The following is a 275,597-nucleotide window of genomic DNA, read 5'->3' on the forward strand; positions in this document are numbered from 1 at the left end:
AGTAAACTTTATTAGTGACCAACAGCTAATAAATAAAAAACACCGATTGATGTAATTGACTTACAAGGTGATGATGATTGTCTGTTTTTTATTCCTGTCACTGAAGCAGCTTTTGTCGTCTCGCTGTTGGAAATAAAGTTGTTTGAAAGAGAAGTTTGGTGTCACAGTTCATCAACATTAGGAAGCTCCAGATAAACGTCCTGTTGCTGGACCGCTGGACGGAGACAGCTGAGACCAAACAGCATTATTACCACCAGTTTGTCTCAAAGGGCTTTACATCCCATAAAACAGTTTATAACAGAGAATGTGAGAAACATGGAAATGTTAACAACAGCTGAAGGAGGAAGCTGCTGGTAGGCAAGGGAGGCAGGGAGAGCAGACCAGCTTAATGGGAGGACTGGATGGCAGACTGGTTCATAGGAAGAGAGAGGACAGACCAGCTTAATGGGAGGACTGGATGGCAGACTGGTTCATAGGAAGAGAGGGCAGACCAGCTTAATGGGAGGACTGGATGGCAGACTGGTTCATAGGAAGAGAGAGGACAGACCAGCTTAATGGGAGGACTGGATGGCAGACTGGTTCATAGGAAGGGAGGTCAGGCTGGTCTAACAGCAGGTGGAAAAAAGGGGGGGTAGGGGGCGATGCAGGCGGCGGCTGGTGAAGAGAGATGGAGCTCCGGTGGCAAGGCAAGGCAATTTTATTTGTATAGCCCGTTTTTACAAACAGTTTGTCTCAAAGGGCTTTACATCCCATCATAACAACATCCTCTGTCCTTAGACCCTCACATCCACTGAGGAAAAACTCCATGGAAAACCCTTTTAACAGGGAAAACCAGGAGAAAGCTCAGGGTGAGCAACAGAGGAGGGATCATCACCCAGGACGGACAGACGTGCAATAGATGTTGTCACAGACAAGAAAACAGTTTACAGTTTATGTCACAGAATGTGCGAAATATGGAAATGTTAGCAGGAGTTGATGAAGGCAGTCTCTAGTGAGGGGGGGGGGTGTGGTGGCATTTTTTATGAGAAATGACAGATAAGCCTGACAACAACTAGACCAATGAAAAGAAAGTTATGCCACCTTTAAAGACTGAATGTGAACTGTGTTATTATGTCATTAACAATCACCATTTATGTTACTATGTGTTGATTTAAATCGGGGTCTCAAACTCCTGGCCCGGGGGCCACATCCGGCCCGCGGCCCCCCTACATCCGGCCCGCGTCTTGATGTAAAAAATAAGGCTGTCAAAGTTAGCGCAAAATGCTTTTAATGGCACTGTTTGTTTTTTTTTACGCGCGATTAATGCGCTAACCTCGGGCCGCTCCGTAGTTTGGGGAAACGGAGAAGCTGCTTCTCTCCAGACGTGGCCACACAGGTCGGCAGCAGGGGCTGTCTCTCCAGGTCGGTGTATTGTGTGTCTGTGTCTGAGTGTGTGTGAGTTACTACGGTTACCGCGGCGCTCCCGTCCCCCGGATATTTCTGCAGCTGGATTTACATGATCCGGTCTGAGAGACATGAAACTCATGGACTGAAGAGTCGTCCCACTGCGGTCTGCACGTCACACCGACCATCGTGCTACTGTGAGGAGTCGCTCTGCTCCGTGGTCCCGGTGTCAAACAGTGATAATCCACTGCAACATGTTGCTGTTGTTGACGTTATTGTGGTTGTGCGCGACGTAGAGCTGCCGCTTCGACTAGCGAGTTTTTCCCCCCCTCCCTCAATTGCCTGTTCATGGAGGGGGTGGTGCGTGTGTGTGTGTGTGTGTGCGTGCGTGCGTGCGTGTGTGTGAGGAGGGGGGGGGGGCGCCGTTTTATAATGTTACAGAAAACCTGCATGTTTTTTCTCCTCATGTCCTACACTAGAGAACTTGTTCTTGTCACCAAACGAGGCTGCTCTCTCTCTCTGACAGATGATTTTTAAATACTACCATGAAAATGGTATTTGGAAAGCATGGAAAGCATAAGAAACGATCTGGATGTTTCTTATGCTTTCCATTCATATTGCTGGTATTTCAAGCAAAAACGAAAAAGATGCGATCAGGAAATTTTGAGATTAATAGCGATTAAAAATTTGAATCGTTTGACAGCCCTAATTATCATACAATATTTGAAAATAAACCCCGTTTTCAGAAATATTTGTGATTTTTTTTTTATATACTTGTCTCGAACACTGAAGTGGCCCCCCACTGAGATGACAGTGCCAGCAGTGGCCCCCAGCTCATTTGAGTTTGAGACCCCTGATTTAAATAGTTAGAATATACTTATTTCTTGTGTTTTATGCTGTTTCACTCCACCATAGCTTTATCATCACTGATGGGCTTAAAATCCCCCCACCATGGCTTTACCATCACCGATTGGCTTACAAAAATCATACCATGCCCTTTTGGAGTGCAAGTCAAAAGTGCAAAGTCATGAGACAAGAGTGAACTATGTATGACCCTACCATCTGGTGTTTTGCTGAAAGTTGTTATGCTAATGCTAACGTGACAAAGCTAACCATGCTAAGCTAAGAAACGGGATTGCAAAATCCCATGTATGTCTATGGGAAGCCTCTCCGAATGCATTGGGAGAAGGGCTTCATTTGGATGGGATGTTAGCAAAAATCACGGATTAAGCTGAAGATAAGGTCGAGCCATGGGAAAGTACCCGACACACACTCACACACACCAGTATATAAGCCACACTCAGATGATGTGAAAGTCAGTCACTTCTACGCTCCTGTCGACACTTTTTCTTTTTCATATACTTTGTATCTTGTAGAGTGACTCGGGGCGTTAACTTGTATCTACTTTGTCTGAGAACGAATAAAAGACAACCCTGCTTCGGATCCATCCCTTTCCAGTGTTTTATTGGAGTCTTCAAACCTATTACAATAGAGTGATGCCAAGTAAGTTTAAGGCCCAAAAGATATAAACTTATTTGCTTCATTAGGGGGGGCTGGCCAGCTCGATGGGAGGACTGGGTGGTAGACTGGTCCATGGGAAGGGAGGGGAGGCCGGTCTAACGGCAGGGGAAGGGGTGGGAGGGGGGGCGATGCAGGCGGCGGCTGGTGCAGAGAGATGGAGCTCCGGTGGATCTGCGGAAACACAGAGAGAGTGCGAGACACCAAGGCCAAACTACAAAGTACAACAGAAAATGACAGTTCAATGGGACTGGATGTGTGGAAACACAGAGAGAGTGGAGAGGAGAGGGCTGCTGGAGTGCGCATTGCTCACATAGCCGATGGAGGAGCTTCCATTGACTAAATGGGCATGAGCTGCTGCGGGTGTCGCGCGACACACGTTTCACGTCGCGGTAATTTCCAGTGTACTTCAGCCATAACCCTATAGCAGCATAGCTATAAAATGGTTCAGAGCTACCTGAACCAGCCCTAACTAAAAGCCCTGTCATAAAGGAAGGTCTTAAGTCTAGACTTAAATGTAGTTAGAGTGTCTGCCTCTTTGACCCATGGAGAGAGCTGGTTCCACAGTAAAGGAGCCCGGTAACTGAAGGCTCTACCTCCCAGTCTGTTTTTAGAGATACTGGGAGTCACTAACAGACCTGCGTTCTGGGAGCGGAGTGCTCTGGTAGGACAGTAAGGAATGATTAGTTCTTTCAGATAGGTTGGAGCTTTATCATTAAGAGCCTTATAAGTCAGCAGAAGGATTTTGAAGTCTATTCTAAATCCTACAGGAAGCCAGTGGAGAGAAGCTAAAGTGGGAGAGATGTGCTCTCTCTTCCTAACTCCTGTCATAACCCTCGCTGCGGCATTCTGGACCAGCTGGAGACTCCTTAGAGAGTTTTTCGGACATCCTGACAGGAGAGAGTTACAGTAGTTCAGCCTAGAAGTGATAAATGCATGCACTAGTTTCTCAGCATCACTCTGGGAGAGAATATTCCTAATCTTAGTGATACTGCGCAGATGGAAGAAGGCGTCCTAGTCACGTGTTTTATGTGGGAGCTGAAGGAAAGGTCCTGGTCAAAAATGACTCCAAGGTTCCTCGCGGTTGTACTCGGGGTCAGGGTGATGCCATCTAGAGTAGCGATCTGATTAGAGAAAGTGTCCCTGAGATGTTTAGGTCCAAACACAATGACCTCAGTTTTATCTGAATTCAGTAGCAAGAAGTTAGAGGACATCCAGGATCTAATGTCTTTCAGACAGTCTTGCAGATTGATGAGGCGGCTTCTGTCATCTGGCTCCATGGACAAGTAGAGTTGCGTATCATCCGCATAACAGTGAAAATTGATTGAGTGCTTCCGGATGATGCCACCTAATGGGAGCATGTAAAGAATGAAGAGGATTGGCCCTAAGACTGAACCCTGTGGTACACCATACGTAACTCTGCTATACTCTGAGTGGTCGTTATTAACATTAACAAACTGAAACCTGTCAGATAAGTATGACTTAAACCATTTTAGGGCGGGTCCTTTAACTATTAAACAGTCTTCTTGGCCATAAGCTTGACACAAAAAGAATCTTCTGAGGCCGTAACTCCGTTCAAAAAATAACTTTATTTAAAAGGCAAAAACAAAGTTACAAGATTCACTCAAGGTATCGTCAAAAAACTGTCTTGCTCCTTCGGCTGCTTAACCTGGTCTGAGGGCTAAATTACTGTGATGTCATCAGCAGCGTAATTAAAGGAGCAGTTAAACATTTTTAAAGGAAAACTACTAACTATTGTAAGCAATATAAACATGGCTCTTACAATAATGGATGAATAAACATTTCTCAACAGTTACAGGTTACAGATTGCTCATATTCACAAGAGTCATAGTGATCAACAGTTACATTAATAAACACCTGCATCTGCTTCTAACTCCCCAAACCAGACTCAGTTCATTTACAGATTCATTTCAGTGGTAAACTATTTTACCTGTTTCCACTGATCTAATCTAATGGACTAAAGTAACAAGTGATTAAACAGCAGTTATCACACAGTTAACTTTCCTGTGTGATGATGATCTGATGAAGGTTAACTCAGTAGAAAACACAAAGATTTACATTGTTCAGTATTGACACTAAATATTTACATTTGTTCCCTCAATTAAAAAAAAATCCATCTCCGCAAAGAACCAGATGTTTTGATCTGAACAGTTTGATTGACAGGACCGATGATCAGAGGGGCAGAGTTTTTACCTCCATCATTAAGACCAGGACTGAAGAATGGGTGTAGTTTGTCAGTGAAGCAGCAGCCAGTGAAGGAGTAGATGAGAGCTGCAGCATCTACGTCATAAAAGCAGACCAGACCCTCCTCATAATCCACAAACACCCCCACCTTCTCAGGACCAGACCTCACATTGAGATCGACTGAGGGGCCAGCACCAGCTGTGTACTCATTTCCATCACTCAACCATATCGTCCAGTAACCATACTGGGGTCTCAGTGTGATCTCTCCCTTCCTGATGATCGACTCTCTGGCCACTCCCACATCCCACTCAGTTTTTCCTTTGACCTGAACCTCAAAGTAAAATCTGCCTGAAGAGAAACTCTGTTTTCCTAAAACACAGGCAGATTTATCAAATCTCTCTGGGTTGTCTGGGAGTTTCTTCCTGACGCCACCATGATGAACTTGTTTTCCATCATCAGACAGGATGAGTGCAGGATGTGCTGTATCAGGATCCAGAGTCACATCCACTGCAAACTGCTGGACCTTCTTCATCTTGATCTTCTTCATCTGTCCACGGAGCGTCTTCTCCAGCTGAGTCACAGCTCTCACCACAGTCCCCTCATATGATGGTGGACGGACTCTGACCTGTGTCCAGTCCTTGGTGGGTGCAGCAGCTTTCAGGGATGGGAAGCTTTGGAGGAGGTGGAGGTGGTCTTCAGAGAGTGAGAGCTGCTCCACCTCAGTGCTTCTCTTCTCCAGCTCAGAGATTTCCTGTTCCAGCTCTGTGATGAAGTCTTCAGCCTGTTTCTCTGAGCTTTTCTGTTTCTCTTCGATCTCCTTGATGAGCTGCTTCAGGCCTCTGTCAACAGACTCCTTCAGAGCAGTGAAGACCTCAACACCTTCTGCTTTCTCTCTGTCTGCAGCAGCTTTACTGAACTTCACCGACTGTTTCATCTCCTCAATCTTCAGTCGTCTCTTCTGGATCATCTGCTGCGTTTCAGCCTCTGTCTTCTGCAGCTCTGCCTTCTTTCCTTCATATTCTTCTCTCAGAGGAACAAACTCATGAGTCTTGTGGTCTAAAACAGAGCAGAGCATGCAGACACATGTCTGGTCGGTCTGACAGAACAGCTCCAGAGGTTTATCGTGCTTCCTACACATCCTGTCCTCCAGGTTCTCCACAGGCTCCATCAGCTGATGTCTCCTCAGACCTGACAGTGTCAGATGAGGCTCCAGGTGAGTCTCACAGTAGGAGGCCAGACACACCAGGCAGGACTTCAGGGCCTTCAGTCTGGTTCCAGTGCAGACGTCACAGGGAACTTCTCCTGGTTTGGAAACTTGTTTCTCTGAGCTGCTGCTGCTGGTTTTCTGTTGAGCTTCACGTCTGAACTGAGCAACAACCTCAGAGATGAACCTGTTGATCTTCATCTGAGGTCTTGTGTAGAAAACCTCTTTACACATTGGACACTGACACCTGTCACTAACGTCCCAGTGCTGAGTGATGCAGCTCTGACAGAAGTTGTGTCCACATGGTGTAGTGACTGGATCAGTGAAGACATCCAGACAGATGGAGCACAGGAACTGATCTTCAGACCTCAGGTTGCTGGCAGCAGACATGTCTACACACTGAGGGAGAGGAAACAAACATTCATTAAAGGGTTCTTCATGAAGGTTCTCAGTCATCCTGGTCATCGTAGTGAGTAAGTGCTGAATGTTTTCAAGGCCCTTATTGGTCAACAGCCTCCATACATTTCATCCTGACTAGAACGGTGCTCTGGATCTCACTCGACTCGATCCAGTGGCTTCATGTGTCTTAAGGTCTCTCTTATACATTCTGAGCTCAGTAAATCAGTCTTTTCATTTGACGCTCCAAACTCTTGGAATATTCTCCAACAAGCTTTGGGGCTATGAGATAATAACACAACGTTACCACACAGAGTTGTTTTAGAGGTAAATTCATGCAAAACCACTGATGCACGTTGCCTTCAGGGACAGTTTTTCATCAAGCAGTCTCTGTATTTCCCTCTAAAACAACTCTGTGTGGTAACGTTGTGTTATCTCATAGCGTGGTGAATGTGAAGGTCACAACTTGTCCACCAGAGAGTTGTGGAGTTGTTGGATTGTGTATTTGATGAGTTTGATGAGGGAAACCAAGAAATCCCATAATGAGCCTCCGTAGCGTAGCTCTGAGCAGCTCACGGCTCTGCTCCGCCGTTCTAAAAACAGCTTGCACCGACAATTAAAGGTAACGAACCTACTGCTGTGAATATAGGGATTATGGCAATGGGCCAATTTGCCAAAATGTTGAACTATCCCTTTAAAATAAAGGTTTAAAGTGGAACTATATAAGTCCGGTCACTTTTCCTCTGTTTTGCTAACCCTCCTGTACATTTGTTTCTAACGATACCGGTGAGAAATGAATCCATGGAGCGGTGGATAAGGTTATTTATCATCTACCATGTTACCATGGTGATATCTGTGTAGTCTTATCTGTCATCAACAAGAGATTACGGGTTACGGGTTAGCGCGTTACGTTTGTGTGGCGGTGTCGCCATGGAGACGAGAGCTGGGACACCGGGTCGGAGGCTCTGATCTTACAAGGTTGGTTTTCATCCAAGAGACGCTAGGTGGAAGACAGAGAGCCTCCATTGTCCCTCATAACAAGTTAAGCCATTTTCAAAACCACCACAATTACTCCAAGGCTGTTTACTTAAAGGAACTTGGGGTAGAATCAAGAAATAAGACTAAATAGCGACACAACGGCCGTTGAGGCAGTCGTAGCACAGGAGCGTGCCCCACATGGAGTCATTTTTAGTGGATCCGTGTGTACGCAGATATTTCTGGAAACGATGCCGTGTTTGTGGGAAGCGTTTTCAAAACGAACAACAAAAAAATCATTTTGGGGAAAGGCTTTGTTTCCACGTGGACGCGGCCTCACACTGTTCTTTAGAACTAGAAAACCTCTTGGATTGGTGGTGAACCGTCTTCAAGAACCAAAACAAGTCCAGTTGCCTTCAACTTCACCACCTAATGATTCATTTACAGTAAAATAATGTTCTGTGTCTTTAAGACTGTGTTTCTCTATCTGGGGGGCGGGGCCGTCCTGTTGACCTGTTTATGTCCCTAAAGTTCAACATGGATCCTTCTTCATCAGTTCTTCTGGTCTCATTGTTAATGACTGATAGAAATGTTGGCTGAAGGGCTGTGAAGCTTTTCCACCTGTAGGGGGCGTGGTGGAGGAAGTTTGAGAAGCTCTGGTTTAAAGTAAATCTGTTTCATCAATGAGGAAGTGAAATTCAGCCTAGTTTCCTGTCTGTGGTTATTATGGTATGTAGCTATGTTAAAAGATGCTGAGCTTATTGATTTATTAGATTATTTAACATCCACAAACTCAAAACATGTTTTCATGACGTCACTGAAAGAGAAAACCTCTGACAGAGCTGAGCTGAGTGACAAGGACACTGTGTTTCCTCTGGCTGCTTCACAATAAAAGTGTGAGGTTTTTATTGTGAAAGAGCTGCAGGAAGTGTGAAGTAAGGCAGCAGCAGGAAGTGTGAAGTAAGGCAGCAGTAGGAAGTGATACCTTGACAGCATGAAAGCAGGAAATGAGGTGAAGTAGAGAGTGAAGCTCAGAGACTGAGTGAGGAGTTAAAAAAGTCCTGAGCAGAGACACAGAGACAGTTTAAAGTGGACTATAGTGTCTCTGTGGACAAACAGCCTCAGGTCTGTTGTGAGCCAGTTCACTAGAGTCAGTGTGACATGAAGAGAGTGAGTAGAGATGAAGCTCAGTGTTAAAGCTGCTGCTCACACAGTGAATATGATGAGCTGTACTCACCAGTGTTTGGTAGAGACTCTGCTGTGTTGCTGACAAACTCCTGATGGACTCACTTTGACTTTCTGTCTCGTCTCTGCTGCAGCTCCGTCGTCCTCTTCTCACACTTTACTTTCACATCTGGACGCTGACGCTCAACGTTCCTCTGGTTCCTGTTTCCAGTTTTCTGCTCCTCCCACTGCAGCTAGGCATGTCTGTGCTTTTATTGCAACAGCAGAGTTTATCTGGTGATTATAGAGCGAAGGATAAGGTTCACCGGGTCCATGGCACTGGTCCGACCTCCCATTAGTCCGACCTCCCATTGGTTCGAACTCCCATTGGTCCGACAATCGGAGTAATGAGAGTTCGAACTAATGGGAGGTCCTCATTAGATCGAACTGGACTAGTTATTAGTCCAACTCTCCATTCTTACCGTTCACTATGCATTTATATCATTATTCATATAGGCTCCACCTGTCAATAAGACACACGTGGAAGAAGAGTGCAGTTTATTGTGTTTCACCAACGAGGAGCTGTCATTACGCACGACTTTTACGCACTGCTGCGCGCTCATTAGTGTCCGTAATTAAACCTTGACACTCATATCAAATCAAACTTACATTACAGACAGGTGGATTGGGTTCTCTGTCTCTCTCTCCCACTCCGAACAGACAGACGGACGCAATCAGAAAGGAAACAGAGGCTGCGCATTGATCCTTTTTTCCTTTCTGGGATCAAACGGATCATGTGCATAACTAGATAAAGTAGCATTTCCTGATGCAAATGCGTGTGAATGCTGAAAGCAGCTGAACGCTGTTGCAGAATTAGCAAATAGTGCAAGCAGTGATCACCATTCAAATGGTTGACCAAGGTAGGTATCGAACCCACAACCTCATGGTCAGCAGACTTTCACTCTGCCTCTAGGCCACAGTGTACACACAGTTGCAGAGACTGTTGTCTGTTGATGAACTGCACTCTGTCTCACTCTGAAGTTAACGAGCCAAAAGCTGTAGTTCCAGTGCAAATCAATCTTAGTGCAGTGGTATAAACAAGAAACATGTTAACACAAACCAAGATTGAAAGAGGTAAAGAGAATAGGTGGGGGCGCATATGCATTATCAAGTTTGATCATGTGACCAGACCAAGTGGTATTGGTTAAAGTTCAAAGTGGCTGACACACTAACAAGAACTGCTCAGGTGGGATTTGAACCTGTGACTTTGTGGTTGGATGGCAGGAACCTTATCCACTGGGCCATTCCAACACTTCCAATGAAGTAGAGGTTGAGACTTTGATGAATGTGAGATTTTTCAATGATGCTTAAAAAAGCATCATAAATGAGCCATTAGAAGTTTGTCTACAAATCAGAATTTGAATGAAGTCTCTAGCAGAAATTACGACATGAATGAGGCAGGAATCGAACCCATGACCTCATGATCAATAAACCTTTGCTCTGCCACTTCGCCACAGAGAGCACAGACATAAGCATGTTGCCATTGTAATGTGATGATGTGCTGCAAACGGTGGCAGAAGCAATTAATGCGTCTCTTAACGAACACCTGTAACCAATTGAGGGGAGCAGAATTCAACATCACATAACAAGATTGCTCAGCCTGGATTCAAACTAGTGACCTTGGGGTTGGCAAGCGGCCACCTTACCAACTGGACTACAGACAGAGTTGTGAAGAAGTTACAAAGTTGAGCTCCTTCTCCTGCTGCTGTGAAAAAAATGCATTGGGCTGAATGAGAGCAGAGAGCTCCCTGGCTGCATTTAAAAAATATTTTAAATTATTATCTAAGTCTCATTTTTGACCAGAATTTTAGCCAGAAGACAAGTGTGGCTACAAAACTGGAGAAAATAATTTGTCTAGAGTTTAATTTGCAGAAAAAGTTAAATATTTTAAAAAGTATAAATAGTTAAAAAGAGAAAAGTAATGCCGATAAAGTTCAAAAAAAGCTGCACGTTTTGATATATGAATTGTTGAAATAGCACAAAGTATGAAGGACTAGAAGAAGACCGTAAAAAGGCGGAAGAAAATGGCCGAACAGAAGAACAATAGTGTGAATGCTTTCAGCATGCTTTCAGCATTCACACTAATAATAATAAGAAAAAATCCACACAATAACAGTAGTGCCCGGGCTTCGACAAAATCCGACAAAATCAACCACAAGTCGGACCAATAGGAGGTCGAACCAATGGGTGGTCCCGTTAGTTAGTGTGAATGCTGAAAGCATTCACACTATTGTTCTTCTGTTTGGCTATACCTTTGGCACTTAACTAGTCCTTCATACTTTGTGCTATTTCAACAATTCTCACATCAAAATGTTCAGCCTTTTCGGGACAGGTGTGCTATTACTTTTCTCTTTTCAACTATTCATACTTTCTGCAATATTCAACTATTTCTGATTTTTTTTTTCCCCATAGAGAATGCATTGGAACAGTCTTGAAACTCTTCAAATCTTCTTACTTCTTTCAGCCTTTAAAGCGTCCACATACTTTCAGCTAGAGACTTCATTCAAATTCTGAGTTGTAGACAAACTTCTAATGTATTCATCCTGTATTTACAACTTTTTTTTTTTTTTTTGCTCCAAGTCTTTTTATTTATATTTATACATACAAAGATAATGTACAGAGTACATAAATTCAAAAGTATAAATGATCAGGAGTAATACAAATATAAACAACAACCCCCACCCACCCCACCCCCACCCGCTCCAACGGAGCCCCATCCCTGCAACAATATTACTGCACCATTTTTACAATCTTGTGTTGAGTTGGTATGCAATTACTTGTATTACATGCATCACATACATATCAATATTTATATAAATAAAAAAGTGACACAATTAGAATAGTAAGAAAAATAGTCGTTAATTAATTGTATTTACAACTTTTTAATAGCTTGTACCGTTTTTGAGATAAATCCTTTAAAAGCACATGAGGATTTCTGACAAATTTCACACTTTTCAATGAGTGTGTATGGGGTTGGGTCAGAGTGGGTGACGTCATCGTAGAGTGCAGCAGATCCAAAAAAGCGACTGGAACTTTTCTTCTGAAATTGCCAGCAAAGCTACAAATGACACTCTACACTCATGATTTTGGAAACAGTTTGTAGCCACGCTTGTCTTAGGTCTCACAATGCCGTCAAAAATGCACAGAGACTCAGAGAATAATTTAAAATATTTTTTAAATGCAGCCATGGAGCTCTCTGCTCCCTTTCAGCCCAATGCATTTTTTTTACAGCAGCAGGAGAAGGAGCTCAACTTTGTAACTTGCTGTTAAGTGCTTTTTAATTCATTTTAATTCACCCAAAAATAGTCACAGGTCACAAAAAAGTCCTCTACTTACTTGTTGTGGCTCATTTATACTATTTTCTGCTTCTTTTAAGCATCATTGAAAAATCTCACATTCATCAAAGTCTCAACCTCGCTTCTCCACAACTCTGTCTGTAGTCCAGTGGGTAAGGTGGCTGCTTGCCAACCCCAAGGTCACTGGTTCAAATCCAAGGGAAGCACTCTTTTTATGTTATGTTGAATTCTGCTCCCCTCCCCCACCCTCAATTGGTTACAGGTGTTCGTTAAGAGACGCATTAATTCCTAGTGCCACAGTTTGCAGCACATCATCACATTACAATGGCAACATGCTTATGTCTGTGCTCTCTGTGGCGAAGTGGCAGAGTAAAGGTTTAGTGATCATGAGGTTGTGGGTTTGATTCCTGGTTCAAATCTTGCCTCAACAACAATTATAGTGAATTATTTTCCCAGTCGTCCTCTGTTGACTTCTGATAACTTGCTTCATGTTGAAACTGCTGCTCTCAGCCTGAAATTCACAGAAATGTTCATTCTAAGTCATTCAAGCTTGACTCTCAGGCTTTCTTGGTGTTGACACAGTGTGTTTCCAACAGGTGCAACTTTGGGCTCGTTAACTTCAGAGTGAGACAGAGTGCAGCTCATCAACAGACAACAGTCTCTGTAACTGTGTGTATACTGTGGCTTTGAGGCAGAGTGGAAGTCTACTGACCATGAGGTTGTGGGTTCGATTCCTACCTTGGTCAAACATTTGTATGGTTTGCACTGTTTGCTAATTCTGCAACAGCGTTCAGCTGCTTTCAGCATTCACACCATTTCCATTCTTGGAAATGCTTTTTCTAGTTCGAACTGTCATCGCTACTTTGTGACAAGCTCTTCCATTGATAGGAGCATGCAGCTTTCTCTCTCTCTCTCTCTCTACGCACATCACACACATACACGTGCGGCCCAGAATATCACCATATTCAGTCAGAGAGCCAGATCATGTCAGATCGCGCACAACCATCATAAATGCTGATCAAGATGTGTAAACTGATAATCAAAGCCCCCCCTCCCAGAGTACAGAGTAATAGAAATACACTTTTTTTTCTCTCCCCCCCTCCGCTCGAGCGTGGCTGAACCTGGCGGCTTGAGCTCACTTCACGGGCGCGAGCCTGCTGCAGCCGCCGCTGCTGCTGGCAGCAGACTGAGAGAGAGAGAGAGAAAAAAAAGTAAATTTCGCTTTGGTTAGGTTCAGGCAATGAAGAAAGGAGTTGGTTAAGTTTAGTAAAAACACCAGGTAGAGGCTAGACAGGCTGGAAGCATAATGAGCGTTATATGTTATTAATATGATGTGCTTGTTTTGCAGCATTCACACTATTGTTCTTCTGTTCGGCCATTTTCTTCCGCCTTTTTACGGTCTTCTTCTAGTCCTTCATACTTTGTGCTATTTCAACAATTCATATATCAAAACGTGCAGCTTTTTTTGAACTTTATCGGCATTACTTTTCTCTTTTTAACTATTTATACTTTTTTAAATATTTAACTTTTTCTGCAAATTAAACTCTAGACAAATTATTTTCTCCAGTTTTGTAGCCACACTTGTCTTCTGGCTAAAATTCTGGTCAAAAATGCAAAGAGACTTAGATAATAATTTAAAATATTTTTTAAATGCAGCCAGGGAGCTCTCTGCTCTCATTCAGCCCAATGCATTTTTTTCACAGCAGCAGGAGAAGGAGCTAAACTTTGTAACTTGCTGTTAAGTGCTTTTTAATTCATTTTAATTCACCAAAAAATAGTCACAGGTCACAAAAAAGTCCTCTTCTTGCTTGGTGTGGCTAATTTCTGCACTTTCCTTACTTTTTTTTTTAAGCATCATTGAAAAATCTCACATTGATCAAAGTCTCAACCTCATCCCCACAACTCCACTGTAGTGTAGGGTTTGACAAAATCCAACTTTATAATGGTTGTGTATTGCGTTTAACGAGCAGGGCTTAGAGTGAGTGACATCATCGTTAGAGTGAGAGGGACCGAAAAAACATTCAGGATTTTTTCTGGATAAATTGCCAGCACGGCCACAAATTAAACTCTAGACACATGATTTCCTCACCGGTTTGTACCACACTTGTCGTGTCTCATTTGATGTGCTCAAAACAGCAGACAGACTTACAGAATTGTCTCAGTGAGCCTAATTGTCCAGCTAGACCCGCTCCAGTGGCTCATCGACTTCAACATAGTCGACTTCATTTATCCACCCCAATTTCTTTCCTTCTTTCTTACTACCCCTCTGTCTCTTTCATTCATTCTCTATTCTCTTTATCTTCTATTATTCTGCTTTTCTTACCTTTTTCTTTCTCTGTCTACCCTTCTCTCTTGTCTTTTTCTTTCTTTCTTTCTGTCCTTTCTTTCTTTCTTTCTTTCTTTCTTTCTTTCTTTCTTTCTTTCTTTCTTTCTTTCTTTCTTTCTTTCTTTCTCCATCTACCCTTCCCACTTTCTTTCCTTCTGTCATTTTCTTTTTTCTTTCTTTCTTTCTTTAGCTCATTCAGCATTGTTTCAACAATTTCTTCAGCTCATTCAGCATTGCTTTCAGCATTCACACCATTTCCATTCTTGGAAATGTTTTTTCTAGTTCTTCGTCCTCTTACACAATATTTTCGATTCGCTACTAGTCCTGCAACTCTTCGAGTTGCAGGACTAGTATATCAAAACGTGTGTCTTGATCGGGATCGGTGTGCCATTACTTTTCTCAACAGTGTACGAATTTTTCGCGACGTAAGTCAAGTCAGTCACACACACACACACAGACTCTAGAGCCAGCTTCATGTGATTACAGTCACACACACACACAAACACACAAACACACACACCTTCATGTGATTAAAACACAGTTAACGTGCAACAGAATTTAAACTTAAACCATGATTTAATCTGGTTTTAAAGTTAAACCTTGTTGGTGTCAAATGCCTCTGGTGGGAGCAGCTGATAGAGTCCCCCCCAGCTGAAAGCAGCCCACCCCACCAGCCAGAGGGTCCAGGACCATAGGGACTGCAGTGGAGGAAGGCTGCCTTAACACCCTGCACAATGGCACCCAGTACACAGAAGTTAGACAGGACCAGTCAGCCCATCACCTGGTCCGTTCAACAAATCAGTTTATGCTACTGTGATTTATGTAGCCTAGTTAAATACTACAGTAATCATCATAGTGTATTGGCAGGAAAGACCATTTAAATCTGTATCAAATATCGATTAATGAATTAATCGATAATTTGCATGTTGGTCTTGTTTAAGTGCTGCTTTGCTGCTTTGCTTGAGTGCAGACGCTTCACTCCTTTGCTCTCCGCTTCACTCTCTCTTTTTTTTTTTTCCATTGCAATCTTTTCCTTTTGAAATTTATTTGTATTTTTTCCTGGATTCTTTATGAAGAACATATCCAGAATTAAGGGTTTTATGTCCCAAACTGATCAGGAGAAGCTGATTCATGCTTTTATCTCCAGTAGACTTGACTACTGTAACGGTCTTCTGACTGGTCTCCCCCAAAAAAGCATCAAACAGCTGCAGCTCATTCAGAATGCTGCAGCTCGAGTTTTAACCAGAACAAAGAGATCAGATCACATCACCCCGGTTCTTAAGACCTTACATTGGCTCCCAGTCAGCTACAGAATAGATTTTAAAGTTCTGCTACTGGTTTACAAATCACTGAATGGTTTAGGTCCAGAATACATGAATGACATGTTAGTAGAGTATAAACCCAGTAGAGCTCTGAGATCTACTGACTCAGGTCAGATAGTGGAGCTCAGAGTTCAGACCAGACATGGTGAAGCAGCATTTAGCTGTTATGCTGCTCACAACTGGAACAAACTACCAGCAGACCTGAGATCAGCCCCAACTGTCAGCACTTTTAAATCCAGGTTAAAACATTTCTCTTTTCACGTGCTTATAGCTGAGAACTTAAAACTTTATCTATTTTCTTTTCTTTTACTTGTATTTGCTCTTGCTTTTAACTCTGTTTTTAGTGCTTGTTTTTATTCTGTCTTATGCTTTTTTTTTTTTTTTAAATGTTTCTTTTATTTTACTTTTATTTGCTCTTGCATTTAACTCTGTTTTTAGTGTTTTGTTTGTTTTTATTCTGTCTTATGCTTCTTTTTAAAAAAATGTTTTGTCTTTATGTAAAGCACATTGAGTTGCCTTGGTATGAAATGCGCTATATAAATAAAGATGCCTTGCCTTGCCTAAGTACCACCTTGAAAAAAAAAACAATGTTTTGTTGCTTAAGCTATTCAGTCATTCAATGGTATACTAAAATCCATGTGAAAAAAATGCTTCTCACTGTTCTCAGGTCAAATATTTATATGCGATTAAAATGCAATTAATTGCGATTAATTACAAAGCCTCTAATTAATTAGATTAATTGTTTAAATTGAGTCCTGGCCCTATTACACAAGATACACACACACACACACACACACACACACACACACACACACACACACACACACACACACACACACACACACACACACACACACACACACACACACACACACACAGTTAACCTAATGTGGTTACAGCTCCTCCATATCAATGCTTATAGAAAGATGATCATGTGTCTGTCTGATCAGCTCTGTCTTGACCTTAAGATCGTGGGTTTGATTCCCATGTTGACAGAGATGGCAAAATCGGCAGTAGCCCCGTGGCCCTTTCAAAATTTCCCCAGAGGAAATTTTCTAGTATTTATCTAGTTACACTTTAAACAGTCACATTAATTTACATTATATACTGTAGATGGCAGTAGATGAAAGTGTTATATATGTGTTCAGTAAATACAGACCACAGTGTTCACACCAGAGACATTACACAACACTGAGATAATGAATAATATAAATACAAGAGAACAATATAACAGAAAAAAACATAATACAAAAATACATAGGCTAAATTAAAAACTCTGAATGATGTGACAAATAAACAAACGGGCGCAAACATTTTACTGTCACTGTAGTCGACTTAGTCTCTTAAAGCTCCATATGGTATAAAGGCAAGGCAAGGTCATTTTATTTGTATAGCCCATTTTTACCACCAGTTTGTCTCAAAGGGCTTTACATCCCATCATAACAACATCCTCTGTCCTCAGACCCTCACATCCACTGAGGAGAAACTCCACGGAAAACCCTTTAACAGGGAAAACCAGGAGAAAGCTCAGGGTGAGCAACAGAGGAGGGATCCCTCACCCAGGACGGACAGACGGGACAGAGATGTTGTTACAGACAAGAAAACAGTTTATAACAGAGAATGTGAGAAACATGGAAATGTTAACAACAGCTGAAGGAGGAAGCTGCTGGTAGGCAAGGGAGGCAGGGAGAGCAGACCAGCTTAATGGGAGGACTGGATGGCAGACTGGTTCATAGAGGACAGACCAGCTTAATGGGAGGACTGGATGGCAGACTGGTTCATAGGAAGAGAGAACAGACCAGCTTAATGGGAGGACTGGATGGCAGACTGGTTCATGGGAAGGGAGGGCAGACCAGCTTAATGGGAGGACTGGATGGCAGACTGGTTCATAGGAAGAGAGGACAGACCAGCTTAATGGGAGGACTGGATGGCAGACTGGTTCATAGGAAGGGAGGGCAGACCAGCTTAATGGGAGGACTGGATGGCAGACTGGTTCATAGGAAGAGAGGACAGACCAGCTTAATGGGAGGACTGGATGGCAGACTGGTTCATAGAGGACAGACCAGCTTAATGGGAGGACTGGATGGCAGACTGGTTCATAGGAAGAGAGGACAGACCAGCTTAATGGGAGGACTGGATGGCAGACTGGTTCATAGGAAGGGAGGGCAGACCAGCTTAATGGGAGGACTGGATGGCAGACTGGTTCATGGGAAGAGAGGGCAGACCAGCTTAATGGGAGGACTGGATGGCAGACTGGTTCATAAGAAGAGAGGGCAGACCAGCTTAATGGGAGGACTGGATGGCAGACTGGTTCATAGGAAGGGAGGGCAGACCAGCTTAATGGGAGGACTGGATGGCAGACTGGTTCATAGGAAGGGAGGGCAGACCAGCTTAATGGGAGGACTGGATGGCAGACTGGTTCATAAGAAGAGAGGGCAGACCAGCTTAATGGGAGGACTGGATGGCAGACTGGTTCATAGGAAGAGAGGCCAGACCAGCTTAATGGGAGGACTGGATGGCAGACTGGTTCATAGAGGACAGACCAGCTTAATGGGAGGACTGGATGGCAGACTGGTTCATAGGAAGAGAGGACAGACCAGCTTAATGGGAGGACTGGATGGCAGACTGGTTCATAGGAAGAGAGAGCAGACCAGCTTAATGGGAGGACTGGATGGCAGACTGGTTCATAGGAAGAGAGGCCAGACCAGCTTAATGGGAGGACTGGATGGCAGACTGGTTCATAGGAAGAGAGGCCAGACCAGCTTAATGGGAGGACTGGATGGCAGACTGGTTCATAGAGGACAGACCAGCTTAATGGGAGGACTGGATGGCAGACTGGTTCATAGGAAGAGAGGACAGACCAGCTTAATGGGAGGACTGGATGGCAGACTGGTTCATAGGAAGAGAGAGCAGACCAGCTTAATGGGAGGACTGGATGGCAGACTGGTTCATAGGAAGAGAGGGCAGACCAGCTTAATGGGAGGACGTGGTTCCCATGACGGGAACGGACTCTCTGACTCATTCAATGAGCTTCTGATCGATAATATCGACTAACATGATCAAGTTTAAAAGAGGAAAAAAAGCAAAGAGAAAAGATTATGATAAAGATTTTTTTTATTTTTTTATTCTGCGGGTAATGGGGGCGGGACTAGATCAGCTTTAGCTTCTCCCACTTTCCCTTTCGGCCATGTTGTGTATTGCATTATTTGAACTAAGATGAAGTGTGATGATGATGATTTAAATTGACATGCCCCAAATAAACAAATTGATTGATTGAACATGATCAATAACCAGATCAATAACCAGACAACACGATGAAATGAGAAAAGTTCATTTAATTACAAAAGTAAAACATTGAAATCAATTCACCAGCATCTTCAAAATAAAAGCTTCCATCCAATTTTCAAAATAAAAGCTTCCGTCCAGCTTGGGCTAAACTAAGCTCCGCCCCTCAACAGAGAAGGTAGGCGGGGCTAAACTAAGCTCCGCCCCTCAACAGAGAAGGTGGGCGTGAGTTTTTGTGTTTCTTTTTTCTTTTTACATCGTCCCAGAGGAGCTTCTGCTCTCACATCCTGCTGCCTCCTGATTGGCCAGCGGTCAGCTGCTCTCACATCCTGCTGCCTCCTGATTGGCCAGCGGTCAGCTGACTGTTGTCGACCTCGATGAAGTCGTGGTCGTCGTCCTGAGAGCTGAAGATGTCTGAGAGGAGGAAGTGTTGCTGCTGCTGTTCCTCCACCTCTTCCTGCTGCTGCTGCATGAACTTCTTCAGTCGCTCCTTCAGGACAGGAACCTCCTTCTGCTGCAGGTAGTCGACCACCTCTGAGGACACAGTCATTCATGTGTTAAAGGTATAGTACGTAGGAATTTCCCCCCCATCTAGTAGCCTATAAATCTATCTGCCCCCTAGCAGCAGCAGATCTCTTTGCTCCGTAGGTGGGTCTAGAAACGAGCCATAGGAACTTTTTGAGTCTCGAACACCGTTTGTGTTGACCAATCACAGCGCTCTATCTGTTTAGAGAGTCGTTGGGCGGCTTAACGCCATGACGACATACATTTTAATTGGCTCGTCAGGCTAACGTCACCCTGCTCTTTGCTCTGATTGGTCGTAGCGCTACCCTATTGGTGCAGAGGCAGTTTGAAAGACAGCCTTCATCCCGCCCCCTGGATTGAGCCAAGGTCTACCGCTCGTTGACACACTAGACATGTTAATGATGTAGTCTGGATGGTCAGGCTAATAATTATCTACAAATATAGAATTAAAGGTATAGTACGTAGGAATTTGGTGTGGTTGCATATCTGAACGTATTCTTGATGTTGCATTCAGGTGAAATGGGGCAGACGTCAGACAGACAACAGACGCTGCATGTAACAGGATAAACAAGCCTCTATGTAAACAAGTGGTCTGACAACATGTTGTCATGGTGATGTGGTATTGTTTACCTGACCCACGTAGTTTCCGTGGTTACCTACGGTCACGATGCAACATGGCCGCCTCGGTTCGGTGCGTCGCCCACTTATGTATTTGTAACGACTTGTAACAACTCATTCTAAGGAACCAGAAAGCTTCATTTGTAGCAGCTGTGATTCACCTTCAGTCAAATACGGATTTATGAAAGACAGGTTGGATTTTTACGGAAGCGCATTGCATTCACTGGATAAAAAAAAAATTAGACACCTTATCTGGGAATTAGGAGATCTATGAGATAAAGAAAAATGGTGGTAATGTCTATAAATCTGCTCTTGCTGTCTCAAAACAAAGTATAACTCACGGTAGAACAGTGGGTAGAGCTGAGGATCGACTCCCGGGTGGAGTATAGATTGTTATCCTTCTTGTTTTGTATATTAGGCCACTGTACATTATCAGCCTGAATGATTAGTCATCATTTGCTTGTTCTGAGACAGCAAGAGCGGATTTCAATGGTAAATGGTAAATGGTCTGTATTTATATAGCGCTTTACTATACCTGAAGGATACCCAGAGCGCTTTACAGTACATCACATTCACCCATTCACACACACATGTATAGATTTATAGACGTTTACTTTTTCTTTATCTCATAATTACGAGAAAAGATCTCGTAATTACGAGAGAAGGTGTCTATTTTCTTTTTATCCAGTGAATGCAATGAGCTTCTGTAGATTTTTGATAATAAAAAGACAAATAAGTTACAAACTGGGGATTTAAGAACCAGTTTATACTTGGTACAGGTGTGTACAGGTGTATACAGGTGTAGTACAGATGTAGTACAGGTGTAGTACAGGTGTATACAGGTGTAGTAGTAGTAGTAGTACTAACCTCCGTGTGACAGTCTGGCCCAGTTGGGAACTCTGGAAACCTTCAGTCTGTTGAAACTCTTCTGGACACACAGAGGAGTCACTCTCCTGGAATACACACAGTACTGGGGTTAGTACTGCAGGTAGGACTGCAGGTAGTACTACAGTATTACACTGATGCTGCGTTCCAGACGAGGAGTCAGAACTCTGATCTTTCTGACTTGGGACTTGAACAGTGCAACTGAACGCCGCCTCCAGTCAGAGCTCAGACTGTGGCTATAAACTTGATAAACTTGAAAAACTTTATAAACCACAACACAGAAACCTCTTGTAGAAGCTTTGGGCTTTGTAAAGGTGAATGGATCGAGTTGGAGACCAGAACGGACAAACAGAGTTAAAGGACAATTCCAGGCGAATTCAACTCTGGGGTGTATTTTCATATCATTTTAGGTCTAACAGAAGGAATCTGAAGATTTTCAGTTTAATCGCTCCTGTTTTGCGGTAGTTGCATCTGTCCCCGCATCGCCACGGCAGCAATGAATGGGAGTGGATGTAAGTTCCGCTGTTTAGGCTGTTTACAGCCCTCAAAGCCGCAATTTTTTTTCCACAGACAGCGTCAGATGGAGACTCAAACATGCACCCAGAAGTTTATTTACTTCAAGCAAGCCGGCATGTTTGTAAAACTAGATCTAATTCAAAGTCTCCCGGAGTCTCGCGCGAGACCCAGTTGCCGTGCGCGGTGTGTTCAGGTGCAGTGGGAAAAGCTACCGTTTGTGTCATAAACACAGGAATATCAACTCTGGACTTGCTTCAAGTAAAAAAAACTTCTCGTCGCATGTTTGAGTCTCCATCTGACGCTGTCTGTGGAAAAAAATGTACACTTGAAGCAAGTAAAGAGTTGATATTCCTGTGTTTATGACACAAGCGGTAGCTCCCACTGCACCTGAACACACCAGCACTGCAACTTCGGGCTCGCGCGAGACTCCGGGAGACTTTGAATTAGATCTAGTTTTACAAACATGTCGGCTTGTTGAAGTAAATAAACTTCTGGGTGCATGTTTGAGTCTCCATCTGACGCTGTCTGTGGCTTTGAGGGATGGAAACAGCCTAAACAGCGGAACTTACATCCACTCCCATTCATTGCTGCCGTGGTGATGCGGGGACAGATGCAACTACCGTAAAACAGGAGCAATTAAACTGAAAATCTTCAGATTCATTCTTTTAGACCTAAAATGATATGAAAATACACCACTGAGTTGAATGCTTGGAATTGTCCTTTAAGTCGAGTCTATCGGAATGTGACTATGATGAAACTGTATCTATCTACAACAATCTGCCCCGGTGCAGAACTACGCCACCGCCACTTAAAACATCGTAAAGAAGCATTTAAACGCCAAAACACATGAAAACTTTATATTTAAATAGTTGTGTGTCCTTTCTAATGTTTTCATGTCGTAGCTAGAGCTCTGTAACAGAGAGTAGTGACAGCATCGGTCCAATGGCAGCGCCTCCTGGTGGAGGAATATGAGTTTTACAAAAGAACTGACATCTCTACATTGTTGGTGAATGAGCAGTGTGGTGTTTTCAATAATTTAAGGACATTTATAGATCACCCACGTTAATAGCATCATTGAGGATCCTTTACAGATAAACATTAACACATAGGAGAGTAAAAAAAAACAGTTTTCTACATGAATGTTTCAATCTACATTTTGTAATAAACAAATTATAAGTGTAATCTGATATGACCAAGACACCTAAGTGTGGGCAACACACATACATTGGAGTGAATGGGTTTTCTGGGCGCTTTTGCAATACCCACATCCTGCCACTAGGGGCGCAAAACCCTTAAACCCTTAAACCCTTAAACCCTTAAACCCTTAAACCCTTAAACCCTTACCATGGGAGTCAATGGTGGTGTCCTTACTCTCTCTTACAGTGCTCTAGTTGTAGCTACGTGAAAAACTTTGGATGTGAACTTTGTCCCGGTCCAACGTGTTTTGGGTTTTTCTGGTCGTGGAGCGAAGTCGGAACTCTGAGTTTTCAACTGGGTTAGCTAACCCTCTGACCTCTGACCTCTGACCTTTGTCCTCTGACCTCTGACCTTACCCAACACTCTCTGAAACCTTGTCCCAGTCGATGTCTGCAGCGTCGTCCACACACATGTTGTACAACCTGAAACACACACACACACACACACACACACACACACACACACACACACACACACACACACACACACACACACACACACACACAGGTTAGTTCAGGTGTTGTGTTGTCATGTATCCATGACAACGGACTGTTGCAGTCCGTAGCAACAGACAGTTGATGTTTTTACGATGTTAAAAATGTAGTAAAGTAGTGTAATTGACATGTTGAAGGTGAACTTTGACCTCCAGAGGGTTAACAATGGTAGAGGGGACTGAGCAGTGACAGAGCTACTTGGAGCTAACGTCTGGACAGCTGGGAACAGATTTTTATTCTGCTGGAAGAAAACTACATGTCCTCTTTCATATTGTTGTTATTGGTAACCGCTTTATAAAAGCAATATATCACTCCAGGCCGTGGTCTATGCTCATTCTACCACTCTAAGCTCTAAAGGGTTAGTTCAGCTGCTTTAAAGGGTTAGTTCAGCTGTTGTAAAGGGTTAGTTCAGCTGTTGTAAAGGGTTAGTTCAGCTGTTGTAAAGGGTTAGTTCAGCTGCTCTGAAGGGTTAGTTCAGCTGCTTTAAAGGGTTAGTTCAGCTGTTCTAAAGGGTTAGTTCAGCTGTTCTAAAGGGTTAGTTCAGCTGTTGTAAAGGGTTAGTTCAGCTGCTCTGAAGGGTTAGTTCAGCTGTTCTAAAGGGTTAGTTCAGCTGCTTTAAAGGGTTAGTTCGGCCGCTCTAAAGGGTTAGTTCAGCTGTTCTTACGTGTTGATGAGGAGGATTTTAAATTGAAGTCCTTCACTTCCTCGGCTTTTGGTTCTGCCGCCTGAGAACAGCTTCCGTTTCAGGATGTTGAACCTGAAACACAGAAGTGGAGCACAGATGAACACATGAACACATGAACACCTGTTAGGGGTTTCACCGAACAGCCGACTATTTGAATATTCTAATATCAAAACCACTAATCGACGATGTCCGTCAGAGTCGAGTATTCGTCTTTTTCTTGTTTTTCTTTTTACAAAAGCTCGGTGCTGTAATAAAACGGTGCTATAGCTGGTGTTTAAATATGTTACATAAATGTCTTATAATAACAGATAGGGTAACCCATAATATTTTCAAATTTCCAGTCTTTTAACATGGATCTTAAGGCCTTATGGAATCACTCCTTCTAAATGCTACTGCTCCATTAATGAATCTGTTACCTACAGGGCCCTGCCATCAGTCAATAGTCAGGGTCAGGCCCTGTCACAAAAAAACAACACGCTTGGCCACCGATGGGCCACCGATGGGCCACCGATGGGCCGCCGATGGGCCGCCGATGGGTACCGATGGGCCACCGATGGGCCACCGATGGGCCACCGATGGGCCACCGATAGGCCACGATGGGCCGCCGATGGGCACCAATGCCACCCTACCACCGGACTTAACAAGTTTCCTGGGGGAAACCCTGACTTCCTTATCCCCCACCATGAAATCGCAGACCAGAGAATATTAGAACGATTCAGCTTCTCATCAGTGCAGCGTCCTCATCACAGAATGAGAGACGTCTGAAGGAGGAACGCCGGGTTCACACCGGACGCTGAAGCGCCGCGAAGCGGAGCGGCCGCGGAAATCGCGCGCGAGCCGCGTCCCTCCAGTTCACACCAGACGCTGATTTCTCCGCGGCGGTCGCGAGCGCCTCTGCTCCTCAGCTGTTGTTCACTCACATTCAGAGCTGTGTTTTTTACATCATGGATAAGTAAATAACCTCATATAATTATAACACCATGTGCTGTGGGTCACACAACTCCCTGTACTTCACTTCCAAGATTAATTTCACGTCCTCCTTCACTTTACAACAACTCGTCTCTGCCTCCCTCTCTCTCTCTTTCCCTGTTTGTTTGTGTGTTTTGACCCCCCCCCCCCCCCCCCCCCCCCCCACTCCCCTCCTCCCTCCTGCAGCCAGCCCACCGTGTCTCCCTATCCTGTGTGTGTGTTTTCATCTCTCTTGCTCTCTGTTGAGAGTCTGACAAATATAAATACGGTCGCATTTGTCAATCGCTGTATTTTATTTTGAAAAGTGTTTTATTTTGAAAATTGATCGGATTCTCTCGTTGTTTCATGTGTGACTTCCTGCCAAGATTGACGCGATTGCTCGCGGCTCGCGCACAAAATAGAGCAGACGCCGAAACTGGCGCTCCACGGCGCGAGCCGACCGCAGAGGACCGCGACGCTCCGCGTCTAGTCTGAACTACAACACCAGTTAACGAGGGCGCCGAATGGAAGCGGACTCTATTCGCGGCGCTTCGGCGTCCGGTGTGAACCCGGAGGAAGTCTCCTCTCCCGCCGTGAAACCACGTCAGTATTCTCCTGAACAGCTGCAGCGCTCGGTGCTCGGTAACCCTGACCCTACTCACCACTTGAGGCGACACTGGATCCAGGACCGGGTCTGGACCTGCTGGCTGATCTCGGTCCAGGGCAGGTGGTTCCACAGCTGGTCTCTGCTCAGACCAGGACCAGGACTCTGCTGGACCCGCTCCTCCAGGTAGATCCTCAGCGCCTGCTGCAGCCGCGACTCTTCATCTGAACTCCACGACCCTCGACCTTTAGCTGCACAGAGGAGACACAGAGATCAGCTGGGTCAGTCCTGAACCGGGTCCTGCTTTAAAAGGATACGCCAAAAAAAATTTTTTTTTCGTGTCTTGCCTCACTCCCGAGTCCATGACCAGCAGATAGACACCATCCTTTCCACTGTGCGTGCAGTAACCATGGAGATAGAGCCTTACGCCGTAATTAGCTTAGCTCAAACACTGGAAGTGTATATGTAGTGTTAGCCTGCCTCCACCTAAAGTCGCTAATTAGCTTAGCTCAAACACTGGAAGTGTATAGGTAGTGTTAGCCTGCCTCCTACCTAAAGTCGCTAATTAGCTTAGCTCAAACACTGGAAGTGTATAGGTAGTGTTAGCCTGCCTCCACCTAAAGTCACTAATTAGCTTAGCTCAAACACTGGAAGTGTATAGGTAGTGTTAGCCTGCCTCCACCTAAAGCAGGTGGCTAACACTACCCATACACTTCCAGTGTTTGAACTAAGCTAATTACGGCGATACGGCTCTATCTCCCTGGTTACTGCACGCACAGTGGAAAGGATGGTGTCTATCTGCTGGTAACGGAAAAAAAGGAGATAAAGTGCATAGATAATCAACGTTATATGAGCAAAATGAACTAAAATGAGAAAAAATAGAAAGATAAAGAACAAAGTTATTCAGTAACAAATAGAGACAATAGAAATAAGGTACAAAAAATTAATTAATTGAAATCATAAGAAGACAGAGTAAAGATGTGGGATGTGGAGTGAGCGGGAAATTTAAGAGAAGTTGAGATGTATTTTTAGCTGCTTTTTAAAAAGTGGATAGGAAGAAATGGATCTTAGTCCATTCTACAACATAGGACCTCTATAGGACATAGTATTAAACTGATGGTAAAGGGTAAATGTAAAGTGAGATTATTACTGTGTCTAGTGCGGTGAGAATGTTCATTATGAGTGAAGGTAAAGAAATGTTGAAAAGTGACCATTTACCATTTATGAATAAAGAAACAAATCTGATAGTTATTCAGTTTGTGAACTGGTAGAAGAGAAGAGAATACTTAGCAGCCAGACCATAATACATGTGAGCTGTTAGCTGTTAGCTGGTAGCAGTTAGCTGTTAGCTGTGAGGGGAGTTACCGAGCGTGGTGAAGCGTTTCTCCAGGGAGTAGACGCTGCGGCCCATCTTCCCGCCGATCGTCCTCCAGTCGTTACCGTGGAGATTCTGCAGCTTTATCAGAGAAGAGACTTCCTCCTCCGAGAACCTGAGAGAAGACACCCACACCATAGGTTTAACACTCAGTTCAGGTTCAGCGCCATCTGAAGGTCGATGACATCACAGCGGCGCCACGAGGAGGACGCACCGCAGCGATCCCGTCTCCCAAGATTCTTTGCGTGCCATTATTATTATTATTAGCCACCTAGCGCGCTAACTATCAGACGTTGAGGCAGCTCCGTGCGGTAGCCATGGTAACAGTGGTCGCCGGCGGATCGGGAGGAGAAGCTGCTGCTGGAAGTGTAAACAAGACGCCACTTCCAAACGTTTAACATGCGGACGTCGGTTACGTTCAGACACGCTCATAGCGCTGATAGCTAGCATGCTAGGTGGCTAATACCAACACGGATCGGCGTGGTGCGTCTTGATGTTAGCTTAGCTGCTGCTGCTGTTAGCTGTCAGCAGCAGCAAAGCTAACAACTACGACAACCATGACTAATTACAAAAACGTGCACACAGAAATAGTAATGTTTGTCCAATAATTTGTTTTATAGACTTAACAAACATCAGATTTAGTCAAAACGGTTTTGGCAGCCCGGAGCCCCCACATTTGGTACCTACACCGGTGGCTAACGCTACCAGTTAGCCGCTAACGCTACCAGTTAGCCGCTCGCTAGAACCGGTGGCTAACGCTACCAGTTAGCCGCTAACGCTACCAGTTAGCCGCTAATGCTACCAGTTAGCCGCTCGCTAGAACCGGTGGCTAACGCTACCAGTTAGCCGCTCGCTAGAACCGGTGGCTAACGCTACCAGTTAGCCGCTAACGCTACCAGTTAGCCGCTAATGCTACCAGTTAGCCGCTCGCTAGAACCGGTGGCTAACGCTACCAGTTAGCCGCTCGCTAGAACCGGTGGCTAACGCTACCAGTTAGCCGCTCGCTAGAACCGGTGGCTAACGCTACCAGTTAGCCGCTCGCTAGAACCGGTGGCTAACGCTACCAGTTTGCCGCTAGAATGCTACTGAAACCGACTTCCGTTGTGGTGTGACGCAATGGATCATGGGAAAATAAAGCGGTGGATAGGACGGCCTCGGGACCGGGAGCGGCCGCATGGCGACGCTGTGACATCAGAGGCTAGAAGCCGCCGGCGCCGCGGCGACAGAGACACTGACCTCCCCATGTGGTTCCTCTCATCAAACATCTTCTTGGCTCTGGCGTTGACGTGGTGACACGGCCGCGGGACGCCGTCCGCTGAGACAGAGAGAGAGACAGAGAGTTTTAGCGTCTTAGTAGCGACTGGCAATGGAAATTAGCCTGGTAGCTAGCACTGGGTACATTTACATTTTATTTTAAAATGTTTATCAATCTACATTGTCCCTCTCCATCAAATAAAATGGGCTCAGTTAAACATAAACATACAGACACCAACATTAAAACTCACATTAAAAGATCTCACATAAAAGCCACAGGAATTTTAGAATTTTTATGGTTTTTATGTGAGATCTTTTAATGTGAGTTTTTATGTCGGTGTCTGTATGTTTATGTTTGACTGAGCCCAAACTGATGACAATTTTCTGTCCCTGTGACAGACAATAAAGTTTTTTGAATTGAATTGAAAACTGAATTGATTGATTGAGTCTGTTGACGTGTGTAACCATGGCGATGGCGATGGTGGCTACATACCGAGGCGCTCCAGGAAGCGGTGCTGGACTCTCAGCTTCCTGATCTCCGCCGTGAGGTCGCCGTAGCGCTCGGGGAACAGCAGCTGATTGGCCGAGCCCACGCCCGTCAGAACCAGGAAGTCCGACACGTTCTTCCTGATTCGCTCGTTCTCCGGCTGCGAGAAGCGGCCGCGACGCAGAGACACGCCTACAGAGTACACATAGTATTACTACTGTTATACACGGTACTAGTACCTGGTCTGAGGGGTCTGCAGTACTAGTACCTTGCTGTTTGAAGTACTTGAAGCGCTGCAGTACTAGTACCTTGCTGTTTGAAGTACTTGAAGCGCTGCAGGTCGTATCTCAGCATCTTGTTGATCTGGTCCTGAGACTTCTTCTTCACGTCTGGAACAAACTCCTGCAGCTCGGCCACCGACAGCCAGTCCAGTCTGAGTACACATTACACAGTTACTATAGTAACTAAGTACTTTATCATAGTAACAACAGTACTCATGATAAATACTAGGAGTGTAACGATACATGTATTTGTATTGAACCGGTGAGTTGTGTGTTTACAGTCGCCTGCAGCTACACGTGCAGCCGTAACGTCATGGCTACCGCTAATGCTGCTGCTAATACTACCACTAATGCTGCTGCTAATGCTGCCGCTAATGCTGCTGCTAATACTACCACTAATGCTGCTGCTAATGCTGCTGCTAATACTACCACTAATGCTGCCGCTAATGCTGCTGCTAATACTACCACTAATGCTGCTGCTAATGCTGCCGCTAATGCTGCTGCTAATACTACCGCTAATGCTGCCGCTAATGCTGCTGCTGATGCTGCTGCGAATGCTGCCGCTAATGCTGCTGCTAATGCTGCTGCTAATACTACCACTACCGCTAATGCTACCGCTAATACTACCGCTAATGCTGCTGCTAATGCTGCTGCTAATACTACCGCTAATGCTGCCGCTGATGCTGCCGCTAATACTACCGCTAATGCTGCTGCTAATACTACCGCTAATACTGCCGCTAATACTACCGCTAATGCTACCGCTAATGCTGCTGCTAATACTACCGCTAATGCTGCCGCTGATGCTGCCGCTAATACTACCGCTAATGCTGCTGCTAATACTACCGCTAATACTGCCGCTAATACTACCGCTAATGCTACCGCTAATGCTGCTGCTAATACTACCGCTAATGCTGCTGCTAATACTACCGCTAATGCTGCCGCTAATGCTGCTGCTAATACTACCGCTCATGCTGCTGCTAATACTACCGCTAATACTACCGCTAATGCTGCTGCTAATACTACCGCTAATGCTGCCGCTAATGCTACCGCTAATGCTGCTGCTAATACTACCGCTAATGCTGCCGCTAATGCTGCTGCTAATACTACCGCTAATGCTGCTGCTAATGCTACCGCTAATGCTGCCGCTAATGTACGAAGGAGTATTAGGGCCAGCCAAAAAAAAGTTAAAATCTGGCACAAGAAAAAACTGCAGAGTCTTGACCACGTACCACAACAAAGCAACAAGCGACTGACGGCTCCATGACAACGGCCGGTACCGCGGCCACACGGTGTCGGTGTGGGTTACAGGATTAATTAAAACACAGGACGCACGCCCCCCCCCCCCAAAAAACAAAAAAAAACAAACACACACACACAATCATTTATAAATTACATAGAGACGTTATATGAGCTAACGTTTAGCGCTAGTAGCCTACTAGCTAACTAACTCGCCTGGCTTTTTTTTTTTCTCGTGCCGTTTTTTTTTTTTTTTTACCTGACTTTTTTTTTCTTGTGCCGGATTTTCTTTTTTTTTTGGGGGGGGGGGGGGGGGGGGGCTGGCCCTAATACTCCTTCGTACTAATGCTACCGCTAATGCTAATGCTACCCGCTAATCCTGCTGCTAGTGAGAAATCTCTCTCTCTGGCCTGAACTGTTCGTGCTGAACTTCACACGTTAAAAAAATTTAAAAAAAGTTGTGTGAGAAGTTTTTTATCATATTTTACATGTTTTGTTAATTTGAGAATAATTTATTGACCTTATTAGGCAGCACAGTACAACAGGATTCTATTTTTTCATATTTTGTATAATAGTTTAGCTGAATAAGTGTTTGTATCAGGGACGATCTAACATAACATTAGTAGGTGAGTAACATTTTAATAATTTTAGGGCTGCCCCCGACCAAAGATTTTCTTGATCGCCCAGTGGTCGTCATTTATAGCGATTAGTCAACTAAGCGACCCCCCCGCGGCGCCGTCGGACCCCCGTCCATGATGTAGCTGCGTCATAGCACCCGCTAATCGCTAATAACCCGAGAACAGCAGTGACACCTGCTTTCACGCCGGAGTCTCCAAACCAGTTCGTCTGTAACAACATTGGAAAAGTCGCTTTTGAAAAAAAAAAAGGAGGGACCTGCCGTGCCGTGTAACCACAAAAACAGAAAAAAAAAAAAAAAAAAAAATGACAGCGAGTGACTCGTGTCACGACTTCCTGTATCTGGCCCTTCAAATTAAAAGCCCTATAGCCTTTCATACACAGTTCAGTCATTGATTTTGACTTAATTTTGACAAAACACGCGCCAAATTATTTATTTTTTCCTGCGACCAATCGACCAATGTCGTCTTGGTCGGCTGATGATTGTTTGGTCGACCAGCTTTGTCGACTATTTGGCAGCAGCCCGAAATAATTTGACTAAAATGTAAATTTGGTTTAGAAAAATTCCTGATAAACAACAAGTAAATGTTTGTTTTGCATTTGGTTCTTTTACTGAACTGAACCGAGATGTTGGTGTGTCGTTAGTAACTAAGTACTTCATCACAGTAACTGAGTACTTCATCACAGTAACTAAGTACTTCACTACTCACTCTTCTTCTTCTCCTCCTTCTCTCTTCATCTCTGTCGCTTTCTCTTTCTTCTTTTTCTTCTCCTCCTTTATCACGGTCCCATTCGTTTCTATGGGAACCAAAGAGTTTGATGTTGATGTTACCGCGGCAACGGTGACCTCCTCCTCCTCTCTCTTCTTCTTTTTTCTCTTTTTCTCTCCTCCTTCGGGAGTAACGGCCTCCTCCTCCGTTACCGCGGCAACAGCAGAAGCCTCCTCCTCTTTCTTTTTCTTCTTTCTCTTTTTCTCTCCTCTTCCGTTCTCCTCCTCTTCCTCAGGAGGAAGAACGACCTCCTCTTCCTCTTTCCTCTTCTTCTTTTTCTTCTTTCTCTTCTCCTCCCCCTCTCTGTGTTCTTCCTCCTCTTCATCAGGAAGAAGAACGACCTCCTCTTCCTCTTTCCTCTTCTTCTTCTTCTTTCTCTTCTCCTCCCCCTCTCTGTTTTGTTCTTCATCATCATTAGAAAGGAGAACAACCTCCTCCTCTTTCTCCTCTTCCTCCTCTTTCCTCTTCTTCTTTTTCTTCTTTCTCTTCTTCTCTCCGTTCTCCTCCTCTTCATCAGGAGGAAGAGGAGTTAACATCACCACCTCTTCCTCTTCTTTTCTCTTCTTTGCTTTTTTCCTCTGTCCATCTCCCTCTTCATCAGGAGGAAGAGGAGTTAACATCACTTCTTCCTCTTCCTCCTCTTTTCTCTTCTTCTTCTTCTTCTTCTCTCTCCCAGGTGTGGTGAGGTCCAGAAGAAGAGGAGGAGGTAACATGACCTCTGACCTCCTCTTCTTCTTCTGGGGGGAGGGGGAGGAGGAGGAGGAGGGGGGAGTCGTCATGGTAACAGCAGGAAGAGGAGGATGAGGAGGAGGAGGAAGAGAAGACCAGAGTGGCTGTTTGAAGCTGCAACAGAAGAAACAGAAGAAACTTTATTTATATATTTAAATTCTTTCGTCCCTTTGGCCCAGAAACAGAAACGTTTCTTCACAGTTTGATCCTAAACGCTGAGTCAGTCACGTTACAACCAAGGGGGCAGTTGTCGGTCTGAGAAGTGAAGCTCACTTCCGCGTTCAAAAAGCTGCAATCCCCTCGGCTGTCGCTGGGGGCTGGCTCCAGAAGGCAGCAACTCCAATTGAGCCCCATGTTAAAATAGCCGATTTTACAGCTTAAAAAAACATATTTACAGCCTGGTACATTTTATTTTTTTGGTCTCAACCGATAGTTTCTACCCCCGCACACACTCTGAGGGGGGTGGATTTTTTTTAAACTCTACCGTTTTACTGTTATTAGGGTTAAAGTTCTGGCCAATTAGGGCGCAGAACGGTTGAGTGACAGGTCCGGAGACCGCTGCTACGAGGCCAGTGGGCGGGCTCTCGGCCGGCCAACGGCCGCACCGCTCCAAATATGGCAAGTAGAATCCAACATGGCGCGGTTCAAACCCCCGTAGTAGAGACACAAAACAGACTCCCCCAAACCAATGGGTGACGTCACGGTGCTACGGCCGTTCTGACTACAGGCTATGGTTACAACACATAACTATAGTTACATTACATAGTTACGTTACAACACGTATCTATAGTTACATTACAACATGTATCTAGTATTATATCTATCTATCTATCTAGCAGCAGCAGCTGGTTGGTGTTGAGTCTGATGCTGCTGCAGCTACAAGAGACTAGAAATCTGATAGGCTGAAATGACCGAAGCTTCTGATTGGCTGCTCCTTTCCTATACATACACATACAATACACATCCACTAAATACATTAAGCACCTGGTAGCACCTGGGAAGCTGAACACACGTACATATGTATCAGTGTAGTGTAGGCTTATACAACAGTTAGTTCCGACCGGTCCCAACCGAGCAATTTGATTGGACAAGAGACGTTCCATAGTGCTGATATACAGTATTAACAGCACTGGGACTTTTTACAGACAGTATCACTCCGCTGTTCAGCTGGACAGGAGCTAAGTCAGAGCCACGCTCCCCATTAGGGCTGGGACGATATGCTTTTCTCCCGATTCGATTCTTCTACGATTTTTTGGTTGGCGATTCGATTTAAATTGCGATTCTACGATATTGCCGATTCTCTCGATTTTTAGTCGCATTTTTAACATTTATTTGCACACAAACACTGTAGGAGCCTATAAATTAACATACTCCATTATAAAGTGAACTTAAACCATTTTCAAAGCCTGTACTCTCTGTATGTAAAAGAGGCTAACAAATACACACTGCACAATATTTAAAAAAAATTCAAAAAAAAAAAAAAAAAATTCAAAAAAAATTTTTTTTTTCAAAAAAAAAAATCGATTTTTGAAAAATAAAATCGATTTAAAAATCGTCAAAAAAGATATCGCGATATCTATGTGAATCGATTTTTTCTCCCACCCCTACTCCCCATACAGGAGCTGCCCCATCTCTCTGCTGCTACTACAGTTATAAACGGACCTGAACATTAAAACCTGGACCTGACCTGGTCCGTCTAATTGGAGATACAACTCTACTAAACCCGGCTGGAAAAATCTGAAGGCCCCTCACAACCAACTAGAGGTTTCCATCTGTAGCTACAGCTGAGAGATGGTCTGCTGCAGCTGCTAGAAGACCTCCTCTGGGCTGTAGTCAGAGGTCCAGAACACCTCCACTATGAATCACAGATATACAATACAGTATCTATCTCTGCAGAATGAATGAATGAACTCCTCTCTGTGATTCTCATTAACAACAACAACAACAACAACAACAGGGTGTTAGCTGTTACATTAGAGAACATAACCTCCAGGATGAATCATAGATACACACGTGTATCTGTATCTATCTATGCAGAATGAATGAATGAATGAACTCCTCTCTGTGATTCTCATTAACAACAACAACATCAGGAGTATTAGGCCTAGTTGTTATTAGAGAACAATGAGCTGAACACGCTCGGCTTCACAGTAGAATTAGTCCGGTCGTTTTATGAACAAAGGTTGAACAAACTGCAACAGAATCAAACTCAACTGGTTTTGTTTCCTCAACAGTCAACATGTCCTGAGTGAGAGAAAAGCCCTGAAGAATCCCGTCAGGGGAAAGAGTGTGTTTGTCTTAATGTCAGTAATCAACTCAGTCATTTTCATGGAGATATCTGTTACCCTATTCACGTGAGAACAATAATGAATAGTAGGCGTATTATGGGCTGTATTTGGGTCTTTTTCTAAACTTTCCCCTGATGGGATTCTTCTGGGCTTTTTTAGTTGAGGAAACAAAACCAGTTGAGTTTGAGCCCTTTGTAGGGTTAAAACGACTGGACTACATGTTTATACAGCACGATGGTACACACACACACACACACACACACACACACACACACACACACACACACACACACACACACACACACACACACACACACACACACACACACACACACACACACAGCTGATCGGTGTTCCCGCCAGTCAGACCTCGAGCCCACACCGGGTCAGAACCGGACCAGGACCAGGACTCTGGACTCTGAGGTCCTGGTCCGGTTCTAACCCGGTTCTGACCTGGTTCTGGACTGTGAACTCACCTCCGTGTCCGTGTTGGTCTCGCTGCTGCACGCGGCCACCGGACGACACGCTGCTTGTTTACTTCCTGGTTGGTAGCGGCGCATGCGCAGTGCGGCTCAAAGAGCAGAGAGAGGAGGAGGAGGAGAGGAGGTCTCACTCTGTCAGAGGTTCCTGGTCCCGTTTACAACGAGCAGCTTTCCTGCATCAGAGGTCTATCAGCCATTAACATCACCACAACTCACTGGATATTCAACCCATTTTCAAGATGTTTGGTTTAGGCTATTATAAATGTCAGACATACATTTATGATACAACAACAACAACAACAACAACAAAAATTGAATTTTTTTTATAATTTTTGTTTTTATGTATTAAACATACTCAGACACACACCCACATGCATAAATACACTGACATTTATTCTACAGGGTCTGACTGGTCTGACTGCTGGTCAGATGTTTATATGTCTATGGTCAGAAACCCCTCACCAAGATGGCCGCCGTGTTGACGTGTTAGCAGAAGGCGCCATCTCGTCAGTATCTATGCTTGAAAACGTGAAATTGAACGCCACGCCACCTCATGTCGGAGCTTCATCCAAACACTCGGGAAAAGTCGGAGGGAAAAAAAATCTGGTCCGTTTTCTCCGAGAATCAGTCGTCTTCTTTACAAATATAAACAGTTGGAGATATTTTGGACATTAGAGAATCATCACAACAAGAAAAAAAGTGTTTGTTTCTGTGGCGGGGAGAGCTAGGCGCTCTGCGATCGGATTGTAACGTCTTTCCAGGATGTTCCACAGTTCGGCTATCTGAGGTGAGTGACTACATGCAAAAACACAAAGTTTATACTGTTTATAACCTATTGTACACACTGAATATGAGTTCAGTGGTGTCTTTTAAGGATTCCAGTCATTTGCCATAGAGATTTGATTGTTTTTTGAGTGTTTGTTGTAGTTGAAAGAATTGCCCCCATGGGTTAGCATTGTTGCTAACGTTATCCCTAGCGCCAGGTAGCCATGGTAACTCCAGTTTGCCTGCATCAATTGTAGTCGCGTTTTTTGCTCCCCCCAACACTGGGTGACCATCAGGAAAACGATTTAGGGGTCAAAAATGGCTGGCATTCTCCTTTAAGTCAGTTTTGTGATAGATAGCCCAGGTACAGTGTTGGCAGTTAATTAAAGGTTGAATATGTAGAATATTTATTAAAAGCTATATTTAAAAAAATAATAATACATCCATGGGGCGTTTTGAGGGGTACAGAATGAAAGTATTGCTTTTCCATAAAAACATTTTTTTTAGTCTGAATTAATATTTTTAATTTTTTTGACGGGCTCGACAATGACTTTCTGTCATGTTGTGTTTACATTCGCACCCGTAGCTGACATGTGGCTCAGTTCCCCGCTGTTTTCCTGCCTCCTCCCGGTCGGATGCGTTTGTTTCCAACCAAGCCTTTTTAATAATCAATCGGTGGATCAATGAATTATCACATAGGGGAGAGCCGGGTCGATTGATACACTTTTCATTTAAACGTCTTTTTCAAAGATGACGTTATGTACACAAACATTTTTATCATGTGATCAACAACTCACATGTGTATTCTCTTAGTTACAAGTGTAATTTAACACATATGTTGGATGATCGCGCTGTTTTATAACTTTGAACGTAAGTTGACATTTGTCTCAAACGCCCCACCTATGCGGGTCGTTGGGACGGTTGAAACAGCGTTTTAAACAGAAACTACTGTCATTACTCTCGTTTTTATGCAGCATATCGGACAACATACTAGTGCACTAGTTATTGCCAAAATGTCACATCATTTCTCACAATATAAATAGGTAAAATAAATATTTTTGTCCCGTGCGTAATTGTCAAGATCCTCATTTCGATTAAACTCGCCTTTCTTCTTTTGTACGAGTTGTTGGACGACTGCATTTTCATTTCATTTACTTATTTCCCTGCCCTAAGTCATGTTTATGGATACACAGTTGAACATATTGTCATTTTACCCTCGGCATTTTCCCCTCACTTTGCTGAATATCTGTTGATTCATGTCATAAACACGTTTTGTTCATTAAAAATATCTGGTGTTTATTAAAAATACATGTTGTTCATTCAAATCGGTTGTTGTTCATTGTAGAACAATAGGGTATTAATTCAGTGATTTATATACAGATATTGATCGCACAATGTGACCACAATCACTACGCACGGTGGCGTGAGGGACAGTTGAAACAGCTGCAGCGACTACTGACACTTCAACCTGTTTTGCCTCTAAACTTCAACTATGACATTGCATAGTTTATGTAAAATATGACTGGGTGTGGGGTGAGGCTGGTTCCGGATTATGGGTGATCAACGCAGTGAGTGGTGGTGTGAAACAATGGCACAAACGCAGAAGGTCCAATTCATCTAGTTTATTGTTTGGCTGGTTAAGTATCAATCACGCAGCGCAACAATCAGGGAGTTGGGGAGGAGGAGGACAAGGCAGCAGCTCCTTTGTTCCCCAGAGCAGAAAAAGCTTGCCACAGGTGAGCTACCTGCTTAAATCAGCCTCCGAGCTCCGCCCTCCGGTGATGTAAGGGGAAGGAGGAGGGATAGAAGGAGTTGAGGTGGAAGGAGGGATGTGGAAGGAGGTGGGGATTTTCTACAGCCGCCCCTCAAATATGTGGATCATATTTGACTGTGGGGAAAATCCTCATGTGGAAGGGGGGTCTGGATCATCTTCGCATTCCAGGAGGGCCACCAGTCGGCTGACTGGACGTACATAGGTCTTGTTATCGGAAGGTCAGGACGGGCATACATAACCTGAGGAGAGGCTGTCTCAGGCCGCCCCATGAGGAGGAGATTGGGGGTGACGGGCTCAGGGTCGGACGTATCGGAGGGCAGATAACCAAGGGGCTTGGAGGTCAAGATCTTCTCCGCCTCTATGAGCACGGTGATCAACACTCCCCCAGTTACGAATTGGCCACCCAAGGTCACACGTTGGGCCGATTTCATCGCTCTTACCTCCCTTTCCCAGGTTCCTCCGGTGTGAGGGGCGTGAGACTCGGGAAGGCAACCCGGGGGCCGTAGGGACTCCGGGGAAAGGCTGTGAGCCCAAGCAGGGTCGGGGGGTCGGCCCGGAAACTGGGCAAAAGGGCAACACCGCTTGCGATCCGTCTCCGGAGGCAGCGCTGGAGGACGCCGCCGACCACGGGACTGGAGACCAGGAGGGAGGCGGGCCGAGCAGACCGGCCACTGGATGCCGGAGTCAAGGGCCGGGGGCTCGGCCGGCTGGACACAGGGATCAAGAGTGGCGTCAGCCGGGTCCCCTGACACTGGAGGACAATGCAACTCTGAAGATGGCGTCGGAGGACGCTGCAGTTCTGGAGGGGCTGCCGGAGGACGTCGCAGCTCTGAAGAGGATGCCAGGGAAAACTGCAGCGCTAGAGGGGCCGCTGGAGGACGCTGCAGCTCTGAGAAGGGCGCCCGTGGGCACTGCAGCTCTGGAGGGGGCGCCGAAGGACACTGCAGCTCAGGAGGGGGCGCCGGAGGGCACTCCAGCTCAGGAGAGGGTGCCGGGGGACACTGTAGTCCGCGAGGTGGCACTAGAGGAGGCTGGAGCTCTGAGAAGGGCGCCGTGGTACGCTGCAGCTCAGGAGAGGATGCCAGGGGAATCTGCAGCTTAGGAGGGGGCGCCGAAGGAAGCTGCAGCTCAGGAGAGGGTGCCGAAGGATGCTGCAGTTCAGGAGGGGGCGCCGGAGGCCATGGAGGCTGCTGCCCAGCCAGAGGGAAACTTAAAGGCTGCGGCCCAGCAGGAAGGGAACTTGGGGGCTGCGGCCCAGCAGGAAGGGAACTTGGAGGCTGCGGCCCAGCAGGAAGGGAACTCGGAGGCTGCGGCCCAGCAGGAAGGGAACTTGGGGGCTGCGGCCCAGCAGGAAGCAAACTTGGAGGCTGCGGCTCAGCAGGAAGGGAACTCGGAGGCTGCGGCCCAGCAGGAAGGGAACTTGGGGGCTGCGGCCCAGCAGGAAGGGAACTAGGGGGCTGCGGCCCAGCAGGAAGGGAACTAGGGGGCTGCGGCCCAGCCGGAAGGGAACTTGGGGGCTGCGGCCCAGCCGGAAGGGAACTAGGGGGCTGCGGCCCAGCAGGAAGGGAACTAGGGGGCTGAGGCCCAGCAGGAAGCGAACTTGGGGGCTGCGGCCCAGCAGGAAGGGAACTAAGGGGCTGAGGCCCAGCAGGAAGGGAACTTGGAGGCTGCGGCCCAGCAGGAAGCAAACTTGGAGGCTGCGGCCCAGCAGGAAGGGAACTTGGGGGCTGTGGCCCAGCAGGAAGGGAACTTGGAGGCTGCGGCCCAGCAGGAAGCAAACTTGGAGGCTGCGGCCCGGCAGGAAGCGAACTTGGAGGCTGCGGCCCAGCAGGAAGCGAACTTGGAGGCTGTGGCCCAGCCGGAAGGGAACTTGGGGGCTGTGGCCCAGCAGGAAGGGAACTAGGGGGCTGAGGCCCGGCAGGAAGGGAACTAGGGGGCTGAGGCCCGGCAGGAAGGGAACTAGGGGGCTGCGGCCCAGCCGGAAGGGAACTTGGGGGCTGCGGCCCAGCCGGAAGGGAACTAGGGGGCTGCGGCCCAGCAGGAAGGGAACTAGGGGGCTGAGGCCCAGCAGGAAGGGAACTAGGAGGCTGCGGCCCAGCAGGAAGCGAACTTGGAGGCTGAGGCCCAGCAGGAAGCAAACTAGGGGGCTGCGGCCCAGCAGGAAGGGAACTAGGGGTCTGTGGCCCAGCAGGAAGCGAACTTGGGGGCTTTGGCCCAGCAGGGAGGGAACTTGGAGGCTGCTGCCCAGCCGGAAGGGAACTAGGGGGGTGCGGCCCAGCCGGAAGGGAACTTGGGGGCTGAGGCCCGGCAGGAAGGGAACTAGGGGGCTGCGGCCCAGCCGGAAGGGAACTTGGGGGCTGCGGCCCAGCCGGAAGGGAACTAGGGGGCTGCGGCCCAGCAGGAAGGGAACTAGGGGGCTGAGGCCCAGCAGGAAGCGAACTTGGAGGCTGCGGCCCAGCAGGAAGGGAACTTGGAGGCTGCGGCCCAGCAGGAAGCGAACTTGGAGGCTGCGGCCCAGCAGGAAGCGAACTTGGAGGCTGTGGCCCAGCCGGAAGGGAACTAGGGGGCTGAGGCCCAGCAGGAAGCGAACTTGGGGGCTGCGGCCCAGCAGGAAGGGAACTAAGGGGCTGAGGCCCAGCAGGAAGCGAACTTGGAGGCTGCGGCCCAGCAGGAAGCGAACTTGGAGGCTGTGGCCCAGCCGGAAGGGAACTTGGGGGCTGTGGCCCAGCAGGAAGGGAACTAGGGGGCTGAGGCCCGGCAGGAAGGGAACTAGGGGGCTGAGGCCCGGCAGGAAGGGAACTAGGGGGCTGCGGCCCAGCCGGAAGGGAACTTGGGGGCTGCGGCCCAGCCGGAAGGGAACTAGGGGGCTGCGGCCCAGCAGGAAGGGAACTAGGGGGCTGAGGCCCAGCAGGAAGGGAACTAGGAGGCTGCGGCCCAGCAGGAAGCGAACTTGGAGGCTGAGGCCCAGCAGGAAGGGAACTTGGAGGCTGAGGCCCAGCAGGAAGCAAACTAGGGGGCTGCGGCCCAGCAGGAAGGGAACTAGGGGGCTGCGGCCCAGCAGGAAGGGAACTTGGGGTCTGTGGCCCAGCAGGAAGCGAACTTGGGGGCTTTGGCCCAGCAGGGAGGGAACTTGGAGGCTGCTGCCCAGCCGGAAGGGAACTAGGGGGGTGCGGCCCAGCCGGAAGGGAACTTGGGGGCTGAGGCCCGGCAGGAAGGGAACTAGGGGGCTGCGGCCCAGCCGGAAGGGAACTTGGGGGCTGCGGCCCAGCCGGAAGGGAACTAGGGGGCTGCGGCCCAGCAGGAAGGGAACTAGGGGGCTGAGGCCCAGCAGGAAGCGAACTTGGGGGCTGCGGCCCAGCAGGAAGGGAACTTGGAGGCTGCGGCCCAGCAGGAAGCAAACTTGGAGGCTGCGGCCCAGCAGGAAGCGAACTTGGAGGCTGCGGCCCAGCAGGACGGGAACTTGGAGGCTGTGGCCCAGCCGGAAAGGAACTTGGGGGCTGTGGCCCAGCAGGAAGGGAACTAGGGGGCTGAGGCCCGGCAGGAAGGGAACTAGGGGGCTGAGGCCCGGCAGGAAGGGAACTAGGGGGCTGCGGCCCAGCCGGAAGGGAACTTGGGGGCTGCGGCCCAGCCGGAAGGGAACTAGGGGGCTGCGGCCCAGCAGGAAGGGAACTAGGGGGCTGAGGCCCGGCAGGAAGGGAACTAGGGGGCTGAGGCCCAGCAGGAAGGGAACTAGGGGGCTGAGGCCCAGCAGGAAGCGAACTTGGGGGCTGCGGCCCAGCAGGAAGGGAACTAAGGGGCTGAGGCCCAGCAGGAAGGGAACTTGGAGGCTGCGGCCCAGCAGGAAGCAAACTTGGAGGCTGCGGCCCAGCAGGACGGGAACTTGGAGGCTGTGGCCCAGCCGGAAGGGAACTATGGGGCTGCGGCCCGGCAGGAAGGGAGCTAGGAGGCTGAGGCCCAGCAGGAAGGGAACTTGGGGGCTGTGGCCCAGCAGGAAGGGAACTTGGGGGCTGTGGCCCAGCAGGAAGGGAACTTGGGGGCTGCGGCCCAGCCGGTAGGGAACTAGGAGGCTGCGGCCCAGCTGGAAGGGAACTTGGAGGCTGCGACCCAGCCGGAAGGGAACTTGGAGGCTGCGGCCCAGCCGGTAGGGAACTAGGAGGCTGAGGCCCAGCAGGAAGCAAACTTGGAGGCTGAGGCCCAGCAGGAAGGGAACTAGGGGGCTGAGGCCCAGCAGGAAGGGAACTAGGGGGCTGCGGCCCCGCAGGAAGGGAACTAGGGGGCTGCGGCCCAGCAGGAGGGCAACTTGGAAGCTGCGGCACAGCCGGAGGGGAACTTGGAGGCTGCGGCCCAGCAGGAAGCGAACTAGGAGGCTGTGGCCCAGCAGGAAGCGAACTAGGGGGCTGCAGTCCAGCAGGAAGGGAACTAGGGGGCTGCAGTCCAGCAGGAAGGGAACTAGGGGGCTGCGGCCCAGCAGGAAGGGGACTTGGAGGTTGGAAGGCAGGAGCTGGTCTGAAGTCTTGAGCCCTAGGAAGGGGTAACGAGCACTGCCTTTCTGCTCTGACAGTAGGCTGGGGCGCATAATATGAAGTCATTAAAGAACTAGGAGGTGGTGGAAGGGAGCTAAGATGACCAGGTGCTGGTGGTGAAGGAGGGTGAGAGACACGATGGATGATGGGAATGTTATGCTCACATAACTTCTCACGCCGTTCTTCCACTATAGGAGGAGGTTTCTGGGGGGCGCGAAGTCTTGGGGATTGATCAGTGCCATCATTATCCTCCAATGCAGGTAATGAATGAGAAGAAGTAGATACGCCAGAACATAGCTGTGTCTCCAACCTGTCCCCCAAAGCTTCCACACTCCGACCCACCTGTAGAATGAGACCTTTAAGCTGCTCAATCTCTCCCCTCATAACCTGCATCTCCGTAGCAGTTTCACCCTCTGCCCTCTTAGGGAGCTTGGAGGGAAGGAAAGGGGCACCACCAGTAGCTAAACCCTCGGCTGATGCTGCCCAGGGCCTTCTAGCTACATCAGGGGGCTTAGGAGGCTGAAGGGTAGGATGAGACGTCATGGGCGGAGGATTGACTGCGGGCAAGCTGGAGAATTGTGTCTGATAGTCTTGCAGATATGCAGGTGGTCTATGGGGACGTACCGCTCGCTTCCTTGTTTGTGCTTCTTCATCCACTGAATCGATCTCGCTCCGGCTCGAAGGACCATGTAAAATATGACTGGGTGTGGGGTGAGGCTGGTTCCGGATTATGGGTGATCAACGCAGTGAGTGGTGGTGTGAAACAATGGCACAAACGCAGAAGGTCCAATTCATCTAGTTTATTGTTTGGCTGGTTAAGTATCAATCACGCAGCGCAACAATCAGGGAGTTGGGGAGGAGGAGGACAAGGCAGCAGCTCCTTTGTTCCCCAGAGCAGAAAAAGCTTGCCACAGGTGAGCTACCTGCTTAAATCAGCCTCCGAGCTCCGCCCTCCGGTGATGTAAGGGGAAGGAGGAGGGATAGAAGGAGTTGAGGTGGAAGGAGGGATGTGGAAGGAGGTGGGGATTTTCTACAGTTTAGGACCTGTTTATGTACGAATTCATCTGTTGTTAGGTCATATTATTATTGCATGAAACACACAATACAACTTTTGATCACAAAAAAACTACCGCACCTAACATTTTACTTTCCGTAGTCAAAAACCGGTTCGTGCTAATAACTTTTGAATGGCGTGACGTCATTTCACGAGCTTTCCCAGGATTGGTCGGTGTTGAGTGCTGAAGGTAGTGACCAAATCTGACGGCTCAAACTTGTGTGGTTTTCGAGGAAATCGCTGTGTATCAATCGACCCGGCGCTCCCCTACATGTTAGGATGGGTGTAGTTGTGTAGTCTTATCTGTCCTAAACACGTTACTTGAGGAGAGCAGTGACACCGAGGCTCTGAGCAGCAGCAGAGAGCCTCCACTCTCCCTGTAACACGCTACAAGTCATTTATTCTGCTGTTAATGACGGTAAAAATGAAACATAAGGTAAATATCCTGCATAGTTCTCCTCCTGTCCCTAGCAACGGCCCGTTTTACCTAGCAACGGTCTGGCAATCGACTGCTGGAATTCTTTTTCTGTCGTTGTTCTGGTAATTCTACATAGTCAACCTAGTCAGTTTTCATTTCACCGCATCTATGACTCGTCCAACGGTGCTAACAGACCAGAGGGAGCTGATATCACCATTCGGTAATTTATTTTTTTTCCTGAATGTGTCTAAATCTTATTGAACTTGTTGTATATTCCACAAGAGCACTGGTTACTCCCCTGTGTGCCCTCCTGTGTGTTTTGACCGTCAACGACCAAGTTAGTATCAGAGTTAATGTGAAAAAACGATTCTCTTTGCTGAAGCGGCTAGCTGCCCGTTAGCTCCGTGTTAGCCATGCTAACGTAGCTCGTCTCAGACATTTACCGGACTGGGATCAAATTAATACGGTTTAACATCTAATGACCACAGTTTCATGTTAGCAGAACTGGTTTGTGAACTAGGTGATGATGTGTTAAAGGGATAGTTCAACATTTTGGCAAATTCTCCTATTGCCGTATTCCCTATAGTCATAGCAGTAGGTTCATCACCTTTAATTATTGGTGCATGTTGCTTTGAGATCGGCGGGGCAGAGACGTGAGCTGCCCAGTGAACACAATGGAGGTGGACAAGTTGTGACCTGCACATTCACCACGCTCTGAAATAATCATGTACAATTATGTAACATTACGACACATGAAGCAAATACTTGGAACTACTTGTGCTTTTGAAATCACTCGGCCCAGCAGCCAAAACGACTCGTACCTGCTGTCACCTGCTATAGTCAGACTTGCCAAATAAAAAACATGGTCTTCAACATGAGTTCATGTTTATTTTATATTTTATTGTGTCAGCTTGAAACCATACAACCATGTGTCGTCGAACAGGAATGTGCACGGCCAATCAAATCCCAAACAATCCATGAACCAATCAATGATCACTAATAAACGAAAATGAAGTCATGAGTGTTAATTGGCTCCAGTTTCCAAGAAACAGCAGTTAGGTAATAATTATAGAAATATATAATAAAAAACAATCAGTCTCAAAGTCAAGATAAATTTAAATCTACAAACTTCATGAACTCAGCGTCACGGTAACAGATAAAATCATTGTCTGGTAGCATTAGTAGCTGATGGTTTTTGTGCTGCTCTACATCAGCAGGAAATGTCCATCACATATAAAACTGATTCACATTGTTTTATTTGATTCAGTAAAACCACAAAGAAAAAGAAATCACATGTAATTCATTCTATTCAGTGTCTCTACAACATGATGTTTGTTTCCAGTTGTGTTTCTTGTTGTGTGTGTTTAGCTGTGAGCAGCTCACAAACAGCCTGTAAAGTTGAACATGAACAGTGAATGTGTTTAAAATGTGTTTTTCTCCTCAGTGACGCTGGCGGCTCAGAGACTTTTAGCTTGGTGATATTAGGCCTCGTCCTTCATCAGCAGCTGAGTAAAAGTCACCGTGGTTTTTGTCCTGTAATAATCGACGCTTCCATCTTTAAAGGAAGAGGAAGAAGTTTACAAGAATCACTGAGAAGAGTTTAAAACATCAACTGATTTAATCCATGAATGTGAAAACGTGAGTGAGAGACAGAGACAGAGACAGACATGTAGAGACTGAACTGTCTGTTCAACAGTGAGAAGGTTTCTGTGACAGGAGGAGACTCTGCTTCACTCAACACAGACTCACTGAGGAAACAGAACCGAGTCCAAACCCAGGATAGAGAGGTTGAGTGAAGGTGGTGTTGAAGGTGTAGAGGTGGATCAGTGAGTCAGAGGAGACTCTGTAGAAGGACAGAGAGCCAGCAGGACAGTCCACATACACTGCTACTCTGTTAGAGACAGAGGAGGAGGAGGAGGAGGAGGAGGAGGAGGAGGAGGAGGAGGAGGAGGAGGAGGAGGAGGAGGAGGAGGTGATACGTGTCTCTATGTTATTGTGCCTGACACTGTAATCACCACCATCAGAGCAGAGCAGACTCCAGGACTGATCGTTCCCTCCAAACCCACAGTCTGTACTGTTTCCTTTCCTTCTGATTCCTCTGTAACTCACTGATATTTCAACCTTTCCTCTCCTCTCGACCTCCCAGTAGCAGCGACCAGTCAGACCAGTTGAACACAGCAGCTGAAGATACCGGTCAAATCTGTCTGGATGATCAGGATATGACTGATCCTCATACACCCATGTTGCCTTCCTGTTGTTGTCAGACAGTTTGATCCATCTGTACACTGTGTTTGTGTCGATTGTGAGTGGACAGGAATCTGATGGAGAGAACAAGACACAGCTGCAGTTATTGATCATGTGATCAGTTATTGACAGTTTGATGAAGACTCATGAGGTCAGTGATGTGACAGTGTGAAGATGGTTGAATGTGCTGCTCAAAGTAAAAACAGACTTACACTTCCTCAGACCTGGTGTCAACCATGGGACTCCAGCAGGCTCCACCCTGAAAGGAGGAGGGGGGTCAGAGCAGCACCTTCTCTGTCAGCATGCACACATGGACATTACATGGCTCTCACACACACACTGTTTTATCACTGTGTTCACATGGAGGCTGGTATGTCTGGATGAACACTGAGCACAGAGAAGAAGGAGCTGGAGTCTTTATCTAGTGATGATACAGAGCAGGAGGAGACCAGGAGGAAACACTTCATCATGTCTTTTCTCCATGTCATGTCACTGCAGTGTGAGACACACACTTTCACTCTCTGACTCTCAAGCTGCACAAACACACGTCACAGCAGAGAAGATGAAGACACAACAGGTGGAGCTGACCAGCCCAGATATCCCACAATGCACCAGGAAAGGCACAGGTGAAGACACGTTTGTTAGAGCTCAGTGAAACAGAGAGTTTAGTGAGAAACACTGAGTGTGAACACAACTTGTGTTTGTCTGAAGAAAACTCCCCAGGAAGCTGAAGAATGAGGCTGTGAGCAGGTTTCCACAGGAGCCACAGCCAAGGGCGTCAGTTTACTTTGAAAAGTGGTGGGGACAATGACCATATGCAACCCCCCCCCCCCCCCCCTTGGAAGCCTGGACCGTGGACCCGATGGGGCTGGACTCACAGGCATTTTGTTTTGTTTTTTTTAATTCTCCGCCGGACGGTTATAGAGAGGAAAAACACAGAATATACAATATATGTCCAAAAGACTTTGTCCCGTCGTCAGGACGTGAGTGAGGATCGGATGGTGGCTCAGGTTTAGTGATGAGGAAACTGTCACTGTCAGCAGCTGCTCCAAACAGACACGTTACAAACTTTATTGTGAAGGGACAAATTAGATGTTGATTTCGTTAACAGTGACTTTGCACCCGAACAGGGGCGGGGTTATGGGATGGCTACTTGGGCTCAAGCCCCGGATGTTTTACAGTAGGGGCAAAAAAAATCTCAACGCAGTTTATGTCAGTCTCCCTCCGCTGACCGCACCAGTCTGAAGTGCAGCCTCATGGACGTCGGGGGAGAGACGCACACTTAGCAGTTTTTATTTGAGTAGCTATTCTGTCCCTGAGGCGTGTATCATATACGCACAAACTGACAGATAGCTAACAGCAGGATTTAGAGAAAGTCGGACGCAGGAGTATGTTTACTGAATCCTTTTTACTCTTCTTTCCATCCTTTTTTGTAAAACTGAAATGAATATAAAGTTACAGTACTTTAGTAACTCACAAAATACAATCCAGAATGAATTTACATTGATTACAGTCTCAATGCACAAGCCATAACAATAAGCTACATTTAGCTTAGCTTAGCATTTAGCGAACTATATTATCACAGTCATTGTTTGTTCCAAAACAATCGTTTTTAAATCCAACTTAAGAATTTTAAAATTATTTATATGCTCTGTTGAACAGAAACACAGAAAACTAACAAAACTTACAAGCAAAGGCTCTCCAAGGCACTCACGTAGAAGAAAAGAGGAGAGGAGCTGTCTGCCTGACCGCATGGAGAAAGAATGGCTGCACTTCCTGTAACTTATGGTCACATGACCTTAACTGACCAATAGGCAAGGCAAGGCAAGGCAAGGCAAGGCAATTTTATTTGTATAGCCCGCTTTTACAAACAGTTTGTCCCAAAGGGCTTCACATGGCATCGTAACAACATCCTCTGTCCTTAGACCCTCACATCGACTGAGGAAAAACTCCATGGAAAACCCTTTTAACAGGGAAAACCAGGAGAACCAATAGAAAAACACTTAACAACATAGTCTCTTTTATGACAGATTTCAACAAAATAAGATATCTAGAGGCCACAAAATGTGTGCCATGACAGTAGCTTATGATCATGTTTTATATTTTATTCTTTTTATGATGTAACACCTGTTTGTGGACCCTTCAGGACAACGCTTTTGTCTACCTAACGTTGATATGTTGAAATTTCCAGTAGGCCTATCACAGTCAAAGACAAAAAAAAAAGGCAGATCTTTGTCTTTCCTTCCTCTGGGCTAAGCCTCGGATCTCCCATGAACCTAGATCTGCCCCTGCACCCAAACATATTAAGCATATATCGGATGCCGTCTCATCCAGTAGGCTACAATCCGCTGTCGCGCTTCAGTTTGGCGTCTGTTCTATTTTTCACGCGAGCCGTGAGCGCCGTTGTTAAGCTGGATAGAACAGCTCATAACAGACAGGATGTCGGGCACAGAAAAGGCGAGAGAATCCGGTCAATTTTCAAAATAAAATGATGATTACCGGTAATGAAGTTGTTGCTTGTCCGTCTATAAATATTTGTCAGTTGCGTCTGCACACGAGACACACACACACAGAGACAGACCTGTGTGTGTGTGGAAAACCGAGTACAGACGAGTGGAGTTGCTGTTTTACCGGCGTGGAGAGAGCATGAAGCACGCTCCCTTTGCTACCTGCCTCCTTGTGGTGGGGACAAAATTGTTCTTGACAAAAAGTGGTGGGGACATGTCCCCAGCGTTCCCAGCGTAAATGACGCCTATGGCCACAGCAGCAGTGAGTAGATGAAGGAGCTCTAATAGAAACCATCTGATCACAGTGACAGGACGGATCAGGATCTCATGATCAATGACTCTGTTCTTCTCTGCTCTTCACACAGATCAGCTGCAACACACTGACTCACTGTGATCAGTCACATCATGTGGAATAAAGCAGCCGTCCTCAGGACCAGTCCTGAGCTCCATCAAACCTGTCCACACAGTTTGACTGGACTTGAAGTCAGAGTCCAGAGGAAGCAGAGGAACTGTAGAGCAGAGAGAACCAGGCTCAGCTCAGAGCACATGGACTCAGACAGGAAGTGAAGCTCCAGCTGCTGGAGACTTTCATTAAGGAGCCACTTTGTGGCTTCATCTGATCTGGAGTCAGCACACACACAGTCTGAAAACAGCTGTTTGACCACACACACATTCAGCCACAAACACTGATTATTACACTGTTCACTACACTCACTGTCTTCTGATTGACAGCTCCAGGCCTCTGGACAGTGAGGACATCTGGATGTCACACTGTGATTTACTGTTTCCTCAACACAACAACACATCTCATCAGGACAAGACCAGGATCTCAGAGAGACTGAGCTGATTATTGATCATCAATATCTGACCAGACAGAGAGGGTTGGAGACTCTGGAAAAACGGTTCTATCTGGCCACATTTTGAAAATACAAAGTCAAAAGTCCCAGCCCCTTTCCTCAGACTTCTCTCTGAAGCCACGCCTGAGACAGATGTTAATACCAGTTGTGACCAGGTGTGAACGGGGCCATAGAAAATGTTCCAGCTCCTCCTCCTCTACCAGACAGTGTGTGTGGCTGCAGCAGCCTCTCCATACCTGAGAGAGTCCAGTCCCCAGTCTGGATCCTCCAGTCCAGCAGACAGCAGCTTCACTCCTGAGGCTCCTGGATGGTTGTAGCTCAGGTCCAGCTCTCTCAGATGGGAGGGGTTGGAGCTCAGAGCTGAGGCCAGAGAAGCACAGCCTTCCTCTGTGACCAGACATCCTGACAGACTGAACACACACAACAACACACAGGAACCCTCTGTCAACACCTGCTGCTGTGTTCAAATGTCATCAGATAAACAGCTGGATGGATCCTCACCTGAGAGTCTCCAGTCTACAGTGTGGACTCTCCAGTCCACCAGACAGCAGCTTCACTCCTGAGTCCTGCAGGTTGTTGTTACTCAGGTCCAGGTGTCTCAGACTAGAGGACTGGGAGCTGAGGACTGAGGACAGAGCTTCACAGCTTCTCTCTGAGAGGTTACAGCCACTCAGTCTGAAGAGATGATCATGAGGAATTAAAGATGAAAGGGATTTATTTTCTGTCCTGTTGAAAAGACAGAAGTGTTTTTATACAATGATGAATAAATCCAACTATCTCTACACTTACAGAACTTTGTTGGAGGCTTTGCCTTTGACCACTGGCAGCAGCCTCAGAAGAGCCTCCTCTGAAGCAGAGTATTTCCTCAAGTCAAACTCATCCAGATCTTCTTCTGATGACAGTAAGATGAAGACCAGAGCCGACCACTGAGCAGGAGACAGTTTATCTGTGGAGAGACGTCCGTATCTCAGGGACTGTTGGATGTCCTCCACTAGAGAACGATCATTCAGTTCATTCAGACAGTGGAACAGGTTGATGCTTTTCTCTGCAGAGGGAGTCTCTTCAATCTTCTTCTTGATGTACTGAACTGCTTTCTTACAGGACAGTGAGTCACTTCCTGTCTGAGTCATTAGACCTCGTAGGAGATTCTGATTGGTCTCCAGTGAAAGACCCAGGAGGAAGCGGAGGAACAAGTCCAGGTGTCCATTTGGACTCTGTAAGGCCTTGTCCACAGCACTCTGGTAGAAGTTTGTCTCTGCAGATTTGACTCCTGTTGTTTCAGTCTTCTTGGAGGTTGTTTGTTGTTGTGACATCAGGTTGAGTCCAGAGATGATGAAGGTCAGATGGACATGAAGAGCAGCCAGAAACTCCTGAACACTCAGATGGACGAAGCAGAACACCTTGTCCTGGTACAGGCCTCTCTCCTCTTTAAAGATCTGTGTGAACACTCCTGAGTACACTGAGGCTGCTCTGATATCGATGCCACACTCTGTCAGGTCTGATTCATAGAAGATCAGGTTTCCTTTCTGCAGCTGCTCAAAAGCCAGTTTTCCCAGAGACTCAATCATCTCCCTGCTCTCTGGACTCCAGTGTGGATCTGTCTCAGCTCCTCCATCATACTTGACCTTCTTCAGTTTTAGATGAACCACCAGGAAGTGGATGTACATCTCAGTCAGGGTCTTGGGCAGCTCTCCTCTCCTTCTGGTCTTCAACAGCTCCTCCAGAACTGTAGCAGTGATCCAGCAGAAGACTGGGATGTGGCACATGATGTGGAGGCTTCGTGATGTCTTGATGTGGGAGATGATCTGTCTGGCCTGCTGCTCATCTCTGAACCTCTTCCTGAAGTACTCCTCCTTCTGTGGGTCAGTGAACCCTCTGACCTCTGTCACCATGCCAACACACTCAGGAGGGATCTGATTGGCTGCTGCAGGTCGTGTGGTTATCCAGAGGCGAGCAGAGGGAAGCAGGTTCCCCCTGATGAGGTTGGTCAGCAGCACGTTGACTGAGGTGGACTCTGTCACATCACTCAGGATCTCAGTGTTGTGGAAGTCCAGAGGAAGTCGACACTCGTCCAGACCGTCAAAGATGAAGACGACCTGGAACTGATCAAACCTGCAGATTCCTGCTGCTTTGGTTTCAGAGAAGAAGTGATGAACAAGTCCCACCAAGCTGAACTTTTTCTCTTTCAGCACATTCAGCTCTCTGAAGGTGAAGGGAAATGTGAAGTGTATGTCCTGGTTGTCTTTGTCTTCAGCCCAGTCCAGAGTGAACTTCTGTGTTAAGACTGTTTTCCCAATGCCAGCCACTCCCTTTGTCATCACTGTTCTGATTGGTCGGTCTCTTCCAGGTGGGGCTTTAAAGATGTCTTCTTGTCTGATGGTTGTTTCTGGTCTGTGTGGTTTCCTGGACGCTGTTTCAATCTGTCTGACCTCATGTTCATCATTGACCCCTCCAGCCCCTCCCTCAGTGATGTAGAGATCTGTGTAGATCTGGTTCAGAAGGGTTGGGTTTCCTGCTTTAGAGATCCCCTCAAACACACACTGGAACTTCTTCTTCAGGGCAGATTTGAGTTTACGACGACAAAGTGCAGCAAAATATTCTGAATGAAAACACAAGAAATCAGACCAATAAGAAAATATAACATGATAATTCCTCTAAATAACGACTATATGAACATGTTTCCCTCCATGTGCTGATGTCAGTGAACGTCTCATTTGTCCATCATGTTGAATCTTTAGAGAAATCCTCTTACTGCTCTGCAGACGCTCAGCCAGCTCCTCCTGCTTCATCCTCCTCAGGAAGTTCACTGTGATCTTCACTAATGCCTCTCTGCTGCTCCTCCTCTGCTCTTCATCCTCACCATCCACCACCTCCTCATCCTCCCTCTGACTCCCTGAGCATTCTGGGTAATCTGGACTCAGAAGCTTGTGGATCTTCTTCAGCTCGTTCTTCACAAAAGTGACCATGTTGTCCTCCAGCAGCTGGAACAGAAACTCTATGAGTGACAGCATCAAACTAAAACCTGACAGACTGACAATCCACTGGTGTCAAAGTGCAGCATGGAGATGATGGTGAACACAACAGATGTAACAGCAGCTGTTGGACATGTCCTCACCATAAATATGGAGTCCAGGTGTGTTTGATGCTGCTGGGCAGACTGACCACTGGGAACCTCTGAGCTCTCCTGGTCCACTCTGTGGAGGAATCAGTGTCAAGTCAACATCAGGACAGAGAGATAATACAAGATGGACTTTATAAGTCCCCTGAGGACGTTCACAACAGACACAGACACTTTGGTTTCAGACCTGGTCCAACAACACGTCGTACAAACTGGTTCATTTCTACAATAACCTGAGTCTGACTGTCAGTTCCAGCTTACATCTGATCAGCTGATCCACGTCCTCCTTTAAAGTCAATGATCAAACTCTTTGACATGTTGCTCTTCAAAGACAGACAGCTGAGTTCAGGAGAGTCTGGTCTCTGCTGCTGGATCCTGAAACAACAACACAACTCATGTTAAATAGTTTAGATACATGTGTGGCAAGGTGAAGAGGGCCCGGGCGGGGATTGAACCCACACCTCCCGGGTAAGAGTCATGTGCGCTTGCCAGTCACCCAAAGGGACATCCCCTTGGCCAAGTAGCCAGGGCACATGATCAATTGGAGGCATAGTGACAGGACCACCACTGTCACACATGGAACATGAATACAGAAAAGTTTTGCAGTTTTATGCAACCTGGCTGAATATTTGTCAGCTTTCTGCAGACCCTGGATGACGATAACAGATAATGTGTAATTTGCATTTCAGTGCCCCAATCACTCCCACTATATGGCTATATTCATAAACTCTTGAATGGACCTAAATATTGTCCAAAGTGACACCAAAGTTACATGGGTGAGTAAATGACCTTATTTTATGCCAGAAATAAGGTCCAGGTTGTAAAAGACGTCACTTGTCCTTTAACATGTGGATGTTCAGGTAGGGACAATGTGTATCCGAGTTATAACTCTGATTTTATGGAGAATCATTGAAATTTGACTCCACAGGAAGAACGTTCAACAGAGACTCGAAAGCTTTGAAATGTAGTTTTGTCTTACATCTGATCAGCTGATCCACGTCCTCCTTTAAAGTTAATGCCTAAGCCCTTTGACATGTTGCTCTTTAAAGACAGACAGCTGGGTTCAGGAGAGTCTGGTCTCTGCTGCTGCATGCTGAAACAACAACACAACTGATAAATGTGCATGTTGGAGAAAAACTGATGAAAAATATCTTCAATCTTTTAATAAACACAACAACTGACTTTTAGAGAGAAAAGTCTGACAGTTTTAATTCTGACCTTTGACCTGTGGTCTGGCTCTTGGTTTTAGAGGGAGGGGCTCCCTCCTCTCTGTCCTCACACTGATCCATGCTGCTGAGCTCACATCCACATCAGCTCACACACACTTTGTAGCTTCACCTGCAGAGGAAACACACATCATTCATGTGCACAGCAGCTCACATGTCCATCATGTCTCCAGCTGCTCCTCCACTGATTGGCTCTTCTCCTCTGCTTCATATCAGTGTCAGCTGAATGCAGTCACACAGCAGTGAGGAAGAGGAAGCTGCCATCAGCTGCTGTACTTCTACTATCAGTCCACTAGATGGCGTCATGAAGCTGCAGATCTGAGTGGAGAGACTGGTGTTTTTGCTGCAGTTTATTTCTCCCACTGAACCCTAAATATTTAAAACATTACACAGTAGAAGAACTGTGACTCATGTTTCTACGTTGGACCGGACGGCTGCATTGTAGAGGGTAGGCACTAAGCAGCAGTAATGAGCTGCCTCATGGTTTTAGTATGATTATATTGCACAAGGTCACTGCTGTTTTGTTTTGTGCCCTGTTTTTGTCTAAAAGCATGTTGTGGCCAAAATAAAATACATTTCATTGCATTTTAAAAAAAGAGTTCCTATTAAACCATCCACGGAGAAAACATGAAAAAGAGTAAGGGGCTGTAGGTGTTCACACGTTAGGCACCTTAGCTACGTGAAGCACTTTGAATGCAAAGTTTGTCCCGGTGTAGGTAGTAAACTTATTTCACCTCACAGCTTCATTATCACAACATTCAGTCATTTCACTCACTGGAAATTCAGAGAGAGAACAAGACTCTTCACTTATTGTCTCTGTCAATCCATTCATCGTCTGCTCCATCAAATTTCAGGAAACAAAGTTCGTCTCAGTCTGAGGCCACGTCTTGTTTTGTCCACAGCAACAATCAAAGAGACAAAAACATTCAGTTTACAGTCAAAGAAAACAAGGAATTCTTCAGTGTTTGAGGCTAAAAACTGAACATTTCTGCTTGAAAAATGTAAAACTGTTGCAGCTCTAAAAAAATTCTTCAGAACAATATTGATGATTTGTGTCCAATAATCAATAACCCAGAGTGTTTGCTGTGTGTAATCACAGACATGAATGGTGGGGACACAAAGACAGTGTTTTTAATCTACAACCTGCAGCTGGAAAGTGACAGTAGCTTCACCTGTCAGGTACATGAGCTGCAGTACAAGCAGGAAGTAGCTCAACAAGGAAATACTCAAGGAAAGTACAAATACCTCACAACTGTACTGCACTAAATGTATTCAGTTACTGTGAAGAACCTGTTGCTGAACATTGATCAACACTGGAAAATCAATAATCAGTAAAGTCTCAGGAAAACCCTGATAACAACATAAGGTGTTTAGTATTGATCTGTGATAGGCAGTATTGGTATTGATTAGTGATAGGCAGTATTGATCGATGATCAATCAATCAATCAGGCTTTATTTGTATGGCACTTTTCATGCCCACGACAGCTCAAAGTGCTTTACATGATAAAAACAAGGAACACAGGGGACACATATTGGGAGACACAGCCTACTACATACGCATTCACACAAGAACTTTAAAACACTGGAAGTTATGGAGAAAACGCCATCTAACAGTCTGTAATTAGTGATAGGCAGTTACAGCCCATATTGATCAGCGATCAAACATTTTAACTTTTACCTTACCTTAACAGGTGAAAAAGAACTGCCACGAAAGACGCTGGCTCAAACGTGAAAGTCAACTTTGAACAGGCAGTGGGGGGAGGGGAGGAGATCACATGATCTGAGTGGAGAGACTGGTTCTCCCACTTTAAAATATTACACAGTAGAAGAACTGTGAAGTACAGACTCATTGTTCACTGCTGTTTTTTGTGCCCTGCTTTTGTCTGAAAGCATGTTGTGGGCAAAATCAAATCATTTTCATTGCATTAAAAAAAGTTCCTATTAAACCATCCACGGGGAAAACACGGAAAAGAGTGGAGGGACTGCAGGTGTTCACATACGAGGCAACTTAGCTGCGTGAAACACTTTGAATATGAATTTGAAAGTTTGTCTCGGTGTAGGTAGTAAATGGTTTTGGTTATTTATTCTTCTATTATTATTATTATTTATTTTTATTTCATGTAGCCTACTTTAACGTCTTTTTTTTTGTTATTCTGGCGTGGTGCGTCTCTTTCAACGCTTTGAAGTCGGATATCGGAGTTTTGGGACTTTCTAAATTCCGAGTCATCTCGAACGCAGCATGAGAACGCAACGTCATTGCGTCACATCCTCGTTCGGGGCTACGTGCCGTGCGTCGCTGTCTCTGCCCACCGCTGGTGACGTAGGGACGAGGACCAATAGATCCATGACGAGGGCGGGGGCTGCTATCTCCATCGGCTGACAAGCCGTTATGGTGCGTTCAGGGCAACCTGTAGTGTATTATACACCTTAACTTTCTTGCTTAAATATCCTGTATTGTCTTATGTTCTTCTTTGTGTGTGTGCTTTCTCTGAACTGAAGGAATGTGTGAACTGATGCTCTGCTTCATGGGTTCCATATCCTGCCTAGAAGCAATTTCGTCTGTTGGAAAGTTGATGATTGTTTTGTTTGGCCTAAAGGCTGAAACCTTAGGTCAAGGGCATCTTCTTCCGTTGACCTATGGTAGCCCAAAAGTTATCGATTTGGTCAAGAGGTTAAATGCCAGAAAGTAAATGATCCAGATCAAGGTAGTCTTTGTTGATTAGTTGCATTCCTTAGTTTGGAGAAGGTGGAGTGTTTGGAGTTAGAAACATATATAAGGTCAGAGCTTTGGGCCAGTAGGGAGAGATCTCATTTTTGACCAGAGATGCTCCAGGATTCGGCATTTTTGTACACTGATCTTCTTCTTGTTAATAAACTTCTTTTTTGAATACAAGCGAAGACGTGTCAGCGGTGATCCCTTCTTTTCATCAACTCATCAATATACCACAAACCCATAACTCGTGTTTTTCCGACCTGTGAAGTCGTACCAGTTCAATCTGGTACGAGTTCACGGGTCAGAAGTTACGAGTGGCCGTTATAGTGACTTTCACAGGTAAAACAGGTCGGAGAAACATGAGTGGGTTGCCTGGAACGCTACAAAGTCATAAGTCGTGACTTGAAGCTGTAAAAAAAAGCCTGCCTGGAACGCAGCATTAGCCAAAACGACCGGATCGCTTACTTCTGCTTTAAGATCGTGGGTTTGATTCCCATGTTGACAGAGATGGCAAAACCGGCAGTAGCCCCGTGGGCCTTTCAAAATTTCCCCAGAGGAAATTTTCTAGTTTCTGATTGCTCTCCTGAAACATTTAAAATACACAAATACATAAACATTAGCACAGAGTCGTGTCCACATCCAGCTGCTGTTTATTCACTTACAGATTAAAACCTCCACTGACATTAGGGTATGTAACATAGAGCTGAAACTCTACTGACCTTATGGGATGTATCATAGAGCTGAACCTCTCAGCGCTAATGGTAAACCAAAACCTACAGACTGCTCCTTTAAAGGGACAACAAGGAGTTTCTCCATCGGCAGAACGAAAAATTCTGCGACAATAAAAAAGTCTCATGTTAATGTGGATGAATCTACGTTACCACTTGTTAATGGTCCATTTTAGATAAATATATTGTTTTGTCTCTATCCTTATTTTGTTATTATTAGTGGTGGTGGAAATGCTGGGCGAGCCGACAAGCGTTTCTTTACTTTCGGTTTCGTGGCGAGTCATGAGAATAACGCCGCCGAATCTCCGTTTATGGTGGGAACTACGACGGTATGTGATCGTCTTCCAACCTCTGACTTTAATTCTTGATGAATGAAAACATGAGTCTGTCTTGCGCCGGTCAAAGAATTTCACGGCGCGGAGGCTCATAAATGTAGGTAGTAAACTTATTTCAGCTCACAGCTTCATTATCACAACATTCAGTCATTTCACTCACTGGAAATTCAGAGAGAGAACAAGACTCTTCACTTATTGTCTCTGTCAATCCATTCATCGTCTGCTCCATCAAATTTCAGGAAACAAAGTTCGTCTCAGTCTGAGGCCACGTCTTGTTTTGTCCACAGCAACAATCAAAGAGACAAAAACATTCAGTTTACAGTCAAAGAAAACAAGGAATTCTTCAGTGTTTGAGGCTAAAAACTGAACATTTCTGCTTGAAAAATGTAAAACTGTTGCAGCTCTAAAAACATTCTTCAGAACAATATTGATGATTTGTGTCCAATAATCAATAACCCAGAGTGTTTGCTGTGTGTAATCACAGACATGAATGGTGGGGACACAAAGACAGTGTTTTTAATCTACAACCTGCAGCTGGAAAGTGACCAGTAGCTTCACCTGTCAGGTACATGAGCTGCAGTACAAGCAGGAAGTAGCTCAACAAGGAAATACTCAAGGAAAGTACAAATACCTCACAACTGTACTGCACTAAATGTACTCAGTTACTGTGAAGAACCTGTTGCTGAACATTGATCAACACTGGAAAATCAATCATCAGTAAAGTCTCAGGAAAACCCTGATAACAACATAAGGTGTTCAGTATTGATCTGTGATAGGCAGTATTGGTATTGATTAGTGATACGCAGTATTGATCGATGATCAATCAATCAATCAATCAATCAGGCTTTATTTGTATGGCACTTTTCATGCCCACGACAGCTCAAAGTGCTTTACATGATAAAAACAAGGAACACAGGGGACACATATTGGGAGACACAGCCTACTACATACGCATTCACACAAGAACTTTAAAACACTGGAAGTTATGGAGAAAACGCCATCTAACAGTCTGTAATTAGTGATAGGCAGTTACAGCCCATATTGATCAGCGATCAAACACTTTAACTTTTACCTTACCTTAACAGGTGAAAAAGAACTGCCACGAAAGACACTGGCTCAAAAGTGAAAGTCAACTTTGAACAGGCAGTGGGGGGAGGGGAGGAGGTCACATGATCTGAGTGGAGAGACTGGTTCTCCCACTTTAAAATATTACACAGTAGAAGAACTGTGAAGTACAGACTCATTGTTCACTGCTGTTTTTTGTGCCCTGCTTTTGTCTGAAAGCATGTTGTGGGCAAAATCAAATCATTTTCATTGCATTAAAAAAAGTTCCTATTAAACCATCCACGGGGAAAACACGGAAAAGAGTGGAGGGACTGCAGGTGTTCACATACGAGGCAACTTAGCTGCGTGAAACACTTTGAATATGAATTTGAAAGTTTGTCTCGGTGTAGGTAGTAAATGGTTTTGGTTATTTATTCTTTTATTATTATTATTATTTATTTTTATTTCATGTAGCCTACTTTAACGTCTTTTTTTTTGTTATTCTGGCGTGGTGCGTCTCTTTCAACGCTTTGAAGTCGGATATCGGAGTTTTGGGACTTTCTGAATTCCGAGTCATCTCGAACGCAGCATGAGAACGCGACGTCATTGCGTCACATCCTTGTTCGGGGCTACGTGCCGTGCGTCGCTGTCTCCGCCCACCGCGGGTGATTATTGTAGCTGTGTCCCAATCAAGGGGCTGCATCCTTTTTTTTTTTTTTTAAAAAACCATCATCAATTTCTTGTAACCATGCATCAGTCATTTCGGTTAATGCTGTGGCTGTTGAGTGTCCCTTTTTGTATGCGTGCTGAAATACAGTATTCAAGTTGTTACTAGAGAAATATATTTGGATCTGTTCATATATGATTTTTTCCATGATTTTGCTTAATGTGGGCAACAGACTTATCGGCCTACTATTTTTACCTGAAAATGGCTCATTACTTTTTTTAGGCAAAGGAATAATCTTAGCTGTCTTCCAAATTGATGGAAAAATTGATTTTTCTAAACTCAAGTTTATAATATAAGAGATTGGTAAGGCAATGAGATCTGCTACTGGCTTCAGTAACTGCATTTCCATGTTGTCAATACCGGCAGATTTTTCTTTGCCTGTTCTTAGTAGCTTTCCTACTGTCGCAGCACTGACCTTTTCAAAATGAAATTTGCATGATTTGTCAGCCATTATTCTATCTCTTATGAGTCTATATGAGAAATCATCAAAATCATATCTATGGTCCATATCATTATTTAATTTCTGTATTTTGTTGCTAAAAAAGGAACCTAAATAATTTGCTATGTCTATTGGCTTCGTGAGGAAGTTTCCCTCAGCCTCCAGCCAAGCTGGTGTGGATTGACCTCCTCTTCCCATTAATTCGTTAAGCACACTCCATACTTTCTTGCTGTCAAATTTAGCATTTTTAATTCTATCTTGGTAATATTTATGTTTTTTCTTTTTATTCAACTTTGTTACTAAATTTCTTAATTTACGATACCTGCACCATTGTAACTCGTCTCCTGATTGAGTCGCTTCTACCTTAGTTTTATCTCTTTGCTTCATATGTTCTCTCAATTCCTGGTCCAGCCAAGGAGCTCTAGCATTTCTCACAGTTAGTTTTTTTACAGGAGCATGTTTGTCAACAGTTGGCATTAGTAACTTATTAAATGTATCCAAGGCTAAATCTGGATCTGCTGCACATAGGACTGCTGACCAATCAATATTTATTACATCATCACAATAATTTTCTACATGAAAGTGCTTAAATATTCTTTTAAAAATTATTTTCTGACCTGCTTTTGGAACTTTGGTCTTTCTTCCAATTGCTGTTAGGTTGTGGTCGCTGCAGCCTACTGGAATAGACACTGCTTTTGAGCATAGATGAGCAACATTTGTAAATATTAAATCGATACAAGTTGATGATTTAGCTCCATCCTCTCTGCAGCATATTCTTGTTGGTTTTGTTACAACTTGTGATAGATTACAAGTATCTGCCATAGACGACAGCCTAATTCTGAGATTATCACACTTTGAAAACCAATCAATATTTAAATCTCCCAGAAAGAAAAGTTCATGGTTGGCATCACATATTCGGTCTAACATTTCACATATTCGATCCAAGTACGCTGTTGTGGCATTGGGTGGTCTGTAACAACAGCCAATTAACACTGGCTTCAAATAAGGCAGTTGGAATTGCAGCCACATAGTCTCAATCTCTGTACATTTTAAATCTTCCCTCCTTGTTACTGGTATCTGATTCTGACAATACATGGCTACTCCTCCTCCTTTTTTTACACCCCTATCCAGCCTGTATATATCATAACCCTCTATTTTTAATAAAGAGCTATCAATTGTTTCGTCTAAGTGTGTTTCTGTGATTGCCAATATATGTAATTTAAGTTCAGTAAGAATATCTGCAACATCTTGAATTTTATTCCGTAAACTGCAAATATTTAGGTGAGCAATTCTTAATCCTTTCTTTGGTAAAGTAAAATTACTGTACATCAACCATTTACTTTAGTAATTTCTCTTCTCTACACAGGATACAAAGTTTCTTTGTCTGCAGAGCTTCGGACTTAACAAAGACAGACATACACAAAGACATACACTACCCATACTCACACACATCCCCACACATCCACTCACTACCAGCACTCGTCTGTACTGTACACGCCTGCTCCTGCTTATTTCATCCTTTCTCTATTTACTAATAACTTATGCCTTCTGAGAAAACGTTAACCTGACATAGTAAAATTGATCATTTTGGACTTAAATTCATCAGCCATGTCCCATCCAGAAAAGGAGAAAACAACCCCAAAAATAACAATCATCATCATCATCATCATCATTAGAAAACATGAGAATATCGAATAAATTAGAGATACAAAAATAATTCTTCAAAAATCCATTCGTTGAAAAACATAAGAAACAGGATACAAAAGTAGGCTAATTGATTTGTCCATTTTCATTAATCCATTCATTTTCCATACCTCTGTTGCAATTCAAGGTCTCTACCCCAGGTGCTTCACTCAGACTTATTTTGTTGCAGTCCTGATTTAATCACAGCTTCCCAGTAGGCTTCAGCCTCCAAACGATAACTAAAAATCTAGATCATCCTCATCTTCAACATTAGAATACATAAAAATATCTAATTGAATCAAAAAAATCGAAAATAAAAATAAAATAAAACAAAATTCGTTAGAAATACCAAAAATAATTCTTCGAAAATGTTCCATTCGTTGAAAAACTACAAAAATCAAAAGCAGATCTCCTTGAATTAAATCAAGACACAAAAGTAAAAAAATAAAGTAAAAGTAAAAATGAAATAAAAATAAAAAATAAAATAAAACAAAATCCATAGGAATACAAAAATAGTTCTTCAAAAAATAATGCTTCAAAAAAATGCACCCCTCCCCCCCCCCAAAAGAAAAAAAGTAGGCTAATTGATTTGTCCATTTTTAATAGTCCATTCATTTTCCATACCTCTGTTGCAGTTCAAGGTGATTTTCTCTGCCCCAGGTGCTTCAGTCTGACTTCTTTTGTTGCAGTCCGGGTTTAATCACAGCTTCCCAGTAGGCTTCAGCCTCCAAACAATCCGTGAATCTCTTTGTTTGTTCCTTGAAAGTTATGATTAGTGTGGCCGGATTAATGATACCATTTCTCACACCCGCACTTCTCATTTTCTCTCTCAGTTCCCGAAATTGCTCCCTCCGTTTTGCCATCTCTGTCGTTAAGTAAATAGATTTCATTTAGTTGAATTTGTTCTGAGATCAAGTCAGACCGATCCCTTTCTGACATATCAGCAGGGCTCTTCTGTGATAATAAAATTATTTTAGAGACTACTTTCTCTTCCTCTAGTCTTTGATTTTTGGGGAAAGTACTACCATAGTTTCTTAAATATTGAGCTGCTTTAAATTGCAAAAGTTCCCAGTTGCTACCATAAACATCTTCAGCACTTGCCTTATTCCAAAATTCTGCTATTATCCTCTTTATGCCTAATTTAACAGTCTGGTGTTTTAAAAGAGAACTGTTTAGCTTCCAGTAAGCATTTCTATATATCTTTATGGAGGCAGAGTGCAATGGTATAAAAATGGAGACTGCATTATGATCAGTTAGTGGTGTTGTAATAATGTTAGCTGATATTTTAACAATGTTCAGATTATTAGAAACTAACCAAAAATCTAGACGCGATTTCCTGGTGGCACTTCTGTTACTCCATGTAAAGGTACTGGTGTTATGATGATGATATCTCCACACATCGATTAAATTACATTTTTGCATGAAGACTTTCAGGTTTTCATTGACTGCAGTAGAGTTACGTTGAGGCCAGCAGTCCAGGTTGTGATCAAGTATAATGTTAAAGTCTCCCCCTACTACAATACCTGAGATAGGAAAGTTATTAGAAGCATTTTGAATATGGTTTTCTAATGTATCCAACAGTATGTCATTATCATTGTGTGAATTATAGCCATATATGTTAACAGTTAACAATATGAATTTTTCAATGTCTACCACTTGGAGAAGGGTAGTGACACTCCTTTCCCCTGCATTCGCAGGATGCACCGCTACCATCCTTCGCGGCCTCCCGTATCCCAAGATGCTTTGCTGCACCGTTGTTGTTATTAGCAACCTAGCCGCTAGCTATCGAACGGAGCAGCTCTGTGCTGTAGCCACGGTAACGCGGCTCTGCGGCTCGGAGGTGTGGCTGCCCGCTGCTGAGCTCTGCTCTGGCTGCACAGGTGAGGAGCGGAGGCAAAGCATCTTGTGTGTGACAACTTTTAATAAGAAAGCTATGAAAACACGTTACTCTGCTCTTTATTCTCTATTCACTTAATAGCCTGAAGCCCCCCCCCCCCCCGGCTGCTGTTCAATGGTTTGTTTATTAGTATATTAATGATAACTGCCCTTGTATTGATTCTACTTCTTTAAAAAAAAAAAAAGTTTGGGGCGGAGGAGCAGTAGAGCCGTTGTTTACGTTCGGATCAGGAAATGCTCTGAAGGCTAGACCGTCACATTTACCGACGGTTGATGCGGTCGGAGGAGGAGACCGCGTAGGCTGGGTCCTCCGAAGGCTGCAGCCCCTGAATTGACCTTTCGCAAAAGCCCCGCCCCCCTTAGTTACCGTTGCTAGCCCGACAAGCTTCTCAACGCTGCCCGAGTGTCAACAGTGTTTTTATATTGAGCGTCTTGAGGCATCAGAGTCTCAGAGCCATATGAGCGCTATATTTATGAATATTAATAATCACTAAACATTCTGACACCACTACAAAATTGCGTGGTCACAATGTAAACATAATGATGATCAAAATACGGCTTTTATCGATTCATAAATTGCATCATGTGGCGCATCTGCAAGAGAATACGGGTAACAGGACGTGGTGTTTGTGTCGCGGACCGAGACCAGAGCTTCTTCTTTTCTTTTTTTCTCCCCACCGATAGGATTCAATCTGTGGAAGTACACTATAGTAGGCTACAGTGTTTCCTCATACCTACAGCTCCTTCTATTTTTTTAAATTGTCGCAAATACACCGCTGCATGTCTTCCGTTCATTCATCTCCTCATAGCGCTGTTTGTTATTGACATTTACACACACAGAGCGAGAGAGAGAGAAGTGCATGCTGCAGCAGTGCTTGGTGAAAGTGAAAGTTGTAAGGTCCGATCGCCCCCCCCCCCCCCCCCCCCCCCCCCCCCCCTTAAAAAAAAAAATGTAATAGTGAGTGATTTGGGATACAGCCCTAGTCCTGCTAGCTTACCTTGGAGCAGATGGAGGCTATGCTATGTAGCCTATGCTTGTTTATTTTCATGACATTTAGCTGGGAGTGGGAGAAGGGTCCGGCTGCGGGGTGGGGGGGGGGGGGCTTCCACACGGTTTGACTCATTGTAGGACCCACAACCCAAGTCAGCTGCAATAAATGACCCTACAACATTTGCTGAGTCATTGAACACTTTTTATTCCCGTTTCGACACCATGGACTGTTCAGAGGAGTGTGAAGCGCTGCTGGAGACCCTCCCCCTCTCGGAGCCAGTGCATCAAGCTCCTTTTAGGGTGGAGGATGTACGTCGGCAGCTGGGCCGATGTAAACCTGGCAAGGCCCCAGGGCCAGACGGTATCCAGGGGCGGGTGCTGAAGGAGTGTGCCACGGAGCTCGCCCCCATCATGCACTCCCTCTTCTCGGAGTCCTACAGGACGGCCACAGTACCTACCCTGTGGAAAACATCCATCATCATCCCAGTGCCCAAGAAACCCCGCCCCTCAGAGCCCAACCACTACCGTCCAGTTGCACTAACCTCAATTCCGATGAAATGCCTGGAGAAACTGGTTCTTGACATCATCCTCCCATCTGTTGAACAACACTTGGATCCATACCAGTTTGCATACAAAGTGAGGAGGGGAACAGAGGATGCTGTGGCATGCCTCCTTCATTCACTCCTCCAACACCTTGAAACCCCCGGTAATTTCGCCAGACTTCTCTTCATCGACTTCAGCTCCGCCTTCAACACCGTCCAGCGCCACCTGATGATCAGGAAACTCCATCACCTGAACATCCCATCACTCCTCATCCACTGGGTTCACAGTTTTCTCAGCAACAGACCACAATCCACCAGAGTGGGCAGCGTGACATCATCATACGCCATCACCAACACCGGTTCCCCACAGGGCTGTGTGCTGAGCCCATTCCTGTTTACCCTCTACACTAACGACTGCATCAGCCCCTCACCCACAAACACATATCTCAAATACTCAGATGACACTGTCGTAGTTGGACTTTTAGACACTTCACTCACAGAATACCAGAACTCCATTTCTCACCTCACACAGTGGTGCTCTGACAACCATCTGCACCTCAATGTGTCCAAAACCAAAGAACTGGTCATCACCTCCCCCAGCACAAGCAAGTCAACCCCCCTCCCCACCCACAACCCCATCAGCATCAACGGAGAAGCCGTAGAGGTGGTAGATACTTTCAGATACCTGGGACTCATTATAGACAATAAACTCACCTTTGACTCACACATCCACGACATCCATAAACGCAGCCAACAAAGACTCTCTGCCATCAGAAAACTGAGAGCCCTCTCAGTGGCCCCCCACCTCCTACTGCTACTGTACAAGAGCATAATTCAGCCCATCCTCCTCTACTGCTCCTCCTGTTTCTTCAACATGTTGTCATCCCCCAACACAAAAAGACTGACACAAATCACTCACAGAGCTGCCAAAATCATTGGCCTCCCCACCCCCATCCTCTCTGACCTCAACACCATAGCCATAACACGCAGAGCACTCACCATCACCCAGGACCCCAGTCACCCCCTAAACCTGTACTTTGTGCTGCTTCCATCTGGCCGCCGGTACAGGTCCCTGACCTGGAAGAGGGTCAAGTTCAGCCGAAGCTTCGTCCCCTCTGCTATAACAGAACTAAATAGATTGCGTCGCTAAATGTGTGTTCCTGTTTAATGTGTATGGGTGGGTGATGTAATGTATGTATTTATGTATCTTGAGGTTGTGTGTGGCGTACGGGGGTGAAAACAAGTTTCCTTGCAAAGGACAAATAAAGCTGAATCTGAATCTGAATCTCTCCTGTTGTGTTTTCAGTCTTGGGAGGGGAAAGAACACGACTCCCCCAGCCAAACTCTTCAGGTAACTACTGTCCGACAATACACTTTGCTTGTCGGAGGTCCGCAGCTTGTCGGACCTTGTTTACATAGTAACGGTTGCTATGATGTCTGATTGGACAATGACCGTTCGGGGGCGGGGTTTTGCGAAAGGTCAATTGGGACACAGCTAACACACCGTCACCACAGCAACAACAGCAGCAGCAACTGTCTGTCAAAGTTCCCCCAGAAACACTCAACTCTTTAGTTCATTCCGCTTTTCTGACGTGTGTGACGTAGCCGACCGCTTTAATGCTGCGTTCAAGACAACTCGGAACTGGAAATCTTTCCCGACCTCCTACTTGAAAACCATAGCGATGCCGCGTTCCTAGGCAACTCTATTGAGTGGAATACGTCAACGCGGCCGCCATCTTGGTCAGGGGGAAGCCGTGTCTACTTCCTGCATCAGAGGTCTATCAACCATTAACATCACCACAACTCACTGAATATTCAACCGATTTTCAAGCCGTTTGGTTTATTATACAACAACAACAAAAAATTGAATTTTTTTTATAATTTTTTTTTAATGTATTAAACATACTCAGACACACACCCACATGCATAAATACACTGAAATTTATTCTACAGGGTCTGACTGGTCTGACTGGTCTGACTGCTGCTCAGACGTTTATATGTCTATGGTCAGAACCCTTGACCAAGATGGCCGCCGTGTTGACGTGTTAGCAGAAGGCGCCATCTCGTCAGTATCTATGCTTGAAAACGTGAAATTGAACGCCACGCCACCTCATGTCGGAGCTTCATCCAACCATTCGGGAAAAGTCGGAGGGAAAAAAAATCTGGTCGTTTTCTCCGAGAATCAGTCGTCTTCTTTACAAATATAAACAGTTGGAGATATTTTGGACATTAGAGAATCATCACAACAAGAAAAAAAGTGTTTGTTTCTGTGGCGGGGAGAGCTAGGCGCTCTGCGATCGGATTGTAATGTCTTTCCAGGATGTTCCACAGTTCGGCTATCTGAGGTGAGTGACATGCAAAAACACAAAGTTTCTACTGTTTATAACCTATTGTACACACTGAATATGAGTTCAGTGTCTTTTAAGGATTCCAGTCATTTGCCATAGAGATTTGATTGTTTTTTGAGTGTTTGTTGTGGTTGAAAGAATTGCCCCCATGGGTTAGCATTGTTGCTAACGTTATCCCTAGCGCCAGGTAGCCATGGTAACTCCAGTTTGCCTGCATCAATTGTAGTCGCGTTTTTTGCTCCCCCCAACACTGGGTGACCATCAGGAAAACGATTTAGGGGTCAAAAATGGCTGGCATTCTCCTTTAAGTCAGTTTTGTTAATACATTTGGATGATAGATAGCCCAGGTACAGTGTTGGCAGTTAATTAAAGGTTGAATATGTAGAATATTTATTAAAAGCTATATTTAAAAAAAAACAATACATGGGGCGTTTTGAGGGGTACAGAATGAAAGTATTGCTTTTCCATAAAAACATTTTTTTTAGTCTGAATTAATATTTTTAATTTTTTTGACGGGCTCGACAATGACTTTCTGTCAATGTTGTGTTTCCATTCGTACCTGCCTGTAGCCGACATGTGGCTCAGTTCTCCGCTGTTTTCCTGCCTCCTCCCGGTCGTATGCGTTTGTTTCCAACCAATAATAATATAATTATGATAATAAAGTATTCTCTACTCTACTCTAACCAAGCCTTTTTAATAATCAATGGGTGGATCAATGGATTATCATGTTAGGATGGGTGTATTTGTGTAGTCTTATCTGTCCTAAACACGTTACTTGAGGAGAGCAGTGACACCGAGGCTCTGAGCAGCAGCAGAGAGCCTCCACTGTCCCTGTAACACGCTACAAGTCATTTATTCTGCTGTTAATGACGGTAAAAATAAAACAGAAGGTAAATATCCTGCATAGTTCTCCTCCTGTCCCTAGCAACGGCCCGTTTTACCTAGCAACGGTCTGGCAATCGACTGCTGGAATTCTTTTTCTGTTGTTGTTCTGGTAATTCTACATAGTCAACCTAGTCAGTTTTCATTTCACCGCATCTATGACTCGTCCAACGGTGCTAACAGACCAGAGGGAGCTGATATCACCATTCGGTAATTTATTTTTTTTCCTGAATGTGTCTAAATCTTATTGAACTTTTTGTAGCTATATTCCACAAGAGCACTGGTTACTCCCCTGTGTGCCCTCCTGTGTGTTTTGACCGAAGAACATGAGACCGTCAACGACCAAGTTAGTATTAGAGTTAATGTGAAAAAACGATTCTCTTTGCTGAAGCGGCTAGCTGCCCGTTAGCTCCGTGTTAGCCATGCTAACGTAGCTCGTCTCAGACATTTACCGGACTGGGATCAAACTAATACAGTTTAACATCTAATGACCACAGTTTCATGTTAGCAGAACTGGTTTGTGAACTGGGTGATGATGTGTTAAAGGGATAGTTCAACATTTTGGCAAATTCTCCTATTGCCGTATTCCCTATAGTCATAGCAGTAGGTTCATCACCTTTAATTATCGGTGCATGTTGTTTTGAGATCGGCGGGGCAGAGACGTGAGCTGCCCAGTGAACACAATGGAGGTGGACGAGTTGTGACCTGCACATTCACCACGCTCTGAAATAATCATGTACAATGATGTAACATTACGACACATGAAACAAATACTTGGAACTACTTGTGCTTTTGAAATCACTCGGCCCAGCAGCCAAAACGACTCGTACCTGCTGTCACCTGCTATAGTCAGACTTAAATAAGGCCAAATAAAAAACATGGTCTTCAACATGAGTTCATGTTTATTTTATATTTTATTGTGTCAGCTTGAAACCATACAACCATGTGTCGTCGAACAGGAATGTGCACGGCCAATCAAATCCCAAACAATCCATGAACCAATCAATGATCACTAATAAACGAAAATGAAGTCATGAGTGTTAATTGGCTCCAGTTTCCAAGAAACAGCAGTTAGGTAATAATTATAGAAATATATAATAAAAAACAATCAGTCTCAAAGTCAAGATAAATTTAAATCTACAAACTTCATGAACTCAGCGTCATGGTAACAGAAAAAATCATTGTCTGGTAGGATTAGTAGCTGATGGTTTTTGTGCTGCTCTACATCAGCAGGAAATGTCCATCACATATAAAACTGATTCAAATTATTTTATTTGATTCAGTGAAAACACAAAGAAAAATAAATCACATGTAATTCATTCTATTCAGTGTCTCTACAACATGATGTGTGTTTCCAGTTGTGTTTCTTGTTGTGTGTGTTTAGCTGTGAGCAGCTCACAAACAGCCTGTAAAGTTGAACATGAACAGTGAATGTGTTTAAAATGTGTTTTTCTCCTCAGTGACGCTGGCGGCTCAGAGACTTTTAGCTTGGTGATATTAGGCCTCGTCCTTCATCAGCAGCTGAGTAAAAGTCACCGTGGTTTTTGTCCTGTAATAATCGACGCTTCCATCTTTAAAGGAAGAGGAAGAAGTTTACAAGAATCACTGAGAAGAGTTTAAATAAATCTACTGATTTAATCCATGAATGTGAAAATGTGAGTGAGAGACAGAGACAGAGACAGACATGTAGAGACTGAACTGTCTGTTCAACAGTGAGAAGGTTTCTGTGACAGGAGGAGACTCTGCTTCACTCAACACAGACTCAACCAGGAACCAGACCTGGACCAGTCCAGTCTAAACCCAGGATACAGAGGTTGAGTGAAGGTGGTGTTGAAGGTGTAGAGGCGGATCAGTGAGTCAGAGGAGACTCTGTAGAAGGACAGAGAGCCAGCAGGACAGTCCACATACACTGCCACTCTGTAAGAGACAGAGGAGGAGGAGGAGGAGGAGCAGGAGGAGGAGGAGGAGGAGGAGGAGGAGGAGGAGGAGGAGGAGGAGGAGGAGGAGGAGGAGGAGGAGGTGATAGGTGTCTCTATGTTATTGTGCCAGACTCTGTAACCATCATCAGAGCAGTTCAGACTCCAGGACTGATCGTTCCTTCCAAACACACAGTCTCTACTGTTTCCTTTCCTTCTGATTCCTCTGTAACTCACTGATATATAAACGTTTCCTCTCCACTCGACCTCCCAGTAGCAGCGACCAGTCAGACCAGTTGAACACAGCAGCTGATCCCAGTAGTCAAATCTGTCTGGATGATCAGGATATGACTGACGCTCCTCCACATGTGTTGCCTTCCTGTTGTTGTCAGACAGTTTGATGTTTGTGTGCACTGTGTTTGTGTCGATTGTGAGTGGACAGGAATCTGATGGAGAGAACAAGACACAGCTGCAGTTATTGATCATGTGATCAGTTATTGACAGTTTGATGAAGACTCATGAGGTCAGTGATGTGACAGTGTGAAGATGGTTGAATGTGCTGCTCAAAGTAAAAACAGACTTACACTTCCTCAGACCGAATTGGGCTCCAGCAGGCTGCACCCTGAAAGGAGGAGGGGGGTCAGAGCAGCACCTTCTCTGTCAGCATGCACACATGGACATTACATGGCTCTCACACACACACTGTTTTATCACTGTGTTCACATGGAGGCTGGTATGTCTGGATGAACACTGAGCACAGAGAAGAAGGAGCTGGAGTCTTTATCTAGTGATGATACAGAGCAGGAGGAGACCAGGAGGAAACACTTCATCATGTCTTTTCTCCATGTCATGTCACTGCAGTGTGAGACACACACTTTCACTCTCTGACTCTCAAGCTGCACAAACACACGTCACAGCAAAGAAGATGAAGACACAACAGGTGGAGCTGACCAGCCCAGGTATCCCACAATGCACCAGGAAAGGCACAGGTGAAGACACGTTTGTTAGAGCTCAGTGAAACAGAGAGTTTAGTGAGAAACACTGAGTGTGAACACAACTTGTGTTTGTCTGAAGAAAACTCCCCAGGAAGCTGAAGAATGAGGCTGTGAGCAGGTTTCCACAGGAGCCACAGCCAAGGGCGTCACTTTACTTTGAAAAGTGGTGGGGACAATGACCATATGCAACCCCCCCCCCCTTGGAAGCCTGGACCGTGGACCCGATGGGGCTGGACTCACGGGCATTTTGTTTTGTTTTTTTAATTCTCCGCCGGACGGTTATAGAGAGGAAAAACACAGAATATACAATATATGTCCAAAAGACTTTGTCCCGTCGTCACGACGTGAGTGAGGATCGGATGGTGGCTCAGGTTTAGTGATGAGGAAACTGTCACTGTCAGCAGCTGCTCCAAACAGACACGTTACAAACTTTATTGTGAAGGGACAAATTACATGTTGATTTCGTTAACAGTGACTTTGCACCCGAACAGGGGCGGGGTTATGGGATGGCTACTTGGGCTCAAGCCCCGGATGTTTTACAGTAGGGGCAAAAAAAATCTCAACGCAGTTTATGTCAGTCTCCCTCCGCTGACCGCACCAGTCTGAAGTGCAGCCTCATGGACGTCGGAACTGTTTATTGAGGGGTGGGGGGTGGGGGGTGGGGGGGGGGGGGGACGCACACTTAGCAGTGATTATGTGATCTGAAGTTACTTTATAATAGCATACCGCATCATTACATCAAATAATGGCCGGTATTCAATCATTCCATAAACAAAAAAAAGGCCGGCCCTAAATACAAGAAAAACAAACAAACAAACAAAAAAAACTAATGTGTGGACGTCTGTGAAGACTGACGGGAGTGAAGCTGCCTCGTCCTCTGCTTCAGAGAGGGACAGCTTTCCACTGTCAGACCTGGGTCTCTGCTCTGTGTCCGGAGCATGGATATATTATAGATTCATGGACTGAAGACGGACCGCAGCGCACGCTGTAAAAATGCGACTTGAATGGGATTGAAGCGATACAGCGTAACGGAGACAGAGACCCAGGTCCGACAGCGCAGCGAGGAGAAAAGTGGTTGGTCGCTATGTGTAAAAATAAAAGGAGGGATTTAGAAATAAAGGCTTCCCTCAGATAAAAGCCTGCCTCCCATAAAGGCCGTTGGTCATAGCCTACGTCACACTGAGCTGTCAGATGCAGCCTGACTCCACTATGACAGATGCCAGGCTGCTGTATGGAGCCAGGCTGCTGTATGGAGCCAGGCTGCTGCATGGAGCCAGGCTGCTGCATGGAGCCAGGCTGCTGTATGGAGCCAGGCTGCTGCATGGAGCCAGGCTGCTGCATGGAGCCAGGCTGCTGCATGGAGCCAGGCTGCTGCGTATCACATAGATCTATGCATTATATGAGATACAGTAGTACTCACAAAAAGTTAGGGATGTTTGGCTTTTGGGTTAAATTTCAGAATGCACCTAAAATGCACTATAACCTTTACAGGTGAACTTAATTTAACCTTCTCTAAACTTTTGAATGCACATGTCCAATTGTTCAGTGTTTCAGTCCTTATTGAATAACATGCTGTTCTCTAACAAGGTGATTAACTACAGTACAAAAATCACAAGCACCTTCTGATTTAGTGATTCAGTTGTAATGTTCTGGTTCAATGGCAATTTGTATCTTCTTCTCTCTCCCTCTCCTCTCCACAGTGTTACCATGGTGACATCATGAGACCAAGACAACACAAAGTTATTGAGACATTGAGATTTTTGTTGGGCTATCGCCACCACTGTTGTTAGCTTTTGTTTGAGATAAAGAAATGACCATTGCATCCTTCTACTTAAAAGGCCTCATGATAGAATATCACTGTAGCATGAACTTTTTATAGGGATATTCTTATCAAATATCCCTTACTTTTTGTGAGTTGTAAATGTAAGTCAGACAAATTGAGTTTAAATTCAGATTCTTTCCTTTTTTTTAAAGCGCAATGCTGTGGGTAGGGAGGCTGATGTCAATCAGGATTACATGCACTAATTTTTATTTGAGTAGCTTATGATCATGTTTTATATTTTATTCTTTTTATGATGTAACACCTGTTTGTGGACCCTTCAGGACAATGCTTTTGTCTACCTAACGTTGATATGTTGAAATTTCCAGTAGGCCTATCACAGTCAAAGACAACAAAAAAGGCAGATCTTTGTCTTTCCTTCCTCTGGGCTAGGCCTCGGATCTCCCATGAACCTAGATCCGCCCCTGCACCCAAACATATTAAGCATATATCGGATGCTGTCTCATCCGGTAGACTACAATCCGCTGTCGTGCTTCAGTTCGGCGTCTGTTCTATTTTTCACGCGAGCCGCGAGCGCCATATGTCAAGCTGGATAGAACAGCTCGTACCAGACAGGAAGTCGGGCACAGAAAAGGCGAGAGAATCCGGTCAATTTTCAAAATAAAATGATGATTACCGGTAATGAAGTTGTTGCTTCTCCGTCTATAAAAATTTGTCAGTTGCGTCTGCACACGAGACACACACACACATCCATACATACAGAGCTAGAGACCAGTGTTGGGCAAGCTACTTGGAAAATGTAGTGAGCTAAGCTACAAGTTACTCTACATGAAATGAAGCTTCACTACACTAAAGCTACCCACCAGAGAAATGTAGCAAGCTACGCTACAATAAAATGACAAAAGTAGCTTAGCTACATCAAAGCTATTTTTTTTTTTTACATCAAACCAACTTAATTCCAAGTAGGGGTGCACCGAATGGCATTTTTTTGGCCGAAGCCGAATACCGAATAAAATCAAAACGCTTGGCCGAATAACCGAATAATACCAAATACCGAAAGTGGTTTTAAAGTTGTTGTTTTTTTATTTTTTTTAATAGGGCCTACTGGATAAATAAAATATTTTTTTAGACTTAATTTTCAAAGAATTATTGACTATTCTGACAGTTTTTGAATATGCCAGTTGCCGTTGCTCATCAAAAAAGCACAAGAAGTTAAATAAAGTTTTTCATTTATATCGTCCCATTGTGAGTGAAAGATCTATGCAAGTACATTCCAAAAAAACCCAAGTGTCTTTTAAAACAGTGGTTCCTAACCTTTCTTGGTCAGATTTTTTTTTAATTCATCAATTAGGCTACTAGACATTTCAGGCGACCTCATTTGAATAATCAGGCGACCTCATGTGGGGTCCCGACCCCAAGGTTGGGAAACACTGTTTTAAAAGCTGTCGGCCACGGACGGAGTGGGCGACATGCTGGGACGAGGAGCTTTCGTTTTAACTGCTGCAGCCGTCTCTCCCTCTCGTACTCAGCATGCTGTTCAGGGTATTTGGTTTGATTAATTAAAAGGTGCGTTCCTACAGGAACGGTCCCCTCACTCAGCCTCTCAGTGGCCGTGTCTCCGCTGCAGACAGGACGCACCGGGCTCTTGGAGCGACGTGCAACGGTGCGCGCGGTCGCTGAGCGATAAAGTTGTCCAGCTCATAGTCCAGCTACGGCTCTGATTCACGAACTTAACTATCCCTCCTCCTCTGTCACCTGCTGCGTGCCGCGCCGCTGCAGCAGACGGGCATCAACAGATACGTACATGACATCACATGGAAGCGGTGCATTTAAGGTCTAGAAATGCCTGGGGAAATGTAGCTTCTGTGGACGCTACCGCGCTACTGATCAATAAAATAGCTTAACTACTGAAAAGCTATTTGATGTAGAAAACAGCGACGCTACGACCACGCTACTGAGAAATGTAGTTAAGTTACTAACGCCGCTACTTGTAACGACGCTACTGCCCAACACTGCTAGAGACAGACCTGTGTGTGTGTGGAAAACTGAGTACAGACGAGTGGAGTTGATGTTTTACCGGCGCAGAGAGAGCATGAAGCACGCTCCCTTTGCTACCTGCCTCCTTGTGGTGGGGACAAAATTGTTCCTGAAAAAAGGGGTGGGGACATGTCCCCAGCGTTCCCAGCGTAAATGACGCCTATGGCCACAGCAGCAGTGAGTGGATGAAGGAGCTCTAATAGAAACCATCTGATCACAGTGACAGGACGGATCAGGATCTCATGATCAATGACTCTGTTCTTCTCTGCTCTTCACACAGATCAGCTGCAACACACTGACTCACTGTGATCAGTCACATCATGTGGAATAAAGCAGCCGTCCTCAGGACCAGTCCTGAGCTCCATCAAACCTGTCCACACATTTTGACTGGACTTGAAGTCAGAGTCCAGAGGAAGCAGAGAAACTGTAGAGCAGAGAGAAGCAGGCTCAGCTCAGAGCACATGGACTCAGACAGAAAGTGAAGCTCCAGCTGCTGGAGACTTTCATGAAGGAGCCACTTTGTGGCTTCATCTGATCTGGAGTCAGCACACACACAGTCTGAAAACTGCTGTTTGATCACACACACATTCAGCCACAAACACTGATGATTACACTGTTCACTACACTCACTTTCTTCTGATTGACAGCTCCAGGCCTCTGGACAGTGAGGACATCTGGATGTCACACTGTGATTGACTGTCTCCTCAACACAACAACACATCTCATCAGGACAAGACCAGGATCTCAGAGAGACTGAGCTGATTATTGATCATCAATATCTGACCGACAGAGAGGGTTGGAGACTCTGGAAAAACGGTTCTATCTGGCCACATTTTAGTCAAAAGTCCCAGCCCCTTTCCTCAGACTTCTCTCTGAAGCCACGCCTTCACCTTTACGTGGACCTGGGTGAAGACTGTGATCACGCACGCGAGAGAGTGAGATGGCAGCTTGATTGGGCATAGGCAGAACCAGACATGAAGGCATCTGATCCGTTTTTCCTTCTCGGAGCGAAAAGCATGTATTGGTCAGAGTTTTGTCTATCCTGCAGCTGCCACAGAGGTCCGATTGTTTTTGTTCCTTTTTCTGAATAGATAATGTATTGACTACTCTCAGGATGGAAGGACCATTTCACCCAGTATAACAAAAAGTGTTTCTGAACATGATTACCAACCATAACTTTAAACCAGCAGCAGCTGAAATGTTTCCTCATCAACTCTGAAATAAAGTCTGATCCAAACATCTTGAGAGACTCAGAGCACAGCTGCCAACATCTGGTTTCATCATTGAGATCTCTTCTACTGAATATGAAACAGTGAGTCATGATGAGACACTGAAGTCATCAGGAGGAGAAACTCCTGATCCCAGAAGTTCATCACTGTGACTGATGAAAGCTGCACAGCTCATGTTTGAAACACTCTGAGATTTTGTCTTCAGTATAAACTGTGTTGGGACGAGTCAGACTGAGACAGGACGTCAGTGGAGTGGGCGGAGCTTCAATGTGGCCTACACCACCTCTGGATATGGTCTGAGTGATCAGATCTGATGTTATCAATGCATCAATCACCTGAGACAGATGTTAATACCAGGTGTGACCAGGTGTGAACGGGGCCATAGAAAATGTTCCAGCTCCTCCTCCCCTATCAGACAGTGTGTGTGGCTGCAGCAGCCTCTCCATACCTGAGAGAGTCCAGTCTCCAGCCTGGATCCTCCAGTCCAGCAGACAGCAGCTTCTCTCCTGAGGCTCCTGGATGGTTGTAGCTCAGGTCCAGCTCTCTCAGATGGGAGGGGTTGGAGCTCAGAGCTGAGGCCAGAGAAGCACAGCCTTCCTCTGTGACCAGACATCCTGACAGACTGAACACACACAACAACACACAGGAACTCTCTGTCAACACCTGCTGCTGTGTTCAAGTGGCATCAGATAAACAGCTGGATGGATCCTCACCTGAGAGTCTCCAGTCTACAGTGTGGACTCTCCAGTCCACCAGACAGCAGCTTCACTCCTGAGTCCTGCAGGTTGTTGTTACTCAGGTCCAGGTGTCTCAGACTAGAGGACTGGGAGCTGAGGACTGAGGACAGAGCTTCACAGCTTCTCTCTGAGAGGTCACAGCCACTCAGTCTGAAGAGATGATCATGAGGAATTAAAGAAGAGAGGGATTTATTTTCTGTCCTGTTGAAAAGACAGTGTGTGAAAATGTTTTTATACAATGATGCATAAATCCAACTATCTCTACTCTTACAAAGCTTTGTTGGAGGCTTTGACCACTGGCAGCAGCCTCAGAAGAACCTCCTCTGAAGCAGAGTATTTCTTCAGGTCAAACTCGTCCAGATCTTCTTCTGATGACAGTAAGATGAAGACCAGAGCCGACCATTGAGCAGGAGACAGTTCATCTGTGGAGAGACGTCCTGATCTCAGGGACTGTTGGATGTCTTCCACTAGAGAACGGTCATTGAGTTCATTCAGACAGTGGAACAGGTTGATGCTTTTCTCTGCAGAGGGAGTCTCTTCAATCTTCTGTTTGATGTACTGGACTGTTTTCTGATTGGACCGTGAGTCACTTCTTGTCTTTGTCATCAGACCTCGTAGGAGATTCTGATTGGTCTCCAGTGAAAGACCCAGGAGGAAGCGGAGGAACAAGTCCAGGTGTCCATTTGGACTCTGTAAGGCCTCGTCCACAGCACTCTGGTAGAAAGGTGTAGATGTGTCTCTAAACACTTGAGACCACCAAGATGTTGTTTGTTGTTGTGACATCAGGTTGAGTCCAGACTTGATGAAGGTCAGATGGACATGAAGAGCAGCCAGAAACTCCTGAACACTCAGATGGACGAAGCAGAACACCTTGTCCTGGTACAGGCCGCTCTCCTCTTTAAAGATCTGTGTGAACACTCCTGAGTACACTGAGGCTGCTCTGATATCGATGCCACACTCTGTCAGGTCTGATGCATAGAAGATCAGGTTTCCTTTCTGCAGCTGCTCAAAAGCCAGTTTTCCCAGAGTCTCAATCATCTTCCTGCTCTCTGGACTCCAGTGTGGATCTGTCTCAGCTCCTCCATCATACTTGACCTTCTTCAGTTTCAGATGAACCACCAGGAAGTGGATGTACATCTCAGTCAGGGTCTTGGGCAGCTCTCCTCCCTCTCTGGTCTTCAACAGCTTCTCCAGAACTGTAGCAGTGATCCAGCAGAAGACTGGGATGTGGCACATGATGTGGAGGCTTCGTGAGGTCTTGATGTGGGAGATGATCTTTCTGGCCTGCTCCTCATCTCTGAACCTCTTCCTGAAGTACTCCTCCTTCTGTGGGTCAGTGAACCCTCTGACCTCTGTCACCATGTCAACACACTGAGGAGGGATCTGATTGGCCGCTGCAGGTCGTGTGGTTATCCAGAGGCGAGCAGAGGGAAGCAGGTTCCCCCTGATGAGGTTGGTCAGCAGCACGTTGACTGAGGTGGACTCTGTCACATCAGTCAGGATCTCAGTGTTGGGGAAGTCCAGAGGAGGTCGACACTCATCCAGACCGTCAAAGATGAAGACCACCTGGAACTGATCAAACCTGCTGATTCCTGGTGCTTTGGTTTCAGAGAAGAAGAGATGAACAAGTTCCACCAAGCTGAACTTTTTCTCCTTCAGCAGATTCAGCTCTCTGAAGGTGAAGGGAAATGTTAAGTCTATGTCCTGGTTGGTTTTGTCTTCAGCCCAGTCCAGAGTGAACTTCTGTGTTAAGACTGTTTTCCCAATGCCAGCCACTCCCTTTGTCATCACTGTTCTGATTGGTCGGTCTCTTCCAGGTGAGGCTTTAAAGATGTCTTCTTGTCTGATGGTTGTTTCTGGTCTGTCTGGTTTCCTGGACGCTGTTTCAATCTGTCTGACCTCATGTTCATCATTGACCTCTCCAGTCCCTCCCTGTGTGATGTAGAGCTCTGTGTAGATCTGGTTCAGAAGGGTTTTGTGTCCTGCTATAGCGATGCCCTCAAACACACACTTGAACTTCTCCTTCAGGTTGCCTTTGAGTTTAGGCTGGCATTTGTGAAGAGCTTCTGAATGAATGAACAACAGATAATAGGACAATAAGGTCCTCGTAACAACAGGTTACAGTAAATGAATCTAAACACAGAAATATTTGGATCTAAATTCATGTAGTCATGGTGATGACTATAACCGTGAAATGTGACATCCCCTCACAAAAGGTGCTGAACTTTACCTGCTGCTGCTTCTGCTGACGGGTATTGTCCTGTTGGAGGAAAGGGAATCATCAATCATGAGGAGTAGCAGGACCGACCCAGTTGACTTTGTCCTCTGTGTGGAAATATTTACAAAGCCAAGATATTTAACAAAGGTAAAACCCTAGCTGCACTTCCCATGACTGACCTTCATTAATTCCCATCTTCTTCAGAATTAACCTCGCCACCTGCAGAACTTTCTCAGTAGTGTGCATGCCGACCATCAAGTCCACTGTTTTCTCTCTGCTTGCATCCTCCAGCTCACACTTTGGGATGTCAGGGGAACCATCCAGTAATTCAGCATCCTGCAGGTACCACTGGAAGCGTTTCAGCTCTTCGTTCCCCAAATTCTTCAAAATGTGCAGCAGCTGCTCCTTCACAGATGTCGCCATCTTTGTTGCCTGACAGAACCAGATCAGTGACACTGTTTCACCAAGACTGATACCACAATTTATCATGGTAAGGGATGTGACTCTATTTAGTGCCATCACATCCCTGGTTTGTTAATTAATATACAGTATTTAACACTGGTAGGATAAATCTGAAATGTCCTCCATCTGTACACAGGACAAACATCAGTGTGACTCACAGCAGTGATGGCCAACAAAAGACAGAAGGTATTTCAGTGTTCAGTCTGCTCCTCAGACATAGTCTCATAATTTTGACCCTGGTAGTTTTTGGTTTTTGTGAAATCTGTTTTTGTGTGCAAAGTAAATTAAATCAAGCATCAAAAATAAAACTATGGTATAAAAATTATTTGCTCTGTTTAAAAAGGACAGTCAATCACACAATCAGTATAAAACACATTTAGAACTTCAAGACAATATAGTTTAGAACAGCCTTTCTCAAAGTGGGTGCCGCGGCACACTGGGGTGCCGTCTGACTGCGTCAAGGGTGCCGTGAAAAAAATACCTCTTCTGACATAAAGGGGCCGTGTCCACCGGACGCCCTTTTAGCGCTCTGGGCGTCTACTTTTCATTCAGATCCTATAGAGCTCGGTGTGCACACCACTCAGCGCCCTCGCCGGGAAAAAAAAAGCTCTCTGCGTTTTTTTGTTGTTGTGGCGCTCAGAGGCTCAGAGTTGAAATATGTTCAACTTTTGGAACAGCGCCGTGCTTGTCAAGCGGCTCGTTTTATAACCTGGTAATGGCAGCGTTCTGAGGGAGAGCGAGGGAGAGAGAGAGAGAGAGCGACCACTCCAAAAGTGTGTTTGGTGGACACGGCCGTGTACACTGGACACCGGACGCTATGAAAAAAATGCGTGGTACCAGGCACACGTCTCCCACTGATGGTGAGTCATACCCCCTCCTCTCTCCAGTGGAGGGCTTTATAAGTGAGTAGCAGCACCTTGAAATGAATTCTGAACGGGACCGGTAACCAGTGCAGAGTGGCAAGAATGGGTGTGATGTGGTAGGGTTTTTTGACTTTGTCAGTAGTCTGTTTTTTTTTTTTACCTTGTCAGTAGTCTGGCAGTAGCTTCGTAAACCAGCCGCTCCCGGAAATGCAATTCATTTCATTTCTGAAGAGAGTCTGGCCTCATCCCCGTTGTAAGCGTTTGGCCTGAAACCCTCAGAAGGCCGAGCCAATCAGCGTCGCCGCTGTGATTGACACAGCACGTTGGCCAATCAGGGACCGACTGGTGCAAAGCCCCGTCACTACACCAACTTGCTGATTGGCTGAATGGGGTTGTCTGTCAACGCTACTACTCCCGCCCAGCTCCCGCCCCCCCCAAACGCAGACAGGGGGAATGAGGCCAGACTCTCCCTCAGAAATGAAATGCATTTCCACGAGAGGCTGGTTTACGAGGCTAGTCTGGCAGCTGCATTTTGGACAAGTTGAAGGCGGTCGATGGATGACTGATTAAGGCATGTGAAGAGTGAGTTACAGTAGTCCAGTCTGGATGATATGAAAGCATGTATTGACATTTCTAGTTCTGAGTGGGAAACTATGGAACGGAGCTTGGCAATGTTTCTCAGGTGGAAGAACCAGTTTCGGGAGAGGGTTTTCACATGTTTTTCTAGATGCATAGATTTGTCAAAATGCACTCCAAGGTTCTTGATGTTTGTGTGGATGTGGTTCTTGAGTGGTCCGGGATGGTCTTGTACCCTGGCTGTGACACAGTTGGAGGCTATGACTAGAACCACAGTCTTTGCAGTATTTAGCTGCAGGAGGTTGGTTGCCATCCAGCCTTCAATAGCTGCCAGGCAATCCAGGAGGGTGCTGAAGCCCTGTATTTTATCAGGTGTAAATGAAAAATGGAGCTGAGAGGAGGTATATGTAAGAGTGCCAGTACTCACACACAAAGGACTGAGGACATGTTTTGGTCTTACCAGGGGGTCAGCCAGGGTTCGATTCCCAGCACATGAAAGGATATGGGTTAAGAGCACGTCGACGAGATGGCAGGCTGACCTAACGCTCTCACCAAATCACAGATTATTTCCCCAGATTCAAGTGCTTTAGTGTGGCAATATAGTTGTTAAACGAAGGAAGGGGACAAAACCAGCAAAGCTAAAAGTAAAATGAATACAAGATCCGGAAAAAATGATAAAGTAGCCATGGAGAGCGACGACGAAGCTAATGCTAGCTCGCCTAGCCCGGCCGGACTAGACCCGACTGATGCTAGCCTGCTAGCTAGTATCCACACTGAGATCAAGGCAATGCGCTCCGATGTAAAAAGTGAGCTGCACTCATTCCGGTCTACACTGAGAGAGGACGTGAAGAAGGAGCTGACTGAACTCCGAGAAGAGCTTAACCAGGCCCTGGGAGATATCAGGGGGGACTTGAAAAGCACAACAACGCGAGTCGAGGAAGCCGAACAGCGCGTGGCCGAGCTGGAGGAGCGCAACCTCGACCTCGAGGACTCGCTCCGACAAATGCAGCAAAAACAGGAAACCCTGCAAACGAAAATGACAGACTTGGAGGCCCGGTCACGGCGAAATAATGTCCGCATTTATGGAATACCTGAAGGTGAGGAAGAAAATAACATGATGGACTTTGTGGCCAAACTATTAAAGTCTGAGCTGGCTACTCCCAGCGAGCTTGATCTGAAAATACAGCGCTGCCACAGAGCCCTGGCTCCGCGACCACCACGAGAGGCTCCGCCGCGTTCCATAATAATAAACTTCCACGAGTATAAAACTAAAGAACTGATCCTGTCGTCTGCTTGGAAGAAGAAGGAGGTCTTTTACAAAGGCGCGAGAGTTTATTTTGACCACGACTTCCCGACGGAGGTAGTTAAGAAAAGAAGAGAGTATGCAGGAATAAGGAGAGTGCTTAAAGAGAAGGGTGTGCGATTTCAGACCCCCCCACCCGCTAAGCTCAAGGTGTTTTTGGACGGTGGACCCAGGATTTACAACGACGCAAGAGAAGCAGCAGATGACCTGCGGAAAAGGGGGTTCCCCATCGACCAAAACGAGCCAGGTCCAGCCCCAGAGCCTCGCATCACAGCGTGGGAGAGGGTCAAGGACAAGCATCGTCAACGAGCATCCCACCCGGAGCTGATACGAGAGAAGCTGAGTGCTTTCCGCCACAACCCCCAGGAGACCTGACTCCATGCCAGGTTCTAAATGTGTCTGATCTCCCTTAGCCCCACCAGGTGATTTGATAATTAGCAAATGACTCATAATAACTGCTACCCTCTCCCTCCTGCCCCCCCCCCTTTTTTATTATTATTATTTTATTAATTTATTTAATTTTACCTTCTTCACGTTGATCAAAGACTGACTTTTAGCTTGAGTTAAGCAGGCCAATTGAAAATGGGAGAGTGGTCTGGTAGAAAGACTGCCATGGTAGAGTACTATGCCAACTGAAGTAACTTTTGAAACCTCAAAGAGGGGCCCTTTTGTTAAAACAGGCTTTCCCCTCAATTTTAAAGAGCACGTAAACTCTTTAACAGTGGAAGTCAATTTGTTGTATACTCACTATGTTCTGTATTCACATTTCACTAGTTGTTCCTACCCAAGTTCTAGGGTAATATGTTACAGGTTGCAACAGGCTATTAATGACACAAGGAAACAAAGCAAATGGACTTTCAGGAATATAAGATAATAACACTTAATGTGAATGGGTTACACAACCCAGTGAAAAGGAGCAAAGTTATTGCTAAAATTAAAAGGGAAAATATTCAAGTGGCTTTTTGGCAAGAGACACATCTTTCTAACTCAGAACATGAAAAATTAAAAAAGTTGGGGTTCACTAACACATTCTACTCCTTCCACAAATCTGGACGTAAAAGGGGAGTGGCAATTCTACTCTCAAAAAAGCTACAATTCCAATTAACCGCCCAAATTAAAGATAAGGAGGGTCGCTATATTTTAGTCAAAGGCATGATTGATTTCAAAGAAGTCACTTTGTTAAATGTATATATGCCACCAGGGCATGACAGATCATTTATTAAAAAAATTGTTGATTTACTAGCCCAAGAGTCATCAGGAACTTTAATCTGTGGGGGTGACTTGAATATTCAATTGCAACCCAAACTTGACTCAACAAATTTACACAAGAGGAGAAACCAAAACTCAGTATTCATGCGGAAAATGCTTAGGGAATTTGGTATGATAGATATATGGAGGGATCTTCACCCCACAGAAAAACAATTTACTTACTACTCCCCTTGTCACGCAGAATATTCCAGATTGGATTATTTTTTTTTATCTCTAATGCTGATAGACACAGAATAAGTGAATGTAAGATAGGAGTTAGAGATGTGTCAGATCATTCAGGAGTATACCTCTCTCTACATCTAAACAATAAAAGGAAGAATACTCTATGGAGGCTTAATACTAGCTTGTTGAATGATAGAGTTTGTAAAGAATATATAAAAGAACAGTTAAAAGAATATATGCTAAATAATGATAATGGAACAGTGTCACCAAATGTCCTGTGGGATGCCTGGAAGGCAGTACTTAGGGGTAAACTCATAGCCTTTGCATCCCACAGGAAAAAGGAGAAACAAAAACACTTAGCAGAGCTGCAGTCTAAACTGAAGAATCTTGAAACTCAACATTCGACCCACAGAGACCCACGAACATGGGCCCAACTAAAGTGTATTAAACAAGAAATAAATCAGATTTATGATGAAGAAAATGAGAAGAAAATGAGGTTTACTAAACAAAAATATTATGAAACCGGCCCAAAGGCTATGAAGCTTCTGTCTTGGAGATTACGTAAACAACAAGCAGAAAGAACTGTTTACAAAATAAGAAACCCAAAAAACAACAAAGTCTGCCATAAGCTAGATGAAATTCAACAAGCTTTTGAAGTCTACTACAAAGACTTATATACTCAACCTGACAAAGCTGATGACTCTGTAATTGATGAGTTCCTGAAGTCTCTGGATCTTCCCTCAATAGGAGAACATCAAAATAATGCACTGACAGCTGAGATAACAACTGCTGAACTGGGTGGCGCTATCTCTCGACTTAAGGCCAACAAAACACCAGGGTCTGATGGATTTGTTAGCGAATGGTACAAAACATTCAAACTTGAGATGATGCCTTTTCTTCTTAGATGCTTCAATCACACCCTTAAGGAAGGCCAGATGCCCCAATCTTGGAGCGAGGCAGTAATATCAGTCATTCCTAAGGAGGGAAAAGACAAGGGAGAATGTAGTTCCTATAGGCCGATATCCATTTTGAATACGGACTATAAGCTGTTTGCCTCAATTATAGCCAAAAGGATAGAACATATTGTCTCTGAAATGATAGACCCTGACCAAACAGGATTTGTCCGAGAAAGACAGACTCAGGACAATATTAGACGAACTCTCCATGTGGTAGATTATGTGATTAAGGAAAATATTAGTGCAACACTTATTAGTCTAGATGCAGAGAAAGCGTTTGACTCTGTTGGATGGGGCTTCCTCTATCAAACACTTCAACGTTTTGGCTTTAATGAAAAATCTGTTCAGTGTATTAGATCACTTTATTCAAACCCCACTGCCAGAATAAGAATCAATGGTCACCTATCACAATCTATCAAGCTTGAGAGAGGTTGTCGCCAAGGATGTCCACTAAGCCCCGCCCTCTTTGCACTCTTCATAGAGCCCTTAGCTCAGGTAATAAGGGAGGATCCAGAGATTAAAGGCATTTCAATCGGAGGCAGTGAATATAAGATAAGTCTGTTCGCAGATGACATTTTGCTCACTTTAACTGACTTACAAAGAAGTATACCTAAGCTGATGTCTCTTTTGAGGCTGTTTGGCTTATATTCCGGGTATAAGTTGAATACACACAAGACCCAGATACTCACGTATAATTTCACACCGAACACTGACTTGAAAGGCAGATTTGATTTTAAATGGGACGCCCCTGCCATTAAATATTTAGGAGTTTGGATCCCAAAAGACATTACCAAAATATACAAGACAAATTATGATCCAGTTATTAAGAATATCAAAGCAGATCTAGATAGGTGGACTGTACTACCTTTAGACATGTCAAATAGAATTGAAACGATAAAAATGAATGTCCTTCCCCGGCTACTGTATTTATTCCAGTCACTTCCTGTAGAGATCCCCGCAAAAGACTTTAGGGAATGGAATAGAATTATATCAAGATTTGTCTGGAACAGTAAGAGGCCCCGAATAAAATATAAGACCTTGCAGTTACCTAAAGATGAGGGGGGACTCTCTCTACCATGTGTGGAGGACTATTATATTGCTGCCCAGCTAAGACCTCTAGCTTGCTGGTGTAATTCAAATTATTCAGCTATATGGAAAGACTTGGAGTTAAAGCAATGTGAAACACCAATACAGGCTTTATTAGGTAATTGCCAACACCATGATCCCCATCTGGATAAATTAAATAGCTGGACCAGGGTTGCTCTTAAGGTGTGGTTTAGCTCCTGTAAAAAACTCCATCTTGAGAAGCATGCAAAAATATTGAAATGGGTGTCATATGACTCAGAATTTATACCATCACTTCTAGATAAGCGATTCAAGCAGTGGACACACAATGGTGTAACCGCCTACTGCACTATAGTTGATAAGGATGGTCTACAGTCTTTCACCCACATCTGTAAATCATATAGACTGGGAAGAGAGGATATGTTCAGATATTTCCAGGTCAGAGATTACTTCAACAAGGAAATAAAACTAACAGATAATAAAGATGCCAATCTGATCAGTGTATTTATAGATGCATATAATGCTAAAGACACTAAACATTTAATTTCACAAATTTACAAAAGACTACAAAACTCCAAGAACCATTCTACTATCCAGGTTAAGCAAAAATGGGAGGCGGAGTCTGGCCTGGAGATATCTGAGGATGATTGGAAATCTGTTTGGGCAGGTCAAGCTAAAACCACCAACTCCAGAGCTTGGCGAGAATTCTGCTGGAAGAACATAATAAACAATTTTGTTACTCCTAAATTGAAATTTAAACAGCAGGGTTTTCAGGGACAGGATAAATGCTGGAGACAATGTGGCCAGACAATGGCCGATCACTTTCATATATTCTGGGCTTGCCCGCTTATCCAACCATATTGGCAAGAGCTTGCTGAAGAAATTCAGTCAATCCTTGGTTTAAAAGTTGATTTTTCTTTCATCACGTTATACCTGGGTAAATTCCCAGTTGGACTTATGGCTCAGGACAACTATCTTTACAAAGTGCTTTTGGCTGCAAGCAAAAAGGCCATTACACGGAAATGGCTGCAGACAAACTTGCCATCAAAGAATGACTGGATCACCATTGTTAACGAAATACAGTGCATGGAAAAACTGACCTTCGTCCTAAGACTACGAGCTGAACAATTTGCCAAGTACTGGGAAAAGTGGACTTCATATTCTCTAACGTGTAACTCACTGTCTGTGTGAATAACCCCATTTGCTCTAATGTATGCCCTATGTCAAACTTGTCAACCTGTCTGTTCTATATGATTTTGTTTTTTCTGTTTTCTGTTTTATTGTTTGTCCTTTATTGTTGAAAAAATAATTGAAAACTCAATAAAAAGAAAGTTTCAAAAAAAGAAAAATGGAGCTGAATGTCATCTGCATAACAGTGATGGGAGATGCCAGGAAACTTACTGATGATGTGACTGAGTGGGAGCAGTACAGGGCGAACAGGAGAGGGGCCAGAACAGAGCCTTGAGGTACCCCACAATGCAAGGGGGTGGAGTCTGACCTGTAGGGACCGACGGCCACCGAGAAACATCTGTCGCTGAGGTATGATGCAAACCAAGCTAGGGCGGAGCCCGTCACGCCCACCCAGGCCCTGAGCCTGCCGAGGAGTAAGCTGTGATCTACAGGATCAAATGCTGCGCTTAAATCTAATAGGACCAACAGGGCGCACCATTTCACGTGGCTACGAGCAAAACCTGGAACGAGGTGGTGAGAAATAAAGAGAGAAAAACACAAAGAATAGACATGTAGCCTGAAACTGCACAATAGGAAGACCTTTCTGAGAAATCACGTGACACGACTGTGAACAGAGCGGACGTGACTTTGTGGTTGACAGTTATTGCTGGAGTGGGGGAGGAAGTCTCAGTACTGTCATTAAACGTCATGTCTCCTTCCCTTTGTTACTTTTAGGACTTATTATTTCAGTATTAAGTTTGTGTAAATATACAGAGCTTTTTAATGGAATTGTGCAGATATGAAAATAAGACAAATCCTCCATCAGAGTTACTGAACAAGTGGCTGTAGTGAAAAACAACTGTGAACTACACTCGTCTGTTCCTCAGCAAAGTGAAGTGAGGGCTGAGCCTCCACCTGCAGGGAGAGCTGAGGCCTGTACTGCGAAGGAGGCTCAACATACCTAGGCTTTGTGCTCAAGATGCAGCTCAACAAACCCTCAAGTCCGCAATCAGAGCTAAACGGTACTGTGACGGTGGTTATCAACTTAATTAGTCAAGTCCGGTTCTCAGCTTTGTGCTCTGCGCGCGTTCACATAAAAGGGAGCGTTTGACGTCATATTATTCTACTTCCGCACGAAATGGATCCACAACGGGCTGATTTCAGCCAAGACGAGTGCAATTGTTTTAATGGAGAGAGTATGAGCGATATTAAAAAAAAGCACGATCACAGCCTGAAGCAACAGTGTTGCTGCAAATATGACAAGAGAGGAGGCTGCTTTTAATTTTTCTGACAGCTCTTGCGCTACTTTTAAATATGAAGCTTTATCCATATAAACTAGAGCAACATCAACTGTCATTTTAAATTGTGTTTTATATTGTTATATATTTCACTGATCGCAATTATAACGCGAGTGTGTGTTTTATTGGAAGCGAGGCTGGATAGGTTACAGTGAGGTTTTTTTTTAGGTGCTGTAGCTACAAGCAAATCTCATAAACAAAGACCTTTTTAAATGTGAAAACAGCGGAGACTTATTCAAGATTTGCGTTTGGGCAACACTGAAATATAACAGGCGACACATCGGAATTAATTTATTCACGGCCACATTAAGTGAAATTATTAACTTTACCGATTATCCATCTGATTATCTGTCCTGCTGCGAGCGAACAACTTCTATCAGTGGTGACTGACTGTATATAAAAGTAAAATATAGGCTATAGTCTAATATATAATGAGTTCCTGACGCTCAGCTCAACGGGTGAGGAGGCGGAGACTCAGCGGAGACGCTCAGAGAAAGTAAACAGCAGCGATCAGCTGATCTCTCCCTCCGTACAAACGCTCCGTTCTGATCCAGCTCCACTGGACTTTCAAAGTAAAGGTGCCGCCAGCTGTAAATGAGTTAAAATAGTGAAACAGCTGCGCTTTTATAGCCGGTTTTATGATTAAACTCTGAACATAACCTGGTCGGGACCAGGTTATGAGCTAAGCATAAGTTACCATGGTGATCTAGCCTCGTTAAAAGACAGCCACCTTGGGGCGGTGCGTGGCGCAGTGGGTAGAGCCGCCGCCCCATGTAGAGGCTACAGTCCTCACCGCAGGCGTCCCCGGTTCGAATCCCGCGTCGGGCAGACCTTTCCTGCATGTCATTCCCCCTCTCTCTGCCTCCCCATTTCCTGTCTATCTCTACTGTCATCACTATCAAATAAAGGCAAAAAGCCGAAAAATATACTTAAAAAAAAAAAAGACAGCCACCTTCGCAGTACAGGAGAGGCTGGCTTTACACTCAACATACCTCGCTAACCCACTAAACTGGCTTCGCAGTACAAGCCTCTGCACTCAGTCACAACAACAAGGTTTACACAACAAGGTTTACACACCTGTCCACCACAGTGTCATTCTGCTGTCAACCAGCAGATGGTGCTGAAGGAAGGAAAGTTCTGCTGTCAACCAGCAGATGGTGCTGAAGGAAGGAAAGTTCAAATCCTTCTCACATCAAACTGTTCTGTCAAATCTTGCATAGTTCCCCTTCAATAGCTAAATGTTTAAAACACAACATTCACCACCTTCCTTCATGTACAACTGAACCTTTATCCACTGGAGAACAAACAGAACAAAGGAGAGTTCCCCTCTGGACTGAGAACATGAATCAGCTGAGTGGTAGAACAAAGACGACACTCACCAGGTGAATTCAGACCCACATCCAGTCAGAGTCGCTCTTCCTTCACCTGTAGAGGAAACACAGAGAGAAGCATCAGCATCAGTCTATAATCACTTCACAGTCAAAGAGTAGAGACATTAACATGACGACAGTGAACACAACAGGAAAGACAGGAAGTAGAAAACAGGGAACTGCAAACAGGAAATGAGAGAAAGAGTGAGAAAGAGAGAAAAGCAACAGAACTTACAGACTTTCCATCAGGACTTTAACATGTGAGGATCTTCATCAGTTTATCCTTCAGTCAGTGACAGTCGACTGGTCTCTGAGCTGCTGTCACAGCAAAGTGAAGTGGAGCAACAAAACAGGAAGACCTTTCTGAGAAATCATGTGACACGACTGTGAACATAGTCGACGTGACTTTGTGGTTGACACAGTTATTGCTGGAGTGGGGGAGGAAGTCTCAGTACTGTCATTAAACTTCATGTCTCCTTCCCTTTGTTACTTTCAGGACTTATTATTTCAGTATTAAGTTTGTGTAAATATACAGAGCTTTTTAATGGAATTGTGCAGATATGAAAATAAGACAAATCCTCCATCAGAGTTACTGAACAAGTGGCTGTAGTGAAAAACAACTGTGAACTACACTCATCTGTTCCTCAGCAAATTGAAGTGAGGGCTGAGCCTCCACCTGCAGGGAGAGCTGCACTCAGTCACAACAACAAGGTTTACACAACAAGGTTTACACACCTGTCCACCACAGTGTCATTCTGCTGTCAACCAGCAGGTGGTGCTGAAGGAAGGAAAGTTCAAATCCTTCTCACATCAAACTGTTCTTTCAAATCTTGCATAGTTCCCCTTCAATAGCTAAATGTTTAAAACACAACATTCACCACCTTCCTTCATGTGCAACTGAACCTTTATCCACTGGAGAACAAACAGAACAAAGGAGAGTTCCCCTCTGGACTGAGAACATGAATCAGCTGAGTGGTAGAACAAAGACGACACTCACCAGGGGTCTCATTTATAACCGTTGCGTACGCACAAAACGGGGCTGAAAGTGGCGTACGTGACTTTTTACGCCAAGGTTGTGATCTATAAAAAACAAACTTGACGGGAGAGTGTGCGCAGCTCTAAGCAAACTCTGAGCCATGCGTACGCATGGTTTGGAGGAAAAGGGGAATTGGCGACACAGACGGTGTGGTGGTGAACTGAAGTCAGACTCAGGAAATGATGAGTGAGAAGAACGATTATGTTTTTATTATCGGCCGTCACACATTTAATTTCAACCCGTATGCGTTAGATCCATGTTGCCACGGTGATTTAATTCAACAGCGCCCTTATTTTGCATCGGACTGGTGTTTCAGAAACATCTTCTTAGAATCTAACTGAAAATTCAAAATCAAAATTCCTTCTCTATATTTAATCACCACCATCTCTCCGTCATATTGTCCACTCCCAGAGCGCAGGAGGAGGAGAGGACGCCGCGGCTGCATGGGATAAATACATGGTGTAAATAACTATATGTTCCTATGATACTGTGAACATATGATCGAGAGTCAATTAAATCTCAAACCCTGGGGAAAAAAATCCAGTAATCGTTCCCACAATTGTTACATTCTGTTTTCTTGTTAACAAGAGAAGTGTCATGTTTGATCATTCCTCAGAATGTAACTGATTCTGCTAATTATTCAAAGTTTTATCGATCAGTCTAATTACTGTAAATAATACAGCGGTGAGCCCCGTGCGTAATTCTGCACCACGGCACCGCTGGAGGAGAAAGGAGGGAGAGGGAGACCATGATGAAGGTTAATAACTCTTTCAGATTAAAACTGTTGTCATTGTTGTAACTATGTGCTGAACCGGGTCCAGCATGTGAGAGGGCAGCGCACCAAAACAACACCGCGTGCGCTCTGAGCCGCTGACGCCGTTAACAGCTGCAGCAGCACGTCACGTTGCCACTTTCACACCTGCAGCTAATTCACAACACCGACAGAACAAGAGCACGTCAGGCTCATTGACATGCAGATCACATTCATGTGGTGGTTTGCATTGACCATCTAGGGTTAAAACAGGGCGTGAACAGGGCGGAACGTGAAGCGGATTCAGCTGCGCACACTTGTAGGAACTCTGTGATTTATAAAGGGAAGTTTGCTTGCAAGTGTGCGTACGCAGGGTTTTATAAGTCTGAATATTTACTGGCACACGCAAAACTTGGCTTTTGGGCGTACGTACACTTTTAGTAACGATCCCACGCACAGTTTTATAAATGAGACCCCTGGTGAATTCAGACCCACATCCAGTCAGAGTCGCTCTTCCTTCACCTGTAGAGGAAACACAGAGAGAAGCATCAGCATCAGTCTATAATCACTTCACAGTCAAAGAGTAGAGACATTAACATGACGACAGTGAACACAACAGGAAAGACAGGAAGTAGAAAACAGGGAACTGCAAACAGGAAAAGAGAGAAAGAGTGAGAAAGAGAGAAAAGCAACAGAACTTACAGACTTTCCATCAGGACTTTAACATGTGAGGGTCTTCATCAGTTTATCCTTCAGTCAGTGACAGTCGACTGGTCTCTGAGCTGCTGTCAGAGCAAAGTGAAGTGGAGCGACACCACAGGAAGACCTTTCTGAGAAATCATGTCACACGACTGTGAACATAGTCGACGTGACTTTGTGGTTGACACAGTTATTGCTGGAGTTGGGGAGGGGGTCTTAGTACTGTCATTAGTGTGAATGCTGAAAGCGTAAGTAGGCTATTCTCTACTCTAACCAAGCCTTTTTAATAATCAGTGGGTGGATCAATGGATTATCATATACATGTTAGGATGGGTCTATCTGTGTAGTCTCATCTGTCATAAACACGTATGTTGCAGAGCCTCCACTCTCCCTGTAACAAGCTACAAGTCATTTATTCTGCTGTTAATGACGGTAAAAATAAAACATAAGGTAAATATCCTGCATAGTTCTCCTCCTGTCCCTAGCAACGGCCCGTTTTACCTAGCAACGGTCTGGCAATCGACTGCTGGAATTCTTTTTCTGTTGTTGTTCTGGTAATTCTACATAGTCAACCTAGTCAGTTTTCATTTCACCGCATCTATGACTCGTCCAACGGTGCTAACAGACCAGAGGGAGCTGATATCACCATTCGGTAATTTATTTTTTTTCCTGAATGTGTCTAAATCTTATTGAACTTTTTGTATATTCCACAAGAGCACTGGTTACTCCCCTGTGTGCCCTCCTGTGTGTTTTGACCGAAGAACATGAGACCGTCAACGACCAAGTATTAGAGTTAATGTGAAAAAACGATTCTCTTTGCTGAAGCGGCTAGCTGCCCGTTAGCTCCATGTTAGCCATGCTAACCGTAGCTCGTCTCAGACATTTACCGGACTGGGATCAAACTAATACGGTTTAACATCTAATGACCACAGTTTCATGTTAGCAGAACTGGTTTGTGAACTGGGTGATGATGTGTTAAAGGGATAGTTCAACATTTTGGCAAATTCTCCTATTGCCGTATTCCCTATAGTCATAGCAGTAGGTTCATCACCTTTAATTATTGGTGCATGTTGTTTTGAGATCGGCGGGGCAGGGACGTGAGCTGCCCAGTGAACACAATGGAGGTGGACGAGTTGTGACCTGCACATTCACCACGCTCTGAAATAATCATGTACAATGATGTAACATTACGACACATGAAGCAAATACTTGGAACTACTTGTGCTTTTGAAATCACTCGGCCCAGCAGCCAAAACGACTCGTACCTGCTGTCACCTGCTATAGTCAGACTTGGCAAATAAAAAACATGGTCTTCAACATGAGTTCATGTTTATTTTATATTTTATTGTGTCAGCTTGAAACCATACAACCATGTGTCGTCGAACAGGAATGTGCACGGCCAATCAAATCCCAAACAATCCATGAACCAATCAATGATCACTAATAAACGAAAATGAAGTCATGAGTGTTAATTGGCTCCAGTTTCCAAGAAACAGCAGTTAGGTAATAATTATAGAAATATATAATAAAAAACAATCAGTCTCAAAGTCAAGATAAATTTAAATCTACAAACTTCATGAACTCAGCGTCATGGTAACAGATAAAATCATTGTCTGGTAGGATTAGTAGCTGATGGTTTTTGTGCTGCTCTACATCAGCAGGAAATGTCCATCACATATAAAACTGATTCAAATTATTTTATTTGATTCAGTAAAACCACAAAGAAAAATAAATCACATGTAATTCATTCTATTCAGTGTCTCTACAACATGATGTGTGTTTCCAGTTGTGTTTCTTGTTGTGTGTGTTTAGCTGTGAGCAGCTCACAAACAGCCTGTAAAGTTGAACATGAACAGTGAATGTGTTTAAAATGTGTTTTTCTCCTCAGTGACGCTGGCGACTCAGAGACTTTTAGCTTGGTGATATTAGGCCTCGTCCTTCATCAGCAGCTGAGTAAAAGTCACCGTGGTTTTTGTCCTGTAATAATCGACGCTTCCATCTTTAAAGGAAGAGGAAGAAGTTTACAAGAATCACTGAGAAGAGTTTAAAACATCCACTGGTTTAATCCATGAATGTGAAAACGTGAGTGAGAGACAGAGACAGAGACAGACGTGTAGAGACTGAACTGTCTGTTCAACAGTGAGAAGGTTTCTGTGACAGGAGGAGACTCTGCTTCACTCAACACAGACTCACTGAGGAAACAGTAGTGTAGAATCTAAACCCAGGATACAGAGGTTGAGTGAAGGTGGTGTTGAAGGTGTAGAGGTGGATCAGTGAGTCAGAGGAGACTCTGTAGAAGGACAGAGAGCCAGCAGGACAGTCCACATACACTGCTACTCTGTTAGAGACAGAGGAGGAGGAGGAGGAGGAGGAGGAGGAGGAGGAGGAGGAGGGGGAGGAGGAGGAGGAGGGGATACGTGTCTCTATGTTATTGTGCCAGACGTAGTAACGACCATCATAGCAGAGCAGACTCCAGGACTGATTGTTCCTTCCAAACAAACAGTCTTCACTGTTTCCTTTCCTTCTGATTCCTCTGTAACTCACTGATATATCAACGGTTCCTCTCCACTCGACCTCCCAGTAGCAGCGACCAGTCAGACCAGTTGAACACAGCAGCTGAAGCCAGTAGTCAAATCTGTCTGGATGACGAGGATATGACTGATGCTCCTCCACACATGTTGCCTTCCTGTTGTTGTCAGACAGTTTGATGTTTGTGTTCACTGTGTTTGTGTCGATTGTGAGTGGACAGGAATCTGATGGAGAGAACAAGACACAGCTGCAGTTATTGATCATGTGATCAGTTATTGACAGTTTGATGAAGACTCATGAGGTCAGTGATGTGACAGTGTGAAGATGGTTGAATGTGCTGCTCAAAGTAAAAACAGACTTACACTTCCTCAGACCTGGTGTCAACCATGGGACTCCAGCAGGCTCCACCCTGAAAGGAGGAGGGGGGTCAGAGCAGCACCTTCTCTGTCAGCATGCACACATGGACATTACATGGCTCTCACACACACACTGTTTTATCACTGTGTTCACATGGAGGCTGGTATGTCTGGATGAACACTGAGCACAGAGAAGAAGGAGCTGGAGTCTTTATCTAGTGATGATACAGAGCAGGAGGAGACCAGGAGGAAACACTTCATCATGTCTTTTCTCCATGTCATGTCACTGCAGTGTGAGACACACACTTTCACTCTCTGACTCTCAAGCTGCACAAACACACGTCACAGCAAAGAAGATGAAGACACAACAGGTGGAGCTGACCAGCCCAGATATCCCACAATGCACCAGGAAAGGCACAGGTGAAGACACGTTTGTTAGAGCTCAGTGAAACAGAGAGTTTAGTGAGAAACACTGAGTGTGAACACAACTTGTGTTTGTCTGAAGAAAACTCCCCAGGAAGCTGAAGAATGAGGCTGTGAGCAGGTTTCCACAGGAGCCACAGCCAAGGGCGTCAGTTTACTTTGAAAAGTGGTGGGGACAATGACCATATGCAACCCCCCCCCCCTTGGAAGCCTGGACCGTGGACCCGATGGGGCTGGACTCACGGCCATTTTTTTTTTTTTTTTTAATATATGTCCAAACAAAAACAATATTGACAATATATGTCCAAAAGACTTTGTCCCGTCGTCACGACGTGAGTGAGGATCGGATGGTGGCTCAGGTTTAGTGATGAGGAAACTGTCACTGTCAGCAGCTGCTCCAAACAGACACGTTACTAACTTTATTGTGAAGGGACAAATTAGATGTTGATTTCGTTAACAGTGACTTTGCACCCGAACAGGGGCGGGGTTATGGGATGGCTACTTGGGCTCAAGCCCCGGATGTTTTTGCCAAAGCCCCGGATGTTTTACAGTAGGGGCAAAAAAAATCTCAACGCAGTTCATGTCTGTCTCCTTCCGCTGACCGCACCTGAAGTGTAGCCTCATGGACGTCGGAACTGTTTATTGAGAGGGGGGGGGGGGGGGGACGCACACTTAGCAGTGATTATGTGATCTGAAGTTACTTTATAACAGCATACCGCATCATTTCATCAAATAATGGCCTGTATTCAATCATTACACAAACAAAAAAAAGGCCGGCCCTAAATACAAGAAAAACAAACAAACAAACAAACAAAACTCATGTGTGGACTGTCTGTGAAGACTGACGGGAGTGAAGCTGCCTCGTCCTCTGCTTCAGAGAGGGACAGCTTTCCACTGTCGGACCTGGGTCTCCGCTCTGTGTCTGGAGCATGGATATATTATAGATTCATGGACCGAAGACGGACCGCAGCGCGCCGCATGATGTAAAAATGCGACTTGAATGGGATTGAAGCGATACAGCGTAACGGAGACAGAGACCCAGGTCTGACAGCGCAGCGAGGAGAAAAGCACGTGAAGAAGATGAAGATGAGCTAATGAACGATGAGCTTGGTCGCTATGTGTAAAAATAAAAGGAGGGATTTAGAAATAAAGGCTTTCCCTCAGATAAAAGCCTGCCTCCCATAAAGGCCGTTGGTCATAGCCTACGTCACACTGAGCTGTCAGATGCAGCCTGACTCCACTTTGACAGGTGCCAGGCTGCTGTATGGAGCCAGGCTGCTGCATGGAGCCAGGCTGCTGCATGGAGCCAGGCTGCTGCATGGCGCCAGGCTGCTGCACGGAGCCAGGCTGCTGCACGGCGCCAGGCTGCTGCACGGAGCCAGGCTGCTGTACGGAGCCAGGCTGCTGCACGGAGCCAGGCTGCTGTATGGAGCCAGGCTGCTGCATGGAGCCATGCTGCTGCATGGAGCCAGGCTGCTGTATGGAGCCAGGCTGCTGCATGGAGCCATGCTGCTGCATGGAGCCAGGCTGCTGCATGGAGCCAGGCTGCTGCATGGAGCCAGGCTGCTGCATGGTGCCAGGCTGCTGCATGGAGCCAGGCTGCTGCATGGAGCCAGGCTGCTGCATGGAGCCAGGCTGCTGTATGGAGCCAGGCTGCTGCATATCACATAGATCTATGCATTATATGAGATACAGTAGTACTCACAAAAAGTTAGGGATGTTTGGCTTTTGGGTTAAATTTCAGAATGCACCTAAAATGCACTATAACCTTTACAGGTGAACTTAATTCAACCTTCTCTAAATTTTTGAATGCACATGTCCAATTGTTCAATGTTTCAGTCGTTATTGAATAACATGGTGTTCTCTAACAAGCTGATTAACTACAGTACAAAAATCACAAGCACCATCTGATTTAGTGGTTCAGTTGTAATGTTCTGGTTCAATGGCAATTTGTATCTTCTTCTCTCTCCCTCTCTTTTTGTTGTGCTATAGCCACCACTGTTGTTAGCTTTTGTTTGAGATAAAGAAATGACCATTGCATCTAGGGCTGCCCCCAAATAGTCGACCAAGCACTGGTCGATCAAAAAATCATTAGCCGACCAAAATTTCATTGGTCGATTGGTCGCAGGAAAAAAAAAAAAAACATTTGGAGCCGTGTCTTGTCAAAATTAAGCCAACATCAATGACTGAACTGTATATGAAAGGCTATTGGGCTTTTATTTTGAAGGGCCAGGTACAGGAAGTCGTGACGTGACACTTTTCTTTTCTTTTTTTTTTTTACACGGCACGGCAGTCTCTCTCTCTCGTATCACCGCTGTCACCATTAGCGGTGCTGTCTGAGCCCCGGTCCCGTCCCACAGCGCTCACCGGCGGTCAGTCTCAGTGTCACGGAGCGGATCCATGATGGTCCCCGCTGCAGTCAGAGACCCCCACCCATAAACATATGTCTATGCCCGCACCGCTCCACGCCGCGGACCCCCCACCCCCGCACCCCCTCACACAGCCTGAGCTCAGTAACTTTTCATCCTCCTCATCTACTGTGTTTATTGGTGATAAACGGGCATTCTGCCGGTAATAACGGTGAAACCCGACCGGCTTGTTGTTGAATCTCGGACCCAACACGGCCGAAGTCACGAGCATTAATTAATTAATTAATTCTCAACCTGACCGCGGGACGCAAAAAAAAAAAAAAAAAAAAAAAAAAAATTTAATTTTAATTTTTTTCCGTCAAAGTGGGGGGTCGATTAGTCGACTAATCGCCATAAGTGACGACTACTGGTCGACCAACAAAATCTTTGGTCGGGGGCAGCCCTAATTGCATCCTTCTACTTAAAAGGCCTCATGATAGAATATCACTGTAGCAGAACTTTTTTATAGGGATATTCTTATCAAATATCCCTAACTTTTTGTGAGTTGTAAATGTAAGTCAGACAAATTGAGTTTAAATTCAGATTCTTTCCTTTTTTTTTAAGCGTAATGCTGTGGGTAGGGAGGCTGATGTCAATCAGGATTACATGCACTCATTTTTATTTGAGTAGCTTATGATCATGTTTTATATTTTATTCTTTTTATGATGTAACTACCTGTTTGTGGACCCTTCAGGACAATGCTTTTGTCTACCTAACGTTGATATGTTGAAATTTACAGTAGGCCTATCACAGTCAAAGACAACAAAAAAGGCAGATCTTTGTCTTTCCTTCCTCTGGGCTGGGCCTCGGATCTCCCATGAACCTAGATCCGCCCCTGCACCCAAACATATTAAGCATATATCGGATGCTGTCTCATCCGGTAGGCTACAATCCGCTGTCGCGCTTCAGTTCGGCGTCTGTTCTTGCCTCCTTGTGGTGGGGACAAAATTGTTCTTGACAAAAAGTGGTGGGGGGTCCCCAGCGTTCCCAGTGTAAATGACGCCTATGGCCACAGCAGCAGTGAGTGGATGAAGGAGCTCTAATAGAAACCATCTGATCACAGTGACAGGACGGATCAGGATCTCATGATCAATGACTCTGTTCTTCTCTGCTCTTCACACAGATCAGCTGCAACACACTGACTCACTGAGATCAGTCACATCATGTGGAACAAAGCAGCCGTCCTCAGGACCAGTCCTGAGCTCCATCAAACCTGTCCACACATTTTGACTGGACTTGAAGTCAGAGTCCAGAGGAAGCAGAGAAACTGTAGAGCAGAGAGAAGCAGGCTCAGCTCAGAGCACATGGACTCAGACAGGAAGTGAAGCTCCAGCTGCTGGAGACTTTCATTAAGGAGCCACTTTGTGGCTTCATCTGATCTGGAGTCAGCACACACACAGTCTGAAAACAGCTGTTTGATCACACACACATTCAGCCACAAACACTGATTATTACACTGTTCACTACACTCACTGTCTTCTGATTGACAGCTCCAGGCCTCTGGACAGTGAGGACATCTGGATGTCACACTGTGATTGACTGTCTCCTCAACACAACAACACATCTCATCAGGACAAGACCAGGATCTCAGAGAGACTGAGCTGATTATTGATCATCAATGTCTGACCAGACAGAGAGGGTTGGAGACTCTGGAAAAACGGTTTCTATCTGGCCACATTTTGAAAATACAAAGTCAAAAGTCCCAGCCCCTTTCCTCAGACTTCTCTCTGAAGCCACGCCTTCACCTTTACGTGGACCTGGGTGAAGACTGTGATCACGCACGCGAGAGAGTGAGATGGCAGCTTGATTGGGCATAGGCAGAACCAGACATGAAGGCATCTGATCGGTTTTTCCTTTTCGGAGCGAAAAGCATGTATTGGTCAGAGTTTTGTCTATCCTGCAGCTGCCACAGAGGTCCGATTGTTTTTGTTCCTTTTTCTGAATAGATAATGTATTGACTACTCTCAGGATGGAAGGACCATTTCACCCAGTATAACAAAAAGTGTTTCTGAACATGAACCAACCATAACTTTAAACCAGCAGCAGCTGAAATGTTTCCTCATCAACTCTGAAATAAAGTCTGATCAAAACATCTGGTGAGACTCAGAGCACAGCTGCCAACATCTGGTTTCATCATTGAGATCTCTTCTACTGAATATGAAACAGTGAGTTATGATGAGACACTGAAGTCATCAGGAGGAGAAACTCCTGATCCCAGTAGTTCATCACTGTGACTGATGAAAGCTGCACAGCTCATGTTTGAAACACTCTGAGATTTGGGCTTCAGTATAAACTGTGTTGGGACGAGTCAGACTGAGACAGAGGACGTCAGTGGGGTGGGCGGAGCTTCACTGTGGCCTACACCACCTCTGGATATGGTCTCAGTGATCAGATCTGATGTTATCAATGCATCAATCACCTGAGACTGATGTTAATACCAGGTGTGACCAGGTGTGAACGGGGCCATAGAAAATGTTCCAGCTCCTCCTCCTCTATCAGACAGTGTGTGTGGCTGCAGCAGCCTCTCCATACCTGAGAGACTCCAGTCTCCAGTCTGGATCCTCCAGTCCAGCAGACAGCAGCTTCACTCCTGAGGCTCCTGGATGGTTGTAGCTCAGATCCAGCTCTCTCAGATGGGAGGGGTTGGAGCTCAGAGCTGAGGCCAGAGAAGCACAGCCTTCCTCTGTGACCAGACATCCTGACAGACTGAACACACACAACAACACACAGGAACCCTCTGTCAACACCTGCTGCTGTGTTCAAGTGTCATCAGATAAACAGCTGGATGGATCCTCACCTGAGAGTCTCCAGTCTACAGTGTGGACTCTCCAGTCCACCAGACAGCAGCTTCACTCCTGGGTCCTGCAGGTTGTTGCTACTCAGGTCCAGGTGTCTCAGACTAGAGGACTGGGAGCTGAGGACTGAGGACAGAGCTTCACAGCTTCTCTCTGAGAGGTTACAGCCGCTCAGTCTGAAGAGATGATCATGAGGAATTAAAGAAGAAAGGGATTTATTTTCTGTCCTGTTGAAAAGACAGAAGTGTTTTTATACAATGATGAATAAATCCAACTATCTCTACACTTACAGAGCTTTGTTAGAGGCTTTGACCACTGGCAGCAGCCTCAGAAGAGCCTCCTCTGAAGCAGAGTATTTCTTCAGGTCAAACACGTCCAGATCTTCTTCTGATGACAGTAAGATGAAGACCAGAGCCGACCATTGAGCAGGAGACAGTTTATCTGTGGAGAGACTTCCTGATGTCAGGGACTGTTGGATCTCCTCCACTAGAGAACGATCATTCAGTTCATTCAGACAGTGGAACAGGTTGATGCTTTTCTCTGCAGAGGGAGTCTCTTCAATCTTCTTCTTGATGTACTGAACTGCTTTCTTACAGGACAGTGAGTCACTTCTTGTCTTTGTCATCAGACCTCGTAGGAGATTCTGATTGGTCTCCAGTGAAAGACCCAGGAGGAAGCGGAGGAACAAGTCCAGGTGTCCATTTGGACTCTGTAAGGCCTCGTCCACAGCTCTCTGGTAGAAGTTTGTCTCTGTAGATTTGCCTCCTGTTGTTTCAGTCTTCTTGGAGGTTGTTTGTTGTTGTGACATCAGGTTGAGTCCAGAGTTGATGAAGGTCAGATGGACATGAAGAGCAGCCAGAAACTCCTGAACACTCAGATGGACGAAGCAGAACACCTTGTCCTGGTACAGGCCACTCTCCTCTTTAAAGATCTGTGTGAACACTCCTGAGTACACTGAGGCTGCTCTGATATCGATGCCACACTCTGTCAGGTCTGATTCATAGAAGATCAGGTTTCCTTTCTGCAGCTGCTCAAAAGCCAGTTTTCCCAGAGACTCAATCATCTTCCTGCTGTCTGAACTCCAGTGTGGATCTGTCTCAGCTCCTCCATCATACTTGACCCTCTTCAGTTTCAGATGAACCACCAGGAAGTGGATGTACATCTCAGTCAGGGTCTTGGGCAGCTCTCCTCCCTCTCTGGTCTTCAACAGCTCCTCCAGAACTGTAGCAGTGATCCAGCAGAAGACTGGGATGTGGCACATGATGTGGAGGCTTCGTGATGTCTTGATGTGGGAGATGATCTCTCTGGCCTGCTCCTCATCTTTGAACCTCTTCCTGAAGTACTCCTCCTTCTGTGGGTCAGTGAACCCTCTGACCTCTGTCACCATGTCAACACACTCAGGAGGGATCTGATTGGCTGCTGCAGGTCGTGTGGTTATCCAGAGGCGAGCAGAGGGAAGCAGGTTCCCCCTGATGAGGTTGGTCAGCAGCACGTTGACTGAGGTGGACTCTGTCACATCAGTCAGGATCTCAGTGTTGTGGAAGTCCAGAGGAAGTCGACACTCGTCCAGACCGTCAAAGATGAAGACGACCTGGAACTGATCAAACCTGCAGATTCCTGCTGCTTTGGTTTCAGAGAAGAAGTGATGAACAAGTTCCACCAAGCTGAACTTTTTCTCTTTCAGCACATTCAGCTCTCTGAAGGTGAAGGGAAATGTGAAGTGTATGTCCTGGTTGTCTTTGTCTTCAGCCCAGTCCAGAGTGAACTTCTGTGTTAAGACTGTTTTCCCAATGCCAGCCACTCCCTTTGTCATCACTCTTCTGATTGGTCGGTCTCTTCCAGGTGGGGCTTTAAAGATGTCTTCTTGTCTGATGGTTGTTTCTGGTCTGTCTGGTTTCCTGGACGCTGTTTCAATCTGTCTGACCTCATGTTCATCATTGACCCCTCCAGCCCCTCCCTCTGTGATGTAGAGCTCTGTGTAGATCTGGTTCAGAAGGGTTGGGTTTCCTGCTTTAGAGATCCCCTCAAACACACACTGGAACTTCTCCTTCAGGACAGATTTGAGTTTATGTCGACACACTGATGCAACATGTTCTGAATGAAAACACAAGAAATCAGACCAATAAGAAAATATAACATGATAATTCCTCTAAATAACGACTTTATGAACATGTTTCCCTCCATGTGTTGATGTCAGTGAACGTCTCATTTGTCCATCATGTTGAATCTTTAGAGAAATCCTCTTACCGCTCTGCAGACGCTCAGCCAGCTCCTCCTGCTTCATCCTCCTCAGGAAGTTCACTGTGATCTTCACAAATGCCTCTCTGATGCTCCTCCTCTGCTCTTCATCCTCACCATCCACCACCTCCTCATCCTCCCTCTGACTCCCTGAGCATTCTGGGTAATCTGGACTCAGAAGCTTGTGGATCTTCTTCAGCTCGTTCTTCACAAAAGTGACCATGTTCTCCTCCAGCAGCTGGAACAGAAACTCTATGAGTGACAGCATCAAACTAAAACCTGACAGACTGACAATCCACTGGTGTCAAAGTGCAGCATGGAGATGATGGTGAACACAACAGATGTAACAGCAGCTGTTGGACATGTCCTCACCATAAATATGGAGTCCAGGTGTGTTTGATGCTGCTGGGCAGACTGACCACTGGGAACCTCTGAGCTCTCCTGGTCCACTCTGTGGAGGAATCAGTGTCAAGTCAACATCAGCACAGAGAGATAATACAAGATGGACTTTATATGTCCCCTGAGGACGTTCACAACAGACACAGACACTTTGGTTTCAGACCTGGTCCAACAACACGTCGTACAAACTGGTTCATTTCTACAATAACCTGAGTCTGACTGTCAGTTACAGCTTACATCTGATCAGCTGATCCACGTCCTCCTTTAAAGGTAATGTAAAAGTCCTTTGACCGGTCGCTCTTTAAAGACAGACAGCTGGGTTCAGGAGAGTCTGGTCTCTGCTGCTGGATCCTGAAACAACAACACAACTGATGTTAAATAGTTTAGATACATGGAACATGAATACAGAAAAGTTTTGCAGTTTTATGCAACCTGGTTGAATATTTGTCAGCTTTCTGCAGACCCTGGATGACGATAACAGATAATGTGTTATCTGCATTTCAGTGCCCCAATCACTCCCACTATATGGCTATATTCATAAAGTCTTGAATGGACCTAAATATTGTCCAAAGTGACACCAAAGTTACATGGGTGAGTAAATGACCTTATTTTATGCCAGAAATAAGGTCCAGGTTGTAAAAGACGTCACTTATCCTTTAACATGTGGATGTTCAGGTAGGGACAATGTGTATCCGAGTTATAACTCTGATTTTATGGAGAATCATTGAAATTTGACTCCACAGGAAGAACGTTCAACAGAGACTCGAAAGCTTTGAAATTTAGTTTTGTCTTACATCTGATCAGCTGATCCACGTCCTCCTTTAAACTTAATGCCTAAGCCCTTTGACCGGTCGCTCTTTAAAGACAGACAGCTGGGTCCAGGAGAGTCTGGTCTCTGCTGCTGCATCCTGAAACAACAACACAACTGATAAATTTACAGGTTGGAGAAAAACTGATGACAAATATCTTCAATTTTTTAATAAACACAACAACTGACTTTTAGAGAGAAAAGTCTTTCTGACAGTTTTAAACTCTGACCTTTGACCTGTGGTCTGGCTCTTGGTTTTAGAGGGAGGGGCTCCCTCCTCTCTGTCCTCACACTGATCCATGCTGCTGAGCTCACATCCACATCAGCTCACACACACTTTGTAGCTTCACCTGCAGAGGAAACACACATCATTCATCTGCACAGCAGCTCACATGTCCATCATGTCTCCAGCTGCTCCTCCACTGATTGGCTCTTCTCCTCTGCTTCATATCAGTGTCAGCTGAATGCAGTCACACAGCAGTGAGGAAGAGGAAGCTGCCATCAGCTGCTGTACTTCTACTATCAGTCCACTAGATGGCGTCATGAAGCTGCAGATCTGAGTGGAGAGACTGGTGTTTTTGCTGCAGTTTATTTCTCCCACTGAACCCTAAATATTTAAAACATTACACAGTAGAAGAACTGTGACTCATGTTTCTACGTTGGACCAGACGGCTGCATTGTAGAGGGTAGGCACTAAGCAGCAGTAATGAGCTGCCTCATGGTTTTAGTATGATTATATTGCACAAGGTCACTGCTGTTTTGTTTTGTGCCCTGTTTTTGTCTAAAAGCATGTTGTGGCCAAAATAAAATACATTTCATTGCATTTTAAAAAAAGAGTTCCTATTAAACCATCCACGGAGAAAACAGGAAAAAGAGTAAGGGGCTGTAGGTGTTCACACGTTAGGCACCTTAGCTACGTGAAGCACTTTGAATGCAAAGTTTGTCCCGGTGTAGGTAGTAAACTTATTTCACCTCACAGCTTCATTATCACAACATTCAGTCATTTCACTCACTGGAAATTCAGAGAGAGAACAAGACTCTTCCCTTATTGTCTCTGTCAATCCATTCATCGTCTGCTCCATCAAATTTCAGGAAACAAAGTTCGTCTCAGTCTGAGGCCACGTCTTGTTTTGTCCACAGCAACAATCAAAGAGACAAAAACATTCAGTTTACAGTCAAAGAAAACAAGGAATTCTTCAGTGTTTGAGGCTAAAAACTGAACATTTCTGCTTGAAAAATGTAAAACTGTTGCAGCTCTAAAAAAAATTCTTCAGAACAATATTGATGTTTTGTGTCTAATAATCAATAACCCAGAGTGTTTGCTGTGTGTAATCACAGACATGAATGGTGGGGACACAAAGACAGTGTTTTTAATCTACAACCTGCAGCTGGAAAGTGGCCAGTAGCTTCACCTGTCAGGTACATGAGCTGCAGTACAAGCAGGAAGTAGCTCAACAAGGAAATACTCAAGGAAAGTACAAATACCTCACAACTGTACTGCACTAAATGTACTCAGTTACTGTGAAGAACCTGTTGCTGAACATTGATCAACACTGGAAAATCAATCATCAGTAAAGTCTCAGGAAAACCCTGATAACAACATAAGGTGTTCAGTATTGATCTGTGATAGGCAGTATTGGTATTGATTAGTGATACGCAGTATTGATCGATGATCAATCAATCCATCAGGCTTTATTTGTATGGCACTTTTCATGGCCACGACAGCTCAAAGTGCTTTACATGATAAAAACAAGGAACACAGGGGACACATATTGGGAGACACAGCCTACTACATACGCATTCACACAAGAACTTTAAAACACTGGAAGTTATGGAGAAAACGCCATCTAACAGTCTGTAATTAGTGATAGGCAGTTACAGCCCATATTGATCAGCGATCAAACATTTTAACTTTTACCTTACCTTAACAGCTGAAAAAGAACTGCCACGAAAGACGCTGGCTCAAACGTGAAAGTAAACTTTGAACAGGCAGTGGGGGGAGGGGAGGAGGCCACATGATCTGAGTGGAGAGACTGGTTCTCCCACTTTAAAATATTACACAGTAGAAGAACTGTGAAGTACAGACTCATTGTTCACTGCTGTTTTTTGTGCCCTGCTTTTGTCTGAAAGCATGTTGTGGGCAAAATCAAATCATTTTCATTGCATTAAAAAAAGTTCCTATGAAACCATCCACGGGGAAAACACGGAAAAGAGTGGAGGGACTGCAGGTGTTCACATACGAGGCAACTTAGCTGCGTGAAACACTTTGAATATGAATTTGAAAGTTTGTTTCGGTGTAGGTAGTAAATGGTTTTGGTTATTTATTCTTCTATTATTATTATTATTTATTTTTATTTCATGTAGCCTACTTTAACGTCTTTTTTTTTGTTATTCTGGCGTGGTGCGTCTCTTTCAACGCTTTGAAGTCGGATATCGGAGTTTTGGGACTTTCTAAATTCCGAGTCATCTCGAACGCAGCATGAGAACGCGACGTCATTGCGTCACATCCTCGTTCGGGGCTACGTGCCGTGCGTCGCTGTCTCTGCCCACCGCTGGTGACGTAGGGACGAGGACCAATAGATCCATGACGAGGGCGGGGGCTGCTATCTCCATCGGCTGACAAGCCGTTATGGTGCGTTCAGGGCAACCCGTAACTCGTGTTTTTCCGACCTGTGAAGTCGTACCAGTTCAATCTGGTACGAGTTCACGGGTCAGAAGTTACGAGTGGCCGTTATAGTGACTTTCACAGGTAAAACAGGTCGGAGAAACACGAGTGGGTTGCCTGGAACGCTACAAAGTCGTAAGTCGTGACTTGAAGCTGTAAAAAAAAGCCTGCCTGGAACGCAGCATTAGCCAAAACGACCGGATCGCTTACTTCTGCTTTAAGATCGTGGGTTTGATTCCCATGTTGACAGAGATGGCAAAACCGGCAGTAGCCCCGTGGGCCTTTCAAAATTTCCCCAGAGGAAATTTTCTAGTTTCTGATTGCTCTCCTGAAACATTTAAAATACACAAATACATAAACATTAGCACAGAGTCGTGTCCACATCCAGCTGCTGTTTATTCACTTACAGATTAAAACCTCCACTGACGTTAGGGTATGTAACATAGAGCTGAAACTCTACTGACCTTATGGGATGTATCATAGAGCTGAACCTCTCAGCGCTAATGGTAAACCAAAACCTACAGACTGCTCCTTTAAAGGGACAACAAGGAGTTTCTCCATCGGCAGAACGAAAAATTCCGCGACAATAAAAAAGTCTCATGTTAATGTGGATGAATCTACGTTACCACTTGTTAATGGTCCATTTTAGATAAATCTATGGTTTTGTCTCTATGGTTATTTTGTTATTATTAGTGGTGGTGGAAATGCTGGGCGAGCCGACCAGCGTTTCTTTACTTTCGGTTTCGTGGCGAGTCATGAGAATAACGCCGCCGAATCTCCGTTTATGGTGGGAACTACGACGGTATGTGATCGTCTTCCAACCTCTGACTTTAATTCTGGATGAATGAAAACATGAGTCTGTCTTGCGCCGGTCAAAGAATTTCACGGTGCGGAGGCTCATAAATGTAGGTAGTAAACTTATTTCAGCTCACAGCTTCATTATCACAACATTCAGTCATTTCACTCACTGGAAATTCAGAGAGAGAACAAGACTCTTCACTTATTGTCTCTGTCAATCCATTCATCGTCTGCTCCATCAAATTTCAGGAAACAAAGTTGGTCTCAGTCTGAGGCCACGTCTTGTTTTGTCCACAGCAACAATCAAAGAGACAAAAACATTCAGTTTACAGTCAAAGAAAACAAGGAATTCTTCAGTGTTTGAGGCTAAAAACTGAACATTTCTGCTTGAAAAATGTAAAACTGTTGCAGCTCTAAAAAAAATTCTTCAGAACAATATTGATGATTTGTGTCCAATAATCAATAACCCAGAGTGTTTGCTGTGTGTAATCACAGACATGAATGGTGGGGACACAAAGACAGTGTTTTTAATCTGCAACCTGCAGCTGGAAAGTGACAGTAGCTTCACCTGTCAGGTACATGAGCTGCAGTACAAGCAGGAAGTAGCTCAACAAGGAAATACTCAAGGAAAGTACAAATACCTCACAACTGTACTGCACTAAATGTACTCAGTTACTGTGAAGAACCTGTTGCTGAACATTGATCAACACTGGAAAATCAATAATCAGTAAAGTCTCAGGAAAACCCTGATAACAACATAAGGTGTTCAGTATTGATCTGTGATAGGCAGTATTGGTATTGATTAGTGATACGCAGTATTGATCGATGATCAATCAATCAATCAATCAGGCTTTATTTGTATGGCACTTTTCATGCCCACGACAGCTCAAAGTGCTTTACATGATAAAAACAAGGAACACAGGGGACACATATTGGGAGACACAGTCTACTACATACGCATTCACACAAGAACTTTAAAACACTGGAAGTTATGGAGAAAACACCATCTAACAGTCTGTAATTAGTGATAGGCAGTTACAGCCCATATTGATCAGCGATCAAACATTTTAACTTTTACCTTACCTTAACAGGTGAAAAAGAACTGCCACGAAAGACGCTGGCTCAAACGTGAAAGTAAACTTTGAACAGGCAGTGGGGGGAGGGGAGGAGGTCACATGATCTGAGTGGAGAGACTGGTTCTCCCACTTTAAAATATTACACAGTAGAAGAACTGTGAAGTACAGACTCATTGTTCACTGCTGTTTTTTGTGCCCTGCTTTTGTCTGAAAGCATGTTGTGGGCAAAATCAAATCATTTTCATTGCATTAAAAAAAGTTCCTATTAAACCATCCACGGAGAAAACACGGAAAAGAGTGGAGGGACTGCAGGTGTTCACATACGAGGCAACTTAGCTGCGTGAAACACTTTGAATATGAATTTGAAAGTTTGTCTCGGTGTAGGTAGTAAATGGTTTTGGTTATTTATTCTTCTATTATTATTATTATTTATTTTTATTTCATGTAGCCTACTTTAACGTCTTTTTTTTTGTTATTCTGGCGTGGTGCGTCTCTTTCAACGCTTTGAAGTCGGATATCGGAGTTTTGGGACTTTCTAAATTCCGAGTCATCTCGAACGCAGCATGAGAACGCAACGTCATTGCGTCACATCCTCGTTCGGGGCTACGTGCCGTGCGTCGCTGTCTCCGCCCACCGCTGGTGACGTAGGGACGAGGACCAATAGATCCATGACGAGGGCGGGGGCTGCTATCTCCATCGGCTGACAAGCCGTTATGGTGCGTTCAGGGCAACCCGTAACTCGTGTTTTTCCGACCTGTGAAGTGGTACCAGTTCAATCTGGTACGAGTTCACGGGTCAGAAGTTACGAGTGGCCGTTATAGTGACTTTCACAGGTAAAACAGGTCGGAGAAACACGAGTGGGTTGTCTGGAACGCTACAAAGTCATAAGTCGTGACTTGAAGCTGTAAAAAAAAGCCTGCCTCAAAAGTCTCATGTTAAAGCTGGGGTCTGTAGTCCTGTTCAGAAGCACTTTTCGTTATACTGGGGGAAATGGCCCGTCTAATTTCAGAGGAATCAGTACATTATGTCATCAGGAAAAGGAACGGAAAAAAACAGAGCTCTGTGACAGCCGCAGGACTGAGAAAACTCCACCCAATCTGTATCCTTCAGACCGAAGGGCACGGATTGGTCGAAGTTTGCTCGGAGAGTAAAGAACCAATCAGATGCCTCCGTGTCTCGTTCTGCGCCCGCCCCCCTCCTACGCGCGCGTGCACTGTCTTCACGTCTCGCTGTTGTTGCCCGGCTGGAAAAAGTCAGCACTGCTCTGCAGAAGAACGGATTTCATGCTCATTTCTGACCAACGGCTGAGAAAACGCAGCCCAAATCACCACTTCCACGGTTACTTGTAACGACTCGCCCCGAGAAAAAGGCAAGGAAGAGAAAGTCGGAGGAAGAAAAGGCTGGCTGCGGACAAAACGGCTCGGGATCAGTCTATGCTCTGGATGCGGCAAGAGGCTAAACCAGAGTACATCGGTGTAGCTTCAGGTCGGTGGAAACAACGGAGGGATCTGGGCCTGAAAAGTGATGCCGAGGTTGCTGTCTTTCTGCTGGACAGGTAATTATTTGTTTTGCTTCGGGGAGGATTTCTTATTTTCATGAAATATGTAGGCTAACTTTTGCTAACGTAGCTATTGTAGCTTGTATTAGCCAAATGCTAATATTAGCTTCTCTGTGGGTTTAAAACTGGTCGGTGGCGCTAGTATTGAATAGATTCTACCATAGTCGTCAGTGTCTGCATTATTATTGTGATAAAAGACGCACATATGTTGGCTTTTACGTTTTACAACTGTTGCGTATTTATGTTTTCATAGTCATGACATGAGAAGGATCGATCAACCTCGACGCAGTCTGAACACGGATTGATTAGGCCCCGCTAGCTTCAACTACTGTTTCCAAGTCTCTGTCCACGGTGAGTTCAACTTGCTGCTGCTGCTGCTGCTGCTATTGCTATGAATATGAATTTGACCAACGTTGTCTTTGGTGTGGTGTAAAAATCTGTCTTTCATATCTAGCCCTTTCTGTTTTATGTGGCTCAAAGTGCTATTTGAGGTACTTCAGAAAAGTATTATTGCACATACAGTATATACATTATATGAAGTGATATCTGCCGTATCATTATACAGACATTGAGTAAATGTTAGTGATTATCTTTTGAGAAATATGATGGCCTGAGGATAAAACCTGTCCTTCACCTTAGGAGGTCCAGCACTCCACACAGAGTTGTTAACATCAACTACAACAACCACCAACACTAAAATAAAACACAGCTACTATAGGTTGTACCTCTAACTTTGTGTGGTGTTGGTGGAGTAATTGATAATGTTACAAGCTTGTCTATGGACTATACTCTGTTAGCTGCTATGCAGAGAGGATAGGGGAAAACTGAGGATCTTCTCAACAGTTTATATAAATCTTATTATGCCTTTTTGTTCTGTCAAAACATCTTCCTTTCAACTGCCAAACCCAAGACTTCTATTTCTACATATAAACAGTTCTGTGTTTTGTGCTCTATGAATGAAGGGTATATGTATGTTGATGCTGCACTGACAGTATTCTCTAATTTTGCAATCTTCACAGAGATGATGACTTCTCAGTAGCTGGGGTTCAGGAATCAGACATTAGCAGCCCAGAGGAGACAGCTCTTCAGCAATTGGATGCAAGGTATGTTACTGTGACAACCATCCCTGCTGCCTTGCTCTCTCTCCTCACAGTAGCAGGGTGGTCAGTGGCCGAAGCTGCACCTGGGCTCTGGGGAGGCTGTGGTCTACAACTCCCTCCTGTCAGCTGCTCTCCCTCTCTCCTGCCTGCAACACCTCCTGCTCTTTGGTTGATGTTTTGGTTCTGTTTTTACACTCTATAACACCCCACACACACATACTCTTCCATCCATACACCCACTTACATTACTGATCTTACAGACCACACACGCCATGCTTAGTTTGTTCTTTTTCAATCCTTTTTAATCAGGAAAAAAGGGGCAAAAATATTATTGGCATTTTTGAAGAGGACACTTTTGTCCCTAAATGATAAGAACGTATGTTTTTCATAAGGGTGTAGGTTATAGGTTGTATCACAGCCACCACACTAGACAGGAGTTACCTCCTGCTCCTTATGATGTTGCTCCTTTCAGACGTTGTTCAACTGGGGCAGAGCTTTATGCTTCAGACCTTGACGCATAAAACTCCACCCCGAGTAAACTGTAAGCTAATATGAATGTATCACACAAAGCTTATTATCTTTTCTCTTATTACAGATACGGCAAGGTGTACAATAAAAAGTGGAAGAAGTGGAGCCTTTCCACAGAAAAGGTGGAGATGGACTACAGTTACATTGCAGGCCAAAGGAGCAGATCAACAGAGCTGACAAAACACTCCTCATACACAGCCTGACCTGTCTGCCTTCCCTGGAAACACCTTTTCCATGTAAACACCTTCTCCAATGTGTAGATATACTCATGTTGAAAATGTACAGATACTTATGTAACAATAAAGGGTTATACCAACTTTGTTGTAATTTTTCTGTAATCACTTATTTTTGTTGTGGTGGTGAGAAAATGTATAGCTTCTTTTGCAGAAATACTAAAATGAAAAGGCATTCATCACTTTCACATTTTTATTAAAAACAATATAAATAACAAAAGACAAAATTTAAATATAAGTCAAATATATAAATAAGAATAATAAAATAACTTTGGAATGTACAGACTGTAAACTTCAGTGCAAATTTGACAGGAATCTAATGTAGAACACAGTATAAACGGCAGGGCTCTAGTAAATCTTACAGTGTGTTTACACTCTACAAGGGACAAAACCTTTATACTGTCCATGAGGATCTGGGTAGCGGTCTCTTTATTTTCCAGACACAGGAACTAGGTAGACGTGAAGCTGGAGGGCCTGGTGGAGGAGCATCTCCTGATGCTGACATCTGCAGGTATCAAACAGGAGGTTTGGGTTGATGAGATTCTTCCAAGCTCAAGTCGTTCATTTCTAGCCTGTAAAGAGAATAGTTCATCAAGGAGATTAGACTTTCTCATCACGTTGTCCTTTATTATTACTAATATTACTGGAATTTCATTTATTATTTTTTGTATGTTTATATTTTTCCTTTTACAGTTTATGAATGACAATGAACTCTCTAACAGAAATGTTGTGTTCACAGTAAATGGCATGTCATTGTTTACAGTTGTTTACAGTTCTTGATTATGTTGAGATCAAGAGAAAAAAAAGGCTCAGACTGTAGCTCGGTCTGAGCCAGTGCTGTCATCGTGTAAACTCAACAATCAAACAACAAAGATATCGTTATCCTATTAGCATGTCTGCCTAACTAATTTATGTAGCCAAATTGAGGTATTGGCCTAAATTTACTTTCCTAACACTTCTGCATCACCCTGCATCATTTTCAATGAAAAACTGAGTTAGGCAGATATGCTATGTGACTATTAAAAACACTAAATACGGTTTCCGGTTTGGCAGCGGCTAAGATGGCAGCTTAAGAGAGAGGCTCCCCGACTACTAAGATTTAAGTGCCCATTAACTCGACGAACTCGATTTAAAACTGACGGAAAAGCATGGTTAAGGGCAAGACTCCATTGCGAGACAGGCAAAGGAAAACCAGATCTGGGAAATTTGCACAGAATACCGAAGCACACGGAAAACAGAGTCCGGAGTCGTCTCAAGCTAGCTCGGCTAACGATAGCGGAGAGGAAGACGAAGCTAACATGGAGGCTAACATGAAAACCATTCTCGCTGAGATAAAAGATTTCCGACAAGACAATAAGCAACAACTCCAGGAAATCAAAGAGGAGATCGGCAAAACCAAAAAGAGACTTGACGAAGTAGAAGACCGTGTTTCAAACACGGAGGAGAGAATGCAGTCACTAGAAGAAGTGACGGAGGAGCTAATAAAGCTACAAGCACACATGGAAGAAAGACAGGACGACCAGGAGGGAAGATCCAGACGAAATAATATCAGAGTCTATTCCGTCCCGGAGGGGTCAGAGAACGAGTCCTCGTCAATGATAGAGTTTGTCGGAAAACTGCTAAAACATGGCTTGTCTCTGACTGAAGACGTGGATCTTCATATTGAACGTGCACACCGGGCACTTGGACCCGTGCCAAGAGAAGGAGCACCTCCGAGATCCATAATTATTAAGTTTCTGAGTTACAAGACAAAAGAGAAAATCCTACGAACAGCGTGGCAGAAAAAGGGCTTTATGTGGAAAAATAAACAAATTAATCTGGACAATGACTATGCACCGAGTGTGTTGAAGAAAAGGCAACAGTACATGGAAGCTAAGAGGGTGCTGAAGGAAAAAGGGATCCGCTTTCAGACGCCCTTCCCGGCCAGACTTCGAGTTTTCTACGCGGAAGGGACGCGCACCTACAACACGGCCGAGGAAGCAACGAAGGAGATGGCAGAGAAGGGGCTGCCGGTCACAGTGCTGAAACCACCCGAGACGCTGCTGGAGCGGATCCGGAGGCTGTCATGGTCGGTGAGCGGCAGACGGGAACGTACACAGACACACACACGCCGAGGACAGACGGTCAAAGACAAGCTCCAGAGATTCAACTGGGACCCGGAGCAGAGAGGTCAAGATACGGCCGAGTAGAAAATGATCACGCAAGTATTGTTTAAAAGGAGTTTGATTAGATTTGGACGTTTTTGATTTAAGCTCGGACATTGTTCGGCTATCTCTGAGAAGCAGAAACTCACTCCTCACTTCTGTGTTGTTTAATGAACGAGTGTAAAAGACTCTGAATGATGATGCTAAGAAAACACCCCCACTGCCAGAAAGAATGTTTAAAGCAGTAACTTAAAGAGATAGAATTTATTATTATTATTTTTTTTTTCATGTAACCATGTAACACAAGTAGCCTAATTATTACATCAAAGTGAAGTATATAGGTGGGAGAGCGTAAAGGTTATTAATAATATTATTTGTATTTTTTGTTTATTTTTCTGGGGCATATTCTCTGTGCAAAGCTTCCCTTTTTTTGACTTCATTCAGTTTTCAAAGAGCCTAATCTAGGGTGATTGATATGTCGGGGGCACACCTGTGGATGAGATCTTGGCTGAATCCATTACAAATGAGGGCCCTCTTGCAGAAGAGAGGCTTTCCCTCTCCAGGGCCGCACTTAAACACCTCACACAGGGTTTTTCTTTTAACCCCACCTTTGGAAACCCTAACGAATGTTTTCAGTTTATAAGAGTTCAAAACCTCATTGGTTGTTGTTCTGTTCATGTGTTTGCTGCAGTTCAAAGCAGAAATAGAGATGTCACACAAACTCCATCTAAAAACTGGAAAACAAATCTTAGTAATGGTACTGGCAAGTAATATGTTGAAAGTGGTCTCCTTCAATGTAAATGGATTACTTAATCCTATTAAGAGAGGCAAGATACTGTCAAAACTGAGAAGGGAGGGTGCTCAGGTAGCATTCCTTCAGGAAACGCATTTATCTGAAACTGAACATGCAAAACTGAGACGAGGAGGCTTCAAACATGTATTTTATTCATCCTATAAATCAGGACATAGAAGAGGGTCTGCCATTCTTATTTCGAATCAAGTCCAATATGAACACATTTCAGAGAATAAAGACAAGGAAGGCCGATATGTAATGATAACGGGAAGGATCGAAGGGCTGATGGTAACTTTGTTTAGCATATATGCTCCTCCTGGGAGTGATTGGACCTTTTATAAAAAAATATTTGATATGATGTCTGCGGAAGCTCAGGGTGTGCTTATATGTGGAGGAGATATGAATATTAGATTATCCAAAATGGAATCTTCCACCTCCAATTTAGGACATAACAAATCCATGATTAATAAAATAAACTTAGTAATGAAAGAAATTGGCATAGTAGACGTTTGGAGAGAGTTTAATCCAACAGCCCGTGACTACACTTACTTCTCTGCACCTCAATCTACTTATTCAAGGATTGACTATTTCTTTGCATTTAAGAGAGAACGATTGAGAATTCAGTCATGTGATATTGGAACAATTGATGTGTCTGATCATGCACCAATATTAATGACAGTTGATATTGGTAATAACCTAAAGTCTACACTATGGAAATTGAACTCAAGTATATTGAATAACCCCCAGGTAAAAGAAGAGTTAGAAAAGGCTATAGAAACCTATTTTAAAGAAAACAATAATGGAGAAGTGTCTCCTCCTATGGTGTGGGATGCATTTAAGGCAGTCCTGAGGGGGAAAGTAATTTCTATTTCCTCATCACTAAAAAAACGTAGACAGGAGAGGCTCAATTCTCTATACACCAAACTCAAAGAATTACAAAAAGAACATCAAGCTAAACCAGGGACCAAAGAAGTATCAATTAAAATTAAACAACTGCAAAACGAGATAGATGACATAACCACAGAAGAGATTAAAAAGAAACTGGTATTTCTTAAACAGGGGTACTATGAGGCAGGTAGCAAGGCAATGAAATTGTTATCATATAAATTGAGGAAACAACAAGCAGACGCCACTATTAATAAGATAAGATGCCCCCAGACTAAGAAAATACAGCATAGATCAGAACAAATTCAACAAAGTTTTGAAAATTATTATAGGGAGTTATATTCACAACCAAAATTAGATAATGAAGACGAGATGAAGAATTTTCTCGAATCCCTAAATCTTCCCACAATTACACAAGAACAAAATAAGGTCTCGATTGCGGATATCACTGAAATAGAAGTCAAGGCAGCAATATCAAGACTCAAACCACATAAGAGCCCAGGTTCAGACGGCTTCACAGCCGAATGGTATAAGTCTTTCAAGGATCAGTTGATTCCAAAACTGTGCCAGATATGTAACGGAGCACTCAAAAAGGGAGAGATCCCCCCCTCATGGAAGCAAGCTATAATCTCGGTAATACCAAAGGAAGGCAAAGATTCATTAGATTGTAAACAATATCGACCCATCTCAGTGTTAAATCTAGATTATAAAATTTATATGTCAATATTAGCTAGAAGAATTGAAAATTTTTTGCCATCTCTCATTCATTTTGACCAGACTGGATTTATCCATGAGAGACAGACCCAAGACAGTTTGAGGAGAACGCTACATATTATGTGGCATATCCAGCAAAACAAGACACAAGCTATGTTAATAGGATTGGATGCAGAGAAGGCGTTTGATTCAGTAAGATGGACTTTTCTGTATAAGGTTTTAGATAAATTTGGTTTTCACTCTACTCTGATAGAAGCTTTCAAAGCTGTATATAATAATCCAACAGCAAGAATAAAAATAAATGGCAGCCTCTCAAATTCTTTTGTTTTGGAGCGTTCCTGTAGACAGGGTTGCCCCTGTTCGCCACTTCTTTTTGCCCTTTTTATAGAACCTCTCAGCCAATATATTAGGCAAAACAAGCAAATTAAAGGTATAAATATAGCAGGACAGGAACATAAAATATCCTTATTTGCGGATGACGTGTTAATATTTTTATCCCAACCATCAACATCCCTAACAACTTTAATGTCGTCTCTGGATGTGTTTGGTAAATTATCAGGCTATAAGATAAATATTAAGAAAACTCAAGTTATGACTCTTAATTTTAATCTGCCAGATGATTTGGTAACTAAATACAGCCTGAGTTGTAACAAAAAATCAATGAAGTATCTGGGAATTAATCTTACCCAAGATATTACAAAATTATTTGAAGCCAATTATATTCCTCTTAACCTTAAAATTAAGTCAGATATCTCCAGATGGAATCACTTACCTTTTCTCAGTCTAACTTCAAGGATTGAATCAGTCAAAATGGTGATTTTACCCCGCCTGTTATATCTTTTCCTATCACTACCAATTGAAATAAGTGATCGACAGTTCATTGAATGGCAGAAATTAATTTCTCGATATATCTGGATGGGTAAAAAACCAAGGGTAAAATTTAAAGTAATGCAATTATCAAAAGACAAGGGAGGAATGGCGCTGCCAAATTTAAAAGATTACTACTGTGCGGCTCAGATAAGAAACCTGGGGTATCTCTGTGACTCGCAGTTTAGAGCCAGGTGGAAGGAAATAGAAGAGGGAGGCTCTGTGGATCCACCCTTACAGGCAGCAATGGCAGACAAAAAATGTGTAGACAGTCTTGCAAATAAGGATAACCCCTGGATAAAAGTAACACTAAGAACCTGGCACAAGGTTGTTAGGAAATACAACTTAAAGGGTGCAGAAAACATATTACGTTGGTGTGCTTATGACACGGATTTTATTCCAAATAGGACAGACAATAGATTTAAAATGTGGTCAGAAAGGGGCCTTACGGCTTATTGCTGCTTTATACACAATGGGTCTGTGAAAAGTTTTGACGATCTCAAAAGGGAATATGATTTAGAGAGGCAGGATTTTTTCAGATACCTCCAAGTAAGGAATCGATTAAATACAATTTTGACAGAGGACCAGAGAAGTGACATCCTGAAGGTTTTTGTTTCAACTTATAAGTCTGGGTGTGGAAAGAAATTAATATCTAGATTATACAAAGGTTTCCAAGATGCCTCAAATTCCAACAGCCTGCATATTAAATGTAGATGGGAAAGGGAGGGAAATTTGGTCATATCTGAGGATGAATGGGAAAACATTTGTACATTACAATGGAAAACCACATCCTCACATAACTGGCGAGAGTTTGGATGGAAAAACATAGTGAGATTTTTTATAACACCTGCTCAGAAGAGACACCAGGGTAGTGGAACAAATTGTTGGAGGATGTGTGGTTCAGATGTGGCCAACCATTATCATTTATTTTGGGATTGTCCGAAACTTTCATCTTTTTGGCATGACATTCTTGATTGTCTGGAGTATATGTTTCAAATGACTATACAATTTGATGTCAGCTCAATGTACTTTTGTACCACGGCATTACATATCCAATCAATAGCGGACAAATATTTAATGAAGATATTATTGATTGGAGCAAAGAAAGCTATAACAAGGAAATGGCTACAACCCAACGCACCGACACTGGAAGACTGGCAAGGGACTGTTCACCAAATCTACATCATGGAGAGACTGACATTTGCTCTAAAATTGCATTCGGAGAAATTTAAGAGTTGGTGGTCCAAGTGGATCAGATATATAAGACCACGGAGACCTGAACTGCTTTAAGTACCTCTATTACAAGGCTTGAAGTACCAGTCTATTAATCTTGATGGAAAAATGAATAAATGTGACTTCTTTTGTTCAAATGTTCTTATTTAAAACATTGTAAAATGAAAGGGGGAGTAATAACTTGATTAATATGTTAACACTATTGTCCAAATACATGTTTTTGTTTTGCTCTGTATGAGTGTAATGGCGTTGAAATGACTTTGTATGTTTCTCCCTGATAAAAAAAAAATAAAAAATAAAAACACTAAATACACGTTTGTCAGTGAAAAACACGTCACAATCAGGCTAACTGTTACAATGTAATTTAGCTGATGGGTCTGACTCTGAATCCAGCCGGATCCTCGGGAAGATTCAGCAGATTCAGACCTTCAGACCCGACCTGCCCCTGGGTCTGCACAGACTGATGTGCTATAAAACAACAACAAAAAAAAATAATAATAATATAGTTTACTTACAGGTACGGTAAGTGAGACATGACTGTTTGTTGTCGTCCAAAAATACTCCTAGCTCGTTAGCTCGTAGCTCGTAGCCCTTAGCTCATAGCTGTCCTCTCCTCAGTGCTGCTTCTGTGCGCGTGCTAGTGTGTGGGGGCGTGGCTTGGACGGACTCACTGACGGGAGGGGGAGCAGGGGGGAGGAACTTTAGGAGATGCTTTTTTCAAATCTTGCTCGCTCTCTTGCTAGTTTTCCAGGATTACAGACCCTAGCTTTAATGTGGATGAATCTACGTTACCACTTGTTAATGGTCCATTTTAGATAAATCTATGGTTTTGTCTCTATGGTTATTTTGTTATTATTAGTGGTGGTGGAAATGCTGGGCGAGCCGACCAGCGTTTCTTTACTTTCGGTTTCGTGGCGAGTCATGAGAATAACGCCGCCGAATCTCCGTTTATGGTGGGAACTACGACGGTATGTGATCGTCTTCCAACCTCTGACTTTAATTCTTGATGAATGAAAACATGAGTCTGTCTTGCGCCGGTCAAAGAATTTCACGGTGCGCGGAGGCTCATAAATGTAGGTAGTAAACTTATTTCAGCTCACAGCTTCATTATCACAACATTCAGTCATTTCACTCACTGGAAATTCAGAGAGAGAACAAGACTCTTCACTTATTGTCTCTGTCAATCCATTCATCGTCTGCTCCATCAAATTTCAGGAAACAAAGTTCGTCTCAGTCTGAGGCCACGTCTTGTTTTGTCCACAGCAACAATCAAAGAGACAAAAACATTCAGTTTACAGTCAAAGAAAACAAGGAATTCTTCAGTGTTTGAGGCTAAAAACTGAACATTTCTGCTTGAAAAATGTAAAACTGTTGCAGCTCTAAAAAAATTCTTCAGAACAATATTGATGATTTGTGTCCAATAATCAATAACCCAGAGTGTTTGCTGTGTGTAATCACAGACATGAATGGTGGGGACACAAAGACAGTGTTTTTAATCTGCAACCTGCAGCTGGAAAGTGACAGTAGCTTCACCTGTCAGGTACATGAGCTGCAGTACAAGCAGGAAGTAGCTCAACAAGGAAATACTCAAGGAAAGTACAAATACCTCACAACTGTACTGCACTAAATGTACTCAGTTACTGTGAAGAACCTGTTGCTGAACATTGATCAACACTGGAAAATCAATCATCAGTAAAGTCTCAGGAAAACCCTGATAACAACATAAGGTGTTCAGTATTGATCTGTGATAGGCAGTATTGGTATTGATTAGTGATACGCAGTATTGATCGATGATCAATCAATCAATCAATCAGGCTTTATTTGTATGGACCTTTTCATGCCCACGACAGCTCAAAGTGCTTTACATGATAAAAACAAGGAACACAGGGGACACATATTGGGAGACACAGTCTACTACATACGCATTCACACAAGAACTTTAAATCACTGGAAGTTATGGAGAAAACACCATCTAACAGTCTGTAATTAGTGATAGGCAGTTACAGCCCATATTGATCAGCGATCAAACATTTTAACTTTTACCTTACCTCAACAGGTGAAAAAGAACTGCCACGAAAGACGCTGGCTCAAACGTGAAAGTCAACTTTGAACAGGCAGTGGGGGGAGGGGAGGAGGTCACATGATCTGAGTGGAGAGACTGGTTCTCCCACTTTAAAATATTACACAGTAGAAGAACTGTGAAGTACAGACTCATTGTTCACTGCTGTTTTTTGTGCCCTGCTTTTGTCTGAAAGCATGTTGTGGGCAAAATCAAATCATTTTCATTGCATTAAAAAAAGTTCCTATTAAACCATCCACGGGGAAAACACGGAAAAGAGTGGAGGGACTGCAGGTGTTCACATACGAGGCAACTTAGCTGCGTGAAACACTTTGAATATGAATTTGAAAGTTTGTCTCGGTGTAGGTAGTAAATGGTTTTGGTTATTTATTCTTCTATTATTATTATTATTTATTTTTATTTCATGTAGCCTACTTTAACGTCTTTTTTTTTGTTATTCTGGCGTGGTGCGTCTCTTTCAACGCTTTGAAGTCGGATATCGGAGTTTTGGGACTTTCTAAATTCCGAGTCATCTCGAACGCAGCATGAGAACGCAACGTCATTGCGTCACATCCTCGTTCGGGGCTACGTGCCGTGCGTCGCTGTCTCTGCCCACCGCTGGTGACGTAGGGACGAGGACCAATAGATCCATGACGAGGGCGGGGGCTGCTATCTCCATCGGCTGACAAGACGTTATGGTGCGTTCAGGGCAACCTGTAGTGTATTATACACCTTAACTTTCTTGCTTAAATATCCTGTATTGTCTTATGTTCTTCTTTGTGTTTGTGCTTTCTCTGAACTGAAGGAATGTGTGAACTGATGCTCTGCTTCATGGGTTCCATATCCTGCCTAGAAGCAATTTCGTCTGTTGGAAAGTTGATGATTGTTTTGTTTGGCCTAAAGGCTGAAACCTTAGGTCAAGGGCATCTTCTTCCGTTGACCTATGGTAGCCCAAAAGTTATCGATTTGGTCAAGAGGTTAAATGCCAGAAAGTAAATGATCCAGATCAAGGTAGTCTTTGTTGATTAGTTGCATTCCTTAGTTTGGAGAAGGTGGAGTGTTTGGAGTTAGAAACATATATAAGGTCAGAGCTTTGGGCCAGTAGGGAGAGATCTCATTTTTGACCAGAGATGCTCCAGGATTCGGCATTTTTGTACACTGATCTTCTTCTTGTTAATAAACTTCTTTTTTGAATACAAGCGAAGACGTGTCAGCGGTGATCCCTTCTTTTCATCAACTCATCAATATACCACAAACCCATAACTCGTGATTTTCCGACCTGTGAAGTCGTACCAGTTCAATCTGGTACGAGTTCACGGGTCAGAAGTTACGAGTGGCCGTTATAGTGACTTTCACAGGTAAAACAGGTCGGAGAAACATGAGTGGGTTGCCTGGAACGCTACAAAGTCATAAGTCGTGACTTGAAGCTGTAAAAAAAAGCCTGCCTGGAACGCAGCATTAGCCAAAACGACCGGATCGCTTACTTCTGCTTTAAGATCGTGGGTTTGATTCCCATGTTGACAGAGATGGCAAAACCGGCAGTAGCCCCGTGGGCCTTTCAAAATTTCCCCAGAGGAAATTTTCTAGTTTCTGATTGCTCTCCTGAAACATTTAAAATACACAAATACATAAACATTAGCACAGAGTCGTGTCCACATCCAGCTGCTGTTTATTCACTTACAGATTAAAACCTCCACTGACATTAGGGTATGTAACATAGAGCTGAAACTCTACTGACCTTATGGGATGTATCATAGAGCTGAACCTCTCAGCGCTAATGGTAAACCAAAACCTACAGACTGCTCCTTTAAAGGGACAACAAGGAGTTTCTCCATCGGCAGAACGAAAAATTCCGCGACAATAAAAAAGTCTCATGTTAATGTGGATGAATCTACGTTACCACTTGTTAATGGTCCATTTTAGATAAATCTATGGTTTTGTCTCTATGGTTATTTTGTTATTATTAGTGGTGGTGGAAATGCTGGGCGAGCCGACCAGCGTTTCTTTACTTTCGGTTTCGTGGCGAGTCATGAGAATGACGCCGCTGAATCTCCGTTTATGGTGGGAACTACGACGGTATGTGATCGTCTTCCAACCTCTGACTTTAATTCTTGATGAATGAAAACATGAGTCTGTCTTGCGCCGGTCAAAGAATTTCACGGTGCGCGGAGGCTCATAAATGTAGGTAGTAAACTTATTTCAGCTCACAGCTTCATTATCACAACATTCAGTCATTTCACTCACTGGAAATTCAGAGAGAGAACAAGACTCTTCACTTATTGTCTCTGTCAATCCATTCATCGTCTGCTCCATCAAATTTCAGGAAACAAAGTTGGTCTCAGTCTGAGGCCACGTCTTGTTTTGTCCACAGCAACAATCAAAGAGACAAAAACATTCAGTTTACAGTCAAAGAAAACAAGGAATTCTTCAGTGTTTGAGGCTAAAAACTGAACATTTCTGCTTGAAAAATGTAAAACTGTTGCAGCTCTAAAAAAATTCTTCAGAACAATATTGATGATTTGTGTCCAATAATCAATAACCCAGAGTGTTTGCTGTGTGTAATCACAGACATGAATGGTGGGGACACAAAGACAGTGTTTTTAATCTACAACCTGCAGCTGGAAAGTGACCAGTAGCTTCACCTGTCAGGTACATGAGCTGCAGTACAAGCAGGAAGTAGCTCAACAAGGAAATACTCAAGGAAAGTACAAATACCTCACAACTGTACTGCACTAAATGTACTCAGTTACTGTGAAGAACCTGTTGCTGAACATTGATCAACACTGGAAAATCAATCATCAGTAAAGTCTCAGGAAAACCCTGATAACAACATAAGGTGTTCAGTATTGATCTGTGATAGGCAGTATTGGTATTGATTAGTGATACGCAGTATTGATCGATGATCAATCAATCAATCAGGCTTTATTTGTATGGCACTTTTCATGCCCACGACAGCTCAAAGTGCTTTACATGATAAAAACAAGGAACACAGGGGACACATATTGGGAGACACAGCCTACTACATACGCATTCACACAAGAACTTTAAAACACTGGAAGTTATGGAGAAAACACCATCTAACAGTCTGTAATTAGTGATAGGCAGTTACAGCCCATATTGATCAGCGATCAAACATTTTAACTTTTACCTTACCTCAACAGGTGAAAAAGAACTGCCACGAAAGACGCTGGCTCAAACGTGAAAGTCAACTTTGAACAGGCAGTGGGGGGAGGGGAGGAGGTCACATGATCTGAGTGGAGAGACTGGTTCTCCCACTTTAAAATATTACACAGTAGAAGAACTGTGAAGTACAGACTCATTGTTCACTGCTGTTTTTTGTGCCCTGCTTTTGTCTGAAAGCATGTTGTGGGCAAAATCAAATCATTTTCATTGCATTAAAAAAAGTTCCTATTAAACCATCCACGGGGAAAACACGGAAAAGAGTGGAGGGACTGCAGGTGTTCACATACGAGGCAACTTAGCTGCGTGAAACACTTTGAATATGAATTTGAAAGTTTGTCTCGGTGTAGGTAGTAAATGGTTTTGGTTATTTATTCTTCTATTATTATTATTATTTATTTTTATTTCATGTAGCCTACTTTAACGTCTTTTTTTTTGTTATTCTGGCGTGGTGCGTCTCTTTCAACGCTTTGAAGTCGGATATCGGAGTTTTGGGACTTTCTAAATTCCGAGTCATCTCGAACGCAGCATGAGAACGCGACGTCATTGCGTCACATCCTCGTTCGGGGCTACGTGCCGTGCGTCGCTGTCTCTGCCCACCGCTGGTGACGTAGGGACGAGGACCAATAGATCCATGACGAGGGCGGGGGCTGCTATCTCCATCGGCTGACAAGCCGTTATGGTGCGTTCAGGGCAACCCGTAGTGTATTATACACCTTAACTTTCTTGCTTAAATATCCTGTATTGTCTTATGTTCTTCTTTGTGTGTGTGCTTTCTCTGAACTGAAGGAATGTGTGAACTGATGCTCTGCTTCATGGGTTCCATATCCTGCCTAGAAGCAATTTCGTCTGTTGGAAAGTTGATGATTGTTTTGTTTGGCCTAAAGGCTGAAACCTTAGGTCAAGGGCATCTTCTTCCGTTGACCTATGGTAGCCCAAAAGTTATCGATTTGGTCAAGAGGTTAAATGCCAGAAAGTAAATGATCCAGATCAAGGTAGTCTTTGTTGATTAGTTGCATTCCTTAGTTTGGAGAAGGTGGAGTGTTTGGAGTTAGAAACATATATAAGGTCAGAGCTTTGGGCCAGTAGGGAGAGATCTCATTTTTGACCAGAGATGCTCCAGGATTCGGCATTTTTGTACACTGATCTTCTTCTTGTTAATAAACTTCTTTTTTGAATACAAGCAAAGACGTGTCAGCGGTGATCCCTTCTTTTCATCAACTCATCAATATACCACAAACCCGTAACTCGTGTTTTTCCGACCTGTGAAGTCGTACCAGTTCAATCTGGTACGAGTTCACGGGTCAGAAGTTACGAGTGGCCGTTATAGTGACTTTCACAGGTAAAACAGGTCGGAGAAACACGAGTGGGTTGCCTGGAACGCTACAAAGTCATAAGTCGTGACTTGAAGCTGTAAAAAAAAGCCTGCCTGGAACGCAGCATTAGCCAAAACGACCGGATCGCTTACTTCTGCTTTAAGATCGTGGGTTTGATTCCCATGTTGACAGAGATGGCAAAACCGGCAGTAGCCCCGTGGGCCTTTCAAAATTTCCCCAGAGGAAATTTTCTAGTTTCTGATTGCTCTCCTGAAACATTTAAAATACACAAATACATAAACATTAGCACAGAGTCGTGTCCACATCCAGCTGCTGTTTATTCACTTACAGATTAAAACCTCCACTGACATTAGGGTATGTAACATAGAGCTGAAACTCTACTGACCTTATGGGATGTATCATAGAGCTGAACCTCTCAGCGCTAATGGTAAACCAAAACCTACAGACTGCTCCTTTAAAGGGACAACAAGGAGTTTCTCCATCGGCAGAACGAAAAATTCCGCGACAATAAAAAAGTCTCATGTTAATGTGGATGAGTCTACGTTACCACTTGTTAATGGTCCATTTTAGATAAATCTATGGTTTTGTCTCTATGGTTATTTTGTTATTATTAGTGGTGGTGGAAATGCTGGGCGAGCCGACCAGCGTTTCTTTACTTTCGGTTTCGTGGCGAGTCATGAGAATAACGCCGCCGAATCTCCGTTTATGGTGGGAACTACGACGGTATGTGATCGTCTTCCAACCTCTGACTTTAATTCTTGATGAATGAAAACATGAGTCTGTCTTGCGCCGGTCAAAGAATTTCACGGTGCGGAGGCTCATAAATGTAGGTAGTAAACTTATTTCAGCTCACAGCTTCATTATCACAACATTCAGTCATTTCACTGACTGGAAATTCAGAGAGAGAACAAGACTCTTCACTTATTGTCTCTGTCAATCCATTCATCGTCTGCTCCATCAAATTTCAGGAAACAAAGTTGGTCTCAGTCTGAGGCCACGTCTTGTTTTGTCCACAGCAACAATCAAAGAGACAAAAACATTCAGTTTACAGTCAAAGAAAACAAGGAATTCTTCAGTGTTTGAGGCTAAAAACTGAACATTTCTGCTTGAAAAATGTAAAACTGTTGCAGCTCTAAAAAAATTCTTCAGAACAATATTGATGATTTGTGTCCAATAATCAATAACCCAGAGTGTTTGCTGTGTGTAATCACAGACATGAATGGTGGGGACACAAAGACAGTGTTTTTAATCTACAACCTGCAGCTGGAAAGTGACAGTAGCTTCACCTGTCAGGTACATGAGCTGCAGTACAAGCAGGAAGTAGCTCAACAAGGAAATACTCTAGGAAAGTACAAATACCTCACAACTGTACTGCACTAAATGTACTCAGTTACTGTGAAGAACCTGTTGCTGAACATTGATCAACACTGGAAAATCAATCATCAGTAAAGTCTCAGGAAAACCCTGATAACAACATAAGGTGTTCAGTATTGATCTGTGATAGGCAGTATTGGTATTGATTAGTGATACGCAGTATTGATCGATGATCAATCAATCAATCAGGCTTTATTTGTATGGCACTTTTCATGCCCACGACAGCTCAAAGTGCTTTACATGATAAAAACAAGGAACACAGGGGACACATATTGGGAGACACAGCCTACTACATACGCATTCACACAAGAACTTTAAAACACTGGAAGTTATGGAGAAAACACCATCTAACAGTCTGTAATTAGTGATAGGCAGTTACAGCCCATATTGATCAGCGATCAAACATTTTAACTTTGACCTTACCTTAACAGCTGAAAAAGAACTGCCACGAAAGACGCTGGCTCAAACGTGAAAGTCAACTTTGAACAGGCAGTGGGGGGAGGGGAGGAGGTCACATGATCTGAGTGGAGAGACTGGTTCTCCCACTTTAAAATATTACACAGTAGAAGAACTGTGAAGTACAGACTCATTGTTCACTGCTGTTTTTTGTGCCCTGCTTTTGTCTGAAAGCATGTTGTGGGCAAAATCTAATCATTTTCATTGCATTAAAAAAAGTTCCTATTAAACCATCCACGGGGAAAACACGGAAAAGAGTGGAGGGACTGCAGGTGTTCACATACGAGGCAACTTAGCTGCGTGAAACACTTTGAATATGAATTTGAAAGTTTGTCTCGGTGTAGGTAGTAAATGGTTTTGGTTATTTATTCTTTTATTATTATTATTATTTATTTTTATTTCATGTAGCCTACTTTAACGTCTTTTTTTTTGTTATTCTGGCGTGGTGCGTCTCTTTCAACGCTTTGAAGTCGGATATCGGAGTTTTGGGACTTTCTGAATTCCGAGTCATCTCGAACGCAGCATGAGAACGCAACGTCATTGCGTCACATCCTCGTTCGGGGCTACGTGCCGTGCGTCGCTGTCTCCGCCCACCGCTGGTGACGTAGGGACGAGGACCAATAGATCCATGACGAGGGCGGGGGCTGCTATCTCCATCGGCTGACAAGACGTTATGGTGCGTTCAGGGCAACCCGTAACTGGTGTTTTTCCGACCTGTGAAGTCGTACCAGTTCAATCTGGTACGAGTTCACGGGTCAGAAGTTACGAGTGGCCATTATAGTGACTTTCACAGGTAAAACAGGTCGGAGAAACACGAGTGGGTTGCCTGGAACGCTACAAAGTCATAAGTCGTGACTTGAAGCTGTAAAAAAAAGCCTGCCTGGAACGCAGCATTAGCCAAAACGACCGGATCGCTTACTTCTGCTTTAAGATCGTGGGTTTGATTCCCATGTTGACAGAGATGGCAAAACCGGCAGTAGCCCCGTGGGCCTTTCAAAATTTCCCCAGAGGAAATTTTCTAGTTTCTGATTGCTCTCCTGAAACATTTAAAATACACAAATACATAAACATTAGCACAGAGTCGTGTCCACATCCAGCTGCTGTTTATTCACTTACAGATTAAAACCTCCACTGACATTAGGGTATGTAACATAGAGCTGAAACTCTACTGACCTTATGGGATGTATCATAGAGCTGAACCTCTCAGCGCTAATGGTAAACCAAAACCTACAGACTGCTCCTTTAAAGGGACAACAAGGAGTTTCTCCATCGGCAGAACGAAAAATTCCGCGACAATAAAAAAGTCTCATGTTAATGTGGATGAATCTCCGTTACCACTTGTTAATGGTCCATTTTAGATAAATCTATGGTTTTGTCTCTATGGTTATTTTGTTATTATTAGTGGTGGTGGAAATGCTGGGCGAGCCGACCAGCGTTTCTTTACTTTCGGTTTCGTGGCGAGTCATGAGAATAACGCCGCCGAATCTCCGTTTATGGTGGGAACTACGACGGTATGTGATCGTCTTCCAACCTCTGACTTTAATTCTTGATGAATGAAAACATGAGTCTGTCTTGCGCCGGTCAAAGAATTTCACCGTGCGGAGGCTCATAAATGTAGGTAGTAAACTTATTTCACCTCACAGCTTCATTATCACAACATTCAGTCATTTCACTCACTGGAAATTCAGAGAGAGAACAAGACTCTTCACTTATTGTCTCTGTCAATCCATTCATCGTCTGCTCCATCAAATTTCAGGAAACAAAGTTGGTCTCAGTCTGAGGCCACGTCTTGTTTTGTCCACAGCAACAATCAAAGAGACAAAAACATTCAGTTTACAGTCAAAGAAAACAAGGAATTCTTCAGTGATTGAGGCTAAAAACTGAACATTTCTGCTTGAAAAATGTAAAACTGTTGCAGCTCTAAAAAAATTCTTCAGAACAATATTGATGATTTGTGTCCAATAATCAATAACCCAGAGTGTTTGCTGTGTGTAATCACAGACATGAATGGTGGGGACACAAAGACAGTGTTTTTAATCTACAACCTGCAGCTGGAAAGTGACAGTAGCTTCACCTGTCAGGTACATGAGCTGCAGTACAAGCAGGAAGTAGCTCAACAAGGAAATACTCAAGGAAAGTACAAATACCTCACAACTGTACTGCACTAAATGTACTCAGTTACTGTGAAGAACCTGTTGCTGAACATTGATCAACACTGGAAAATCAATCATCAGTAAAGTCTCAGGAAAACCCTGATAACAACATAAGGTGTTCAGTATTGATCTGTGATAGGCAGTATTGGTATTGATTAGTGATACGCAGTATTGATCGATGATCAATCAATCAATCAATCAGGCTTTATTTGTATGGCACTTTTCATGCCCACGACAGCTCAAAGTGCTTTACATGATAAAAACAAGGAACACAGGGGACACATATTGGGAGACACAGCCTACTACGGGGACAGCTCTCCACTCCGACACACCTCCACTTCGACACCCCGCTGTTACGAAATACCCCCACTTCGAAACACCGCTACTCCGACACCCCCTCCTCCCCCCCGCAGCTGTCCAAGGTGCTGAACCGCGTGACGTTGTTTACATTCTGCTTTGTGGCTTGTCTGTGAAACGTGCTGCTCAGAGACTGGGCAGATCTGTCCCACTTTCTCCCCGACACAGTAAAAGAAATACACTTTTTTTCTTTTTCTCCACCCCTCTGCTCCGCTCGAGCACGGCTGAACCCGGCTTGAGCTCACACGGGCGCGAGGCTGCTGCAGCCGCCGCTCGCGCTGACAGCTGACTGAGGGAGATGCTTTGGTTGGGCTTAGGCAATGAAGAAAGGAGTTGGTTAAGTTTAGTAAAAAGACCAGGTAGAGGCTAGACAGGCTAAGCATAATGAACATTATATGTCATTAATATGAAGTATTTGCTTGTTTTGCAGTTAATTATGCACATGATCCGTTTGACCCCAAAAAGGAAAAAAGGATCAATGCGCACTGCGCACTGGGGGTTTCCCCCAATAGCCTTTTCGGAGTAGCGGGGTCTTTAGAAAAAATAGAAAACCCCGCTATTACGATGAATGGAAGTCTATTGTCGGAAAGACGGGGCTTCGGAAAGGCGGGGTGTAACCGCCTACTACATACGCATTCACACAAGAATTTTAAAACACTGGAAGTTATGGAGAAAACGCCATCTAACAGTCTGTAATTAGTGATAGGCAGTTACAGCCCATATTGATCAGCGATCAAACATTTTAACTTTTACCTTACCTTAACAGCTGAAAAAGAACTGCGACGAAAGACGCTGGCTCAAAAGTGAAAGTAAACTTTGAACAGGCAGTGGGGGGAGGGGAGGAGGTCACATGATCTGTGTAAAGGTCAGTGTATTACTGCCATCTAGTGGTCAGTTTTCTTGTCAAGGGAGCGGGGTATAAAAGGGAAGAGGCCACTGTCACCTGTCAGCTCTTCCTGTGGGTGTGTGCGCTCACCTGTGTGCATCTCCACCATCCTCCCTTTGTTCTCCCCTGGCTGGCGCAGTGTTTGTGCTGCTGGCTTTGTTTGGACCATGTTCGTGGCTTTTTGAGTGAGTTTTCTTTGTAGAATTATTTGTAATCTTTGTGTTGGTGCAGTTTCCCTTATAGTTTGGTCTTGTTTTGTTATTATTAGGAGACAGACGTTAGAGTTGGCACCTTCCATTCTATTAGCTCCCTTGGTTTGTGGAACAAGGTATGTGTATCAGAATTTTGGGCTATTACTTTATTTTTGATGTCTTGTTTTATTTGTTGTTTTGGGGTGATGCCGTTCACATTATATTTTAATTCTTTAAATAAGGTTTTAGTAATATTGTAATGGGTTAATAAAATGTAGTTTTGTTTGTTTGCTTTTTTATATAGTGATAAGTTGGGTGCTTCTTGAATCTGTGTTGGGGAAATTCTATGTGAAGTGTAATGTGTTTAACTTTTTCTTCTTAATAATAATAATAAACAATAAACTTATGCACCCGTATGGAACTCTCCGCCTCCTTTCTCGGGGAACCAAGGGCCGCTACAATCTGAGTGGAGAGACTGGTGTTTTTACTGCTGTTTATTTCTCCCACTTTAAAATATTACACAGTAGAAGAACTGTGCAGTACAGACTCATTGTTCACTGCTGTTTTTTGTGCCCTGCTTTTGTCTGAAAGCATGTTGTGGGCAAAATCAAATCATTTTCATTGCATTAAAAAAAGTTCCTATTAAACCATCCACGGGGAAAACACGGAAAAGAGTGGAGGGACTGCAGGTGTTCACATACGAGGCAACTTAGCTGCGTGAAACACTTTGAATATGAATTTGAAAGTTTGTCTCGGTGTAGGTAGTAAATGGTTTTGGTTATTTATTCTTCTATTATTATTATTATTTATTTTTATTTCATGTAGCCTACTTTAACGTCTTTTTTTTTGTTATTCTGGCGTGGTGCGTCTCTTTCAACGCTTTGAAGTCGGATATCGGAGTTTTGGGACTTTCTGAATTCCGAGTCATCTCGAACGCAGCATGAGAACGCGACGTCATTGCGTCACATCCTCGTTCGGGGCTACGTGTCGTGCGTCGCTGTCTCCGCCCACCGCGGGTGATTATTGTAGCTGTAGGTGCGTTCGAGATGAGCCAGGCGTGCGCAGAATCGATCCCCGGTGACCAGCGCACAATGCAGCCGGTTAGATTTGTGTCCGACTTGATCCCGACTTGCTCTGACGTCATGCACGCGCCTGCAACGATAACCTCACCAGATCAAGGCGGCCGCAGCTTTTAGAGCCAGGCGCCGCAGTTGCTCTCCACCGACTGCAGCCTCAGGGCATGATGGGAAACACACCGGATCATGAGCTGATTGGCTCTTAGTTAGGACTGCAAACACTACGTGTTGTTGTATAATGCTAGATTATATGAATCTCATGTTGTAGGCCTATACTGCTTAAAAAAATATTCACACTGAGTCAAACTTATGTCCTGAGAAATATATTGGTTATTTATTGGACAACTGCAGTACAGCATAAGAAATATATACTTCGGTGACTTCCTGTTTGTATTGACGGCGGCTGGAAACTGTCCGACTTGACTGCAGCTTTCTGTCACCGCCCCCTGCTGCTGCCGCCTGCTCTCGCTGACCGTCCAGACGAGGCGCAGTTCATCTCGAACGCACCTTTTGTCCCAATTCAGGGGCTGCATCCTTCGAAGGCTGCATTTGAAGGCCGATTACGTCACAGCGCTGCGCGAAGGCTGTCTTGTCCCAATTTGCCCAAATTCGAAGGCTCCTCCAGATGCAGCCTCCTTTCCCCTGCATTCGGAGGATGCACTGCTAGTATCCTTCGCGGCCTCCCATATCCCAAGATGCTTTGCGGCCCGCTGTTCACAACAACAATGGCGGTGACTAACGGCAGCAGCTCAGGTACCGGCGGCAGCGGCAGCAGTGCCGAATACACATTTAAATGTAAGTAACGAGTTTTTGCTTAACGGCAGAAGTTCAAGGGGCCTTATAACATATTTGACTGTTAAAATACGTGAAGTTAATAATGCTAATACGTAGCCACCGGAATGTAGGACCAGCTACGTGTTGTAGCTTAAGGCTAACCTGTTGATATGAGGAGCTCAGCTAACGTTATTAAAAGTAGGCTAACGTTAAAGCCTAAAGCTCGGATGGTAACTTCTATCCCATTGTAACTGTGGAGGTGTTGTAGGTATACCTCACATCAGGTTAATTAGTTCTTGTTGTAAGTTGTGTAGGCTGCAGTTCACTCCTCTCCTGTGCCCAAAGCTGAATGCAGCTGATATATAACGTTAACGATGGGTTGTGAGTCCCGCTGTATTTCTAGGCTGTAAAACTGTAAACGTTTGCATTGAATACAGAGCTAACCTTAGGATCATTATTAATGTTAATATCATACAATCATTTCACCTGTTGACGTAACAGGAAATGTGCTTTACATGTCGTTTTGTTGTAGGGAGCAAGGAGCAGACAGAGGAGTTTATGAAACTTATAAAACTCTTCACCGGGGCCAAAAACACGGCCACACTAGGATGGAGGTAACTGTTAAAGCATAAATAAATAGCCAGTTTGTGTCAGTCCTGATGCCACTGTTCTTTAAACAGAGATGGTTGCCTAGGACACAATCTATCTGCCACATACAATGCTGTCTTGGGAGCTCTCCCCAGGAAGTTTAAACCCCTTACAGACCCCTAGTTGCTGTCAGTAAACGCCTTGAGTCACTGTCTTTAGAAACTAAAGACCAAGTCCGAAACCTTGGCGTGCTGATAGACTCAGATCTGACCTTCAACAGCCATATCAAATCAGTCACCAAATCAGCCTTTTATCAACTTAAGAACATATCCAGAATTAAGGGTTTTATGTCCCAAACTGATCAGGAGAAGCTGGTTCATGCTTTTATCTCCAGTAGACTTGATTACTGTAACGGTCTTCTGACTGGTCTCCCCCAAAAAAGCATCAAACAGCTGCAGCTCATTCAGAACGCTGCAGCTCCAGTTTTAACCAGAACAAAGAGATCAGATCACATCACCCCGGTTCTTAAGACCTTACATTGGCTCCCAGTCAGCTACAGAATAGATTTTAAAGTTCTGCTACTGGTTTACAAATCACTGAATGGTTTAGGTCCAGAATACATGAAAGACATGTTAGTAGAGTATAAACCCAGTAGAGCTCTGAGATCTACTGACTCAGGTCAGATAGTGGAGCTCAGAGTTCAGACCAGACATGGTGAAGCAGCATTTAGCTGTTATGCTGCAACAACTGGAACAAACTACCAGCAGACCTGAGATCAGCCCCAACTGTCAGCACTTTTAAATCCAGGTTAAAAACATTTCTCTTTTCACATGCTTATAGCTGAGAACTTTAAACTTATCTATTTTATTTTATTTTACTTTTATTTGCTGTGTTTGTTTTTATTAAGAACTTTAAACTTTATCTATTTTCTTTTATTTTACTTTTATTTGCTCTTGCTTTTAACTCTGTTTTCAGTGTTTTGTTTGTTTTTATTCTGTCTTATGCTTCTTTTTTTAATGTGTTGTCTTTATGTAAAGCACATTGAGTTGCCTTGGTATGAAATGCGCTATATAAATAAAGATGCCTTGCCTTGCCTTGCCTTGCTAACCGTAGCTCGTCTCAGACATTTACCGGACTGGGATCAAATTAATACGGTTTAACATCTAATGACCACAGTTTCATGTTAGCAGAACTGGTTTGTGAACTGGCTGATGATGTGTTAAAGGGATAGTTCAACATTTTGGCAAATTCTCCTATTGCCGTATTCCCTATAGTCACAGCAGTAGGTTCATCACCAGGGCCGCCCCTGCCTACACGCAGATCACGCACAGTGCGTAGGGCCCCGCGATCCAATGGGGGCCCCGTTTTGCACAAAGGATGCACATATGCACAGCCGTGGTGCGCGCTACTAGATCAGCTGTCAGCGCGAGGCAGGAGAAGAGGGAGAAGAGACCCTTTTTATGTAATCTGACACCGCACGCGCCGTCACGCGTCGATCTGACCAATCACTGGTCAGATGCGCTGCAGGCACTTGTCAAGCAGCTGCAGGTGAAGACGTGATCATGGCTTCGAAAAGAACGAGTCAGGCGCGAGCAAGAGGGGAAAAAACCAAAACAAGAGGAAACTCGTGCTTCTCTCGAAGGTGGGCATTTGTTGAAGTTAGTGCTGGGCTGGGTTAATGTCCGTTAACGCTGCTAATGGTGTTAAAGCCAGCACTAGTAAAAATGTAAAACTTTGTGGCATAAGCACTAAACCTCCATGCTCAGCACAGCTGCTGCTGCAGGTAGGAGGAGAGATGCTGCTAGCCTCCATGTGGACTGTGGTCTGGAGATGAAAGTCATTTTCCAGCGGCCCTTACCATTTATTAAATGTCTTGTTAACACCTTTGTCTGCATATTCACCTCTGTTGAAAGGCAGTGGTAAATTTATCAGTTGTTGGTCGTATTTTCGGCTAAACTTTATAATCTATTTTATCTCCACACAAGGATCTGTTGGTGAATTTAATCTATGACAGGCAGCTTTGGAGGAGATATTAGAGATAAATATTGATAGAAATGAGTGTATTTGATACTTTGGTTGACAGAAGGAACTAAATTTGAATGTAGCTACATTTTGAAATATCAGTCTCTTTGGTACTGAATTAGTATGTTTTATTAGGATTGTAGTTGTAGCCTATATAATAATAATAATAATAATAATAATAATAATAATAATAATGATGATAATAATGACAATAATAGTAATAATAGATAGCGATAGCAATTGTTTTTTTAAAAATTAATATTAGTATAAGTATATAACTGCTAAACTGCCAGTATTAGTGGTTGTAGTTTGCATTATAATCGATTATTGGAGGGCCCGACGAAATTCTTTCGCTTAGGGCCCCATTTTGGTCAGGGACGGCCCTGTTCATCACCTTCAATTATTGGTGCATGTTGTTTTGAGATCGGCGGGGCAGAGACGTGAGCTGCCCAGTGAACACAATGGAGGTGGACGAGTTGTGACCTGCACATTCACCACGCTCTGAAATAATCATGTACAATGATGTAACATTACGACACATGAAGCAAATACTTGGAACTACTTGTGCTTTTGAAATCACTCGGCCCAGCAGCCAAAACGACTCGTACCTGCTGTCACCTGCTACAGTCAGACTTGCCAAATAAAAAACATGGTCTTCAACATGAGTTCATGTTTATTTTATATTTTATTGTGTCAGCTTGAAACCATACAACCATGTGTCGTCGAACAGGAATGTGCACGGCTAATCAAATCCCAAACAATCCATGAACTAATCAATGATCACTAATAAACGAAAATGAAGTCATGAGTGTTAATTGGCTCCAGTTTCCAAGAAACAGCAGTTAGGTAATAATTATAGAAATATATAATAAAAAACAATGAGTCTCAAAGTCAAGATACATTTAAATCTACAAACTTCATGAACTCAGCGTCATGGTAACAGAAAAAATCATTGTCTGGTAGGATTAGTAGCTGATGGTTTTTGTGCTGCTCTACATCAGCAGGAAATGCACATCACATATAAAACTGATTCACATTGTTTTATTTGATTCAGTAAAACCACAAAGAAAAATAAATCACATGTAATTCATTCTATTCAGTGTCTCTACAACATGATGTTTGTTTCCAGTTGTGTTTCTTGTTGTGTGTGTTTAGCTGTGAGCAGCTCACAAACAGCCTGTAAAGTTGAACATGAACAGTGAATGTGTTTAAAATGTGTTTTTCTCCTCAGTGACGCTGGCGGCTCAGAGACTTTTAGCTTGGTGATATTAGGCCTCGTCCTTCATCAGCAGCTGAGTAAAAGTCACCGTGGTTTTTGTCCTGTAATAATCGACGCTTCCATCTTTAAAGGAAGAGGAAGAAGTTTACAAGAATCACTGAGAAGAGTTTAAAACATCAACTGGTTTAATCCATGAATGTGAAAACGTGAGTGAGAGACAGAGACAGAGACAGACATGTAGAGACTGAACTGTCTGTTCAACAGAGAGAAGGTTTCTGTGACAGGAGGAGACTCTGATTCACTCAACACAGACTCAACCAGGAACCAGAACCGATCCAGAACCCAGGATAGAGAGGTTGAGTGAAGGTGGTGTTGAAGGTGTAGAGGTGGATCAGTGAGTCAGAGGAGACTCTGTAGAAGGACAGAGAGCCAGCAGGACAGTCCACATACACTGCTACTCTGTTAGAGACAGAGGAGGAGGAGGAGGAGGAGGAGGAGGAGGAGGAGGAGGAGGAGGAGGAGGAGGAGGAGGAGGAGGAGGAGGGGATAGGTGTCTCTCTGTTATTGTGCCTGACGTAGTAACGACCACCATAGCAGTTCAGACTCCAGGACTGATCGTTCCCTCCAAACCTACAGTCATCACTGTTTCCTTTCCTTCTGATTCCTCTGTAACTCACTGATATAGAAACGTATTCGCTCCTCTCGACCTCCCAGTAGCAGCGACCAGTCAGACCAGTTGAACACAGCAGCTGAGGCCAGAAGTCAAATCTGTCTGGATGATCAGGATATGACTGATGCTCCTCCACACATGTTGCCTTCCTGTTGTTGTCAGACAGTTTGATCTTTGTGTTCACTGTGTTTGTGTCAATTGTGAGTGGACAGGAATCTGATGGAGAGAACAAGACACAGCTGCAGTTATTGATCATTGATCAGTTATTGACAGTTTGATGAAGACTCATGAGGTCAGTGATGTGACAGTGAAGATGGTTGAATGTGCTGCTCAAAGTAAAAACAGACTTACACTTCCTCAGACCTGGTGTCAACCATGGGACTCCAGCAGGCTGCACCCTGAAAGGAGGAGGGGGGTCAGAGCAGCACCTTCTCTGTCAGCATGCACACATGGACATTACATGGCTCTCACACACACACTGTTTTATCACTGTGTTCACATGGAGGCTGGTATGTCTGGATGAACACTGAGCACAGAGAAGAAGGAGCTGGAGTCTTTATCTAGTGATGATACAGAGCAGGAGGAGACCAGGAGGAAACACTTCATCATGTCTTTTCTCCATGTCATGTCACTGCAGTGTGAGACACACACTTTCACTCTCTGACTCTCAAGCTGCACAAACACACGTCACAGCAAAGAAGATGAAGACACAACAGGTGGAGCTGACCGGCCCAGATATCCCACAATGCACCAGGAAAGGCACAGGTGAAGACACGTTTGTTAGAGCTCAGTGAAACAGAGAGTTTAGTGAGAAACACTGAGTGTGAACACAACTTGTGTTTGTCTGAAGAAAACTCCCCAGGAAGCTGAAGAATGAGGCTGTGAGCAGGTTTCCACAGGAGCCACAGCCAAGGCGTCAGTTTACTTTGAAAAGTGGTGGGGACAATGACCATATGCAACTCCCCCCCCCTTGGAAGCCTGGACCGTGGACCCGATGGGGCTGGACTCACGGGCATTTTGTTTTTTGTTTTTTTAATTCTCCACCGGACGGTTATAGAGAGGAAAAACACAGAATATACAATATATGTCCAAAAGACTTTGTCCCGTCGTCACGACGTGAGTGAGGATCGGATGGTGGCTCAGGTTTAGTGATGAGGAAACTGTCACTGTCAGCAGCTGCTCCAAACAGACACGTTACTAACTTTATTGTGAAGGGACAAATTAGATGTTGATTTCGTTAACAGTGACTTTGCACCCGAACAGGGGCGGGGTTATGGGATGGCTACTTGGGCTCAAGCCCCGGATGTTTTTGCCAAAGCCCCGAATGTTTTACAGTAGGGGCAAAAAAAATCTCAACGCGGTTTATGTCAGTCTCCCTCCGCTGACCGCACCTGAAGTGCAGCCTCATGGACGTCGGAACTGTTTATTGAGAGGGGGGGGGGGGGTTTATTGGGAGGGTCGGGGGAGAGACGCACACTTAGCAGTGATTATGTGATCTGAAGTTATTTTATAATAGCATACCGCATCATTACATCAAATAATGGCCAGTATTCCATGTGTGGACGTCTGTGAAGACTGACGGGAGTGAAGCTGCCTCGTCATCTGCTTCAGAGAGGGACACCTTTCCACTGTTGGGCCATGGGTCTCCGCTCTGTGTCCGGAGCATGGATGTATTATAATAGATTCATGGACTGAAGACGGACCGCAGCGCGCCACACGCTGTAAAAATACGACTTGAATGGGATTGAAGCGATACAGCGTAACGGAGACAGAGACCCAGGTCCGACAGTGCAGCGAGGAGAAAAGCACGTGAAGAAGATGAAGATGAGCTAATGAACGATGAGCTTGGTCGCTATGTGTAAAAATAAAAGGAGGGATTTCCCTCAGATAAAAACCTGCCTCCCATAAAGGCCGTTGGTCATAGCCTACGTCACACTGAGCTGTCAGATGAGGCCTGACTCCACTATGACAGGCGCCAGGCTGCTGTATGGAGCCAGGCTGCTGCATATCACAGAGATCTATGCATTATATGAGATACAGTAGTACTCACAAAAAGTCAGGGATGTTTGGCTTTTGGGTTAAATTTCAGAATGCACCTAATATGCACTATAACCTTTACAGGTGAACTCAATTTAACCTTCTCTAAACTTTTGAATGCACATGTCCAGTTGTTCAATGTTTCTGGAAAAACGGTTCTATCTGGCCACATTTTGAAAATACAAAGTCAAAAGTCCCAGCCCCTTTCCTCAGACTTCTCTCTGAAGCCACGCCTTCACCTTTACGTGGACCTGGGTGAAGACTGTGATCACACACGCGAGAGAGTGAGATGGCAGCTTGATTGGGCATAGGCAGAACCAGACATGAAGGCATCTGATCGGTTTTTCCTTTTCGGAGTGAAAAGCATGTATTGGTCAGAGATTTGTCTATCCTGCAGCTGCCACAGAGGTCCGATTGTTGTTCCTTTTTCTGAATAGATAATGTATTGACTACTCTCAGGATGGAAGGACCATTTCACCCAGTATAGCAAAAAGTGTTTCTGAACATGATTACCAACCATAACTTTAAACCAGCAGCAGCTGAAATGTTTTCCTCTTAATAAAGTTTTATTCTATTCTATTCTATTCTATTCTATTCTATGCTATTCTATTCTATTCTATTCATCAACTCTGAAATAAAGTCTGATCAAAACATCTGGAGAGACTCAGAGCACAGCTGCCAACATCTGGTTTCATCATTGAGATCTCTTCTACTGAATATGAAACAGTGAGTTATGATGAGACACTGAAGTCATCAGGAGGAGAAACTCCTGATCCCAGTAGTTCATCACTGTGACTGATGAAAGCTGCACAGCTCATGTTTGAAACACTCAGAGATTTTGGCTTCAGTATAAACTGTGTTGGGACGAGTCAGACTGAGACAGAGGACGTCAGTGGAGTGGGCGGAGCTTCACTGTGGCCTACACCACCTCTGGATATGGTCTCAGTGATCAGATCTGATGTTATCAATGCATCAATCACCTGAGACAGATGTTAATACCAGGTGTGATAGAAAATGTTCCAGCTCCTCCTCCTCTATCAGACAGTGTGTGTGGCTGCAGCAGCCTCTCCATACCTGAGAGAGTCCAGTCTCCAGTCTGGATCCTCCAGTCTGTCTGACAGCAGCTTCACTCCTGAGGCTCCTGGATGGTTGTAGCTCAGGTCCAGCTCTCTCAGATGGGAGGGGTTGGAGCTCAGAGCTGAGGCCAGAGAAGCACAGCCTTCCTCTGTGATCAGACATCCTGACAGACTGAACACACACAACAACACACAGGAACCCTCTGTCAACACCTGCTGCTGTGTTCACATGTCATCAGATAAACAGCTGGATGGATCCTCACCTGAGAGTCTCCAGTCTACAGTGTGGACTCTCCAGTCCACCAGACAGCAGCTTCACTCCTGAGTCCTTCAGGTTGTTGTTACTCAGGTCCAGGTGTCTCAGACTAGAGGACTGGGAGCTGAGGACTGAGGACAGAGCTTCACAGCTTCTCTCTGAGAGGTTACAGCCGCTCAGTCTGAAGAGATGATCATGAGGAATTAAAGAAGAAAGGGATTTATTTTCTGTCCTGTTGAAAAGACAGAAGTGTTTTTATACAGTGATGAATAAATCCAACTATCTCTACACTTACAGAGCTTTGTTAGAGGCTTTGACCACTGGCAGCAGCCTCAGAAGAGCCTCCTCTGAAGCAGAGTATTTCTTCAGGTCAAACTCGTCCAGATCTTCTTCTGATGACAGTAAGATGAAGACCAGAGCCGACCATTGAGCAGGAGACAGTTCATCTGTGGAGAGACGTCCTGATCTCAGGGACTGTTGGATCTGCTCCACCAGAGAACGATCATTCAGTTCATTCAGACAGTGGAACAGGTTGATGCTTTTCTCTGCAGAGGGAGCCTCTTCAATCTTCTCCTTGATGTACTGAACTGTTTTCTTATTTAACCGTGAGTCACTTCTTGTCTTTGTCATCAGACCTCGTAGGAGATTCTGATTGGTCTCCAGTGAAAGACCCAGGAGGAAGCGGAGGAACAAGTCCAGGTGTCCATTTGGACTTTGTAAGGCCTCGTCCACAGCACTCTGGTAGAAAGGTGTCCTTCTGGTCAGTTTAGTCCAAATGGATGTTGTTTGTTGTTGTGACATCAGGTTGCGTCCAGAGTTGATGAAGGTCAGATGGACATGAAGAGCAGCCAGAAACTCCTGAACACTCAGATGGACGAAGCAGAACACCTTGTCCTGGTACAGGCCGCTCTCCTCTTTAAAGATCTGTGTGAACACTCCTGAGTACACCGAGGCTGCTCTGATATTGATGCCACACTCTGTCAGGTCTGATGCATAGAAGATCAGGTTTCCTTTCTGCAGCTGCTCAAAAGCCAGTTTTCCCAGAGTCTCAATCATCTTCCTGCTGTCTGAACTCCAGTGTGGATCTGTCTCAGCTCCTCCATCATACTTGACCTTCTTCAGTTTTAGATAAACCACCAGGAAGTGGATGTACATCTCAGTCAGGGTCTTGGGCAGCTCTCCTCCCTCTCTGGTCTTCAACAGCTTCTCCAGAACTGTAGCAGTGATCCAGCAGAAGACTGGGATGTGGCACATGATGTGGAGGCTTCGTGAGGTCTTGATGTGGGAGATGATCTCTCCGGCCTGCTGCTCATCTCTGAACCTCTTCCTGAAGTACTCCTCCTTCTGTGGGTCAGTGAACCCTCTGACCTCTGTCACCATGTCAACACACTGAGGAGGGACCTGATTGGCTGCTGCAGGTCGTGTGGTTATCCAGAGGCGAGCAGAGGGAAGCAGCTTCCCCCTGATGAGGTTGGTCAGCAGCACGTTGACTGAGGTGGACTCTGTCACATCAGTCAGGATCTCAGTGTTGTGGAAGTCCAGAGGAAGTCGACACTCGTCCAGACCGTCAAAGATGAAGACGACCTGGAACTGATCAAACCTGCAGATTCCTGCTGCTTTGGTTTCAGAGAAGAAGTGATGAACAAGTTCCACCAAGCTGAACTTTTTCTCTTTCAGCACATTCATCTCTCTGAAGGTGAAGGGAAATGTGAAGTGTATGTCCTGGTTGGCTTTGTCTTCAGCCCAGTCCAGAGTGAACTTCTGTGTTAAGACTGTTTTCCCAATGCCAGCCACTCCCTTTGTCATCACTCTTCTGATTGGTCGGTCTCTTCCAGGTGGGGCTTTAAAGATGTCTTCTTGTCTGATGGTTGTTTCTGGTCGGTCTGGTTTCCTGGACGCTGTTTCAATCTGTCTGACCTCATGTTCATCATTGACCCCTCCAGCCCCTCCCTCTGTGATGTAGAGCTCTGTGTAGATCTGGTTCAGAAGGGTTTGGTTTCCTGCTTTAGAGATCCCCTCAAACACACACTGGAACTTCTTCTTCAGGGCAGATTTGAGTTTACGACAACAAACTGCAGCAAAATGTTCTGAATGAAAACACAAGAAATCAGACCAATAAGAAAATATAACATGATAATTCCTCTAAATAACGACCTTATGAACATGTTTCCCTCCATATGTTGATGTCAGTGAACGTCTCATTTGTCCATCATGTTGAATCTTTAGAGAAATCCTCTTACTGCTCTGCAGACGCTCAGCCAGCTCCTCCTGCTTCATCCTCCTCAGGAAGTTCACTGTGATCTTCACTAACGCCTCTCTGCTGCTCCTCCTCTGCTCTTCATCCTCACCATCCACCACCTCCTCATCCTCCCTCTGACTCCCTGAGCATTCTGGGTAATCTGGACTCAGAAGCTTGTGGATCTTCTTCAGCTCGTTCTTCACAAAAGTGACCATGTTCTCCTCCAGCAGCTGGAACAGAAACTCTATGAGTGACAGCATCAAACTAAAACCTGACAGACTGACAATCCACTGGTGTCAAAGTGCAGCATGGAGGTGATGGTGAACACAACAGATGTAACAGCAGCTGTTGGACATGTCCTCACCATAAATATGGAGTCCAGGTGTGTTTGATGCTGCTGGGCAGACTGACCACTGGGAACCTCTGAGCTCTCCTGGTCCACTCTGTGGAGGAATCAGTGTCAAGTCAACATCAGGACAGAGCGATAATACAAGATGGACTTTATATGTCCCCTGAGGACGTTCACAACAGACAGAGACACTTTGGTTTCAGACCTGGTCCAACAACACGTCGTACAAACTGGTTCTTTTCTACAATAACCTGAGTCTGACTGTCAGTTACAGCTTACATCTGATCAGCTGATCCTCGTCCTCCTTTAAACTCAATGATCAAGCCCTTTGAGTCGTTGCTCTTTAAAGACAGACAGCTGGGTCCAGGAGAGTCTGGTCTCTGCTGCTGGATCCTGAAACAACAACACAACTCATGTTAAATAGTTTAGATACATGGAACATGAATACAGAAAGGTTTTGCAGTTTTATGCAACCTGGCTGAATATTTGTCAGCTTTCTGCAGACCCTGGATGACGATAACAGATAATGTGTCATTTGCATTTCAGAGCCCCAATCACTCCCACTATATGGCTATATTCATAAACTCTTGAATGGACCTAAATATTGTCCAAAGTGACACCAAAGTTACATGGGTGAGTAAATGACCTTATTTTATGCCAGAAATAAGGTCCAGGTTGTAAAAGACATCACTTGTCCTTTAACATGTGGATGTTCAGGTAGGGACAATGTGTATCCGAGTTATAACTCTGATTTTATGGAGAATCATTGAAATTTGACTCCACAGGAAGAACGTTCAACAGAGACTCGAAAGCTTTGAAATTTAGTTTTGTCTTACATCTGATCAGCTGATCCACGTCCTCCTTTAAAGTTAATGAACCTTCCCTTTGACCGGTCGCTCTTTAAAGACAGACAGCTGGGTTCAGGAGAGTCTGGTCTCTGCTGCTGGATCCTGAAACAACAACACAACTGATAAATGTGCATGTTGGAGAAAAACTGATGAAAAATATCTTCAATCTGTTAATAAACACAACAACTGACTTTTAGAGAGAAAAGTCTTTCTGACTGTTTTGATTCTGACCTTTGACCTCTGGTCTGGCTTTTGGTTTTAGAGGGAGGGGCTCCCTCCTCTCTGTCCTCACACTGATCCATGCTGCTGAGCTCACATCCACATCAGCTCACACACACTTTGTAGCTTCACCTGCAGAGGAAACACACATCATTCATGTGCACAGCAGCTCACATGTCCATCATGTCTCCAGCTGCTCCTCCACTGATTGGCTCTTCTCCTCTGCTTCATATCAGTGTCAGCTGAATGCAGTCACACAGCAGTGAGGAAGAGGAAGCTGCCATCAGCTGCTGTACTTCTACTATCAGTCCACTAGATGGCGTCATGAAGCTGCAGATCTGAGTGGAGAGACTGGTGTTTTTGCTGCAGTTTATTTCTCCCACTGAACCCTAAATATTTAAAACATTACACAGTAGAAGAACTGTGACTCATGTTTCTACGTTGGACCAGACGGCTGCATTGTAGAGGGTAGGCACTAAGCAGCAGTAATGAGCTGCCTCATGGTTTTAGTATGATTATATTGCACAAGGTCACTGCTGTTTTGTTTTGTGCCCTGTTTTTGTCTAAAAGCATGTTGTGGCCAAAATAAAATACATTTCATTGCATTTTAAAAAAAGAGTTCCTATTAAACCATCCACGGAGAAAACAGGAAAAAGAGTAAGGGGCTGTAGGTGTTCACACGTTAGGCACCTTAGCTACGTGAAGCACTTTGAATGCAAAGTTTGTCCCGGTGTAGGTAGTAAACTTATTTCACCTCACAGCTTCATTATCACAACATTCAGTCATTTCACTCACTGGAAATTCAGAGAGAGAACAAGACTCTTCACTTATTGTCTCTGTCAATCCATTCATCGTCTGCTCCATCAAATTTCAGGAAACAAAGTTCGTCTCAGTCTGAGGCCACGTCTTGTTTTGTTCACAGCAACAATCAAAGAGACAAAAACATTCAGTTTACAGTCAAAGAAAACAAGGAATTCTTCAGTGTTTGAGGCTAAAAACTGAACATTTCTGCTTGAAAAATGTAAAACCGTTGCAGCTCTAAAAAAATTCTTCAGAACAATATTGATGATTTGTGTCCAATAATCAATAACCCAGAGTGTTTGCTGTGTGTAATCACAGACATGAATGGTGGGGACACAAAGACAGTGATTTTAATCTACAACCTGCAGCTGGAAAGTGACCAGTAGCTTCACCTGTCAGGTACATGAGCTGCAGTACAAGCAGGAAGTAGCTCAACAAGGAAATACTCAAGGAAAGTACAAATACCTCACAACTGTACTGCACTAAATGTACTCAGTTACTGTGAAGAACCTGTTGCTGAACATTGATCAACACTGGAAAATCAATCATCAGTAAAGTCTCAGGAAAACCCTGATAACAACATAAGGTGTTCAGTATTGATCTGTGATAGGCAGTATTGGTATTGATTAGTGATACGCAGTATTGATCGATGATCAATCAATCAATCAGGCTTTATTTGTATGGACCTTTTCATGCCCACGACAGCTCAAAGTGCTTTACATGATAAAAACAAGGAACACAGGGGACACATATTGGGAGACACAGCCTACTACATACGCATTCACACAAGAACTTTAAAACACTGGAAGTTATGGAGAAAACGCCATCTAACAGTCTGTAATTAGTGATAGGCAGTTACAGCCCATATTGATCAGCGATCAAACATTTTAACTTTTACCTTACCTTAACAGGTGAAAAAGAACTGCCACGAAAGACGCTGGCTCAAACGTGAAAGTCAACTTTGAACAGGCAGTGGGGGGAGGGGAGGAGGTCACATGATCTGAGTGGAGAGACTGGTTCTCCCACTTTAAAATATTACACAGTAGAAGAACTGTGAAGTACAGACTCATTGTTCACTGCTGTTTTTTGTGCCCTGCTTTTGTCTGAAAGCATGTTGTGGGCAAAATCAAATCATTTTCATTGCATTAAAAAAAGTTCCTATTAAACCATCCACGGGGAAAACACGGAAAAGAGTGGAGGGACTGCAGGTGTTCACATACGAGGCAACTTAGCTGCGTGAAACACTTTGAATATGAATTTGAAAGTTTGTCTCGGTGTAGGTAGTAAATGGTTTTGGTTATTTATTCTTTTATTATTATTATTTATTTTTATTTCATGTAGCCTACTTTAACGTCTTTTTTTTTGTTATTCTGGCGTGGTGCGTCTCTTTGAGCGCTTTGAAGTCGGATATCGGAGTTTTGGGACTTTCTGAATTCCGAGTCATCTCGAACGCAGCATGAGAACGCGACGTCATTGCCTCACATCCTCGTTCGGGGCTACGTGCCGTGCGTCGCTGTCTCCGCCCACCGCGGGTGATTATTGTAGCTGTGTCCCAATTCAGGGGCTGCATCCTTTTTTTTTTTTTCAATAAATCTTTATTGACAGAAATATAATCAATACAAAGGCAGTTATTATTAATGTAAAGTCAAAAAAAGGGTTGTGACAGCACTCACTTTTAGTTAAACACTTTTTAATTCGCGTCCGTTTCTCGCTGCCGAGCAGTTTTTATGAATTAAAAAGTGTTTAACTTAAAGTGAGTGCTGTCACAACCCTTTTTTTGACTTTTAATTTTTTTGGACTGGCACCCGATTCACCTGTTCACATGTTGAGTTGAGCACGCCAAGTCTGCTGATTAGTTATTATTAATGTATCTTCAAACAAACAGTTGAACAACAGCCGGGGGGTAACTTAGGCTATAGGCTATTAAAGGGATAGTTCACCCAAAATTCAAATTTCACTCATTATCTACTCACCCTCATGTCAACTAAGAGCTGTGAGAATTTTCAGAGTCCTCCGTTCCTTCTCTGAGTTACGGGGGGGTCCGCGCAGCAGTATTTGTCCATATAATGGTTGTCAATGGACACCAACTTTCTTTGTCCAAAAAGACACACCAAAAAACATCCAAATACCTCCATACTGCTCGTATGTAATGTCCCTCTTGTCTTGAAGCCCCAACATGAGAAATTTTTCCGCCGGTCAGTGCCAATCACGCGAGATTGGCACTGACACAGGAAGAGCAGTGAACCGAGACACTGGGAGCTTCCGCTACGAACAAGCTTAAAATATAGACTTATTTAATTTTTTTCGGAACAATTTCTCATGTCGGGGCTTCAGTACAAGAGGGACATTACAGACGAGCAGCATGGAGGTATTTGGATGTTTTTTGGTGTGTCTTTTTGGACGAAGAAAGTTGGTGTCCATTGACAACCATTATATGGACAAATACTGCTGCACGCCCCCCCCCGTAACTCAGAGAAGGAACGGAGGACTCTGAAAATTCTCACAGCTCTTAGTTGACTTGAGGGTGAGTAGATAATGAGTGAAATTTGAATTTTGGGTGAACTATCCCTTTAAGTAAATACAGAGAATAAAGAGCACAAATCAGATGTTTTCATAGCTTTCTTATTATTCGAGTCACAGATACTTTGCATGTACTGTTCCGTTTCCCTTTGGAATGCCACAAAACAAAACAGGTTTAGAGTGACTAAATCTAGCTTTGTGTATGTGATATTTCCCTAATATTATTATCAAGTTTATGACATACAGTTCTTTCTGTTTCTTACTTTTGACATCATGGACACCAAAAAGTACCTTGTTCCAGTCTAAAGAAAAGTCTGAGTCAATCTTCAATGTGATTTAACGCAGTAGCTACTTCTGTCCAGTAGGTGGCAGTATAGTTACAGTTCCAAAACAGGTGCATCACAGTTTCAGGCTCAGACTCACACAGAGAACAGTTCACACATAGATCTTTCTTAAATTTTAACAAATAATGTTTGGCAGGGTGATATTTATCTATGAATTAGTTTGTAAGACTCTTCTCTCACTTTATTTGTAATTAGGTTTTTGTATGGAAGGTTCCATATTAGACCAGTACTGAACAACAGATGGAGTTGTGGTGATATCAGTTTGAAACAGTGATCTTATTAGATAATTCCTTTTTTTAGTTTTAACAGAGAAACACATATGCCCCACTGGTGTTATTATGGGATGTAAAGGAGGACAAACTGGTTTACCAGCACCTCTTAATAGAGTTAGGATACCAGAAGGAACAGCATCCATTACAACTGCAAAGCCCCTTGGGGTCACAGGAATACCAGATGTTGATACTCCATTATCATTGAGTAGTTGGGAAACTAAAATAATGTTATTATCAAACCATGAATTAAGAAATAGAGATTTATTTTTATATTTGATGTGTTGATTGTTCCAAATAAAGCATCTATGTGGAGAGAAGTTGTGCTTCTAGATTAAAGACCATGCCAACAGCATTAGTTTATGAAAGTTGGATAGAATTTGGGGAAGTTTTTCTATTTTATAATCACATAATAAAACATATTCAAGGCCTCCAATGGAAGAAAAAATAAATTTGGGTATAAAATTCCAGATGGATGTAGGATTATGTAAGAACTGCTTTATCCAGTTAATTCTAAAGGTATTGTTGAGGGTAGTAAAGTCAAGAAAATTTAGACCAGACTCATAAGTGTTCATAATAACAGATTTTTTCACATAATGCGTCTTGTTTTTCCAAATAAAATTAAATAATAACTTATCAATGGCACTACAGATTTGCTTTTGGACAGACAAGGGAATAGTTGCATAAGTAAGACGAGACAATCCTTCTGCATTTGTTAGCAGTATTTCACCTTTTAGAGATAAAAGCCACTGGTTTAGCTTTTTCCTTGTCTTATCAATAATCATATTAAAATTTTCAGAGCACCTATCTGTCTGATTTTTTACAATGGTTATCCCAAGGTAGGTGATTTTGTTTTTAACAGGTATATTGTAAATCATTGAATCATCGCAGTTTTTAAGAGGAAGAAGCTCACATTTCTTCAGATTTAAGGCAAGTCCAGAAGCTGCAGAGAATACATCTATTGTATGGATAGCAATGGGAACTTGTGAAGCATTTTTTAAGAATAATGATTAAGGCATGTGAAGAGTGAGTTACAGTAGTCCAGTCTGGATGATATGAAAGCATGTATTGACATTTCTAGTTCTGAGTGGGAAACTATGGAACGGAGCATGGCAATGTTTCTCAGGTGGAAGAACCAGTTTGGGGAGAGGGTTTTCACATGTTTTTCTAGATGCATAGATTTGTCAAAATGCACTCCAAGGTTCTTGATGTTTGTGTGGATGTGGTTCTTGAGTGGTCCGGGATGGTCTTGTACCCTGGCTGTGACACAGTTGGAGGCTATGACTAGAACCACAGTCTTTGCAGTATTTAGCTGCAGGAGGTTGGCTGCCATCCAGCCTTCAATAGCTGCCAGGCAATCCAGGAGGGTGCTGAAGCCCTGTATTCTATCAGGTGTAAATGAAAAATGGAGCTGAATGTCATCTGCATAACAGTGATGGGAGATGCCAGGAAACTTACTGATGATGTGACTGAGTGGGAGCAGTACAGGGCGAACAGGAGAGGGGCCAGAACAGAGCCTTGAGGTACCCCACAATGCAAGGGGGTGGAGTCTGACCTGTAGGGACCGACGGCCACCGAGAAACATCTGTCGCTGAGGTATGATGCAAACCAAGCTAGGGCGGAGCCCGTCACGCCCACCCAGGCCCTGAGCCTGCCGAGGAGTAAGCTGTGATCTACAGGATCAAATGCTGCACTTAAATCTAATAGGACCAACAGGGCGCACCATTTCACGTGGCTACGAGCAAAACCTGGAACGAGGTGGTGAGAAATAAAGAGAGAAAAACACAAAGAATAGACATGTAGCCTGTTCAGGAGACGTTGACCTGGGGAGGGAGGATCGGTTGGAGGCTCACAGGTTTAGTGATGAGGAAACGTCACGTCAGCTGCATCTGTCAGCTCCTGCTCCACGCAGACAAGTCACAAACTTTATTTTGGGAGAACAAACAGTGACATGTGATATAAACGCTAAGCACCCTCATTTATAATGAGGAGGGGGGGGGGGGGATGACGAGTGTGTGTGTGTGTGTGGTGTGGCGGGGGGGTGCACAGTGTTTCTCAAGATCTAAAGATCACTATGGTCGGCTCGAGCTGCGTGATCTCCGCGAGTAAAAGCGGAGCGGCTGTGCGCCAATCAAACTTTTTTTTCTCCGATATTTTGCAGAAAAACACACCCACAAATGACGTCAGGATTGAATCTGAACGTGTTCGCCACCTAGTGGTACCAAGCAGTAACAATATAGGGCAGTAGATTTAAAGATATGGGCTGTTTTATCCAAGAATGCTGCCTGTCATGATAGTGTGGCTTTGGTGCCTAGAGGGTTAAAGCAGAAGTAAGTGGTCCGGTCGTTTTCGCTAATGCTGCGTTCCAGGCAGGCTTTTGAAATCGTAAATTACAGCTTCAAGTCACGACTTACGACTTTGTAGCGTTTCAGGCAACCCACTCGTGTTTTTCCGACCTGTTTTACCGGTGAAAGTCACTATAACGGCCACTCGTAACTTCCGACCGGTGAAGTCGTACCAGATCGAACTGGTACGACTTCACGGTCGGAAAAATACGAGTTTCCTTGAACGCACCATAACAGTCCTCGTCCCTACGTTGCCACATTCACGGAGTTCCTTGGCTGCACACACAGCCCTGCATGCCGTTCTCTCTCCTCATTGGATAAAAACTGTAGGATACAAGGAAAGTTTTCTCCTGGGCTCAGAGCAGAGCAGAGTGACTGACAGACCCGTGTTTCAGACCAAACACTCTATGTAAGTGATTGCTGTCGGAAGATACAACTATTTAAGACTTATATTAACACAAATATATCACTTACTTCTGCTTTAAGCAAGACACGCACACGATCCCAAGAATTAATACAAGTTTTCGATTCCCATCCCTAACCACCAAGCACCGTCAGCAAAGGGAAGTGTGTGGTATATTGATGTGTTGATGAAAAGAAGGGATCACCGCCGACACGTCTTCACTTGTGTTCAAAAAAGAAGTTTATTAACAAGTAGAAGAACAGTGTACAAAAATGCCGAATCCTGAAGCATCCCTGGTGCCAAAGTGAGATCTTCTCTCCTAAGGCTCAAAACCATGATCTTATATACTTTCTAACTCCAAAACTCCACCTTATATCTTATCTTATATCTTATCTATATCTTATCATGACAGGCATTACGTGTTCAACATTACATAACATGAACATTCCATGTATCTGTTAATCTAACCAATTCCTATAAATGTTTAACATACGCAGTTCATGTCTTTCGTTTATGGACATGAGACAGGATCCAACCTATAGAGTTTTACGACCTTGCATAAGATAACCTTATGCAAGGCTCTCACGGGAAAAATGTGAACAACAGGACACACATAAAAAGAAGAACATAATACATGATGTTAAAGCTAAAAGTTCAGGTGAATAATAACAAGTGAAACAGCACAATAGGAAGACTTTTCTGAGAAATCACGTGACACGACTGTGAACAGAGCGGACGTGACTTTGTGGTTGACACAGTTATTGCTGGAGTGGGGGAGGAAGTCTCAGTACTGTCATTAAACTTCATGTCTCCTTCCCTTTGTTACTTTTAGGTCTTATTATTTCAGTATTAAGTTTGTGTAAATATACAGAGTTTTTTAATGGAATTGTGCAGATATGAAAATAAGACAAATCCTCCATCAGAGTTACTGAACAAGTGGCTGTAGTGAAAAACAACTGTGAACTACACTCGTCTGTTCCTCAGCAAATTGAAGTGAGGGCTGAGCCTCCACCTGCAGGGAGAGCTGCACTCAGTCACAACAACAAGGTTTACACAACAAGGTTTACACACCTGTCCACCACAGTGTCATTCTGCTGTCAACCAGCAGGTGGTGCTGAAGGAAGGAAAGTTCAAATCCTTCTCACATCAAACTGTTCTTTCAAATCTTGCATAGTTCCCCTTCAATAGCTAAATGTTTAAAACACAACATTCACCACCTTCCTTCATGTACAACTGAACCTTTATCCACTGGAGAACAAACACAGAACAAAGGAGAGTTCCCCTCTGGACTGAGAACATGAATCAGCTGAGTGGTAGAACAAAGACGACACTCACCAGGTGAATTCAGACCCACATCCAGTCAGAGTCGCTCTTCCTTCACCTGTAGAGGAAACACAGAGAGAAGCATCAGCATCAGTCTATAATCACTTCACAGTCAAAGAGTAGAGACATTAACATGATGACAGTGAACACAACAGGAAAGACAGGAAGTAGAAAACAGGGAACTGCAAACAGGAAATGAGAGAAAGAGTGAGAAAGAGAGAAAAGCAACAGAACTTACAGACTTTCCATCAGGACTTTAACATGTGAGGGTCTTCATCAGTTTGTCCATCAGTCAGTGACAGTCGACTGGTCTCTGAGCTGCTGTCACAGCAAAGTGAAGTGGAGCGACACCACAGGAAGACCTTTCTGAGAAATCATGTCACACGACTGTGAACAGAGCGGACGTGACTTTGTGGTTGACACAGTTATTGCTTGAGTTGGGGAGGGGGTCTTAGTACTGTCATTAGTGTGAATGCTGAAAGCATAAGTATTCTCTACTCTACTCTAACCAAGCCTTTTTAATAATCAATCGGTGGATCAATGGATTACATGTTAGGATGGGTCTATTTGTGTAGTCTCATCTGTCATAAACACGTATGTTGCAGAGCCTCCACTCTCCCTGTAACAAGCTACAAGTCATTTATTCTGCTGTTAATGACGGTAAAAATGAAACAGAAGGTAAATATCCTGCTTAGTTCTCCTCCTGTCCCTAGCAACGGCCCGTTTTACCTAGCAACGGTCTGGCAATCGACTGCTGGAATTCTTTTTCTGTTGTTGTTCTGGTAATTCTACATAGTCAACCTAGTCAGTTTTCAGTTTTTTTCCTGAATGTGTCTAAATCTTATTGAACTTCTTGTATATTCCACAAGAGCACTGGTTACTCCCCTGTGTGCCCTCCTGTGTGTTTTGACCGAAGAACATGAGACCGTCAACGACCAAGTTAGTATCAGAGTTCATGTGAAAAAACGATTCTCTTTGCTGAAGCGGCTAGCTGCCCGTTAGCTCCGTGTTAGCCATGCTAACGTAGCTCGTCTCAGACATTTACCGGACTGGGATCAAACTAATACGGTTTAACATCTAATGACCACAGTTTCATGTTAGCAGAACTGGTTTGTGAACTGGGTGATGATGTGTTAAAGGGATAGTTCAACATTTTGGCAAATTCTCCTATTGCCGTATTCCCTATAGTCATAGCAGTAGGTTCATCACCTTTAATTATCGGTGCATGTTGTTTTGAGATGGGCGGGGCAGAGACGTGAGCTGCCCAGTGAACACAATGGAGGTGGACGAGTTGTGACCTGCACATTCACCACGCTCTGAAATAATCATGTACAATTATGTAACATTATGACACATGAAGCAAATACTTGGAACTACTTGTGCTTTTGAAATCACTCCGCCCAGCAGCCAAAACGACTCGTACCTGCTGTCACCTGCTATAGTCAGACTTGCCAAATAAAAAACATGGTCTTCAACATGAGTTCATGTTTATTTTATATTTTATTGTGTCAGCTTGAAACCATACAACCATGTGTCGTCGAACAGGAATGTGCACGGCCAATCAAATCCCAAACAATCCATGAACCAATCAATGATCACTAATAAACGAAAATGAAGTCATGAGTGTTAATTGGCTCCAGTTTCCAAGAAACAGCAGTTAGGTAATAATTATAGAAATATATAATAAAAAACAATCAGTCTCAAAGTCAAGATAAATTTAAATCTACAAACTTCATGAACTCAGCGTAACAGAAAAAATCATTGTCTGGTAGGATTAGTAGCTGATGGTTTTTGTGCTGCTCTACATCAGCAGGAAATGTCCATCACATATAAAACTGATTCACATTGTTTTATTTGATTCAGTAAAACCACAAAGAAAAATAAATCACATGTAATTCATTCTATTCAGTGTCTCTACAACATGATGTGTGTTTCCAGTTGTGTTTCTTGTTGTGTGTGTTTAGCTGTGAGCAGCTCACAAACAGCCTGTAAAGTTGAACATGAACAGTGAATGTGTTTAAAATGTGTTTTTCTCCTTGTTATGATTGGATGTTATTACATGTTTGACCGCTAGGCGGCAGTACTGGTTAGTAGTCAGCTTACCGTACCATATAACATAGTAGAGCAAGACTGCATGGAGCCACATGTATGTTGTTGAGAACGTGAGACATTAAACTAAGTTACTTGCTATCAACACGGCCTCATCCTTCAAACACGAACATGACATGGTACCAGGAGTAAACTCGAATGGGCGACATGGATTTAAAACCACCGGAAAGTTTGAAACTAACGGGGAATGTCGACGATAACTGGCGCACCTTCAAACAGCGGTTTCACCTGTATGTTTCGGCTACGGGACTCGAGGCGAAGCCAGAAGCAAGAAAGGTAGCGCTGCTGCTAACGATAGCAGGGCCACAGGCCATAGAAGTATTTAACACGTTCGTGTTTGACAGTCCTGAAGATAATGAAAAGTTGGATGTAGTGCTGAGCAAGTTTGATACTCACTGTTCTCCGAAGAAGAACGAGATGTACGAGAGGTACGTGTTTTGGTCTCGTACACAGCGCCAGCATGAGCCCTTTGATAGCTTCCTGACGGACTTGCGGCTAAAGGCGCAGTCCTGCAACTTCGGAATGCTGAAGGACTCCATGGTCCGGGACCAGATTGTCTACGGCGTGGAGGATAAAAAGGTCAGAGAGAGGCTACTACGGGAGATGGAGCTGACGCTGGCAGGAGCCATTAAGATCTGCCAGGCCAGTGAGCTGTCCCAAAGGCACGTGAGGACGTTCAGCGAGATGTCTGCAGTCGCCTCGGCGCAGAGCGACAGCGCGGCAGCGGTTGGAGCAGTGTCGTATCAGCGGAGACGGCGCACACAGACCCGGCCTGCACAGCAGGAGGGCGTGATGATAAACTGCAAGCGCTGCGGCTCACAGCACAAGCCTAGACAGTGTCCAGCGTTTGGTAAGCAATGCTCCACTTGCCAAGGCAAGAATCATTTTGCTAAACAATGCTTCTCCAAACGGAAAGAGGGGGAGAAAAGAAAAACTGTAAACTTAATAGACGAGCCTGATCTAAGTGACACTTTCTTTGTTGGAATGGTGAATTGTGAAAGTGAACAAATAAATAAGCCAGACAATGTAAATGATGTCACTACAGAAGATAAGTGGATAGCTCCTCTAATGATAAATGGGACTGTAGTCACCATGAGATTGGACACTGGTGCAAAAGCAAATCTCATAAGCATGTGTGATGTGAAGGCGATGAAAAATAAGCCACAAATAAAAAGAAAAGAATCTGGACTGAAAGACTACAATGGGCGGCCAATCAAATGTTTGGGCACATGCAGGTTGAGTGTCACAGTTAAAGGAAAAGTGCACCACCTATTCTTCTTTGTTGTGAATGAGGGACGGGAATCACTTCTTGGTGACAGAGCCTGTGAAGAACTGGGGCTTGTGGAAAGAGTGTATCGCGTCATCCCAACCATAAACCCAACAAATGACTCTATGGACACAATTGTTCAGAACTTTTCAGATGTTTTCAAGGGTTTTGGTGTTTTGCCCTTCACATATAAAATACAGTTGAAAGAAGGAGCCCAACCAGTTGTGCATGCAGCACGCAGAGTTCCTGCTCCACTGAAAGACTGCCTAAAGAAAGAACTTGACAGAATGATCATGCTGGGGGTGATCAAAAAGGTTAATGAGCCTACAGACTGGGTCAACTCATTGGTCATCACAAAGAAAAAGAATGGTGAGTTGAGAATATGTATGGACCCTAAAGACCTAAATGAGAGCATAAAGCGTGAACATTATCAAATACCTACACGTGAAGAGATCATCAGTGAAATGTCAGGTGCCAACTACTTCACAAAGCTTGACGCCTCACAAGGCTTCTGGCAGCTGAAACTGGATGAAAGCAGCACCAAGTACTGTACCTTTAATACGCCCTTCGGCAGACACTGCTTTCTCAGACTGCCTTTTGGAATCAAGTCAGCACCTGAAATATTTCACAGAGCGATGGAGCAGATCATCGAGGGCTTGGATGGAGTTCGAGTCTACATTGATGACATCATCATATGGGGGTCCACAGCCCAAGAGCACAACGAGAGGCTGAACAGAGTTATGGAACGCATACAAAAGTATGGACTGAAACTCAACAAGAGTAAATGTGAGTTTGGCGTTCAAGAGATCCTCTTCCTGGGAGACAAGCTGTCTGCACGTGGTGTCCAACCAGATAAAGACAAAATACATGCAATACAGAACATGCCAAGGCCCACAGACAAGACAGGGGTGCTACGCATCATGGGGATGGTGAATTTCATAGGTAAATTCATTCCCAATCTGACAGCAAAGACATCATGCATACGAGAGCTTCTGCACAGGGACTGTGAGTGTAAATGGACAGTGAAACATGAGCATGAGTGGCAAAAACTCAAGGACACACTGAGCACAGCACCCGTGTTGTCATTTTATGACCACACGAAGAGGATAAAAGTGTCTACAGATGCTTCCAAAGATGGTATTGGTGCCGTTCTACTCCAGGCTGAGGGTGAGCACTGGAAACCGGTAGCCTATGCATCTCGGGCTATGACAAAAACTGAATGCCGATACGCTCAGATCGAAAAAGAATGTTTGGGACTGGCGTATGGTTTGGAGCGGTTTCATAGCTACGTGTACGGCCTGCCGTCTTTCACAGTCGAAACTGATCATCGACCGCTGGTCGCCATCATCAAAAAGAATCTGAATGAAATGTCTCCACGGATTCAGCGGTTAATGATGAAGATGCAAAGGTATGATTTTGAACTGATATATACTCCAGGTAAACACCTAGTCCTTGCTGATGCCCTATCCAGAGCAACTACAGGCGACAGTGTGAGTGCTACAGACGAGGACATACAGTGTCACGTGAACATGGTGTCGGCTACACTGCCTGTGTCTGACACAAAGTTAAGACAAATAGCGGAGGCTACAGCAAAGGATGCTGAGCTACAGCATGTCATGAAGAACATGGATGAGGGATGGCCAGCTGGTTCGTGTCCACAATTTTACCATGTCAGAGGTGAGCTTAGTACTGTGGATGGTCTGCTGTTAAAAAAGGGCAGGATTGTTATTCCACGGGCTTTGAGAATGGACATGTTGCACAGGATGCATGAAGGCCATCTCGGCATCGAAAAGTGCAAAAGGAGGGCGAGAGACACGGTGTTCTGGCCCGGACTGAACAAAGACATTGAAACACTTATAAGTAAATGTGAAACATGCCAGAAACACAGGAAGAAGCAGAGCAAAGAGCCTATGGTGGTAGCTGAGGTGCCAACAGCACCATGGCACAAAGTAGGAATGGACTTGTTTCATCTCAGAGGTAAAGACTATTTAGTGGTAATGGATTACTACTCAAACTTCCCTGAGATGGCGCTACTAGCAAGCTCAACATCAACTTGTGTCATAACACATGCTAAATCTATCTTCGCCAGGCATGGCATCCCACACACCGTGGTGAGCGACAATGGCCCCTGCTTCAGCAGCAAAGAATGGCAGAAGTTTGCAGTGCAATATGATTTCAAGCATGTGACGTCAAGCCCACACTATGCACAGTCAAACGGGCAAGCTGAAAAAGGAGTTCACATTCTCAAGCAACTCCTAAAGAAAGCAGCAGACAGTGACTCGGATCCCTATCTGGCTTTATTGAGCTACAGAGCATCACCTCTTCAGTGCGGCCTGTCACCAGCTGAACTGCTGATGAAGAGGAAGCTACGAACAACTTTGCCGAGTCATCAAAACGACAAATTAAAGCAAAAGAATCACTCAAAGATTGAACATAAGCTACGACAACAGAAAATGATGCAAAAGTCATTCTATGACAGAACAACCAAGCATCTCCCTCCACTGACTACCAACAACACAGTCAGGATTGAGGATGCTGATGGATGGAGTACAAAAGCAACTGTCCTGCAAGAAGTTGCTCCACGATCGTACACGGTGAAAACTGATGATGGACAAATCCTCAGACGCAATCGTCGCAGTCTATTAAAGACTCCTCAAGGGACTGTTGGTGAGCTCAGTGTAACCTGTGGTGAATCTCAGGTAACTCCCACACCTGCTATGGACTGTAACACTGACTCTCACACACCTACTCCAAGCGAACCTGAGTTAAGAAGGTCCACAAGAGAAATCAGAAAGCCTGATAGACTGAACTTATAAACAAAGAAAATTCAATATGCATGTTAAAGATGTTGAACAAAATGTATATTGATTGATGTTGTGAATGTGTTCTAAATGGTCTAGTGTTGGCTTAGATATGAGTTATGCAATCTGATATAAACTGTTTATACTGCTTATGTGTTGCAGAGTTATGCTGAATGAGAAAGGGTTGGAATAACTGACACAGCTAATGTGATAATTCATGTTAATGCATTTTACCTTAGAAAAGGGGGGATGTTATGATTGGATGTTATTACATGTTTGACCGCTAGGCGGCAGTACTGGTTAGTAGTCAGCTTACCGTACCATATAACATAGTAGAGCAAGACTGCATGGAGCCACATGTATGTTGTTGAGAACGTGAGACATTAAACTAAGTTACTTGCTATCAACACGGCCTCATCCTTCAAACACGAACATGACACTCCTCAGTGACGCTGGCGGCTCAGAGACTTTTAGCTTGGTGATATTAGGCCTCGTCCTTCATCAGCAGCTGAGTAAAAGTCACCGTGGTTTTTGTCCTGTAATAATCGACGCTTCCATCTTTAAAGGAAGAGGAAGAAGTTTACAAGAATCACTGAGAAGAGTTTAAAACATCTACTGATTTAATCCATGAATGTGAAAACGTGAGTGAGAGACAGAGACAGAGACAGACATGTAGAGACTGAACTGTCTGTTCAACAGTGAGAAGGTTTCTGTGACAGGAGGAGACTCTGCTTCACTCAACACAGACTCACTGAGGAACCAAACCAGGACCAGGAGAGAGTAAACCCAAACCCAGGATAGAGAGGTTGAGTGAAGGTGGTGTTGAAGGTGTAGAGGTGGATCAGTCTGTTAGAGGAGACTCTGTAGAAGGACAGAGAGCCAGCAGGACAGTCCACATACACTGCTACTCTGTTAGAGACAGAGGAGGAGAAGGAGGAGGAGGAGGAGGAGGAGGAAGAGGAAGAGGAGGAGGAGGAGGAGGAGGAGGAGGAGGAGGAGGTGATATCTGTCTCTCTGTTATTGTGACAGACTCTGTAACCATCATCAGAGCACTCCAGACTCCAGGACTGATTGTTCCTTCCAAACCCACAGTCATCACTTTCTCCTTTCCTTCTGATTCCTCTGTAACTCACTGATATATAAACGTTTCCTCTCCACTCGACCTCCCAGTAGCAGCGACCAGTCAGACCAGTTGAACACAGCAGCTGAAGCCACAGGTCAAATCTGTCTGGATGATCAGGATATGACTGATGCTTCATCACATATGTTGCCTTCCTGTTGTTGTCAGACAGTTTGATCTTTGTGTTCACTGTGTTTGTGTCGATTGTGAGTGGACAGGAATCTGATGGAGAGAACAAGACACAGCTGCAGTTATTGATCATTGATCAGTTATTGACAGTTTGATGAAGACTCATGAGGTCAGTGATGTGACAGTGTGAAGATGGTTGAATGTGCTGCTCAAAGTCAAAACAGACTTACACTTCCTTGGACCTGGTGTCAAATATCGGACTCCAGCAGGCTGCACCCTGAAAGGAGGAGGGGGGTCAGAGCAGCACCTTCTCTGTCAGCATGCACACATGGACATTACATGGCTCTCACACACACACTGTTTTATCACTGTGTTCACATGGAGGCTGGTATGTCTGGATGAACACTGAGCACAGAGAAGAAGGAGCTGGAGTCTTTATCTAGTGATGATACAGAGCAGGAGGAGACCAGGAGGAAACACTTCATCATGTCTTTTCTCCATGTCATGTCACTGCAGTGTGAGACACACACTTTCACTCTCTGACTCTCAAGCTGCACAAACACACGTCACAGCAAAGAAGATGAAGACACAACAGGTGGAGCTGACCAGCCCAGATATCCCACAATGCACCAGGAAAGGCACAGGTGAAGACACGTTTGTTAGAGCTCAGTGAAACAGAGAGTTTAGTGAGAAACACTGAGTGTGAACACAACTTGTGTTTGTTTGAAGAAAACTCCCCAGGAAGCTGAAGAATGAGGCTGTGAGCAGGTTTCCACAGGAGCCACAGCCAAGGGCGTCAGTTTACTTTGAAAAGTGGTGGGGACAATGACCATATGCAACCCCCCCCCTTGGAAGCCTGGACCGTGGACCCGATGGGGCTGGACTCACGGGCATTTTGTTTTGTTTTTTTTAATTCTCACAGAATAGGAAAAACACAGAATATACAATATATGTCCAAAAGACTTTGTCCCGTCGTCACGACGTGAGTGAGGATCGGATGGTGGCTCATGTTTAGTGATGAGGAAACTGTCACTGTCAGCAGCTGCTCCAAACAGACACGTTACTAACTTTATCGTGAAGGGACAAATTAGATGTTGATTTCGTTAACAGTGACTTTGCACCCGAACAGGGGCGGGGTTATGGGATGGCTACTTGGGCTCAAGCCCCGGATGTTTTTGCCAAAGCCCCGAATGTTTTACAGTAGGGGCAAAAAAAATCTCAACGCGGTTTATGTCAGTCTCCCTCCGCTGACCGCACCAGTCTGAAGTGCAGCCTCACGGACGTCGGAACTGTTTATTGAGGGGGGGGGGGGGGGGGGTTATTGGGAGGGTTGGGGGAGAGATGCACACTTAGCAGTGATTATGTGATCTGAAGTTACTTTATAATAGCATACCGCATCATTACATCAAATAATGGCCGGTATTCAATCATTACACAAACAAAAAAAAGGCCGGCCCTAAATACAAGAAAAACAAACAAACAAAAAAAACACGTGTGGACGTCTGTGAAGACTGACGGGAGTGAAGCTGCCTCGTCCTCTGCTTCAGAGAGGGACAGCTTTCCACTGTGGGACCTGGGTCTCTGCTCTGTGTCCGGAGCATGGATATATTATAGATTCATGGACAAAGACGGACCGCAGCGCACGCTGTAAAAATGTGACTTGAATGGGATTGAAGCGATACAGCGTAATGGAGAAAGAGACCCAGGTCCGACAGCGCAGCAAGGAGAAAAGCACGTGAAGAAGATGAAGATGAGCTAATGAACGATGAGCTTGGTCGCTATGTGTAAAAATAAAAGGAGGGATTTAGAAATAGAGGCTTCCCTCAGATAAAAGCCTGCCTCCCATAGGCCGTCGTCCGCAGCCTACATCACACTGAGCTGTCAGATGCAGCCTGACTCCACTATGCCCGGCGCCAGGCTGCTGTATGGAGCCAGGCAGGCTGCATATCACATATGCATTATATGAGATACAGTAGTACTCACAAAAAGTTAGGGATGTTTGGCTTTTGGGTTAAATTTCAGAATGCACCTAAAATGCACTATAACCTTTACAGGTGAATTTAATTTAAGACCAGCCGTTACTCTGACACTCTGCCGTGGCTTTGCAGGCCATTCACTTGTGCAAACCCTCAAACTCCTTGGAGTGAACAGACTGCAATCAAAGAGAGCCATAAAGAACACGCTAGAGGCTGCAGAGAGGGCCTCTAGGTGGCTGTGGATCCGCAGGGGGGATCCGTGGAACAACGCGCCACTTGGACACAAGCTGAGGACTGATCACCCCTGGCTGGGTCGCCCAAGAGAGGGTGTATGAAGATCAAAGACCCGAAACACCCCATGACCCTGGGTTCTTCACTGATGACGTGTCCAAGTATCACCGGAAGGTGTATTCAACTCCTATCCTACCTGGCTTAGCCAGTGACCTTCAGGAAAGTCTGGATGACACCCACGAATAGAGTGGCGACTGCTGGAGAGACAGCGGACAGCTCGGAAAGACGGCAACCGGGGCAGGAAGGGCTAGCCCCCCAACCTGCAGCTCTCGAGAGGGAGCACCCAATCACCCAGCTACGAAGAACCCTGAAGAAAGATACCCCCAGATATGCCCGAGAGGGGGGGAGCATGAGCATCCCAATCGGACGGAATCACTGGTAATGACCCAAGCAAACAGACAACGGATTATGAATGCAGTCTGCATTTGCGGCAAGGTCTGCAAAAACCACAAAGGCCTGAAGATCCACCAAGCAAAGATGGCCTGCCTCAGGAGGAACCAAGTGGAGCAACGCTCAGGAATGGCAGCCGGCGCAACATTCCCTGTGGCGCCGACAGCAGAACCTGGTGAGATGGAGGAGGTACCAGGTCCGGAACCACCCCACAGTACCCAGAACCTCCAAGCAACACCGGTCCCCACCCCAAGCAGGAAATCGAAACAGCGGAGGGTGATGTGGCCTGCCGCAAACAACAAGGAGTGGCTAAAGCTGGACGAGGACGTTGATATGTGCCTGGAAACCATCGCAAAGGGCAGTGTCAATCAGAAACTCCAGACCATGTGCACCATCATAATGAACATGGGAGCAGAGCGGTTCGGTGTCGAAGAGCTAAAATCCTTGAGACGCCAGTTTAAGGCAGCTAAGGAAGAGGAGAGGACAGCCCTGTCAGAACTCACAAGCATCATAAGGAAGAGGCTCATCTCGCTGAGGAGGGCGGAATGGCACCGAAGGAAGGGCAAGGAAAGGGCTCGGAAACGTAGCGCTTTCATTAGGAATCCCTTCGGCTTCATTAAGAAACTTCTGGGCCAGAGACGAAGTGGCTACCTTACTTGCCCTGTTGAGGAGACCATCTCCACACCACCTTCAGCGACACCCTGAGAGACCACGAGCTGGCGCCGCCAGAACCTGCGACCCAATTCAACTGCACTGAACCCACCTTAACGGAAGTAAAAGAAGCTGTCAGAGCTGCAAGATCTAGCTCTGCTCCCGGCCCCAGCGGTGTACCCTACAAAGTTTATAAACAGTGTCCACGGCTCCTCGGACGTCTCTGGAAGATCCTGAAGGTGATTTGGCGGAGAGGGAAAGTCGCCGCCCAGTGGAGGTACGCAGAGGGGGATACCGAAAGAAGAGGACTCTTGCAACATCGAGCAGTTCCGGATCATCTCGCTGCTCAGCGTGGAGAGCAAGATTTTCTTCAAGATCGTGTCCCAACAGCTGACAGATTTCCTTTTGAAGAACACCTACCTTGACACCTCGGTCCAGAAGGGGGGAGTCCCAGGGGTACCTGGATGCCTGGAGCATACGGGAGTGGTGACGCAGCTGATCCGGGAGGCAAGGGAGAGCAAAGGAGACCTGGCAACTCTTTGGCTTGATTTAACCAACGCCTACGGTTCTATCCCACACAAGCTCGTCGAAACCGCACTGGCAAGACACCATGTTCCAGACAAGATCTGCAGCCTTATCATGGACTACTATGGCAACTTCAGCGCTCGAGTCTCCTCAGGTCAAGTAACATCTGCCTGGCAGCGCCTTGAGAAGGGCATAATCACCGGCTGCACAATCTCAGTGCCACTCATCTCACTGGCCATGAACATGATTGTCAAGTCCGCCGAGGTCGAATACAGAGGTGCCAAGTCAAGATCTGGAACACGGCAGCCCCCCATAAGAGCCTTTATGGACGACTTGACAGTCATGACAACATCTGTCCCAGGGTGCAGATGGCTCCTCCAGGGACTGGAACGGCTCATCCAATGGGCAAGGATGAGCTTTAAGCCCGCTAAGTCCAGGTCCCTGGTCCTGAAGAAAGGCAAAGTGACCGATCAGTTCCGCTTCGCCGTAGGAGGGATCAGAATTCCATCAGTGACCGGAAAACCTGTCAAAACGCTGGGTAAGATCTTCGACAGTTCCCTGAAGGACTCAGCAGCCATAAAACAGACCAAGTGCGACCTGGCAACCTGGCTCACCACCATCGACAAGTCTGGTCTCCCAGGAAAATTTAAAGCCTGGATCTACCAGCACGGAGTCTTGCCAAGGATACTCTGGCCCCTGCTGGTCTATGAGGTACCAACAACAACGGTAGAGGCACTCGAGAAGTCCATCAGCCAGTTTCTCAGGAGATGGCTGGGGCTTCCTCGGTCCTTGAGCAGCATCGCCTTGTATGGCCATTCCACCAAACTGCAGCTCCCTTTCAGTGGACTAACGGAGGAGTTCAAAGTCACTCGCTCCAGAGAGGCGATGATGTACAGGGACTCCGCAGACATCAAAGTCGCATCAGCAGGGATCCTTGTGAAGACCGGGAGAAAGTGGCAAGCTCAGGAGGCCATTACCAGAGCTGAGGCGCGACTGAGGCACAAGATGCTGGTGGGCTCTGTTGCAACGGGGCGGGCAGGTCTGGGTTGCTTTCCAAAGCCGCGTTACGAACAAGCCCGTGGAAAGGAGAAGCGTCAGCTGGTCCAGGATGAGATTCAAGCGGAGGAGGAGGAAGACCGATGCAGCAAGATGGTCGGCATGTCCAAGCAGGGGGCATGGACTCGGTGGGAGCATGCAGAATCCCGTAAGATCACTTGGGCAGAGCTGTGGAGAGCGGAGCCATTACGCATCAAGCACCACTGGTGCCATGACCAAGTTTTAAGATCTTTGGCAGATGCCACCTGCATGGCGATCCAGCACAGCAAGACCCAGGCTGCCCCAAAGCAGGCAATCTCCTTCATAAGACCAGGACAGAAGGCACACCAACACCAGCCCAGTTCTGCAGGGGGGTTCCTCACCACCGTTCACGACTGGCAGCTCCAAGTTGACCTCGGCAGACAGCTTAAGTTCCCAGACAACATCACAACCACTCGTCTCCGCCCAGATATGGTGTTAACATCGGAGTCCACCAAGCAAGTGGTTTTAATAGAACTGACTGTTCCCTGGGAGGACCGCATCGACGAGGCCAATGAGCGAAAGAGGGCCAAGTACGCCGAGCTCATCGCAGAGTGTCAGAGTAACGGCTGGAAAGCACGCTGTGAGCCAGTCGAGGTTGGGTGCCGTGGCTTCGCAGGCCATTCACTTGTGCGAACCCTCAAACTCCTTGGAGTGAACGGACTGCAATCAAAGAGAGCCATAAAGAACACACTAGAGGCTGCAGAGAGGGCCTCTAGGTGGCTGTGGATCCGCAGGGGGGATCCGTGGAACAACGCGCCACTTGGACACAAGCTGAGGACTGATCACCCCCGGCTGGGTCGCCCAGGAGAGGGTGTATGAAGATCAAAGACCCGAAACACCCCATGACCCTGGGTTCTTCACTGATGACGTGTCCAAGTATCACCGGAAGGTGTATTCAACTCCTAAGACACTGAAGACATCAGGAGGAGAAACTCCTGATCCCAGTAGTTCATCACTGTGACTGATGAAAGCTGCACAGCTCATGTTTGAAACACTCAGAGATTTTGGCTTCAGTATAAACTGTGTTGGGACGAGTCAGACTGTGACAGAGGACGTCAGTGGGGTGGGCGGAGCTTCACTGTGGCCTACACCACCTCTGGATATGGTCTCAGTGATCAGATCTGATGTTATCAATGCATCAATCACCTGAGACAGATGTTAATACCAGGTGTGATAGGACATGTTCCAGCTCCTCCTCCTCTATCAGACAGTGTGTGTGGCTGCAGCAGCCTCTCCATACCTGAGAGAGTCCAGTCTCCAGTCTGGATCCTCCAGTCCAGCAGACAGCAGCTTCTCTCCTGAGGCTCCTGGATGGTTGTAGCTCAGGTCCAGCTCTCTCAGATGGGAGGGGTTGGAGCTCAGAGCTGAGGCCAGAGAAGCACAGCCTTCCTCTGTGACCAGACATCCTGACAGACTGAACACACACAACAACACACAGGAAACCACTGTGAACACCTGCTGCTGTGTTCAAGTGGCATCAGATAAACAGCTGGATAGATCCTCACCTGAGAGTCTCCAGTCCACAGTGTGGACTCTCCAGTCCACCAGACAGCAACTTCACTCCTGAGTCCTGCAGGTTGTTGCTACTCAGGTCCAGGTGTCTCAGACTAGAGGACTGGGAGCTGAGGATTGAGGACAGAGCTTCACAGCTTCTCTCTGAGAGGTTACAGCCGTTCAGGCTGAAGAGATGATCATGAGGAATTAAAGAAGAAAGGGATTTATTTTCTGTCCTGTTGAAAAGACAGAAGTGTTTTTATACAATGATGAATAAATCCAACTATCTCTACACTTACAGAGCTTTGTTGGAGGCTTTGACCACTGGCAGCAGCCTCAGAAGAGCCTCCTCTGAAGCAGAGTATTTCCTCAAGTCAAACTTGTCCAGATCTTCTTCTGATGACAGTAAGATGAAGACCAGAGCCGACCATTGAGCAGGAGACAGTTTATCTGTGGAGAGACTTCCTGATCTCAGGGACTGTTGGATCTCTTCCACTAGAGAACGATCATTGAGTTCATTCAGACAGTGGAACAGGTTGATGCTTTTCTCTGCAGAGGGAGTCTCTTCTATCTTCTTCTTGATGTACTGAGCTGCTTTCTTACAGGACAGTGAGTCACTTCTTGTCTGAGTCATCAGACCTCGTAGGAGATTCTGATTGGTCTCCAGTGAAAGACCCAGGAGGAAGCGGAGGAACAAGTCCAGGTGTCCATTTGGACTCTGTAAGGCCTCGTCCACAGCGCTCTGGTAGAAAGGTGAAGATTTGTCTCCCAACACTTGAGACCACCAAGATGTTGTTTGTTGTTGTGACATCAGGTTGCGTCCAGAGTTGATGAAGGTCAGATGGACATGAAGAGCAGCCAGAAACTCCTGAACACTCAGATGGACGAAGCAGAACACCTTGTCCTGGTACAGGCCGCTCTCCTCTTTAAAGATCTGTGTGAACACTCCTGAGTACACTGAGGCTGCTCTGATATCGATCCCACACTCTGTCACGTCTGATTCATAGAAGATCAGGTTTCCTTTCTGCAGCTGCTCAAAAGCCAGTTTTCCCAGAGACTCAATCATCTTCCTGCTGTCTGAACTCCAGTGTGGATCTGTCTCAGCTCCTCCATCATACTTGACCTTCTTCAGTTTCAGATGAACCACCAGGAAGTGGATGTACATCTGAGTCAGGGTCTTGGGCAGCTCTCCTCCCTCTCTGGTCTTCAACAGCTCCTCCAGAACTGTAGCAGTGATCCAGCAGAAGACTGGGATGTGGCACATGATGTGGAGGCTTCGTGAGGTCTTGATGTGGGAGATGATCTCTCTGGCCTGCTCCTCATCTCTGAACCTCTTCCTGAAGTACTCCTCCTTCTGTGGGTCAGTGAACCCTCTGACCTCTGTCACCATGTCAACACACTGAGGAGGGATCTGATTGGCCGCTGCAGGTCGTGTGGTTATCCAGAGGTGAGCAGAAGGAAGCAGCTTCCCCCTGATGAGGTTGGTCAGCAGCACGTTGACTGAGGTGGACTCTGTCACATCAGTCAGGATCTCAGTGTTGTGGAAGTCCAGAGGAAGTCGACACTCGTCCAGACCGTCAAAGATGAAGACGACCTGGAACTGATCAAACCTGCAGATTCCTGCTTCTTTGGTTTCAGAGAAGAAGTGATGAACAAGTTCCACCAAGCTGAACTTTTTCTCTTTCAGCACATTCAGCTGTATGAAGGTGAAGGGAAATGTGAAGTGTATGTCCTGGTTGGCTTTGTCTTCAGCCCAGTCCAGAGTGAACTTCTGTGTTAAGACTGTTTTCCCAATGCCAGCCACTCCCTTTGTCATCACTGTTCTGATTGGTCGGTCTCTTCCAGGTGGGGCTTTAAAGATGTCTTCTTGTCTGATGGTTGTTTCTGGTCTGTGTGGTTTCCTGGACGCTGTTTCAATCTGTCTGACCTCATGTTCATCATTGACCTCTCCAGCCCCTCCCTCTGTGATGTAGAGCTCTGTGTAGATCTGGTTCAGAAGGGTTGGGTTTCCTGCTTTAGAGATCCCCTCAAACACACACTGGAACTTCTTCTTCAGGACAGATTTGAGTTTACGACGACAAACTTCAGCAAAATGTTCTGAATGAAAACACAAGAAATCAGACCCATAAGAAAATATAACATGATAATTCCTCTAAATAACGACTTTATGAACACGTTTCCCTCCATAAATTGATGTCAGTGAACGTCTCATTTGTCCATCATGTTGAATCTTTAGAGAAATCCTCTTACTGCTCTGCAGACGCTCAGCCAGCTCCTCCTGCTTCATCCTCCTCAGGAAGTTCACTGTGATCTTCACTAATGCCTCTCTGCTGCTCCTCCTCTGCTGTTCATCCTCACCATCCAACACCTCCTCATCCTCCCTCTGACTCCCTGAGCATTCTGGGTAATCTGGACTCAGAGCATTGTGGATCTTCTTCAGCTCGTTCTTGACAAAAGTGACCATGTTCTCCTCCAGCAGCTGGAACAGAAACTCTATGAGTGACAGCATCAAACTAAAACCTGACAGACTGACAATCCACTGGTGTCAAAGTGCAGCATGGAGATGATGGTGAACACAACAGATGTAACAGCAGCTGTTGGACATGTCCTCACCATAAATATGGAGTCCAGCTGTGTTTGATGCTGCTGGGCAGACTGACCACTGGGAACCTCTGAGCTCTCCTGGTCCACTCTGTGGAGGAATCAGTGTCAAGTCAACATCAGCACAGAGAGATAATACAAGATGGACTTTATATGTCCCCTGAGGACGTTCACAACAGACACAGACACTTTGGTTTCAGACCTGGTCCAACAACACATCATACAAACTGGTTCATTTCTACAATAACCTGAGTCTGACTGTCAGTTACAGCTTACATCTGATCAGCTGATCCACGTCCTCCTTTAAAGTCAATGAGTCCCTTCTTTGAGTCGTTGCTCTTTAAAGACAGACAGCTGGGTTCAGGAGAGTCTGGTCTCTGCTGCTGGATCCTGAAACAACAACACAACTCATGTTAAGTAGTTTAGATACATGGAACATGAATACAGAAAAGTTTTGCAGTTTTATGCAACCTGGCTGAATATTTGTCAGCTTTCTGCAGACCCTGGATGACGATAACAGATAATGTGTTATCTGCATTTCAGTGCCCCAATCACTCCCACTATATGGCTATATTCATAAACTCTTGAATGGACCTAAATATTGTCCAAAGTGACACCAGAGTTACATGGGTGAGTAAATGACCTTATTTTATGCCAGAAATAAGGTCCAGGTTATAAAAGACGTCACTTGTCCTTTAACATGTGGATGTTCAGGTAGGGACAATGTGTATCCGAGTTATCACTCTGATTTTATGGAGAATCATTGAAATTTGACTCCACAGGAAGAACGTTCAACAGAGACTCGAAAGCTTTGAAATCTAGTTTTGTCTTACATCTGATCAGCTGATCCACGTCCTCCTTTAAAGTTAATGCCTAAGCCCTTTGACATGTTGCTCTTTAAAGACAGACAGCTGGGTTCAGGAGAGTCTGGTCTCTGCTGCTGGATCCTGAAACAACAACACAACTGATAAATGTGCACGTTGGAGAAAAACTGATGAAAAATATCTTCAATTTTTTAACAAACACAACAACTGACTTTTAGAGAGAAAAGTCTTTCTGACAGTTTTAATTCTGACCTTTGACCTGTGGTCTGGCTCTTGGTTTTAGAGGGAGGGGCTCCCTCCTCTCTGTCCTCACACTGATCCATGCTGCTGAGCTCACATCCACATCAGCTCACACACACTTTGTAGCTTCACCTGCAGAGGAAACACACATCATTCATGTGCACAGCAGCTCACATGTCCATCATGTCTCCAGCTGCTCCTCCACTGATTGGCTCTTCTCCTCTGCTTCATATCAGTGTCAGCTGAATGCAGTCACACAGCAGTGAGGAAGAGGAAGCTGCCATCAGCTGCTGTACTTCTACTATCAGTCCACTAGATGGCGTCATGAAGCTGCAGATCTGAGTGGAGAGACTGGTGTTTTTGCTGCAGTTTATTTCTCCCACTGAACCCTAAATATTTAAAACATTACACAGTAGAAGAACTGTGACTCATGTTTCTATGTTGGACCAGACGGCTGCATTGTAGAGGGTAGGCACTAAGCAGCAGTAATGAGCTGCCTCATGGTTTTAGTATGATTATATTGCACAAGGTCACTGCTGTTTTGTTTTGTGCCCTGTTTTTGTCTAAAAGCATGTTGTGGCCAAAATAAAATACATTTCATTGCATTTTAAAAAAAGAGTTCCTATTAAACCATCCACGGAGAAAACAGGAAAAAGAGTAAGGGGCTGTAGGTGTTGACACGTTAGGCACCTTAGCTACGTGAAGCACTTGGAATGCAAAGTTTGTCCCGGTGTAGGTAGTAAACTTATTTCACCTCACAGCTTCATTATCACAACATTCAGTCATTTCACTCACTGGAAATTCAGAGAGAGAACAAGACTCTTCACTTATTGTCTCTGTCAATCCATTCATCGTCTGCTCCATCAAATTTCAGGAAACAAAGTTCGTCTCAGTCTGAGGCCACGTCTTGTTTTGTCCACAGCAACAATCAAAGAGACAAAAACATTCAGTTTACAGTCAAAGAAAACAAGGAATTCTTCAGTGTTTGAGGCTAAAAACTGAACATTTCTGCTTGAAAAATGTAAAACCGTTGCAGCTCTAAAAAAATTCTTCAGAACAATATTGATGATTTGTGTCCAATAATCAATAACCCAGAGTGTTTGCTGTGTGTAATCACAGACATGAATGGTGGGGACACAAAGACAGTGTTTTTAATCTACAACCTGCAGCTGGAAAGTGACCAGTAGCTTCACCTGTCAGGTACATGAGCTGCAGTACAAGCAGGAAGTAGCTCAACAAGGAAATACTCAAGGAAAGTACAAATACCTCACAACTGTACTGCACTAAATGTACTCAGTTACTGTGAAGAACCTGTTGCTGAACATTGATCAACACTGGAAAATCAATCATCAGTAAAGTCTCAGGAAAACCCTGATAACAACATAAGGTGTTCAGTATTGATCTGTGATAGGCAGTATTGGTATTGATTAGTGATACGCAGTATTGATCGATGATCAATCAATCAATCAGGCTTTATTTGTATGGCACTTTTCATGCCCACGACAGCTCAAAGTGCTTTACATGATAAAAACAAGGAACACAGGGGACACATATTGGGAGACACAGCCTACTACATACGCATTCACACAAGAATTTTAAAACACTGGAAGTTATGGAGAAAACGCCATCTAACAGTCTGTAATTAGTGATAGGCAGTTACAGCCCATATTGATCAGCGATCAAACATTTTAACTTTTACCTTACCTTAACAGCTGAAAAAGAACTGCCACGAAAGACGCTGGCTCAAACGTGAAAGTCAACTTTGAACAGGCAGTGGGGGGAGGGGAGGAGGTCACATGATCTGAGTGGAGAGACTGGTTCTCCCACTTTAAAATATTACACAGTAGAAGAACTGTGAAGTACAGACTCATTGTTCACTGCTGTTTTGTGTGCCCTGCTTTTGTCTGAAAGCATGTTGTGGGCAAAATCAAATCATTTTCATTGCATTAAAAAAAATTCCTATTAAACCATCCACGGAGAAAACATGAAAAAGAGTGGAGGGACTGCAGGTGTTCACATACAAGGCAACTTAGCTGCGTGAAACACTTTGAATATGAATTTGAAAGTGTGTCTCGGTGTAGGTAGTAAATGGTTTTGGTTATTTATTCTTTTATTATTATTATTATTAAGGGGAGGACTAAACGAGGCCGAATTAAGAATTTGGATTTGCGATAATGCTCCTTTAACGTCTTTTTTTTTTGTTATTCTGGTGTGGTGCGTCTCTTTGACCGCTTTGAAGTCGGATCTCGGAGTTTTGGGACTTTCTGAATTCCGAGTCATCTCGAACGCAGCATGAGAACGCGACGTCATTGTGTCACATCCTCGTTCGGGGCTACGTGCCGTGCGTCGCTGTCTCCGCCCACCGCGGGTGACGTAGGGACGAGGACCAATAGATCCATGACGAGGGCGGGGGCTGCTAACTCCACCGGGTGACAAGACGTTATGGTGCGTTCAAGGCAACCCGTAACTGGTGTTTTTCCGACCCGTGAAGTCGTACCAGTTCGATCTGGTACGAGTTCACGGGTCAGAAGTTACGAGTGGCCGTTATAGTGACTTTCACAGGTAAAACAGGTCGGAGAAACACGAGTGGGTTGCCTGGAACGCTACAAAGTCGTAAGTCGTGACTTGAAGCTGTAAAAAAAAGCCTGCCTGGAACGCAGCATTAGCCAAAACGACCGGATCGCTTACTTCTGCTTTAAGATCGTGGGTTTGATTCCCATGTTGACAGAGATGGCAAAACCGGCAGTAGCCCCGTGGGCCTTTCAAAATTTCCCCAGAGGAAATTTTCTAGTTTCTGATTGCTCTCCTGAAACATTTAAAATACACAAATACATAAACATTAGCACAGAGTCGTGTCCACATCCAGCTGCTGTTTATTCACTTACAGATTAAAACCTCCACTGACATTAGGGTATGTAACATAGAGCTGAAACTCTACTGACCTTATGGGATGTATCATAGAGCTGAACCTCTCAGCGCTAATGGTAAACCAAAACCTACAGACTGCTCCTTTAAAGGGACAACAAGGAGTTTCTCCTTCGGCAGAACGAAAAATTCCGCGTCTCATGTTAATGTGGATGAATCTCCGTTACCACTTGTTAATGGTCCATTTTAGATAAATCTATGGTTTTGTCTCTATGGTTATTTTGTTATTATTAGTGGTGGTGGAAATGCTGGGCGAGCCGACCAGCGTTTCTTTACTTTCGGTTTCGTGGCGAGTCATGAGAATAACGCCGCCGAATCTCCGTTTATGGTGGGAACTACGACGGTATGTGATCGTCTTCCAACCTCTGACTTTAATTCTTGATGAATGAAAACATGAGTCTGTCTTGCGCCGGTCAAAGAATTTCACGGTGCGGAGGCTCATAAATGTAGTGAGAAAACACTTCGCTTTTCCAAAACTCCTCATTGTCCCTTTAAACTCTTTAACTCTGAGGAAAAACAGACTCCAACACGTTTGTTAGATGAACATTTACAATCTGAACCACGTTAAAACACTCTCTACTGCTGTTACAGGTTAAATCTCAGAGCCAGAGGGTCCAGGTCTGAACCGGTCTGAACCGGTCCTGGTTCTGGTGGATCAGGATTCATGGTCTCCAGCGTGGTTTCAGCTACGGGAACGTATACCAGTCCAGAACCTCCCAGAACCTGGACCAGACTGAGACTGGGTCTGTGTCCTAACCCCCCTCCTCTCTCTCTAGTGACCAGTTGTTGTAGTGGTGTCTGAATGTTTAGTGATTATTAATGTTCACTATCTAGTGACTGAATCTATCCCATAATTCACCACCAAATGTAGTGAACATCCGATGGTCACTAACCGGAGCAAGATATCCCATCATGCATTGCAGTCACGGATCGCCGTTACCACAGCGGCCCAGAGCGACCGGTGTAGCTACCAAATAAATGCAGTAGTGACCGGTGTAGCTACCAAATAAATGCAGTAGTGACCGGTGTAGCTACCAGATAAATGAAGTAGTGACCGGTGTAGCTACCAAATAAATGCAGTAGTGACCGGTGTAGCTACCAAATAAATGCAGTAGTGACCGGTGTAGCTACCAAATAAATGCAGTAGTGACCGGTGTAGCTACCAAATAAATGAAGTAGTGACCGGTGTAGCTACCAAATAAATGAAGTAGTGACCGGTGTAGCTACCAAATAAATGCAGTAGTGCAGCAGCCTCAATAAATGTGTCCAGCTGCCAGAGTTGTCCGGTTGCAGCTTCCACAGACTCCCACAACAAACGTCGGAGCAAATTTCCTAACAAGCGTTATAAACTGACCACAGACTCTGGATAGCGAGGCTAATTTCTGTTAGCCCATCTAAGGTGTTTTACATTATATGTTAGCATTAAGCTAGCAGACTTTATGCTTAGTTGTGACACTGGCTGTGTGTGTTTTGAACTTTGTTTCGAACTATGTGGGTTTGATTGAACATCTTTGATGCTTAAATATTACCGCTTAATATATTGCTTTACTCCTCTTTTTATGTTGGTACCTATACACCCGTAGGTCTATGCTACACCGGCCGTTACCATGGTTGTATCCATGGTAACTACACCGGCCGTTACGATCATGGTCGAAATGTTTTAATCACGCAACGTAATACGTCAAAAGTGTTTTTTCATTTGACCAGTGAGTCATAGTCACTGTATTGAATTCACTATATAGTAAGTAGGGAGGAGGGAGGAGGGAGTGATTTCGGACACAACCTGGGTCTGTTTATGGACAGCAGCTACATCTCTACCAATATTTGAGGGACCTTAAAGGACAATTCCGGGCAAATTCAACTCAGGCTGTATTTTCCTAACATTTTAGGTCTAACAGAAGGAATCTGAAGATGTTCAGTTTATTTGCTCCTGTGTTGCGGTAGTTGTGTCTGTCCCCGCCGTGTGGGGCTGGCAGCACCGTCTGGCCACTCCAGGAGAGCCAGATCCTCCAGAGCAGCACGGGGGGCCGGGGGCTGGTCTCAGATCAGACCTTCACCAGCTTCCTGTCTGGACTCGTCCACATCAACAACGTCTGGATTCTGGTTCCAGTCCGAGTCCTGCAGCAGATCCAGTAAAACCCGGTCCCTGGTCTTCAGCAGCGGTGGTGGGGGGCGGAGCCATTCGGTAGTGCTTCATCATCATCATCATCATCATCCTCGTGGCTGTGCGTGGTCAGCAGCGAGGCTCTCTGCTCATCCATCCTCCTGGACTGAACCCTCTGGACCAGACTGAAGAAGTCATCCTCCTCTGGAACCGCTCCAAGTCCAGACTCATCCTCCGGATCGGGAAGAGAGCTCCGCTGGTCCTCCATCCGGTCTGACTGCAACAACACACAGAGAGAATAACAGAACGATAGAACAATAGGCAAGGCAAGGCAAGGCAATTTTATTTGTATAGCCCGTTTTTACAAACAGTTTGTCTCAAAGGGCTTTACATGGCATCGTAACAACATCGTAACAACATCCTCTGTCCTTAGACTTAATAGACAGACAGACAGACAGACAGACAGACAGACAGATAGACAGATAGATAGATAGATAGATAGATAGATAGATAGATAGATAGATAGATAGATAGATAGATAGATAGATAGATAGATAGATAGATAGATAGATCTACCTGGTAGTGTATCAGCATGTGGTAGAAGTCCAGACTGTCCAGCTCGGGGCAGCATTCCCCACACGGAGCAGCAGCTCCTGCATCTGGCAGCAGACTGAGACTGGCTCTCTGCTCCTCTAGTCTCTGGCCCTGACACTCCAGGATCAGGTCCCACAAGGCCTCCTTCTCCTCCGACTCCTCCTTCTCCTCCGGCTCCTCCGGCTCCTCCGACTGGCTGCTCCTGAGCTACAACAACAGGGATCAGTGAGGGTCGTTAGACAGTATTGATTCAGCCAACTCTCACTGACCATTAGACATTATTGTTGCTAACCCAGTGGTACCAGACTAGTTGGTTTGGATTGGCTCCAAATCTCTAAAGACAAATGTGAATGAGTGAGCAACAGCGATAAAAAGATAAATACATTTATAAATATCCTTTTTATATATTTTACCCCTCCTTGAACCGCCACCTTACCGTGGTGGAGGGGTTTGAGCACCCGAATGATCCTAGGAGCTATGTTGTCCGGGGCTTAATGCCCCTGGTAGGGTCTCCCAAGGCAAACAGGTCCTAGGTGACGGGTCAGACTAAGAGCGGTTCCAAGCCCCTATGAAAACAAAAACATCAAGGAAGTGTACGTCGCCCGGACTGGCGTTACCGGGGCCCCACCCTGGAGCCAGGCCTGGGGTCGGGGCTCGCAGGCGAGCGTCTGGTGGCCGGGTCTTGGCCCACGGGACCCGGCCGGGCGCAGCCCGAACGAGCGACGTGGGCCCGCCCTCCCGTAGGCCCACCACCCGCGGGAGGGTTCATAAGGGGCAGGTGCCATGTGATTTGGGTGGCAGCCGTGGGCGGGGGCCCCGGCGACCCAATCCCTGGACAACAACTCTGGCTGTAGGGACATGGAATGTCACCTCGCTGGGGGGGAAAGAGCCTGAGCTCGTGCGGGAGGCTGAGAGGTATCGACTAGAGATAGTCGGGCTCACCTCCACGCACAGCCTGGGCTCTGGAACCCAACTCCTTGAGAGAGGTTGGACTCTCTTCCACTCTGGAGTTGCCCATGGTGAGAGGCGGCGAGCTGGTGTGGGCTTGCTCATAGCTCCCCAGCTCAGCCGCCATGTGTTGGAGTTCTCCCCACTGAACGAGAGGGTCGCTTCCCTGCGCCTTCGGGTCGGGGATAGGTCTCTCACTGTCGTTTCGGCCTACGGGCCGAACGGCAGTGCAGAGTACCCGGCCTTCCTGGAGGCCCTGGGGGGGGTGCTGGAAAGTGCCCCAACTGGGGACTCCATCGTTCTGTTGGGGGACTTCAACGCTCACGTGGGCAGCGACAGTGTTACCTGGAGAGGTGTGATTGGGAGGAACGGCCTCCCTGATCTGAACCCGAGCGGTGTTTTGTTATTGGACTTCTGTGCTAGCCACAGTCTGTCCATAACGAACACCATGTTCGAGCATAAGGGTGTCCATCAGTGCACGTGGCACCAGGACACCCTAGGCCGGAGGTCAATGATCGACTTTGTAGTCGTGTCATCTGACCTCCGGCCGTATGTCTTGGACACTCGGGTGAAGAGAGGGGCTGAGCTGTCAACTGATCACCACCTGGTGGTGAGTTGGATCCGCTGGCAGGGGAGGAAGCTGGTCAGACCTGGAAGACCCAAGCGTATCGTGAGGGTCTGCTGGGAACGTCTGGCAGAATCCCCTGTCAGGGAGGTCTTCAACTCCCACCTCCGGGAGAGCTTTGACCGGATTCCGAGGGAGGCCGGAGACATTGAGTCTGAATGGACCATGTTCTCCACTTCCATTGTTGACGCGGCCGTCCGGAGCTGTGGCCGTAAGGTCTCCGGCGCCTGTCGTGGCGGCAATCCCCGAACCCGGTGGTGGACACCAGAAGTAAGGGATGCCGTCAAGCTGAAGAAGGAGTCCTACCGAGCCTGGCTAGCTCGGGGGACCCCCGAGGCAGCTGACGGGTACCGGCAGGCCAAGCGGACGGCAGCCCGCGCGGTCACGGAAGCAAAAACTCGGGTCTGGGAAAAGTTTGGGGAGGCCATGGAGGAGGACTACCGGTCAGCCTCGAGGAAATTCTGGCAAACCATCCGACGCCTCAGGAGGGGGAAGCAGTGCTCCGCCAACACTGTTTACAGTGGAGGAGGGGAGCTGTTGACCTCGACTGGGGACATCGTCGGGCGGTGGAAGGAATACTTCGAGGATCTCCTCAATCCCACTGACACGCCTTCCGTTGAGGAAGCAGAGGCTGAGGACTCAGAGGTCGATTCATTCATCACCCAAGCTGAAGTCACTGAGGTAGTCCGGAAGCTCCTCAGTGGCAAGGCACCGGGGGTGGAAGAAATCCACCCTGAGTACCTCAAGTCTCTGGATGTTGCGGGGCTGTCGTGGCTGACACACCTATGCAGCATCGCGTGGCAGTCGGGGACAGTGCCTCTGGACTGGCAGACCGGGGTGGTGGTCCCTCTCTTCAAAAAGGGGGACCGGAGGGTGTGTTCCAACTACCGGGGGATCACACTCCTCAGCCTCCCGGGGAAAGTCTATTCCAGGGTGCTGGAGAGGAGAATTCGGCCGATAGTCGAACCTCGGATTCAGGAGGAACAATGCGGTTTTCGCCCTGGCCGTGGAACGCTGGACCAGCTCTACACCCTCCGCAGGGTGCTTGAGGGCGCATGGGAGTTTGCCCAACCAGTCCACATGTGTTTTGTGGACTTGGAGAAGGCTTTCGACCGTGTCCCACGTGGCATCCTGTGGGAGGTGCTCCGAGAGTATGGGGTCGGAGGCCCTCTGCTGAGGGCTGTACGGTCCCTGTATGACCGGAGCAGGAGCTTGGTTCGCATTGCCGGCAGTAAGTCAGACCTGTTCCCGGTGCGTGTTGGACTCCGGCAGGGCTGCCCTTTGTCACCGGTTCTGTTCATTATTTTTATGGACAGAATTTCTAGGCGCAGCCAGGTGCCGGAGGGGGTACGGTTCGGGAGCCACTTGATTTCATCTCTGCTTTTTGCAGATGATGTGGTCTTGTTGGCTCCCTCGAGCCAGGACCTTCAGCATGCACTGGGGCGGTTTGCAGCCGAGTGTGAAGCAGCTGGGATGAGAATCAGCACCTCTAAGTCCGAGGCCATGGTTCTCGACCGGAAAAAGGTGGCTTGCACCCTCCAGGTCGGGGGAGAGTTCCTGCCTCAGGTGGAGGAGTTTAAGTATCTTGGGGTCTTGTTCACGTGTGAGGGGAGAACGGAGCGCGAGATCGACAGGCGGATCGGTGCGGCAGCCGCAGTAATGCGGTCATTGTATCGGTCCGTCGTGGTGAAGAAGGAGCTGAGCCGAAAGGCAAAGCTCTCGATTTACCGGTCGATCTACGGTCCCACCCTCACCTATGGTCATGAACTCTGGGTCATGACCGAAAGAACGGGATCCCGGATACAAGTGGCCGAAATGAGTTTCCTCCGCAGGGTGGCGGGGCGCTCCCTTAGAGATAGGGTGAGGAGCTCTGTCACCCGGGAGGAGCTCGGAGTAGAGCCACTGCTCCTCCACATCGAGAGGAGCCAGCTGAGGTGGCTCGGGCACCTGTATAGGATGCCCCCTGGACGCCTCCCTCGTGAGGTGTTCCGGGCATGTCCCACCGGGAGGAGGCCACGAGGAAGACCCAGGACACGCTGGAGTGACTACGTCACTCGGCTGGCCTGGGAACGCCTTGGGGTCCCCCCGGAAGAGCTGGAGGAAGTGTCCGGGGAGAGGGAAGTCTGGGGATCCCTGCTCCGACTGCTGCCCCCGCGACCCGGACTCGGATAAGCGGCGGACAATGGATGGATATCCTTTTTATGAAAACTTTAGAGCGCTTTAGAGTCCGACAGACTCCCACTCCGATTTTTCCCTGTTAAAAGGGTTTTCTATGGAGTTTTTCCTCAGTGGATGTGAGGGTCTAAGGACAGAGGGCCCTCCCATTAAGCTGGTCTGCCCTCTCTTCCCATGAACCAGTCTGCCATCCAGTCCTCCCATTAAGCTGGTCTGCCCTCGCTTCCCATGAACCAGTCTGCCATCCAGTCCTCCCATTAAGCTGGTCTGCCCTCTCTTCCCATGAACCAGTCTGCCATCCAGTCCTCCCATTAAGCTGGTCTGCCCTCTCTTCCCATGAACCAGTCTGCCATCCAGTCCTCCCATTAAGCTGGTCTGCCCTCTCTTCCCATGAACCAGTCTGCCATCCAGTCCTCCCATTAAGCTGGTCTGCCCTCTCTTCCCATGAACCAGTCTGCCATCCAGTCCTCCCATTAAGCTGGTCTGCCCTCTCTTCCCACGAACCAGTCTGCCATCCAGTCCTCCCATTAAGCTGGTCTGTCCTCTCTTCCCATGAACCAGTCTGCCATCCAGTCCTCCCAGGCCAGCTCTTTGGGTGAGAGTTACCTTGCTCCTGCTGGCCGTGGTTCTGGTTCTGGTTCTGGACTTGGAGCTCAGAGTGTGGGGTCTGACGGAGCCGGAGCTGCACTCGGGGCCGAGCACTCTGAGCTCTCTGAGGGTTCTGCTGCCAGCGTCGGACTGGGGCTGGGGACTGTGTTCTGGCTCCAGACGTCCGTTCTGCCGAGAGGCCGGAGAACGTTTGGGAACGGCTCCCCCAACGCTCCCGTTTTGGTGCGGCGAGGACCGGGAGGGAGCAGCTAGACCAGGAAGCTTCCTGTCGGCCATGATGGAGCGTGATCCGGCCCAAGGCTGTGATGTCATCAGTGGGAGGGGTTATCCTACACACGGGAAGAGATCGAAGCAGGAGGTGAGAGGATGAATTCTGTCATCTACACCCGGAGGCGGTGGCACAAAACCAGGAGTTTCTGCTTCTCCTGGCTGAAGTTAGCCGGGACTTGGTTGCACGAAAACGGAGCTAACCTGCTCCCGACCAAGCTAACATCCTTAACAGTCAGGCTAACAGTTGGACCAACAGTCAGGCTAACAGTCGGACCAACAGTTGGACCAACAGAAAGACTACCAGTTGGACTACCATTCAGACCAACAGATAGACTACCAGTCGGACTACCAGTCAGACTACCAGTCTGACTACCAGTCGGACTACCAGTCGGACTACCAGTTGGACTACCAGTCGGACTACCAGTTGGACTACCAGTCGGACTACCAGTCGGACTACCAGTTGGACTACCAGTCGGACCAATAGTTGGACCAACAGTTGGACCGACAGATAGACTACCAGTCGGACTAACAGTTGGACCAACAGATAGACTACCAGTCGGACCAACAGTCGAACCAACAGTCAGGCTAACAGTCGGACCAACAGTCGGACTAACAGTTGGACCAACAGATAGACTACCAGTCGGACCAACAGTCGAACCAACAGTCAGGCTAACAGTCGGACCAACAGTTGGACTACCAGTCGGACCAACAGTCGGACTACCAGTCGGACTACCAGTCGAACGAACAGTCAGGCTAACAGTCGGACCAACAGTCGGACTACCAGTCGGACTAACAATCAGACTATCAGTTGGACTACCAGTTGGGCTACCAGTTGGACTACCAGTCGGACTACCAGTCAGACTAACAATCGGACTACCAGTCGGACTAACAATCAGACTACCAGTCGGACTAACAATCAGACTACCAGTTGGACTACCAGTCGGACTACCAGGCGGACTAACAATCAGACTACCAGTCGGACTACCAGTCGGACTAACAATCAGACTACCAGTCGGACTAACAATCAGACTACCAGTTGGACTACCAGTCGGACTACCAGTCAGACTAACAATCGGACTACCAGTTGGACTAACAATCAGACTACCAGTCGGACTAACAATTGGACTACCAGTTGGACTACCAGTTGGACTACCAGTTGGATTACCAGTCGGACTACCAGGCGGACTAACAATCAGACTACCAGTTGGACTACCAGTCGGACCAATAGTTGGACCAACAGTTGGACTAACAGTTGGACTACCAGTCGGACTACCAGTCAGACTAACAATCGGACTACCAGTCGGACTAACAATCAGACTACCAGTCGGACTAACAATCAGACTACCAGTTGGACTACCAGTCGGACTACCAGTCGGACTACCAGTCGGACTACCAGGCGGACTAACAATCAGACTACCAGTCGGACTAACAATCAGACTACCAGTTGGACTACCAGTCGGACCAATAGTTGGACCAACAGTTGGACCGACAGATAGACTACCAGTCGGACTACCAGTCGAACCAACAGTCAGGCTAACAGTCGGACCAACAGTCGGACTACCGGTCGGACCAACAGTCGGACTAACAGTTGGACCAACAGATAGACTACCAGTCGGACCAACAGTCGAACCAACAGTCAGGCTAACAGTCGGACCAACAGTCGGACTACCAGTCGGACCAACAGTCGGACTACCAGTCGAACCAACAGTCAGGCTAACAGTCGGACCAACAGTTGGACTACCAGTTGGACTAACAATCAGACTACCAGTTGGACTACCAGTTGGGCTACCAGTTGGACTACCAGTCGGACTACCAGTCAGACTAACAATCAGACTACCAGTCGGACTAACAATCAGACTACCAGTCGGACTAACAATCAGACTACCAGTTGGACTACCAGTCGGACTACCAGTCGGACTACCAGGCGGACTAACAATCAGACTACCAGTCGGACTAACAATCAGACTACCAGTCGGACTAACAATCAGACTACCAGTCGGACTAACAATCAGACTACCAGTCGGACTACCAGTCGGACTACCAGTCAGACTAACAATCGGACTACCAGTCGGACTAACAATCAGACTACCAGTCGGACTAACAATCCTACTACCAGTTGGACTACCAGTTGGACTACCAGTCGGACTACCAGTCGGACTAACAATCAGACTACCAGTCGGACTACCAGTCGGACTAACAATCAGACTACCAGTCGGACTACCAGTCGGACTAACAATCAGACTACCAGTCGGACTAACAATCAGACTACCAGTCGGACCAACAGTTGGACTACCAGTTGGACTACCAGTCGGACTAACAATCAGACTACCAGTTGGACTACCAGTCGGACTACCAGTCAGACTAACAATCGGACTACCAGTTGGACTAACAATCAGACTACCAGTCGGACTAACAATCGGACTACCAGTTGGACTACCAGTTGGACTACCAGTCGGACTACCAGTCGGACTACCAGGCGGACTAACAATCAGACTACCAGTTGGACTACCAGTCGGACCAATAGTTGGACCAACAGTTGGACTAACAGTTGGACTACCAGTCGGACTACCAGTCAGACTAACAATCGGACTACCAGTCGGACTAACAATCAGACTACCAGTCGGACTAACAATCAGACTACCAGTTGGACTACCAGTCGGACTACCAGTCGGACTACCAGTCGGACTACCAGTCGGACTACCAGGCGGACCAATAGTTGGACCAACAGTTGGACCGACAGATAGACTACCAGTCGGACTACCAGTCGAACCAACAGTCAGGCTAACAGTCGGACCAACAGTCGGACTACCGGTCGGACCAACAGTCGGACTAACAGTTGGACCAACAGATAGACTACCAGTCGGACCAACAGTCGAACCAACAGTCAGGCTAACAGTCGGACCAACAGTCGGACTACCAGTCGGACCAACAGTCGGACTACCAGTCGAACCAACAGTCAGGCTAACAGTCGGACCAACAGTTGGACTACCAGTTGGACTAACAATCAGACTACCAGTTGGACTACCAGTTGGGCTACCAGTTGGACTACCAGTCGGACTACCAGTCAGACTAACAATCGGACTACCAGTCGGACTAACAATCAGACTACCAGTCGGACTAACAATCAGACTACCAGTCGGACTAACAATCAGACTACCAGTTGGACTACCAGTCGGACTACCAGTCGGACTACCAGGCGGACTAACAATCAGACTACCAGTCGGACTAACAATCAGACTACCAGTCGGACTAACAATCAGACTACCAGTCGGACTACCAGTCGGACTACCAGTCAGACTAACAATCAGACTACCAGTCGGACTACCAGTCGGACTACCAGTCAGACTAACAATCGGACTACCAGTCGGACTAACAATCAGACTACCAGTCGGACTAACAATCCTACTACCAGTTGGACTACCAGTTGGACTACCAGTCGGACTACCAGTCGGACAAACAATCAGACTACCAGTCGGACTACCAGTCGGACTAACAATCAGACTACCAGTCGGACTACCAGTCGGACTAACAATCAGACTACCAGTCGGACTAACAATCAGACTACCAGTCGGACCAACAGTTGGACTACCAGTTGGACTACCAGTCGGACTAACAATCAGACTACCAGTTGGACTACCAGTCGGACTACCAGTCAGACTACCAGTCGGACTACCAGTCGGACTAACAGTCGGACCAACAGTCGGACTACCAGTTGGACTAACAATCAGACTACCAGTCGGACTACCAGTCGGACTAACAGTCGGACCAACAATTGGACTACCAGTTGGACTACCAGTCAGACTAACAATCAGACTACCAGTTGGACTACCAGTCGGACTACCAGTCAGACTAACAATCGGACTACCAGTTGGACTAACAATCAGACTACCAGTCGGACTAACAATCGGACTACCAGTTGGACTACCAGTTGGACTACCAGTCGGACTACCAGTCGGACTACCAGGCGGACTAACAATCAGACTAACAATCAGACTACCAGTCGGACTAACAGTCAGCCTAACAGTCGGAGCAACAGTCAGAACCGACTTGCCAAGCGGTTATCAACCTCTGGGCGAAGCGGTTAGCATCGTCGCCTGCCGTGCAGGAGACCAGGGTTCGAACCCCACCTAGGGCAGAGAAACACGACGCAGAGAGAAACACGACGCAGAGGGAAACACGACGCAGAGAGAAACACGACGCAGAGGGCCAGATACGAACATCGGCTACACCAGGATCTAGTTAGTGGACTTCAGTCCTGCTGCAGCACCACCAGCTTGGCTCCACTACAGGACCAGAGGAGGGTTGGGCTTTTCTTTTCTTTTTTTACTGTAGTCTCTTCTGTATTTTGTCTTGGTTTATATTTTGGTGTCATTGTACTGTAACACATCTAACTCTGTGGTGGTTCTGTCCAGCTCAGTCTGGTCTGTCTGAGTCCTGGTCCAGACAGAGACCAGATGGAGCGGCCATGTTGAGCTGGACCGGGTCGAGTCCAGAACCAGAGTCCATCTGGTCTGAAAACACCAAGTAGGTCGACAACACAACGTTGGCTCTGTCTAATCACACACACACACAGACACACACACACTGCAGGGTCTGTGCCTCGTGGTGACCGGATGAAACCGACCGACTGAAACTTCTCAGTTCAACAAAGTTTCACTTCAAACAGAACGACAACGACAACAACAACTGAGTGAATGAGTGAGTGAGTGAGTGAGTGAGTGAGTGAGTGAGTTACCTCCATGTCCAGCTCCGTCCTCATGTCCTCATGTCTCTGTGTCTCCACTGAAGTCTCTCTGGTCCACACCAACACACACACACTAACACACTAACACACAAACACACACTAACACACACACACACACACACACACACACACACACACACACTGACACAATGAAAGAGAAAGAGGGCAAACACCCCCTCTGGGCTTACATCACAGTTACTATAGTAACCAAAGAGAGGCTCCAAATCCTGCTTCCCTCTGTCCAAGCACACACACACACACACACACACACACACACACATTCCTGCATTTGTTGAGATCCATTCAGTTGAGAGAATGCAGCTCTGCTGTGGGCCTCACACTCACACACACACACACACTCACACACACACACAAACACACACACACCGAGACACACACACACACACACACACACACACACACACACACTCGAACACACACACACACACACACACACACACACACACACACACACACTCACACACACACACAAACACACACACACCGAGACACACACACACACACACACACACACACACACACACAGACACACACACACACACACACACACACACACACTAAAACACACACACACACACACACACACACACAGTAAAAGTTGGTGTGTTAACTGCTCTTCCTCCGCTCCTCCACCAGGTGTCACTGTGATGTCACTGTGATGATGTCACACAACAACAGCAGACATGGGCTTAATGAAGACGTTACCACGGCAACGGCTCCGTCCACCTGATGCCACTGTCAGTCAGTCGGTCACACACACAGAACAGACCATAATCATCATCATTCTGCACTGGACGGATAGATAGATAGATAGATAGATAGATAGATAGATAGATAGATAGATAGATAGATAGATAGATAGATAGATAGATAGATAGATAATTGATCTGCTGAAAGGATTAAGAAGAGGAGGAAACGGAAGGGGACGAGAGACGACGAAAAGTAGAAGAAGGAGGAGAAGAAGAGGAAGAAGAGGAAAATGGGCAGCAGAGAAGTGAAGGAGTACCTGTCTCTCCACCTCGTCCCTCAGCTGCTGGAGGTGAGACAGGTTGATCAACCAGCTGAGGACAGAAAACAGACAGAAAACAGAGAGAAAACAGACAGAAAACAGAGAAAAAACAGACAGAATACAGACAGAAAACAGAGAGAAAACAGACAGAAAACAGAGAAAAAACAGACAGAATACAGACAGAAAACAGAGAGAAAACAGACAGAATACAGACAGAAAACAGAGAGAAAACAGACAGAATACAGACAGAAAACAGAGAGAAAACAGACAGAATACAGACAGAAAACAGAGAGAAAACAGACAGAATACAGACAGAAAACAGAGAAAAAACAGACAGAATACAGACAGAAAACAGAGAGAAAACAGACAGAATACAGACAGAAAACAGAGAAAACAGACAGAAAACAGAGAGAATACAGACAGAAAACAGACAGAAAACAGAGAGAAAACAGACAGAAAACAGAGAGAATACAGACAGAAAACAGAGAGAAAACAGAGAAAAAACAGACAGAAAACAGAGAGAAAACAGACAGAAAACAGAGAAAACAGACAGAAAACGGAAAACTAGTTTTCTCTAAATGTGAAATGGACCACTTGCACAACGTAGTGTGACGTACTTCCGCTTTAAGAAGTTATGGTCCGCTCACTTCCGGTGGCCATTGTTACCATAGCGCTGCTGTATTTAGATTAGCTACATGTAACACTTTACACCTAACTCTCTCACTCTGCATTCATAGTTAGGTTTGTATGTTGTTACTAGTATAGTCAGTTCAGTTTGTATAGTAGTCGAAGCAGTTTTTTATCATTTAATCATTGATCGCATTTTGCTGTTAGCCTCTCGGCTAACTAGCCTACTGGCTAAATGAAAATTAGACACTAAATAAAATTACATACAACACTTTAATTATTTTTGTACATATTGTTATAGGTTCAGTTAGTGTTCAGTTTGTAGGCCGATATTGTTCCGAAAAATTGTGATCATTTTTAATCATTGATCTACTGGTAGTTCGTAGCTTTAGCTTAACCTGCCGCTAAGCTCTCACTGAGCATCAGCTGATGATGAGTGAAAAGTCACAGAGAACTAAGACATGAGGAGCAAAGAGAAGCTGAAAACAGTCCTTCTAAACTCTGTAGAGCTGGTTGCCCTCTTCATAAACATTACAGTGTTTTTTATTTTTATTTTTTAAATAAAAGCCGAACGGCAAAATAGCCGCAAAATGCGATCAATGATTAAAGGATAATATCCGTTTTTTACAACCTGGACCTTATTTCTAGCATAAAATACGATCATTTACTCACCCAGATAACTTTGGTGTCATTACAAGTCGTTTTGACGAAATTAGCCCCAGTGGAGCGGCGCGTATATCCGTATAATGCTAGAAATAAGGTCCAGGTTGTAAAAAACGGAAATTATCCTTTAATGATCACAGATGCTTTGACCACTATAAACATACAGACAGACAGACAGACAGACAGACAGACAGGTAGAGAGACTGTAACTGTAACTGTGTGTGTGTGTGTGTGTGTGTGTGTGTGTGTGTGTGTCAGAGTCTGCTGACCGGTCTCCTCTACCATCGTCCTGACGACCCGCTGCGTTTCCTGGAGCGCTGCCTGACCAGGACCAGACAGCTGGGGGGGGCCGAGTCCATCTGCTGGGACTCCTTCATCCACCGGGACCGGGACCAGCTGAGGCCTGCACCCAGACCCCCCCATGTGTCCCTGTTGCCCCCCATATCACCCCCCGTTGCCCCCCCACCAACCACCACATCCACGTCTTCCATTAAACCCAACAGAGCTGTGGTAGCTCCGCCCCCCCTCTCCTCTGGACCCCCCAAGGGGACTAGAGTCCTCCAGCCCCCCCACCCCCCCCAGCCCCTCCAGCCCCTCCCTGTGGTCCGGACCGAGAGGAAGGATGAGGACCCTTCAGAGGGTAAGAGACTCTGCCTCTGTGATGTCGCTGTCCCGGAGCTTCACTTCTTACGTCTAACCGTAAAGTTTAGTGAAGTATCTTTGCCGTGTACCGTAACTAAAGTTTAATAAAATAAAACTTAATGCAGACTGATGTGTTGATAGTAAAACATGTATTTCTTGATGTAAATGTGGTGGTTTGTGTCCGTAGGCTCCAGAGCCCCGAGGCAGCGCTGCTCTTCTGTCCAATACACACAGGAAGCTTCACTTTACATTCACACTAACTAATGCTACTGATACAGCTGTTAGATTTCATCAATAAGACCAACATTTATCTCCTAGAAATACTTTAACCAGCCGGTGGTAAACCTCTAAAAACCTGTGGGTAAGTTAATTAGCGATGGTTTTCTCCCCCGGGATGAGGACGGAGGTTGGCCAGCCGAGCAGCTCTGCAGACCGGCTGCTGTCTCTGTGATGTCCCGGTCGCTGCAGAGCTTCACTTCTCTGAAAAACATCGGAGCAAACTTCTAAACAGCCGTCGTTTGGATCAACTGGCCGTAGATTTGGGATCTAAACAGTTACTTTCTCACATGAAAAAATATCAAAACTTAATAAAGTTCCATAATAACAGCGCTAGAGCGGGAAATAAAACAGCTTTTAGCCTGTTTTACAGCTACCGCTACCGGTTGTCTTATTGATGAAATCTAACAGCTGTATCAGTAGCATTAGTTAGTGTGAATGTAAAGTGAAGCTTCCTGTGTGTATTGGACAGAAGAGCAGCGCTGCCTCGGGGCTCTGGAGCCTACGGACACAAACCACCACATTTACATTAAGTTAACGTGGTTTTAAATACAGGATTTATGGTAAAAGCTTGTTGTGGTATATTGATGTGTTGATGAAGAGAAGGGATCACCGCCGACACGTCTTTTCTTGCATTCAAAAAGAGTTTATTACAAGAAGAAGAACAGTGTACAAAAATGCCGAATCGTGGAGCATCTCTGGTCCAATATGAGATCTCTCTCTCTTGGCCTAAAGCTCTAACCTTATATATGTTTTCTAAAACTCCACCTTCTCCCACAGAAGGATATAACTGACCAGGATGGTCAGACAAAGACAGGATCTAAAAACAGAATCTAGCCTATGCCTTCTGACATTTAACCTCTTGACCAAGCTAACTTAAGAATAGATAGTGTCCAGTATCTCCAGTTAAACTATGACCCACAGAGATGGGTAGATGACAAGAAACACAATTCTCAGGGTACATTCCACACTACTGCTAGACACCTAATCTAAACATCTTGCTGTAAATGTATGCGTGTGCCTTTCTCTCTTGTAACATCTGAATTTATTCCATTTAACTATAAACTGTTACTTATTACAAATGAAGTTCCTATCCAAATGGTGACTTACTTCTGACATTTCCCTTAACTTTTAGGCTAAGAAAACACCATAAAAAACATAAGATAATTCAAGATATTAAAGCAAAAATGTTCAGGTGGAAAATACACTACATCGTCACATCTGTTTATGTGAAAGCCAGCAGAGACGACTGATGACGTATGTGACTGTTGAAGGGGGGTCCCAATTGTAGCTCCGTATCAAGGGGCAAGGGTTAAGGGCTTTGGGCTCGGGGTAGGGATGAAAACTAGAATTAGAATTGGGCAGTAGTGTTAGAGAGAACATCACATTGCATCTTCAGTTTCATGATCTGTTTCCCCCCTCCCCATCTTCACCCCCCCTCCCCACCCAGTCCTCCCACCTCCTGATCCTCCTGGTCTTCCTGGTCTTCCCGGTCCTCCTGGTCTTCCTGTTCCTCCTGATCCTCCTGGTCTTCCTGTTCCTCCTGTTCCTCCTGGTCCTCCTGGTCTTCCTGGTCTTCCTGGTCTTCCTGATCCTCCTGGTCTTCCTGGTCTTCCTGGTCCTCCTGGTCTTCCTGACCCTCCCGGTCTTCCTGGTCTTCCTGGTCTTCCTGGTCTTCCTGGTCTTCCTGGTCCTCCTGGTCTTCCTGGTCTTCCTGGTCTTCCTGATCCTCCTGGTCTTCCTGGTCCTTCTGGTCCTCCTGGTCTTCCTGGTCCTCCTGGTCTTCCTGATCCTCCTGGTCTTCCTGACCCTCCCGGTCTTCCTGGTCTTCCTGGTCTTCCTGGTCCTCCTGGTCTTCCTGGTCTTCCTGGTCTTCCCGGTCTTCCTGGTCTTCCTGTTTCTCCCGTCCTGTCTCAGCTGTCCATAGACTCAGACTCTGACCTGACGGAGAGCTCTGGACTGCAGCAGGAAGTCAGCGTCCTTCGTCCTCAGAGGCCACGCCCCCTCGTCATCTTCATCATCGGTGAGATATAGATAGCCTATAAGATACTAGATATAGATCTAAGATAGAGTCGGACCTCCCTGACAGCTTTCACTTTGTTAACGACCATTTAGGGCGTTTTCACACCTGTGGTTCGTTGGCTTTGTTCCGATTCAGCAGCTAAACCGATACAACTGTTGGATTCTTTTATTGGGCTCGTTTGTGTTCCCACGGTAACAGTTCCAACCGGTCCAAAGCTGTTAACAAATGCCATGCACGAACCAACTGTTCCCTCATTGGTCAGAAATCTGACCAGGAAGGAGGAGGAGGAGACTCGGGGAAAATAAAAACCATGGAAGAGAGTTTTGTCTGTGGATCTTCTCATTCATCCAGGTCATCGTTCTTTTCTGGGCAGATTGAGTCGTAGGCAACTGGACTTTTATTTGTCTGGGAAGACGTTTGGCCTCTTATCCAAGGGGCTTCATCAGTTGACCACTGTCTTTGTCTAGCTAGTTGGACTAGTGAGACTTGTTGCGTAGGAACTGATGAAGCTCCTTGGATAAGAGGCCAAACAACTTCCCAGACAAATACAAGTCCAGTTGCCTACGACTCAATTTGCCCAGAAAAGAACATGGAAGAGAGTTCCCAACGGGCCTGAAAGCTGCGGTTGAAGCCCAGACTCGACCCAGTCCGAGTCTCTTGTGTAGCGAACTTGGCCCGCTTGTTTTGTTCCGCATCTGGACGTAGGCATTGTCCATATATGGTCGTGTTTGGGCATTTAGAGGCGGAATATGAGGCGTGTTCACATCCGCACTTTTCTTGGGTCCGGTGCGATTTATCAATGGAAATTGCAAAGAGTTGTGCGTATGCTTAGTTTGATAGATCTGAAAAGGGTGTAAATATTTTGGGTGCACGCCATTTCTGGCTTTTCGACGTACATCAAAATTTAGTAGCACTTTGACTTTTACACCTTTTTGATAAATGAAGCCCCTGGGTGAGGGATCCCTCCTCTGTTGCTCACCCTGAGGTTTCTCCTGGTTTTCCCTGTTAAAGGACAATTCTGGGCAAATTCAACTCGGGGGTGTTTGCTTCAAGTGTACATTTTCTCCCACAGACAGCGTCAGATGGCGACTCAAACATGCACCCAGAAGTTTATTTACTTCAAGCAAGTCCAGAGTTGATATTCCTGTGTTTATGACACAAACGGGAGCTTCCCACTGCACCTGAACACACCGAGCGTCAACTTGGGTCTCGACTCCGCCAGACTTTGAATTAGATCTAGTTTTACAAACATGTCGGCTTGTTGAAGTAAATAAACTTCTGGATGCATGTTTGAGTCTCCATCTGACGCTGTCTGTGGCTTTGAGGGATGGAAACAGCCTAAGCAGCAGAACTTCAATCCGCTCCCATTCATCGTTGCCGTGGCAATGCGGGGACAGACACAACTACCACAAAACAGGAGCAATTACACTGAAAACCTTCAGATTCCTTCTGTTAGACCTGAAATGTTAGGAACACACAGCCCCCAGAATTTGCCCGGAATTGTCCTTTAACTCATTGAGTGCCAACCACGTAACTTCTCGTTTTTCGTTCCCATGCGTTGAGTGCCAAAAACGAGATTTTACATTTTTTGCTTTTTTTTCACATGACAGCTCATGATCTGGAAGTTTTCATCATAACTCGGCTTTTTCAAACGGAGTTCTGCATGTGGAAGCAGCAGCTGCTCCGCTGCTGCTCCGCTCTCACCCGCGAGGCTCCAGCAGCTCGGAGCTGAAACAGGAAGCTCTCAGCCGACTGTCCCGCCCGGTCTTCATCTGGAGCAACACCGTGTCCTCCCCAAGGTCCTCCCGCGGTAAAATCTGATGGTCTCTGGGCCAAAGCAGACCGGCACCACCGACCCGTACCACAGACGGACCGCGACCACCGGTGGGACCGGTGTTCCCAACCTGCTGTGGCCCAGAGACAATCACATTCCGCGGCTAGAGGCTGTGACACGGCACTGTGCGTCTGTGTTATTGTTGTTTAGTGGCGCCCCCCCCGCCCCCGATGGTGGTTTTGTGAATAGAACAACATATTTATCTTACACAAGCCCTTTGATCCAGAAATGCGAGTGTCAGAAGAGCGACAGGCACAAACAGAGCAGCTTTCATAAAAGACGCTCTATCTCCTTTTCTAGAAAAAAAGCAGGGATTTTGGTGAAACCCAGCCATGTTTAGCTTGACTTTTCTCAGGAACAGAGGCACTAGAAACAAACGGTTTGTGGCCATTTGAAGCATAAAGTTTCACCTTTCAAATGAGCCACAGTATGTATTGGTGGCAATAATATAGAATACACTGTGGTCAAAAATGGTCTAAATTGCCGGTACACTTGACTAAAACTTTGGAAAGGAGCGCGGCACTCAATGAGTTAAAAGGGTTTTCCATGGAGTTTTTCCTCAGTGGATGTGAGGGTCTAAGGACAGAGGATGTTGTTATGATGGGATGTAAAGCCCTTTGAGACAAACTGGTGGTAACAACGGGCTATACTACAGATGAAACTGTCTTGTCTTGTAGATATGTAATTGTTTTAACGGATCTGGACTCTGGTCCCGTCTGGTCCTCAGGTGGACCAGGAAGTGGAAAGGGAAGTCAGACGGCGAGGTTGGTGCGCCGCTTCGGCCTCAGAGCCATCTCACTGGGCGAGCTGCTCAGGAAGCAGCTGCTAAGCCACGCCTCCCCCAGCAGGAAGTGGGAAGTCATCTCAGAAATGATGAGTCATGGAGAGCTCGGCCCACAGGTGAGTCAGCAAACACCTGAAGACTTCCTGAACCAGAACCAGAACCAGAACCTGACAGTGAACCTACTTCCTGTCTGCAGGAGGAGACGATCTTGGAGCTGAGGAGGCAGCTGATTGGTCAGAGGGACGTCAGAGGATTCATCGTGGACGGATTCCCTCGAGACATCCACCAGGCTCTGAGCTTCCAGGAGCAGGTAGGACCGACCAATCAGAGAGCAGCGTGTACTGGTAGACTAGAGCGCTGTAAAAGAGAGTAAGGACAGCATTGGTCCAATGGCAGCGCCTCCTGGTGGAGGAATATGGGTTTTGCAAAAGAACTGACTTCTCTGCATTGTTGGTGAATGAGCAGTGTGGTGTTTTCAATAATTTAAGGACATTTATAGATCACCCACGTTAATAGCATCATTGAGGATCCTTTACACATAAACATTAACACATAGGAGAGTAAAATAAAACAGTTTTCTACATGAATGTTTCAATCTACATTTTGTAATAAACAAATTATAAGTGTAATCTGATATGACCAAGACACCTAAAAACAAAAACACGGCCGTTTTCATCAATGTACAAGCAAGTGGGCAACACACACACATTGGAGTGAATGGGTTTTCTGGGCGCTTTTGTAATACCCATATCCTGCCACTAGGGGGCAAAACCCTTAAACCCTTAAACCCTTAAACCCTTACCACGGGACTCAATGGAGGTGTCCTTACTCTCTCTTTTTTTTGTGGGGGGGGGGGCTTTCTTGCCTTTATTTGATAGCACATAGTGAGATACAGGAAAGGGGGAAGCAGAGAGAGGGGGAATGACATGCAGGAAAGGTCTGCCTGATGCGGGATTCGAACCGGGGACGCCTGCCTTGAGGACTGTAGCCTCTACATGGGGCAGCCGCCTTAACCACTGCGCCACGCACCGCCCCGTGTCGTTACTCTCTTTTACAGCGCTCTAAGGTAGACAACAGGCAGCTGATTGAGTGTTGGAGACGTTAACCCCGCCCCCCCTGTGCTCAGATTGGCTCCCCCGACCTGGTGATGCTGCTGCTCTGCTCCAATGAGACGCTGAGCTGTCGTCTTCAGCAGCGAGCTTCTCGCCTCGGTCTCCTAGGAGACAGCAGCCACACCCTGCGGAGACGACTGGACACGTTTCAGAGAGACATCGTCTCTGTGAGGAGATACTACAGCCAGACCCAGCTGCTGACTCAGGTAGGTCAGCTCTGCTCTGATTGGCTCTGACTACAGCCACACTCAGCTGCTGACTCAGGTACGGGGGAGCATTACACTGATGCTGCATTCACCTGCAGTCGGGCAGACGGCCGTCACTAACAAACCAGATGTCATTTTAGTCACAGAAGTCCAGAGAAAGCCGGTAAAACAATACCACATCGCCATGACAACATGTTGTCACGTGTATTGTTTTGCCTCGTGCTGACGGACCACTTGTTTACATAGAGGCTTGTTTATGTCCGTCTGCCGTCTGCCCAATTTCACCTGAATGCAGCATGAAAAATATACAACCACAACGCTAGATGGAGGAATTCCTACACAATGTGTCTTTAAGTGTAAAATTTGACGAGACAACAACAAGTGTGTGTGTGTGTGTGTGTGTGTGTGTGTGTGTGTGTGTGTGTGTGTGTGTGTGTGTGTGTGTGTGTGTGTGTGTGTGTGTGTGTGTGTGTGTGTGCAGGTGGATGCAGACAGAGAGGAGGAAGTGGTGTTTGCTGATCTGAGTTCAGTCATAAGAAAAAAGTTGCAGCTGAAGACTCAATCAGGTATTGATTACGTATAGATTGATTATTGGTAGTTTATTGTGAGTCACTGATTGATTAGTTCCTTGATCTTTTTGTTTTGTTTCTCTGTCTCCAGATCCAGCTGGTTTCCCAGAATGCATCAGTGAAGTCCAGGATGATCAATAACCATTAATAACATTAACTCCTTAAGGAACCCTTACGTACTGCTCCTTTAACGTCCTCTGTCTGTGCCAGTCAATGATCATTATGTCTGTCAGTGTCGCTCTGTTTCTCACGTGTGGTGTGATGTAGTAGTAGTAACCATGGTAACCACCCGACTGGGATGGTAGATGACCTGAACTGTGAGTAGAACATGTGTTTGAACACGAAGACACGACCTCTAAATGTCTCTGTACGATGTGTAATGGGAAATGTTGGTATAACCCATAGTATGCTTTACGAGTGCTGTATAACCATGTTAACTGAGGCCTAGTCCACACGAGCCCGGGTATTTTTGAAACCGGAGTTTTGCTCCGCGTCCACACCAGTGGTGTAATAAAAACACTCCGTACACAGGCAACCGTGAAATCCGCTACCAAGTGACGCAATGCACGTGTGGAAGGCTGTTTTAACCAATCAAAATACAGTGGAAACCGCTTGGATCAAAAGGCTTGGGACGGAATCATTTCTATACAAATGCTGTTTAAATAATTCGTTATCAAGAAATCCGCTTATAGTGTTCATTTTTGGTCATTTTATGGATGAAAACATGCGCAAAAGCAATTTCAAAACTACAAGTAGCCTATTTATTTCATTTTCGGCTGTGTCCCTTTGACGTGCACTGCTGCAGCAGCCTGCACGTTGCTGCGCTGTGTTGTTGTGCTGTGTGCATCACCTGGCTGGCTGTCGGTGCAGCGCAACTCATTCACTGGCTGTTGTGTTGTCTGTCAAAACATGATGAATGAAACATCCACTTTATATCGACCGCGGACGTCACGGATACATTTTCGGCTTTTGGCTCGTTCCTCATCTCCGCATAGGCTCTTTATATCACTGCATGATGCGACCCCCCCTCCCGTCGTACCCGGTCTGACAGTGACATAGGCTATTGCCTGTTCATTCATGAAAATCATCCCGAAAAACTCTCAATCAAACAAGGTGGGGAATAAGAAACTGCGGCGCTACTGTAGTAGTCCTGTAATTTTAAAAACACACCGGCAGCGGCCCAGCTGATCTGTAGCGTCACTTGGGTGAGTTTGGAGCTGACAAGAGGATTGCCCTGACGACCGTTTCGTTATATTTTTCTCATCGAAAAACTATACAAATAGCATTTAGATTATGTAAAAAAAAAAAAAAAAAAAAAAAAAGTGATAAAAATCCACTTTGTCACCTCCATTTTTGCGAGCTCACGTCAACTCCTGCAGCTGCAAACAACCTCTGAGGGCTGGCAGTGTTTACATCAGCACGTGTGCAGCTATGACGTAAACGAGAAACACAATTACGGTTGCAGTGTCCACACGCACCCGGTGAAACCAACCCCGGCCCAAAACCCCACCCTGGACTCCGGTTTCAAAAAAACGCGGTTTCAGGGTTCCAAAAGCGGGTCCATGGCACTGGTCCGACCTCCCATTAGTCCGACCTCCCATTAGTTCGACCTCCCGTTGGTTCGAACTCCCATTGGTCCGACAATCGGAGTAATGAGAGTTCGAACTAATGGGAGGTCCTCATTAGTTCGAACTGGACTAGTTATTAGTCAAACTCTCCATTCTTACCGTTCACTGTGCATTTATATAATTATTCATATAGGCTCCACCTGTCAATAAGACACACGTGGAAGAAGAGCAGGCACGTGCACACATAGGGCCCAAAGGGTGCTTGAGCCCCTGCCCTTTTTGCCTCGTATTAAAAAGTGCCCTTTTTTTAATTTTTTTTTTTCAATAAATGCATTCCTGTTGTGCATGAGGATGTAAACAACCGCGCTGTAAAAATGCCACGGTTATCTACCGTACGCATTTCCTTCCTAATATACACGGTATTGTGTATGTCTACGTTAGTGTGTGTGTGTGTGTGTGTGTGTGTGTGTGTGTGTGTGTGTGTGTGTGTGTGTGTGTGTGTGTGTGTGTGTGTGTGTGTGTGTGTGTGTGTGTGTGTTGTCCGCTGCTGCTCCGCTCTGTCCCTCACTGAGGGGCGGGGCTGCCCCGCGCAATGCGCGCTCCCTCACATGCACGTCCAGAGAGAGAGAGAGAGAAGCAGAAGCTGCTGCCTCATCGATAACTCTGTGTTATCCAGATGAGACGCGACAGTGGAGAGACTTGTGTCGAATCTTGTGAGTTATAAATCCACCAACATCACTTCCTTATCGGTTCTGACAAGTCGCCGTCCACTTATTCAACGATCTTAATATGAGTCATATTTCAGAAAAGCGCCCATTTGTGTTTGTTTAGCTCAGTGCTTGTTAAGAGTTAAGCCCTACCCCGTCCTCTGTCTAACATCACCTGAATGTAGTGAACAGCAGCAGCAACAGGAGGAATCACTCACTCAGCTTGATTTCACTGACTATTTGAATTTGTTTCCAGATATTGAGTTACTGGTAATTGTGACTTTGCTGTTGTAAATATTGTTGCTGTTCTGAAATATGCACAGTAGCAGTCACAGTAGTCATTTCTTGGTTGTGTGTGTGTAGCCTGTAGGCTTAGGCTAGCCTACTTCTATTTTGCACTTGCACTCACATGATTTTTTTTCCTGCAATGTTTATGTGCACCCAATACCATATTAGCCTTAGCCTACCAGTTCAGAAGTCATGACTCTGTTTCGGGAAGTTGGGAAATTGGTCCAGCATGTTGACTGCAGTCCTGAAGGCGTGCAGGCTTTCTCTACCGACTAAATAGTGACTGTAATTCATTTTAATTTATTTATTTTGATATTAAGGCCTGAAAAAATTGTACATAGCCTACTGCCCTTTTCTGATGTTGAGCCCCTGCCCCTCTATAGTCATGTGCACGTCCCTGAAGAAGAGGTGCAGTTTATTGTGTTTCACCAACGAGGAGCTGTCATTACGCACGACTTTTACGCACTGCTGCGCGCTCATTAGTGTCCGTAATTAAACCTTGACACTCATATCAAATCAAACTTACATTACAGACAGGTGGATTGGGTTCTCTGTCTCTCTCTCCCACTCCGAACAGACAGACGGACGCAATCAGAAAGGAAACAGAGGCTGCGCATTGATCCTTTTTTCCTTTCTGGGATCAAACGGATCATGTGCATAATTAACTGCAAAACAAGCACTTCATATTAATAACATATATCGCTCATTATGCTTCCAGCCTGTCTAGCCTCTACCTGGTGTTTTTACTAAACTTAACCAACTCCTTTCTTCATTGCCTGAACCTAACCAAAGCCAAATTTACTTTTTTTTTCTCTCTCTCTCTCAGTCTGCTGCCAGCAGCAGCGGCGGCTGCAGCAGGCTCGCGCCCGTGAAGTGAGCTCAAGCCGGCCAGGTTCAGCCGTGCTCGAGCGGAGGGGGGGAGAGAGAAAAAAGTGTATTTCTTTTACTCTGTACTCTGGGAGGGGGGCTTTGATTATCAGTTTACACATCTTGATCAGCATTTATGATGGTTGTGTGCGATCTGACATGATCTGGCTCTCTGACTGAATATGGTGATATTCTGGGCCGCGCATGTATGTGTGTGATGTGCGTAGAGAGAGAGAGAGAGGGAGAGAGAGAGAAAGCTGCATGCTCCTATCAATGGAAGAGCTTGTCACAAAGTAGCGATGACAGTTCGAACTAACGGGACCACCCATTGGTTCGACCTCCTATTGGTCCGACTTGTGGTTGATTTTGTCGGAGTAACGGGAGGTCGAACCAATGGGAGGTCGGACCAATGGGCAGTTCTCCAAAAGCGCGGTTGCGTGTGGACAGGACATACAACCGGGAACATATGTTCACGGTTTCAAAAATACCCGGGCTCGTGTGGACAAGGTCTGAGTGAACTTCCCTTCTCCTTGTGCAAAGTGGCACTCAGCTGGTGTTTTGTCCTGGCGGTGAAGCCAGGCAGAACTATCAGAGTGTCGTATATTTTGTCTGCTGTTCAATGTGTTTTGGGAACTATAAAGATAGCGATCTGAGAACATCTTCAGGCCACTCACTCACTCATTGTACTCCTGTTCGGTTGTGTTTGTGTGACTCCATTCGTGAATGCCTTTTATTAAAACTCAAGAAAGACAGCGGACGTGTTCAGTCATCCTTTTTTAAATAAGGAACAACATTTTTTGCCACCACAGATGCTTCTGTCTCTAAATGTCTCTAAATGTCTCTTTACGATGCTTCTGTCTCTAAATGTCTCTATACGATGCTTCTGTCTCTATACGTCTCTTTACGATGCTTCTGTCTCTAAATGTCTCTATACGATGCTTCTGTCTCTAAATGTCTCTTTACGATGCTTCTGTCTCTAAACGTCTCTTTACGATGCTTCTGTCTCTAAATGTCTCTGTACGATGCTTCAGTCTCTAAACGTCTCTATACGATGCTTCTGTCTCTAAATGTCTCTTTACGATGCTTCTGTCTCTAAACGTCTCTGTACGATGCTTCTGTCTCTAAATGTCTCTTTACGATGCTTCTGTCTCTAAATGTCTCTTTACGATGCTTCTGTCTCTAAAGTTTCTATATGATGCTTCTGTCTCTAAATGTCTCTTTACGTTGCTTCAGTCTCTAAACGTCTCTTTACGATGCTTCTGTCTCTAAATGTCTCTGTACGATGCTTCTGTCTCTAAATGTCTCTTTACGATGCTTCTGTCTCTAAACGTTTCTTTATGATGCGTCCATCTCTGACAAGCGGATTTAACATTTAAAAGCTGAGTTTGACTATCTGGAATGACAGATATGTGTAAGTGAATTATGACTAGTAGTAATTCCAGTTTCAGATATCTACATCGTCATTTTGACGAGTCAAAAGTTAAGTCGGTGAGAATTAGAGGTAGAACAGTTTGCGGTCTTGGCTACTCATTTTTACACCAGCAGCAGACATGACGAGACGTGTGAGTGTTGGGGAGGCTCTTGCTGTAATTTTACATCATGAAGAGAGTGAGGAGGACACTACCCTGGAAGATGACAATAGCCGTGTTTCCACTGCAGGAGTTCCTGGTAAAGGGAGGGGGTAGGAACTTCTACAGGAACCGTCCTCTCACTCGGTCCTCTCAGTGGCCGTGTTTCCACTGCAGAGTAGGACCCCGGTCACCCCGCGGCGACGTCATGAGTTTCGATCGCCGCTTAATCGCTGTGCGACAGTTTCAACCGTGACGTCACCCAGGCAGGTCACAAGCACATGCACAAAAATCATAACAACAACGGAGAAGGATGGAAGGAGCTGAGGCGGTAGGCGCGTTTCTGGTTTGTGTGTTTGTGCACATGGCGGCTGATTGTAATACTGCTTGAGTTTTTTTTTTTTTTTTTAACTTTTCACGGCATTGTTTTGCGGCGTGATGGATCCCCAGTGTGTCGAAGTGCGCTGATATTTTCATTTCGCCGCGATGACTCAAACCCCCTCTGAATCTCCTCGGTGCTGTAGACTACAATCAATGTCTGCACCTCACCGTCGCTCCATTTGTGTAGCTACATCTTCCTGCTGTTTTCTTGTTGTTTACAGCGGTGTCTGCTAGGCTAATGCTCCCCTTCTGCTCCCCCTTTTAAAAATGCTGGTTGTTTTGGTGGTTTCTGGTAGCGTCAGAGCCTGCTCTAGCTTTAGCCAATCAGTGCCGGGTTAACCTCGAGCCCCACCCAGGAGCTTTTCAGGGCCGAACGGAGTACCTATCCTGGAGTAGGTACTCCGTTGGCCCCCGTAAAAGTTCCTGTAAATGGCCCTGTGGGGGAGGTTCCTGCAGTGGAAACACGCACCAACGGGGCTGGCCCCATAAAATTACCCCGAAGTTCCTGCAGTGGAAACGCGCCTAATGGGGAAGATTCCAGTGACAGCCAGGAGCAATCAAATGAGGAACTAGAAGGCAGCACAGAGGAGGAGGAGGAGGAAGATGAGGAGGAGGAGGAGGAAGAAGAAGATGCAGAAAATGAAGTGGATTCGGAGAGTCCATGGACGTCAAGGAATGGGAAACTCCAGTGGTTTCCCACACATGAAAACACTGTTCAATACCGCCCACGTCCAGTGTTAACCCCAGGACCAACTCATTTCGCCAATGCCAGGATTAACAGCCCTGAGTCAGCGTTTCACCTTTTTTTCTCCGAGGAGATTCTGCAGCTCATCCGCCATTTTTCAAACCTGCACGGGAGGAGGTTTCTGCCCGGGTGGAGAGATATTGAAGAGGAGGAGTTGCAGACATACTTGGGGCTTTTGATTCTGGCAGGAATGTACTGGTCCCAGCACGAGTCCACCAAGAGCCTGTGGAACGGAGAAACCGGGCGTCCGTTGTTCATCAGCCCCATGTCGCAGAAGCGATTCCTGCAAATAAATCTGGCCATTCGGTTTGACAATAAACTCAAACGGCCAGAGCGCCACAGGAGAGACAAGTTGTCCCCAATCAAAGAGAAAATGTTCAACCCTGGGAGAGAGATATGTGTTGATGAACAGCTGGTCCCGTTTCGGGGCCGCTGTTCCTTCAAACAATACATGCTGTTGAAAAGGCTGTTTATCACCAGGAGCTGAAAAGAGAGTGGCTCATCACTGGCCACTAGAGGGCGCACTATTGCTGTTCTGCCTAGCAACAGGAACCAGTTTGGATTGGTTTGCTTAACCAGTAGCAGAAAAGGAGAGAGGACTAAAAGGTCACTAAAAGGTGTTTTTTCCTGTGTTCCAGGCCTAGTTTTTTCTGTTTAAGAGGGATGTGTGCGTCCATTTGTCCTGTAAGTAGATTCCAGTTGATATTAATAATTATTATCTTGTGAATTGCAATCACTTTGAGTTAAGTAATAAGCAGTGTGTTAATGTGGTAAACTTTTAAGTTACTATTGGTTATTAACTTTTTGTTGTATGAAGATGTTAACAATAGTGTGATTTCACTCTGTTTGTTCTGTGTACATCCTAGAAACCACACACACAAGTCCCTGTAAGAGCCAACAACTTTATTAGAAATTAAAGAACTCTTTCTGCACTCCCCGGCCTGGTTATTGAGACCCACCAGAGCCCTGACCGGACTCTCCACAGCGATTCGTGCTCTCCAACCACCCTACACCCTAACATCTATTTTTCACATGCCCTCCAAGCCAGCGAAATATGGTGTCAAAGTCTGGGCCCTTTGTGACGTGAAGACTTCATATGCATGGCGGCTGCAAGTCTACACCGGGAAGTCTGCCACAGTCCCAAAAGAGAGAAATCAAGGGATGCGCGTGGTGCTGGAGCTCACCGCTGAGCTTGAAGGGCACACGTTAACCACAGACAACTTCTTCACGTCCTGTCCTCTGGCGGAGGAATTACAGAAGAGGAGGATAGCGTTGGTGGGAACGCTCCGGAAAAATAAACCGGAGCTCCCACCACAGCTGCTAAATGTCAAACATAGAGAGATAACCTCCTCTCTGTTTGCTTTCACACACAACAGGGCCATTGTGTCCTACGTCCCTAAGAAGGGAAAAAATGTGCTTCTCATGAGCTCGAAGCATCGAAAACCCCAGATGGTTCTCGATTACAATGCCTGCAAAGGCGCCGTGGATCATCTCGACATTGTATTCAATTTTGTCTCAATTTTTATAATTGTCTGATATAGTATTACACTATCTGATTAATTGTATTCTTTATTTTTGTATTCATCAAAATAACAAGAAAGATACATTTATTTATTTACTTATTTCTGTGATGTTATGTGACTTTTTCATTCTTCAGGTTTGTACCACCTACCACCTACTCGTGCCGTCGAAGAACCCGGCGTTGGCCCACGGCACTTTTCCATCACATGCTGGATGTGTCGTGCTTCAATGCGTAGCTACGTCCTGTACCTCTCGGCGGACCCCAAGTGGAACATCAAGAGGAAGTACAGGCGCCGTCTCTTCTTGGAACATCGGGGCAAAGCCCTCATTGTTAAGACTTTCATTATTTAATCATTATTTGTAGCTCTGAGTATTCTATTTAAGAGTTTTATACCTCTGCATTTTATTTTGAAAAGTCAGTGTGACTTCCGGTGTTGCTGATCACAGCAGTTGTGTCCGGGATTTTGGCACATGGCCGTTAATATAATGCATCCATGCACATGGCCCATTGAGCTGTAGCTGAGAAATAGCCTGCTAATGATGAGTAGCTTATAAGGATAATGTGTTGCTTGTTTCGTTGGTAAACAGTCTTGCTTAATCATTTGGTTCGCTGTATTGATTACAATTTATTGTGTTAATTCATATTAAAAATTAATTATATATTAGGGAAAAATAATATTATAATATATTATATTATATGTAACCTGGTATTTTTGGTTATTCCTTTCAGGTTTATGACCTGTGTGGTCACCTGTGATCATTTGTAATACAAAATAAAGAAGATCAAGGGAAAGCACGAGTTATTCCTTCATGTGCTTCTGTCAAGCCCTTTCGGAGGGCTGAGAATTTAAAAAGTCTGAACACTCATCTTCCCGTTCCAAGCAAGGAGGCGCCGTCTGCCCAGGGTGCCCTCTGCTGCCAGCATGGTCCTCCAGGCTCGGGTCCTCCAGGCTCGGGCCCAGCATGGTCCTCCAGTCTCGGGTCCTCCAGGCTCGGGCCCAGCATGGTCCTCCAGGCTCGGGTCCTCCAGGCTCGGGCCCATGGTCAGGAGGAAGAGCAGGAGATGGGGGAGGAAAAGGAGCTCATGTTTTCATTCATCAAGAATTAAAGTCAGAGGTTGGAAGACGATCACATACCGTCGTAGTTCCCACCATAAACAGAGATTCGGCTGCGTTATTCTCATGACTCGACACGAAACCGAAAGTAAAGAAACGCTGGTCGGCTCGCCCAGCATTTCCACCACCACTAATAATAACAAAATAACCATAGAGACAAAACCATATATTTATCTAAAATGGAGCCATTAACAAGTGGTAACGTAGATTCATCCACATTAACATGAGACTTTTTTATAACCAAATACAAACTCCTCGTTGTCCCTTTAACATGGTTTTAATATCTTCCTGTTGTTTCCGCTTTAGCTTCGTCTGAAGATCTGCTAATTTTTGCCCTTTGGTTCTTTTTAGGTGAGAAGTAATAGAAATTAATTTGCCCCTCAATACCGCTTTAAGTGTGTCCCAAATAATAATTGCTGATACCTCACCTGTATCATTAATTTCTAAGAATCCTTTTATTTCTTCCTTTATTTCAGAAACTATGGCCGGGTCATTGAATATATTTGAATTGAGTTTCCATAAGGTGTTTCGTTTTTTCCTAGCCACCTGCAGAGACATCGAGATAGGACTGTGATCCTATAAATCCCTTGTTAGTATATCACAATCTTAATCTTGAAACTATCCACCTTGAACATAAAGAAATAATCCAGCCTAGCGTAGACTTTAAATGAGCCAGAATAGTGAGTGTAATCTCTGGCGGATGGGCACAGCTCTCGCCACACATAATCCCCATTTCTACCATATAGGAGTTGATTTTCCTTATGAGTGGATTAATTTGACTCGTCGGGTTGGATGAGTCTAGTTTGGGATCAAGTCTAAAATTAAAGTCCCCCCCACAGACAACCGTGCCCTGAGAGTCCACCATTAAATCAAAAATATTCCTATAGAATACCCAATCACTCCCAGGTGGAGCGTATACATTTAGTATTGTAATTTCAGATCCCTCTATCCTACCTGTTACCCTGACAAATCTGCCTTCCTCATCACTGATTTCTGAGATATGTTCATAGTTAAGTCCACCAGTATTGCCACCCCCCTCTTGTGTTTGGATTTGACAGATGATGAAGAAACATATTTAAAGCCCTTTCTCTTTAACCTCAAATGATCTGTTTGGTTCATGTGTGTCTCTTGGAGTAGGGCAATCTGGGCTCTTTCTTTCTTTAATTTAGATAAAATCTTGTTCATCTTGATCATATTCAAAACCCCATTTACGTTAAAGGAAATAATTTTCACTGGTTCAATTTGCATGTATTTGTATTAACTGACAGCAAAACATTCCCCCAACAGCGGCTAACCAAACTTCCAGCAGTGAAGCTCTTCCACTGCTTCCCTTAGTCTTTGAAGGAATACCCCTACTTACTCCCTGAGATAGGGGGCCTTCCGTTATGATGACGTCCTCAAAAAAGAGAGTCCCCATCCATATTGGCTCGACATTAATTAACTTTTAACCATGTCGTCCAAATCACAATCATGTCTGAACATTATTTCTCTTGTCGCCTAAATACTTGCAGTCTCTCCTTGTATCCTGCAGCTCCTCGGTTCTGCCGCGGGCGCTGGTCCCCCGTCCCCCGCCACAAAGACCATCTCTGTAGTTTCTCTCTGGGGGTTGCCGGTGGTTTAATCACTCTCACCGGGAGCCCCCGGCTCGCCAGATCCGCCGTCGCCTCCTCCACCGAGTTGTAGATTTTCACTCCTTCCTCGAAAAACACTTTAAGGCGGGCTGGGTAGAGGGTCCGGAACCGCAGGTTCTTCTCCTTCAGGATCCTCCGCGTCTCGGTGTATTCCTTCCTCATGGCCATGATCTCCGGAGGGTAGTCGTGGTCGAGGTTTATCTTGTTGTTGTTCCATGTGAAGCCTTTCTTCTGCCAGGCCAGCCTGAGCACTTCTTCTTTAACAGTGAAGCACAGAAACTGAGAGCCGCTTGGTGGGGGGGGAGATAACGCTCTATGCGCCCTCTGGATCTGTAGTGCTGTTGACGGGGGGATGTTTAAATTCTCCCGGAGTAGCTTCTCCACAAAGTGGATCATAGATTGTGACCCCGACTCTGCTCCCTCCGGCACCCCGTACAGTCTGAGTGTCTCCCTTCTCGAGTAGGCCTCCATCGCTGGCAGTTTCAACTGAAGTTTTTCCTGTGTTGTTAACATCTCGGCCAGTATCTCGTCTGTGCTTTGGAGCTTATCTTCATGCCCAGCGACCCTGGTTTCCACTTCGTTGAGCCTCGCGTTTGTTTTGTCCAGCTCACCTCTGATGTCTTGTAGTTGTATTTTTGTGTCCTTTCGAAATTCTTTCACCTCATTCCCAACGCCTCTTAGCACTTTCAGGATCATCATCAAGTTAACCGGTTCCTCCTCTTCCTCCGTATCAGCGCCATCATAGCTAGGAGCGGGGGAAGAACCCCGGCTAGCCCCGAGGGAGCTAACGTTAGCTTCTTCTGTTAGCTGCACCTCGTCGTCTGCAAGTTGTTCGATAAATGTTGTTTTCCCCTTTCTGTTCTTTTCGGACGCCATCTGTGCCCCTTTTACCTTCTTTTCGTGCAATTCGCTAAATAATTTAATCGCATTGGGGCAGTTTTATTAACTCTTGTCGAGAGCTCTCTCACTAAGCAGCCATCCCCTCTAGACCAGAACCGGAAGTCAAACGTACCCATTTTTCAACACTTCTTCGACGATCATGACACCATTCCCGACTTCAGGCTGAGCAGAGAGTCCCTGGCGGTGCTGCTGGATCTCCTCCACCAGGAAAGACGACACGGATGGGGTGCCACAACAGAGACCTTGGTCTTCCTCTTCTGGCTGGCGAGTGGGACATCGTACCGGGTGGTCTCGAGGGTGTTTGGGATGCCTCGCTCCACTGTCCACCGCATCGTCCACAAAGTTACTGAGGAGGTGGGGGCCCAGACGACCTGGCGGCAGTAACTCAGGGGTTTGCAGGGCTGGCAAGACAGGAAGCTTTTCGCAAAGCTGCGGGAGCAATCGACGGCTGCCATGTCAGGATGGTGCCACCGAGCGGCCCTGATGGTCAGTGCTACAGGAACAGGAAACTGTTCCCATCGATTATCCTGCAGGCAGTTTGTGACCATCAAAGGAAAACGAATGTTTAACTTCCTGATGAAGGCTTGATACCAAAACGCATTGAAGGACTGTGTTTTTAAGTTTATATGACCATGCCATGAGGTGCCTACATTCAAAGTATTTATTAACTTGGGTAAAACAAATGTAGTTTTCATATCATTATCCAAACCTGCACATAGGCTACTTTATATATTTTTTTCAAGTTGTCCCATTTCTTTTTTGCCTGCTGGGGCTCCACCTTCCCCTCCAGGCCCATTTTTTCCAGGATTGTTCTAAACAAGAGAGAAGTATTGACAAAAGGTAAACACACAAGATCATATAAAAAATATGTAAAGATTTATCAGTGACTTCTTGTGGAGTTTTAGTAAAAAAGCAACTGGACTTCTTCTCTTGCTTCTCTGCGTTCAAGATGACTCGGAATTCAGAAAGTCCCAAAACTCCGATATCCGACTTCAAAGCGTTCAAAGAGACGCACCACGCCAGAATAACAAAAAAAAAGAAGTTAAAGTAGGCTACATGAAATAAAAATAAATAATAATAATAATAATAAAAGAATAAATAACCAAAACCATTTACTACCTACACCGAGACAAACTTTCAAATTCATATTCAAAGTGTTTCACTCAGCTAAGTTGCCTCGTATGTGAACACCTGCAGTCCCTCCACTCTTTTCCGTGTTTTCTCCGTGGATGGTTTAGGAACTTTTTTTAATGCAATGAAAATGATTTGATTTTGCCCACAACATGCTTTCAGACAAAAGCAGGGCACAAAAAACAGCAGTGAACAATGAGTCTGTACTTCACAGTTCTTCTACTGTGTAATATTTTAAAGTGGGAGAACCAGTCTCTCCACTCAGATCATGTTACCTCCTCCCCTCCCCCCACTGCCTGTTTAGAGTTTACTTTCACGTTTGAGCCAGCGTCTTTCGTCGCAGTTCTTTTTCAGCTGTTAAGGTAAGGTAAAAGTTAAAATGTTTGATCGCTGATCAATATGGGCTGTAACTGCCTATCACTAATTACAGACTGTTAGATGGCGTTTTCTCCATAACTTCCAGTGTTTTAAAGTTCTTGTGTGAATGCGTATGTAGTAGGCTGTGTCTCCCAATATGTGTCCCCTGTGTTCCTTGTTTTTATCATGTAAAGCACTTTGAGCTGTCGTGGCCATGAAAAGTGCCATACAAATAAAGCCTGATTGATTGATTGATTGATCATCGATCAATACTGCGTATCACTAATCAATACCAATACTGCCTATCACAGATCAATACTGAACACCTCATGTTGTTATCAGGGTTTTCCTGAGACTTTACTGATTATTGATTTTCCAGTGTTGATCAATATTCAGCAACAGGTTCTTCACAGTAACTGAGTACATTTAGTGCAGTACAGTTGTGAGGTATTTGTACTTTCCTTGAGTATTTCCTTGTTGAGCTACTTCCTGCTTGTACTGCAGCTCATGTACCTGACAGGTGAAGCTACTGGTCACTTTCCAGCTGCAGGTTGTAGATTAAAAACACTGTCTTTGTGTCCCCACCATTCATGTCTGTGATTACACACAGCAAACACTCTGGGTTATTGATTATTGGACACAAATCATCAATATTGTTCTGAAGAATTTTTTTAGAGCTGCAACAGTTTTACATTTTTCAAGCAGAAATGTTCAGTTTTTAGCCTCAAACACTGAAGAATTCCTTGTTTTCTTTGACTGTAAACTGAATGTTTTTGTCTCTTTGATTGTTGCTGTGGACAAAACAAGACGTGGCCTCAGACTGAGACGAACTTTGTTTCCTGAAATTTGATGGAGCAGACGATGAATGGATTGACAGAGACAATAAGTGAAGAGTCTTGTTCTCTCTCTGAATTTCCAGTGAGTGAAATGACTGAATGTTGTGATAATGAAGCTGTGAGGTGAAATAAGTTTACTACCTACACCGGGACAAACTTTGCATTCAAAGTGCTTCACGTAGCTAAGGTGCCTAACGTGTGAACACCTACAGCCCCTTACTCTTTTTCCTGTTTTCTCCGTGGATGGTTTAATAGGAACTCTTTTTTTAAAATGCAATGAAATGTATTTTATTTTGGCCACAACATGCTTTTAGACAAAAACAGGGTACAAAACAAACCAGCAGTGACCTTGTGCAATATAATCATACTAAAAACATGAGGCAGCTCATTACTGCTGCTTAGTGCCTACCCTCTACAATGCAGCCGTCTGGTCCAACGTAGAAACATGAGTCACAGTTCTTCTACTGTGTAATGTTTTAAATATTTAGGGTTCAGTGGGAGAAATAAACTGCAGCAAAAACACCAGTCTCTCCACTCAGATCTGCAGCTTCATGACGCCATCTAGTGGACTGATAGTAGAAGTACAGCAGCTGATGGCAGCTTCCTCTTCCTCACTGCTGTGTGACTGCATTCAGCTGACACTGATATGAAGCAGAGGAGAAGAGCCAATCAGTGGAGGAGCAGCTGGAGACATGATGGACATGTGAGCTGCTGTGCAGATGAATGATGTGTGTTTCCTCTGCAGGTGAAGCTACAAAGTGTGTGTGAGCTGATGTGGATGTGAGCTCAGCAGCATGGATCAGTGTGAGGACAGAGAGGAGGGAGCCCCTCCCTCTAAAACCAAGAGCCAGACCACAGGTCAAAGGTCAGAGTTTAAAACAGTCAGAAAGACTTTTCTCTCTAAAAGTCAGTTGTTGTGTTTATTAAAAAATTGAAGATATTTTTCATCTGTTTTTCTCCAACATGCACATTTATCAGTTGTGTTGTTGTTTCAGGATGCAGCAGCAGAGACCAGACTCTCCTGAACCCAGCTGTCTGTCTTTAAAGAGCAACATGTCAAAGGGCTTAGGCATTAACTTTAAAGGAGGACGTGGATCAGCTGATCAGATGTAAGACAAAACTAAATTTCAAAGCTTTCGAGTCTCTGTTGAACGTTCTTCCTGTGGAGTCAAATTTCAATGATTCTCCATAAAATCAGAGTTATAACTCGGATACACATTGTCCCTACCTGAACATCCACATGTTAAAGGACAAGTGACGTCTTTTACAACCTGGACCTTATTTCTGGCATAAAATAAGGTCATTTACTCACCCATGTAACTTTGGTGTCACTTTGGACAATATTTAGGTCCATTCAAGAGTTTATGAATATAGCCATATAGGCAAGGCAAGGCAATTTTATTTGTATAGCCCGTTTTTACAAACAGTTTGTCTCAAAAAAAACTTTACATGGCATCGTAACAACATCCTCTGTCCTTAGACCCTCACATCGACTGAGGAAAAACTCCATGGAAAACCCTTTTAACAGGGAAAAATCGGAGAAACCTCAGGGTGAGCAACAGAGGAGGGATCCCTCACCCAGGACGGACAGACGGGACAGAGATGTTGTTACAGACAAGACAGAGAGACACTCCCACAGAGACATAGTGAGAGTGATTGGGGCACTGAAATGCAAATAACACATTATCTGTTATCGTCATCCAGGGTCTGCAGAAAGCTGACAAATATTCAGCCAGGTTGCATAAAACTGCAAAACTTTTCTGTATTCATGTTCCATGTATCTAAACTATTTAACATGAGTTGTGTTGTTGTTTCAGGATCCAGCAGCAGAGAACAGACTCTCCTGGACCCAGCTGTCTGTCTTTGAAGAGCAACATGTCAAAGAGTTTGATCATTAACTTTAAAGGAGGACGTGGATCAGCTGATCAGATGTAAGCTGTAACTGACAGTCAGACTCAGGTTATTGTAGAAAAGAACCAGTTTGTACGACGTGTTGTTGGACCAGGTCTGAAACCAAAGTGTCTCTGTCTGTTGTGAACGTCCTCAGGGGACATATAAAGTCCATCTTGTATTATCTCTCTGTCCTGATGTTGACTTGACACTGATTCCTCCACAGAGTGGACCAGGAGAGCTCAGAGGTTCCCAGTGGTCAGTCTGCCCAGCAGCATCAAACACACCTGGACTCCATATTTATGGTGAGGACATGTCCAACAGCTGCTGTTACATCTGTTGTGTTCACCATCACCTCCATGCTGCACTTTGACACCAGTGGATTGTCAGTCTGTCAGGTTTTAGTTTGATGCTGTCACTCATAGAGTTTCTGTTCCAGCTGCTGGAGGAGAACATGGTCACTTTTGTGAAGAACGAGCTGAAGAAGATCCACAAGCTTCTGAGTCCAGATTACCCAGAATGCTCAGGGAGTCAGAGGGAGGATGAGGAGGTGGTGGATGGTGAGGATGAAGAGCAGAGGAGCAGCAGAGAGGCATTAGTGAAGATCACAGTGAACTTCCTGAGGAGGATGAAGCAGGAGGAGCTGGCTGAGCATCTGCAGCAAAGTAAGAGGATTTCTCTAAAGATTCAACATGATGGACAAATGAGACGTTCACTGACATCAACATATGGAGGGAAACATGTTCATAAGGTCGTTATTTAGAGGGATTATCATGTTATATTTTCTTATTGGTCTGATTTCTTGTGTTTTCATTCAGAACATTTTGCTGCAGTTTGTCGTCATAAACTCAAATCTGTCCTGAAGAAGAAGTTCCAGTGTGTGTTTGAGGGCATCGCTAAAGCAGGAAACCCAACCCTTCTGAACCAGATCTACACAGAGCTCTACATCACAGAGGGAGGGGCTGGAGGGGTCAATGATGAACATGAGGTCATACAGATTGAAACAGCGTCCAGGAAACCAGACAGACCAGAAACAACCATCAGACAAGAAGACATCTTTAAAGCCCCACCTGGAAGAGACCGACCAATCAGAAGAGTGATGACAAAGGGAGTGGCTGGCATTGGGAAAACAGTCTTAACACAGAAGTTCACTCTGGACTGGGCTGAAGGCAAAACCAACCAGGACATAGACTTAACATTTCCCTTCACCTTCAGAGAGCTGAATGTGCTGAAAGAGAAAAAGTTCAGCTTGGTGGAACTTGTTCATCACTTCTTCTCTGAAACCAAAGAAGCAGGAATCTGCAGCTTTGATCAGTTCCAGGTCGTCTTCATCTTTGACGGTCTGGACGAGTGTCGACTTCCTCTGGACTTCCACAACACTGAGATCCTGACTGATGTGACAGAGTCCACCTCAGTCAACGTGCTGCTGACCAACCTCATCAGGGGGAAGCTGCTTCCCTCTGCTCGCCTCTGGATAACCACACGACCTGCAGCAGCCAATCAGATCCCTCCTCAGTGTGTTCACATGGTGACAGAGGTCAGAGGGTTCACTGACCCACAGAAGGAGGAGTACTTCAGGAAGAGGTTCAGAGATGAGCAGCAGACCACAAAGATCATCTCCCACATCAAGACATCACGAAGCCTCCACATCATGTGCCACATCCCAGTCTTCTGCTGGATCACTGCTACAGTTCTGGAGGAGCTGTTGAAGACCAGAAGGAGAGGAAAGCTGCCCAAGACCCTGACTCAGATGTACATCCACTTCCTGGTGGTTCATCTAAAACTGAAGAAGGCCAAGTATGATGGAGGAGCTGAGACAGATCCACACTGGAGTTCAGAGAGCAGGAAGATGATTGAGTCTCTGGGAAAACTGGCTTTTGAGCAGCTGCAGAGAGGAAACCTGATCTTCTATGAATCAGACCTGACAGAGTGTGGCATCGATATCAGAGCAGCCTCAGTGTACTCAGGAGTGTTCACACAGATCTTTAAAGAGGAGAGCGGCCTGTACCAGGACAAGGTGTTCTGCTTCGTCCATCTGAGTGTTCAGGAGTTTCTGGCTGCTCTTCATGTCCATCTGACCTTCATCAACTCTGGACTCAACCTGATGTCAGGAAAGAAATTAACCTTTAAACTTTTTAAACTGTTTGGAGACAAATCAACACATTTCTACCAGAGCGCTGTGGACGAGGCCTTAAAGAGTCCAAATGGACACCTGGACTTGTTCCTCCGCTTCCTCCTGGGTCTTTCACTGGAGACCAATCAGACTCTCCTACGAGGTCTGATGACAAAGACAAGAAGTGACTCACGGTTAAATAAGAAAACAGTTCAGTACATCAAGAAGAAGATTGAAGAGACTCCCTCTGCAGAGAAAAGCATCAACCTGTTCCACTGTCTGAATGAACTGAATGATCATTCTCTAGTGAAGGAGATCCAACAGTTCCTGAGATCAGGACGTATCTCTGAATATAGACTGTCTCCTGCTCAATGGTCGGCTCTGGGCTTCATCTTACTGTCATCAGAAGAAGATCTGGACGAGTTTGACCTGAAGAAATACTCTGCTTCAGAGGAGGCTCTTCTGAGGCTGCTGCCAGTGGTCAAAGCCTCTAACAAAGCTCTGTAAGTGTAGAGATAGTTGGATTTATTCATCATTGTATAAAAACACTTCTGTCTTTTCAACAGGACAGAGAATAAATCCCTTTCTTCTTTAATTCCTCATGATCATCTCTTCAGACTGAGCGGCTGTAACCTCTCAGAGAGAAGCTGTGAAGCTCTGTCCTCAGTCCTCAGCTCCCAGTCCTCTAGTCTGAGACACCTGGACCTGAGTAACAACAACCTGCAGGATTCAGGAGTGAAGCTGTTGTCTGGTGGACTGGAGAGTCCACACTGTAGACTGGAGACTCTCAGGTGAGGATCTATCCAGCTGTTTATCTGATGCCACTTGAACACAGCAGCAGGTGTTGACAGAGGGTTCCTGTGTGTTGTTTTCCATATTTCGCACACTCTGTGACAAACTGTAAACTGTTTTCTTGTCTGTAACAACATCTATTGCACGTCTGTCCGTCCTGGGTGAGGGATCCCTCCTCTGTTGCTCACCCTGAGGTTTCTCCGATTTTTCCCTGTTAAAAGGGTTTCCATGGAGTTTTTCCTCAGTCGATGTGAGGGTCTAAGGACAGAGGATGTTGTTACAATGCCATGTAAAGCCCTTTGAGACAAACTGTTTGTAAAAACGGGCTATACAAATAAAATTGCCTTGCCTTGCCTTGCCTTGCCTTGTTGTGTTCAGTCTGTCAGGATGTCTGGTCACAGAGGAAGGCTGTGCTTCTCTGGCCTCAGCTCTGAGCTCCAACCCCTCCCATCTGAGAGAGCTGGACCTGAGCTACAACCATCCAGGAGCCTCAGGAGTGAAGCTGCTGTCAGACAGACTGAAAGATCCAGACTGGAGACTGGAGTCTCTCAGGTATGGAGAGGCTGCTGCAGCCACACACACTGTCTGATAGAGGAGGAGGAGCTGGAACATTTTGGTTTGGTATTTGGCTTTACTGTGATGCTGGCCTTAAACTCACGAATAGTGCCAAGCTCCTCAGAAAACACTGCTTTGTATCTTTGCAACACTGCCTCCACATCTGCGTTATTACAGACCCCTCCTGGTATAACTGAGAAGATGCTGGCCCAGTCTAGTTTGAAGTTTGTGAGCCAGTTACGGCCAAGGAGGGCTGGTCTGTTACCCTTCACGATCACTAGGGGTAGATCACCACTCTGGTTCCCATATTTTGCATTGACAGTCACTTGTCCCATCAAGGGAATGTTCTCACCGGAAAAGGTTGACAGCTGCACTTTACTTTCTTTTAGTGGCAGATGAGAGAGATGCTTCTTATACACTATTTCAGAAACAAGTGTTACAGCAGCTCCTGTGTCAAGCTGCATCTCTAGAGGAGTTCCTTCTAATTTGACATGTAGCCTACTGTAATTTCCTTCTTTCCATTTCCAACAGTATGTGTGGGATACACGGCATTCATGGCATATGACCCAAACAGTTCATCATCACCATTTCCTGCTGTCTCATTTTTATTTTCAGTTACATACTGTGTATGTCCTTGCCTATTTTTAGTTTTACACATCCTTGCTATGTGTCCTACTTTTGAACACTTGTGGCATGTCTCTGTTTTATACCTACATACTTGCGCTGCATGATTTCTACCGCCACATCGGTAACAGGGCTGGTGATTTTCTGTTCTCTGTGGTCTGGAATTGTCACTTGTGGCTTTACCTTTCCATTCGCTGGTGGCTGATTTGCTTTTCCACACACCTTTGCTTGTTCTCTTGTTGTCAATCCTATTCACCGTGGCAGGTCCTTTCATTTTGCTTGCGAACTCCAACGTATTCCTCGATGCCATTTCCATTGATAAAGATAGTTCATTCACCTGTGCCTTTCCTGGTGCATTGTGGGATATCTGGGCTGGTCAGCTCCACCTGTTGTGTCTTCATCTTCTTTGCTGTGACGTGTGTTTGTGCAGCTTGAGAGTCAGAGAGTGAAAGTGTGTGTCTCACACTGCAGTGACATGACATGGAGAAAAGACATGATGAAGTGTTTCCTCCTGGTCTCCTCCTGCTCTGTATCATCACTAGATAAAGACTCCAGCTCCTTCTTCTCTGTGCTCAGTGTTCATCCAGACATACCAGCCTCCATGTGAACACAGTGATAAAACAGTGTGTGTGTGAGAGCCATGTAATGTCCATGTGTGCATGCTGACAGAGAAGGTGCTGCTCTGACCCCCCTCCTCCTTTCAGGGTGCAGCCTGCTGGAGTCCCATGGTTGACACCAGGTCTGAGGAAGTGTAAGTGTGTTTTTACTTTGAGCAGCACATTCAACCATCTTCACACTGTCACATCACTGACCTCATGAGTCTTCATCAAACTGTCAATAACTGATCAATGATCAATAACTGCAGCTGTGTCTTGTTCTCTCCATCAGATTCCTGTCCACTCACAATTGACACAAACACAGTGCACACAGAGATCAAACTGTCTGACAACAACAGGAAGGCAACACGTGTGGAGGAGCGTCAGTCATATCCTGATCATCCAGACAGATTTGACTTCTGGCCTCAGCTGCTGTGTTCAACTGGTCTGACTGGTCGCTGCTACTGGGAGGTCGAGTGGAGAGGAAAGGTTCATATATCAGTGAGTTACAGAGGAATCAGCAGGAAAGGAAACAGTGATGACTGTTGGTTTGGAAGGAACGATCAGTCCTGGAGACTGAACTGCTCTGATGATGGTTACAGAGTCTGTCACAATGACAGATCAACAGACATCACCTCCTCCTCCTCCTCCTCTTCCTCCTCCTCCTCCTCCTCTGTCTCTAACAGAGTAGCAGTGTATGTGGACTGTCCTGCTGGCTCTCTGTCCTTCTACAGAGTCTCCTCTGACTCCCTGATCCACCTCTACACCTTCAACACCACCTTCACTCAACCTCTGTATCCTGGGTTCTGGATCAGGTCTGGTTCCTGGTTGAGTCTGTGTTGAGTGAAGCAGAGTCTCCTCCTGTCACAGAAACCTTCTCACTGTTGAACAGACAGTTCAGTCTCTACATGTCTGTGTTACGACTGCCGTCATTATCTGGTGAATGTGTGCAGGTGTGTATGTGGTGTGTCTGTCTCTGTCTCTGGTGCTTGTTAGCCTCAAACTCCTCCCACTCCCGAGCGATTGCCTAGCCCTCCGAATAAAGGAGGTTGAAACCAGAAACAAAGAGCTTGAGGTGCAGGCCATGCATCTCCGTGTGAGAGCTCTGGAGCTAGAGCAAAGCACACCTGTGGTCTCCACCCCTCGAGCAAGTCACACATTCTCTGCTTCCGCTGGTAACGCTTTTGATATTAGTAAGCACACTGTTCCCCCCGTTTCGGGAGTCGGAGGTCGACTCCTATTTCAGCGCTTTCGAGCGGATTGCATGTGGAGTTTGCGCATGAGAAGAGTGTTTTGTTTGACAAGTGGTGTCACGCGTGTAATATCACAACGTTGGCCGACATGAGAGAGTTAATGTTCCTGGAGGAATTTAAAAAGTGCCTCCCGGAACGAATTGTTGTTTATTTGAATGAGCAAAAGGTGGTGTCACTGACGAACGCGGCGGTGCTGGCGGATGAGTTTATTTTGACTCACAAAAGTGTCTTCACTGGGCCGGTCCGCAGTTTCAATTCTCCGGCGGATCGGCAAATGAGGTCCCCGAAGTTTGCGCGTAAAAGTACACCAGTCCCCGCCCCTGGGGAAAACCGCGAGTGCTTCTATTGTAATGAGCCAGGTCATCTGGTTGCAGGGTGTCCTGTCCTTAGACGGAAAGGATATGCAAAACCTTATAAGGGTCCTGCCGGTGTGGCTTTTATTAAGACCGCGTCCACACCTGAAAAATGTCCTGACGCAGCAGTAGAAGCAGGAATAAATGGTGAAGTGGACCCCCGCTTCAGGCCCTTCATTTCCCGCGGCTTTGTTTCGTTGTCCGGGGACGGGAAAGAGAAAGTGCCGGTGACAATTCTCCGTGACACCGCTGCTTATCATTCGTTCATGTTAGATAGTGTGTTGCCTCTTTCGTCGGAAACGTCATGTAATTCTGATTTGTTGGTATGGGGAATCAAAATGAGTGTGGTAAAAGCGCCACTGCACACGGTGCATTTGTGCTCGCCGTTAGTGACGGGTCGCATAAAGGTAGCTGTGAGACCGTCGTTCCCTATCGAGGGAGTTTCGTTCATTCTGGGGAATGATTTAGCCGGTGGGATTGTGTTCCCTCCCCCCGAGGTTGTTGATATGCCTGTTTCTGCCTCCTCTGTGTCTACTGTGTTTCCTGTGTGCGCCATTACGCGCGCACAGGCTCGTAAAAGGGGGGAAGCCAGTGACCTGTCTGATTCGTTTATGGCTACCTTAGATGAGTGTGTGTCCTCTGTTTCGCCCTGTGTTAAAGGTGGGGAATTGGGTAACAATGTTAGTGTTCCTGAACCATGTGTTGAGTCTAAGTTAAGTTTAGATGTAACTAGAGATGCGCTGGTGACCGCTCAGAGAAATGACCCGTCTCTAGCTCACTGCGTGTCTTCTGTCGGTATGAAAGATGAATGTCATTCTGTGTCGTTTTTCTTTGATGATGGGGTATTGATGAGACGCTGGAGCCCGGACTCGTCAGCAGTAAATACGGTGAGTCAAGTGGTTGTGCCAGGTGAATTTCGGCCTCAAATTCTTAGCCTGGCGCACGATTCCAGCTTTGCTGGACATTTGGGAATTGCAAAAACCTATGATCGGGTGTTGCGTCATTTTTTTTGGCCGGGGTTAAAAGCGGATGTAACTAAACATTGTCGGTCCTGTCACACATGCCAGATTGTGGGGAAGCCTAACCGGCCTGTCCCCCCTGCCCCCTTGCAGCCAATTCCCGTGCTTGGGGAGCCTTTTGAGCGTGTTTTGTTAGATTGTGTGGGACCATTACCAAAAACTACATCGGGTCAGCAGTATTTGTTAACTATCATGTGTGCTGCTACTCGTTACCCCGAGGCCATCCCCTTACGCACGATAAAAGCTAAACCCATCATCAAAGCTCTCACAAAATTCTTTTCAACTTTTGGGTTGCCAAAAATTGTGCAGACTGACCAAGGCTCAAACTTTATGTCGAAGGTTTTTCAACAAGTTATGAGAGAGCTAAGAATTAAACATGTGAAATCGAGTCCTTACCATCCAGAGAGCCAGGGCGCCCTTGAGAGATTCCACCAGACGTTAAAGTCTATGCTGAAGAAGGCTTGCTTAGAGTCCAGCACGGAGTGGGATGAAACCCTTCCTCTCCTGCTGTTCGCTGTGCGAGAAACTTCTCAGGAATCTCTGGGTTTTAGTCCGTGTGATCTGGTGTTTGGTCATACTGTGCGGGGTCCTCTCCGGCTCCTCAAAGAGAAGTGGTTGTCGGAGAAGCCTAGTCCCGAGTATAATGTCCTTGATTATGTCAGTTCTTTCCGTGAGCGGCTCCGAAAAGCTTGCCAATTGGCTCAGGACAATCTGGCAAAAGTCCAAGGTAAAATGAAACAGCGATATGATAAAAAGTCCGTTCTCCGTGTGTTTCAGGCAGGTGAAAAAGTGCTGGTGCTGCTCCCGTTACCGGGCTCCAGCTTGCACGCCCGGTTTTCTGGTCCTTATGAAGTAGAACGGAAACTCAGTGAAACTAATTACGTGATAAAAACGTCTGATCGTAAGCGAAAGTCCCGTGTGTGTCATGTTAACATGTTAAAAAGGTATGTTTCCAGGGAAACCCCTCCGACTCCGCCTCCTGCTGCCCCGGTTGTCTGTGTGCGTCCTGCTGTTCCTGCCGGTCCTCCACCGCTGTATCGACCAGCTGATGACGGGTTAGTGGAAAAAAGTGGCTCCACGCCAGTTGCTCGGTTGCCGAACACTGAGGTCTTAAATGACCTGGAGTCCTTCTTGTCCCATTTGTGTCCTGCCGCTAGGGCAGATGTCATTCAGTTGATTAAAGATAACCTGTCCCTCTTCTCTGATTATCCCCGTCAAACTTCTGTGTTATGTCATGATATTGACGTGGAGGGACATCGGCCCATCAAGCAGCACGCATACCGACTAAACCCCACGAAACGGGCTCTGATGCAGCAGGAGGTGAGTTATTTAGTTGAGCACGGTTTAGCCGTCTCCAGTACCAGTCCCTGGAGCTCCCCTTGTGTTTTAGTCCCGAAGCCTGATAACACGGCTCGTTTTTGTACCGACTACCGTAAAGTCAATTCCATCACTAAACCTGACTCCTTCCCGTTACTCCGGATGGATGATTGTATTGACCGTGTGAAAAACTGCGAGGCTTATCTGGATGACGTGGTTGCGTATTCTTCCTCCTGGTCCGATCACCTCCGAACCCTCTCTGTTATTTTTCGTCGTCTCCGTGAGGCCTCCCTTACTGTCAACCTCGCAAAATGCGAGTTTGGAAAAGGGACGGTGACATATCTTGGTAAACAGGTGGGGCGGGGGCAGGTTCGTCCTGTGGAAGCGAAAATACAGGCCGTTATTGATTTCCCTGTGCCACAGTCCAAGACAGCTTTGTGCCGCTTTCTTGGACTGTGTGGTTATTATCGGGCATTCTGCAAAAACTTTTCGGATGTGGTTGCTCCTCTTACGGCTCTCGTCAGTCCCCTTAAATCTTTTGTGTGGTCCGATGCCTGCCATGTCGCGTTCAAGTCCGCTAAAGCTTTATTGTGCTGTGCGCCTGTACTGGCCGCGCCCGTGTTCACACGGCCTTTCAAGCTGGAGGTGGACGCCAGCGCATGCGGAGCTGGGGCTGTCCTCCTCCAAGAAGACGAGCGCGGGGTCGAGCACCCAGTTTGTTATTTTTCCAAGAAATTCAACAAACATCAAGTAAATTACAGTACGATTGAGAAAGAGGCCCTCGCGCTGTTGCTGGCATTACAGCATTTTGAGGTTTATATCGGTTCCAGTGTTCATCCAGTTGCCGTGTTCACCGACCATAATCCTCTCACTTTTCTCTCTCAGATGCGCAACTCTAATCACCGTATAATGCGGTGGTCTCTCCTTATGCAGGATTTCAACCTTGACATTTGTTACAAAAAGGGTTCAGATAATGTAATAGCGAATGCGCTCTCTAGGGCCCCTGATGTTTCTGAGAGTTAGGCATCTTAGGGGTGGATGCCTGGCTCTTGGGGGTGTGGGGTGTTACGACTGCCGTCGTTATCTGGTGAATGTGTGCAGGTGTGTATGTGGTGTGTCTGTCTCTGTCTCTCATCCCAGGTGGTGCTTGTTAGCCTCAAACTCCTCCCACTCCCGAGCGATTGGTGCGGCGTCCTCAGCCTGGTCGGGGATTGGCGCGTGGGTCTGGGGGCTTGGCATATAAACTCCAGCTGAGCAGTCGGCCCAACCAGCCACTTTTAGTTGTGGTGTTCTTTTGTAGGGGTGGACCGCCATTTCAGTTACCAGTTTTCTCCTGTTCTTGTGGTTAGCCAGGGAGGGCAGTTTATGTTCTTTCCGTTTCTTTTCTTTGCAGGTCAGAGTGCCATTTTGAGTTAGATTCCTCTTTTGTTTGTTATGTTGGCCTGGGTCCACCCTGAAGTCCTCTTATTTACTTATATTTACCTTACCTATTTTGTACAACAATAAATTATGAGTTATTTCACACTCGAATCATAGTGGCTGTTTTGAGTTCTGGGAAGAGAGTGTCTCGTATTCATGTTGCTCCTCAGATACCCCTAGCTGGGGCGTAACAGTCTGTCTCTGTCTCTCACTCACGTTTTCACATTCATGGATTAAATCAGTTGATTGTTTAAACTCTTCTCAGTGATTCTTGTAAACTTCTTCCTCTTCCTTTAAAGATGGAAGCGTCGATTATTACAGGACAAAAACCACGGTGACTTTTACTCAGCTGCTGATGAAGGACGAGGCCTAATATCACCAAGCTAAAAGTCTCTGAGCCGCCAGTGTCACTGAGGAGAAAAACACATTTTAAACACATTCACTGTTCATGTCGTGGCTTTCCTTCGTGTTGTCAAAGTCACATGAGAGGATGAAAGGCAGGGATTCTTACAAGAATGAATAAGAGATGTATCCGTTTAAAAACAAAAACTTTACTGCAGGAAAATCAATTTTACATCCATCACTCCGTAGAAAAACTGTGCTCCCTCTCACCGCTCTCATCCAAACTGAGGCAGTTGGTGCGGTAATCTCGCTCTACTCTGCACTATGGATATAGAACACATAGATCTAAAATACAAACTTAGAAATAATAAAATACACTCTAAGTTTCCAACTCTTTTTTGCATATCTGTATTATGGCTCCTACATATCTGCCCCCTAATGATTAAGCAGGAAGATTAAACATTACTGAATTAACTCAAATACAAAGAGCCATAAACTGAAGCAATCATGAAATTACATTAAACAATACAGTACAAGTCATCAAATATCCATAAAGTCTTGTGTCAAACTCTTATGTATCAGTCCTTTTTTCTTCACAATTGGCATGTTATCCTCTTGTCTTCACACTGCTTCTTGCAGCAAACACAGTTTATTTACTGGTCTCTCCAGAGTGGTGTTCTTGGTCTGTACTTTCACTCGGCGAACTGTTCCACTGGCATCAGGTATGGTTTGGAGAATCCTTCCCATTATCCACATGTGTGGCTGAACAGACCAGAAGCAAAGCAAGATTGGCAAGATGGCCGCAGCAGGGGGCTCAGGTGCGGGAGGCTCAGGTGTACGCCTGGCACTTTTAATTTATTGCCTTGTTTTAAAGTTTTTAGATACAGGGCCTAAACTTGTCGACTCTGGACCTAATTTTAATGAGTGTTTCTCTCACGAACGGAATAAAGTCAGCCTCAAACATTTTGGGTATGGCAGTCTTACGCTGCTGTCCACCTTTCTGTATCCAAGCTGGCACGCAGCCCCGAAGCGTCACGGCAATATAAATATCAGAATCGCATCCAGACGCACAAATGTCGACGCCGCTATAATTGCCATCTGCCTTCTGATGTCCGGGGATATACACCAGTGCCCCGGCCTGTTTCCCACATGGGAAACGAGTAACGAACATGGCGACCTGCGCAGACTTACCGAAAACACCGACAGGAGCACCGCTGTGATTCCTCAGGTAAGCACGGTGGATTGGGGTACATCCATGGAGTTTGCCGGCACTTTAACTAATGCAGATATCTCTGCTGGTCCTACGACTGTGGGAGACGTGACGAGACTGACTGTGGCTGACGGGAGAGGAGACGGGAGTGGGCGTACTGCTGGAGACTGGCTACGGGGTGCGGAGGCTGGGTACTCGGGGACAGGTTCCAGGGAGGCGGCAGCTGGCGCGGTGGCGAACGGGGCGACTGGAGGGCCAGGGAGCGATCCTGGACAGACGGCGACTAAAACGACTCGACATCTGGAGGATCTCGTTAATCGTGGGAAGCTGACGACTGGAGTAATACGCGCAATTAGATCTAATCGGCGCATCAATAAAGCGATAAACAAACATCGGAAATGGAAATTTTTCAAAACTGTAAATAACTCTAGATTAATCTGGGACGCACGTAGTAAACCCAAAGGACTGTTAGGTGGTCACATAAATATCAGAAGTATTCTCTCTAAATGTGAACAAATTCAGCATCTCCTACAAGAATCAAATCTGGACTTCTTGGCTATATCTGAATCATGGCTGAATGAAAACTCGCCACACGCGGCTATAAATGTGCCCGGTTTTAACATTTTTAGGAACGATTGTAAATATGGAAAAGGTGGGGGTGTTATGTGTTATATAAAGGACACAATTAGATGCAATGTAATTGAACTTGAAAACTGTGAACTAGAATACCTGGGTCTAAACATTGTACTTTCACCAGAAATGTCCTTTACACTAATTGTCATTTATCGTCCGCCCTCATCAAATGTCAGCTTTTATGAAAAGTTTAGAGAACTATTGCAACAATGTGACTTTAACAGAGAGGTGATAGTATTAGGAGATGTGAATGTGAATTGGGAAGATAAATCTGCTAGAAAGCAACTTAAACAAGTAACAGACAGTTTTAATTTAACTCAAATAATTGATGGACCAACCAGAATCACCAACTCATCTAGCACGCAGATTGATTTAATTTTTAGTAACATGTCAGATAAAAATAATCAAATCTTATAACCTTATAACTGGACTTTCTGATCATAATTTAATTTTAATGGCTAGAAAAGTAAATGGAAAGAAATGTTCTATCATGGACCAGAGCACAAACTCCATGAAGATACCAAAGAATAAAAAGGAAAATTTTAAAAACACTGTGCAGAGTATTAAATGGGATGATCTAATGAAATCAGATAATCTGGACTACACCAGCCAGTACCTTACTGATGAACTACATAAACGTATTAAAGACTTCTCAAAGAAGTTTAGAAATAAAAAATAAAAGAGCCTCCTTGCCCTGGATAAATGATACTCTGTTTCAAATGATGAAAGAACGTGATCAAGCCCTAAAAATATCAGTGAAATCGAAACTCACAACTGATAGGCACAAATTTACATCATTAAGAAATAAGGTGACAAGAGAACTTAGGAAAGCCAAGGCAAACTACTTTCTGGAAATAATAGTAAATAATAAGGGAAACTCCAAAATGATATGGCAGCAAATTAAGAAATTAACCGGACAGAAATTGAACTGAGGATTAATGACACTCTAACAAATGAGAAGACAGAAGTAGTTGAAGCTTTCAATCACTACTTCATCAGATCCGTAGCTGCCATCTCTAATAGTTTTCCCCTACTCCAGCAATATAATGCCAATGCACCAAAGCCGACTGGGCCTATTTTTTGTCTTGAAAGAGTATCTGAAACTCAAGTTGAAAAGGTGATTGACTCACTAAAACCTAAGTGGTCAAAGGATGTGTATGAAATGGACTCATCTATGATAAAGGATCTAGCCCCTTCGCTGACCAAACCCATTACCCACATTGTGAATATCTCATTCACCCAGGGCCAGGGGAGTTTCCCAGAATACTGGAAGCCGGCAGCTGTTGTCCCCATTTTTAAAGGTGCCGACCCCCACTCAGTTTCAAACTACAGACCCATAAGCATCCTCCCTGTCATGTCCAAGGTTATAGAAAAATTAGCAGCAGACCAACTAATTTCTCATCTCAACCTCAGCCAGCTCCTTCATCCCATGCAACATGGCTTTAGAGCCCACCACTCAACAGAGACGCCAACTGTCTATTTAATCGGAAGGGTCAAGTCTCTAATGGACAGAGGGGGTGTGGTTGGTGCAGTTTTTTTAGATCTTCGAAAAGCCTTCGATACTGTTAACCATAATATCCTTCAGTCTAAATTTCATCAATTAAATTTTTCTCAGTTTACGTCCAACTGGTTTAAATCATACCTCACTACCCGATCCCAGTGTGTTAAAATACAAAATACAAAATCTACTTTTAAAGATCTCATCACAGGTGTCCCCCAAGGTTCAATCTTGGGTCCAATTCTTTTTAGTCTTTATATCAATGATTTACCAACTGTTTGCCAAGGCTGCGAGGTTATTATGTATGCAGATGACACCGTGATTTTTGTAAAAGGTAAGGACCACTCTGATGCTGCTTCACAGCTTACAAAGGTCATGGTAAATGTATCAAACTGGCTGAACAATTGCCATCTACAACTTAATTCATCCAAAACTGTTGCTATGTTTTTTGCCAAAACAAAAAAATCATACACCAAGCCTGATGTTATTATTTCTGGACAGAGAATCCAAATTGTAAACAAATACAAATATCTAGGTATTATGTTGGACAGTAATCTCACTTTTAAACATCATGTAAAAAAAAGTGAGCAATATTCTCAAAGTCACACTTGGAAATTTCAGGCACCTCAGAAATCATATGTCTACAGAAGCTGCGAAAATGTACATGTTTTCTCTCATATGATCTCATATTAACTATTGTCTACCCGCCTGGGGCACTGCAACCCCCACTACTTTAAACCTGTTAATGTCATTATACAAGCAAGCACTCAAAATCCTGGATAAAAAATCAAGAACCTCAACCCACCATCATTGCACAATCCTCAAAAAATATAGGCTTCTAAGCTGGAACAATCTGGTTTTCTTCAAAAACTGCTGCCTTATATAGAAAATCCGTCACAGCTTAGCTCCGTCTCCACTCTGCAGCCTTATACAGTTCAGATCACCTGCAACTAGTGGTACAAGAGGGGCGGCTAGAGGAGATTGCGAGATCCCATTTAGAAAAACTTTATTTGGTCAGTCAGTGTTTTCCTGTAGGGCAGGCAAAGAGTGCAATACAATACCACAAAACACAAGAGAGTCCATTTCATACGGTGCATTTAAAGCCAATCTAAAGAAATGGTTAATAGAAAACCACATTTGTGAACACTAGTCCCTGAATCCACTGTAGTACATGGCATGATCAGCTGTGGTCATTGAATAGTCTACACTACAGTAGCCTAGGTCATTTCAATTTGCGCATCTGTGTTTTTTCCTTTTTATTTTTTTTTATAACATTTATATGCGCATCCAGCGCGAGAGAAACAGCGGGTGCACCAGATGATTGCCAACCGGCAAAAACTGAAATGAGACGGTTAACGAGAGGAAAAACACAGAATATAGCTACAATATAGGCTATGTCCAAAAGACTTTGTCCCGTCGGCACGACGTGAGCGAGGGAGGATCTGATGGTGGCTCAGGTTTAGTGATGAGGAACTGTCACTGTCAGCAGCTGCTCCAAACAGACACGTTACAAACTTTATTTTGAAGGGTACGGAAGCCCTAAAGGGTCAAGTCCGTATAATTTTTTTTATTATCGTTTTCTCGTGATAACGACTTATTATTTCGTTATCTCGAGATAACAAAGTCTGTTTTCTCGTGATAACGACTTATTATTTCGTTATCTCGAGATAACAAAGTCTGTTTTCTCGTGATAACGAATTAATTTATGTCGTTATCTCGAGATAACAAAGACCGTTTTCTCGTGATAACGAAATAATCATACAATGTGTGGTTGACATGGTTGCCCAGCAACATGTTTCCCCGGTGCAACCGCTTCTGTTTACGGGGAAGTAGCAGCTGGTTAGCCGCTGTATGTTCGTAGCAGGGGGCTACTACGTATTAACTGACTCGCCGCTCTGTGTGTGTGTCGCGGTGATAATTTAACCGTGAAAAGTAGGCTACAACACACACAACATAACGTTACAGCCGCAGTGTTGTGAGTGAATCATGTCGGGACAACCAGGCTTCATGAACCCGCTCCACAGACCCCTGTGCTTGGCCGCCGCCGCCGCCGCTGCTCTAGTGGCGGCCGGGCACCGGGGTATGAAGCCTGGTTGTCCCGACATGACTCACTCACAACACTGCGGCTGTAACGTTATGTTGTGTGTGTTGTAGCCTACTTTTCGGCTACAAGTTCACACACAACATAACGTTACAGCCGCAGTGTTGTGAGTGAATCATGTCGGGACCAGAGCGATTGCTGGTCTGGACAACCAGGCTTCATGAACCCGCTCCACAGACCCCGGTGCCCGGCCGTAGGTGGCTCACACACCCGGGGAAGGACATCCTGGCAGTGAGGGTGTGTGAGCCCGCCGCCGCCGCCGATCGCCCGCGGCCAGGCGGGGAAGGCGATCAGTGAGCTTCGCCGGCCGGGCTCACACACCCAGAGGAGAAACTTTCTGCTTCTAGTTTAGGAGCAGCGCAGCGGCTGCAGCGAGCCGCTGCGCTGCTCCTAAACTTAACAACAACTTAGAAGCAGAAAGTTTCTCCTCTTAACTGCCAGGATCGCCTTCCCCGGGTGTGTGAGCCACCTACGGCCGGGCACCGGGGTCTGTGGAGCGGGTTCATGAAGCCTGGTTGTCCAGACCAGCAATCGCTCTGGTCCCGACATGATTCACTCACAACACTGCGGCTGTAACGTTATGTTGTGTGTGAACTTGTAGCCGAAAAGTAGGCTACAACACACACAACATAACGTTACAGCCGCAGTGTTGTGAGTGAGTCATGTCGGGACAACCAGGCTTCATACCCCGGTGCCCGGCCGCCACTAGAGCAGCGGCGGCGGCGGCGGCCAAGCACAGGGGTCTGTGGAGCGGGTTCATGAAGCCTGGTTGTCCCGACATGATTCACTCACAACACTGCGGCTGTAACGTTATGTTGTGTGTGTTGTAGCCTACTTTTCACGGTTAAATTATCACCGCGACACACACACAGAGCGGCGAGTCAGTTAATACGTAGTAGCCCCCTGCTACGAACATACAGCGGCTAACCAGCTGCTACTTCCCCGTAAACAGAAGCGGTTGCACCGGGGAAACATGTTGCTGGGCAACCATGTCAACCACACATTGTATGATTATTTCGTTATCACGAGAAAACGGTCTTTGTTATCTCGAGATAACGACATAAATTAATTCGTTATCACGAGAAAACAGACTTTGTTATCTCGAGATAACGAAATAATAAGTCGTTATCACGAGAAAACGATAATAAAAAAAATTATACGGACTTGACCCTTTAGGGCTTCCGTAGAAGGGACAGATTGTGTTGATTTTGTTAACAGTGACTTTGCACCCAAACATTAAGCACGCGCTTCAGTTCTATTTTTCACGCGAGCCGTGAGCGCCGTCTGTCAAGCTGGATAGACCAGCTCGTACCAGATAGGAAGTCGGGCACAGAAAAAGGCGAGAGAATCCGGTCAATTTTCAAAATAAAATGATTATTAATGAAGTTGTTGCCGTCCGTCTATTATACACACACACACATCCATACATACAGAGCTAGGGACAGACCTGTATGTGTGGAAAACCGAGTACACACGAGTGGTCGATGTTTTACCGGCGAGGAGAGAGCAGGAGAAGCAGCTCCCTGTGTAACCAAGCGCCTGCGTGGATGCGCGCAGCGCCCGCTCCGGGCAGTTAATCGAAGTTACATTGTTGCGAGTTGACTCCGGCAGAAGCTCTGCGCCGTGCACACTGTTTCAGCTGCCTATTTTGTCATAGTTTATCAACGTCATTCTTTTTTTTTTTTTTTTTTAAGTATATTTTTTGGCTTTTTATGCCTTTATTTGATAGCCATAGTAGAGATAGACAGGAAAGGGGGAAGCAGAGAGAGGGGGAATGACATGCAGGAAAGGTCTGCCCGACGCGGGATACGAACCGGGGACGCCTGCGTTGAGGACTGTAGCCTCTACATGGGGCGGCCGCCTTAACCACTGCGCCACACACCGCCCCTATCAACGTCATTCTTGATTAGGATGATGTTAAGTTCATTTTGTGGTGGGGACAACATTGTTCTTGACAAAAAGTGGTGGGGACATGTCCCCAGCGTAAATGACGCCTATGGGTGGGCCCAGCCTAAAATGGGTGGGCCCAGGCCCACCCGGGCCCAATAGTAGCGCCGCGGCTGGTTTGAAGACTATCGTCTGTGAGAGTCTGTTCTTTCACCAAGGCACCAAGAATCTTCCGTACGGTGCGGATTTGCCGCTCCCAAACTCCTCCTTGATGAGAGGCGGTAGGGCTGTTGAAGATCCATTTTATGCCCTTCTTCTGCATAGTCTTTTCAGTGTTTGTCTGGTCCAACTTTTTGATGGCTTCTCTTAATTCCTTTTCTGCACCAACAAAATTTGTGCCGTTATCAGAGCGCAATAATTCAACCTGGCCTCTTCTGCTTATGAAACGGCGCAAAGCGTTGATGCAAGAGCTGGTATCAAGACTGTCAGCCACTTCGCTTTGGTTACGGTTAGACGTCAGGGGAGCATTGCATTGTGGGATACAGGACACGATGTAGACTGGTCAGATACTGGAAATATTTAAAGGGACAACAAGGAGTTTTGTAAAAGCGAAGTGTTTCCACACTACATTTATGAGCCTCCGCACCGTGAAATTCTTTGACCGGCGCAAGACAGACTCATGTTTTCATTCATCAAGAATTCAGAGGTTGGAAGACGATCACATACCGTCGTAGTTCCCACCATAAACGGAGATTCATACGGCGGCGTTATTCTCATGACTCCGAAACCGAAAGTAAAGAAACGCTGGTCGGCTCGCCCAGCATTTCCACCACCACTAATAATAACAAAATAACCATAGAGACAAAACCATAGATTTATCTAAAATGGACCATTAACAAGTGGTAACGGAGATTCATCCACATTAATATCAGACTTTATAACCAGATAGAAACTCCTGGTTGTCCCTTTAACGTGGTTTTAAATACAGGATTTGTGGCTAAAGCTCATCACATCTGCTGATGTGAAAGCCAGCAGAGACGACTGATGACGTATGAGACTGTGACGGATTGTGGGAGATGAGTTTATTTTAAACTGAACCCCTCAGGTTCACACACCACCCAGTGGGGGGGGGGGGGGGGGGGGGGGGGGGGGGGGGGGGGGGGGGGCATCAGCATCATGGGTAACCACTGTCCTTATCACAGCAGGAATGTTAATGACAGAGAGACGAGACGTCAGTCAGGAGATAAAGACACTGAAATAGACCCCAACTACACACACACACACACACACACACACACACACACACACACACACACACACACATTTAATGAAATTTAATTTAATGAATGATGAAAGATGTGGGGCCACATGTGGACTCGGACTGGAAGAACACTGTAAAAACTCCAAATCTTTCCAAGAATGTTTGTTATTTCTTGTCAAAATGTCTCATTTCTAGTCAAAACTAATCTCTTTCCACTTAAAATAAGACTCATCACCTAAAAATGAACTTGTTTTTAGATCATTTTCACTTGTTTCAAACTAATTTTCACTTGAAATAAGTAGAAAAATCTGCCAGTGAAAGCAAGTTTTTTGTGTTTGTAATAAGAAAGAAAAACTTGCTCCACTATCAGATTTTTCTACTTATTTCAAGTGAAAATCTGCTTGAAAGAAGTAAAAAGTGTCTAAAAACAAGCTGCTTTTTATGTGATGAGTCTGATTTTAAGTAGAATGAGATTAGTTTTGACTAGAAATAAGACAAATGTTCTTGGTATATTCTTTTTGCAGTGAAGAAGCTGCAGGTTGGCCCCAGACTGAGTCTCACACTGCAAAAACTCAAAATCTTACCAAGAACATTTGTCTTATTTCTAGTCAAAACAAATCTCATTCTACTTAAAATCAGACTCATCACATTAAAAGCAGCTTGTTTTTAGACACTTTTTACTTCTTTCAAGCTGATTTTCACTTGAAATAAGTAGAAAAATCTGATAGTGGAGCAAGTTTTTCTTTCTTATTACAAACACAAAAAATTTACTTTCACTGGCAGATTTTTCTACTTATTTCAATTGAAATGTTGAAATAGTTTGAAACAAGTGAAAATGATCTAAAAACAAGTTCATTTTTAGGTGATGAGTCTTATTTTAAGTGGAAAGAGTTTAGTTTTGACTAGAAATGAGACATTTTGACAAGAAATAAGACAAATATTCTTGGTAAGATGTTGAGTTTTTGCAGTGAAGAAGCTGCAGGTTGGTGTCATGTCCGGTTCAGTCCGGTTCAGACCTCTGGAAGCTTCTTATCTTCTGCTTCTATTCTCATTTTCTTCCATGTTTGGTCGGCTCTTCTCTCCTCTCCTCTCTCGGTCTCCTCCCTCCTCTGCTCTTATCGTCCGGTATATAAACCCCTCTGCTCCTCCACCTTCTCTGTCCTTCGTCCTCTGTCCTCGGTCCTTCGTCCTCTATCTTCTGTCCTCGGTCCTCGGCAGCACCATGGCGCCTAAGAAAGTGGAGGCTAAGAAGGTGGAGCCTAAGAAGGCAGCGGAGGTGAAGAAGGAGGAGCCCGCTCCTCCTCCCAAGCCGGCCGAGCCCGAGCCCAAAGCGCCGGAGGTGGACCTGAAGAGCATCGTGGTGGAGTTCAGCCCCGACCAGGTGGAGGAGTTCAGGGACGCCTTCACGCTGTTCGACGAGACGCCGGCCGGAGAGATGAAGATCACGTACGCGCAGTGTGGAGACGTGATGCGAGCGCTGGGCCACAACCCCACCAACGACGAGGTTCTTTCTTTTTCTTTGTGCTTTATTTTTATATTTCATTCATTTCATTTCATTTATTAGTTTATTTCATAGGGACAGTGCACCACTAATCAACAGAGTTAAAAGAAAAACTGTAAGTGGGCCAGAGTTAGCCAACAAGGCTAGTTTTCCTCCGTTGTCCCTGGCCAGATGTTAAAGGCAACCTAAAAGACAAATATAGAATACCCAGGGGGCAAAATCCCAGTTTTTTGCTAGTCAACTAGCTGCTGGAAAGCTACAGGCTGTCTCCAAACAATGCAACACCTGTTGTGAAAAACTCCATGATCAGAAAACATTCTATTTCTGGTCTCCCCAAAGTGAACAGATAGACAGAGAAGACCGTTGGCCACAGCAAGTGGAGCTTTGGAGATAGAAAGACTATCTAGGACTCAAATGGAAGCTTATGAATTAAGGAAGTTTTCTATATACATGTTAGACATAGATATTCTCCATAAAGTGCTGAAAAATCATAATTTTCATGAGAATTTGTCAGGTGAACAGTACTTTTTTTGGTCTTTTTTGGGATGTTGAGGGTGATATCTTAAAATGGAGTTGCAACAAACCCCAGAATCTTTTTTTTCATGCCTCCCCCTATGTGTCAAGATACTCTCTGCCAAATGTTATATATTATATGACTATTTATGCCATTGTAGTACCTAAATATTTGCATTTACATCATTTCACCAGCAGAATGACCCCAGAAAGGGGTTTTGGCCCCTGTAGCTTTCCAGCAGCTAGTTGACCAGGTTGTCCACCCAGGTTTTAATCCTTCAAGGTCCTACAGATCATTTCTGCTGTCAAACCTTTTACAACGCTCCCTGTCTGTTTTTTTGCTTTGCCCCCTGGGTAGAAGGAACATAGACAACATACAGAAAGACATAGAACAAACAGTTGGTCACCTATACATTCGTTCAAACGTTAAACTGGTAGGCTATACTTTTCCATATTTTGGATATTGGTCACAATATTGATCCAGTCTGACTCTGCTGGAGCTGTGTTTACGGTTTTCTTACTAGCTGCTAATAATATTTTTAAAAGATAAATTTGTCTTGCCCCAGTATATGTGGTGCAATATTACCCAGGTAGATTGTAGAAAAAGAGCTGTTCATTTCATCACCAAAAATGTTTTGTATTAGGCTACTCGTTTAATCTTTTGCCAATATGGCTGAATAGCTGAGCAGCTCCAGAATATATGGAAATGTTCTGATGCTAACCTCAGCTAATCTATGATAACCATGACTAATTACAAAAACATGCACACAGAAATAGTAATGTTTGTCCAATCATTGGTTTTATAAACTTTACAAACATCAGATTAGTCTAAACGGTGATATAGTGACATGAAAAATGAGATAAATATAGTGAAACTCTCGTCCATCACTATTGTTCTCATGCTGGTTTTCTACCAGGAAGTAGTTGTAAACAACAAGGAGATTGGTCCTGTACGCACTGCTAAAAATCTAATATCTTAACAAGAATATTTGTCTTATTTCTAGTCAAAACTAATCTCATTCTACTTAAAATAAGACTCATCACATTAAAAGCAGCTTGTTTTTAGACACTTTTTACTTCTTTCAAGCAGATTTTCACTTGAAATAAGTAGAAAAATCTGATAGTGGAGCAAGTTTTTCTTTCTTATTACAAGCACAAAAAACTTGTTTACACTGGCAGATTTTTCTACTTATTTCAAGTGAAAATTAGTTTGAAACAAGTGAAAATGATCTAAAAACAAGTTAATTTTGAGGTGATGAGTCTTATTTTAAGAGGAAAGAGATTAGTTTTGACTAGAAATGAGACATTTTGACAAGAAATAAGACAAATATTCTTGGAAAGATGTAGAGTTTTTGCAGTGCGGGAGTAGAGTTCTGAACCAAGTGTCCTCTGGTTTCCTCTGGTCCTTCTTCTCCACCAACGAGGAGGTTCTGAAGCTGCTGGGTCGGCCCAAGGCGGAGGAGCTGCACGTGAAGCTGCTGGACTTCGACAGCTTCCTGCCCATGCTGCAGCACGTGGCCCGGTCCAAGGAGCAGGGCACCTTCGAGGACTTCGTGGAGGGTCTGAGGGTCTTCGACAAGGAGGGCAACGGCACGGTGATGGGGGCGGAGCTACGCCACGTCCTCGCCACGCTGGGCGAGAAGATGACGGAGAACGAGGTGGACCGGCTGATGGTGGGACAGGAGGACGCCAACGGACACATCAACTACACCGAGTTCGTCAAACACATCCTGGCCGGCTAGAAACCGGGTAGAAACAGAGATCTACTGGGTTCTACTGTGTGTGTCAGAGTTTCTATTGTTTGTCACGTGTCTAATAAAACAGGAAGGAGACGTTGTTGTTTCTGAATTAAAGATCTTTTCTTTTTCTCTCTCTGTCTCTGACACTGAGCTGTTCGATTTTCAACAAACTTTATTGATGATAGTGGGACGATACACAAACAGGACACGACAACACAAACAGAGACAGTAGAGCCGTTAAAATGAGAATTGTCCCTTATAAACTCACACTCTTACCAGAAGGACAAAAGTGTCCACGGAGAAAACGCTATAAAAATAGTATACCTTCATAATTTTTTCCTGTTTTTTTTGCATAGATCTTCTAGTCTACTTCTCCTCTGTTGATCCATACCAAATATTCAATTAATTTCAGACGTTACTGGGTAGAAAACCAGATCTACTGAGTTCTACTGTGTGTGTCAGAGTTTCTACTGTTTGTCTCTAATAAAACAGGAAGGAGAGGAGGTTGTCTCTGTCTGATAGATGTTCTGACCGGGGGGCCGGGGGGGCCATGGTCCGGGTAACTTGTGTGCTCTGATTATTTTATGAATAAAAGCTGTAGTAAAAAGTTGTATCTGTGTTTTTAAGAGCCACTGTCACCGAGTGCTGCATCTTGATTTGAATTCGTGTCTATCAAGTGTTTATCGATACGTCGTGCGTGAGAGTCCCGAGCAAACGACCGCTGCCACCGGCCAAACGGCTGCTGCGTCTACAAAGAACAAAAATGAAGAGACAAAAGACCATGGTTGTGTCCAAAACCCCTCCCTCATTCCCTCCTCCCTACTCACTATATAGTGAATTCAATATAGTGACTCACTGGTCAAATGAAAAAACACTTTTGGACACTACTCCGCCGCACAGTTAATGACGTATTACGTCGCGTAATTAAAACGTTCCGATCGCGATCGTAACGGCCGGTGTAGGTACCATGGATACAACCATGGTAACGGCCGGTGTAGTTACCATGGATACAACCATGGTAACGGCCGGTGTAGCATAGACCTACGGGTGTAATAGGTACCAACATAAAAAGAGGAGTAAAGCAATATATTAAGCGGTAATATATATATTAAGCATCAAAGATGGTCAATCAAACCCACATAGTTTGAAACAACGTTCAAAACACACACAGCCACTCACAACTAAGCATAAAGTCTGCTAGCTTAATGCTAACATATAATGTAAAACCTCATAGACGGGCTAACAGAAATTAGCATCGCTATCCAGAGTCTGTGGTCAGTTTATAACGCTTGTTAGGGAATTTGCTCCGACGTTTGTTGTGGGAGTCTGTGGAAGCCGCGACCGGACAACTCTGGCAGCTGAACACATTTATTGAGGCTGCTGCACTACTGCATTTATTTGGTAGCTACACCGGTCACTACTGCATTTATTTGGTAGCTACACCGGTCACTACTTCATTTATTTGGTAGCTACACCGGTCACTACTGCATTTATTTGGTAGCTACACCGGTCACTACTGCATTTATTTGGTAGCTACACCGGTCACTACTTCATTTATTTGGTAGCTACACCGGTCACTACTGCATTTATTTGGTAGCTACACCGGTCACTACTGCATTTATTTGGTAGCTACACCGGTCACTACTTCATTTATTTGGTAGCTACACCGGTCACTACTGCATTTATTTGGTAGCTACACCGGTCACTACTGCATTTATTTGGTAGCTACACCGGTCACTACTTCATTTATTTGGTAGCTACACCGGTCACTACTTCATTTATTTGGTAGCTACACCGGTCACTACTGCATTTATTTGGTAGCTACACCGGTCACTACTGCATTTATTTGGTAGCTACACCGGTCACTACTTCATTTATTTGGTAGCTACACCGGTCACTACTTCATTTATTTGGTAGCTACACCGGTCACTACTGCATTTATTTGGTAGCTACACTGGTCACTCACTGACCACGAGGAGCCCACGCTCTGACACTGAGCTGTTTGATTTTGAACAAACTTTATTGATGATAGTGGGACGATACACAAACAGGACACGACAACACAAAGAGAGACAGTAGAGTCGTTAAAATGAGAATTAAACAGAAATAATAACTATAATAATTACAATATAATTAGTATAATAATATAATAATATATGGAGTTTTCTCACGTCTCTAAATCAGGGTTAAAAGAAAACTTATGATCACTAATGTTTCACTGTGTTTGGTTTCCATAGCAACACCGCAAATTCATGTAAAACCACTGATGCACGTTGCCTTCAGGGACAGTTTTTCATCAACAGTCTCTGTATTTCCCTCTAAAACAACTCTGTGTGGTAACGTTGTGTTATTATCTCATAGTGTGGTGAATGTGCAGCTCACAACTTGTCCACCAGAGCGTTGTGGAGTTGTTGGATTGTGTATTTGATGAGTTTGATGAGGGAAACCAAGAAATCCCATAATGAGCCTCCGTAGCGTAGCTCTGAGCAGCTCACGGCTCTGCTCCGCCGTTCTAAAAACAGCTTGCACCGACAATTAAAGGTAACGAACCTACTGCTATGACTATAGGGATTATGGTGATGGGCCAATTTGACTAAATGTTGAACTATCCCTTTAACTTAGAGAAGAGGATAAATGTGTACTGATCAAACAGCTGCTCTGTTGTGGCTCCGCCCACCTCGGCATGACGAGCTAACAGTCCATGCTAACATCGCTATGCTTACAGTGCTAACATGTAGCAGCAGGTAAAGTGTTTAGCATGTTAGCATGTTAGCATGCTAATACAGGCTCATCAGCAGGGAACAGCCGGGGCTGATGGGAACGCTGACGACGGCAACAAAGATTTATCCACAAGTTTCCGTCCAGTTTTGCTGGTTTGGTGGAATTGTACCTTTACGTTTCCATGGTTTCCAGTCGTTGTCATAGTTGCGGTAAACGCATGGATCTATTAACGCTGGCTTTGGACACGGATGTCAGTCTGTGTGATATCCACTGTTAAAAGCTGCTGTGATGATCCATGTGTTTTACACATTTACATTGGGGGAAAAAAAAAGAAATCCATGCATTTACCGCGACTACTGAAACCATGGAAACGTAAACATAAAATTCCACCGGAAGAACAAAAAAACGGCAAAACAGGCTACGTTTTTGACGTTCGGAAAAAGGTGGATAATAATAATCAATAGGTAGAACATCTGAAGCTTCTCATGGACCAATCACAACACTTGACTCAGTGAAGGCAACGAGCTGCTTTCCTACATCTCCCATAATGCACCTGGGTGGACTAAGTCTTTTATTGGTTGGTTTTTGAAGCCGACGTGGCGCTCCCTCTGCTCCTCCTCCTCCTGCTCTATGATTGGCCGACGGGCACCGACCCAGCTCTGCTCTGATTGGCCGACACGGCGGCGTGCTGCTGCTGCTGCTGCTCCTGATTGGCCAGCTGGGCGTAGAGGCGGGAGTGGAGGAACCGCGGGTAACTGTCGGTCTCCATCAGGCTGAAGATCTGATCCTGGGCCAGCTGGAAGGAGGCGGGGCTAACGCCGAGGCGAAGGCTACGATTGGTCGATTCCCTCACCGCCGAGTCCACGTTAACCTGCAGACGGAGAGAGGTTCATCACATGACCAATCACAGCACACACTGCCAGGCCGACAGACCGGTCTGTTTTGGCAGGAAAGGAAACTTGCCCCCTCAGTAACCCCTCTTCCATCCGGGCGACGATACCGCCCCCTAGTGATGCGCGGGCTGACCCGTAGCCCGCGGGTCCCGCGGGTCAGCCCGCGGGGCGGGGCGGTGCGGGTCAAGAAATCTTTACTTTATTTGCGGTGCGGGTCGGGGCGGGTCATTAAAAAAACTGACGATGAAGTCCAGAGTGTGTTATCAGGGCCGCGCTGATGTTGACGGGAAAGCCGGCGGAGGTGTGAGGGAACCGGATGAGACGGCGGCTGGGCGCATCAGCAGAGCGGGGTTGGTTTCACTGAGAGCAGGGACTGGGGAGGACGAGAGGCGGCGGCCACCGCGGCTGCTACACGCTGCACTGTGACTCTCCCGCTCCTCATGAGCTCCACAGTCCACACTGACAAGCTACCGGCAACACAGCACCTCTGTCTGCCCTTTCAAAGTAAAAAAGGCCGCTGTCTGACGTTTATTAGCAGCGGGGCGGGTCGGGGCGGGTTGTGAAAATAGATGCGGTGGTGCGGGGCGGGCTGGGGCGGGTCAAAATACTTCATAGATGCGGGACCCGCGGGTTGGAAAAAAACCCGGCCCGCGCATCACTACCGCCCCCCTCTGTTTAATAAAAACAGAGCTACATGTTGTTTTGTGCCCAGGGCCATTACATCCCTTAATAATACTGGATAGTCAGTGTTAGTGTTGGTCAGCTCAGAGCTGCTCAGCTGGTCTGACCAGGTTCAGGCTGAGATGAACATAAAACTGACTCACTGATAATGAGTGTTAATGATGAGTGTTAATCTATGTGTGAAAGTTGTACTGTGCTGTTTTTATCTGTGTTGTTTTTGTTTTTTTTAGATGAAATGTAAAGAGTGTGATGATCTGCTGCAACTCAATTTCCCTACGGGGACAAATAAACTACTACTACTACAGATCCAAGGCAAAAGACACAGGCCTTTCCTTCAAAATAAAAGCACCAAGCTAATAAAATGCGGTGAAACTCTTTAATTTAAGCAATATAATTTACAAGAAAGTCCCCGAGCCATTAAGTTAACATTTTGCTTTTATTGTATTACAAGTTAATGTCTATTTTATAAGTTTTATGTTGGTGAACACTTTTATTTTGGTGAATTTGGTGAATTTGGTGATTTCGGTCTCCGCTACAGACGGGAACCAGAATGCAGAAGACATTCTGAGTTAACAGAGACCAGGAAGAGCCTGGTGACGCGAGGCTAACCGGTACCTGTCTCGCTGCGCTGGTGGAGATGAACTCGTCAAAGATCTTCGCTGCTCTCGTGGTCATTTTGCCGAGGGGGCGTGTCCTCTTGAATCTCTCCACAGCCAACCAGAAGTCCAGGTTCTCCTCGCTGAACTCCGACCTCAGGAAGTGGCGGAACACAGCCAGACCATCTGACCAATGAGAAGAGAGTCGGGGGGGACTGGTTAGCCAATAGAGTCACACTGTCATCACACTGCCAGTTACTCTGACTGTGGCTGTGTTCGAAACCGCATACTTCTCCTACTACTCGTACTACTCATACTAACGATTTGAGTATGCAGTATGTTCACACTGCGCAGTATGCGATTTGCAGTAGGCGAGAAGTTCCCGGATGCATACTAGATTCGGCCGAAATGTTGAGTATACATCATGAGGTCACTACTCATACTCAAACTACCCAAGATGCAACGCAACGTGACGTCATGGACCGCCTCTTCCTTGCCGCGAAAAAAAAAAAAAAAAGAACGGAGAAGGAGGAGCACGAGGTCGGTCCAAACGGCGTTTCCAAGCTAGCCACAGTGGGGACAGGTTCACTTCCTGTTTATAAAGTAAGAGCACTGACGTCATTGTAACGGCTTTCTTTATGGTCAATTGCAACGGGTGCTTTATTTTGACACAGAAACCGGAAGTACAGTGCTCACTACGGCTGGTTTTACTAACGCCAGAGAAGTCCGACTTCGTCCGACTAAAATTGTAAATAGGTGTTATTTTGTCATTTTTTCAACACCATGGGGATACGAAGTAGTACTTTCTCGCCTGAAAATGTTTCAAATGTTGCTGAAGTTATATATTTACAGAGTTTAGAGCTTAAGTGAAATCAGCTTCAGGGCGGCTGATTTCGGCTCGGGCAGGAGCGAAATGCATTGTGGGTTATCATAGTACGCAGCAGTGTGAACGCTCTGCATACTGTATGATCGATTAGTATGTAGTATGGAGTATGGAAGTATGCAGTATGGAAGTATGGAGTATGGAGTATGTGGTTTCGAACACAGAGTGTCTGTCATCGTTGTATTCTACCATGTTGTCTACTCTATGGTCGTCTTGTGTCACTATGTTTTATATGACATTAGGTGTGTTTCCATTGCCCCTTGAAATGCGCAAAACCTAAATATCGAAGTTAAAAACTGGTAATGGAATTTCGGAGAGTTTATGAAGGTAAAACATGCAGAGTAATCTCAGTCCTTTATAAAGGTTTGATGTCATGTAGAAAGTCTTCCTCTCTTTATATCAAAGAAAAATGGGAAAAGGAATTAAAAGAACAAATAACAGAGGAAGAGTGGTTTAATATTTGTAAAACACAGTGCACGTCCACTAGCTCCAGGATCTGGAGAGAATTCAACTGGAAGAATACGGTCAGATTTTTTATTACCCCCAAGATTAAAAAAGGGACGGTGTCTATTCAGCAGCCATGCTGGAGAGCATGTGGCCACATGGATGCTGACCATACACATTCTGGTCCTGCCAAAAGTTAAAAGGATACTGGGACAAAATATGGAGGGGTTTACAAAAAATAATAGGATATGAGATACCAAAAACATGTAAGATACTCTACTTGGGGAATCTAACACACGATAAAATACAAAAAGAGGATGAGTATCTTGTTAAAGTATTGCTGTACTGCAGCCAGTAAAAAAACAATGACCAGAATGTGGTACAAAGTAGACCCCCCGACGGAGGAGCAGTGGATGTGCACTGTAGAGGAGATTTTTGTAATGGAGAAAATCACTCACAAACTGAGACTACAAGAGACACAATTTGAGGACAAATGTGAAAAATGGACTGATTACAGAAGACGAGAAGAGGACACCACCATTGCCACTGAACAATAAGGACATTGATATAAGGATGAGTGTTTAACTATGTATGTATGATGTGCCCTGACACTGTAATTGTTGAAAGAAAATTTGAATAAAAAAAATAAGTTACAAAAAAAAAAACTGGTAATGGAAACACCTACACTTCGAAAGAACTCTCAAATATCGCTAAAACTTTTTTATGCTCTCATGAGGTGGTTTTTCAGATGATCAGATTTCAAAGTGTAATGGAAACACAGTGAGAACTAGATAATGCATTTCCTGAAGCAACTACGGGTGAATGCTGAAAGCTGGAAGCTGAATGAGCTGAATAAATTGTTGAAACTATGCTGAATTAAGTGCAGAAACTGAAGAAACAATCTTGAAGACATGAAAAAATAGGAAGAGTATGAAATGGTTGGAAATTTCTTGAATTATTGAAGATCAGTATGAAGAAAATGAAAGGTTAAAGCGCCCTCAGATTTATTTAAAACAGTCTGAAAACATTGTTGAACCATTACTAACTAGACTAGACTACGGCTCATTCGCCAAACACCTTTCAATGGAAACACCTGCAAATAACAATTGCACTTTTTTCGAAATTTCAGAAATGTCGCTTTTATTTTGTGAAAATCTGTGATGGAAACGCAGCTAGTGTTGCCTCTGTGTGCTTTAACTGTCTATATTTATAGTGTTGTATCTCTGTTTTGCCCCCGAGGACGTCTTTCACCTTCTACCAGGCCGTTGTCGACATCAGAATGCTTTCTCAGCTGTCGTGACTGGTTAAATAAAGGTGAATGAATGAATGAAACAGTTGAACACCAACAGGAAGTGGAGCGTCTTACACTGATTGGTCAGCAGAGCCTCCAGGCTGTCCCCCCACCGCAGCACTTCCCCCACAGACGGTCTGAAAAACACAAACATTTCATCTCTGATTGGTGCGTTCAGGGAGGGGATCCATCATCATCAGTTAAAGGGATACGCCAACATTTTTTTTCCCGTGTCTTGCCTCACTCCCGAGTCCATGACCAGCAGATAGACACCATCCTTTCCACTGTGCGTGCAGTAACCATGGAGATAGAGCCGTATCGCCGTAATTAGCTTAGCTCAAACACTGGAAGTGTATAGGTAGTGTTAGCCTGCCTCCACCTAAAGTCGCTAATTAGCTTAGCTCAAACACTGGAAGTGTATAGGTAGTGTTAGCCTGCCTCCACCTAAAGTCGCTAATTAGCTTAGCTCAAACACTGGAAGCGTATAGGTAGTGTTAGCCTGACTCCACCTAAAGTCGCTAATTAGCTTAGCTCAAACACTGGAAGCGTATAGGTAGTGTTAGCCTGCCTCCTACCTAAAGTCGCTAATTAGCTTAGCTCAAACACTGGAAGCGTATAGGTAGTGTTAGCCTGCCTCCACCTAAAGTACCAAATTGTACCACTTGATGATGAAACTTGAGTTGATGAAGGAGGAGGAGGAGGAGGAAGAGGAGGAGGAGGAGGAGGAGGAGGAAGAGGAGGAGGAGGAGGAGGGGGAGGAGGAGGAGGAGGAGGAGGAGGAGGAAGAGGAGGAGGAGGAGGAGGAGGAGGAAGAGGAGGAAGGTTTGTCGATACTATGATGAAAAAGAAAGAGTGAAAGTAGGGTTAGGGTTAGTAGTAAAGTAAAGTAGGCGGTATGTTCTTACCTGTTGTTCCTCAGAGCTTTCTCCAAGCTGTTACCATGGAAACATGTACTGTGTTTCCGTCGCCGTAGAAACGCCAGGCGACTACGGACATCAGTGGCTCTAGGGAGGTGAAGACAAGTCAGAGACAGGAAGTACAAACAGGAAGTACAAACAGGAAGTACAAACAGGAAGTAGGCTACAAACAGGAAGTAAAAACCAAAACAACAACAAAAAGACGTGTGTGTGTGTGTGTGTGTGTTTACATACAGAGTCTTGGTTTTCTTCTTCAGCTGCAGGTTTTTGAACTCGGACTCCTGAACAGAACAGAACAACAGTCAAGTTCTACTGGTTCTACTGGTCTCTGCTGGTCTCTACTGGTCTCTACTGGTCTCTACTGGTCTCTACCGGTCTCTACTGGTCTCTACCGGTCTCTACTGGTCTCTACTGGTCTCTGCCGGTCTCTACAGGTCTCTACCGGTCTCTACTGGTCTCTGCCGGTCTCTGCCGGTCTCTACAGGTCTCTACCGGTCTCTACTGGTCTCTACTGGTCTCTACAGGTCTCTACCGGTCTCTACTGGTCTCTTCCGGTCTCTACTGGTCTCTACCAGTCTCTCTACTGGTCTCTACAAGTCTCTGCTGGTCTCTACTGGTCTCTACTGGTCTCTGCTGGTCTCTACAAGTCTCTACTGGTCTCTACTGGTCTCTGCTGGTCTCTACTGGTCTCTACAAGTCTCTGCTGGTCTCTACTGGTCTCTACTGGTCTCTACTGGTCTCTACTGGTCTCTACTGGTCTCTACTGGTCTCTACTGGTCTCTGCTGGTCTCTACAAGTCTCTACTGGTCTCTACCAGTCTCTACTGGTCTCTGCTGGTCTCTACTGGTCTCTACTGGTCTCTACTGGTCTCTGCTGGTCTCTACCGGTCTCTACTGGTCTCTAGGGGTCTGTACCTTGGGACCGTTCAGCAGCAGCAGCATCTGGTGCAGGGACCCCCCCTCTCTGGTCAGCTGGTTCCTCAGGGTCTGGATGGAGGGGGGGTCCTGGTCCAGGTCTGGGTCTAGAGTAGACCCGGGTCTGGTGAGCCGGTGGATGGTGCTGTCAGACAGGAAGCGCGGTGATCGAGGCTCCTGCAGCAGAAACCCCTCAGACAGCGAGCGACGCAGAACTACACAAGGAACAGAACAGTCAGTCAGTCAATCAACCAACCAACCAACCAATCAACCAATCAACCAACCAACCAATCAACCAATCAACCAATCAACCAACCAACCAACCAACCAAACAACCAACCAACCAACCAACCAAACAACCAACCAACCAATCACCAACCAACCAACCAGCTAACCAATCAACCAACCAATCAACCAACCAACCAACGGACCACCAACCAATCAACCAATCAATCAACCAACCAACCAACCAACCAACCAAACAACCAACCAACCAACCAAACAACCAACCAACCAACCAACCAACCAACCAACCAAACAACCATCCAACCAATCAACCAATCAACCAACCAACCAACCAACCAACCAACCAACCAAACAACCAACCAACCAACCAACCAAACAACCAACCAACCAATCACCAACCAACCAACCAGCTAACCAATCAATCAACCAACCAACCAACGGACCACCATCCAACCAATCAATCAATCAACCAACCAACCAACCAACCAACCAAACAACCAACCAACCAACCAACCAATCACCAACCAACCAACCAGCTAACCAATCAACCAACCAATCAACCAACCAACCAACGGACCACCAACCAATCAACCAATCAACCAACCAACCAACCAACCAACCAACCAACCAACCAACCAACCAACCAACCATCCAACCAATCAACCAACCAACCAACCAACCAACCAACCAACCATCCAACCAACCAACCAAACAACCATCCAACCAATCAACCAACCAACCAACCAACCAACCAACCAACCAACCAACCAACCAACCAACCAACCAACCAACCAACCAACCAAACAACCATCCAACCAATCAACCAACCAACCAACCAACCAACCAACCATCCAACCAACCAACCAACCAACCATCCAACCAACCAACCAATCAAACAAACAACCAACCAATCAATCAACCATCCAACCAAACATCCAACCATCCATCCATCCAACCAACCAACCAACCAACCAACCAACCAACCAACCAACCATCCAACCAACCAACCAACCAACCAACCATCCAACCAACCAACCAACCAACCAACCAAACAATCAATCAACCATCCAACCAACCAACCAACCAACCAACCAACCAACCAACCAACCAACCAACCAACCAACCAACCAACCAACAAACCAACCAACCAACCATCCAACCAACCAACCAACCAAACAATCAATCAACCATCCAACCAACCAACCAACCAACCAACCAACCAACCAACCAACCAACCAACCAATCAACCAACCATCCAACCAACCAACCAACCAAGTGGTAAAACTCCCAGGCAGCTCTATTGAGTGGAATACGTCAACACGGCGGCCATCTTGGTCAGGGGGAAGCCGTGTCTACTTCCTGCATCAGAGGTCTATCAACCATTAACATCACCACAACTCACTGAATATTCAACCAGTTTTCAAGATGTTTGGTTTATTATGAATGCCAGACATATTTATGATACAACAACAAAAAAACATTTTTTTGAAACATTTTTATATTTTTTTTTAAATGTATTAAACATACACTTCCATATTCAGACACACACCCACATGCAACAATACAGTGAAACATGTTCTACAGGGTCTGACTGGTCTGACTGTTGCTCAGACGTTTATATGTCTATGGTCAGAAACCCCTGACCAAGATGGCCGCCGTGTTGACGTACGCTGAGAAGCAGAAGGCGCTGTCACTACCCGATTTGCAACGCTACCCGATTTGTGACAGCCACGTACGGCAACTCCACTTGGACAAACTTAGTTGAATTGACTTAGGATCACTGCCCTATGTGCGTCGCCAGAGACGCTTTATCTTTTTATTTATTTTTTTAAATACTTTATTAGAAATGTAAATTGAGGGTTGGTTGTGGTGGTCTGGATCTTGATGCTCAGAAAACAGGAACACAGGCGACTTTTAATGTTTACTCTCCTCTTTTCTCGCCGGCCTCATCACCATGACAACCACAAACAATCACAACTACCACAACACTCACTGAATAAACGAGTCTGCCGCGGCTGTCTTATGACGGACCTACGCGGTTTTTATTTTATTTTATTTTATTTTTTAATCATTTTCACAGTACCGTATTTTAAATTCACAGAACTTTAAGCATGTACGCAAATCGGGCAGTGCCCAAATGAAGTTTGTCCAAGTGGAGTTGCCGTAGGCAGCTGTCCAAGATGGCGGCCAGTTTTGTCACAGATCGGGTAGCGTCGCAAATCGGGTAGTGACAGGCGCCATCTAGTCAGTATATATATGACCCCGCCCACTCTGTGAAGCCCCGCCCCCCTGGCAGCTGACTCACCTGCAGGTCTGAACTCCTCTGCACCTCCTTCCTCCTCCTCCTCTTCCTCTTCCTCCTCTTCATCTTCATCACTCTCCTGCGCCTTCATTTTGAGGTGGGCGGGGCTTAGCAACAGGCCACGCCCCTCCTGCTCCTTCATGCTGAGGTGGGCGGGGCTTAGCAACAGGCCACGCCCCCAGACACTCTCTGATGTTTCTGAGGCGCTCTCTCCCTCTCCTTGCTGCCGCTCCTCTACGTCTTCATCCTCCTCTTCCTCCCCCCTCCTCCTCCTCCTCTCCTCCTCCTCCTCCTCCCCCCTCCCCCTCTCCTTCCAGACCGGGCTCCTCTGGTCGCCGGGGGCAACGGGGGGGAGGAGGAGGAGGGGGAGGAGCGGGGGAGGCAGAGCAGCGCTGGTCCTGATTGGAGGAGAGGAGGAGGAGGAGGAGGGGGAGGGGTCAGAGGAGGGGGGGAGGAGGAGGGGGGCCGTCTCCGTGGCGACCAGCCGGCGATGGATGTTGTCATGGAGACACAGGCGGACGCGGACCTTCTGCTCGACGCTGAAGGACTCGAGGCTGACGACGCGGCGGGAGCAGGAGGTCTGGAGGAGGTAGAGGAGGAGGGGCTCCGAGGGCACTGTCAACAACAACAACAACAACAACAGGTTAGTGTCTGTAAACAACAACAATTGACCTATGGCTAAGCCACGCCCCCAAACACGATGAGCCAATCACAGTGCACATAGCTAGCCCATACACTGGGACATTCTCTGCTTCCACGTCCATTGAAATGCATTGCAGTTAGTCAGTTTTCATTGGTTTTTATATGTTTTTTCTTGACATTTTAAGTTTAAAATGGTCAAACGGTGTTCATGGGGTACATGTAACTCTGACACTAGGTATCCTGAGAGGCCACGGGGGGGATTTTTTTACCTTTTCCCAGCCACATCTCAACCCAGAGAAGTGTCTGCTCTGGATAAAGTTATGCAGTAGAACACAACACCAACTAAACCTGGATAAACTTAACAAGGATGTCTACATCTGTTCTCAGTTAAGTCAACAACGTATTTGAGGCAACATATTGTCAGAGATGTTTAGATGTTAGCCAGTATCACAACTAAGCATAAAGCCCGCTAGCTTAATGCTAACGTATAATGTAAAACTCCATAGACAGGCTAACAACCGACAGCCATAGCAGTAAAGCTAAGTGAAGTTTTGGTGACTATAGATGATATTTAATCTTTCTGCCTCCTGTGAAATGTCTCTACTGTGACAGCTGTTGCCATAGCAACTGTCACCCAATGTTGACTGTTTGTCCCAGTGAGTGGAGGGGGCGGGGCTTAGCCAGAGAGTGAGTGGAGGGGGCGGGGCTTAGCCAGAGAGTGAGTGGAGGGGGCGGGGGTCAATTATGGGTCGGGTCTGGGCTATTCTTTGGGGCAAATTTAGGCAAATTCTGAGCAACAAAAGGAGAATAGGAAGATAGGACAGTTGAACCTTATAATGTTCACTTTGCACTGAGCTGATTAACAAGTAGCAGTTCAACAGTGGCTTCACAAACTGAGTAAACCATTCACTGTCCTGCAGGCAGATTTGAAACCATTGTAAAAAGAAAAATCAGTTTTTGAGGTAAAATTCTGATATGAATTTGTCAAACATCTACTATGACTCTAAAATCTTGTACATTTGTTTCACAAAGACCATCTAGTATTTTAGTTAACTCCCTTGTTGGGTCTTGAACCCAGATCCTCCAACACCAACAACCAGCTGCTAACTCACTGAGCTGATGGTCTGGTAGTGAGACCTGCTGTGTGTCTTCTCTAATAGACTCAGTCACCGACCGGGCAGCAGCTGTCAAAATGTCACAAATCCTGTTAACTAAACAAAAATCTGTTAATACATAAATTGCATCTAGACAGCATGGAAATGTTGGTGATTTTTTTTTTAATGATAAGTGTTTTGCTTCATAAGAGAAAATGTGATGTTTAAAAATGCCACTCTTACATTGACTGCAGTTGTTCCCATGAGAGCAGAATTCTAAACGTTCTAGAAAATTCAGTTTTTGAGATCAAATTCTGATATTTACCAAACTTCATCAACCATGACTATTGAATATGAATATTCTCTCTTTTTTCAGGAAGATTGAAAATGTATTTAGCAGGAATTGGATGGTTTATGTTTACAGTCAAACATTTTCATGCACTGGAGGCTCAATTTTTGATGAATCTGTGGAATGTGGAGGACAGTCTGGAGATGCTCTGCAGCAAGTTTGGTGTCAATTGAGCAAAGATGGTGGGAGGAGACAGGGTTAATACGTTTTACAGATATAAAGGACTTGATCATTTGTATTGAGTCTAAATGAACAGAAGTTTCAGCAGCATCCTATCTGGGCGACATGGTGGTGAAGTTTCTAAACTGTAGCATGTAGCTACCGTTGGTTTGGTAGGAATGTTTAGTGTTGGAAAAACAACAACGACAACAGGTTAGTGTTTGTAAACAACAACAACAGTAACCATGGTGACCACTGACCCTCTCGGAGCTGCAGTGCGTTCAGGTACAGGGGACTCTGTAGGACGTTGCAGCGTCCGGCTTCGTCCTCTCTGGTCAGCAGCAGCAGGTCGCTGTAGATCAACACCGTCACCTAGGCAACAGGCAACGCAAGACATCTTTATTCATACAGCTCATTTCATACCAAGGCAACTCAATGTGCTTTACATAAAGACCAAACATTTAACACACAGAGTTAAAAGCAGGAGCAAATAAAAAGTAGAAGAAAAGGAAAAAGATAAAGTTAAAAGTTGTTAAAAAGAGCTCAGCTATCAGCACGTTTTATTTTATTTATTTAACCTTTATTTAACCAGGTGAGCAAATTAAGAACAAAATTCTTATTTTCAAGTGCAGCCTGAAGGGGGAGGGGGGAGGGGAGTGCTAAAAGTGAAAACAAGGTTAATAAATTTACACAGAAAAATTCAATATAATACAATACAATACAATAAAACAGTTAATCAGTAGGGCATGACAAGAGGCCTATTAGCTATAAGTGCAGGAGTCGACTGTGATCTGTAGCAGATGATGTTTGAAGACAGAGAGAGAGGTGAAGACAGAAAGTTGAAGGTGTTTTGTAGGTAACAGGATGTTCCAGTCCAAGGCTGCAGCGAACCAGAAGGCTCTGCGTCTGAAGACGGTGCAGACTTTGGGGATGGAGAGGTTGATGAAAGCACTGGACCTTAGATTGCAGGCAGGGTGGGAGAGGTGCAGAAGAGAAGAGAGGTAGAGAGGTAGAGAGGTAGAGAGGTAGAGAGGTAGAGAGGTGTGATGATGAGAATGGTTTTATAGATGAGCAGAAACCAGTGATGCAGCCGTCTGGTGTGAAGGGAAGTCCAGTCTACCAGGTTATAGAGGTCACAGTGGTGAGAAAAGAGAAATGTTTTTAACCTGGATGTAAAAGTGCTGACAGTTGGGACTGATGTTCCACTTGTTGCAGCATCACAGCTAAATGCTGCTTCACCATGTCTGGTCTGAACTCTGAGCTCCACTATCTGACCTGAGTCAGTCGATCTCAGAGCTCTACTGGGTTTATACTCTATATATATATATAGAGTCTAATATAGTCTCTTTATATATATAGAGAGAGAGAGTATAAACCAGTCGATCTCAGAGCTCTACTGGTTTATGTTAAATGTGAAACTCAGAAAAAGCTGAAAATATCTGAAAACGTCTGCTTCCTGTTTCTCCATGTTGCCATGGACACCGCCACTGAGGATGTGGTCAGACCCGAGGTCACGAGGTCACGGGGTCACGGGGTCACGAGGTCAGCTGGATGTAGGACTGAAGCTGTGATGTCACTCTGAGCTGTTTGACCTCTGACCTCGGCTAACAACGACTCCTCTTCACTTCACTGAGGAGATGAAACTAAAACACTGTGTGTGTGTGTGTGTGTGTGTGTGTGTGTGTGTGTGTGTGTGTGTGTGTGTGTGTGTGTGTGTCAGCAGTATCCTTGTTACAGTGAAACTGATCCTGGTCCAGAGCTCTGACACAGACTCAGTCAATAATCAATACCAGTGGCGGCTGCTGCTAAAATAAATTGAAGGGGGGGGCGTCAGATCAATAAGATAAATAAAGAGCATTGCTGACTTCACATCCAGCCAGCTGTGTTTATGACACAGCTGGGAGAAACATCGTGTAACTCCGTCCACGGCCACTTGCCTGCTGCAGGATTTTTAAGTCAGGTTGCTCTGGTCCAAGCTCCTTTATCCTTTTTTTTTTTACTCCAGCGAACGCCTCATGAAAGGATTATTTCATAAAGAAACAACTGATTTTACTTTTGCCGCCGCCGCCGCCAGAGAGCTGCGCCCGGAGGAGAATCTTGAAGTGACCAATTAGAGAGCAGCATGAAGTCACATGGAAGCCAAAAGTTTAAGAGCCCACATACACACTCATTAGGCCGGCGCCCCTCGCTATGTAAATGTATGAAACAACCCAGAATAAACCCAATATGGAATGGAAAGGCTTACACATTTCAGAGTAAAACCCATTGTATGATGAACACTGAACAGATATGATAATTATATTATATATTATGATAATTACTTTTTATTATGTTATTTATGTTTACTGTGTCTACACTTTCTACACGCCCTAGCCCTTGACCGGCCACCACTGATCAATACCCTCCTGGGGTTAGGGTTGTAGTGTGTGTGTGTTGAAGTCTCAGCCGTGTGGTGCAGTGTGTGTGTGTGTGTGTCACCTTGGCGGGCAGCGAGTCGGCCTGGTGTAGAACCATCTCCTCTGACATCAGCAGCGTTCGGTCTGGACTGCACAGGTCCAGAGGCTGCAACAACAACAACAACAACAACAACAACATGTTAACAACAACAACATCTAGACAACATCAACATGTCTACAACACCAGAGACAGGTGAAGACTGTTACACTGCAAAAACTCAACATCTCTCCAAGAATATTTGTCTCATTTCTAGTCAAAACTAATCTCTTTCCACTTAAAATAAGACTCATCACCTAAAAATGAACTTGTTTTTAGATCATTTTCACTTGTTTCAAACTAATTTTCACTTGAAATAAGTAGAAAAATCTGCCAGTGAAAGGAAGTTTATTTGTGTTTGTAATAAGAAAGAAAAACTTGCTCCACTATCAGATTTTTCTACTTATTTCAAGTGAAAATCTGCTTGAAAGAAGTAAAAAGTGTCTAAAAACAAGCTGCTTTTAATGTGAGGAGTCTTATTTTAAGTAGAATGAGATTTGTTTTGACTAGAAATAAGACAAATATTCTTGGTGAGATGTAGAGTTTTTGCAGTGTAATGAGTGAAATTTCAACTTTGGGTGAACTATCCCTTTAAATGTAACAACACCACTAGTTGTTGTTGCTGTAGTTTTATTTAGTTTAAATGGATAAATCTTCATATTTAAAAGCAGCTTCGTCCTGTCTCCATGACGACGAGCTGCTGCTCTGTGATTGGTCCGTTGGGTCAGGAAGTCTCACCTGGACGAAGACGGGGAAGATGAGCGTCTTGGGCGCCGGCGTGACGTAGCGGCCGTAGGCGGAGCACGGCCGGTGGGACGGGACGATGGTGCAGTTCTGGTAGTTGCCGTAGTTACCGGGGGAAGAGGAGGAGGAGGAGAGGGTGTGGCTGGCGAAGGGTTGCCGTGACGACCCGGGCTGGGGGTCGTGCAGGAGGCCGTGACCTCGGCTGCTGGGGTGAGTCTGGTACAGGCGACCTGAGATCAATCACACACACCCATCACTCATCAATAACCAATAAATTGATGAAAAATACCAAATATTACACTGCAAAAAAACTCAAAATCTTACCAAGAATATTTGTCTTATTTCTAGTCAAAACAAATCTCATTCTACTTAAAATCAGACTCATCACATTAAAAAGCAGCTTGTTTTTAGACACTTTTTACTTCTTTCAAGCAGATTTTCACAGCAAGTTTTTCTTCCTTATTACGAGCACAAAAATCTTGCTTTCACTGGCAGATTTTTCTACTTATTTCAAGTGAAAATATGTTTGAAACAAATGAAAATTATCTAAAAACAAGTTCATTTAAGTGAAAAGAGTTTAGTTTTAACTAGAAATGAGACATTTTGAGAAGAAATAAGACAAGTTTTTGCAGTGTACCAACTAAAATCCAGAAACAATTTGAAAAAAGAGAAAGTCGTTATAGTTTAAAGGGAACAGAGATATTTAACAAACCGAGATTCAGAACTAAAGTGAAGGAACATTGTTTCTCTGTGAGAGGAGTCACAGTCTGAACAAGGAAACCAAAGAAACAAGATCAAACTGTATATAAAAAAAACTGTTAAAAATAACATGATTCAGAAATATGACCTGGTGTAAATGTAATAAAACCACACGTAAAGGTGTATTACACAAACATGTGCTTAAGTGTCTGCGCGTGTACATGTGAAAATGTGTGTTTGTATGGATGTATATACAGATATTGGTGTTTATGTATTTATGTGTATATGTGTATATGTGCGCATGTGACAGTAAATTCATATGTGTGTCTATACTGCATGTAGCATGTCAACACTGTATTAAGATGATGAGTAGCTGGTTGGGCTGCAGCTGCTACATTTATTTTATTTCATTCTTTTTTTTTTATTTCTGCCCCCTTTCATTCAAGAGTTACAGTATAGAGAATGTGAAGTTATGTCACGCCGCTTTGCATTGTGGGACGTTGGACGCCATCTTTGGAGGATCGCGGATGTAAACACTTGCTCGTCTCCCTAAAAAAAGTTCCCCAAAGTCGCTTAAAAGTAATGATGGTGGGACAGTACTGCTGCCACAGTAGTAGCTATATGCACTAATACCAAAAACGAGATAGTTCATGATGTCTGGATCAGTCAGTGGAGGGAGTAGTAGCCGACGTCCCACACCGCAAAGCGGCGTGACGTAACTTCACATTCTCTATTGTCATTGTTTTATTTAATTTTTTGTTTTTTAAGCTCGATGAATGAATGAAATAAATAAATAAATAAACTAAACCAATAAGCAGAGCTGGTCAGTTCATAACAAACCCATCAGTCATCAGAGATGGACAGAGTACTCCACCCCAGTACTTGAGTAAGAGTACAAATACTACTGGTGAAAATGTACTCTGTTACAAGTAAAAGTATCTCAGTCGACATGTTACTGCAGTAAGAGTAAAAAAGTACTTGCTTTTAAATGTACTTTAAAGGGATAGTATCATTTTTTTAAAGTGGGGTTGTATGATCTCCAAATAGCCCCTAAGTACTTTAATTGCAGTAGAAGACTCTCTGCACTCCTCCCGTTAGCAACGCCAGCCCATAATAGCCCTGCCCAGAGATTTACAACATACAGTGTTGTGAACAGACCCAAAGAAACGGCCTATTTTCACGGCCTAAAAGAGGTTTTACCTGAAAAAAAATACACAGTTCCATTGTTCACTATAATATAATTTTTTCCAGCCCTTCAAAGTGCAGGAAAAACACAGTTTTTATTTGGACCTAACCACTTCACGTATCCCTCCGCCCAGGGTTAGCGCCCGCCGGTCAGCAGGCCGTGAAAATAGGCCGTTTCTTTGGGTCTGTTCATAATTCTTGTGTATTTCTGTCTGTCTGTGTGTTACCTGCCAAGGGACTACGGATGCACATTAGCAAGTTGCTAACTCTGACGCATTTACATTTGTGCACACGTACGGATGTTCATTAATGTGTACTGTCCCTTTTAAATAAATAAAATAAATCAATCAATCAATAACCAATAACCAATAGTAGAGCTGGTTCTCACCGATGGTCCCGGTGTCCTGGTAGAGCGGCTGCAGCAGCTGCAACACGGAGCAGAAGGAGAACATCGTTATCACACCACAACACTGAACTCTAAGTCATGTTATTATCTACATAGACAGAGTGTTGCAGAGTGATGATGAATAGTTCTTTAGTGTGAGTGGACTGACCCAAGATGGCCGCCGCTCAGTTACGCCGCCCGTCACTACCCGATTTGCAACGCTACCCGATTAGTGACAGCTACGTACGGCAACTCCACTTGGACAAACTTAGTGTAATTGACTTAGGATCACTGCTCTGTGTGCGTCGCCAGAGATGCTTTATCTTTTTATTTTATTAGTAATGTAACTTTATTAGTAATGTAACTGAGGGTTGGTTGTGGTGGTCTGGATCTTGATGCTCAGAAAACAGGAACAGAGACAGAGACTTTTAGTGTTTACTCTCCTCTTTTCTCTCATCACCATGACAACCACAAACAATCAGAACTACCACAACACTCACTGAATAAACCAGTCTGCTGCGGCTGTCTTATGACGGACCTCCGCGGTTTTTAAATCATTTTCACATAACAGTATTTTAAATTTACAGAACTTTAAGCAGACTTCCGCTTGTACGCAAATCAGGCAGCGCCCTGATGAAGTTTGTCCAAGTGGAGTTGCCGTAGACAGCGGTCAAAGATGGCGGCCGGTCTGCACATGCCATAGATACATACAGTATGTATCTATGGCATGCTGACTAGATGAGGCCTTCTGCTTCTCAGCGTACGTCAACACGGCAGCCATCTTGGTGAGGGGTTTCTGACCATAGACATATAAACGTCTGACCAGCAGTCAGACCAGTCAGACCCTGTAGAACATGTTTCACTGTGTTTATGCATGTGGGTGTGTGTCTGAGTATGGAAGTCTATGTTTAATACATAGAAAAAATAAAATAAAATTGTTGTTGTATCATAAATATGTGTCTGACATTTATAATAAACCAAACAGCTTGAGAATGGGTTGAATATTCAGTGAGTTGTGGTGATGTTAATGGTTGATAGACCTCTAATGCAGGAAGTAGACACGGCTTCCCCCTGACCAAGATGGCCGCCGCGTAGACGTATTCCACTCAGTAGAGCTGCAGCATCTAGTCAGTATATAGGCTTATTACACGGCTCTATTGAATCCTGCTCTCTGATTGGTCCAGCGCTGCGTTCTGCGGTCTGTTATTTCTGTATAACGGACCGTCGTCATGTATAACAGACCGTTGCTAGGGACGCCGCTCTGATCAGCGCAGCACAGAAAAGAGAAACTACAGGATATTTACCTTGTGTTTCATTTTTACCGTCATTAAACAGCGTCGGACTAATAGCGATGTTAGAGATAAATGACTGGTAACTTGTTACAAGGAGAGTGGAGGCTCCTCCACATCGCTGCTGGAAACCAAACCTGCATCAGAGCCTCTGACCCGGTGTCACAGCTCTCCTCTCCTCTCGGTGCAGCTGGCACCGCGGCTCCGCGACACAAACGCACCCCGTAAACAGTAAAGTTAATCTCTTGTTTATGACAGATACGACTACACACAATACACACACCGTAACACGTACGTGTATGGTAATCCATCGATCCACTGATTGATTATCAAAGGCTTCAAATGCACGAACGGGAGGAGGCTCAGCAAAACAGCGGAAGTGACCGGTCTTGCAGATTCGCTAAATGCAATTTTAAATCGATGAAAGTCGTATTTTGATCAACATTATGTTTCAAATTAATTATTTCACTCGTAAGCCGTGTAATAAGCGGGATAATGTACAGTTGGTCGGTTGTTATGGAGAAATAAACCCCTTCATGTTGTATGAAACCATACAACCTGTCGGGGTTTATTTCTCCATAACAACCTCCGAACTATACATTATCCCTTACCTATAGTATCTATGTGTGCATGCGCAGCCCCCCCCCCCTCTGACTCACCTGTCCTCCTGGACCGACCGGTGACAGGATGATGTAATTGTCTCCGTTTGATGATGTCACGCGTGTTCCTCTCAGTGTGGTGGTGGGAGGAGAGAACTCTTCCTCTTCCTCCTCTTCCTCTTCCTCCTCCTCCTCCTCCTCCTCCTTCCTCTCCCGCCACAGAGACCCCAGAGCTCCTAGAGTGGACTGGACCCGCCGGCGGCCATGTTTACTGTGGGCGGGGTGACGCAGCAGCTTCCTGCCCGTCGTCTAGGAGACACAGAGAAGAACAACATCCGTTCCAGACGCTTCTGCACATGCACCAACATCTTCCCTCTTTTCCCTCTCAACGTGCACGAAGAAACAAACATGTCGCACAAATTCCCCTCTGTTGTATTTTGATTCAGTTTAATTTAATGTTGACGCTCAGTTCATTGTAAAACATGTATTTATTGATGTAAACGTGGTGACTCCTGTCCAGAGCCCCGAGGCGTTAACGTAAACCGCTTCACCACGGCGTCACAACACACTAAACATTTCACTTAGTTTACTGCAGTGCTGTTGTGAGATGACGTTGGACGGCCAAATGGAATAACCAATCAGAGGAGAGCTCATCTAGCCAATCAGAGGCGGGAAAGGCGGGACTTTCCCGGACCTATCCTACGAAAAGAAATATTGCGTTACTCACCATGTTGTATGTAGAGGTGGGGGGGCGGAGCAGAGCTTCACAGCGTGGCCTGAGCTCCGGTGAACCTCTCCACACCACCAGGACGATCTGGGACGGACAGCTCCTGTAGGGGGGGGGGGCAGTGTTACTCTACTACAGTGTTACTGCTGGTGTATTGTAAGCAATAAAAATTATGTTATCCTTTTATGGATCAAAAACCAATGAGATGGCACCACTGCGGCATCCTAAGAAAACACAACCTTCTTGCATTTGAAAACTTTATAATTGACTGTAACATCAGACTGGTTTTTAAACGTCTTCATAACTGTGAATCACCTCTGTTGTTTTCTGCACTGATAAAAAGACGCTGCAGCTCAAGCTGAGTAAACACACGAGCCTCCTACTATGGCAACTGCATTGTTCCCAAGTGTACAACATCATGTGGACAGTCCCCTAACCCTCAGTAAGAGGGGTTAGTTAACCTATGGAACACTTTACCCACTCACCTGAAACTAGACACTGATACAAACTTGTTTAAAGGGATAGATAGATCATTTTTGGGTGAACTATCTGGAAATATAGACTTATTTAATTTTTTTCGGGACAATTTCTCATGTCGGGGCTTCAATACAAGACGGACATTACATACGAGCAGCATGGAGGTATCTGGATGTTTTTTGGTGTGTCTTTTTGTTATGAAGACAGTTGGTATCCATTGGCAACCGTCATATGGACATGCACTGCTACGCCGAGACCCCCTGTAACTCAGAGAAGCCACGGAGGACTCTGAAACTTCTCCCAGCCCTTAGTCCACATGAGGGGGAGGAGATAGTGAGGGACATTTCAATCTTGGGTGAACTATCCCTTTAACAGAGGATTAAAAGCAAAACAACAATGTTCACATGTATAAATATGGACTTTTTCATTGTTACTGTTTTTACTGTTAGGATCATGATTTCTCCTCTCATTGATCTTGTGCTCTGTGTTTTTTAGTCTGCTACTGTCATGATGTAGTGTCATGCACTTGGTTTTATCTTATACTGTTGATAATTATGGTCTGTATTTTTAGATTAGCCGCCTATGGACTGGTGTTGAAAATTAGCACATGTGCTAAACAACACACCCAAGCAAAACATCTGGTCTGTCCACTGGAACAGTCTCCATGTATCTGTGACGTCTATATCAAATAAATAAACAGAACATTGTAACATGGGGGGTCAGACCGTCAAAGCGTGGGTGGTTGCCGTGGTTACCTGATGGCGTGGGCGAGGTCGGCACACTTCCATGTCTCCACAGGAAGTCCGTTCAGCTGCAGCACCGAGTCTCCCAGTCGCAGCCCGGACCGGTGAGCCGGACCGCCTGAAACACAACCACCGGCCAATCAGAAGAGCCCAGAGAGTCATCATCATCACCATCACCATGACGACGGCTGTGAGGTCCTACCTGGGTCCACGGCCTGGACTCTGACGGGACAGTCGGAGCAGATGGTGAATCCAAACCCGTCTTTTCCCCGAGCGACGCTCACCTGCAGAGAACGCACCGTTAGCACGTTAGCTTAGCCTGTTAGCGTGTTAGCATGTGCAGGGGGTACTACTTCAGTAGAGTTTTCACTTTACTTGAGTATTTATTTCCAGACGACTGTTTATCTTCCCTCCTCCATGTGAACTCACAACTGAACTCTGTACTCGTCACATCGTCACAACGGGATCATCCCGACGTTCCCCGAAAGGCTAACCCTATGCTGCTCTGGACTTTGCACTTTGTTATCTCCCCACAACATCACAGGCCTCTGTCAGTATCTCTGTGCTTTTATGTTATGTATGTGTGGTAAATGGATGTTGACATTTTTTTATGTTTTTAAATTGCACATTTGGAGTTTGGGGAAACGTAATTTCGATCCCCAGTGTAACTGTCAGTTACATTGTGTGATTGACAATAAAGTTTATTCAACTATGTATACTTTTTTCTAAAAAAGGGTCCCCGCTTTTCCCCAATCCGGGGAACATACGACCCTTTTGGGGGAAAACGGAGAACATTTCAATTTATTGAGGATCGCCCCTTGAGATGCAGCATCTCGTTTTCGAGGGGGTCCCACATACAAAAATAACACAAAGACATACTACTACACAACAGACACAGAGCACACTGCTCTCCCACTTCAACAGCCCCCCCCAAACCCCACCCACCTTATCCCCGGCTCACAAGAAGTTGGATTACAAATACATACTGCATATGCACGCGTACCTACATATAAATGTAACTGTAAATGTAAATGTAAGTGCTCACATACACATAACAATACAACATCATACTCACAATGCAACATCAGGACACTTTCCTAAAAAAGGGTCCCATGTTTTTTCTAAAAAAGGGTCCTATGTTCCCCGCTTTCCCCCAAAAGGGTCCTTGGGGGAAAGCAGGGAACATGGGACCATTTCCCCACTTTGTATGGGATTTATATGGCCTTTCTTTTCCCCCAAAAGGACCCGGGGAACATGCAGTGTTTGGTCCCATACCTGGAAGTGGAGTTGTGACTTTGAGTGAGAAGTGTAATTGTCCCATTGGTTGAGTTTAGTAAAAAGACCAGGTAGAGGCTAGACAGGCCAGATAGATATGTAGAGAAAAAATGAAATCACTAAAACTTGTAACAGAAATAAAGGCACAGAAACTATATGATAATTTAAAGAATTTTCCCACTGAAATGAATAACTAAAATTGATTTGAATCCCCCTTATGAAATCAATGTTTATTCTATTTTATATTTAATTTATTTTTGACTATTTATTTTGAGATGTTTATTTTAATTTTAATTTTATTTCCACTGCTCTAAATGTATTCTATTGAAGCACTAATGTGTATGTTCCTATTGTGAGTTAACTTGCACTAATGTTGAATGATGTTCATCTGGCATTCCCTTCACACTTATGGTATATGCACTATGAAAAATGCCAGTGTTGTTTATTTTTGTACTTTTTCCATAAAAAATTTGAGGAAAAAAAAAAAAGAAGAAGAAGAAAATCGTATGCTTCCTGTTGTTTCCACTCTGGTGCAAACGCCACCGGCAGAGCGCCATGTTTCCATGTTTCACTCTGGATTGTCAACATGTAAATATTGGTGAAATGAAGGAGTTTCTCTGCAGATAATGTGCACTGCAAAAAACTCTAAATCTTTCCAAGAATATTTGTCTTATTTCTTGTCAAAATGTCTCATTTCTAGTCAAAACTAATCTCTTTCCACTTAAAATAAGACTCATCACCTAAAAATCAACTTGTTTTTAGATCATTTTCACTTGTTTCAAACTCATTTTCACTTGAAATAAGTAGAAAAATCTGCCAGTGAAAGTAAGTTTTTTGTGTTTGTAATAAGAAAGAAAAACTTGCTCCACTATCAGATTTTTCTACTTATTTTAAGTGAAAATCAGCTTGAAAGAAGTAAAAAAAAATGTCTAAAAACAAGCTGCTTTTTATGTGATGAGTCTTATTTTAAGTAGAATGAGATTTGTTTTGACTAGAAATAAGATACATATTCTTGGTAAGATTTTGAGTTTTTGCAGTGTGTTATTTAGAGGCTGCATTCTGCTGCCCTGTAGACTCAATTATACGGATATAATGACACCAAAGTTATCGGGGGGAGGAAATGATTGCATTTTATGATAGAAATAAGGTCCAGGTTGTAAAAAAAAAAAAAAAAAGGCAATTCCCCTTTAACTGAATTTCACCGTTTCCACAAGAAATTTTTAAATTCTTAATGGGAATAAAAACATGTGAATGTAACAACGACAACACCTGTCCTCCATCAACCCAAGCTCAGGGTTCACATACAAACCATGTGTGTGTGTGTGTGTGTGTGTGTGTGTGTGTGTGTGTGTGTGTGTGTGTGTGTGTGTGTGTGTGTGTGTGTGTGTGTGTGTGTGTAGGTGTGTGTGTGTGTGTGTGTGTGTGTGTGTGTGTGTGTGTGTGTGTGTGTGTGTGTGTGTCTGTCTCTGAGCAACCAACCAAAGGTCGACGCGTCCTCACAGTTTCTCTACACAAAGGAAGTTAAATGTCCCTGAGTTCAGACTGACAGGCTGATATTAAAACTCCTGCTGTGTGTGTGTGTGTGTGTGTGTGTGTGTGTGTGTGTGTGTGTGTGTGTGTGTGTGTGTGTGTGTGTGTGTGTGTGTGTGTGTGTGTGTGTGTGTGTGTGTGTGTGTGTGTGTGTGTGTGTGTGAGGAGTTGTTTAAACAGTCTGTGTTTGTTTCTCAGCTGGATCTTCACACTCTCACACTCAGACCACTTCACTGTCCACACACACACACACACACACACACACACACACACACACACACACACACACACACACACACACACACACACACACACACACACACACAGGAAGCTCTGGATGTTTTGCCAGGAAATGACAACGAGCCAGAAGTGACATCATCACACCGTTCAGCCAATCAGACGAGCCCTTTGTTTCCTGCTGCTTTGTTCCCACATACACTGTGTGTGTGTGTGTGTGTGTGTGTGTGTGTGTGTGTGTGTGTGTGTGTGTGTGTGTGTGTGTGTGTGTGTGTGTGTGTGTGTGTGTGTGTGTGTGTGTGTGTGTGTGTGTTAGTTTCTACAGATTAAATCAAACTTACTTTAAAGGGATAGTTCAACATTTCTGACAGATTTCAGTAGGGGTGTGTCGCGAGATTAACGATATTTCTCGTCGCGTTAAAAATCTGTCTTGCAAGATTTTTTAAAAATGTTTTAATGTTAAAACGATGTAAAGCAGGGTTTCCACTACCAGTTACCATTACTTTGCCCCTTTCCACTACAGAGTTAACACTGCACATCATGTTGTTTGCACTTGAAAAAAAGAAAGGAATATTTTATTTTATTTTAACTTTTATACATTTTAGTTTTAGTTTCAATTTGTGGAAGAAGTTAAAAGCTTGTGCTTACATCGTGCATGTAAAGAGCAGGGGTGGAAAGAGTACCAAAAAAATCTACTCAAGTAAAAGTACTGTTACCTTGATGAAATTTTACTCAAGTAAAAGTAAAAGTACTGGTGTAAAAATCTACTCAAGTAAAAGTAAAAAGTAGTTCATTTAAAATTTACTCAGAGTAAAAGTTACTTAGTTACTTTTTTTCATTTTTTTTGGGGGGGGGGGGGCTATAATGGCCAGAGATTGGCCTAACATTCTCTGTGCATGTCTCTGTGTTCCAAATTTGTCCCTTCTCCATCGATACACTGGTCTCCATCATCTTTTAGCTCCTGTGGCACCAACTTGATTCTGACCTTCTGACACTGCAGTTGTCCAGAGCCAATCAGATGGACAGTTACAGTTACTGGCACTAAGGTTGTCACCATCATGATCATGATACTAACATTTTCAACTCAATATCAATATTAAGGAAAATATTCGATACTCAATACCATTTTCAATACGGATAAAAAAAGAAAAGAAAAATCTCTCTCTCTCTCTCCCTCTTTCACTCACACACACCTGTTTTTTTTACTGTCTTTCCTGTCTGCTCTCAAGGAGAAGGGGGGGGGGGGGAGGGGGGGGGTTACTGTAGGTTCTCTCTCTCTTGCCTCTTTACTGTAACTGCTCTGAAGCAGTGGGCTGCTTGTCTGTTCCTTTGAGCATGGCCATGGATCTGAGCTCCTACATTTAACTCAACGGACCGCCGGTCCGGCCTTCAGCCCCGGTGTGTCTGGCACGGTCACCATAAACGTAGCCGAATAGATGGACATGCCTGATAACGTTGTCTTTAATCATTAACGTCAGCTTTTAACCGCTAGCTGTGGCTAATGGCTAATATTAAGACGACAACATAGCGACGAGCCCTGTTATGCACAAACTCACGTAGCGGTGAGGGGGGAGAGGTGTGTACCTGCTGCTGCTGAGTGCGTCTGTGCAGGGAGAGAGAGAGAGAGAGAGAGAGAGAGAGAGAGAGAGAGAGAGAGAGAGAGAGGCGGCAGCGGCGTAGCTACTTTTACAACCCACACAGAGTTATATATTTTTTACTTTGTAACTTAAGCTATTTAAAATGTAACTAAGTACATTTCTTCCAACAATATGTACTCAAGTAAAAGTAAAAGTACTGATTTTAAAAATTACTCAAAAAAGTACAAGTACACAAAAAACCTACTTAATTACAGTAACTTGAGTAAATGTAACTCGTTACTTTCCACCCCTGGTAAAGAGTTATAATAAAACATTTCAAAATGCAACTCGGTTAAATAAAAGTCTGTTGGTCCAGTCAGATATTTTGTCATTGTAGTTTTATTAAAATCACGTCTCGTCTCGTCTCGTGAGCTGAGTGTATCGTCGTCACGACCCTAGATTTCAGATGTGCTACCGTCCTTTAAAGGCCCAGTCTGTAACTTATTTGTCTTTTTATGATCTAAAATCAAACCTGTCTTTCATAAATCTGTATTTGACTGAAGGTGAATCACAGCTGCTACAAATGAAAGCTTTCTGGTTCCTTAGAATGAGTTGTTACAAGTCGTTACAAATACATAAGTGGGCGACGCACCGAACCGAGGCGGCCATGTTGCATCGTGACCGTAGGTAACCACGGAAACGTAAACATAAAATTTCACCGGAAGAGCAAAACCGGCAAAACAATAGTGATGGACGAGAGTTTCTCTATATTTATCTAATTTTTCATGTCACTATATCACCGTTTAGACTAATCTGATGTTTGTAAAGTTTATAAAACCAATGATTGGACAAACATTACTATTTATGTGTGCAGGTTTTTGTAATTAGTGGGTTATCATGGTTATCATAGATTAGCCGGGCTAACGGTTAGCTACCTGTTTAACTTTAATAACTCAGTGACTCAATAAACGCTCCATGGAAAAATATTTTCTCCAGCGGATATCTGAGTTCCAACATGACTGAGCTAACTGGAGTAGTTTCATGTCGTGTCCCACAACGGGAGGGTTTTAACAGCTGACGTCCTGCTGTTAGCTTAACTACCGCCGTTAGCTTAGCTACTGCTGTTAGCTTAGCTACCGTTAGCTTAGCTGCTGTTAGCTTAGCTACGGCCGTTAGCTTAGCTGCTGCTGTTAGCTTAGCTGCCGTTAGCTTAGCTACTGTTAGCTTAGCTACCGTTAGCTGTCCCTGTCAGCTGAGCCACTGATGCTTTCTAGACACTGTGATTCCCCCAAACTGAATAAATACAACACATAGCAACACAAAACACACACACAGAAATAGTAATGTTTCTTCAATCATTTCAGATTTGTCTAAACGGTGATAGGGCGTGAAAAATATGATATATAGCTAAACTCTGGTTCGTTACTATTGATCTCATTCACATTACAGCTGGTTTTCTACCAGGAAGTAGAATGTAAACAACTAAAGGAGATTCTGTCTATTGTTTTATACATAACACTGTCATAAACATCAATGAATACTTCTGACAGCTGTGGTTAAGTGTCATTCAGTAAGTTATGTCACTTTTGATGCAAAGTTGACATTATTTGAGATGTTTTTGTTATGAGAACTTGACATCATTTTAAAGTTTGGCCATTAGGTCTGCTATGACAGTTTAAATTGTCTTTATGTCAAGTTGTCACACTGCAAAAACTCAAAATCTCACCAAGAATATTTGTCTTATTTCTAGTCAAAACCAATCTCATTCTACCTAAAATCAGACTCATCACATAAAAAGCAGCTTGTTTTTAGACACTTTTTACTTCTTTCAAGCAGATTTTCACTTGAAATAAGTAGAAAAATCTGATAGTGGAGCAAGTTTTTCTTTCTTATTACAAACACAAAAAACTTACTTTCACTGGCAGATTTTTCTACTTATTTCAAGTGAAAATTAGTTTGAAACAAGTGAAAATGATCTAAAAACAAGTTCATTTTTAGGTGATGAGTCTTATTTTAAGTGGAAAGAGTTTAGTTTTGACTAGAAATGAGACATTTTGACAAGAAATAAGACAAATATTCTTGGAAAGATGTTGAGTTTTTGCGGTGTACGTCACTTTTGATGCTAAGTTGACATTGTTTGAGATGTTTTTGTTCTGACAACTTGACAGAATTTTTAAAGTTTAAGGCAATTAGGTCTGCTATGACAGTTTAAATTGTCTTTATGTCAAGTTGTCAGAACAAAAACATCTCAAACAATGTCAACTTTGCATCAAAAGTGACATAACTTACCGAATGACACTTAACCACAGCTGTCAGAAGGTGATGGTTATGAGTGTTATGTCAATCTGATGAATACCTATTACAGTAAAGTGTTACCCAATAGAACACACACACACACACACACACACACACACACACACACACACACACACACACACACACACACACACACACACACACATACACACACACCTGGGGAAGGTTCTGTCCGATGCAGACTCGACACAGCCGGTGGATCGTGTGCATGTTGGTTTAAATCCTCTGGACCCGTTGGTCCATCTGATCCAGGACCAGGACCAGGTGAAACTGTGAGACTGTTCACGGGTCTGGGTGTCCAGAGCAGAGTGTGTGTGTGTGTGTGTGTGTGTGTGTGTGTGTGTGTGTGTGTGTGTGTGTGTGTGTGGGAACCAACAGACAGAAGAATAGCAGGAAACACACACACACTCACAAAAACACGAGATGTTTCCCTGTGATAAGACACACACTTCCTGAACACACACACACACACCGCCACGGTAACGACCCGGCGTGACTGGACCAATCAGAACGGAGCTGTTCTCCACCTCGCTACAAACAGCTGAACAGCCTGAAGCGCTGATCGCCGGTTCGACTCCCGACCGAGACCGAGACCGAGACCATCGTCACTCAGAGTTTCTGCTTTTATCAACCACCAACAACTAACAACACGTTTAACATGATGTTTAACATGTTTGTTATCATGTAATACATGTTTAACACGTTTGTTTAACATATTAAACATGTTAAACAGACATGTAAATATGATAACATAAACGTGTTAAACATGTTGAACCTGAGGAAACTTTAGGGTAGAACGGGGTCAGTTAAGTTTCCCCCCTTAAGAACTAATGTCCATTTACTCTGAAAATATAAATAATGTGAATGTGAACATAACGTGTACACAAGAAGTCTGTCTACATTAACACATCTAGAGGCTAATCACATCACACCAGACTACAACTTTGTTATTATAAAACTAAATGTAAAATCTAGAAAAGGGGGGTAAGATGCCCCCCCCGGGTGTCTACACACACACACACACACACACACACACACACGTGTCCAGTCCACAGCTACAGTTAGTGAAGCATCCAGCTAGCTTAATGCTATTAGCGTGACATAACGTCAGCTAAGGAGCTTTTTAAACATTTTTACCGCTAATTAGCTAAGAGGTTAATTATGTTAGATGATGGTGTACATCTTTTATCAGAAATATAACATCATGGGGGGGGGGCGTCTTCCCCCCAAAGTCAGACTTTTACACTTTTACACTTTCACGTAGGCCTATTGCAAAACAAGTATTTGGTATTTTTTGGTATTTCCTCCTCAAGAGTATTATGTTAACATTTAGAAAACAGTTTGTGTAGGCTATACATCCTTCTAAAAAAAACACAGCTGCTTATTTTGTAGCGTCAAAATATTACATCACTTTACCCCAAAATCTGTTCTCCGGTTTCCCGCCAAAAGTAAAAATGATGTCAATGCTAAATAAATATTAGCGAGGCCGCTACGATCCGAGGAAAGAGAAGAGCTGAGGTAAAAACTGTCTCCATATAGTGGTCGGGGGGGGGGGGGGGGGGGGTTAAGACTTCTTACCCAGAGTGTTACCCCGCTCTACACTACTACACTGTTACTTTGAGTGTGTGTGTGTGTGTGTGTGTGTGTGTGTGTGTCAGATTTACGGTGAAGCATCTTCATCTTCATCTTCACTCTATAATTCATCACATGTGAATTTTTGATGAAACACACACACAAACACACACACACATCTGTGCCAAAGTTCAGCTCAGCTGCTCAGACTCCTGAGAGTCCGTGTGGGACCAGGACCAGGACCAGGACCAGGACCAGGACCAGGACCAGGTTGCAATGTGGACTTATATTGACTTAATTTCTATGTCCCTTACTCTAGAATTGTTGTGTCTGAGCCACAAGCCTGATGAAGCCACACGGGTGAAACGCGTTGCTGCTTGACTTTTTAAATGAATAAATAAGTGTTTATACGACCCCTTTGTGTGCAGTGGAACTCCTTTATTGGACTTTATTCCTGACACCACCGGCACCATTGTGAGGTTCTGATCTGTGCTGTGCAAGGCAATCTCCTCCTTCTTCATGTCTTACATTGACTTCATTTCTTTGAACATGTTTTTATGTGAGCGACGGCCCAGTCAGGATTTCATTTCACTGCTTGTTGTTCTAAGTCTTTAAACACTTTAACTGGTTAGTGCATGTGACAAATAAAGAATCTTGAATCTTGAATGTGGACTCACCGTGGTCTGGGTCCAGCTGGAGAACCGGTCTGGGACCGAGGAGGTCCTGGTCCCGGTCGGACCGAGGCTGTGGAGGGTCTGGTCTCTGAGTCCGGCTGTGGAGCTGGTCCTAGTGGTCCGTGTGGTCCCAGTGGTCCTGGTCCCGTTGGTCCCGGTGGTCCCGGTCCTGGTCCTGGTCCTGGGGGGCATCGTGGTCCTGGTGGCCACTGCAGTGGGGGGGGTCCGGTCCAGGTCCAGGTCCAGGTCTAGGTCTGGACCAGAGTCTGGAGTCCTCCTGAGTTCAGCTGCAAGTAGAGAACCACCGTCATCATCATCACCTTCATCACCCCAAGACCAGACCACGTTCCTCCAGAACATCCTGGACCGGGACCAGACTGGACCGGGTTCTGGTTCAGACTGGTTCAGGTCTGAGGACTTCTTCTTCTTCTGAGATGTTACCGCTCCTCTCTCTCTCTCTCTCTCTGTCGACCGGGCGATCGAGTGTCAGGTCTCGGTGTGTGTGTGTGTGTGTGTGTGTGTGTGTGTGTGTGTGTGTGTGTGTGTGTGTGTGTGTGTGTAAATGGAGATAGATGGAGTCAGAGATGAGGAGGGGGGGTCGGGGGGGTATTGTGAGGGTCACATGGTTACCAGGCAGCTTCTCGTCACCACGGCAACCATGTGGACCCCCGGGGCGAGAGAGAGAGAGTGCTCTCTCTCCTGTCACTATAAATAAACATATAGATTTACATATGGGACAGAGTGTGTGTGTGTGTGTGTGTGTGTGTGTGTGTGTGTGTGTGTGTGTGTGTGTGTGTGTGTGTGTGTGTGTGTGTGTGTGTGTGTGTTTTCCTCGTGTTGTGAGGACTTGAACAAAAACATGACGATTCTTCCTCATCTGGAAAAACCCACGTCCATGTTGTTGTTAGCGTGTTGTTAGCGTGTTGTTAGCGTGTTGTTAGCATAGTGTCCAGTGATAGACCGAATCTCCTTGTTATTTACATTCTACTTCCTGGTAGAAAACCAGCTGTAATGTGAATGAGATCAATAGTAACGAACGAGAGTTTAGCTATATATCATATTTTTCACGCCCTATCACCGTTTAGACAAATCTGAAATGATTGAAGAAACATTACTATTTCTGTGTGTGTGTTTTGTGTTGCTATGTGTTGTATTTATTCAGTTTGGGGGAATCACAGTGTCTAGAAAGCATCAGTGGCTCAGCTGACAGGGACAGCTAACGGCGGTAGCTAAGCTAACGGCAGCAGCAAAACTAACGGCAGCAGCAAAACTAACGCATAGATATATACACGTAGATGCCGCATTCAGGCTTGTCAGGAACGTCGTCGCGGCCGCCATCTTGAGGGGGAACGCAGATGACGTCATGATGCATGTCATGACGTCATGATGCATGTCATGACGTCATGATGCATGTCATGACGTCATGATGCATGTCATGACGTCATGATGCATGTCATGACGTCATGATGCATGTCATGCACGGCAGTACGAGGTAAAACAAAACATAACAAAACGCATACTTCCTCCTTCTCAAGATGGCGGCGGCATCTACGTATATCTAGGAAGCTAACGGCAGCTAAGCTAAGAGCAGCAAAGCTAATGGCAGTAGCTAAGCTAACGGCGGTAGCTAAGCTAACGGTAGCTAAGCTAACGGCGGCAGCTAAACTAACGGCAGCAGCTAAGCTAACGGCAGTAGCTCAGATATCCGCTGGAGAAAATATTTTTTCATGGAGCGTTTATTGTTTTATTAAAGTTAAACAGGTAGCTAACCGTTAGCCCGGCTAATCTCTGATAACCATGACTTTCTAGAAGTAACGAGCCAACACTGAGCATGTCATAGCGTTAGCCTGTTAGCATGTGTAGCATGTCATAGCGTTAGCCTGTTAGCATGTGTAGCATGTCATAGCGTTAGCTTGTTAGCATGTGTAGCATGTCATAGCGTTAGCCTGTTAGCATGTGTAGCATGTCATAGCGTTAGCCTGTTAGCATGTGTAGCATGTCATAGCGTTAGCCTGTTAGCATGTGTAGCATGTCATAGTGTTAGCCTGTTAGCATGTGTAGCATGTCATAGTGTTAGCCTGTTAGCATGTGTAGCATGTCATAGCGTTAGCCAGTTAGCATGTGTAGCATGTCATAGCGTTTGTTGTAAATATTTTTCTCTGACAAATAGGATAATAGGTTACAATAACAAATGCTTTTATTTTGAAATAAGAATGTGTTATGTTGTCTTCCGCCAGTGTAGCGTTGCGTAGCGACATTAGTTGCTACAGAAGAATGTTACTGTTGCTAAGTAACGGATCTGCAAATTTCCTCCTCGTACTTTTACGTGGCCGTAGTTTGTTTTCCTCACTTGTAACAGTGTTTCTGTGTTTAAATCAGTAAATATGATCGGCTTGAATGAGAAACGGCAGCAATCGTCAGTTTTAAGAAGCTCCAACAACTTTGAAACAACAGCGTTAGCCTGTTAGCATGTGTAGCATGTCATAGCGTTAGCCTGTTAGCCTGTGTAGCATGTCATAGCGTTAGCCTGTTAGCATGTGTAGCATGTCATAGCGTTAGCCTGTTAGCCTGTGTAGCATGTCATAGCGTTAGCCTGTTAGCATGTGTAGCATGTCATAGCGTTAGCCTGTTAGCATGTGTAGCATGTCATAGCGTTAGCCTGTTAGCATGTGTAGCTCACCACAGGGCGTTGCTCTCTCCTCTGACCCCTCCTTCGCCCCTTCTCTCCTCTGTGACGTCACTCTGAGGTGTTTGCTCAGTCCAAACTCCTCCCCCAACAGGTGGAACCAACCAGTCACAGGCTGCAACACAGAGGGGGCGGGGCCAACAGGTGAAACCATAGACAGTAGAGAGAATGGACGTAGCACCGTGACGTCTGTTTTGTGCCTCTACTACGGGGGTTTGAACTGCGCCATCTTGGATTTTAGGAGTGGAGTCTACTTTCCATATTTGGAGAGGTGCGGCGGTTAGCCGGCTGAGAACCCGCCCACTGAACTCGGAGCAACGGCCGGTAACTGTCTGTGAACCTGTCACTCAACGTCATTTATCACGAATTTGAAGCCTAAACACTTAAACAGTTGTGGTACAAACACAGTGTTGATGGAGATGGAAACTATCGGTAGAGCTGTAAATATGTGTTTTTAGTCGGATATTTTAACATGGGGCTCAATGGGCTCTATGCACAGCTCCACTACTTCCTGAATTTAAGATTGCTCCTTTGTTTCCTGTCTTACATTATTGGACAAACTGATTAATCTGATTGGACACACCTGGATTAATCAGGTTGTCCAATAATGTAAGACAGGAAGTAAAGGAGCTGCCTTAAGTTCAGGAAGTAGTGGATGTGCATGAAGCCCATTGGAGTTGGTCCCTTCTGGTCTCAGCCTCCAGAGGCCGGACGGAGAACTGCAGCTTTTTGAACGCGGAAGTGGTCTTCACTTGGAGAACACACAACTCCCCCAACAGGTGAAACCAACCAGTCACAAGCTGCAACACAGAGGGGGCGGGGCCAACAGGTCCCAGGTTGAAACGGGCCAATCAGAGTCCAGGGTTCTGCACTGACAGGCTTAAACTCACCTGAGAGGACGAGACTACGGAACCGATCCCGAAGCTCATGCAGCCAATCAGCTGACTGCACCTAGAGAGAGGGGGGGGGGGATTAACACATTTAATTAATGAGTTCATTACAGACACATAAGAAGTGGCGATGTGTTCACTGACCTGCTGTCAGTCCGTCTTCTGAGCACCGACACCAACAACCGGCGGCGGAGGAGCTCCTCACTGACACGCCTGAAACACACACACACACACACACACATATTAAAGTTCATATATATGTGTGTGTGTGTGTGTGTGTGTGTGTGTGTGTGTGTGTGTGTGTGTGTGTGTGTGTGTGTGTGTGTGTGTGTGTGTGTGTGTGTGTGTCTCACAGTGTGAAGCTGTGGTTGTATTGTGGGTTCTTGTTGTTCAGGACAGTCGGAGTCTTCATCCTCCTGAGGTCAGAGGTCACTGACACCTGAACACACACACACACACACACACACACACACACACACACACACACACACACACACACACACATCTGTTTCACTTCTCTGTCATCATCACAATCATCATCATCATGATCTTCGTCGTGTCTCTCACCTTCACATACGAGTCACATGACCTCAGGTATTTTCCCATCAGCCCCTGGGCCTCGTGGACTGAGGACAGAGATGAACATCAGTTATTGATCCTCCATGTTGCTTTGGTCTTGACAAACACCATAGATATACTGACTAGATGCCTAGACGCCTTCTGCTTCTCAGCGTACGTCAACACGGCGGCCATCTTGGTGAGGGGTTTCTGACCATAGACATATAAACATCTGAGCAGCAGTCAGACCAGTCAGACCCTGTAGAACATGTTTCACTGTATTTATGCATGTGGGTGTGTGTCTGACTATGGAAGTGTATGTTTAATACATTAAAACAAAAATTATAAAAAAAATTCAAAAGCATTTTTTTTGTTGTTGTATCATAAATATGTGTCTGACATTTATAATAAACCAAACAGCTTGAGAATGGGTTGAATATTCAGTGAGTTGTGGTGATGTTAATGGTTGATAGACCTCTGATGCAGGAAGTAGACACGGCTTCCCCCTCACCAAGATGGCCGCCGTGTTGACGTATTCCACTCAGTAGAGCTGCCTGGGAACGCAGCATCTAGTCAGTATATAGATCTATGTTGACTACTAACCCTAACACATGGAGACTAAGGTGTAACTATGGTGACTGAGGTGTAACTTAGGTGCATGTAAGAAGATGCAGCTTTGTTGTTCTGTCAAAATGTTTAAAATGAGTGAAGGGAAAATGTTAATTTAAGAAGGTTAAAGGCAAAATCAGCTGATGCTTCAGCCTCTTACAGCTTTTCGGTCAAAGTGAATTGAATTGCTTGTTTTGTTTTGTTTTGTTTTGTATCTCTACTTTTATATTTGTCTATTGTATTTGTTTTTACAAGACCAAAATAAACACACTAAACTAAATAAACTCAGGTGTATTGATCACTGATTTGAATCCTTAATTGATTAAAATCCTGCTGATATGCAGATATAAACATGTGACCAGGCTCTGCTCTGATTGGCTGCTCTGCTCTGATTGGCTGCTGCTCAGGCTCTGCTCTGATTGGCTGCTGCAGCACTCACTGTGGATGATGAGTTGTCCCGCCTCTGGAGTGATTGACAGCCGCAACCGACCTATGGAAGATGGAGACAGGTTCAAACCAGCAATCGGACCGATCCACTGATTGATTGATTGATCGGTTGTTCGTTCGTTCGATCGATCGATCGATTGGTTGATCTATCAGACCTCTCCCTGTGAACATGGACAGCTGGATCTTCCTCCTCCTCCTGGTCTCAGTCCCAGACTTGGACCTGGTTCTGGTTCTGGTTCTGGACCTGGACCTGGTCTGCTGGTCCTCAGACCCCCTGAGGTCCACGGTCGGTACTGAGGTCTGGACCCTGGTCTGGATTCTGGTCCTGGTCTTCCTGATCAGAGCCAGTCGGACCTCTGGTCTGCTGGACTGGACCTGAGCTCCGGTCCTCAGCCCAGAACCAGAACCAGCTGGACCAGGTCTAGTCTGGATTCTGGTTCTGTTTCCAGCGTGTGAGAGAAACACGTCAGTTATTTAAATGTCTCAACTCATGATCTCCTCCCCCTCATGTGGTCTAAGGTCTGAGAGAAGGTTCAGATCCTCCGCGGCTTCTCTGAGTTCAGCTGCTTCATCCACCACTTTATTTTCCCATGATCCATTGCGTCACACCACAACGGAAGTGGGTTTTAGTAGCATTCTAGCGAGCGGCTAACTGGTAGCGTTAGCCACCGGTCCTAGCGGCTAACTGGTAGCGTTAGCCACCGGTCCTAGCGGCTAACTGGTAGCGTTAGCCATCGGTCCTAGCGAGCGGCTAACTGGTAGCGTTAGCCACCGGTTCTAGCGAGCGGCTAACTGGTAGCGTTAGCCACCGGTTCTAGCGAGCGGCTAACTGGTAGCGTTAGCCACCGGTCCTAGCGGCTAACTGGTAGCGTTAGCCACCGGTCCTAGCGGCTAACTGGTAGCGTTAGCCATCGGTCCTAGCGAGCGGCTAACTGGTAGCGTTAGCCACCGGTTCTAGCGAGAGGCTAACTGGTAGCGTTAGCGGCTAACTGGTAGCGTTAGCCACCGATTCTAGCCCCAACATGAGAAATTGTTCCGAAAAAAATTTAATAAGTCTATGTTTTAATCTTGTTTGTAGCGGAAGCTCCCAGTGTCTCAGTTCACTGCTCTTCCTGACCGGCGGAACAATTTCTCATGTCGGGGCTTCAATACAAGACGGACATTACAGACGAGCAGCATGGAGGTATTTGGATGTTTTTTGGTGTGTCTTTTTGTTACCAAGACAGTTGGTATCCATTGACAACCGTCATATGGACATGCACTTCTCCCAGCCCTTAGTCCACATGAGGGTGAACTATCCCTTTAATCTGATCAGGATCAGGTGGTTCTCACCTTTCTTTCCTCAGGTTCTGGGTTCTGCTGCTCCTCTGTAGATCTGGTTCTCTGTTCTCCTTCCCGTCTCCTCCAGACCTCCTCGCCCTCTTCACCGCTCCGCCACAGGGCCTATCAGCTCCATCACAGGGCCTATCAGCTCCGCCACAGGGCCTATTAGGACAGAAGGCCTGGTCCTCCTGGTGCAGCTGGAGTACAGCTCCGCCACAGGGCCTATCAGCTCCGCCACAGGGCCTATTAGGACAGAATGCTTGGTCCTCCTGGTGCAGCTGGAGTACAGCTCCATCACAGGGCCTATCAGCTCCGCCACAGGGCCTATTAGGACAGAATGCTTGGTCCTCCTGGTGCAGCTGGAGTACAGCTCCGCCACGGGGCCTATCAGCTCCACCACAGGGCCTATCGGGACAGAACGGCACAGTCAGGTTAGCTGTCAATCACAGGACCGATCAGAGCAACAAGGGGCTGCAGCTCATCACACTGATCAACACTAATGAGGAGGATTAACGGATTAACACACTCACACACACACACACACACACACACACACACACACACACACACACACACACACACGAGAAGACAGATGACCCTTCGTCTCTAATCATCTCTGATGGGGAAGCAGAATGAGTCTGGACCCAGATCTAGAACAAACTGGATCGGTGCACAGGAGAGGAGCAGTGGTGTAAACTGCTTTCTAGGTGGTAAACTGTTCATACTTGTATCACATAGACGCTGGTTCTCTAACTGTTTTATATCAAGGACCCAAAACTGACACAAACTAGACCACGGACCCCCATTGGACAAAACACCAGAAATACACTAACTATCAATGTACCTTTAAAGCAGATATCAGCTTCACGGCCGTTTCGGCTAATGCTGCGTTCAAGGCAGGCTTTTGAAACCGTAAGTTACAGCTTCAAGTCACAACTACGACTTGGTAGCGTTCCAGGTAACCCGTAGCTCGTGTTTTTACCATCCTGTTGTCTGTGAAAGTTCCCTATAACGGCCACTCGTAACTTCCGACCCGTGAACTCGTACCAGATCGAACTGGTATGACTTCACAGGAAGGAAAAACACAAAGTACGAGTTTCTTTGAACGCACCATGAGTTAGCAGCCCCCGCCCTTGTCAGGCATCAATTGGTCCTCGTGCTACGTCACCACATTCACGCGCATCCCTTGGCTGCACACACAGCCCTTCATGCCGTTCTCTCTCCTCATTGGATAACACTTGTATCCCACAAGGAAAATTTTCTCCTCGGGTTACAGCAGAGCAGAGTGACGGAGAGACTCGTGTTTAGGCTGAAATACTTCATGTAAGTGATTGCTGACGGAAAATAGGACTATTTAGGACTTATATTAACAAAAACATTCAACTGATATCTGCTTTAAATTAGGCGTATCTACATTTTTAAAAGATTATAGAGACATTTCTGGGGGGAAAAAGTGGTACAATTTCTCCAAAAAATGTCGAAACATTTCAAGAAAAAAGTGGTAAAAATTCTCCCAAAAAAAATAAGCAAAAAGTGGTCAAATTAAAAAAATCAATAAAAGTTTTTTTTTAATTGAGAAGAAACTGGTAAAATTACTCAAGAATTCTAGAAAAAGTGGTAAAAAAAATAATAGAAAAATGTGGTAAAATTTCTATGCAAAAAGGGGGGGGGGGACAAACAATAATACAAAAAGGGGTCAAATTTCTTTAAAAAAACAATAAAGAAAAATCGAGAAGAAACTGGTAAAATTTCTCAAAAAAATTCTAGGAAAAGTGGTAAAACTTAAAATAAAAATAAAAAATAAATAATGAACACAATAATTGAAAAAGTGAATAAATTCTAGAAAAAAGTGTTAAAATGTGAATAAAAAGTAGTGGACCCTTGAACCCTGTCAACCCCCCCACTCTGAGAACCACTGACATTTACTTTAGTTAGATAGTTTAGTTGTACTGGGCCCTTTATGCCGTTCTCTCTCCTCATTGGATAAAGGTTGTAGGATACAAGGAAAGTTTTCTCCTGGGCTCAGAGCAGAGTGACTGACAGACCCGTGTTTCAGACCAAACACTCTATAGAAGTGATTGAGACTTATAAACATTCACCTACTTCTGCTTTAACTAACGACTGTGAGTTTGTTCTTCAGAGGCGGCTCAAGCTGATGTCGTTGTGTTCTGGACAATAAAGTTTTCTGTTACCTTGACAACACACACACACACACACACACACACACACACACACACACACACACACACACACACACACACACACACACACACACACACACAGATGAGTGTGAGTCAGTTTTTACCTTTTCCTGCTGCTGAGAGACGACGACTCCATCACTTTAACTCTGACACCTCCAGGACCGACCCGGTTCACCTGCTGGTCCACCTGACCGGTCCAACTGGTCTGGTCTGGTAGAACTGGTCTAACTGGTCTAACTGGTCCACCTGACTGGTCTAACTGGTCTAACTGGACTAACTGGTCTAACGTACTGCTATAACTACTATAACTGGTCTAACTGCTATAACTGGTCTATCTGGTCTAACTGTAGTGGTGTAACTAGTCTAATGTACTGGTCTAACGTACAGGTCTAACTGCTATAACTGGTCTAACTGGTCTGGTACTGGTCTAACATACTGGTCTAACAGGTCTAACGTACTGCTATAGGTAACTGGTCTAATGTACTGGTCTAACTGCTATAACAGGTCTATCTGGTCTAACTGGTCTAACTGGTCTGGTACTGGACTAACTGGTCTAACGTACTGCTATAGGTAACTGGTCTAATGTACAGGTCTAACTGCTATAACAGGTCTATCTGGTCTAACTGGACTAACTGGTCTAACGTACTGCTATAACAGGTCTAACTGGTCTAACAGGTCTGACTTTGTTTCTTGAGTTTTTCCGCTGCAGAAAGATTCAAACCAGCCTCAGACCTGAATCTGGTCCAGTTCCCACAGACCAGTCAGCTGCTTCCTGTCTGCACCGCCACAATAAAAGCTCTTTTCTTTCTGTTTTTATGAGCATTAAGTTGTTTAAAGCAGTGAAACCATGTGGAGTTGTTTGGTGAAGAGTCGATCGATCATATGATCAATAACTAATAATCACCTCTCCAGCTGATCACTGATGCAGAGACACTGGGCTTTTATTGTGAAAGACACCGCTTCACTTCCTGTGTTGTGGAGCTGAACTTGGTTGAGCTCAAGTTTCACATGTGTTGGTCATTAACAGAGGAGAGGGGGGCGTCACCATGGCAACAAACCAAATTCCAGGCAAAGCCCAGAGGTGATCGGAGATTCTGTCAAACGTCAAAACAGTTTAGTTTATGGGATGTTAAGGAACTGAGTTCCTCTCAACTCAGAGAAATAATTACTACAAGTCAATTACCTGAAAGTAAAAGAGAACTTACATTCAAATGACAAATGACATTGAATATCGGGTGAAGTCAGGTAATATGGGACATTTAAGGTCTGAGGCCTTTTGCAATTAAAATATTACCAGCCAATCACAAAAAACGATTTTGAATTGTTGCCATAGCACCTCTTGACAGAAAACAATCACTTTGATCAGTTGTTGGTGACCAGAAAGTTGTTGATGAAACTCTGAAGGAGACTCAGAAGTTCAAGCGAAAAGGGCAGTGGCATGCGGAGTTTCATTTTTGCGTAATAAGGGTTCTAGACAAAAAACAAACTATTTAAGAATCTGCAAAATGGTATTTTTATGAAGTGTTTAATGAAGTCTTATAATTTTGATTTTAAAAATTTGTCAAATACACATTGTGTTTTTTGTCAACTAGCATTTTTATCACTGTCCCATATGATGTGATATGGGACAAAAGATTCAGCTATATTGGGACACTTTATAAACTGTTAGAAGTTGCAATAAAATCATGATTTCAGCAGTTATGGTGAACAATCCTGTTGTTGGTATTTTTGTATACTTTTTTTTAACCTTGCTACACATTTTTGCCTCACACAGTTACAATAATCTCTATACTAATATAGGCTAATAGAGGCTAGCCAAGGCTAACAATGCCTATAGGGGATTTGCAGCAGGTCAGAAACCGAGGCTGAGGTTTATTGCCAGGAATGAGCCAAAATCAACTTTTGAGAGGATTGATCATTGATTATTTGCACTGTATTTATCAATTATTATTATCTTCTATGTTTAAAAACT

The 275,597-nt window shown here is 45.0% G+C and overlaps 7 protein-coding genes and 2 long non-coding RNA genes across 10 annotated transcripts; 3 read left to right on the forward strand and 6 right to left on the reverse strand.

The window, feature by feature from the left end:
- Window positions 1–4,681: 4,681 nt before the first annotated feature.
- On the reverse strand, window positions 4,682–9,007 carry LOC310990789 (E3 ubiquitin-protein ligase TRIM21-like). The gene is made up of 2 exons (XM_083978295.1): window positions 8,919–9,007; window positions 4,682–6,709 (listed from the first exon to the last, which is right to left on the reverse strand). Exon 2 carries the CDS (start codon window positions 6,698–6,700, stop codon window positions 5,024–5,026), a length of 1,677 nt encoding a protein of 558 aa, XP_083834421.1. The 5' UTR covers window positions 6,701–6,709; window positions 8,919–9,007; the 3' UTR covers window positions 4,682–5,023.
- A 10,338-nt stretch (window positions 9,008–19,345) lies between these two features.
- On the reverse strand, window positions 19,346–35,183 carry LOC310991103 (transcription termination factor 1-like). Of its 2 annotated transcripts, XM_083978679.1 has the most exons (12): window positions 35,139–35,183; window positions 32,269–32,488; window positions 31,586–32,193; window positions 29,031–29,155; window positions 28,729–28,914; window positions 28,218–28,296; window positions 26,972–27,096; window positions 25,665–25,857; window positions 24,034–24,126; window positions 23,232–23,297; window positions 21,145–21,230; window positions 19,346–19,668 (listed from the first exon to the last, which is right to left on the reverse strand). In XM_083978679.1, exons 2-12 carry the CDS (start codon window positions 32,422–32,424, stop codon window positions 19,457–19,459), a joined length of 1,929 nt encoding a protein of 642 aa, XP_083834805.1. In that variant the 5' UTR covers window positions 32,425–32,488; window positions 35,139–35,183; the 3' UTR covers window positions 19,346–19,456. The 2 variants fall into 2 exon arrangements, with proteins under 2 accessions (XP_083834805.1, XP_083834804.1); XM_083978678.1 differs by having other exon boundaries at window positions 31,586–32,488.
- Window positions 35,184–44,851: 9,668 nt separating this feature from the next.
- LOC310991316 (uncharacterized protein) lies at window positions 44,852–171,027 on the reverse strand. The gene is made up of 16 exons (XM_083978972.1): window positions 170,971–171,027; window positions 170,062–170,172; window positions 169,279–169,398; window positions 169,036–169,149; window positions 168,479–168,592; window positions 168,215–168,293; window positions 167,852–168,080; window positions 165,901–167,698; window positions 165,613–165,786; window positions 140,119–140,292; window positions 100,364–100,537; window positions 76,629–76,802; window positions 49,788–49,961; window positions 49,523–49,696; window positions 46,135–46,181; window positions 44,852–45,996 (listed from the first exon to the last, which is right to left on the reverse strand). The coding sequence occupies exons 3-16, from the start codon at window positions 169,347–169,349 to the stop codon at window positions 45,413–45,415; spliced, it is 4,080 nt and encodes a 1,359-aa protein (XP_083835098.1). The 5' UTR covers window positions 169,350–169,398; window positions 170,062–170,172; window positions 170,971–171,027; the 3' UTR covers window positions 44,852–45,412.
- Window positions 53,403–55,348, reverse strand: LOC310991396. The gene is made up of 4 exons (XR_014595620.1): window positions 55,314–55,348; window positions 54,406–54,516; window positions 53,623–53,742; window positions 53,403–53,497 (listed from the first exon to the last, which is right to left on the reverse strand). It is a non-coding gene; the product is annotated as an uncharacterized lncRNA (long non-coding RNA).
- Window positions 142,186–145,527, reverse strand: LOC310991371 (uncharacterized protein). Its single transcript, XM_083979057.1, has 7 exons — window positions 145,471–145,527; window positions 144,562–144,672; window positions 143,779–143,898; window positions 143,536–143,649; window positions 142,979–143,092; window positions 142,715–142,793; window positions 142,186–142,580 (listed from the first exon to the last, which is right to left on the reverse strand). Exons 3-7 carry the CDS (start codon window positions 143,847–143,849, stop codon window positions 142,254–142,256), a joined length of 705 nt encoding a protein of 234 aa, XP_083835183.1. The 5' UTR covers window positions 143,850–143,898; window positions 144,562–144,672; window positions 145,471–145,527; the 3' UTR covers window positions 142,186–142,253.
- A 35,726-nt stretch (window positions 171,028–206,753) lies between the features above and the next one.
- On the forward strand, window positions 206,754–208,930 carry LOC310991179. The gene is made up of 4 exons (XR_014595607.1): window positions 206,754–206,810; window positions 207,613–207,723; window positions 208,387–208,506; window positions 208,637–208,930. It is a non-coding gene; the product is annotated as an uncharacterized lncRNA (long non-coding RNA).
- A 574-nt stretch (window positions 208,931–209,504) lies between these two features.
- On the forward strand, window positions 209,505–219,407 carry LOC310991856 (uncharacterized protein; the record flags this gene model as incomplete). The annotated part of the gene is made up of 14 exons (XM_083979787.1): window positions 209,505–209,572; window positions 209,758–209,836; window positions 209,971–210,196; window positions 210,350–212,147; window positions 212,262–212,435; window positions 212,815–212,988; window positions 214,320–214,366; window positions 214,504–215,026; window positions 215,208–215,386; window positions 217,240–217,493; window positions 217,614–217,704; window positions 217,793–217,891; window positions 218,227–218,507; window positions 219,294–219,407. Exons 1-14 carry the CDS (start codon window positions 209,517–209,519, stop codon window positions 219,405–219,407), a joined length of 4,095 nt encoding a protein of 1,364 aa, XP_083835913.1. The 5' UTR covers window positions 209,505–209,516.
- Window positions 219,408–229,726: 10,319 nt separating this feature from the next.
- LOC310991379 (myosin light chain 4-like) lies at window positions 229,727–232,260 on the forward strand (the record flags this gene model as incomplete). The annotated part of the gene is made up of 2 exons (XM_083979065.1): window positions 229,727–230,008; window positions 231,946–232,260. 2 exons carry the CDS (start codon window positions 229,727–229,729, stop codon window positions 232,258–232,260), a joined length of 597 nt encoding a protein of 198 aa, XP_083835191.1.
- Window positions 232,261–235,533: 3,273 nt separating this feature from the next.
- On the reverse strand, window positions 235,534–262,918 carry LOC310991857 (regulator of G-protein signaling 3-like). Its single transcript, XM_083979788.1, has 18 exons — window positions 262,822–262,918; window positions 255,933–256,014; window positions 255,743–255,848; window positions 254,511–254,613; window positions 253,844–254,092; window positions 251,899–251,935; window positions 249,621–249,856; window positions 248,868–248,951; window positions 246,650–246,761; window positions 244,612–244,760; window positions 244,221–244,473; window positions 244,149–244,178; window positions 241,598–241,812; window positions 240,918–240,964; window positions 240,672–240,770; window positions 239,842–239,903; window positions 237,168–237,334; window positions 235,534–235,849 (listed from the first exon to the last, which is right to left on the reverse strand). Exons 1-18 carry the CDS (start codon window positions 262,873–262,875, stop codon window positions 235,607–235,609), a joined length of 2,328 nt encoding a protein of 775 aa, XP_083835914.1. The 5' UTR covers window positions 262,876–262,918; the 3' UTR covers window positions 235,534–235,606.
- Between the last annotated feature and the right edge of the window lie 12,679 nt (window positions 262,919–275,597).

The sequence above is a fragment of the Trachurus trachurus genome (genome assembly GCF_905171665.1).
Source record: "Trachurus trachurus genome assembly, chromosome: 9".
Taxonomy (NCBI): domain Eukaryota; kingdom Metazoa; phylum Chordata; class Actinopteri; order Carangiformes; family Carangidae; genus Trachurus; species Trachurus trachurus.

Bases quoted from the DNA above. Each gene is read 5' to 3' on its own strand.
- LOC310991857 (XM_083979788.1), bottom strand. From the start codon at position 262,875: ATGCACACGATCCACCGGCTGTGTCGAGTCTGCATCGGACAGAACCTT. The intron at 244,474-244,611 runs GCCCCCCTCCTC...CCCGGCGACCAG, and splicing joins GGCTGGTCGCCACGGAGACG to AGGAGCCCGGTCTGGAAGGA. The intron at 244,179-244,220 runs GTGATGAAGATG...AGGAGGAGGAGG, and splicing joins CAAAATGAAGGCGCAGGAGA to AAGGAGGTGCAGAGGAGTTC.
- LOC310991316 (XM_083978972.1), bottom strand. From the start codon at position 169,349: ATGGATCAGTGTGAGGACAGAGAGGAGGGAGCCCCTCCCTCTAAAACC. The intron at 100,538-140,118 runs GTGAGGATCCAT...TCATCTCTTCAG, and splicing joins TGTAGACTGGAGACTCTCAG to ACTGAGCGGCTGTAACCTCT. The intron at 45,997-46,134 runs GTAAGTCTGTTT...TCTCTCCATCAG, and splicing joins GACACCAGGTCTGAGGAAGT to ATTCCTGTCCACTCACAATC.
- LOC310991371 (XM_083979057.1), bottom strand. From the start codon at position 143,849: ATGGATCAGTGTGAGGACAGAGAGGAGGGAGCCCCTCCCTCTAAAACC. The intron at 142,794-142,978 runs GTAAGCTGTAAC...ATTCCTCCACAG, and splicing joins CGAGGATCAGCTGATCAGAT to AGTGGACCAGGAGAGCTCAG. The intron at 142,581-142,714 runs GTGAGGACATGT...TTTCTGTTCCAG, and splicing joins ACCTGGACTCCATATTTATG to CTGCTGGAGGAGAACATGGT.
- LOC310991103 (XM_083978678.1), bottom strand. From the start codon at position 32,424: ATGACGACTCCCCCCTCCTCCTCCTCCTCCCCCTCCCCCCAGAAGAAG. The intron at 28,297-28,728 runs GTATGTAGCCAC...TCTCTGTCTCAG, and splicing joins CCGCTTCCTGGAGCGCCTCG to CGGACGGCGTCCCGCGGCCG. The intron at 24,127-25,664 runs GTGAGTAGGGTC...TCTGTGTTTCAG, and splicing joins ATCCAGTGTCGCCTCAAGTG to GTTCAACATCCTGAAACGGA.
- LOC310990789 (XM_083978295.1), bottom strand. From the start codon at position 6,700: ATGTCTGCTGCCAGCAACCTGAGGTCTGAAGATCAGTTCCTGTGCTCC.